The sequence below is a fragment of the Oncorhynchus gorbuscha genome, linkage group LG16 (genome assembly GCF_021184085.1).
Source record: "Oncorhynchus gorbuscha isolate QuinsamMale2020 ecotype Even-year linkage group LG16, OgorEven_v1.0, whole genome shotgun sequence".
In the NCBI taxonomy this organism is placed as follows: domain Eukaryota; kingdom Metazoa; phylum Chordata; class Actinopteri; order Salmoniformes; family Salmonidae; genus Oncorhynchus; species Oncorhynchus gorbuscha.
Genome location: NC_060188.1, coordinates 54,322,182 through 54,589,738, shown reverse-complemented (window position 1 = coordinate 54,589,738; position 267,557 = coordinate 54,322,182). Strand labels below are relative to the sequence as shown.

Genomic DNA, 267,557 nt, shown 5'->3' with positions numbered 1-267,557 from the left:
GAAAGCAAATCTAAACGCTACAGCATACAATGGCATTTTAGATGATTCTATGCATCCAGCTTTGTGGCAACAGTTTGGGGAAGGCCCTTTCTTGTTTCAGCACGACAATGCCCCTGTGCACAAAGCGAGGTGCTCACAGAAATGGTTTGTCGATGTCGGTGTGGAATAACTTGACTGGCCTGCACAGAGCCCTAACCTTTACCCAATCGAACACCTTCGGGATGAATTGGAACGCCGACTTCGATCCAGGCCTAATCGCCCAGCCTTGCTAATGCTCTTGTGGCTGAGTGGAAACAAGTCCCCACAGCAATATCTAGTGGAAAGCCTTCCAGCAGCAAAGGGGGGACCAACTTCATATTAATGCCCACAATTTTGGAATGAGATGTTCGATGAGCAGGTATCCACTTACTTTTGGTAATGTAGTAAGTATGTTGTCAATATTAAGATAGTTTGGGTCTCAGACTGACACAAATCCAGTTGAGACTGAATCTATCCTAAAATGGACACAGGTGGAGAGTGACCGCCCCGGGTGTAATGATTTGTGATGTAGCTAGTAAATGAGAGAGGTGTGAAACATTCATCAGATTCAGTTTAGGGACATATCCCTCATCTTTGCCTCTGGTAAATTGTTACAGTTGGCTGTGAATAAAGATATGGAGAAAAATATATATGAACACTATCAGCATGTGCAAGAGATTCGATTCAAACTCTACTTCATTACATACAACTCAATAAGACAATAAGAAAAATACTCTATTCCCAGCCTGGGGATAAGAAATGGGGCAGATTAATACCTGTATTCATACCTTGTCTTAACCCCTGGCTGCTCTGATACGATTGGGCTTCAGTGTACTGACTCTCAGGGTGTTACGACTGATTAAGTATTCAGTGCTAGGCTTTCACCACTGCTGCTACTTCCTCATGCCTGCTTTCTGGTTGTGGGTAAGCAGTGAGAACCTGTGGCATATGGGCTGGAGGAAGAGGAGGGAGAGAGCAGACGGAGAAAGAGTCAGGAGAGTTACACTGTGAGTCACACTACAGACATGGATGGGGGGACTGAAGGGGAAGAGGAGGGAGTAGGGAAAAAGTATTTGTGAAACACTGATTCACAGTAAGAGGGTGTTACATTTATTATGGCTGAGTAGAGAGGGGAATGGGGACAGGTAATAAAGAAAGAAAGAAAGAAAGAAAGAAAGAAAGAAAGAAGGAAAGAAAGAAAGAAAGGAAGAGAGAGGACAAAGGGGAAGGGAGTAGAGAGAAAGGAATACAACAGAGACAGAAAAAAAGATAGTTGAAAGAGAGAGAGAGATTGTTGTAGGGAACATGAGCCAAAGCGAGAGCATAGATGGAAGTGGCGAGAGGCCAGCTGGCCAGCACGCTCATCCTGGATAGACCCTGTATCTATTATTCCTAGAGCACAAGAGAATAAACCCCAATTTACTAGGATCATGCATGCTTATTGGCATGAGGGAGAGAGAGAGGGTGAAGCCAGGGGCAGAGAGAGAGAGTGCAAAAGACATAGGGGGAAAGTGGAAGCAAGAGAAAGAAACAAAACAAGTGAGCGAGGAAGAATGAAAGAAAGAAAGAAAGAAAGAGCAAGAGAAAGGGTGATGGCGAGAGCCCTCTCTGTCTCTGGAGCCTGATAGAAATGTAATAAGTGTATTAGGATTGGCAGCTCCGCCCGCCGCTCACCAGCTACATTAGCATAAAGCTATTTATTAGGCTGATTTCCCAGGCTGAGTGCACCTTCGCCTCGCCAAAGGAAACCGTAGAAGCGCTGGGGTCAGTTGCACGTTGCCATGGTTGCACAAGAGGGAGAGTGGGTGGGGGGGCGCTAGGGGCAGAGGCGTGAGGGAGAATGCTCGCTGGCCATTTGCAGGTAGAGTTGCGTGATGAGACCAGGGGATTGAACTTAAAAGGGAGAGAGGGAAAGAGAGATGGAAGGGAGAGAGGAGGACAGGGGGTTTGTCTCCCCCGTCCGTATTCCCGTTCTCCTCCACCAAGCTCCCAGCCATAGTGAAGACAACGTGGGGAATTTTGTAATGAGACACACTCTGTAGCATTTGCATTTCAGATTTTCTGTTTCTTACACCAGTGTTCATATTAGCATCTCATGTGGATAAGGGGCTGAGGATTTGAATCTGTCCAACTGGCAAATTACTTGTTAATAGTCATGTAACAAAAGTCTACATGTTGTGTGAATAAAAATAAATAAAATAGGTCTCAGGTCTCTGGTCAGCTTAATTTAGGTGCACACCTTGCCTAAACTTTTAACACACCTACACACACGCTTACATTTGGTCTGGGTCGGCAGTAGATACAAGCACACCAATGCATGCGTAAGCACAGTCAAGTAACTAGACTACCAATTCCCACGGGTGTGCACCTAACCTTATCAACTAACCCAAATACCACATAACCTGGGATATAGTATATGAGAAGCAGGTCATCTGCACACCTGCCCGACAGACACACACACACACACACACACACACACACACACACACACACACACACACACACACACACACACACACACACACACACACACACACACACACACACACACACACACACACACACACACACACACACACACACACACACACACACACACACACACCTGCTGTAGGCCTTAATCCTATCCTAGTAGCCCAGCACAGTTAGCAAATTGAGGAGAGGAAGCCTAGAGATGCCAGCTGTGTGTGAGAGAGAGAGAGCGATATCCCACTCCTCATGTTATGCCAATACCTGGCATGCTACCAGAGAGTAAAAGGCCCAGCAGGAGCAGGCTGGGCCAATGAGCTCGGAATAGGGAAATAAGTTGTCAGAGGGGGGCAGACGGGTGGATAGAAGGGTACAAGGGTCTTGGTTATCCTCACTCCGTGGCTCACTGGCTATAAAGTTACCTCTGCAGAAGGGTAGATGGGCCAGTAGGGCACACCATTCTATGAAAATAGAGTCAGCTTGATTGTAATCACTACCATTAGATCAGAGGTGACCAACTCTCCAAGGGAGACGGCCTGAAAAGACAGGATGGTTGTCAGGCACAGGAGGTTGGTGGCACCTTAATTGGGGAGGATTGGCTTGTGATAATGACTGGAGCAGAATTAGTGGAATTGTATCAAATACATCAATATGGTTTCCAGGTGGTTGATGCCATTCCATTTGCTCCGTTCTGGCCATTATTATAAGCCATCCTCCCGTCAGCAGCCTCCTGTGATGTCATCATTATGGGGCAAACTGTTTTCCCACCCCCGTCATATCACAAAGTGTCTAAGACCAGGGGTCAGGGGTTGACTTGGGATTTGGGACATAAACCCTCAACCCTGTGGCATTGCTATGGAAAAGTCCCACACACACCTATTGAGGTGATTGGCACACAGCTGACCTCCTCTATACACCATTGACCCTGTGCCCCTCTCAGCTTAATAAGTTATTTCAACTTATCAATGGCTTCTGACCTTTTACTGAGACACCCACAGCAGTAGGTATCTGAGTGTGTGTGTGAGGTAAAACATTTATGATATAATGATATACTTTTACAGTATGGAAAGCTTGGTTTGATTTCAACTTTGTCTGATGAGGAAATTCATGCCTCCTTCCTATTCTGTATCTGAAGTTTGACTGGAATTATGGCACTGAGGGACCTCCCTGCAATTATGTTACAAGAGAGAGACTTATTCTTGGTGGATCAATCTTTGATATGATTTCATGTTTGAAAAACATGTTCAAGTGACATACAAGCGCTTTTGCTACGACAGGAACACATCTTATCCTGCTCCTTTTGTCCATTCTAATTTACTGCCACCTTGATGTAACCAATTCATTTCTATAAGGTTTCATATAGCCTGTAATGGAGTCAACATGATGATTGCTAGGAGGGCAGGTGGTACATGCCATGGGAGAAGGTTAATTGGGAGAATAACATTAGTATTCTAAACAAATTGTAATTAAATGTGACAGTCATCCCACAAATCCACTGGTATGTGTGTGTACTTATGAAGCCAATCATTAAATAGGTCTTCAGCTGTAGAATGAAAATTATTCGGTGTGTGTTGTCAAAACCAAGGTGATACTCATGCACTGACAGTTGAAATGCCCATTCCCAAACTGATGATTCTCATTTCAAACATTTGACTTACAATAACCCTTGAGATTTCCTTTACTATGGAAATACACTGCATGACCAAAAGTATGAGGACACCTGCTCATCAAACATCTCATTCCAAAATCATGGGCATTAAATATGGAGTTGGTCCCCCTTTACTGCTATAACAGCCTCTGGGAAGGCGCTCCACTAGACATTGGAACATTGCTGCGGGAACTTGCCTCATTAGTGAGGTCGACCACTGATGTTGGGCAATTAGGCCTGGCTCATAGTTGGCGTTTCAATTCATCCCAAATGTGTTCGATGGGGTTGATGGGCTTTGTGCAGGCCAGTCAAGTTCTTCCACACCGATCTCAACAAACCATTTCTGTATGGACCTCGCTTTGTGTACGGGGGCATTGCCATCCTGAAACAGGATATGGCCTTCCCCAAACTGTTGCCACAAAGTTCAGATTTCCCATCACTGGAATCAGGGGCCTAGCCCGAACCATGAAAAACAGACACAGATCTTATTCCTCCTCCACCAAACTTTACAGTTGACACTATGCATTTGGCCAGGTAGTGTTCTTCTGGCATCCACCAAACCCAGATGTGTCTGTTGGACTGCCAGATGTTGAAGCATGATTCATCACTCCAGAGAATGTGTTTCTACTGCTCCAGAATCCAATGGCTGCGAACTTTACACCACTCCAGCCGACGCTTGTCATTGCGCATGGTGATATTAGCCTTGTGTGGACGGCTCTGCCATGGAAACCCATTTCATGAAGCTCCCGACGAACAGTTCTTGTGCTGATGTTGCTTCCAGAGGCAGTTTGGAACTCGGCAGTGAGTGTTGCAACCGATAACAGACCATTTTTACCTGCCACGCGCTTCAGCACTCACCGATCCCGTTCTGTGAGCTTGTGTGGTCTACCACTTCACCGCTGAGCCGTTGTTTCTCCTAGACTTTTCCACTTCACAATAACAGTACTTACAGTTGAGCGGGGCAGCTCTATCAGGGCAGATATTTGATTCATTGACTTGTTGGAAAGGTGGTATCCTATGATGGTACCACGTTGAAAGTCAATGAGCTCTTCAGTAAGACCATTCTACTGCCAACCTTTGTCTATGGAGATTGCATGGCTGCTGCTCAATGTTATACACCTGTTAGCAATGGGTGTGGCTGAAATAGCCAAATTCACTCATTTGAAGGGGTGTCCACATACTTTTGTAACCGGAAGGTTGCTAGATCGAATCTCCGAGCTGACAAGGTAAGAATCTGTTGTTCTTGCCCTGAGCAAGGCAGTTAACTCACTGTTCCCCGGGTGTCGAATGTTGATTAAGGCAGCCCCCTGCACCTCTCTGATTCAGAGGAGAGCAGAAGACACATTTCAGTTGAATGCGCTCCGTGGAACAACTGATTAGGTTTCCTCCTTTCCCTGTAATCTCAAGCCTCTCTCCTAATTTAATGAGTTCACTTAAAAAGAATGAGACCTAAACCTCTCCTCTCTTCTTTTGAAGTGAAGTATGGAATCCGGTATCAGGAAGTAGTGGGGCTGGTGGGGAGGCAGGGGGATGTGTGTGTGTGTGTGTGGGGGGGGGGGCTCTACTTAGGCAAACTTTTCTTTGGAGCTTCTCCTTAAGTGGTCCTCAATTATCATGTGTGCCAAACCATTTACCCCGCCAGTTAAGAACTGTAGTGGTGCCCGCAGAGGGGAGGAGAGGGGTGGAAGGGGAGAGGAAGCATCCCCCCCTCTCTCTCTTCCCCAGCGCTCCTCTCCCTTGCACCTGGTGCTTTGCATTTAAAAGATCCTGCTGCCAGCCAGAAAGCCCCACACATGAAAGGAAATGTCAGGGGCAAAGGGCAGCTCTGATAGCTGCTCATCAAAGCTGGCTCATCCCTGGATGACATTTCAGAGATCCCCTACATACCCTCCCCCATTTTTACCCTCCAGTGTGTGACAGAAGGTGGGTCGGTGGGTTTGGGGTGGGAGATTGGTGTGTAACAGGCAAGGTGGAGTGCAGGAGTTAACCCCTCCAAACAGGTTTGTCCCTCCTGATGTATGGACTCTTGGGGGTCTTACTAAAGTAGGTAAAATAATCCAGATCCTTCATTGTTGACATGAAACAGGCTACTGGACCAGGCTACACTTTTCTCACCTTTGTTTTATCAGGTGAGACAGGTGAGATGTTCCACTCCTTTCCAATGAAACCCTGAAAAACCTGGCGCAGAGCTAGTTTTAGCACAGAGTGTGTGGTGTGCTCTCGAGGGGCCCTTCTGATCAAATCATTAAAAAAAATAACTAAGCTCATTATGGCCTATCATAAACACAAATGAGGCATCATCACTAGGGATGTAGGTCCAATGCAGCCAATTTTATGTGTTTCAAATCATTTCTGGGTAACAATTAAGTACCTTACTGTGAATATTTTCAATGAAAATGGTCAAAAATAGCTTCTTAGCAAAGAGCAATTTGTCAAGCAACAATTTTGCTAGGACTGTCTGAGAATTGGGAGGGGAAAAATGAAAATTAGCTGTCATTGGCAGAGAGGTTTGGAACTCTTTTTTTTATTGGTCAATTAACTAATTTACCACCTGGCGATGTCACCGTGGATGGCCAAAACTCTGTCCCACTAAAACAGGCTGAAATGTCAGGCGGTCTTTTCAAGCAGCACTAAAAGGGCATTATCATAATCTTCAAAAATTCACAGTATTATTCCAACATCACAGTTTGGAAATATAAAACACAGGGAAATCACGTTTTTGACTGCACTTGGCCTTTAACCGTTAGTTGGTTGCCAAAAATGTATTTGACCAGTCATGCTTATCAGTCTATAGGTTATTTTGCGTAATTTAGTGGAATGAAATTGGCGCGTTTGTATTTGAGTTAATTTGTCATCTAGCCCATCTTATTTTTCACACATGCACCGCATACAAAGCCTATTGGAATAGCACCTGTTGCGCAATGTGTTCTTATGTGTTCCTATAAGCCCAGTCATTTCTATATGCGTGTGAAAACAGAGTTTTGATGTCCACTTAGAAAGAGGAGGATCCCAGTTTTCCATTGCTACTAGGTTTATATTTATTTCTCAACTCCTTAATATTAAGCAACCATCATTCGAGTGCAAGCATACGGTAAGCTACCATCAGCACGTCACCCACCACCTTGCAATCTGAGTTGAAGGCAATCTGCATGTTGAGAAAATATACTTAATTTTTTAAAACCTGGAAATGTAACTTTATAGCCTATTACGAGGCATGTCTTACCTTGCTTCAAAAGTAGTCTAGCCAAAATCTAACCTTAATCCTAACCTTAACCACACTGCTATCCTTATGCCTAACCTTAAATGAAAACAAAACAAAAACAAAAAGTTTTTCATGAATTTTTACAATATAGACAATTTTGACTTTGTAGCTGTGCTATTTAGTAAAAACCATGTACAATCCTGGTACGTTATCAAATTGCCTTACGGTAAATTTTACGCATACATCGCATTCCATGCTCCTCATCTTCACAATAAAAATCATGCAAATACGGAGAATATTTTGTCTGTGTCTGGTATTTTCTGGGGGTATTGGTATTTTATTAGGATCCCCATTACCTGTTGCAAAATCATAAGCTACTTTTCCTGGGGTCCACACAAAACATGAAAGAGTGACTAAGAGAAAGAGTGACTAACCAAACTATGAAAAATGCACAAGATAATTGTTTTTTTTGTCACTTTGTAGAAGATGACTGTGAATCCTGAGAGACATACAGTATACATAAAGTAGAAAAGTGCAGAAAAGGAAACCATGAAACCACTTGCATCAGTTGCGGGTTTGAATGGTGTTTTCCCCTAATTGCATTTTGGTCCAAGGCCATGCATGGGGCCCCTCAAAGGGGTATAGCAAGACACAGCTGTACATTGCTTTATAAAATAAGAAACACAAGCAGCACAATTCCAGGACTTTATGAAATTATATATCCCTTTTTTCCATGCTTTATAGTGCTAAATAATGTTTTTCTTTGGTTTTTGGTAGGCCTACATCATTGTTGAATTATTATTATTATTATTTACATTTTTTATCTAGGGCCTCTTGAGTTGCGTGTGCCCTGGGGCAGTCACACCTAGGGCTGTGGCAGTCACAAAATGTTGTCAGTCTGTGATTGTCAAGCAAATGCAGACCTTTGGAACATCTACATTTGAAGAAGTCTAATTAATCCATGTAATATAGCCTACACCTTCACAATAAATCCATTATTTATTTTAGACAGGTCTAAAGAAACATGATATGAAGAAAATGTTGTCTATTTCAGATGAACAGAATAGCATACTGAGTTGTCCTTATGTTAGGTCCTGATCTGGCTTTGTCATATGGCTGTGAGCTACACTAGTTCGTTTAGCAGACAAGATTTGGTTAGAATGCCATGTCACTATTTTATAGTATGAAGATACAATTGAACAAAGCTGAATAAAATAGAAAGGACATTTTCTCCAAATTATTTGAGGGAGTGCACACATGCAGCTATTCTGTGTTGAGCGGTTAACAAAGAAATAGGTTCTCCTATATGCTTAATTTAGAGGTAATAATGTAACTTTAGTTGGTCTACAAACGTTGTGGTATATGTTTTGATTTTATTACATTGTAGGGCTGCATGATGCGACTCTAATAATGATATGAAAAAAGTTTGAAAGAATGAGCTCTGCTTTGCATTTTTGTGCAGGCTGTACACACTTCATCAGTGCAGGCTGTACACACTTCATCAGTGCAGGCTGTACACACTTCATCAGTGCAGGCTGTACACACTTCATGCCTCAAATTTCCCAGCAGCATCCCATTTGTGTGGCCATAATACACCCTAAAACAATCCATGCCTTTTGCGGCCAGTGGCCATCGTTCCCTTCTCCCTGAGTGCTGCATGCTTCAAAGCACCTCTCACTCACATGGCTCTCCATCACGTGATCAGGTATTTTTCACAGGCTACAAGTGAAGACAGACACTTCGGGGACGCAAGTGCGTGTGTCCTTGTCCAATTCCGAGGTGCATATTTATGATATTGGAAGAACTGTACTTTTCGTTAGCCAACAAAATGAGTAGGCCTTACAAACAGCAAAAGCACTACCCTATGTCAATCTACTATCACCCATAGTACAAAAGTTGACCTATTCTATTCTGTGTGAGAAATAAATATTCCAAACATAGTCTGAGACAGTTGTGGGAATGCAATAGATTCCAAATTAATACAGCCACTAGCATCAACATTTTTTGTTTACACAATGAGGCTGATGCAACAGATCAGAATGTTTAGCTTAAATTGTGATAAACTATTAGGCTATTTATGAATATTATAAGCGCAGCAATGTGCACACGGCAGTAGGCTATAAGCACGAATGTACCATTAGTGGGAAAACACCATTATCAAAAATGCTAGAATGCATGTAACGCTTTTATTATAAAGGCACATTTTTATGGGGAAAATTATTATTATCAAACTTGAAATTCATGCACTGCTTATGTATACCAGTTAGGCTCTATACCCCTTGTAGAGCGCATTAATGTGCTTCATTTTAAGAAGTTATTTGGCCACTTTAGTTGTGGTACAAACATCAAAACATAAAGGCCTATGGGCTAGGCTAAATGAGATGTGCGACTACGATTCTAAAAAGTTTTTAAAAAGGTATTGTTTCATGCCTTATGCTGGGCATCATTCACAAGTGATAATATATAATTCACCAGTGATAGGCTAATATTGTTGCCCATCAGACTATTCTTGATTTAACCTTGTTTTACATATACTAAATAATATAAATAAAACAGTATAAAATAGTTTTGATTTAGTATGGACCATTATCATGCACCTGTCTCGAAACAGGGGCAGGGGAAAGTTTGCAAGTTTGGTAGGCTACTAATGACCATCAGCAGCATCAGAGCTTGTAGAAGCCTAATTACCATGACTAAACGGTCTCATGGAATTTGACTGCCTTCATGACCAGTGACCGCTTGTGTGGTGGTAATACGGTCACCGCAACAGCCCTAGTCACAGCCATGGCCCTCAAGCTAGCTGGATCGAATCCCAGAGCTGATAAGGTAAAAGTCTGCATTCTGCCCGTGAACAAGGCAGTTAACCCACTGTTCCCTGGTTCCCTGGTAGGCTGTCATTGTAAATAATCATTTTTTCTTAACTGACTTGCCTACTTAAATAAATAATAAATACAAAGGAGATGATAGGAGGTGGTGTACTGCTACTACCACTCTGAAAAATAGACATTTGTCAATGTAACAACCTGTCATTATGCCTGCTCTTCAAAGTATTCAGCAGACTTATTTACCAATTGTACAAAGTCTGTGGCACAATTTGTTTTTATACCTTGATTCCGTGGGACTCGGCATAGAGTCATACTCGGCCAACGTCATGGGGCTAGAGTCTGGCCCGCCTTCGGCAGTATTACTTATGGTTAGGATGCGGGGATTGAGCTCAGGCCGATTCCGGTGTGAGTTATCTGGCCCAAATGTATTACTTGGTACTCGGACCGATTGTGGCAACTCTCTGGCAGAGGATTACACAGGCTGCTTTATATAATCAACGTTACTTTGTGCAAGGCAATTGATTAGCATTAAACACTTTGTGGATGGGTATAATTTGTATGTATGTATAATAGTAATATTTGAGATGACTAAATCGGGTAATTTTGTATACATTTATTTAAAATTGCATCGGGCCATGTCTGGGGGGATTCTGGTAAGATGCGGCAAAGAGACTGAAAAGATTTGGCATGGGTCTTCAGATCCTCAAAAGATTTTACAGCTGCACCACTGAGAGCATCCTGACGGGTTGCATAACTGCCTGGTATGGCAACTGCTCGGCCTCCGACGGCAAGGCACTACTAATGGTAGTGCATACAGCCCAGTACATCACCGGGGGCAGGCTTCCTGCTGTCCAGGACCTCTATACCAGGCAGTGTCAGAGGAAGGCCCTCAAAATTGTCAAAGACCCCAGCCACCCTAGTCATAGACTATCTTCTCTGCTACCACACGGCAAGCGGTACCAGAGCCGAAGTCTGCGTCCAAGAGGCTTCTAAGCAGCTTCTACCCCGAAGCCATAAGACTCCTGAACAGCTAATCAAATGGCTACCCAGTGTAAGGGTTTTCCTGTGGTGAAGCGGACCAATATATATATATATAATATATATATATATATATATATATATATATATATATATATATATATATATATATATATATATATATATATATATATATATATATATATATATATATATATATATATATATATATATATATATATATATATATATATATAATGCAGCATGGTGGTTATTCATGTTCTTTAATAAAGGAACTAGACATGAAATAACTAACAAAACAATAAATGTATGAAAACCTAAACAGTCCTATCTGGTGCAAACACAGAGACAGGAACAATCACCCACAAACACACAGTGAAACCCAGGCTACCTAAGTAGCGGCGCTGGGCAGACTTGTAGCTAGCTCAGACGGCACTGATGGTGCTGGGCAGACTGGTAGCTCAGACGGCACTGGCGGCGCTGGGCAGACTGGCGGCACTGGCGGCGCTGGGCAGACTGGCGCGGCGCTGGGCAGACTGGCGGCACTGGGCAGACTGGCGGCACTGGCGGCACTGGGCAGACTGGCGGCACTGGCGGTGCTGGGCAGACTGGCGGCACTGGGCAGACTGGAGGCACTGGCGGCGCTGGGCAGACTGGCTGCACTGGGCAGACTGGCGGCACTGGCGGCGCTGGGCAGACTGGCGGCGCTGGGCAGACTGGTAGCTCAGACGGCGCTGGGCAGACGGGTAGCTCAGACGGCGCTGGGCAGACGGGTAGCTCAGAGGGCACTGGGCAGACGGGTAGCTCAGACGGCGCTGGAGAAGAAGGCTCTGGCAGTGCTGGACTGAGGGGCGCTGGCACCTCTGGAATGAGGGGCTCTGGCGCCACTGGAATGAGGGGCGGAGCTCTGGCAGCGCCGGACAGGTGGGAGACTCCGGCTGCGCTGGAGAGGAGGAAGGCTCTGGCCGCGTTGGTCAGAGAAGCTCTGGTGCCTCTGGACTGAGGGGCTCTGGCGCCTCTGGACTGAGGGGCGGGAGCTCTGGTAGCGCCGGACAGGCGGGAAACTCTGGTAGTGCCGGACAGGCGGGAACACCTGTGTTGATGGGACGGAGAGACAGCCTGGTGCGGGGTGCCGGCACTGGTGGTACCGGGCTGGAGACACACACCTCAGGGCGAATGCCTTGCATACTACGCCAAATCAACTGCTCTCTCTCTTCACACTCCCCCAATTCTATTAACACCTCCTCGAGTGTCTCCTCATCTCCCATCCGTTCACTCTCCTCCATTCTGTCCAATAACTCCTCGACCCTCTCAGACTCAGCCCTCAGCTTCGCCGACAGCTCCGATAACATCCATGGCTCCTTACGGTAAACAGGGGGAGTTGGCTCAGGTCTGGCTCCTGACTCTGCCACACTCTCCCTGTGCCACCCCCCAAGAAATGTTTGATTCTCAATCAGAGACAACTAATGACACCTGCCTCTGATTGAGAACCATACTAGGCCGAAACATAGAAATACCCAAAACCTAGAAAAACAAACATAGACTGCCCACCCAACTCATGCCCTGACCATACTAAATAAATACAAAACAACGGAAATAAAGGTCAGAACGTGACACCCAGGCTATTTTCATTGCCCCCCCCTCCCTATGCTGCTGCTACTCTCTGTTATTATCTACACACAGTCACTTTAATAACTCTACCAACATGTACATATTACCTCAATTACCTCGACACCAGTGCCCCCGCACATTGACTCTGTACCGGTACCCCCTGTATTTAGCTCTTCTATTGTTATTTTACTCCTGCTCTTTAATTATTTGTTATTTTTATCACTTACTTTTTAAAACGGCATTGTTGGTTAAGGGCTTATAAGTAAGCATTTCACTGTAAGGTCGACACCTGTTGTGTTCAGAGCATGTGACAAAAACAATTAGATTTGACTGTCTGTGTGGGTTGAACATTTCATTTAGTCAATTATGTGTACGCCAAGGAACTTGAAGCTTTCCACCTTCTCCATTGCGGTCCTGTCGATGTGGATAGGTGGGTGCTCCCTCTGCTGTTTCCTGAAATCCACAATCAGCTTTTTTATTTTCTCTCTTGACACAAGGCCTCATTTCTGTAATACCCAAACCAATCATATTACTGAACAATGATGGAAAGCTACTTGCATCCATCTTTGCAGAAAGACTTACAAAAGGTCTTGACCAAATCATTGATAATACCCAGTCTGGTTTTCTGAAGGGCAGACATACACAGTTGAAGTCGGAAGTTTACATACACCTTAGACAAATACATTTAAACTCAGTTTTTCACAATTCCTGACATTTAATCCTAGCCTTCTGGATGGTAGCGGGGTGAACAGGCAGTGGATCAGGTGATTGTTGTCCTTGATGATCTTTTTGGCCTTCCTGTGACATCAGGTGCTGTATTAGCTTTGCTAATTTACATTTACATTTAAGTCATTTAGCAGACGCTCTTATCCAGAGCGACTTACAAATTGGTGCATTCACCTTATGACATCCAGTGGAACAGTCACTTTACAATAGTGCATCTAAATCTTAAAGGGGGGGGGGTGAGAAGGATTACTTATCCTATCCTAGGTATTCCTTAAAGAGGTGGGGTTTCAGGTGTCTCCGGAAGGTGGTGATTGACTCCGCTGTCAAACCATATTTTGTAACATAACTATTTGATTTCTGATAAACTTGACTGATAAACGTTTGATCAAATTGCATAGGCAAAAGAAGGTTAGAGCCATACTGCTGATTGTGTTAGCTAGCTACTTGCGGTCTTAGCTAGCTACTATCTGTGTTAGCTGCTGGAGTCAATAATAGCAACAACTTAGTAGAGCTACTCTCTTGAAACAGGGAAAGGTTTTCATTAATACAGATATTGTTAGAACGGACTGTTAGTTAATTTGGCTACTAGCTAGAGTTTGAATTAAGCAATAAGGCACCTAGGGAGTTTGTGGTATATGGCCAATATATCACGGCTAAGGGCTGTTCTTATGCACAACGCATCACGGAGTGCCTGGATACAGCCCTTAGCCGTTGTATACTGGTCATATACAACAAACTCCCTAGGTGCCTTATTGCTATTATAAACTGGTTACCAACCTAATTAGAGCAGGATAAATACATATTTTGTCATACCCGTGGTATACGGTCTTATATACCACGGCTGTCAGCCAATCAGCATTCAGGGCTCGAACCACCAAGTTTATAATGGCCTTTATAAACGGGCTAATTTGGGTACTGGATGCTGATTGGCTGAAACAATATATCATAGGTATGATGCAAAAATACTTGTTTACTGTTCTATTTATGTTAGTAACCAGTTTATTATATCGTTAAGGCACCTCGGTGGTTTGTGGTATATGGCCAATACCACGGCTAAGGGCTGTATCCAGTCGTGGTATATTTAAGCAATAGGGCCTGAGGGGGTGTAGAATATTCTCCAGTATACCACGGCTAAGGGTTTTTCTTAAGCACAACACAAATCGGAGTGCCTTGATGCAACCCTTATTTGTGGTATATTGGCCATATACCACAACCCCTGATGCGCTTTATTGTTATTATAAACTGGTTTCCAACATAAATAGAACAGTAAACAAGTACTTTTGTGTCATATGTCATGGAAAAATTGCAAGATTATGTTATAATGCTTTTATTGCATTCACTGGTTGTTTTATTCAAAATAGCAGAGTATTCTTATAGCTATTGTGTGTGTGTTCTACTGAGGATGAGCCTCTGGGAGATAACAATGACGATGTCTTTGGGTGATAAAACATAAAGAGCAATCCAGAGCATGAGTTAATGTTTCTGTTCTATATGGTACCAGGGAGAGATGGTTCCAGTTTGGAGTCGGAGGGACAGACACTGGTCTATACAATGAAACTGTTGACACAGCAGATACTGTCTGCTATGTATTATCGGTATATTTCATACAAATCTTAACCTTGTGACCCATTCTATATATCTGTTGTTCGTCATGTAGGTTGAAAGGGGTGTATCTTGGCTATAAAATACTGTTGTACTTTTGTCTCGCCGATCTCAACGATTCATTAGAAATGGTGATTCGTTGCTGTCGCAAAGCTCCCACTATTAAAGATTTAGTTTAAGTATAACTCTGACTTGTGTGATAAGTTTGTCTCTCTTCATTTGATAGTAATGAAATTAACCACCACACATACCCGTAGTATGTTGTCTGACATGGCTATTTCAGCCAATCAGCATTCAGGGCTCGAACCACCCAGTTGAAAATGGCCATTATAAACGGGGTAGCCAAGGTATATCAGACCGTATACCATGGGTTTGACAAAACATTTATTTGTACTGTTCTAATTACATTGGTAACCAGTGTATAATAGCAATAAGGCACCTTGGGGGGTTTGTGATATACAGCCAATATACTACGGCTAAGGGCTGTGTCCTAGCACTCTGCGTTGCATCGTGGGTAAGAACAGCCCTTAGCCATGGTATACTGGCCATATACCACAATCCCTCGGGCCTTATTGCTTGAATATACCACAACAAGGGATGTTCTTAAGCACAACATGAAGTGCTACATTCATAACATTTCATGAATTAGTAAATACCAGCATATGACTGGGAAAAATCCACTTGAACGGCAGTTCAACTGATAATTACTGCTATGAAACTCATCTATCATCTCTGAGGTCAGACTTCTTCCACATGCTGAACTCTGACATCACATACCAAGGACATGACCTCGATAACAGCATTTTCATCAGTTAAATGTAACAACGAAACATTATTTATAAAAAATTATGTATTTACATGATTTTTGAACACTAATTTGTTCAAGAGCATGATAGCTGTAATTTCAGTTTATGGTTGACAAAGCTTGTTTGGCTATTTTAAATTGGTGACCAGCATAAATAGATCAGTAAACAACTATTTTTGCATCATACCCATGGTGTTTTGTCGAATATGTACACGGATGAAAGGCTGTTGCAGCCGATCAGCACCCAGGAACTACCCCGTTTATAATTATCAATTTAGGCCTATGCTACACACAACACGCTGAACCAAAAATGCAAACATTCCATTCTAGCAGCAGCTCATAAGGCACAGCTGTCACTGCTTAGCTCGTTAGCCTAATAGGCTCCAAATCAGCACACCTGCTGGTGATAATAACTAATTATGAGAATAAAGTACTGTACTTCACACATTTAAAAATACATATTTCACAGTTCAGGAAATTAATTCCATGAATTGGAACCCACACTCCATTGATTATTGAATTGGATAGTGCATTGTTACAGTACATGTACATGTAGCCTACAGCAATTGACTAGTACAGTAATCTGATTTGAGTTTTGATAAACTGCCAATTGATACAAACTAATGAATGTCCCTGCAATATGACCAAACGAACACACTATGGTGCTAGAACCCTCTGTTACCAAGTTCTTCTGTTAAAAGAGGGGACGAAATCAGACCAAAAGAATCAGAATTCATATACATTTAGGTTGGAAATGTAACATTATGCTAAATATTTTCAAACATTTTGTAAATTTTATAAAATACTTCTAAATTATATAGTGTTTTAATGTCTTGTAATATGGATATTACCTTAAAGCTACACTTCAAAGCAAGGGAAAATAAATTCCCTTGAGAATACTACTGTTCTCATGAGCCTTTTTTTCTCATGTAACACATTAGAATGACCACTAGATGGAACTCAAACACATAATATAACAGCATACCCCTATGCCCAAACGTTCCATTCAAGTTGATGTCAACACTAGCTTACACCAGCCACTAGAGGGAGATAAAAGTATATTTATGTTTTCCAGACCGTGCCAAAGGGCAAAAATCTATGCAACTGTGACAGCACTATATAGAAATTCACAAAACTGAATTACCTAACCAATTCACAAAGCACATATTAGTATAGCCATTGACTTGACATGCACATAGTATATTGCCATGAATTGTCATATTCATCATGTTAAATAAAGTGTGTTACTTTATTATGTGTAGAGCATGTGTAAGTCTGTGCTGTGTCAGTGTGTGCGTATGTACAGAACCAGTCAAAAGTTTGAACACACCTACTCATTCAAGGGTTTTTCTTTATTTTTACTATTTTCTCAATTGTAAAAAAGTAATGAAGACATCAAAACTATGAAATAACACAATTGGAATTTTATTTATTTATTTATCTTAATTTTACCTTTATTTAACCAGGCAAGTCAGTTAAGAACACATTCTTATATTCAATGACGGCCTAGGAACTGCCTGTTCAGGGGCAGAACGACAGATTTGTACCTTGTCAGCTCGGGGGTTTGAACTCGCAACCTTCCGGTTACTAGTCCAACACTCTAACCACTAGTCTATGAGATCCTATATTCTATGAGATTCTTCAAAGCAGCCACCCTTTTCCACAATGACAGCTTTACACACTCATGGCATTCTCTCAACCACCTTCATGAGGTAGTCACCTGGAATGCATTTCAATTAACATGTGCCTTGTTAAAAGTTAATTTGTGGAATTTATTTCATTCTTAATGCATTTCAGCCAGTGTGTTGTGACAAGATAGGTGTGGTATACAGAAGATAGCCCTATTTGGTAAAAGACTAGATCCATCTTATGGCAAGAACAGTTCAAATAAGAAAAGAGAAACAACAGTCCATCATGACTGACAAGGAGGTCAGTCAATCTGGAAAATGTCAAGTACTATGAAAGTTTCTTCAAGTGCAGTCGCAAAAACCATCAAGTGCTATGATGAAACTGGCTCTCATGAGGACCGCCACAGGAAAGGAAGACCCAGAGTTACCTCTGCTGCAGAGCACAAGTTCATTAAAGTTACCAGCCTCAGGAATCGCAGCCCAAATAAATGCTTCACAGAGTTCAAGAGTTCAACAGACACATCTCAACATCAACTGTTCAGAGGGGTCTGCGTGAATCAGGCCTTCATGGTCGAAATGCTTTAAAGAAACCACTACTAAAGGATACCGATAAGAATAAGATACTTGCTTGTGCCAAGAAACATGAGCAATGGACATTAGACTGGTGGAAATCTGTCCTTTGGACTGATGAGTTCAAATTTGAGATTTTTGGTTCCAACCGCCACATGTTTGTGAGACGCAGAGTAGGTGAACGGATGATCTACGCATGTGTGGTTCCCACAGTGGAGCATGGAGGAGGAGGTGTGATGGTTACATGCGTGCATGCGTGTGTGTGTGTGTGTGTCTCTGTGTGGGTCTGCCAGCACATGTATCCCTATGTCTGGCTTGGAGCCCATCACTCATACGGAGTGACTAGATGGGTGAGTGTGTGTGTTCACGAGTGTGCCTGTGGTGTGTGTGTGTGTGTGTCTGTCAGGAGCACACACGGTACCCCCATGTCTGGTATGGTGCCCATCACTCATATGGAGTGACTAGAAGGTTTTGTTGGGGTGCGCCATTGTGGCAGGTGAGGGGGTGTCTACAGCTTAAACCCCAGTGGTCCTCATCCGTCCCCTCTGTCCCCCTCTTCAGCCATGCCCCACTCTGTCACTCTGTCACCACTGTGTCTGGGGGGGAGTAATATGTGTGTGTGTGTCACTCTGTCACCCCACTCTGTCCCATGTCTCTGGGGGTCCCTGGGACAGCGTCCCCTCACACCCCTTTATGCAAATCTGACCCCCCCCTGTTCTAAACCTAATCAAGTCAATGGACTATCCCTGTTAGTAGGCATTGACAAACTATCTTCCTCTGTCTCTGCCTGTCTCTGCTTCTCTTTCTCTTTTTGTACCTATCGTCTCTCTCTCTGTTTTTCTCGTCTCTATGTCTCCGTCTCTCTCTCTCTGTGTTTGCCTGTACCTATCCTTGGGTGAACAACTGCAGAGGGAACACTACCTCTGCCTGACATGCGTGTTTGAGTCAGGGGTAGCCATATGACATTAACATATCCAATGATCACCTAACATAGCATGGACAAACTCAGACACGTATGGCATTAGCACCAAGAGAACAATGAGTAGGCTACCAGGTAGAGTGTTTAGACTGGGCTAAGGAGAGTATTTTGATCCAGACCCACAAGGGCAGCTCAGAGAAGTGCACATACACTGATGCCACTTGTATTGCTAGTGCCAACTACCATTTATCGGGATTTGACTCTTTTTCCATCTCTCTATTTTGCTTTCCTCTATGTTGAATTATACACCAATTGGCTATATGTTACCTCCCATTTCTCATCATATGCATTGAACACAGCATGACTTGTATGCTCCATTTGTTCAACCCACATGTAAATGGTGTATTGAACCTATTAATATCTCTATATCATATTTTTCTCTCTCTCCCACGTCTCTTTCGACTAATGAGCGGCTTGCCTTCTAAATATATACAGTATCTGTTCCTTGAGTCCTCTCCTCTCTTCTCCTCTCTTCTCCTCTCTTCTCCTCTCTTCTCCTCTCCTCTCCTCTCCTCTATGTATTGATTCTGTTGAAGCATTGATCTAAAGCTTGGGTTCCCCTGTGTGTGTCATTGTGTGCTTGTGTGAGTGTGCATGACTGCCTGCTTGAATGTGTGTGAGCGTGTGTCAGAGCACACATTTTGTTAACATGTCTGTGTGAGTATTGGATTGTGTGAATGTGTTTGTGTGTGAGTGTATTTTTATATGTGATTGTTCGTATGTGTGTACACCCACTCTCAGCTACATTTCCCATCAGATCTACCTATCAAATCACATTTATTTATAAAACCCTTCTTACATCAGCTGATATCTCAAAGCGCTGTAGAGAAACCCAGCCTAAAACCCCAAACAGCAAGCAATGCAGATGTAGAAGCACCTTCTTGAAATCTCTGTTACTAAATCACACATTTCAATAAAGACACCCCATATCCCATTAACACAACAACACACTGACATAGCATCAGATTTTCTGGTTTGTTTTGCATTGTCAAAGTGTTGAGTCAGTAGGAGCATATTTAACAGAGACTCAAAAACATAAGACACAGAGGGTCCAGTTCTGGTACAGGAAAAGAGCGGTTATATCCAACAAGCCATTTGCATTCCACTCAGATGGCTTATCTCTTTCCTGTTGCTCTTCCTGCATCATTGCTGATTTTTGGCAGTGGGGTGGGGTTCACTGTGGCAAATAACTGTAATTCGAAGTACACACCCGCTCATGCATTAATGGACGCTCACACACAAACACACACACACACACTCTCCATCCCCTACTACACACTCGCGTTCAGTGCGGAAAGATTTGCACACATTGAGTTTAAAGGTATTAAATTGTTCCAGCCCATCGGTCCAAAAATATGATGCAGAAAGATTCAAGAGAGGATACAACATTTTTGCTGAATATGGACATTTTTTCTGACTGCGAAACGGCGAAAACATGTTTGTGCTTCGGTCAAACATACAGAAGGACAACACTCATCGACACTGACAGAATCACAATGAAAACAGGTCAAGTAACGGCGCAAAACCAGTAGTTAAAGCTACCTTTAATATCCTAGCAGGCTAGCAGTAACTCTAACTGTGTCAACTGCATACAACTCAACTGTGCTATTCACCATCTCAATTCAATTCAAAGGACCCATGGTTGTACAGTAGGCAGTCAACCAGTCAACCACTCAGGGAACAACCTGGACATAGAAGGAAAAAAGGGAGGTATTTTTCCCATTCACTGCTTCGCTAGTTTGGAATATTGGGACAGAGTGGGAACAGGAGGAGTCAGAGGATTGTGAATAGTTTTCCACCTGGCTTGGCAAATATCCCACTCTTGACCGAGAGCGATCGATGCTCGATGCTCGGCCATTACAGCCTGATATACAGTATGTTAAGGCTGATGGGTTTTGTGATTTATGTGTACTGTACTGGAACACTTGTCTGTGTGTGTGCGTGTGTGCGTGTGTGCGTGTGTGTGTGTGTGTGTGTGTGTGTGTCACACAGACTCCTGCAGAGAGCTGAAATTACCCAGTCTTGGGGTCCCTGGAACACCAACACCCTGTGTACAGTCAAGGTCAGTCATATAGACAGGTGGGGTACTACCAATAAAGCAAATTCAGGCGCAACCATGAGGCAAATAACAGACGAGGATGGCGTATAACTAAAGGATTAAGCTATATTTTATCTGCAAATGTTTATTAAAAACATGAATGCATTTGTCCAATAAGCACTTGTTTGTCTTTTTAAATACTCTACCGGTCAAAGGTTTTTGAATACCTACTCATTCAAGGGTTTTTCTTTATTTTTTACTATTTTCTACTTTGTAGAATAATGAATAATGAAAAAAATATGAAATAACACATATGGAATCATGTAGTAACCAAAAAAGTGCTAAACAAATCAAAATATGTTTTATATTTGAGATTCAAAGTAGCGACCCTTTGACTTGATGACAGAAAGATGAACACAGCAGTGTAGATCACCTCACGATAAAAACGTAATATTCAAAATTGGTAAGTTAGACAAAATATTAGCACTTCACAAACTGGTGGGTTATAACCTTCAATCTGGATAACGACACAAAACAAATCATAAGGCTGGGGAAATGTATCAACAAATACTACGAAAACAAGCAACAGCCAAACATGACGAAGAGTAAAACATGACTCTTCGACAGACACAGATGATTTAACCTTTTCACTACCGGGAATGGTGGAAACCGATCTGGTAAAATCAATAAATGACAAACGGGGCAAACTTGAATTAGTCCGTGAGGATATAAAGGAGTTGAAGGCAAGCCTTGAGATGAGTGACGAAAAAGCTGCGACATTGGAGATCCATTCAAGCTAAAATGGACAGTCAATAAGATTGAAACCGATGTTAATGAACTTAAAATGGAGAACATCTTTCTGAGAGAAGCCTTAGTTGGCCTTACAGACTACATACATGCGAGAAAATCTGGTACTTACTGGTATCCAAGAAAAAGAAGGAGGTTCCTGAGGGTGTAGTTAGAGTTCCTCTTAACAGCGCTTCAGATCCAACTCGAACGTGTACACCATTTTGGAAAGAGAGGGCAAATTTGCTTTCTTTAAAGATAAAATAATGGTTTAAAGCCTGAGTAAAAGACTTGCTGGCACGAAAATCGGCATGAATTATCAGGTCCCAAAGGAAATTGCAGAAAGGCGTACGTAAAGTTCTGCATCCAATCTTCAAGGAAAATAGATTGAAAGGGAAACGCGTTGCTCTCGTAGTTGATAAACTGTATATTGATAACCAAATGTTCAGAGAAACAAAGACCACTCCATGGGCTATTCAAAATACTACAAAGTTCCCATAGATGAGTCGGATAATGGAACAATACTAGCCATGGTAGGGATTGTAATAACATATATATAGAAAACCAATAAAATATAACAATTGTTAAAGAAATAAACTACAACTACACTAGACCATTCTAGACAGGGAATGTTGGAAAACAATAATTTATTAGACTTTCCATTTATAGTATTTCATAAATGAAGACAGCATTAGAATAAAGGATAATTAGCAAAATAATGCATCTTCAAATATAAGGAACTGGAACACAAAAGTACTCAATCAACACGGTAGAGATAAAACACAGAGGACATAGAAGGCACAGTATGTGGGTATGTGTGCATGTATTGTGATGGAAGGTGTGGTGTGTGTTTTTGTGTCTGGAAAAGTGTGGAGTTAAGTCAGTGAAAAAGGATACGGGTTGCAAATCCCAGAGCCCATGTGTGTTTGTGAGCAGGGGTTATGAGAGAGAGCTTTTGTGCAGATATGGGATATACATTTTAAAATAAAAGATTAATATTGATTCAATTACTGTCCTATCACGACGGAATGATCCCCAAATCTACACCCTAGAAACCCACCTGAGAGACCCATACAACAAGGAGAAGTCCTTATCTGTTTTATGGCCCTACTGTAAGTAGCCTAAACGCAGACAAATCAGAAAGATGAATGTGGTCAGAGACCTACTAAAGCAGCACAACCCCTCAAGATTCTGAGCCTGCCTAGGAGGGTTGGTCCTACAAAGCCAAAGCCGCCTGATGGGAGAGCAGAAGGAAAATACAAGGAAATTCTCAGACCTGCTGACAACCTTGATGAACTTGTACCTAGCCAGGTGGGGATTCCGGTGGGATGCCCCCACCCAGGCAGTGGCAGTGCTGGCAACACTAGCGGCAGTAACGCATGGGGAGGGGGTCACACTCAGACATTCAGAGAGGGGGCATATTATTGTGGCCCTGGTGGCACAAAATCATCAAAGGTCTGACTGCACAGAGATGCTTGGGAATATGGTCACAACAGGGGACCGTGTGCGGGTGTTTCACAGCAAGGGGGTACAGTTGAAGTCGGAAGTTTACCTACACTTAGGTTGGAGTCTACTTTGTGCATGACACAAGTAACTTTTCCAACAATTGTTTACAGACAGATTATTTCATTTATAATTCACTGTATCACAATTCCAGTGGGTCAGAAGTTTACATACACTCAGTTGACTGTGCTTCTAAACAGCTTGGAAAATTCCAGAAAATTATGTCATGGCTTTAGAAGCTTATGATTGGCTAATTGACATCATTTGTATCAATTGGAGATATACCTGTGGATATATTTCAAGGCCTACCTTCAAACTCAATGCCTCTTTGCTTGATATTATGGGAAAATCAAAATAAATCAGTCAAGAATTGCAGTCCTCCACAAGTCTGGTTCATCTTTGGGAACAATTTCCAAATGCCTGAAGGTACCATGTTCATCTGTACAAACAATAGCACACACGTTTAAACACCATGGGACCATACAGCCGTCAGACTGCTCAGGAAGGAGACTCTTCTGTCTCCAAGAGATGAAAAAAGGTGCAAATAAAGTCCAGAACAGCAGCAAAGGACCTTGTGAAGATGCTGGAGGAAACAGGTACAAAAGTATCTATGTCCCCAGTAAAAGGAGTCCTATATCAACATAATCTGAAAGGCCGCTCAGCAAGGAAGAAGCCACTGCTCCAAAACTGCCATAAAAAAGCCAGACTATGGTTTGCAATTGCACATGGGGACAAAGATCGTACTTTTTGGAGAAATATCCTCTGGTCTGATGAAACAAAAATAGAACTGTTTGGCCATAATGACCATTGTTATGTTTGGAGGAAAAAGGGGGAGGCTTGCAAGCCGAAGAACACCATCCCAACCGTGAAGCATGGGGATGGAAGCATGAAGTTGTGGGGGTGCTTTGCTGCAGGAGGGACTGGTGCACTTCACAAAATTATGTGGATATATTGATGCAACATCTCAAGACATCAGTCAGGAAGTTAAAGCTTGGTGACAAATGGGTCTTCTAAATGGACAATAACCCTAAGCATACTTCCAAAGTTGTGGCAAAATGGCTTAAAGACAACAAAGTCAAGGTATTGGAGTGGCCATCACAAAGCCCTGACCTCAATCCTATACAAAATGTGTGGGCAGAACTGAAAAAGTGTGTGCGATCAAGGAGGCCTACAAACCTGACTCAGTTACACAAGCTCTGTCAGGAGGAAACATTCACCCAACTTATTGTGGAAGGCTATCCGAAACATTTGACCCAACTTAAACAATTTAAAGGCAATGCTACCAAATACTAATTGAGTTTATGTAAACTTCTGACCCACTGGGAATGTGATGAAAGAAATAAAAGCTGAAATAAATCATTCTCTCCACTATTATTCTGACATTTCATGTTCTTAAAATAAAGTTGTGATGGAATATGTGGAAAAATGCACCAAATTATTTTTTAGTCTTCAACATAGAAATGGTACCAAAAATAACTTACTAAAACTTATTACAAAAGATGTAATCACCCATGATTCACCAAACAATATTTTGAAAAAGGAAATAAAGTACTTTAAGTATATGTTTTCATTTCAGTCTCCTCCATTTCCATTAATCAAAGTTAATTGTAGGGATTTTATTCGTATTAATAATATAAAATTAACATCTGTACAGAAAGACTGATGTGAAGTCCAAATTACAGAGGAGGAACTTCTTGATGCAATTAAAGCCTTTAAGTCAGGGAAAAATCCTGGGATGGATGGCATACCAGTGGAGGTATACCAAACTATCTCCATTATAAGCATGTTTTAACCACTCCTATATAAATGGTAGATTATAGGACACTCAACAAGAAGGTCTGATTTCATTATTACTGAAACAGGATCTAAGTGGTAAATATAAAGATCCAGTCCATTTAAAAATGTGGAGGCCTCTTACACTTCAGTGTTGTGATAAAAAAAATATATATACTGTGAGCATGCTTTGTTGGGCTACTATCCATGAGCCCAGCCTGCCCTCTAGTGGTCCTTCCACAATACCTAAATGCTTTGCGCATAGAATTAAAACGTTTTTTTCAGATATTATTCATCCTAATCAGGCAAGTTTTTTACATGGACGATACATTGGACATAATATAAGACAAGTACTGGAAAAAATATAAAACTATGAAATAAGTATCTGGAAAACTAGGCCTAGTATTCATAGCTGACTTTGAAAAGGCCTTTGATAAAGTATGACTGGAGTTTATATATAAATGCCTGGAATATTTCAATTTTGTAGAATCTCTTATAAAATTGGTTAAAGTTATGTATTGGAACCCTACGTGTAAAATAGTAAATAATGGCTACATCTCAGAAGGTTTTAAACATCCAAGAGGAGTAAAACAAGGTTGTCCATTATCGGCATATCTATTTATTATATCCATCGAAATGTTAGCTGTTAAAATCAGATCCAACAATAATAGCCTCCAATACTCTACCCAATAAATTGGATGCAGTCTATCACAGTGCAATCCGTTTAGTCACCAAAGCCCCATTTACTCCCCACCACTGCGACCTGTAGGCTCGCGCTGTCTGGCCCTCGCTTCATACTCATCGCCAAACACACTGCCTACAGGTCAAGACCCTGCTAGGTAAAGTCTCCACTTATCTCAGCTCGCTGGTCACCATAGCAGTACCCACCTGTAGCACGCGCTCCAGCAGGTATATCTCTCTGGTCACCCCCAAAACCAATTCTTCCTTTGGACGCCTCTCCTTCCAGTTCTCTGCTGCCAATGAGTGGAACGAACTGCAAAAATCTCTGAAACTGGAACACTTATCTCCCTCACTAGCTTTAAGCAACAGCTGTCAGAGCAGCTCACAGTTTACTGCTCCTGTACATAGCCCATCTATAATTTAGCCCAAACAACTACTTCTTTCCATACTTTATTTATTTATTTTGCTCCTTTGCACCCCATTATTTCTATCTCTAATTTGCACATTCTTCCACTGCAAATTAACCATTCCAATGTTTTACTTGCTATATTGTATTTACTTCGCCACCATGGCCTTTATTTGCCTTTACCTCCCTTATCTCACCTCATTTGCTCACATTTTATATAGACTTATTTTTATACTGTATTTTTGACTGTATGTTTGTTTTACTCCATGTGTAACTCCATGTTGTTGTATCTGTCGAACTGCTTTGCTTTATCTTGGCCAGGTCGCAGTTGTAAATGAGAACTTGTTCTCAACTTGCCTAACTGGTTAAATAAAGGTGAAAAAATAATAATTTTATATATATATTTATATATATATATTTTAGGAATATAACTTTCCCAAATCTGCAGATTTTGCTGTGAGGAGGCAGAGTCATTAGATTATTTACTTTGGTACTGTCCATATATAGCTCGTTTTTGTCACAGGTCTAGGAATGGCTGAAGAATTGCAACATTTACCTGGAGCTAACACTGCAGATAGCAATACTGGGTGATTTGAAAAGTCATAATCAATCAATCAAAAGTATAATAATTATTTTAGCAAAAATGTTTATCTTTAATTTTCAAGATGTAGAAACTATGATAATAGAAAGGTTCAGAACTTTTGTGAAACATCACAGCACTGTTGAAAAATATATGGCAGATAGAAATCCAATATGGATGGTGTTAAGAGATAGATGGGAGGGGTTGAATGGAGCTGAAGGGTGGGACTCATAACAACAAGATAACAAATGTAAAACATACTGAGTCTGTAAAATGTAAATATGTTCAGAACTTTTGTGAAATAGCACAGTTACAAATATATGGCAAATAGAAATCAAACTGGATCAGAACTAGAGCAATGCCATGATTAAAAACAAACAAAATATAACTAATGTAAAATTGATTGTGTCTGTAAAATGTACATAGTATGTAAAAGCTGGATGTAGAAACCTAAGTGTTATTGTTTATTAGTTGAATCCAGTAATGGTAGGGGTGGTGAAGCTGCTAGTTGAGGACTTGTCTGTTCATCTGTTTCTCAAACTAGACACTCTAATGTACTTGTCCTCTTGCTCCGGGGCCGGGGCCTCTCACTCCTCTTTCTATTCTGGTTAGAGACCGTTTGTGCTGTCCTGTGAAGGGAGTAGTACACAGCGTTGTACGAGATCTTCAGTTTCTTGGCAATTTCTCACATGAAATAGTCTTCATTTCTCAGAACAATAATAGACTGACGAGTTTCAGAAGAAAGTCTTTGCTTCTGGCCATTTTGAGCCTGTAATCAAACCCATAGAATGCTGATGCTCCAGATACTCAACTAGTCTAATGAAGGCCAGTGTTATTGTTTCTTTAATCAGCACAACAGTTTCAGCTGTGCTAACATAATTACAAAAGGGTTTTGTAATGACCAATTAGCCTTTTAAAATTATAAACCTGGATTAGCTATTACAACGTGCCATTGGAACACAGGATGGTTGCTGATAATTGGCCTCTGTACACCTATGTAGATATTCCATAAAGATCTGCCGTTTCCAGCTACAATAGTCATTTACAACATTACCAATGTCTACACTGTATTTCTGATCAATTTGATGTTATTTTAATAAACAAAAAACGTGCTTCTCTTTCAAAAACAAGGACATTTCTAAGTGACTCCAAACTGTAAAATATAAACTTGTTTTTCTCCAATATTTGTAAACGTAAATGTAAACAAACACTGTATAGCCTCATATGGTTAAAACAATAATTTTGATATCATGGATGGTCAGTCCTTGCATCCATAGCTCTGTCTATTAATCTAAGAGTGGTTACATTTCTCTAGGCCCGTTCCTCAGCTTTTTACCAAAACAGAGGCAGGGCGACCGTTTTGTTATTGTTTCATCTGTAGATTTCCCTTTAACCAGCTGCATATTATCAATATATCAATGTGTCACCAACAAATAGTTAAACAATAGGCCTATATCAAACACAGCGTATGGCGTATGTTTTTCACGTGTAAAAAACACTTTTCAATAGTGCTCAAAGCATGCCATTCCATGAGCACAGCATTTATTTTTCAACTCCAATCAATGAGCCCAATCAGTCCTCCATGACATCCATGACATAAACAACAGAGTAGGGCTGGCTAATAAGTCCTTAGTTTTGGGGTTATGCTCAGGTAAAACAACTTGGCTAGTCTATACCTCCATATATTTCCAAAGAGATGGGAAGCCTACATAACCAACCCATAAAGTAAAATTGGACATCCATTTATGGCCTGCTATGTTAACATTGATTTATCCTGCAATAGATGTTGTTCAATTGGTAAGATACATGTTTGTCTTCTTCTTATGCCTCTTATGGGGAAAGTAATCTAAAAGTAACTGCATGTAATCAGATTAGGTTACTGAGTTTGGGGTAATGCAAAAGCACAAATGTAATGAGAGATTCATCACATTTTGAGAAGTTGCTCTCCGATACTTTGCATTTGATTTTGAATGACACCGTCGCCGTATCAACTGTTTTCAGGTGGGGATCCAAGTGCTCTTACAGTGACTGTACATACATTAAATAACAACAGTCATTCAAAAGTAGTTATAGACTCACTCCATAATGTATGGGCAACTTCATATAAATCTGCTATCTAGAACCTAAGAGAGTTCTTCAAATGTTCACATAGGAGAACCCTCTGAAGAACCCTTTTGGTTCCAGGTAAAACCCTTTATGGTTACATGTAGAACCCTTTTGAAACCCTTTTTTAAGAGTGTACTATGTTGGGATAAAAATGTACTTTAAATGTTGGGTAATGAAAAAAACATTATATTAACCAACATTTACTGAGAAATGTCTAGCCATGTGGAAAAGTTTGTGGTCATAATCACATCCTTCTCAAATAACCCCACATACAGATTGGCATAAATCAGTGCCATTTTACTACCCATAGCAATTCCCTTCTGTTGAATGAACATGTCATTTTCAAACATGAAATCTCAGCAAGTTCAATAATACAGTTAGTGCTAGGGAGTGTGCTAAGATAGCGTGCCATGGCTTCTAGGCCTCCCTGATGGGGGATATTAGTATACAGGGATTCAACATCAAAGCAAGCCATAAGCATCTCCCCAGTGATATTTTGCATTGTCTTGACGGTGTTAATCATGTCCATAGAACCACGTACCTATGCAGGGAGTGACACCACACGTCTAGCCAAGAATGTCCGTCAGACCTATATTAAATGTTGGGAATAGAATGTACAGTACATGTCGGGTAAAGATAGTGATGCTTCTACATGTATCAGAGATAAGAACTAGGCAAGTCAGTTAAGAACAAATTCTTATTTTCAGTGACAGCCTAGGAACAGTGGGTTACCTGCCTTGTTCAGGGACGGAATAACAGATTTTTACCTTGTCAACTCAGGTATTTGATCTTGAAACCTTTCAGTTACTAGTCCAACGCGCTAACCACTAGGCTACCTGCCGCACCAAAGTAAGAGAGAGACAAAGAGAGAGATGTGTTTAGCAGAGAGAGAGAGAGAGAGAGAGAGAGAGAGAGAGAGAGAGAGAGAGAGAGAGAGAGAGATGTGTTTATCAGTGCTGGTGTGGGGCAGGATGCAGGAAGGACAGTTGCATTCTGGGTGATGGGAGATATTTTGGGCTCCATTATATTCATTGCACCTGCACTCTAGGCATCCTGGAACTGCACTCTTCCTGTCCCGGGAGCCCCATCACCCACCATCCTCAGTGAATCCTATAAGGCCGCGAGTCAGGAAATGGCAGCCCTCTTTCCTAATCACCTTCCAAAACAACTGCCATTACACCACCCCCCAAACTGGTACGTCTCCATATATAGCAGGGGGACTTGTTTTGACAGCACACCACCAGGAAGTTCTGTGGCGTCCTGTTCCTGTTTATTTGTTGGGAATGCGTAACCTCCTGTAAAGGGAAATAAATGACATCACTGTCTTCAGTCGGCCCAAGCTTTTCTCTTTTTCTCTTTTCTCAAGTCAAACTGCTTCCTCCCTCGGGATACGCTCCCTATCTCCAAGTTGTCTCCCGAGAGGAACACTGGAATAACCCCAGATTCTATGATAGATTCTGCAGATGCAGGGAAATCAAAGTGTTTGGTTGGTCGTTGAGATTTTTTTTATGAGATCCTTGAAAGGTATTAAAGTCCATATTAAATCAAATAAAATGTTATTCATCAAATGCTTCTCAAAACAACAGGTGTGGACGTACAGTGAAAAGCTTACTTTTACGGGCCTTTCCCAAAAATGTAGTTGCGTCTTTGGCTATGCCGGATTAAGTGATATGACATGCTATTCGATAAAATAATTTATCTGTAATTAAAATGACCTGATTAAGCTAATCAGGTAAATGTAATTAACTAGAAACCACAAAATAATGTTTATAAAGCTATCTTCCGAATAAAATCTTAAAGACCTAGTAATCTTTTACATCAGTAGCAGTAGCAGTATTTAATCCTCACTTTATTCAGTCTCATCTGAAAGTTGTAAATTATTATTGTCTTCACGAACCCTGGCTAACAAGTTGAATCAGCAATACAAAATGTGGTTTAATTATTTATTTACTAAAAACCTAAATAATCACACAGAATTACATCTACACAGAATGGATCATACATTGATTACAAATTATGTCATAAAGGAAATCGTCCCTAGCGGATGGAACAGAAATGACGGCTGGTTACACAAAGAAAGGGGGTTGGGTTTTGAATGAAAGAGCGGGAAGACTGAGTAACGAAGGGAGACGCTATGCTATTGTAAATACAGAATCTTATGCATTCTAAATAACCGCCCATTTGGAAAAAGAAAATGCAGGAAATATTTACTCTGAGCTGCGCTTCAATAGGTTGGTCGTAGATGGAAGGACGGGTTGCCCAGCAGGGATCTCTTGTCCTCTGAAGAATGTCTCTGGTGGTAAACTGGATACGTTGTAGTATCGTTGGGTGTGTGTTAGACTGGGTACGTCGCCCGTCCGTTCCTAGCCCACGTTTACAGCGGCTGCTGCTAACTCAACGGCTAGGAGGTATCACTTCTGTAGTGAATAAGAGTTCAAAGTTCAGACCAAGATGCTATACTTTAATTTTATGCTATATTCTGGCTGGTATAGTTAAAATTAATCCTATCGGCATGTCGATCGTCACCTTGACATTGAACATGATGCTAATTTTGTAATAAATACACAATGAGTAATGATAACTTGGCTATATACACGGGGTACCAGTACAGAGTCGATGTACAGGGGTACGAGGTAATTGAGGAAGATACAGTGTATTCGGAAAGTATTCAAACCCCTTGAGTTTTTCCACATTTTGTTAAAATTGATTAAATTGTTTTTTTCTCTCCTCATTAATCTACACACAATACCCCATAACTTCTTATGGACGGTAGCGTCCCACCTGGCCAACAGCCGGTGACATTGCAGAGCGCGAAATTCAAACTACAGAATTATAAATATTTAACTTTCATAAAATCACAAGTGTAATACATCAAAATAAATCTGAACTTCTTGTTAATCCAGCCGCTGTGTCAAATTTAAAAAAGGCTTTACAGAGAAAGCACACCATGCGATTATCTGAGGACAGCGTCCAGCATACAAAACCATGAAAAACATATTTCAACCAGGCAGGTGCGACACGAAAGTCAGAAATAGCGATATAATAAATACCTTACCTTTGATGATCTTCTTCTGTTGGCACTCCAAAAGGTCCCAGTTACATCACAAATGGTCCTTTTGTTCGATAATGTCCTTTTTTAAATCCATAAAAACTCAGTTTAGCTGGCGCGCTTCAGTCAATAATCCACCCAGTTTCCCTCCTTCAAAATGCATACAAAATGAATCACAAACGCTACTAATAAACGTTTCCAAACAAGTCAAACAGAATTTATATCAAACCTTAGGTACCCTAATATGTAAATAAACTATAAACTTTAAGACGGAGAATCTTAATTGTCTTTACCGGAGAAAAATACCAAAGAATGCTCTCTCATTCACACGCTTGGAAACACTACAGCCAAAATGGGGGCCAACTAGAAAAACTACAATTTCTGACAATTTTTTCCAAAAACCAGCCTGAAACTCTTTCTAAAGACTGTTGACGTCTAGTGGAAGCCCTAGGAACTGCAATCTGGGAGGACTTCACCTTATAATAAAAGTGACAGCCATTGAAAATAGTGGTAGGCTGAAATGTATTTTTTGGGGATAGTTTGTCCTTGGGGTTTCGCCTGCCATATCAGTCCTGTTATACTCACAGACAGTATTTTAACAGTTTTAGAAACTTTATAGTGTTTTCTATCCAAATCTACCAATTATATGCACATCCTAGCTTCTGGGCCTGAGTAACAGGCAGTTTACTTTGGGCACGCTTTTCATCCGGATGTGAAAATAATGCCCCCTACCCATGAGAGGATAATTAAAAAGCAAAAAACAGGTTTCATATTTTTTTGCAAATGGATTAAACATAAAAACAGAAATACCTTAAGTAGTCAGACCCTTTTCAATGAGACTCGAAATTGAGCTCATGTGCATCATGTTCCCATTGATCATCCTTGAGATGTTTCGACAACTTGATTAGAGCATCTATGGTAAATTCAATACATTGGACAAGATTTGTAAAGGCACAGGCCTGTCTATATAAGGTCCCACAGTTGACAGTGCATGTCAGAGCAAAAACCAAGTCATGACATCGTACCAAGGGTACCAAGGGTACCAACATCTGCAGCATTGAAGATCCCCAAGGACACAGTTGCCTACATCGTTCGTAAATGGAACAAGTTTGGAACAACCAAGACTCTTCCTCGAGCTGGCCGCCCAGCCAAACTGAACAATCGGAGGAGAAAGGCTTTGATCAGGGAGGTGACCAATAACCCGATGGTCACTCTGACAGAGCTCCAGAGTTCCTCTGTGGAGATGGGAGAATCTTCCAGAAGGACAACCATCTCTGCAGCATTCCACCAATCAGGCCTTTATGGTAGAGTGGCCAGACAGAAGCATCTCATCAGTAAAAGGTACATGACAGGCCGCTTGGAGTTTGCGAAAAGGCACCTAAAGGACTCTCAGACCACGAGAAACAAGATTTTCTGGCCTGATAAAACGAAGATTGAACTCTTTGACCTGAATGCCAAGCGTCACGTCTGGAGGACACCTGGAAACATCCTTACAGTGAAGTATGGTGGTGGCAGCATCATGCTGTGGCGATGTTTTTGAGGGGCAGGGACTGGGAGATTAGTCAGGATTGAGGGAAAGATGAATGGAGCAAAGTACAGAGACATCCATGATGAAAACCTGCTCCAGAGCACTCAGGACCTTTAGACTGGGTCGAAGTTTCATCTTCAAATGGACTTGAAGCCATTCGAACCATCTCTGGAGAGACCTGAAAATAGCTGTGCAGCGACACTCCCCATCCAACATGACAGAGCTTGACCGGATCTACAGAGAAGAATGTGAGAAACTTCCCAAATACAGGTATGCCAAGCTTGTAGCTTCATACCCAAGAAGACTCAAGGCTGTAATCGCTACCAAAGATGCTTCAACAGAGTACTGAGTAAAGAGTCTGAATACTTATGTAAACATCTCAAGGATGATCAATGGAAACAGAATGCACCTGAGCAATTTTGAGTCTCATATCAAAGAGTCTGAATACTTATGTAAATAAGGTATTTCTGTTTGTCTTTCAATTAAATTTGCAAAAATGTATGAAAACCTATTTTTGCTTTGTCATTATGGGGTATTGTTTGTAGATTGATGAGGGGGGGAAACTATTTAGTCCATTTTAGAATAAGGCTGTAACGTAATAAAATGTGGTAAAAGTTAAGGGGTCTGAATACTTTCCAAAGGCAATTTACATATAACTAGGATAGATAATTAACAGTAGCAGCAGCGTATGTGATGAGTCACAAAAGTTTGTGCAAAAAGTATCAATTTAGAGGATCTGGGTAGCTATTTGGATAACTATTTATTAACTAACTATTTAGCAGTCTTGTGGCTTGGGAGTAGACTGGAGTGGGTGTAGGTGGAGTAGGTGACTGGAGTGTTTTTTAGGGCCTTACTCTGACACTGCCTGGTATAGAGGTTGTGGATGGCAGGGAGCTTAGCCCCATTGATGTAATGGGTCGTATGCATTACGCTCTGTAGCGGTCAAATTCCAAGCAGTTGCCATACCAACGTTGATGCAGCCAGTCAAGATGCTCTTAATGGTGCAGCTGTAGACCTTTTTGAGGATCTAAGGCCCCATGCCAAATACTTTTAGCCTCCCGAGGGGGAAGAGGCAATGTTGTGCCTTCTTTGCGACTGTGTTGGTGTGTGTGTACCATGTTAATTTATTCCTTAGTGATGTGGACACCGATGAACTTGAAGCTCTCGACCCGCTCCACTACAGCCCTATCGATGTGAATGGGGGCGTGCTCGGTCCTCCTTTTCCTGTAGTCCACAATCAGCTGCTTTTTCTTGCTGAAGTTGAGGGAGAGGTTGTTGCCCTGGCTCCACACTACCAGGTCTCTGACCTCCTCCCTATAGGCTGTCTCATCATCGTTGCGTCGTCAGCAAACGTAATTATGGTGTTGGAGTCGTGCGCGGTCACGCAGACCTGGTTGAACAGGGAGTACAGGAGGGGTATAGGGTCAGCGTTGACCCTCGTGTTGAGGGTCAGTGAGGCAGATGTGTTGTTGCCTGCCCTCACCACCTGAGAGAATATATTGTCTTCCCACCACAGAGATGGTATGGTATAGGGGGAATCTGCAGAAAAATCAATACAGTAAACTGGGGTTGGGTAGTAGAAGACAGGCTGGCTGAAATATTAACCAAGCTCTATAGGAGCACACGTCAAAGCCTATGAGGGAGGAAATCCATTATCTGGTGAACAGCCTCTGTTGCAGTCATCTATGGAATTGAACTCAGTAATGTGAATGGGGGGTGGTTTACTCATTTGAGGCGGTGTATTGAGAACTCATGGCTGCGTAATTGAGAAGCAAGTTAATCAATAGAACGTCCAGTAGGGAAAATGTCAATGTGAAATGTGTTGGAGTATAAGTTTTTTTTTCTGTCATTAGCCCAATGAGTCCCACCATCACACCGGTGTGATTTAGGACTTCTATCCTTTTTAAACATTGCATGTTGGTCAGACTTCTTGGTTGTATCATTGGATTTGTCAATTTCTCAGGAATCCATTGGTATGAACCATTAGCATGTGTGATTAACAGAGGCTGAGCTAGATTGGTGTTTGTGAGACAAAGGTGGATCCCAAAGGGGCCCAGGGCTGGGTATTTCTTACAAAAACATCCGTAGAGTCAGAATAGTTTGAGCTAAAAACTATTAAAAGCTATCTATGAAAAGCTAAGACTTCACAATGCTCTATGATGCTCACAAAGCTACAAAATAGTCAGTAGAAGGTAAGGGGTTCTCCTACATAGAAAATCATGGGAAATCCCAGGACGTAGTGTCTATTATACTGTAATAAGCACCCGTGACATTCATATAACTTCACTTTTTTCCGATTTTTGCTTACTTTTATTCGTTTTTTTCTTTGGCTGACCTTATTTGTTTTTATTGACATTGTCAAATCGTTTTGTGTTTTACTGCTAGCCCAGGTTCTCCTGAAAATAAAATGGTAACACACATCATTGTAAGGCTAAATATAAGGGCTGGACATGCAGATAAATGAAAATATGATTTTGCTAGGGTCTCGGGACTGATAGGGTTAAACATCCTGGCAGATTGCCACACTCTGTTTTCTCCTACCTTTCACTCTCTCTCTCTCTCTCTCTCTCTCTCTCTCTCTCTCTCTCTCTCTCTCTCTCTCTCTCTCGCTCTCTCTCTCTCTCTCTCTCTCTCTCTCTCTCTCTCTCTCTCTCTCTCTCTCTAGCTCTGTCACTATTTCTCCTATTCTCTTGTTCTCTCTTCACCTGCTTTATCTCCATCCTTTCCCTTTCACTATTCACCCGTTCCACCACTCCATCCCTCTCTCTTTACTTTCAATCTAGCTCTTTCCTTCGTTCCTTCCCTCCCACCCTCTACCCCTTTGCCTGTTCCTCTGTGTCTCTTGTGTAATGACTTTGGAAATCCCCAGCTACAGGTAGTGCAGACACAGCTTTTCTGCAGGGCTTGTGAGTTGTGGAGCTTGTCTTTAGCTCTAGATTGCAGTTCAGGCAAGGGAGAGAGAAGGTGGAATAAAACGTTAACGCAGGCTTATTCAGACGAGTGCAATCGTATGGTGCAGAGCTGAGGTCAGGAGGGGGGGGGGGGTTTATCTCCTACTAGATGTATCCAGTTGCATACAGTTAAGTGTAGAAATTCAGACAAAAACACACTGACTTGTAGAGATACATAGATACACAGATACACACGCATACACTAACATACTCTCATACTTCACACACTGTCATCTTGCAGACACACAGTGGGGAGAACAAGTATTTGATACACTGCCGATTTTGCAGGTTTTCCTACTTAGAAAGCATGTAGAGGTCTGTAATTTTTATCATAGGTACACTTCAACTGTGAGAGACGGAATCTAAAACAAAAATCCAGAAAATCACATTGTACTATTTTTAAGTAATTCATTTGCATTTTATTGCATGACATAAGTATTTGAACACTTACCAACCAGTAAGAATTCCGACTCTCACAGACCTGTTAATTTTTCTTTAAGACGCCCTCCTGTTCTCCACTCATTACCTGTATTAACTGCACCTGTTTGAACTCGTTACCTGTATAAAAGACACCTGTCCACACACACAATCAAACAGACTCCAACCTCTCCACAATGGCCAAGACTAGAGAGCTGTGTAAGGACATCAGGGATAAAATTGTAGACCTGCACAAGGCTGGGATGGGCTACAGGACAATAGGCAAGCAGCTTGGTGAGAAGGCAACAACTGTTGGTGCAATTATTAGAAAATGGAAGAAGTTCAAGATGACGGTCAATCCCCTTCGGTCTGGGGCTCCATGCAAGATCGCACCTCATGGGGCATCAATGATCATGAGAAAGGTGAGGGATCAGCCCAGAACTACACGGCAGGACTTGGTCAATGACCTGAAGAGAGCTGGGACCACAGTCTCAAAGAAAACCATTAGTAACACACTACGCCGTCATGGATTAAAATCCTGCAGTGCATGCAAGGTCCCCCTGCTCAAGCCAGCGCATGTCCAGGCCCGTCTGAAGTTTGCCAATTACCATCTGGATGACCCAGAGGAGAAATGGGAGAAGGGCATGTGGTCTGATGAGACAAAAATAGAGCCTTTTGGTCTAAACTCCACTCGCCGTGTTTGGAGGAAGAAGAAGGATGAGTACAACCCCAAGAACACCATCCCAACCGTGAAGCATGGAGGTGGAAACATCATTATTTGGGTATGCTTTCCTGCAAAGGGGAAAGGACGACTGCACCGCATTGAGGGGAGGATGGATGGGGCTATGTATCGCGAGATCTTGGCCAACAACCTCCTTCCCTCAGTAAGATATTTTTAGATGGGTCGTGGCATGACAACGACCCAAAACACACATCCAGGGCAACTAAGTAGTGGCTCCATAAGAAGCATCTCAAGGTCCTGGAGTGGCCCTGACTTGTTAATTGTTTACTCCATGTGTAACTCTGTGTTGTCTGTTCACACTGCTATGCTTTATCTTGGTCAGGTCGCAGTTGTAAATGAGAACTTGTTCTCAACTAGCCTACCTGGTTAAATAAAGGTGAAATAAAATAAAAAAATAAAAATCTAGAGAAGGTCTGTATGGAGGAGTGGGCCAAAATCCCTACTGCAATGATGTGTGCAAACCTGGTCAAGAACTACAGGAAACGTATGATCTCTGTAATTGCAAAAAAAGGTTTCTGTACCAAATATATGTCATGCAATAAAATGCAAATGAATTACTGAAAAATAGTACAATGTGATTTTCTGGATTTTTGTTTTAGATTCCGTCTCTCACAGTTGAAGTGCACCTATGATAAAAATTGCAAACCTCTACATGCTTTGTAAGTGGGAAAACCTGCAAAATCGTCAGTGTGTCAAATACTTGTTCTCCCCACTGTATTTACACACACATACACAGAGTACCCTCCACCCCCTCCCACACACACACAGAGTACCCCCCAACCCCTCCCTCCCACACGCATACTTATTCAAATTGCCACCTGTTGGGGGATGGTGATAAGAGACAGGCCATTTGCCAGCCAGGCTGTTGAATCTATATGCTGAGCCTATACAAACTGATCATGACAGGAACAACGTTATCAGTGATGATGACCTACTCCCCACCACCCCACCCCACCCCACACTCTCCTCCCTCAGACTGGGTTGGGTCATGGACCCAGTGTCGTTCTTGGTCTTGCAGAGGGTCTCAGGTGCCTCAGGGTTACAAGTTCCTTCATGACAACCCCTTCACTTTGCTTGCACTCCTCAATGAAATGACAAAAAAGAGGATATGGGAGCTCTGGAACGATGAGGACAATTTGTCTGTTTGATGTCCCTTTCAAGCCACAGAAGGACTTCATTAATTAACCCCAGGGAACCTCTGAGGTTCTGAACCAAGGAGACAAGTTGCTCGTCCATTAGAAAGACAATAACATTGTCACAGTGGCAACAAACATGGAGGAGAAATACAGTGAGACCTCTGTAAAGAGATGGAACAAGGAGCAACGTGCCTTTGACAAAATCCCACAACCAAAATGCATCAACCGATACAATGAGCACATGGGAGGTGTTGACCTTCACGACCTACAGGTTTCAAGATATCATATCTCGAGCAAGTCTAAGAAGTGGTGGTGGCCCATCTTTGCATGGTCTCCCAACAATGCACTCGTAAACAGCCATTTATTTTACAGAGATGTTATGAGAGGAACCAGAAACCTGCTCACCTTCTCATGGATAGTGGCACAGTCTCATGCGAAAGTTTAGCACAAAACCACTGAGCCACAGAAGGAGATGTCTACTGGCTGCTACTGTTGAAGATCAGTAAAGATATGACAAAGCTTCTTACTGGCCAATCAACATGATGCACCGGTTCCATAGATGTCGTCATTGTGACAAACACACTACCTATGCATGTGAGAAATGCAAAGCGCCACTGCACATTGAGTGCTTCAAGATATACCATGGGATAGTAGGAGAGGAGATAGGAGATAGGAGTAAATGAAAAAGGGATGAAAAAGACAACAGAAAGTAACTTAAGGGTGAGGAGAAGCAGTATAACGGACTCTAGGAAGAAAATAAAAGCTGACGAAAAAGTGAAAAAGACAATAAAAAATGACTGAAATGTTTTTGGAAAAGAGGATCAATTGATTCAAGACATACTGTATGACAGTAGGTCTGACTGATCGTAGTTCAAAATAGTGATGCACAAACTAATCGTGCACTTGGTTCTGAAGCCTACATGTATGTATGTATGTATGTATGTATGTATGTATGTATGTATGTATGTATGTATGTATGTATGTATGTATGTATGTATGTATGTATGTATGTATGTATGTATGTATGTATGTATGTATGTATGTATGTATGTATGTATGTATGTATGTATGTATGTATGTATGTGTGTGTGTGTGTGTGTGTGTGTGTGTGTGTGTGTGTGTGTGTGTGTGTGTGTGTGTGTGTGTGTGTGTGTGTGTGTGTGTGTGTGTGTGTGTGTGTGTGTGTGTGTGTATGTATGTATGTATGTATGTATGTATGTATGTATGTATGTATGTATGTATGTATGTATGTATGTGTGCATATATGTACAGGTATGTGTATAATATATAAATATATTTTTACATTTATTTTGTTCAGTGTAGGCCTCCACTTGAATACATGTTCTACAGGCTACCTCTATCCTAAATGTTACCTTTATGTTCAATGTGAATGAATGACACGACTGCTATACAGTTGTTAGTAAATGTCACAATGACAATGTTACAATGAATATTGCACTAAAGTTCAAATGTTACAATAAAGTTACAATATTGATGTTTCAATACATGTTGCACTAAAGTAACAATGTTACAATGTATGTTACAATAAAGTAACAATGTTGAATTACGTTGATGGTTGTTGTTTTTTTGTCTTTGCTCTCAGTATTCATATCGGTATTGTATAAGGGTTTTTGATATGTAAAATAGTCACACTAGAATGTGATGGGGCGTTCCAGTATCAATGCTGGGAACTGCCAGTGACAGAATTTTAAATGTTTTAATAACTGGGCTGGGATATATAAGAATTATGATGACTGCATAGGAGAAATATGTTAATTCAGTATACATAGCATTATCCCATCGGTCACCATTGTGACCGACCATGAAACACACTTTTTCACCTACTTTCCATGAAAATGTAAAAAAATGATGATTGATTATTTCAAAGGCTTACTAATGACACAAGATTTGGACAATTTCATGCCTGGGAAAAATGTGGGATTGAATGGGTTATCAGGAGACCATCCCTGGTCATCTCTTCTACCTCTGATCTGGCGGACTCACTAAACACAAATGCTTAGTTTGTAAATAATTGTTGAGTGTTGGAGTGTTCCCCTGGCTATCTGTATATAAAAAAAACACAAAACTTGTGCTGTCTGGTTTGATTAATAATGTATAAGGAATTAGAAATGATTCAAGACTATGAAATAACACACTATGAAAAGACATCAAGACTATGAAATAACACATATGGGATCATGTAATAACCAAAAAAGGCTGTGCAAGGGCTAATTTTTACCTAGAAGGAGAGTGATGGAGTGCTGCATCATATGACCTGGCCTCCACAATCCCCCGGCCTCAACCAAATTGAGATGGTTCGGGATGAGTCGGACCGCAGAGTGAAGGAAAAACAGCCAACAAGTGCTCAGCACATGTGAGAACTCCTTCGAGACTATTGGAAAAGCATTCCAGGTTAAGCTGGTTGAGAGAATGCCAAGAGTGTGCAAAGCTGTCATCAAGGCAAAGGGTGGCTATTTGAAGAATCTCAAATATAAAATATATTTTCATTTGTTTAACACTTTTGGATACTACATGATTCCTTATGTGTTATTTCGTAGTTTTGATGTCTTCACTATTATTCAATTGTAACAAGTGCGCTGAGTCGGGAAGCAAGGGAGTGAGTGTTTAAAATAACCATGAAACACAAATGCACTGACATGAGAACAGAGTCAATTACATCTGAGGAAAGAACCAAGGGGAGTGACAGATATAGGGAAGATAATCAAGGAGGTGATGGAGTCCAGGTGAGTGCCATGATGCGCAGGTGCGCAAGACAATGGTGACATGTGTAGGCCAATCAGCAGCCTGATGACCTAGAGGCCGGAGGGGGAGTATACGTGACAGTACCCCCTCTCCCGACGCGAGGCTCCAGCCTCAGGGCGCCATCAAAGGGGACGAACCCGGGGATCAGGAGCGGACCGGTCACCCATGCTGATGTGTGAGAACCTGTCACACCAGCTGAGGCATGGGAACCTGACAGGTCGGTTGAGGCAGGGGAGCCTGGCGATCCGGCAGAGGCATGAAAGCCTGACGAGCCAGCTGAGGCAGGGGAGCCTGGCGATCCGGCAGAGGCATGAAAGCCTGACGAGCCAGCTGAGGCAGGGGAGCCTGGCGATCCGGCAGAGGCATGAAAGCCTGACGAGCCAGCTGAGGCAGGGGAGCCTGGCGATCCGGCAGAGGCATGAAAGCCTGACGAGCCAGCTGAGGCAGGGGAGCCTGGCGATCCGGCAGAGGCATGAAAGCCTGACGAGCCAGCTGAGGCAGGGGAGCCTGGCGATCCGGCAGAGGCATGAAAGCCTGACGAGCCAGCTGAGGCAGGGGAGCCTGGCGATCCGGCAGAGGCATGAAAGCCTGACGAGCCAGCTGAGGCAGGGGAGCCTGGCGATCCGGCAGAGGCATGAAAGCCTGACGAGCCAGCTGAGGCAGGGGAGCCTGGCGATCCGGCTGATGCTGATGCTTCCCTTAGGTGAGGTATTATTCAGTAACGAGTGCGCTGAGAATGCGCTGGGAGGCAAGTACAGGGAGCAAGTGTTTAAATAAATAAAATGAACATGAAACACAAACAAAGCACCGACATGAAACCGAGTCAATAACACCTGAGGAAAGAACCAAGGGGAGTGACAGATATAGGGAAGATAATCAAGGAGGTGATAGAGTTCAGGTGAGTGTCATGAGGCGCAGGTGGGCAAGACAATGGTGACAGTTGTGCGGGATAATTAGTAGCCTGATAACCTAGAGGCCGGAGATGGAGTATACGTTCCATCTATAATGTAGAAAATAGCAAAAATAAATAAGTTGTTTAGTTGTTCTAAAACTTTTGATGTAGTGTATATTTAAAAGCAAATGCTTTTAGACTTTTACTCAAATAGTATTTTACTGGATGACTTTAAATTTTACTTGAGTCATCTTCTATTAGGGTATCTTTACTTTTACTTATGTATGACAATTTGATACTTTTTCCACCACTGTAAGAGAGGACAAGCCAATCTTGGCCGCAGACACTTAGTGGCCCCCTGTGTTTATCATCAACACAATCAAGGCTTTCTCCTTCACTCTGATGTAGAGACCACCAGACCATCAAACACTCCCACATAAACACCTATTTCTCTGTCTCTCTGATGGAGCTTCAGCTCTAACACTAACGCACACACACACACACACACACACACACACACACACACACACACACACACACACACACACACACACACACACACACACACACACACACACACACACACACACACACACACACACACACACACACACACACACACACACACACACACACACACACACACACACACACAAACAGGCACGCACAAGTGAACACAAACATGTGTGGATGCTCATCTGGCAAGGCTGTTATTAGGACCCAAAGTACTCACTCTGAATGTTGTGTGCTGTGGTTGAAGTCAAAGACTGTGTCATTATGTCAAACTGGGGTGCAGAGAAAACCACCCATAAGTATGTGTCACACACTAGGAAAAAGGGTTCAAAAGGGTTCTTTGGCTGTCCCCATAGGAGAACCCTTTTTGGTTCCAGGTACTGTTTCGGGTTCCAAGTGGAAATGGTTCTACATTGAACCCAAAAGGGTTCTACCTGGAACCAAAAATGGTTATTCAAAGGGTTCTCCAATGGGAACAGCCAAATAACTCTTTTAGGTTCTAGATGGCACTTTTTTAAAGAGTGTACAGGTACTGTATGTAGAGTATGACCCGCCTGAAGGTTTCCCCCACCTCTTCAGCTATGAAACAAGTGGAATCAGCTTCGCCCTTCAGTTTGGGAGTACTCATGATAATTGGCATAGGAAGAATTGTCGTTGCACTAGGTCATAGATACAGCATAAATCACAGGAGACTGCTCAAGGGAGGACAGCCCATAATAATCTTTTGAACGGAGATAATGGAATGGCATCAAACACATGGAAACCATGTCTCTGATGTACAGTATTTGATAACATTCCACTTATTCTGCTCCAGCTATGACCTCGATTACCTCAATGCCGTCGTCCCCAATTAAGGTGCCACCAACCTGTGTCAAATAAAATAAGGATATGCATATTCTTGGTACCATTTGTAAAACACTTTGAAGATTATGGAAATGTGAAAGGAATGTAGTTGAATATAACACAATAGATCTGGTGAAAAATAATATAAAAAAAACATTATTTTGTATTTTTTTTGTACCATCTTTGAAATGCAAGAGAAAGGCCATAATGTATTATTCCAGCCCAGGCACAATTCAGATTTTAGTCACTAGATGGCAGCAGTGTATGTACAACGTTTTAGACTGATCCAATGAACCATTGTATTTATGTTCAAAATGTTGAATCAAGGCTGCCCAAATGTGCCTAATTTGTTTACAAGTAACTTTTCATGTTCAAAACTGTGCACTAAAACAATAGCATGGTATTATTGCACAGTAATAGCTACTGTAAATTGGACAGTACAGTTAGATTAACAAGAATAAAAGCTTTCTGCCAATATCAGATACAGTGGGGCAAAAAAGTATTTAGTCAACTCTTTGGTAAAAACTCAACTCGTCGTGTTTGGAGGACAAAGAATGCTGAGTTGCATCCAAAGAACACCATACCTACTGTGAAGCATGGGGGTGGAAACATCATGCTTTAGGGCAGTTTTTCTGCAAATGGACCAGGACGACTGATCCGTGTTAAGGAAAGAATGAATGGGGCCATGTATCGTGAGAGTTTGAGTGAAAACCTCCTTCCATCAGCAAGGGCATTGAAGATGAAACGTGGCTGGGTCTTTCAGCATGACAATGATCCCAAACACACCGCCCGGGCAACGAAGGAGTGGCTTTGTAAGAAGCATTTCAAGGTCCTGGAGTGGCCTAGCCAGTCTCCAGATCTCAACCCCATAGAAAATCTTTGGAGGGAGTTGAAAGTCCGTGTTGCCCAGCAACAGCCCCAAAACATCTCTGTTCTAGAGGAAATCTGCATGGAGGTATGGGCCAAAATACCAGCAACAGTGAGTGAAAACCTTGTGAAGACTTACAGAAAACGTTTGACCTCTGTCATTGCCAACAAAGGGTATTAAGTATTGAGATAAACTTTTGTTATTGACCAAATACTTATTTTCCACCATAATTTGCAATGTGATTTCTGGATTTTTTCCCCCTCATTTTGTCTGTCATAGTTGACGTGTACCTATGATGAAAATTACAGGCCTCTCATCATTTTAAGTGGGAGAACTTGCACAATTGGTGGCTGACTAAATACTTTTTTGCCCCACTGTATGGCTGTGTCCTGGGAAATTTTCTTGTTACTTACAACCTCATGCTAATCGCATTAGCCTACTTTAGCTCAACCGTCCCGTGGAAGGGACACCGATTCTGAAGAAATTAACCTCTTGAAGCTAGGGGGCAGAATTTTCATTTTTGGATAAATAGCGTGCCCATTTCAACTTCCTGCTCTCATGCCAAGAATATAAGATATGCATATTATTCATAGATTTGGATAGAAAACACTCTGATGTTTTAAAACTGTTTGAATCAAGTCTGTGAGTATAACTGAACTTATGTAGCAGGCAAAACCCAGAGGACTAACTGTTCAGATTTTTTTCCCCCTCTATGTTCCCTTTTTTGTCTTTGCCATGGGATATTTTATAGGAACCTATTTCCAGTTCCTACCGCTTCCACTGGATGTCACCAGGCTTTGGAATTTGGTTGAGGTTATTCCTTTGTGCAATGAAGAAGTAGGCCAACTCGGAACTGGGGACACTTTTGTGAGTTGCGCAAGACGTGAAATGCAGCGCTGGTTTGTTTCCTTTCCTGTATTGAATACAGATTGCCCTGTCTACTATTTGATTGATTATTAACGTTTAAAAATACCTAACGTTGTATTACAAAAGTCGTTGGCAAAGTTTATAGGCAACTTTTGAAATATTTTGTAGTGACGTTGCGTTTTTTGTAAGCTGTTTTTTTCTGGATCAAACGCGCTTTATAAATGGACATTTTGGATATATATGGACGGAATTAATCGAACAAAAGGACCAATTGTGATGTTTATGGGACATATTGGAGTGCCAACAAAAGAAGCTCGTCAAAGGTAATGCATGTTTTATATTTTATTTAAGCGTTTTGTGTAGCGCCTGCATGGTTGAAATATGCTAGCTCCTTTGTTCACTGCTGGTGCAGATGGTGCAGGCTATCAGATAATAGCTTCTTATGCTTTTGCCGAAAATCATGGATTCACAACGAGTGTAGCTTTAATTGAGTATCTTACATGTGTGATTTAATGAAAGTTTGAATTGTATAGCATTTTATTTGAATCTGGCGCTCTGCATTTCCCCTGGCAATTGGCCAGTTGAGACATTTGCGTCCCACCTATCCCTATTAAGGAGCCTTTTTTGACCTAGACTTGATGCTCTGATACAGCTTTCCATACGGTAGCAGAGAGAACAGTTTATGACTTGGTTAACTGGAGTCTTTAACAATTCTTTGGGCCTTCCAATGACACCGCCTACTATATAGGTTCTGGATGTCAGGAAGCTTGGCCCCAGTGATGTACTGAGCCGTACACACTACCTCTGTAGTGCCTTAGCAGGCGGTGATGTAAGAGGTCAGGATGCTCCTGATGGTGCAGCTGTATAACTTTTTGAGGATCTGGGGACCCATGTCAAATCTTTTCAGTCTTCTGAGGCAGGAAAAGATGCTGTCAACTCCAGAACTGACTGCCCTTGACCAGCACAAAAACATCCTGTGGCGTACTGCATTAGCATTGAATAGCCCCCGTGATATGCACATTTTCAGGGAAGTTATGTACCAATATACAGGCAGTTAGGAAAGCTAAGGCTAGCTTTTTCAAGCAGAAATTTGCATCCTGTAGTATAAACTCAAAAAAGTTCTGGGACACTGTAAAGTCCATGGAGAATAAAAAAAGCAACTCGTCCAAGCCTCCCCCATTTCTCCTTCACCAAAATCCAGATAGCTGATGTTCTGAAAGAGCGGAAAAATCTGGACCCCTACAAATCAGCCGGGCTAGACAATCTGGACCCTCTCTTTCTAAAATTATCTGCCAAAAATGTTGCAAACCCTATTACTAGCCTGTTCAACCTCTCTTTCATGTCATCTGAGATTCCTAAAGATTGGAAAGCTTCCGCGATCATTCCCCCCTTCAAAGGGGGAGACACTCTAGACCCAAACTGCTACAGACCTATATCTATCCTACGCTGCCTTTCTAAGGTCTTCGAAAGCCAAGTTAACAAACAGATCACTGACCATTTCGAATCCCACTGTACCTTCTCCGCTATGCAATCTGGTTTCAGAGCTGGTCATGGGTGCACCTCAGCCATGCTCAAGGCCCTAACCGATATCACAATCGCCATCGATAAGAGACATTACTGTGCAGTCGTATTCATCGACCTGGCCAAGGCTTTCGACTCTGTCAATCACCACATTCTTATCGGCAGACTCAACAGCCTTGGTTTCTCAAATGACTGCCTCACCTGGTTCACCAACTACTTCTCTGATAGAGTTCAGTGTGTCAAATTGGAGGGCCTGTTGTCCGGACCTCTGGCAGTCTCTATGGGGGTTCCACAGGGTTCAATTTTCGGGCCGACTCTCTTCTCTGTATACATCAATGATGTCACTCTTGCTGCTGGTGATTCTCTGATCCAACTCTACACAGACGACACCATTCTGTATACTTCTTGCCCTTTTTTGGACACTGTGCTAACTAACCTCATTACGAGCTTCATGCCATAAAACACTCCTTCCGTGGCCTCCAACTGCTCTTAAATGCTAGTAAAACTAAATGCATGCTCTTCAACCGATCGCCACCCGCCCCTGCCTGCCTGTCCAGCATCACTACTCTGTACGGTTCTGACGTAGAATATGTTGACAATTACAAATACCTAGCCTAGGTGTCTGGCTAGACTGTAAACTCTCCTTCCAGACTCACATTAAGCATCTCCAATCCAAAATTAAATCCAGAATCTGCTTCCTATTTCGCAACAAAGCATCCTTCACTCATGCTGCCAAACATACCTTCATAAAATTGACCATCCTACCAATCCTCTACTTCGGCGATGTCATTTTCAAAATAGCCTCCAACACTCTACTCAACAAATTGGATGCAGTCTATCACAGTGCCATCCATTTTGTCACCAAAGTCCCATATACTCCCCACCACTGCGACCTGTATGCTCGTTGGCTGGCCCTCGCTTCATACTCGTCGCCAAACCCACTGGCTTCAGGATATCTACAAGTTTCTGCTAGGTAAAGCCCCGCCTTATCTCAGCTCACTGGTTACCATAGCAGCACCTACCCGTAGCACGCGCTCCAGCAGGTATATCTCACTGGTCACTCCCAAAGCCAATTCCTCCTTTGGTCGCCTTTCCTTCCAGTTCTCTGCTGCCAATGACTGTAACGAACTGCAAAAATCACTGAAGCTGGTGACTCATATCTCCCTCACTAGCTTTAAGCACCAGCTGTCAGAGCAGCTCACAGATCACTGCACCTGTACATAGCCCATCTGTAAATAGCCTTTCCAACTACCTCATCCCCTTACTGTATTTATTTATTTATTTATCTTTCTCCTTTGCACCCGAGTATCTCTACTTGCACATTCATCTTCTGCACATCAATCACTCCAGTGTTTAATTGGTATCTTGTAATTACTTCACCACCATGGCCTATTTATTGCCTTACTTCCCTTATCTTACCTCATTTGCACACACTGTATATAGACTTTTTCTACTGTATTATTGACTGTATGTTTGTTTATTTCATGTGTAACTCTGTGTTGTTGTATGTGTCGAACTGCTGTGCTTTATCTTGGCCAGGTCGCAGTTGTAAATGAGAACCTGTTCTCAACTAGCCTACTTGGTTAAATAAAGTAATTTAGCTTGTCTGGTAGGCTCGTGTCACTGGACAGCTCGCTGCTGGGTTTCCTTTTTTAGTCCGTAATAGTTTGCAAGCCCAGCCACAACCGACAAGCGTCACAGCCGGTGAAGTAGGATTCAATCTTAGTCCTGTATTGACACTTTGCCTGTTTGATGGTTCGTCTGAGGGCATAGCGGGATTTCCTATAAGCGTACGGGTTAGTGTCCCGCTCCTTGAAAGTGGCACCTCTAGCCTATAGCTCGGTGCGGATGTTGCCTGTAGTCCATGGCTTCTGGTTGGGATATGAACGTACAGAGACAAGGTCATCGATGCACTTGATGAAGCCGGTGACCGAGGTGGTATACTCTTCAATGCCATTGGATGAATCCTGGAACATATTCCAGTCTGTGCTAGCAAAACAGTCCTGTAGCGTACCATCCGCCTCATCTGACCAGTTCTGTTTTGAGGGAGTCACTTTCTACTTTAGGTTGTGCTTGTAAGCAGGAATCAGGAGGATATAATTATGGTCACATTTGCCAAATGGAGGGCGAGGGAGAGCTTTGTATGCATCTCTGTGTGTGGAGTAAAAGTGGTCTAGAGTATTTTTTCCCTCTGCTTGCACATGTGATATGCTCATAGAAATGAGGTCAAACGGATTTAAGTTGCCTGCACTATGAGTGCCGCTTCTGGATGAGCATTTTTTTTTGCTTATGGCACTATACAGTTCGTTGAGTGTGGTCTCAGTGCCAGCATCGGTTTGTGGTGGTGAATAGATGGCTACGAAAATTATCGATGAAAACTCTCTTGGTAGATAGTGTGGTCTACAGTTTATCATGAGATACTCTACCTCAGGCAAGCAGTACCTCAAGACTTCCTTAATATTAGACATTGTACATCAGCTGTCATTGTCAAACAGGCACACACCCCCACCCCTCGTTTTACCAGACGTAGCTGTTCTGTCCTGCCGATGCACGGACAACCCAGCCAAATGTATATTATCAGTATCGTCGTTCAGCCATGACTCGGTGAAACGTAAGACATTTCAGTTTTTAATATCCTCTTGGTAGGATAGTCTCAAATGGAGATCAACCAGTTTATTTTTCGGTGATTGCACGTTGGCCAATAGAATGGTTGGTTGCCCACTTGATGATGAATTCTAACAATCAAACGATTCAAACGATCTCCACCCCATGTATTTCCATCTTTTCTGCATGAGAATAACAGGGATTTGGGCCTGGTCTCAGAGAAGCAGTAAATCCTTCAGTCGGACTAATTAAAGAAAGAATCTTTGTCCAGTTCGAGTTGAATAATTGCTGTTCTGATTAGCTCATTATGTTCATAATAGACAGTAGCAGCAGCATTATGTACACAATAAGTTGCAAACAATGTGAAGAAACACACAAAATAGCACAATTGGTTAGGAGCCTGTAAAAAGGTGCCATTGTAATAAAAAAATACAACATAGATACATCAACGATATGGTCACTACTCTATATTCCACTGCTTCTACACATACACTACAATGTACAGTGTAGTCTTTGTGAAGAGAAGAAAAGGATGTCTCTCCAGGTGTGTGTGTGTGTGTGTGTGTGTGTGTGTGTGTGTGTGTGTGTGTGTGTGTGTGTGTGTGTGTGTGTGTGTGTGTGTGTGTGTGTGTGTGTGTGTGTGTGTGTGTGTGTGTGTGTGTGTGTGTGTGTGTGTGTGTGTGTGTGTGCGTGCCTGCCTGAGTGCGTGCACGGGCACGCTGGTCTGTCGCCCTAGGTCCAGAGGCTTAGCTACAACAACACTGCTGCTCCACTGCCTTGCCTGTTGTGGGGAGCCATCAGAAATAGGATTGTGTGCTCAGCAAACTGTCTGTTGTATAGAGATTGAGATAGAGAGGGCTGTTGGGTGCTGAAACAAAATTACATTAAATATACTGAACCTAAATATAAATGCAACAATGAAAATGTTTTACTGAATCAATTTAAATAAATTCATTAGGCCCTAATCTATGGATTTCACATGACTGGGAATATAGATATGCATCTGTTGGACACAGATACCTTAAAAAAAGGGACGGGGATCAGAGAACCAGTCAGTATCTGGTGTGACCACCATTTGCCTCATGCAGCACGACAAATGTCCTTCGTATGGAGTTGATCAGGCTGTTGATTGTGACGTGTGAAATGTTGTCCGACTCCTATTCTATGGCTGTGCAAAGTTGCTGGATATTGGTGGGAACTGGAACACGCTGTCGGACACATTGATCCAGAGCATCCCAGACATGCTCAGTGGGTGACATGTCTGGTGAGAATGCAGACAATGAAAAACTGGGACATTTTCAGCTTTGTTTTTTACAGATTGTCCTGACATTGGGCTGTGCATTATCATGCTGAAACATGAGGTGATGGCGGCGGATGAATGGAATGACAATGGGCCTCAGGATATCGTCACAGTATCTCTGTGTATTCAAATTGCCATTGATAAAATGCAATTGTGTTAATTTACCATAGCTTATGCCTGCCCATTCCATAACCATGGGGCAGTCTGTTCACAACTTTGACATCAGCAATCCGCTTGCCCACACGACGCCATCTGCCCGGTACAGTTAAAACCAGGATTCATCCATGAAGAGCACACTTCTCCAGTGTGTCAGTGGCCACTGAAGGTGAGCATTTGCCCACTGAAATTGGTTACAATGCCAAATGTAGTCAGGTCAAGACCCTGGTGAGGATGATGAGTATACAGATGAGATTCACTGAGATGGGTTAGGAGAGTTTGTGCAGAAATCCTTTGTTTGTGCAAACCCACGGGTTTCATCAGCTGGCAAGGTGGCTGGTCTCAGATGATCCTGCAGGTGATGAAGCCGGATGTGGAGGTCCTGGGCTGGTGTGGTTACACGTGGTCTGTGGTTGTGAGGCCGGTTGGACTTACTGCAACATTTTCTAAAATGATGTTGAAGGCGGCTTATGATAGAGAAACAAACGTTAAATTATCTGGCAACAGCCCTGGATGACATTCCTGCAGTCAGCATTCCAATTGCACACCTCCCTCAAAACTTGCACATTTTTTAATTTCCTTTTATTGTTCCTAGCTCAAGATGCACCTGTGTAATGATCATGCTGTTTAATCAGTTTCTTGATATGCCACACCTGTCAGGTGGATGGACTATCTTGGCAAAGGAGAAACATTCACTAACAGGAATGTAAATACATTTGTGCACAAATGAGAGAAATTGTAACGGCGTTCTTCGTTTGTTGAAAGAGAGTCGGACCGAAATGCAGCGTGGTGGTTACTCATGACTTTAATGAAGAAAACCCGAACGATACATGAAATAACTAATAAATACAAAAACAACAAACGGAACGTGAAACCTATTACAGCCTATCTGGTGAACACTACACAGAGACAGGAACAATCACCCACAAAATACAAAGCGAAACCCAGGCTACCTAAATACGGTTCCCCATCAGAGACAACAAGAATCACCTGACTCTGATTGAGAACCGCCTCAGGCAGCCAAGCCTATACAAAACACACCCCTAATAAACCACAATCCCAATGCCTACAAAAACCCCAATACGACAATACAATAAACCCATGTCACACCCTGGCCTGAACAAATAATTAAAGAAAACACAAAATACTAAGACCAAGGCGTGACAGAAATAAGCTTTTTGTGTGTATGGAAAATTACTGGGATCTTTTATTTCAGCTCATGAAATTTGATACCAGCACTTTACATGTTGTGTTTATATTTTTGTTCAGTGTAAATTGGACAAATGGAAACATTATTGGATAAAACTGATAGAGGTATCCTTAACCTCTCAATTTCTCCAGTGCAGAATAAGTGATATGTGGTGAACAGACACAAATGGCTGCAACACAATCCATCCGAATCTATTGAAAAGGTCAAAGAACAGATCAAAAAATCCCTAGACCTATTTCTGAAACATGCATCCGAGTGAACACAAAGAACAGAAAGACCCAGAGAGTACGTTACACACCGATCTATATTGGCCCATAAAATCGTATTAAATATATGCTCCTCCTTTTTTACCTATTAAGAACGACAGTGACACACACATTATCTGAATGACAATACCACGATCCATGGACATGTGTGCTGGCTCTGTGGTTCAATTTGCTGCATGTCACCAGTGTTTTCTTTTAAAGGAAATCACGGGCCTCATTTTGACACAAGTCACTAATATGGGTCTGTGGAACTGGAGGTCACGCCACCCATAACCCTGGTCACACAAAGGCTACTACACCCCTTAGGTCACTCTATTTGCCATCCTCCTTTTTCAACATTGCTGTCTGGGTCTATTAGTCGACGTCTGGGAGAGGCCAGGCCAAGCGAGATACGGTGGATTAGATAAGAGGATAGGAGAACCGAAGTTGACTGTATTGCTTCTCACCCATAGGGCTTAGCGAAATGGCTTACCAGAAATAAGATCATGACAAATGCTACATTAGGAGTGCTGCAGGGATGCGTCTGATGTTCTGCTCAATATGTTTGTGGCATAGTCAGCTCAGGTCCAGATCTTTTTACATGCGGAGGGAATTTAATTAGGAAGTCGTTCAGCCACTGGGCACAATATATATATATGAGAGAGCATGTTATTATATCACTGCTTGGATTTAAATCATATTGTTTCTATATAGAAAGGGAACCAAAAATACCGCTTTTTAACACTTAAACTAATTTTGGGTAAATCGCTTATTTGACTAGACAATATGCTTTAAATCCAAGCAGTGTTATAATAACCTTTTATGGTTCAAATGAGAAAAATGTTATAGCAGTCGAGTGAGTTCTTGGTGTTCCATCTATAACACTCCCATACCATATGAAGACTAATTGATTACGTGAGGAGCGATGATGGAGATTGATTTGGAAGTTACCCTGGCAAGTCTTCATCTGGGTTCCTCAAATCTGCTTTATTTTCCCCTATCGTGCCAAATCAATCAAGGCCTCTCATTTTCCTCTCCCCCTTCCTCCTCTTTGCTCTCTCGTTCAATCCAGTTGGGGTTTTGTGGTGTGTGTTAATTAAGACATAGTAAACGATGGTGGAGGGAAGGAAACATTAGGTGTTGGCAAGGTGACCTTATGTTTCTTAGACACTCCTTAGTGCAACTTCCACCATACTCCATTACTATTAGCTAGTAATAGTCAATAGTTTTGAATGTAATCATTTTATTCTCATTTCCTTCTTGATTATTGATCTAAAAGGAATGAATGGGTATAGTATACACTGAGTTTCCAAAACAATAGGACCACCTTCCTAATATTGAGGTGCACCCCCTTTTGCCCTCAGAACAGCCTCAATTCATTGAGGCATAGACATTACAAGATGTTGAAAGCGTTGCACAGGGATGCTGGTCCATGCTGACTTCAATGCTTCCCAAAGTTGTGTCAAGTTGGCTAGATGTCCTTTGGGTGGTGGACCATTCTTGATACACACGGGAAACTGTTGAGCGAGAAAAACCCAGCAATGTTGCAATTCTTGACACACTCAACCTGGTGCGTCTGACACCTACTAACAGACCCTGTTCCAAGGCTCTTAAATCTTTTGTCTTGCCCATTCACCCTTTGAATGGCATAGCTATAAAATACATGTCTCAAGACTTAAAAATCCTTCTTTAACCTGTCTATTTACCTTCATCTACACTGATGGTGGATTTAACAGGTGACATCAATAAGGGGTGAAAGCTTTCACCTGGATTCACCTGGTCAGTCTATATCATGGAAAGAGCAGGTGTTCCTAATGTTTTGTACACTCAGTGTATATGGCTCTGGATACAGGTTGGCGGATCATAAAAAAAAGAGAGGAAGACAAACCATGAACTATATTAGTAGTCAAACCATTAGGAGAATTTCAAGAGCCATCGCCATGCCATTTCACCCTGCGACATGTCATTTCACCCTCTCCCCACACTGCACCCCCACCATCCCCATAATTTATTTCTCTGAAATGAAGTATTTAGGAGGGTATTTTGTGATCTGGCTCCCTGATAGAAGAGAGAGAGAGAAAGAATGGCCCATCACTGGTGTCATCTGTTGCTTATCTCCCACCTCAGCCCTGCATTGAATTTAAATGAGCATCAGTCTCTCTCTCTCACTCCCTTCCCATCTTCCTCACCACAACAGCCATAAACACTGAGCTACCTTCCTTCGCTCCCTCTCTCTCTCTCCATTCTTTAGTCCTTCCCTCCCTTTCTCCCTACCACAATAGCCACTGAGCTAACTCTCTCTGCCTCCCTTTCTCTCTCTCTCCCTTTTTTCCTGTCCCTCCCTCCCTCCCTCCCTCCCTCCCTCCCTCCCTCCCTCCCTCCCTCCCTCCCTCCCTCCCTCCCTCCCTCCCTCCCTCCCTCCCTCCCTCCCTCCTCTCCCTCCTCTCTCTCTCTCTCTCTCTCTCTCTCTCTCCCTCCCTCCCTCCCTCCCTCCCTCCCTCCCTCCCTCCCTCCCTCCCTCCCTCCCTCCCTCCCTCCTCCCTCCCTCCCCCCTTCTCCCTCCCCCTCCCTCCCTATCCACCACAACAACCATAAACACTAAAGCTATAGCTTCCTCTACCTATTGCTCTGCATGGCAGGATAATGGTAATGAAAAGGTTAAAGCCTTATGTACCTGTGCCTTTCCAGCAGGAGAGAGAGGTGGGGAGAGGTCATTGCTCTCTGGTGACACTTAATCAGCGGGTACAAGTAAGGATGTCTTCTCTGCCTCCCACCACACTCCAAATCCGTCCAGCTGCGTCCATAGCTCCTAAACAGACCTGTGTCCTTGGGTTGAGCAGAGGAGACCGCGAATGGTTGGAGCTCTGTGGATTACCCAGCATGCATCACATAGCGAATGGGAAGGGGAGGGGGATGCAATAGGGTGAATAGAGCTAAAGTAACAAAAATGATTATTAGGCTGCTGCTGTATATGTTTACAGTAAATTGAACACATTTGGCATTTTACATTTCATTATGTAACAATGTCTAAAGAATTACAGTGGCTAAACGCAATGTAAATACGAACAAAGACATCAACATTAGAACCTATTAGTGATTCCAAAATAATTTATTTTTGATTGTGAATTTGATCATGCAAGGACAAGCCTGAAAGGATAACCAGTTTAAACTAGAAGATGCAGGGTTAATTTGATTTCCCTGAACATTTACAATATATTCGGAATGTATTCACACTTCTTGACTGTTTACAATTTTTTTCACGTTACAGCCTTATTCTAAAATGTACAGTTGAAGTCGGAAGTTTACATACACCTTAGCCAAATACATTTAAATACATTTAAACCCCAAAATTCCCTGCTATAGGTCAGTTAGGATCAACACTTTATTTTAAGAATGTGAAATGTCAGAATAACAGTAGAGAGAATTATTTATTTCAGCTTTTACTTCTTTCATCACATTCCCAGTGGGTCAGAAGTTTACATATACTCAATTAGTATTTGGTACCATTGCCTTTAAATTGTTTAACTTAGGTCAAACGTTTTGGGAAGCCTTCCACAAGCTTCCCACAATAAGTTGGGTTCATTTAGGCCCATTCCTCCTGACAGAGCTGGTGTAACTGAGTCAGTTTTTTTAGGCCTCCTTGCTCGCACACTCTTTTTCAGTTCTGCCCATACATTTTCTATAGGATTGAAGTCAGGGCCTTGTGATGGCCACTCCATTACCTTGACTTTGTTGTCCCGAAGCCATTATGCCACAACTTTTGAGGTATGCTTGGAGTCATTGTCTATTTGGAAGATCCATTTGCAATCAAGCCTTAACTTCCTGACTGATATCTTGAGATGTTGCTTCAATATATCCACATCATTTTCCATCCTCATGATAATACCTATTTTGTGAAGTACACCAATCTCTCCTGCAGCAAAGCTCCCCAACAACATGATGCTGCAATCCCCGTGCTTCACGTTTGGGATGGTGTTCTTCGTCTTGCAAGCATCCCCCTTTTTCCTCCAAACAAAATATGGTCATTATGGCCAAACAGTTCTATTTTTGTTTAATCAGACCAGAGGACATTTCTCCAAAAAGCATGATCTTTGTCCCCATGTGCAGTTGCAAACCATAGTCTGTTTTTTATGGCAGTTTTGGAGCGGTGACTTCTTCCTTGCTGAGTGGCCTTTCAGGTTATTTCAATATAGGACTCGTTTTACTGTGGATATAGATACTTTTGTACCTGTTTCCTCCAGCATCTTCACAAGGTCCTTTGCTGCTGTTCTGGAATTTATTTGCACTTTTTTTCATCTCTTGGAGACAGAAGAGTCTCCTTCCTGAGCAGTCTGATGGCTGCATGGTCCTATGATGTTTATACTTGCGTACTATTGTTTGTACAGATGAAATTGGTACCTTCAGGCATTTGGAAATTGCTCCCAAGGATGAACCAGACTTGTGGAGGTCTACAATTTATTTCTGAGGTCTTGGCGGATTTCTTTGATTTTCCTATGATGTCAAGCAAAGAGGCACTGAGTTTGGTAGGTCTTGGAATACATCCACAGTTACACCTCCAATTGACTCAAATGAGCCTATCAGAAGCTTCTAAAGCTATGACATCACTTTCTGGAATTTTCCAAGCTGTTTAAAGGCACAGTCAACAGTATGTAAACTTCTTACCCACTGGAATTGTGATAAAGTGAATTATAAGTGAAATAATCTGTCTGTAAACAATTGTTGGAAAAATTACTTGTGTCATGCACAAAGTAGATGTCCTAACCGACTTGCCAAAACTATAGTCTGTTAATTAACAAGACATTTGTGGAGTGGTTGAAAAACACGTTTTCATGACTCATCAATCTACATGCAATACCCCATAATGACAAAACAGAAACAGGTTTTTAGAATTTTTTTGCAAATGTATGAAATACGTAAGCATTCAGACCCTTTACTCAGTACTTTGTTGAAGCACCTTTGGCAGTGATTACAGCCTTGTGTCTTCTTGGGTATGACGCTACAAGCTTGGCACATCTGTATTTGGGGAGTTTCTCAAAATTCTTCTCAAGTTAAGTGAGGTTGTATGGTGAGAGTCGCTGCACAGCTATTTTCAGGTCTCTCCAGAGATGTTTGATCGGGTTCAAGTCCGGGCTCTGTCTGGGCCACTCAAGGACATTCAGAGTTGTCTTGGCTGTATGCATACCACCCACCACTGCGACCTGTATGCTCTAGTCGGCTGGCCCTTGCTACATATTCGTAGCCAAACCCACTGGCTCCAGGTCATCGACAAGTCTATGCTAGGTAAAGCTCCCCCTTATCTCAGCTCACTGGTCATGATAACAACACCCACCCGTAGCATGCGCTCCAGCAGGTATATCTCACTGGTCATCCCCAAATCCAACACCTCCTTTAGCCACCTTTCCTTCCAGTTCTCTGCTGCCAGTGACTGGAACCAATTGCAAAAATCGCTGAAGCTGGAGACTTAAATTTCCCTCACTAACTTTTAACATCAGCTATCTGAGCAGCTAAACAATAACTGCAGCTGTACATAGTCCATCTGTACTTAGCCCACCCAATCTCCCTACCTCATCCCTGTATTTTTTTATTTACTTTGCTGCTCTTTTGCACACCAATATCACTACTTACACACCATCATCTGCTCATCATCATCTGCTCATCTATCACTCCAGTGTTAATCTGCTAAATTGTAATTACTTTGCAACTATGGCCTATTTATTGCCATACCTCCTCATGCCATTTGCACACGCTGTATATAAACTTTCTTTATTCTATTGTGTTATTGACTGTACGCTGTACGCTTGTTTATTCCATATAACTCCGTGTTGTTGTTTCTGTCGCAGTGCTTTGCTTTATCTTGGCCAGGTCACAGTTGTAAATGAGAACTTGTTCTCAACTAGCTTACCTGGTTAAATAAAGGTGAAATATATATATTTTTAAATAGGGTCGTTGTCCTGTTGGAAGATGAACCTTCGCCCCAGTCTGAGGTCCTGTATGCTGTGGAGCAGGTTTTCATCAAGGATCTCTCTGTAATTTGCTCCGTTCATCTTCCCCTCAATCCTGACTAGTCTCCCAGTCCCTGCCGCTGAAAAACATCCCCATAGAATAATGCTGCCACCACCATGCTTCACCGTAGGGATGGTGCCAGGTTTCCTCCAGACGTGACGCTTGATATTCAGGCCAAAGAGTTCAATCTTGGTTTCATCAGACTAGAGAATCTTGTTATCATGGTCTAAGTCTTTTGGCAAACTCCAAGTGGGCTGTCATGTGCCTTTTACTGGCTTCCATAAAGGCCGGATCAGTGGAGTGCTGAAGAGATGGTTGTCCTTCTGGAAGTTTCTCCCATCTCCACAGAGGAACTCTGGAGCTCTGTCAGAGTGACCATCGGGTTCTTGGTCACCTCCCTGATCAAGGCCCTTCTCCCCCGATTGCTCTTTTTGGGCGGGCGTTTAGCTCTAGGAAGAGTCCTGGTGGTTCCATACTTCTTCCGTTTTAGGAATAATGCTGGCCACTGTGTTCTTGGGGACCTTAGATGCTGCAGACATTTTTTTTGTACCCTGTAACTCGCCACAATCCTGTCTCGAAGCTTGACAGACAGTTCATTTGACCTCATGGCTTGGTTTTTGCTCTGACATGCACTGTCAACTGTGATACCTTATATAGGCTGGTGAGTGCCTTTCCAAATCATTTCAAATTAATTGAATTTACCACAGGTGGACTCCAATCAAGTTGTAGAAACATCTCAAGGATGATCAATGGAAACAGGATGCACCTGAGCTCAATTTCGATTCTCATAGCAAAGGGTCTGAATACTTATGTAAATACATTTTTCTAAAAACCTTTTTTCGCTTTGTCATTGTGGGGTATTGTGTGTAGATTGATGAGGAAACCATTAAAAAATCAATTTTAGACTAAGGCAGTAACGTAAAAAATGTGGAAAATGTCAAGGGGTATGAATACTTTCCGAATGCACTTTACATTAATGGTCACCTCACGTTACGATGGTAAATTGAATCAAACCCCCAAATTATTGTCACGCCTTGGTCATTGTATTTGGGGTTTTTGTTATATATTTGGTCAGGCCAGGGTGTGACATGGGTTTATGTTATTGTATTTTCGTATTGGGGTTTGTAGTATTTGGGATCGCGGCTGATTAGGGGTGTTGTATAGGCTTGGCTGCCTGAGGCGGTTCTCAATCAGTCAGGTGATTCTTGTTGTCTCTGATTGGGAACCGTATTTAGGTAGCCTGGTTTCGCTTTGTATTTCGTGGGTGATTGTTCCTGTCTCTCTGTAGTTTCACCAGATAGGCTGTAATAGGTTTCACGTTCCGTTTGTTGTTTTTGTATTTATGAGTTATTTCATGTATCGTTCCGTTTTCCTTCATTAAAGATCATGAGTAACAACCACGCTGCATTTCGGTCCGACTCTCTTTCGACAAACGAAGAACGCCGTTACAATTACACCCAATCTGGCTAATGGAACTCTTCCTCCTTGTTCATGGCAGCGATACTGTGTAGTGAGGTGGTGGTGTTGTCAAGAAAAGTTTGGGAAAATAAACAAAACTGTCCAAACACACACGAAGGAAGGTTTCTAAAAAAACAAACCCCACTGATGTTTTTGTCCATTAAACTTCAGAGACTCAGGATCCAAGATTGGCCTAAATTGCTGGTAGTTTGTAGGCACCGGGAGATGCAGTGGTTTGGGGGCCCTCAGGGGCAAAATTAAGTGCGCACATTTCCCAGGCAGCTGGAGATGGCTAATGACGCTAGGCTAGCTACAGTATAGCTCCATCCCCCATACTTACCCGGGGCAGAGACCTCTTCTCCTGGTTGCGTTTCCTCGATTTACTCCCTTCCTAGAGGCCCCAGTAAGACCCGCGGGGAGTGAGGAAATCACCTGAAAGTAAAACAGGCAATCTCTTGGACACCCCACAGTTCTGTGTTTCTGTTTTTCCCCTACTCTTCTCTTGTTTTCATGGCTGGAATGGAAGGTAAGTAGTCTTCATCCCCTCCATCCCTCCATCTCCTGCTGTGGTGTACTCCCCTGCTTTTCTGGAAGAGGAGCGTTTTGCAGATATTAACATGGTAATGAAGGGAGGGAGGCAGGGATCGATGCCGAGGTCACTGTTTTTTAGCCGTGGTCAGGGAAGGCAAATGAAAAGCTACCTGCTGAGCCTTGAAGTGAAAAGCTGTGTAGCTACTTTTCCATTACCAGATTGACATTGTGTGGGTGTGTGTGCGTATGTGCATGTGTGTGTGTGTGTACGTGGTTGCGTTTATCTGTCTGTATATGAAAATATAAGTGGAAATAGCGTGTGTGAATACATTACCGTGTGGAGATTGTGATTGTGTGATGTTTGTGTGGGTGTAGATGCTTTTCAAGCACTCTCTCCAATAGATCTGTGAATCAGAGGGCTAGAAGTCATCCAATTACCATCCATCTATCTATCCATCTATCTAATATAATCCCATCTACAGTATGAAGCCCTACACATTTTAGAGACGTGTAATCTTTCGTTGTATGCCCATGTAGCATGTAACACCAAACTATGCATGCAATCTATGTTTAGCAGATGATTAATTCCCTGGAAGCTGTATCTACCATACATGTTGAAAAGGACACACACACACACACACACACACACACACACACACACACACACACACACACACACACACACACACACACACACACACACACACACACACACACACACACACACACACACACACACACACACACACACACACACACACACACACACACACACACCAAATCTGCCACACAGTAACCTCCCAACTCCCATGAATAGGGGCATTATAATTCTGTAGAACGCTGCCACAGCCACCATTACAACCCCATAATTGCCACTACCAATCTGCCAGCCGCCGCACGTGACAGCTTGACAACCATTCTCTTCATTAACACTCACAACGTTGTCGGAACGTTCTGTGAATGCTCCGGAGGGGTACGCCAGCCAATAATGTGCACATGCTCGAGCTTACATTCCGGGGGCCCATTTTTATGAATATTGGTAGAGGTGCATGGCAGATTAAATCCTATTAACCCAATGAAATCAAATCAAAGTGGCTTTAGTGCTACATCTGGATATGGAAATTGGTAATTGCATTTCAGGAGGCTAATTCCCCCCCCACCCCCCCAAAGGTATTTTTTTTACATGACTAGCATGTTTCCATACACAGCAACAGTGGCCCCCAGGGCTTTATGTGGAAGCTAATTTAGCATGTCAATCTATTTTATTGTCTGCGTTTCAATTAAATTCCCTCACAACCTGGTTTAGTTTAATGGGCTGACACATATGGCAGCTTATGATTTTCTTTGCCAGGTACGTGTAACGGCGGTGGCAATGAAACGACAATAGTAATAGTATATTGAATGATATGCTTTATTTCCATTTAAATGTAATGGTATGGAAATAATCCACTGGATCACTTATTCATTAATGGGGCGTTTGGCGTGGGAACCATGTTTTCAGATAAATACTAGGCATGTTTAGCCCCACACAAGTAGTTACTGTGCTCGCATTGGTCATTTTCATTTCCCATCATCAAAAGAGTCCCTTCATGCCAGCCTACTTTGTCAACTCGAAGCAAGAGAATTCCTGCTAACATGTCATTACTATTCAGTGGGCGTCATTGGTTGGACATTATTAAAAAGAGCACCAGAACTAATGGGAGTGTTGGCGAATCCTTTCTCTGTCAGAACACCTATAATAATGTCAGAAAATGTCATAACACATGACATAAACTGAAAACTACTCTCTTGATAATACGCTACCCTCTCCATACTGCGAGTTGTGGGTATATTAGTACTAAGGACTGTAGCAGAGGGACAAAGCCTATCTCATCCAAATAAGTTTTGCAGGTGTGGTACACAATTTGTTACCCTGAAAATCTAAATCCAAAGGCTAATTCAGTGTTTGTTGTTCTCTCCCTTTCTCTCTTCTCTACATCCTCTGGTGTCTTGATGGATGCTGTTTGCTTGGTATTCTGTCTCCTCAAGGTAAGTCTTTTTATCGTTTACTTGTAACTACCCTGGGATGATGGCAGCTAGTCAATTTATCAATCCCTGGCCTTAGAATGTATTCCCACTTGGAGAGACGAGAATGAGAAAAGAGGACAGGAAAGAAGAGAAAGAGGCCTCTAAGAATGAAATATTGTTACAACATAAACTTACTATTAATCTGTCTGTCTGCATATTTGAAGAAAAACTACATCAATAACACTTCATCATTAACACAATGGAAAAATCCAATGGTTTATTATTGAAATATTGAAATATGGGCGACCAAGAAGAACAAATTAGTACAATTTAAGGTGAAGTTGCAAACAATAATGCAGGCACTAGGGATGGGGGTCTGGCCAGGCACTAGGGATGGGGGTGTGGCCAGTCACTAGGGATGGGGGTGTGGCCAGGCACTAGGGATGGGGGTGTGGCCAGGCACTAGGGATTGGGGTGTGAGCATCCAGGTCTGGGAAGATAAAATGTAGGTATTGTTTGTTTGTGTCTGTAAGTTGTTGTTCGTATTTATAAGTTTGTATCTGGAGGAAAAAGAAAAAGAAAGAAAAAGAACTCAGTGCTTGTCTCTTGTCCTCCTACAAATTAAACTGGGGACGCCAAGACACTTAGTTACACGGACCTGGTACACTATATTTGATGGTATATGGAGGGAGGAAAAGGAGACAGAATGACAGAATAGTTTTTTTCACGTCATTTATTTTGTCCTGGGGTGGGGGGACTGTCCACATGTGTGTACAGTAAATTGAGGTGTGTGCATGCGTGAGTCGAGGTGTGAGCAACTGCATACATGTGTCTGTGTCCCATCTCTCCAGTGAAGGACAGACACAATCGATAGAGGCCATTAATGTTGCATGAGAACTGGAAGAGAGGCAGTCACTGAGGTCTCTCCTCTTCCCCCACCACACACACACACACACACACACACACACACACACACACACACACACACACACACACACACACACACACACACACACACACACACACACACACACACACACACACACACACACACACACACACACACACACACACACACACACACACACACACACACACACACACAAATGATTCTCTTTTATATTCCCCCAGTGTGTGTGTGTGACACGCTATTCCTCTCAGTGGGCAAATCTGAGCGAACAACCCCTTCCTCCCTCCCTTCCTTCCTTTATTCCCGTCCCCCTCTCCCACAATGCCTTTCATCTGCGGTACCTGTGTGCATACAGAAAGAGGACTCCCTAGTCATTGGCTAATAGCACGAGGTCACCAGCGACTTCAAAAGCAGACTTCTATCCCAGTGGCTGGCAGGAGACAAGCTGAGCAGCAGTCATTTTGAACTCTACCTCTCCCTTTTCTCATTTTCCTTTTTCCCTACACTTACAGTTGAAGTCGGATGTTTACATACACTTAGGTTGGAGTCTTTAAAACTCGTTTTTCAACCACTCCACAAATGTCTTGTTAACAAACTATAGTTTTGGCAAGTTGGTTAGGACATCTACTCTGTGCATGAGGGCCTCCCACCCCTCTTTATATTCTGGTTAGAGCCCGTTTGCTCTGTTCTGTGAAGGGAGTAGTACACAGCGTTGTACGAGATCTTCAGTTTCTTGGCAATTTCTCACATGGAATAGCCTTCATTTCTCAGAATAAGAATAGACTGATGAGTTTCAGAAGAAAGGTCTTTGTTTCTGGCCATTTTGAGCCTGTAATCAAACCCACAAACGCTGATTCTCCTGATACTCAACTCATCTAAAGAAGGCCAGTTTTATTGCTTCTTTAATCAGGACAACAGTTTTCAGATGTGCAAACATAATCTAATGATCAATTAGCCTTTTAAAATGATAAACTTGGATTAGCTAACACAACGTGCCATTGGAACACAGGAGTGATGGTTGCTGATAATGGGCCTCTGTACGCCTATGTATATATTCCATTCAAAATCAGTTGTTTCCAGCTACAATAGTAATTTACAACATTTACAATGTCTACACTGTATTTCTGATCAATTTAATGCTATTTTAATGGACAAAACAATTGCTTTTTTTTCAAAAACAAGGACATTTCTAAGTGACCCTTTAATAGACACTTTTGTTTTAGAATATACCTTTATTATTCCCCCGCAAAGCCTACCACCCCTCCCCAATTAGAGTAAACATATAAACAATAACACTTAGGCTTCTACCTGCAGTTTATACATATTATACACATTTTACAGACATAATCTATTTTACAATAGTTGATTTTTGTTTGTTTTTAGTCCTGGCATTCCTCTATTTCTAATGTCCATCGAATTCTATTTGGAACTGTGCTATTACACAAAAGTTCTGAACCTATATACATTTTACAGATCCCGTATGTTTTACATTTGTTATCTTATTGTTATTAGTCCCACCCATTAAACCCCTCCCATCTGTCTTAACACCATCCATTTTGGATTTCCAATTGCCATATATTTTTCAACTGTGCTGTGATGCTTCACAAAAGAACTGAACCTTTCTATTCTCATTTTTGCTAAAATAATTATAATATTATTTATCGATTGACTATGTATTTTCAAATCACCCAGTATTGCTATCTGCAGTGTTAGTTCTAGGTAAATGTTGCAATTCTTCAGCCATTCCTGTATTCGGGGCGGCAGGTAGCCTAGTGGTTAGAGCTTTGGACTAGTAACTGAACGGTTGCAAGATCAAATCCCTGAGCTGACAAGGTAAAAATCTGTCATTCTGCCCCTGATCGAGGCAGTTAACCCATTGTTCCTAGTCCATCATTGAAAATAGGACTTTGTTCTTAACTAACTTGCCTAGTTAAATAAAGGTTTAAAAAAAATCCTGGACCTGTGACCAAAAACAAGCTACATATGAACAGTACCAAAATAAATGATCTAATGACTTTACCTCCTTGCAGCAAAATCTGCAGAGCTGGGAAGATTGTAACCCCCATAGATTGTCTAAGGATTTGACATATTGAGCTGGAGAAAAAAAAGACTACTGGGTGTAGACTAGTTTTTGTGCTAGACAACATCTAGCAGAGGAAATAAGATGAGATAGCAGATTCCCTTGGGGAGAAAAGCAATGGTATAATGGTTTCTCTTTCCATGGCTCCTTGAAATTTCAAATTGATGTTTTGTGTGTTGATGGTTGTCAATGCACTCTACTGTACAGTATGAGTCAAAAGTTTGGACACATACTCATTCAAGACGTTTTCTTTATTTTTACTATTTTCTAAATTTCTATAATAATAGTGAAGACAACAAAACTATGAAATAGCACATTATGGAATCATGTAGTAACCAAAAAAGTGTTAAACAAATCAAAATATATTTTAGATTCTGCATTGTAGGCACCCTTTGCCTTATTGACAGCTTTGCACACTCTTGGCATTCTCTCAACCAGCTTCATGAGTTAATCACCTGGAATGCATTTCAATTAACAGGTGTGCCTTGTGGAATTTATTTCGTTCTTAATGCGTTGTGTTGTGACAAGGTAGGGGTGGTATATAGACGATAGACCTATTTTGTAAAAAAAACAAGTCCATATTATGGCAAGAACAGCTCAAATAAGCAAAAATAAATGACAGTCCATCATTACTTTAAGACATGAAGGTCAGTCAATGTGGAACATTTAAAAAACTTTGAAAGTATCACTCATACTGTGTCAATGATGGCGCCAACGGAGATGACTAGATCTTAGGAAATTGCAGTATTTTGTTTGTTTATGTACTATTATTTACGTTATTAGCTCAGGAACTATTTTGTGTCATTACATACAGCCGGAAATAACTTTTGGATATTAGAGCAGTGGTAACTCACTAGAACTTCCAGTATTATGACCAAGATTATGACTTCCCTGGAGCAAATCCTTTGTTTGCTCTCCCCAGAGAAATTGTACTTATGACAGAGGCTGACCCACAACAATGCCGGCAGTGGAGAGGTTCTCTGGTCCGACTTAGGAAGCGTGCACACCAACCACCACTCCCGAGTATTTTACTCGCTAATGTCCAATCTCTGGATAATGAAGTTGATGAGCTCATTTACAACTGTGAGCTGGCCAAGGTAAAGCACAGCAGTTCGACACATACAACAACATTAAGTTGCACATGAAATAAACAAACATACAGTCAATAATATAATAGAAAAAAGAAAGGTAAGATAAGGGAGGTAAGGCAATAAATAGGCCATGGTGGCGAAGTAATTACAATATAGCAATTAAACACTAGAATGGTAGCTGTGCAGAAGATGAATGTGCAAGTAGAGATACTGGGGTGCAAAGGAGCAAGATAAATAAATAAATACAGTATGGGGATGAGGTAGTTGGATGGGCTGTTTACATATGGGCTATGTACAGGTGCAGTGATCTGTGAGCTGTTCTGACAGCTGGAGCTTAAAGCTAGTGAGGGAGGTTTGAGTCTCCAGCTTCAGTGATTTTTGCAGTTCGTTCCAGTCATTGGCAGCAGAGAACTGGAAGGAAAGGCGGCCAAAGGAGGAATTGTCTTTAGGGGTGACCAGTGAGGCATACCTGCTAGAGTGCATGCTACGGATGGGTGCTGCTATGGTGACCAGTGAGCTGAGATAAGGTGGGGCTTTACCTAGCAGAGACTTGTAGATGACCTGGAGCCAGTGGGTTTGGTGACGAGTATGAAGCGAGGGCCAGCCAACGAGAGAGTACAGGTCGCAGTGGTGGGTAGAATATGAGGCTTTGGCACTGTGATAGACTGCATCCAATTTGTTGAGTAGAGTGTTGGAGGGTATTTTGTAAATGACATCACTGAAGTAGAGGATCGGTAGGATGGTCAGTTTTACGAAAGTAGTATGGTTGGCAGCATGAGTAAAGGACGCTTTGTTGCGAAATAGGATGCCGATTCTGGATTTATTTTTGGATTGGAGATGCTTAATGTGAGTCTGGAAGGAGATTTTACTGTCTAGCCAGACACCTAGGTATTTGTAGTTGTCCACATATTCTAAGTCAGAACTGTCCAGAGTAGTGATGCTGGACGGGAGTTCAGGTGGGGGCAGTGATCGTTTGAAGAGCATGCATTTAGTTTTACTTGCATTTAAGAGCAGTTGGAGGCCACGGAAGGAGAGTTGTATGGCATTGAAGCTCGTCTGGAGGTTAGTTACAGGACATACAGGAACTCAAGTCCTTCTGTTCACTCAACCTAGAATATCTCAATATCAAATGCTGACCGTACTATCTCCCGAGATAATTTTCGTCAACAATAGCCACAGCAGTCTATATCCCTCCTTAAACCGATACCACGACGGCCCTCAAATAACTTCACTGGACTTTATGCAAACTGGAAACCACATATCCGGAGGCTGCATTTATTGTAGTTGAGGATTTTAACAAAGCAAATTTCAGGAAAAGGCTCCCGAAATTCTATCAACATATTGATTGTTGTACTCGCGCTGCTAAAATTCTTGACAACTGTTATACTAACTTCCAGAATGCATATTAGACCTTCCCCCGCCATTTCATTCTGCAAATCAGACCACGATTCCATCTTACTCCTCCCCTCCTATAGGCACAAACTCAAACAGGAAGGACCCGTGGTAAGGACTATAAAAACGTTGGTCTGACCAATCGGAATCCGCGCTTCAAGATTGTTTTGATCACACGGACTGGAATATGTTCAGTGTAGCTTCAGAAAATAATATTGACAAATATACAAATACGGTGACTGAGTTTATCAGGAAGTGCACAGGAGAAGTTGGCCAACCAGAAACCTTGGATAGATGGGAGCATTTGCGCAACACTGAAAGCGCGAACCGCTGCATTTAACCAGAGCAAGAAGTCTGGGAATATGAAAGAATACAAACAGTGTAGTTATTCCCTCCACAATACAATCAAGCAAGCTAAATGTCGGTATAGGGACAAAGTTGAGTCCCAGTTCAACAGCTCAGACATGAGACGTACAGGTATGTGGCAGGGTCTACAGACAATCATGGATTATAAAAAGAAAACCAGCCACGTCACGGACACCGACGGCATCTGGACAGGTTGAACACCTTCTTCGCTCGCTTTGAGAGTAATACAGTGCCACTGACGCGGCCCGCTATCAAAGACTACTCTCCTTCTCCGTGGCCGACGTGAGTAAGACATTTAAGCATGTTAACCCTCGCAAGGCTGCCGGCCCAGTGGTATCCCTCGTTCACAGAGCATGCACAGACCAGCTGGCTGGTGTGTTTAAAGATATATTCAATCTCTCCCTATCCCAGTCAGTTGTCCACACATGCTTCAAGATGGCCACCATTGTCCCTGTACCTAAGAAAGCAAAGGTAATTGAACTAAATGACTATCGCCCCTTAGCACACACTTCTGTCCCATCTGGACAAGAGGCATACCTATGTAAGAATGCTGTTTATTGACTATAGCTCAGCATTCAACACCATAGTACCCTCCAAGCTCATCATTAAGCTCAAGGCCCTGGGTCTGAACCCCCGCCCTGTGTAACAGGATCCTAGAGTTCCTGACGGGTCGCCCCTCAAGTGGTGAAGGTAGGAAACAACACCTCCTCTTCGCTGATCCTCAACACAGGGGCCCCACAAGGGTGTGTGCTCAGCCCCCTCCTGTCATCCCTGTTCACCCATGACTGCGTGGCCAAGCATGTCTCCAACTCAATCATCAAATTAGCAGACAACACAACAGTATTATGCTTGATTATTAACAACGATGAGACAGCCTACAAGCAGGAGGTGAGGGCTCTGGGAGTGTGGTGCCAGTAAAATAACCTCTCGCTCAACATCAACAAAACTAAGGAGATGATCGTGGACTTCAGGAAACAGCAGAGGGAGCACCCCCCTATCCACCTCGATGGGACCGAAGTGGAGAAGGTGGAAAGCTTCAAGTTCCTCGGTGTATACATCACTGACAAATTAAAATGGTCCACCCACACAGACAGTGTGGTGAAGAAGGCGCAACAGCACCTCTTCAACCTCAGGAACCTCAGGAAATTTGGCTTAGCACCTAAAACCCACACAAACTTTTACAGATGCACAATTGAGAGCATCATGTCGGACTGTATCACCGCCTGGTACGGCAACTGCACTGCCCACAACCACAAAGCTCAGTTTGCCCAACAAAGCGCAGTTTGCCCAATGCATTACCAGGGGCAAATTTCCCTTTCTCAAGGCCATCAGACTGCTTAACAGCCATCACTAGCACATCAGAGGCTGCGGCCTATAGACATAGATTAGGAATCTCTGGCCACCTTTAGAAATGGATCACTCGACACTTTCTTATCTTGCATTACTCATCTCATATGTAATAACTGCAATCCACACTATTCTACGGTATCTTAGTCACTTTTAAATTGTGTTTACATATTGCACCACCCATCTCATATGTACATACTGTATTGTATTCTATACTACACCACTGACTGTTAAACAGCCATCTCCAGCACATCAGAGCCTGCTGCCTTTAGACATAGATTAGGCTACTTTAAGGACATGAAATACGAATCACTTTAATAGTGTCTCCATATCTTGCATTACTCATATCATATGTATAACCTGTACTCTATACTATTCTACGGTATCTTAGTCACTTTAATTGTGTACACATATGTCATCACCCATCTCATATGTATATACTGTGTTCTATAATATATAATAATACATTTAGCAGACGCTTTTATCCAAAGCGACTTACAGTCATGTGTGCATACATTCTACGTATGGGTGGTCCCGGGGATCGAACCCACTACCCTGGCGTTACAAGCGCCATGCTCTACCAACTGAGCTACACTATACTATGGCATTGTATCTTAGTCCAATGCCGCTCTGACATACAGTATATGTATATATTCTTAATCCATTCCATACTTAGATTTACGTGTATTTTGTGTATATGTTGTGAAACTGTTAGATATTACTTGTTAGATATCACTGCACTGTAGGAGCTAGAGGAACAAGCAATTCGCTACACCTGCAATGACATCTACTGAACACGTGTATGTGACCAATACATTTTATTTTATTTCATACTTTTGAGCTGGAGAGGAGAAATGACATGCATTTGGAACAAAAGCCATCTGTAAAAATATTCCCTATATAGTGCACTACTTTTGTAGTGACAAAGTAGTGCATAGAGAATAAGGTACCATTTGGAGACAAAAACTCCCCTTGACATCTCTTAAGACCATCTCAATCTGGGGCCCTGTTTCGAAGACGATGGCTTGACGAAATGTGTTTACAAATGTGTTCACGAACATGTTTGACAGCCTTTGATCTGTCTGTCACACATCATGCTACGCTCCATATCTTCCTGTTCCACCAACCGACGATGCCCTGTAGAAAAGCGTTTTCTTTTCCTAATGAACACGTTTCTCAGCAAGCCTTCGGACGCTGTTCAACTTCAGGCAATGTAAACGGATGGCCATTTCTGTTCCATGCCGTTTCAGGCAGGCAGGGTGGAGGGAGACGTTACGGGGTCCTTGTTGGAGACACACTGGTGGAAAGATACTGGGAGACTGTGAGCTCTGTGTTGTAAAGCTAATGTTTATTTGATTTATTAAGAGGTTTGTTGCTTGCTGGCAGCTTGAAAGTGGGGCAGCATGCATGATGAGCTGAACATCTCACATTAGACTCACAAGCAACTGGCATGATTGAAGAGTGGCACTTACATGAAAGAGAGAGGGCAAGAGAGAGAGAGAGAGAGAGAGAGAGAGAGAGAGAGAGAGAGAGAGAGAGAGAGAGAGAGAGAGAGAGAGAGAGAGAGGGGAGAGGAAGAGAGAGAGAGAAAGAGAAAGAGGGAGAGTGTGTGTCTCGGGTAGAATTTGGGGATTTACCCCAAAGGGGAAACTCACACTGAAAACGCACCCCCACGGACACACATAAAAGCATACATGATGCCTACACAAGTGAGCAAACACACACATCAAACACAGCACACAAGAAAACCAGCTCAATCAGACTCATCAAGTCAGACAGTCAGACATCTCAGAAGCATATATTACTAGGCTGAATGCAAATAGAGTCGGACAGGTACACGCACGCATGCACGCACACACACATATTTTTGAGGGAGAAATATGCTGTGGAGACAGAATTTGTATAACAAACACACACTTTGTAGCTCTTTGTAGAAGCAAAGCATGTGTGTAGGATGTCATGCTGCTTGCTTAGCGAATACTACTTCCTCCTGATTAATTTCACACCGAGGTTCGAACCCAGGAACTCTGCCTGGCTAGCACACATGACTACTGCCTTCCTGAAGAATCTAGTAAGTTTCACACATCCCTATGTCCTACACTTTCTACAGTGCAAATGTGAAGTATAAGCATATGCTCATATATATACTGTATTTCCCAGTGTAAAGTATATTTCCCTATAGGACTATGCATGGTGAGCAGTGGGAATGGTATGTTGCTAGAAGTTCTCCCTGGTGTCTATTTAAAAACAACTATTGAAAGTGACTGGGAAAGATCCATTCCCCTTGGTGGGATTTAAATTAGTTTAGCAGTGTAGCAGAAGGATGCTCCTTTCTCTCCCCCTTCTTTCTCTATACCCCCCCCCTTTCTCCCCTTTCTCTCCCTGTCTCTCTCTCCGTCTCTATCTTTCTCTCCTTCTAAATCATTTCTCCTATCTAGCTGGAGGGAGGAAAGAAAAGAGGAGGGAAAACTGTGAACTAGTTAATTGCAGCTTTTAATTGAATCCCAGGAGCATTTTGAGGCCCGATGGTGATTGGAATCAAATAGCAGAGTTCCATTTGTTTTTCCGTTCTCCTAAATTCTTCAAAAAACAAACGGCTGGAGCGAAGGATTCTGGGATGTGCTCGGGGCCAATCAGTTACAAGTTATGAGGTTGTGTAACAAAGTCACGGCACCCCCCACCACCATCCAATTCCACTTCTATTTCACTCCAGCCCTCTCTACACTATCTACCACTATCTATATTTCCCTCTCCTTCCCTTACTATCCTCCAAGTTATCTGTTTCGGTCATGATTTATTTATCTTCATTATACTTGCTTTCACCATTCATTCACAGCCTAGTAATGCCTACCTTCCTCCCACCCTCTCCCTTTATCTTTCATTTTGTGTAGCAGAGCTTTATTCCTCTCTCCCGCTTTCATTTCTCTTGGAACAACAAATTGACCAGCCCTCTGTGCCCTACCTCCTCTGTTTCCCCTCTCCCTGTGTTTTTCTCTCCGTGTCTGTCCTTGTGTCGCCCCTCCCCCTTCCTCTCTCTCTCTCTCTCTCTCTCTCTCTCTCTCTCTCTCTCTCTCTCTCTCTCTCTCTCTCTCTCTCTCTCTCTCTCTCTCTCTCTCTCTCTCTCTCTCTCTCTCTCTCTCTCCAGCCCAGCCAATGTGGCATATGTGTGTGTGTGTGTGGGGGGGGGGGGGGTAGACAGTCCACCTAGGGGACAACAAGGCTATGTACGCACACACAAAACACACACACAAACATACACACAAGCACACACACAAACACCCACCCTCGCTCTCCTTTGTACTCGACAAACACACCCCACTTCACAGTGAGGACTGACATACACACAGACGCAAGCACACAATGGCATTTTTGTTTCTTATCTCCCTAGCTCTTGATCTCTCGTTTGGTACCAGGTGTAAGACAAAGAGCTAGAGTTGAACAGCTAAAGTGACACAACGCTATCGTATTACTCGTTGTGACACCACACTACCTTATTTTTTATAACCGCTGTCAAACGAGGGGTCAAATAAAAAAAACATCAAGCTTTATTTATATAGTGCATTTCAGACATGAATGCAACGCAATGCATTTCACAAAGAAAATCAATGAAAATAAAAACAGAAATATTTAATACACAGCAAACATAAAGAGCATAAAAAACAAAAGAATAACAATTAAAATCTGAAAAACTAAAAAAGCACCCGAGGGAAAAGCAAAGCTAAAAAGGTGTGTTTTAAGATCTCTTTTAAATACTGTGTCTTGCAAAAGTATTCATCCCCCTTGGCGTTTTTCCTATTTTGTTGCAATAGGACCTGTAATTTAAATGGCTTTTTATTTGGAGTTCATGTAATGGGCATACACAAAATAGTTCAAATTGGTGTAGCAAAATTTTAAAAATCACTTGAAAAAAAACAACTAAAAAAACTAGACGTAAAAATAGTTTGTGCATATGTATTCACCCCCTTTGCTACGAAGCCCATAAATAAGATCTGGTGCAGCCAGTTACCTTCAGAAGTCACATAATTAGTTAAATAAAGTCCTTCTGCATGCAATCTAGCTGTCACATGATCTGTTACATGATATCAGTATATATTTATATACACCTGTTCTGAAAGGCCCCAGAGTCTGCAACATCACTAAGTTAGGTGCACCACCATGTAAGCGGCACCATGAAGACCAAAGAGCTCTCCAAACAGGTCAGGGACAAAGCTGTGGAGAAGTGGGTTATAAACAAATATCAGAACATTTGAACATCCCACGGAACACCATTAAATACATTATTAAAAAATGGAAAGAATATGTCACCACAACAAACCTGCCATGAGAGGACCACCCACCAAAACTCACGGACCAGTTAAGGAGGGCATTAATCAGAGAGACAACAAAGAGACCAAGGAATGAGCTGGAAGCTCCACAGCGGAGATTGGAGTATCTGTCCATAGGACCACTTTAAGCCGTACACTCCACAGAGCTGGGATTTACGGAAGAGTGGCCAGAAATAAAGCCATTGCTTAAAGAAAACAATAAGAAAACACATTTGGTGTTCGCCAAAATGCGTGTGGTAGACTACCCAAACATATGGAAGAAGGTACTCTGGTCAGATGGGAATAAAATGTAGCTTTTTGGCCATCAAGGAAAACGCTATGTCTGATGCAAACCCAACACCTCTCATCACCCAGAGAACACCATCCCCATAGTAGCATGGTGGTGACAGCATCATGCTGTGGGAATGTTTTTCATCGGCAGGGACTGGGAAACTGGTCAGAATTGAAGGAATGATGGATGGCGCAAAATACAGCGAAATTCTTGATGGAAACCTGTTTCAGTTTTCAAGAGATTTGAGACTGGGGGGGAGGTTCACCTTTCAGCAGGTCAATGACCCTAAGCTAAACTACTGCTAAAGCAACACTGGACTGGTTAAAGGGGAAACATTTACATGCCTTGGAATGGCCTAGTCAAAGCCAAAACCTCAATCCAATTGAGAATATGTGGTATGACTTAAAGATTGCGGTACATCAGCGGCACCCATCCAACCTGAAGAAGCTGGAGCAGTTTTGCTTTGAAGAATGGGCAAAAATCCCAGTGGCTAGTTGTGTCATTGCTTATAGAGACAACCCCCAAGAGACTTGCAGCTGTAATTTATGCAAAAGGTGGCTCTACAAAGTATTGACTTTGGGGGGTGAACAGTTATGCTGTAACGGCGTTCGTCTGTCGAAAGAAAGTCGGACCAAAATACAGCGTGGTGGTTAGTCATGTTCTTTAACCTCTTCAGTCTACCCTCTACCTTTTCGAACATTCTGTTAAAAATCGCACAACATTTCAGCGCCCTGCTACTCATGCCAGGAATATAGTATTTGCATATGATTACTATGTGTGGATAGAAAACACTCAGACGTTTATAAAACTGGTTAAATCACGGCTGTGGCTTTAACATAACGTGCGTTTCATTGAAAAGTGCAGGAAAATCTGATCACTGAAAGTGGAAAAATATATCCATCCGCCACTTCAACCCATTGTTATGGGCGAAAGACATTAAATATGGCTGAGGTTGCAGTACCTACAGCTTCCACACGATGTCAACAGTCTTGTCATTTGCCTAGGATTTGTTTCTTGGTCAAACGAACAAGAGACAGCTCATTTCTTCCGGTCTCCGACCGGATATTTTGGTTGAGAAATAGACGGACAAGATGGATCCCTATAGAAAACACTTTGTCTCGTGATTAATTTGATCGCTTATTAACGTTTACTAATACCTAAAGTTGCATTACAAAAGTATTTCGAAGTGTTTTGTGAAAGTTTATCGTCGACTTTTTGAATTTTAAAAAATGACGTTACGTTATGAAACACTCTTTTTTTTCCATTTATCACACAGTCTACATAGAACGATATCTAGGCTATATATGGACCGATTTAATCGAAAAAAGACCCAATAGTGATTATGGGACATCTAGGAGTGCCAACAAAGAAGATGGTCAAAGGTAATGAATGTTTTATATTTTATTGTGAGGTTTGTGTAGCGCCGAATATGATAATTATTTTGTTTTTTACGTCTCCTGTGGGTCTTTTGTGGTGTTACATGCTATCAGATAATAGCTTCTCATGCTTTCGCCGAAAAGCATTTTAAAAATCTGACTTGTTGCCTGGATTCACAACGAGTGTAGATTTAATTCAATACCCTGCATGTGTATTTTAATGAACGTTTGAGTTTTAACTAATACTATTAGCATTTAGCGTAGCGCATTTGCATTTCCAGAGCTCTAGATGGGACGCCTGCGTGCCAGGTAGAAGCAAGAGGTTAATGAAATAGAACGATACATGATGCCAATGCCTACAAAACCCCAATACGAAACACAACAACAACAAAAAACATGTCACACCATGGCCTGACCAAATATATAACGAAAACACAAAATACTAAGACCAAGGCGTGACAGAACCCCCCCCCCCCAAGGTGCGGACTCCTGGCCGCACACCTAAACCCATAGGGGAGGGTCCGGGTGGGCGTCTGTCCACGGTGGCGGCTCCGGCTCGGGACGTGGACCCCACTCCAGCCAACTCTTAGTCCCCCTGTAACGCGTCCCTTGATTGGCGACCCTCGCCGCCGACCTTGGCCTAATAACCCTCACCAAGGACCCCACTGGACTGAGGGGCAGCTCGGGACTGAGGTGGAAGCTCGTGACTGAGGGGAAGCTCGGGACTGAGGGGGAGCTCGGGACTGAGGGGGAGCTCGGGACTGAGGGGAAGCTCGGGACTGTGGGGAAGCCCGGGACTGAGGGGAAGCCCAGTACTGAGGGGAAGCCCAGTACTGAGAGGAAGCCCAGTACTGAGAGGAAGCCCAGTACTGAGAGGAAGCTCAGGCAGGTAGTTGGCTCCGGCAGATCCTGGCTGGCTGGCGGATCTGGAAGAGTCTGGTTGACTGGCAGATCTGGAAGAGTCTGGTTGACTGGCAGATCTGGAAGAGTCTGGTTGACTGGCAGATCTGGAAGAGTCTGGTTGACTGGCAGATCTGGAAGAGTCTGGTTGACTGGCAGATCTGGAAGATCATGGCTGACTGGCGGATCGAGCTGCTCTGGCTGCTCCATGCAGACTGGCAGCTCTGGCTGCTCCATGTAGACTGGCAGCTCTGGCTGCTCCATGCAGATTGACAGCTTTGGCTGCTCCATGCAGACTGACAGCTCTATGCAGACTGGCAGCTCTGGCTGCTCCATGCAAACTGGCAGCTCTGGCTGCTCCATGCAGACTGGCAGGTTTGGCTGCTCCAAGCAGACTGGCAGCTCTATGCAGACTGGCAGCTCCATGCAAACTGGCAGCTCTGGCTGCTCCATGCAGACTGGCAGCTCTGGCTGCTCCATGCAGACTGGCAGCTCTGGCTGCTCCATGCAGACTGGCAGCTCTGGCTGCTCCATGCAGACTGGCAGCTCTGGCTGCGCTAAACAGGCAGGAGACTCCAGCGGCGCAGGAGAGGAGGAAAGCTCTGGCTGCGCTAAACAGGCGGGAGACTCCGGCAGAGCAGGAGAGGAGGAAGGCTCTGGCTGTGCTGAACAGGCAAGGCGCACTGAAGACCTGGTGCGTGGTGCTGGAACTGGTGGCACTGGATCGAGGACACGCACAGGAAGCCTGGTGCGGGGAGCTGCCACCGGAGGACTGGTGTGTGAAGGTGGCACAGGATGGACCGGACCGTGAAGGTGTACTGGAGAGCCTGAGATCAGGGCTAGGTAGGTACACAGGAGGCCTAGTGCGTGAGGCTGGCACAATTTTCACCAGCCGACTAACACGCACCTCAGGACGAGTATGGAGCTCTGACCCAGGTGCCATTAAATCCCTGACACGCTCCGTCGGAAGAATATCGTACATAAAGCACCATACTAGCAACTCCCTCATTACTCTCTCCTCCACGTTCCCCATTAACTCCCTCACAGTCTCTGCTTCGCTCACCTCTAACACTGGCTCTGGTCTCCTCCTTGGCTCCTCACGATAAACAGGGAGAGTTGGCTCAGGTCTGACTCCTGACTCTGCCACACTCTCCCTGAGGCCCCCCCCAATACATTTTTGGGGCTGACTCTTGGGCTTCCTTTTGCGCCGTCGTGCTTGTCTCTCCAACTCCATTCTCCTATAACCCTTTTCGCACTGCTCCAGCGAATGCCAGGCGGGCTCCGGTACTCTCCCTGGGTCGACCGCCCACCTGTCTATTTCCTCCCAAGTAGTGTAGTCCCGATATTGTTGCTCCTGCTGCCGCTGTTGTCTCTCCTCATACCAGCGCCTCTCAGCTCTCTCCGCCTCCAGTTCTTCTTTGGGGCGGCGATATTCTCCAGTCTGATCCCAGGGTCCTTCTCCGAACAATTCATCCTCCCATGTCCGTTCCTCTTTTCGCTGCTTCTGCTGTCGCTGCCTGTCACCACGCTGCTCGGTCCGGATGTGGTGGGTGATTCTGTAACGGCGTTCGTCTGTCGAAAGAAAGTCGGACCAAAATGCAGCGTGGTGGTTACTCATGTTCTTTAATGAAATAGAAAGATACATGAAATAACTATATATATATATATATATACAAAACAACAAAGGGAACGAGAAAACCTATACAGCCTGTCTGGTGAACAATTACACAGAGACAGGAACAATCACCCACAAAACACACAGTGAAACCTAGGCTACCTAAATATGGTTCCCAATCAGAGACAACGAGAATCACCTGACTCTGATTGAGAACCGCCTCAGGCAGCCAAGCCTATGCTAGACACCCCTACTCAGCCGCAATCCCAATACCTACAAAACCCCAATACGAAACACAACAACAACAAAAAACATGTCACACCCTGGCCTGACCAAATATATAACGAAAACACAAAATACTAAGACCAAGGCGTGACATATGCACGCTCAAGTATTCTATTTTCTTGTCTTATTTCTTGTTTGGTTCACAATACTAAATATTTTGCATCGTCAAAGTGTTGTATAAATGTTGTATAAATTAAGGTATACAAACCCCCCAAAATAGATTTGAATTCCAGGTTGTAAGGCAAAAAATTAGGAAAAATGCCAAGGGGGTTGAATTATTTTGCAAGCCACTGTATGTCCACAGTTTAGGCCCCCCTCAGGTTCTCTGGCAGGCTACTCCAGAGGCAGGGGGCATAGTAACTAAAGGTTGCCTCTCCATGCCTCTTAGTCCTAGACTTTGGGATAGTTAAAAAAGGCCAGTGCCAGAAGCGCTGAGGGACCTAATGGGTACATAACTAAAAAGCATGTCTGACTTGTATTGGGGTGCATAATCGTGAATTGATTTAAAAACCAATAGAGTAATCTTCAAATGAATTCTAAAACTCACAGACAGCCAGTGCAGAGAGAGTTAGAAAAGCCTGCTTGTAATAAAATTGTGGATAAGTCTCTCTGTATCAGCCTGAGATAGAAACTGCTGCACGTTTGCAATGTTCCTGAGGTGGTAAAAAGCTATTTTGGTCACATTCCTAATATGTTATTCCAAACATGAGTTCAGGGGCTTTCAAGCTGATACTTTGTGGCTTTGTTGTTTGAAGTCAAATCAAATCAAATCAAATTTTATTTGTCACATACACATGGTTAGCAGATGTTAATGCGAGTGTAGCGAAATGCTTGTGCTTCTAGTTCCGACAATGCAGTGATAACCAACAAGTAATCTAACTAACAATTCCAAAACTACTGTCTTATACACAGTGTAAGGGGATAAGGAACATGTACATAAGGATATATGAATGAGTGATGGTACAGAGCAGCATACAGTAGATGGTATCGAGTACAGTATATACATATGAGATGAGTATGTAGACAAAGTAAACAAAGTGGCATAGTTAAAGTGGCTAGTGATACATGTGTTACATAAGGATGCAGTCGATGTTGTAGAGTATATATACATATGTATATGAGATGAATAATGTAGGGTAAGTAACATTATATAAGGTAGCATTGTTTAAAGTGGCTAGTGATATATTTACATCATTTCCCATCAATTCCCATTATTAAAATGGCTGGAGTTGGGTCAGTGTCAATGACAGTGTGTTGGCAGCAGCCACTCAATGTTAGTGGTGGCTATTTAACAGTCTGATGGCCTTGAGATAGAAGCTGTTTTTCAGTCTCTCGGTCCCAGCTTTGATGCACCTGTACTGACCTCGCCTTCTGGATGATAGCGGGGTGAACAGGCAGTGGTTGGGTGGTTGATGTCCTTGATGATCTTTATGGCCTTCCTGTAACAACGGGTGGTGTAGGTGTCCTGGAGGGCAGGTAGTTTGCCCCCGGTGATGCGTTGTGCAGTCCTCACTACCCTCTGGAGAGCCTTACGGTTGAGGGCGGAGCAGTTGCCGTACCAGGCGGTGATACAGCCCGCCAGGATGCTCTCGATTGTGCATCTGTAGAAGTTTGTGAGTGCTTTTGGTGACAAGCCGAATTTCTTCAGCCTCCTGAGGTTGAATAGGCGCTGCTGCGCCTTCTTCACGACGCTGTCAGTGTGAGTGGACCAATTCAGTTTGTCTGTGATGTGTATGCCGAGGAACTTAAAACTAGCTACCCTCTCCACTACTGTTCCATCGATGTGGATAGGGGGGGGTGTTCCCTCTGCTGTTTCCTGAAGTCCACAATCATCTCCTTAGTTTTGTTGACGTTGAGTGTGAGGTTATTTTCCTGACACCACACTCCAAGGGCCCTCACCTCCTCCCTGTAGGCCGTCTCGTCGTTGTTGGTAATCAAGCCTACCACTGTTGTGTCGTCCGCAAACTTGATGATTGAGTTGGAGGCGTGCGTGGCCACGCAGTCGTGGGTGAACAGGGAGTACAGGAGAGGGCTCAGAACGCACCCTTGTGGGGCCCCCGTGTGGTTCAGTTGTTTTGGTGTCCTAGAACAAGGTCATTTGCCTGTAATTGCCCTAGAAGGCTGGTAGGGCTAGACTGCAAACTTAGCGTGTGTAGATATTTGTATGAGCATAACAAGATTCAACAACTGAGACATAAACTGAACAAGTTCCACAGACATGTGACTAACAAAAAAAAAAAATATCAGGTGTCCCTGTACAAAGTGGGGGTCAAAATCAAAAGTAACAATCAGTATCTGGTGTGGCAACCAGCTGCATTAAGTACGGCAGTGCATCTCCACCTCATGGACTGCACCAGATTTGCCAGTTCTGCTGTGAGATGTTACCCCACCCTTCCAGCAAGGCACCTGCAAGTTCCCGGACATTTCTGGGGAGAATGGCCCTAGCCCTCACCCTCCGATCCAACGGGTCCCAGACGTGCTCAATGGGATTGAGATTCGGCCTTTTCGCTGGCCATGGCAGAACACCGACATTCCTGTCTTGCAGGAAATCACGCACAGAACGAGCAGTATGGCTGGTGGCATTTTCATGCTGGAGGGTTATGTCAGGATGAGCCTGCAGGAAGGGTACCACATGAGGGAGGAGGATGTCTTCCCTGTAACGCACAGCGTTGAGATTGCCTGCAATGGCAACAAGCTCAGTCCGATGATGTTGTGACACAGACCAGACCATGACCATACCATGACCAGACCATGATGGACCCTCCACCTCCAAATTGATCCCGCTCCAGAGTACAGGCCTCGGTGTAACGCTCGTTCCTTCGACGATAAACACAAATCAAACCATTACCCCTGGTGAGACAAAACCGTGACTTGTCAGTGAAGAGCACTTTTTGCCAGTCCTGTCTGGTCTAGCGACAGTAGGTTTGTGCCCATAGGCGACGTTGTTGCCAGTGATGTCTGGTGAGGACCTGCCTTACAACAGGCCTACAAGCCCTCAGTCCAGCCTCTCTCCGCCTATTGTGGACAGTTTGAGCACTGAAGGAGGAATTGTGCGTTCCTACTATAACTCGGGCAGTTGTTGCAGTCCTAAACCTGTCCCACAGGTGTGATGTTCGGATGTACCGATCCTGTGCAGGTGTTGTTACACGTGGCCTGCCACTGCGAGGACGATCAGCTGTCCGTCCTGTCTCCCTGTAGCGCTGTCTTAAGCGTCTCACGGTAAGGATATTGCAATTTATTGCCCTGGACACATCTGCAGTCCTCATGCCTCCTTGCAGCATGCCTAAGGCACATTCACACAGATGAGCAGGGACCCTGGACCCATCTTTCTTTGGTGTCTTTTAGAGTCAGTAGAAAGGCCTCCTTAGTGTCCTAAGTTTTAATAACTGTGACCTTAATTACCTACCGTCTTTAAGCTGTTATTGTCTTAACGACCGTTCCACACGTGCATGTTCATTCATTGTTTATGGTTACATTACATTACATTTAAGTCATTTAGCAGACGCTCTTATCCAGAGCGACTTACAAATTGGTGCATTCACCTTATGACATCCAGTAGAACAGTCACTTTACAATAGTGCATCTAAATCTTAAAGGGGGGGGGTGAGAAGGATTACTTATCCTATCCTAGGTATTCCTTAAAGAGGTGGGGTTTCAGGTGTCTCCGGAAGGTGGTGATTGACTCCGCTGTCCTGGCGTCGTGAGGGAGTTTGTTCCACCATTGGGGGGCCAGAGCAGCGAACAGTTTTGACTGGGCTGAGCGGGAACTGTACTTCCTCAGTGGTAGGGAGGCGAGCAGGCCAGAGGTGGATGAACGCAGTGCCCTTGTTTGGGTGTAGGGCCTGATCAGAGCCTGGAGGTACCGAGGTGCCGTTCCCCTCACAGCTCCGTAGGCAAGCACCATGGTCTTGTAGCGGATGCGAGCTTCAACTGGAAGCCAGTGGAGAGAGCGGAGGAGCGGGGTGACGTGAGAGAACTTGGGAAGGTTGAACACCAGACAGGCTGCGGCGTTCTGGATGAGTTGTAGGGGTTTAATGGCACAGGCAGGGAGCCCAGCCAACAGTGAGTTGCAGTAATCCAGACGGGAGATGACAAGTGCCTGGATTAGGACCTGCGCCGCTTCCTGTGTGAGGCAGGGTCGTACTCTGCGGATGTTGTAGAGCATGAACCTACAGGAATGGGCCACCGCCTTCGTTAATTGAACAAGCATGGGAAACAGTGTTTAAACCCTTTACAATGAAGATTTCTGAAGTTATTTGGATTTTTTACGAATTATCTTTGATAGACAGGGTCCTGATAAAGGGACATTTCTTTTTTTGCTAAGTTTATATTGCAAGCTACATTACATATGAAACTGTGCTGGAGTTTCTTTTTATTTTACTCTTCTGGCTTTTGAAAGTGTTTCTGTAATTCAAAATTAATAATACAACCCTTGACATCATCGTCAGCAAATTAATTGGTTTCACAGCGGACGACCCGAGGATGACTAGCAGACACCATTGCATGCAAATATTGCATAGCACTCAATATACATAATTGATGGTAAATTCTCACCAATGTCCCTTTTAAAGTTGACTGGGGAACGCCACAGCCTCAAGGTCATAACAGAAGCAGTCTATTTCATTTTCATAACATTTGGACAAAAGATTTGACTAAGTGAATTACAGTAGGTCAGTTCAGTAAGTCAGTAAGTCAGGATGTATCTAAACAACTAACCTAATCAGAATAATACAGTAGTAAGGAGTGTTTGTGTAGGGTTGTGCACTACCTATGAGAGAGGGGCCCGGGGCCGTGTGTGGGACCATCTAGGGCCTCTGGCTGAGGGTAATAGTTACATACTGACAGCCACAAGGACTGCTGCTCCTATTTTTCCTGCATGTACTCTAAAGCAATAAATAATCAGATTGCCTTATGTCTGCTGTGAGTGTGTGGTGTGGATGTGTTTAACTATTTTTGTGGTGTGTGTGTGTGTGTATGCACACGCGTGCATGTATGTGATTATTTAATTGACATTTCCATATAAATCTCACACAACTACCTGCCAAAACACAGCAGCCAGTTAGAATAGCCTAATGGCTATCTATGTCTATGTGTGCCTTAGCCAACTGATAGAATTACAGAAGTGTGTTCAAGGCTTCAAAGGATGTCAAATATGCAAAGTATATACAATCAAAACTCACACAGTAAACATTTTAAAGTGAGAGTCAAACAGAAATACGATTATCTCCAAGTCCCAACTGTCTTATTAGGCATTCAGGGAATAGGCATTTGTAACTCTCACACAATTAGTGAAGGGTGTGGGAGAAAGATGATAGTGTGTTTTGCACTATTCTGTATGCTGACTACAGGTCTGTTAATGATGGATTTATCACATTCTTTGTGTGTGTGTGTGTGTGTGTGTGTGTGTGTGTGTGTGTGTGTGTGTGTGTGTGTGTGTGTGTGTGTGTGTGTGTGTGTGTGTGTGTGTGTGTGTGTGTGTGTGTGTGTGTGTGTGTGTGTGTGTGTGTGTGTGTGTGTGTGTGTGTGTGTGTGTGTGTGTGGAGAGCATATCTGTGAATAAGTGTGTCTCAGTGTATGGATTATTATGTGCATATTCATTTGTTTCACCATCAATATTTAATACAGTGTTTACATGTGCACCTAAGTGTGTATGGGTCCTACACGAGTGTGTTGTTGGCATGGTGCAGCCTCTTTAGAGTGAATACCCCACCGGCTGGAGGTAGAGCGCTATCGTTTGGGTTATTAATGAGCTGCGTTGAATCGGACTGAGAGCATGGTGCATGGCCAGGGTGGGCGCCTCCTCTTAGCTACTGTAGTTGGAGGCACCAGAGGGGATGGCCAAAGGTGAGGCAGCAATTAACGGAATTCATTTCAATTTGTCACCTAAAGCCTCACAGTAGGTGGTGGAAGTTCAAAAGATCCCATTGGCCCCTCATAAAAATGATGTGTAACTGTTTATCATTGCATTTGGATATGGAGGGACAAATATTCTTGGTCGATATTGTGGTTTAGTATATACGGTGCCTTCAGAAAGTATTCACGCCCCGTGACTTTTTCCACATTTTGTTTTTTTACAGCCTGAATTTAAAAAGGTTTTAGTTGAGATTTTGTGTCATTGATCTACACACAGTACCCCATAATGCCAAAGCACCCCATTTTGGTACTCCACAATACTAGCATAAATGAAAATAAATGAGTCAAAAAAGGAAGCCTATGCAGAATACAAATATTCCAAAACATGCATCCTGTTTGCAATTACGCACTAAAGTAAAACTACAAACAAATTGGCAAAGACATGTTTGGGGCAAATCCAGCAGGACACATCACTGAGTACCATCTCTTCATATATTCAAGCATGGTGGTGGCTGCATCATATTATGTGTATGCTTATCATCAGCAAGGACTGGGGAGTTTTAAAAAGCAACAGACAAAATCCTAGAGTAAAACTTGGTTCAGTCCATTTTGCAACAGACACTGGGACACAAATCACCCAACAGCAGTACAATGACCTGAAACACAAGGCCAAGTATACACTGGAGTTGCTTACCGAGACGACATTGAATGTTCCTATTTGGCCTAGTTACAGTTTTGACTTAAACCGGCTTGAAAATCTAAGGCAAGGCTGTCTAGCAATGATCAACAGCAAACTTGAGCTTTAAAAAAAATACAAAATAAAATATGGGCAAATATTGTACAAACTAGGAGTGGAAAGCTCTTAGAGATTTACCCAGAAAGACTCACAGCTGTAATCACTGCCAAAGGTGATTCTAACATGTATTTACTGAGCGAGATGAATATCTATCTAATCAAGATATATTAGTGTTAATTAATTAACTAACATTTTTCAAATATTTCTTCCATTTTGAGAGATCGTTAATTAAAAAAATACAATTAAATCCATTTTAATCCCACTTTGTAACACAGATGTGGAAAAAGTCAAGGGGTGTGAATACTTTCTGAAGGCACTATATATTTTTCTACCAAATTAAGGACAATCCCCTGAGCTTTAATAATTAAGCGTCTTCAGTGATCTGAATTACCTCAGAATTCAAATAACTCATTGCCAATACCAACCTACCTATATACAAATTGAAAAGTTAGGGTTTCACTGTGGGCGGAAAACTAGATTAAGGTGTGCACCTTATATATAAACATGAGAGGAACTAAGCTCAGTCACTCACCTCATCATATCTTTCTGAGATTGATTTAACAATTGACTCTCAGAGCCAGCTACCCAATAGTGAGGCAACCAACTCTTCCTTGTAGGAAGAAATATTCTTTATGTTTGCATAATTTCTTTGAATGACTTTCCCCTGGATGAGCGCTATAGAAATTCCTTTCAGGTATCTCTATTCATTCTCACCTCTGGCTCCAACATCTTGATAGGAGCTCAGTGTGTTGTAGCTAGCATAGTGCTAAAGCCGGGCTGGCGCACAGAGATAACAGCTATCGTTAGCATTAACATAGTTGCGGAGGCTAACGCCCCGACAGATGTCGACCCTTGTCATCGCTGTCACTTCTCTCTGCGGTTGGCACACACTGACCCTTTCACTGTCATCCAATCCCCCACTGTCGGGGGGTTTAGCATTAGTGCCAACTCGCCATGATAACTGAGACACAACCCCCCCGCGGTTTGCAGGTCAATCGGTGGCTACGCTAAGTGTTAAGCCCGTGCAGCTGGACAAGCAATTTGCCACCTGGAAGCCTAACAGACAGGTCCAGCCCTCCAATCAGCACCTCTCCTCCATTTCCTATTTCTCACCCCTCCAATAGAACTTCCTCTGGAGAAAACTGACAGTCCTTTTTTTATGAATTGTCAACTCGCCAGCCCCTTGCTTTTCACAGTCCAAAACGGAAACACTGGAAGATAATTGGCTAATTTCATAGCTTGGATGTTTTCTCTCCAGTGAAGAAGAAACTCTGTGAAGTGTGTTGAACAAACGAGCTGGCTGCCAACATACCGTTGTCATATTGTATTCTGAGTAGAAGCCAGAAACTAGTGAGGCTCAATGGAGTTAGCAGAGCTAGCCGTTAGCAATGAACAGATCAATTTGATCCAATATGACAGTGCGGTCCTTCTCTTGAGTGATGAGGTCAGAACTGAACTCAATATTGGTCCGAGTTCTCAGGGCAGATGTCCCTTAAGGTGACACAATCGAGTCACTTCATCCCAACTTAGTGTTCAGTTGACCTCCAACAGACTCTTTGGTCATTTTAAGGCTAGCTGCCCTACTGTGTTCAATTGTCTTGTCTATGTCAGTGTTCAACTGGCAGGAAAGAGCAGACAAGGTCTGGGGCTGTTTAAAAGACACTCCAATTCTGAAGTATACTCTGTATCAAAATGAAACAAGAAAATTGTGATTTAAAAGAAAAGCTGTGCAGATTCTTTACACTCTGAGGGCTTATTTTGTAACATAAAATTAGGCAAACTATTATAATTTTAGCAACTAGACAATGGCGGACTGATTTCTGCACCTTTCTGCAAACATCATTATGTTTATTATTTATTATCATTATGTTTAGTATCATTATGCAAACATCATCCAGAGTACATGTATTTATTTTCAGAGCAATAGCACACAATATTTTACATACAGCAGTAGGTTTTTAACCAAAGAATTTGGTCTGCTTTGTGTAAAACTATTGCTATACTGGTATCGTTCTGGCCCTAATATAATTCAAATCTATGTAGCTTCCCTCTATGGGCAAGTGGTGGTACTATTTATGTCTGACTTGATTGTTTCTTGCTGTGTTTTCTATTTGTTTTATTTAATCATGTGTGAATTGTGCTAAGATTTTCTGAATTCATATTTTTCTTTAGTGCAATACTCATATTTACTTCACACAATGTTCCCTTTTCCCCAATATATGTGCCATAAAACTCACATTCGCTGAAATGGTTCCTGATGTTCACCTCTCTATTTTTCTCTTGGTTATGTACTCTAAAAATTAGGAACACCTGCTCTTTCCATGACATAGACTGACCAGGTGAATCCAGGTCAAAGCTATGACCCTTTATTGATTTCACTTTTATCTGCTTCAATCAGTGTATATGAAGGGGAGGAGACAGGTCAAAGTTGCTTTCATAAAGACTTGAATCGGCAAGACAAAATAGGTAGGTGCCTTTGAATGTAGTATGGTAGTAGGTGCCAGGCGCAGCAGTTTGAGTGTGTCAAGAACTGCAGCGCTGCTGGGTTTTCACACTGAACAGTTTCCCGTTTGTATCAATAATGGTCCTCCACCCAAAAGACATCCAGCAACACAACTGTGGGAAGCATTGGAGTCAACATGGACCAGCATCCCTGTGGAATGCTTTTGACACCTTGTGGAGTCCATGCCACAACGAATTGAGGCTGTTCTGAGGGAAAAGGGGGGTGCAACTCAATATTAGGAAGCTGTTCTTAACTTCCTAACGTTTTGTACACTCAATGTACATGGCAGACGTGAAGACAGCTCTCGGTGGCCGAAAGATGATGAGGTTTTGGGTTTCCCCAAGCCCTGGCATTTGAAACTTTTTTCCCTCTCTCTTGTTTATTTTACTCTCCTCCGACCTGCGTCCTTTTGTTTGGTTTTGTGCTGTACGCTATATCGGTTTCTCACCATCAATTTTGACCGCACTCTGCTGTCTCTTCACAAGGGAGTGCGGCGCTGATTGATACACCCAGTATTCTGTTGAGTGCCCCCTTTAGTTCCATTAGAGACAACCGAGTAGGGTCTGTTATTGCATACAAAAGACACTCAACGTTTCTGTTGCAGTGTTGAGAACTTCTGTTGAAGTGCATTAGCATTTCAAATCTACCATTACTGGACCCACTAAGGCCTACTAGAGGGTGAAGTAGATACTATCAAATATTTGCTAAATATAATAGGTTAGTAATGCCAGCCATTGTTGCCAAGTCTGTGATTGGATTGTTAACCAAATATAGTGACCATTTGAAACATTACTTTCAATTGTATGTGTGGACTGGGTCTAGTTCATTTTGTTTTGATTGTATTTCTTTGTATTAAAAACACCAAATTGTTCGAAATTGAAATTGCTATCTTGATTCATTCGTTACATTTTTATTTTTAAAATGAAGATGGAATGAATAAGCATTAAACAAGCAGACTTCACAGGGAAAACATGTCTAAGTATAGGCTGAGATGATTATTGGAATCCTGCTTCTTGATCCCTAATGTTATTTCATCAATGTACTTTTAATTGCCTTGTGGACTGAACTGCATGTGCAAGATATTGAACATGACAATGTATTACCAGTACCTAAAGATTCAGGACCGAAGTAGCTCTCTAGCTCAGTGGAGGGTTGGCAGACTTTTGGCCCAGGAGTTGAGGAGGGAACATGGGATTTGTGTGGAGGCTTTCCAAATGCCCTACATATTAATCAACATTACATTACAGTCAAGACAAGGCTGTAGAAATGGAAATTAGACAGAACAGCCGTGTCTATTAACTCTGGTCCTGCGGATCCATTGTGTGTGCTGTATTTAGCTACAGTATAGAATTAATGGGACACTTTTTATATTTGGTTGTTTAACAGGAACCCAGTTAACTGGGAAGCTTTGAACATAAATAATTGAAATAAATATACTGTCAGATTAGATGCACATTCAGATGCATACTACAGAATTGGGACAGTGATCATTTTTATGTTGTTTTGGCTCTATATTCCAGTACTTTGGATGTGAAATTATAAAATGACTATGAGGTTAAAGTTCAGAATGTCAGCTTTAATTTGAGGGTATTTTTATCCATATCGGTTGAACCGTTAAGAAATTACAGCACTTCATGGAAATAGTCCCCCCCATTTTAGGGGACAAAAATAATTGGGAAAAATTCCTTTATATTTGTATTAAAGTAGTCAGAAGTTTAGTATTTGGTCCCATATTACTAGCACACAATGACTACATCAAGCTTGTGACTCTACAAACTTGTTGGATGCATTTTCTGTTTGCTTTGGTTGTGATTAAGACTATTTTGTGCCCAAAATAAATTTATGGTAAATAATAATGCTTCGTAAACAACAGGTGTAGACTATCAGTGAAAGTCTTACTTATGGGCCCTTCCCAACAATGCAGAATATAATAAATAAATAAAATAATAAGAAAATAAAATAAAGAATATATCTATATATATTAGCTTGGCTACATACATGGTGTACATGGTGTACCAGTACCAAGTCAATGTGCAGGGGTACAAGGAAATTGAGGTCGATGTGTATATATAGGTAGGGGTAAAGTGACTAGGCAACAGGATAGATAACAGACAGTAGTCAGCAGTAGTCAGCAGCGTACGTGATGAGTGCGTAGGTGAGAAAGCATGTGAGAAAGCGGGTGTGTGGTGAATATGTGCCTGTGTGTTCGTGTTATGTGTCTGTGTTTGTGTGTGTGTGTGTGTGTGTGTGTGTGTGTGTGTGTGTGTGTGCGTGCGTGCGTGCGTGCGTGCGTGCGTGCGTGCGTGCGTGCGTGCGTGTGTGTGTGTGTGTGTGTGTGTGTGTGTGTGTGTGTGTGTGTGTGTGTGTGTGTGTGTGTGTGTGTGAAAATAAAGGAAAACCCTTGAAAAAGTAGGTCTGTCCAAACATTTGACTGGTACTGTATATATAAAGTAAAATAAAAACTTGTTTTGGCTATCAGTCAGTCCATCAGGCACTTGTGAGTATCAGTTGGGTTACTGCATGCGTGTGATGTTGGGCTGATGGTACTGACCCGGAAGCTTGGCTCTTTCACTCCACCCAGGCTTTTGGGAGAGAGGGTTGACAATGAGCGTGTCATAGTGGATGTAAGCGATGGTCCCATGCTCTCTCGCAGCTTTGATTAGCTGGGATAAGTTCTTTACGCCTCTGGCGCACAGATTCAGAGAAGTCCTTGTTGAGGAAGTTGTTGGTTCCTCTCAAATTATTGGCTCTCTCCAGATCAGCCATCTTGTCCTTGAACCGTAGGAACTTGGCTACTATCAGCCTGGTTTCTGTCACCTGGGCTGGTTCCAGTTTTTCCAGACCTGTGGTTACAGGTTTTCAATCTTCCTATGATCCATCTGCAGCTTTTCGGTGATAATCTCTCCTGGATTGCCTTTCTAGATAGTCTGTTTTCCCAGTCATCTGTAATAGTTCACAGACAGTGCTGATGTTACCTCGTGTGGTAACATCAATTTGTTGTCATCTTGCTGCAAATCTCTTTCAGGACATCACCTCTCCCTAGGAAAACTGCAAACTATTCTTAATGTCTTGTAAATCTCTGGTCATGATTGTCCATTGTTTTGTTGCTTGACTCCACTAGTATTTGAACAAAGCTCTTGAAGCTATTTTCCTGTTGCTTTAACAATTGCTTGAATACACATTTTTGTTGATTTAACAGATTGCGCACCTGTGATAGCGAAACACTGTCCTCTCCATTATTCCAGCCTTTTTTAACTTTAGGGGGCATGACAGTAGCAACGTAAGCTGATAATGATACTCCATGCAATTCCAGCCAGCACAACTCACAGGGCAGCAACAAACGTTAGGGATTTTTTTTTATTTTAGCCAAAATAATGATGAGTTATTATTAGAGGGCCATAAATGTTAACTAGTAATGCTGCATACTCCAAGAAGATTAAGATCTCACATTTCTGGTAAAATAGTTATAAATTGTGCAGGTGGTCATACTTTTGAGGACACAAGCTCAAGTACATTGTGTAAATATTCTTTATTTCCTATTCAACAAAAGAGGGATCAATATGGCTTGAAATGACTGAGATGCTTGCCAAATATATTAATCAAATTATAAACAACTTACAATAAGATTTCACCTTTCTCTTAACTGTCAGATAAATATGATCATACTTAAATGACAATACACAAAGTGATTTTGTCCGTCTGTGACAAAGAGAAAGTGGTCTTTTTAACCTTTTAATATATAGGGGGCAGCATTTTCACTTTGGGTTAAATAGCGTGCCCAATTTCAACTTCCTGCTACTCATGCCAGGAATATAAGATATGCATATTATTAGTAGATGTGGATAGAAAACACTCTGAAGTTTCTAAAACTGTTTGAATCATGTCTGTGAGTATAACATAACTTATGTAGCAGGCAAAACCCAGAGGACTAACTGTTATTATTATTTTTTGCCTCTGACTGCTCCCTCAGCTGTCTTTGCCAAGGGATATTTGATAGGAACCATTTTTCAGTTCCTACCACTTCCACTGGATGTCACCAGTCTTTGGAATTTGGTTGAGGTTATTAATTTGTGCATCGAAGAAGAAGCACATCCTGGAACAACGTTACACTATTGAGAGTTGCGCAAGACGTAAAAAGGAGCATGGTTTGATCGATTATTAACGTTTAAAAATACCTAAAGTTGTATTACAAAAGTAGCTTGAAATATTTTGGCAAAGTTTATAGGCAACTTTTGAAAGTTTTGTAGTAACATTGTGTTTTTGTAAGCTGTTTTTTTCTGGATCAAACGCGCTTTATAAATGGACATTTTCGGTATATATGGACGGAATTAATCGAAAAAAAGGACAAATTGTGATGTTTATGGGACATATTGGAGTGCCAACAAAAGAAGCTCGTAAAGGTAATGCATGTTTTATATTTTATTTCAGCGTTTTGTGTAGCGCCTGCAGGTTTGAAATATGCTACCCTCTTTATTGACATTGTGCTATCATCAGATAATAGCTTCTTAATGCTTTCGCCGAAAAACTTTTTAAAATCTGACATGTTGGCTGGATTCACAACGAGTGTAGCTTTAATTGAGTGTCTTACATGTGTCATTTAATGAATGTTTGATTTTATATAATTATTCAAATTTGCCGCACTGCATTTTCCCTGTTTATTTTACAAGTGGGACGCAAGTGTCCCCTATACCATAAATTAGAATTCTACCAAATTGTTTTGTCTTTTTTCCTGTCGAGAACTATAAATCCATCTGAGAACATCACAACGAGATGACTGCTTTTGTTGCATCCATTAGATTCTCCCGTTTCATATGCACTATTGCAAGCTCAGCTGTAAGGTTCCTTTGTCTGGATAGGCCAAACAATGTGACGTTCTGCTTCCTATGCAAATATAATATGTTGTGTGTCTGTGGACCTCATAGCTGCACTTGCAAATGATTAGCACCTTAGAATCGGGACAACCAATGCTTTTAAGGAATGTAAAACAATTGATGTTGCGCCGTTCACAGAACTCACTGTACACAAAAATATCTGTCAGGACGAGTCCAGAAACGCTCAAAGTACCCTACATAGGGGACTTAACATCTATGAGGCTTTGATCAGCCTCAAGCCCAAGACTATCTGCGATCCCAGCCACAAGGGCTAACCACGTCGAGGGCTGTGTTCAAACTGTTAAGGAAACCTGGCTAGCTTGATAGCTAGCAGCTAGGCTAGCTGCTTTGCCCAGCAGCAACTCTTCAGATTTGAGGGTTTAGGGACTCTGGCCTGACAGATGCCGACCTTTGACCTCTAGGTTGTACACCTGCTCTAAAACATAGCAAAACAGGTGTGGGGCCACTTCTTCTGGTTTAGCACTCCAAATAGCCCATTACCTGTCTAAACTTTGCTAACTATAGTACAGTAAAAAGTATTTGCCCCCTTTCAGATTTTCTTTATTTTCTTTATCTTTATTTTTTTTTTTTTTTTTATTTATTTATTTTTTTAATTTTTTTTGCATACTTCTAGCCAATGTCCAGTCTCGTGACAACAAGGTAGATGGAATTCGAGCAAGGGTTGCCTTCCAGAGAGACATCAGATATTGTAACACTCTCTGTTTCACAGAAACATGGCTCCCTCAAGTCCTTCTGCTCACCCAACCTAGAATGAATTGTGAATTGGAGTGAATTGGAGATGTTGTACCACAGTGACTATTAAAACCTACCCTAACCAGAAACCGTGGATGGATGGCGGCATTCACGCGGAACTTAAAGTGCGATCCATCGCATTTAATCATGGAAAGAGGTCTGGGAATATGACTGAATATAAACAGTGTAGTTATTCCCTCCACAAGGCAATCAAAGAAGTGAAATGCCAGTACAGGGACAAGGTGGAGTCGCAATTCAATGGTTCAGACACGAGACGTATGTGGCAGGATCTACAGGAAATCATGGACTACAAAACAAAAACCAACCATGTCACGGACACCGCATTCACGCTTCCAGACAAACAAAACACATTCTTTGCCCGCTTTGAGGATAATGCAGTGCCACCATCGCTTACCCACTAACAAAGACTGCACCCCTCTCTTTCCTTCTCTGTGGCCCAAGTTAATAAAATATTTAAACATGTTAACCCTCGCAAGGCTGCTGGCCCAGACGGCATCCCTAGCCACGTCCTCAGAGCATGCGCAGACTAGCTGGCTGGTGTGTTTATGGACATATTCAATTGCTCCCTATCCCAGTCTGTTGTCCCCACATGATTCAAGATGGCTACTATTGTTCCTGTACCCAAGAAGGCAAAGATAAACTGAACTACCACCCTGTAGCACTCACTTCTGTCATCATGAAGTGCTTTGAGAGACTAGTCAAGGATCATATCAACTCCACCATACCGGTCACGATAGACCCACTTCAGTTTGCATACCGCACAAACAGGTCCACAGACAACGCAATCGCCATCACACTGCACACTGCCCTATCCCTTCTGGACAAAATGAATACCTATGTAAGAATGTTGTTGTTCATTGACTACAGCTCAGAATTCAACACCAGAGTACCCTCCAAGCTCATCATCAAGCTGGAGGCCCTGGGTTTCAACCCCGCCCTGTGCAATTGGGTTTGCAGACAATTTACCAACGATTAGCAATAACGACGAGAAAGCCTACAGGGACGATGTGAGGCCACGCAGAGTGTGGTGTCAGGAAAACAACCTCTCACTCAATGTCAACAAAGCAAAGGAGATGATTGTGGACTTCAGGAAACAGGAGAGGGAGCAGCCCCCTATCCACATCGAAGGGTCAGCAGTGGAGAAGATGGAACGTTTTAAGTTCCTGGGCATACACATCACGGACAAACTGAAATGGTCCACCCACACAGACAGTGTGGTGAAGAAGGCACAGCAGAGCCTCTTCAACCTCAGGAGGCTGTAGAAATTTGGCTTGCTACCCAAAACCCTGACAAACATTTACAGATGCACAATCGAGAACATCCTGTCGGGTTGTATCACCACCTTGTACGGCAACTGCACTGCCCTCAAGCGCAAGGCTCTCTAGAGGGTGATGCTGTCCAACGCAGGGGCAGACTACCTGCCCTCCATGACACCTACAGCACCCGATGTCACAGGAAGGACAAAATGAACATCAAGGACATCAACCACCCGAGCCACTGCATGTTCACACCGCTACCATCCAGAAGGCGAGGTCAGTACAGGTGCATCAAAGCTGGGACCAAGAGACTGAAAAACAGCTTCTATCTCAAGGCCATCAGACTGATAAACATCAATCACTAACTCAGACAGGCTGCTGCCTACATTGAGACCCAATCGCTGGCCACTTTAATAAATGGATCACTAGTCACTTTATTCAATGCCACTCTAAATAATGGCACATTAATAATATTTACATATCTTACATGACTCATATTGGGGAGGCAGATAATCTAGTGGTTAGAGTGTTGGGCCAGTAACCGAAAGGTTGCTGGATCAAATCCCTGAGCTGGCAAGGTACAAATATTTAGTTCTGCTCCTGAACAAGGCAGTTAACCCACTGTCCGTAGGCCGTCATTGTAAATAAGAATTTGTTCTTAATAACTGACTTGCCTAGTTAACTAAATGTTAAGTAAATATCACATGTACAGTATATACTGTATTTTACACCATCTATTGCACCTTGCCTATGCCGCTCAGCCATCTCTCATCCAATACTTTTTCACAGCACTGTACATGTTCAAACTGAATAACATATAACATTTTCCCTCGAAGTTGCTCCAAAAGAATATTGTAAATATGTCTGGTGTTTGTTTTTTATATACACTGTATATATATCCCATATTCCATCCTGTTGACCATTTATTCACCAGGTGGTGCTACATTTTTAACAGGCAATTATTTATCATGTTTGATCAGGATTTAGTCCCTCAATCCTCTAATTCAATAAGGACTTACATCCTGCTTTGAGGAAACATTAGTGGTCTTATATCCCAACAACATCATCGAACAACAATACCCAACATGTGATGTGTCCCCAAGGAACTGTGTCAGACGAGCTTATATTACTCATTGTCATGCTCAATTGGTCAACCCTCACGCCCCCTGCCCAGAATGTAGCCATTATTCAGTTAGACGTCTTGATAGGCCTTGCGTGTTTTCTCGTGATAGACCCAATCACCCTAAGTTCAAATCAGCTGACTCTCTTAGGGTGATAGGGAGGGGCCATTGTCTCCTGAGCAACTATCCACTAACTTTGCATTGGGTTCCCTCCAGGGAGAGACTTTCCCTCTGTCTCCCAGGCCAAGGCTGTTCCCTCAGGCACCCCACATCCATGGCTAGGCTGAATGAATCATAAAAAATGGAACAGGAGAGCAGGAGAACAGTAAAACGGGCTCTACATCTCCCATCTCCCCATTCCCTCATCTCCATTCCTCCCCATAGGCTGCGGGGGCCATTGTAAATCAGGGAGAAACCCGAGCTGAGGGGGAAGAAAAGGCGACATTAAAGTGGGAACTATGCCCCAGAAGCCAGGCTTTATGTCATGATTAGAAGGACAGGGGGAGTGTGGGAGACAAAGGCAGGAAGGGACAAGGATGGAGAGGGAGAGAGAGGGACGCACACACACACACAGAAGAAGAAAGAAGACTGCCTCAGCTGGGGGTGGGTTTAACTATGACACAACTACCACAAAAATATGTGGAGGAAGGGTAATCCACAAATAATTGTGAGCAAACAGGATACATTTTTATATATTTTTTTATTACCTCCTGTTGCAGAGGGAAACAAAGTCATTTACAGGGGAGTTCTGTCAATGCGCCATTCCGTAGCAACCACTTACCTACCCCAACCAAACAATGTCCTTGTATTCACAGGAATAAAGGCCCCTTCGTCTCCTGTAGTACAATGACAAAAAAACATGTGTATACGAGAGGTGGGGTGTGTGTGTGTGTGTGTGTGTGTGTGTGTGTGTGTGTGTGTGTGTGTGTGTGTGTGTGTGTGTGTGTGTGTGTGTGTGTGTGTGTGTGTGTGTGTGTGTGTGTGTGTGTGTGTGTGTGTGTGTGTGTGTGTGTGTGTGTGTGTAAAAACACCAACCTACAACATAATTGACCCATCCGCACCAAGGCATCCCCTGGTACACTGTTATCCTAAAACCTTGTTGGACTGGTGTATACTGTATAGCATATCCATTCTGTCAGTTTTACTCAAAAGGTGCTTACCTTTAGAGTCTCTTCCTTTGTGTTCTCTCTCTTCCTTGTCTCACCGTCTCTCTGAGTCTGTCTGGTTCTCTGCTCTCTTTGTCTCTCTTTACTCTCCTCTTTCACCTGCTCTCTCTCTCTCTCTCTTAGTGGTCTTATATCCCAACAACATCTCTCTCCTCAGGCACCCCACATCCATGGCTCTCTCTCTCTCCTCTCTCTCTCTCTCTCTCTCTCACTCTCTCTCTCTCTCTCTCTCTCTCTCTCTCTCTCTCTCTCTCTCAAATCAAACCAAATCAAATGGTATTTGTCACATGCTTCGCAAAACAACAGGTGGTGACTAACAGTGAAATGCTTACTTCCTAACAATGTAGGGAGAAAGACCATAGAGAAATAATAGAAAAGTAAAACTCTTAATAATAAAATTAATAGTAAATGCACAATGATTACAGGGTACCAGTGCAGGGGTACGAGGTAATTGAGGTAGATATGCACATATAACTAGGAATAAAGTGACAGATAAACAGTAATAGTATTTTATTTATTATTATTTAATTTTTTTACTCTGCTGTTACTCGCTGTTTATTATCTATGCATAGTCACTTTACCCATACCTGTACATATTACCTCAATTACCTCGACTAACTGGTGCCCCCCCGGTATTGAATTTTTTTACTGATTCTATTTTTTACCTAACACTTATTTTTCTTAAAACTGCATTGTTTGTTAAGGGCTTGTAAGTAAGCATTTCATGGTAAAGTCTACACATGTTGTATTTGGCTCATGTGACAAATACAATTTGATTTGATGAGTCAAAAAAGTTAGCGCCTAAAGGGTCAATGTAGATAGTCTGGGTATCTATTTGGTTAACTATTTAACTATTTAGCAGTCTTATGGCTTGGGGGTAGAAGATGTTCAGGGTCCTGTTGTTTTCAAACTTGATGCATTGGTACCTGTTGCTGTGCTGTAACATAGAGAACAGTCTACTGTATGACATGGGTGGCTGGACTCTTTGGCCTTCCTCTGACACCGCCTAGTATAGAGATCCTGGATTGCAGGGAGCTCGGCCCCAGTGATGTACTGGGCCGTATCATGAGGTATTCAAACTCAGGCAAGCAGAACCTCAAGACCTAAATATTAGAGATTGAGCAACAGCTGTGTTTAACAAAGAGACACACACCTCCCCCCTTGAGCTTACCCGACGCTGCCGTTCTGTCTTGACGATGCATAGAAAAATCAGTTAGATATATATTATCCATGTCCTTGTTCAGCCACGACTCTGAGAAACATAGTATATTATAGTTTTTCCGGTCCCGTTGATAAGATAGTCTCAAACGGAGCTCGTCCAGTTTGTTCTTCAGTAATTGTATGTTTGCCAATAGAATGGAGGTTAGGGATAATGTATGTACACATCGGACTCTCTTATGCAGCCTTTTTATTTTGGGGATCTTTGGAATTAGGGCCGTTGTGCGGGGTGTGCAGGATATCCTGCGCCTCCGACTCAAAATCGTTATCCAAATTGAGGTTAGTGATCGCTGTTCTTATGTCCAGAAGCTATTTTTGGTCATAGGAAACATAATCTACAAAAGAAGTTAAGATCAGCGGGGGAAAAAAATCAAATAGCAGAGTTGGTCAGGAACTGGTAAAACGGCTGCTTTCCATTGCAGCAAGTCCGTTCTCTCTCTCTCTCTCTCTTTCTCTGGGACATTGTTCACCATCCCTACGGCGGTCTCACAGACCACTAAACAAGCGTTTGCAATGTTTTGCCCTCCACCCCTGGAACGATTCCTACACGCTCACCTATCAACTCACATTTCCCCCTAAGCAGTTGAAGGGGAATGTTGACAGCCTCAAAAGAAGGTGAGGAGGAGAAACTGTAGTGTTGCTTTCAGACAACCTGCCACATTTGCACATCTGACATTCAAGTAGTAGATGGAACACCGAGAGACCTTTGAAGTATATACAGGAGTATAGCTGGATAGAAATGAGATTAATTTCAATACACATTTAACTAACGTGTTTAAAGGTTCTCCATGTTTGTGCCAAACCTTTTTACAGTGTCCTGTTAAAGATGTAATAATCACACAATTTACAGTTGAAGTAGGATGTTTACATACGCTTATGTTGGAGTCATTAAAACTCGTTTTTCAACCACTCCACTCCAAATTTCTTGCTAACAAACTATAGTTTTGGCAAGTCGTTTAGGACATCTACTTTGTGCATGACACAAGTAATTTTTCCAGCAATTGTTTACAGACAGATTAATTCACTGTATCACAATTCCAGTGGGTCAGAAGTTGACTGTGCCTTTAACAGCTTGGAAAATTCCAGAAAATTATGTCATGGCTTTAGAAGCTAATGATAGGCTAATTGACATGATTTGAGTCAATTGGAGGTGTACCTGTGGATGTATTTCATGTCCTACCTTCAAACTCAGTGCCTCTTCGCTTGACATCATGGGAAAATCAAAAGAAATCAGCTAAGACCGCAGAAAAAGAATTGTAGACTTCCACAAGTCTGATCCATCCTTGGAAGCAATTTCCAAACGCATGAAGGTACCACGTTCATCTGTACAAATAATAGTACGCAAGTATAAACACCATGGGACCAATCAGCCATCATACCGCTCAGGAAGGAGACGCGTTCTGTCTCCTAGAGATGAACAAAATTTGATGCGAAAAGTGCAAATCAATCCCAGAAAACAGCAAAGGACCATGTGAAGATGCTGGAGGAAATAGGTACAAAGTATCTATATCCACAGTAAAACGAGTCCTATATCGACACAACGTGAAAGGCCGCTCAGCAAGAAAGAAGCCACTGCTCCAAAACTGCCATAAAAAACTGACTACGGTTTGCAACTGCACATGGGGACAAAGATCGTACTTTTTGGAGAAATGACCATCGTAATGTTTGGAGGAGAAAGGGGGAGGCTTGCAAGCCAAATAACACCATTCCAACCGCGAAGCACAGGGGTGGCAGTATCGTGTTGTGGTGGTGCTTTGCTGCAGGAGGGACTGGTGCACTTCACAAAATAGATGGCATCATGAGGTAGGAAAATTATGTGGATATATTGAAGCAACATCTCAAGACATCAGTCAGGAAGTTAAAGCTTGGTTGAAAATGGGTCTTCCAAATCGACAGTGACCCCAATCATACTTCCAAAGTTGTGGCAAAATAGCTTAAGGACAACAAAGTCAAGGTATTGGAGTGGCCATAACAAAGCCCTGACCTCAATCCTATAGAAAATTTGTGGGCACCAGCACTGTCAGGAGGAATGTGCCAGAATTCACCCAACATTTTGTGGGAAGCTTGTGGAAGGCTCCCCAAAACTTTTGACCCAGTTAAACAATTTAAAGGCAATGCTACCAAATACTAATTTAGTGTATGTAATCTTCAGACCCAATGGGAATGTGATGAAAGAAATAAAAGCTCAAAATCATTCTCTCTACTATTATTCTGACATTTCACATGATTAAAATAAAGTGGTGATCCTAACTGACCTAAGACAGGGAATTTTTACTAGGATTAAATGTCACGAAAATTTGTGTTTAAATATATTCGACTTCAACTGTATGAATAAGATGGAACCAGCCTGATCGCTATGTTGACCATGGCCTCCATCAGGGTAATGTATGAAAGCAATTAACTGTACAACGAACTTGAACAGGGTAACATTAATTTTCTCTATTTTCAATTTCTGTTCACGTTGTCTGACACATATGGTTTGAAATTCCCAGCCAATGACATAATATGCAGATTAAAGGGGCAATCTGGTGTTCGAAAAGCAACAAATCGTTGTTTTGGTAAACAGCTGAGAGATGGGGCTAGAGAAATGTCACCACTCTCAAATGCATTGATAGATATAAACTCAGCAAAAAATGAAACGTCCCTTTTTCAGGACCCTGTCTTTCAAAAATAATTTGTAATAATCCAAATAACTTCACACATCTTCATTGTAAAGGGTTTAAACACTGTTTCCCATGGTTGTTCAAATAACCATAAACTATTAATGAACATGCACCTGTGGAAGTCATTAAGACACTAACAGCTTACAGACGGTAGGCAATTAAGGTCACAGTAATGAACTTAGGACACTAATGTGGCCTTTCTACTGACACAACAACAACAAAAATGCCCAGGGTCCCGCCTCATCTGTGTGAACGTGCCTTAGGCATGCTGCAAGGAGGCATATGGACTGCAGATGTGTCCAGGGCAATAAATTGCAATGTCCGTACTAAGACAGCGTTACAGGGAGACAGGGCGGGCAGCTGATCATCCTCGCAGTGGCAGACCATTTGTAACAACACCTGCACAGGATCGGTACATCCGAGCATCACACCTGTGGGACAGGTACAGGATGGCAAGAACAACTGCCCGAATTACACCAGGAAAACACAATCTCTCCATCAGTGCTCTGACTGTCCGCAATTGGCTGAAAGAGACTGGACTAAGGGCTTGTAGGCCTGTTGTAAGGCAAGTCCACCAGCCATACTGCTTGTTCTGTGCGTGATTTAAGGCAATGGCCAGTGAAAAGCCATGGCCAGCGAAAAGCCTGGTTCTCAAGCCCATTGAGCACGTCTGGTACCTGTTGGATAGGAGGGTGAAGGCTAGGGCCATTCCCCCGAGAAATGTCCGGGAACTTGCAGGTGCCTTGGTGGAAGAGTAAGGTAACATCTCATAGCAAGTATTTGCAAATCTGGTGGATTCCGTGAGGAGGAGATGCACTGTAGTACTTAATGAAGCTGGTAGCCACACCAGATACTGACTGTTACTTTTGGGACACATTGTTCCATTTCTGTCTGTCACATGTCTGTGGAACTTGTTCAGTTTATGTCTCAGTTGTTGAATCTGTAATGTTCATACAAATATTTACACGTTAAGTTTAGCTATGGATGCTAAAAAAATGCATGAGATAAAAATTATAGTTTTAAACATGTTTTGAAGTTACAGTGCCTTGCGAAAGTATTCGGCCCCCTTGAACTTTGCGACCTTTAGCCACATTTCAGGCTTCAAACATAAAGATATAAAACTCTCTCTGGGTCGGCCGCCCACCTGTCGATTTCTTCCCACGTCGTCTACTCCATGCTTCTGCTGTCCATAACGTCGTTGCCAGTTACACGCTGCTCGGTCCGTGAGAGGTGGGTGTTTCTGTAACGACGTTCGTCTGTTGAAGAAAGAGAGTCGGACCGAAATGCAGCGTGTTGGTTACTCATGACTTTAATGAAAGAAACGCGTACATGAAATAACTGAAACTAAATACAAAAAAACAACAAAATGGAACGTGAAACTATTACAGCCTATCTGGTGACCACAACACAGAGACAGGAACAATCACCCACGAAATACAAAGCGAAACTCAGGCTGCCTAAATACGGTTCCCAATAAGAGACAATGAGAATCACCTGACTGATTAGGAATCGCCTCAGGCAGCCAAACCTATACCACACCCCTAATCAGCCGCAATCCCAAATAATACAAACCCCAATACAAAAACAACATATAAACCCATGTCACACCCTGGCCTACCCAAACATATAACAAAAACACAAAATACAATGACCAAGGCGTGACAGCATAGGGAGGGTGGGCGTCTGTCCATGGTGGCGGTTCCGGCTCGGGACGTGGACCCCACTCCATTAATGTCCTTGTTCCTCCCCTTCGCGTACTGGGATAATCCACCCTCTCCGCCGACCATGGCCTAATAGTCCTCACCCAGATCCCCACATAACTGAGGAGCAGCTCGTGACAGAGGGGCATCTCGGGACTGAGGGGCAGCTCGGGACAGAGGGGCAGCTCGGGACAGAGGGGCAGCTCGGAACAGAGGGGCAGCTCGGGACAGAGGGGCAGCTCGGGACAGAGGGGCAGCTCGGGACAGAGGGGCAGCTCGGGACAGAGGAGCAGCTCGGGACCGAAGCAGCTCGGGACTGAGGGGCAGCCCGGGACTGAGAGGAAGCCCAGTACTGAGAGGAAGCCCAGTACTGATAGGAAGCCCAGTACTGAGATGAAGCTCAGGCAGGTAGTAGGCTCCGGTAAATCCTGGCTGGCTGGCGGAACTGGAAGATTCAGGTCGACAAGCAGATCTGGAAGATTCTGGTTGTCTGGCAGATCTGGAAGAGACTGGTTGTCTGGCAGATCTGGAAGAGACTGGTTGTCTGGCAGATCTGGAAGAGACTGGTTGTCTGGCAGATCTGGAAGAGACTGGTTGTCTGGCAGATCTGGAAGAGACTGGTTGTCTGGCAGATCTGGAAGAGACTGGTTGTCTGGCAGATCTGGAAGAGACTGGTTGTCTGGCGGCGCTGGGCTGACTGGCGGCAGTGGCGGCGCTGGGCAGACTGGGAGCACTGGCGGAGCTGGGCAGACTGGGAGCACTGGCGGCGCTGGGCAGACGGGAGACTCCGGCAGCGCAGGAGAGGAGAAAGGCTCTGGCTGCGCTAAACAGGCGGGAGACTCCGACAGCGCTGGAGAGGAGAAAAGCGCTGGCTGCGCTGAACATGTGAGGCGCACTGGAGGCCTGGTGCGTGGTGCTGGAACTGTTGGTACTGGATCGAGGACACGCACAGGAAGCCTGGTGCGGGGAGCTGCTACCGGAGGACTGGTGTGTGGAGGTGGCTCTGGATAGACCGGACCGTGCAGGCGCACTGGAGCTCTTGAGCACCGAGCCTGCCCAAGCTTACCTGGCTCGATGCCCACTCTAGCCCAGCCAATAGGAAGGGCTGGTATGTGCCGCACCTGGCTCTGCACCCGCACTGGAAACACCGTGCGCTCCATAGCATAACACGGTGCCTGCCCGGTCTCTCTAGCCCAACGGTGAGCACAGGGAGTTTGCGCAGGTCTCCTACCTGGCATAACCATACTCCCTTCTAGCCTCCCCCCAATAATTTTTTGGGGCTGCTTTTCAGGCTTCCAACCGCGTCGCCGTGCTGCCTCCTCATACCAGCGCCTCTCCGCTTTAACCGCTTCTATTTCTTCCTTGGGACGGCGATATTCTCCAGGCTGAGCCCAGGGTCCTTTCCCGTCTAATTCCTCCTCCATGTCCAATTCTCCAAGTGGTGCAGCCTCTCCCACTGCAACTGCTCTTCACGATTAACAGGGAGAGTTGGCTCAGGTCTGAACCCTGACTCAGCCACTCTCTCTCTGCGCCCTCCCCCAATAAATAATTGGGGGTTACTTTCGGTTTTTGCTCTGCGTCGCCGTGTTTTCCTTTTTGACTCCATTCGCCTGTAGCCCTCTTCGCACTGCTGAAGCGAATCCCAGGCGGGCTTCTGCACTCTCTCTGTGTCGGCCGCCCACCTGTTGATTTCTTCCCATGTCGTATACTCCATGCCTCTACCGTCCATAACGTCGTCCTTTCGCTCCTGCCAGTTTACACACTGCTCGGTCCGTGAGTGGTGGGTGATTCTGTAACGACGTTCGTCTGTTGAAGAAAGAGAGTCGGACCGAAATGCAGCGTGTTGGTTACTCATGACTTTAATGAAAGAAACGCGTACATGAAATAACTGAAACTAAATACAAAAAACAACAAAACGGAACGTGAAACTATTACAGCCTATCTGGTGACCACAACACAGAGACAGGAACAATCACCCACGAAATACAAAGCGAAACTCAGGCTGCCTAAATACGGTTCCCAATCAGAGACAACGAGAATCACCTGACTGATTAGGAATCGCCTCAGGCAGCCAAACCTATACCACACCCCTAATCAGCCGCGATCCCAAATAATACAAACCCCAATACGAAAACAACATATAAACCCATGTCACACCCTGGCCTACCCAAACATATAACAAAAACACAAAATACAATGACCAAGGCGTGACAGTATTTTTTGGGAAGAATCAACAACAAGTGGGACACAATCATGAAGTGGAACGACATTTATTGGATATTTCAAACTTTTTTAACAAATCAAAAACTGAAAAATTGGGCGTGCAAAATTATTCAGCCCCCTTAAGTTAATACTTTGTAGCGCCACCTTTTGCTGCGATTACAGCTGTAAGTCGCTTGGGGTATGTCTCTATCAGTTTTGCACATTGAGAGACTGAATTTTTTTCCCATTCCTCCTTGCAAAACAGCTCGAGCTCAGTGAGGTTGGATGGAGAACATTTGTGAACAGCAGTTTTCAGTTCTTTCCACAGATTCTCGATTCAGGTCTGGACTTTGACTTGGCCATTCTAACACCTGGATATGTTTATTTTTGAACCATTCCATTGTAGATTTTGCTTTATGTTTTGGATCATTGTCTTGTTGGAAGACAAATCTCCGTCCTAGTCTCAGGTCTTTTGCAGACTCCATCAGGTTTTCTTCCAGAATGGACCAGTATTTGGCTCCATCCATCTTCCCATCAATTTTAACCTTATTCCCTGTCCCTGCTGAAGAAAAGCAGGCCCAAACCATGATGCTGCCACCACCATGTTTGACAGTGGGGATGGTGTGTTCAGGGTGATGAGCTGTGTTGCTTTTACACCAAACATAATGTTTTGCATTGTTGACAAAAAGTTCAATTTTTTTTTCATCTGACCAGAGCACCTTCTTCCACATGTTTGGTGTTTCTCCCAGGTGGCTTGTGGCAAACTTTAAACAACACTTTTTATGGATATCTTTATGAAATGGCTTTCTTCTTGCCACTCTTCCATAAAGGCCAGATTTGTGCAATATACGACTGATTGTTGTCCTATGGACAGAGTGTCCCACCTCAGCTGTAGATCTCTGCAGTTCATCCAGAGTGATCATGGGCCTCTTGGATGCATCTCTGATCAGTCTACTCCTTGTATGAGCTGAAAGTTTAGAGGGACGGCCAGGTCTTGGTAGATTTGCAGTGGTCTGATACTCCTTCCATTTCAATATTATCGCTTGCACAGTGCTCCTTGGGATGTTTAAAGCTTGGGAAATCTTTTGTATCCAAATCCAGCTTTAAACTTCTTCACAACAGTATCTCGGACCTGCCTGGTGTGTTCCTTGTTCTTCATGATGCTCTCTGCGCTTTTAACGGACCTCTGAGACTATCACAGTGCAGGTGCATTTATACGGAGACTTGATTACACACAGGTGGATTGTATTTATCATCATTAGTCATTTAGGTCAACATTGGATCATTCAGAGATCCTCACTGAACTTCTGGAGAGAGTTTGCTGCACTGAAAGTAAAGGGGCTGAATAATTTTGCACGCCCAATTTTTCAGTTTTTGATTTGTTAAAAAAGTTTGAAATATCCAATAAATGTCGTTCCACTTCATGATTGTGTCCCACTTGTTGTTGATTATTCACAAAAAAATACAGTTTTATATCTTTATGTTTGAAGCCTGAAATGTGGCAAAAGGTCGCAAAGTTCAAGGGGGCCGAATACTTTCGCAAGGCACTGTATATCATTTCTCTTAAACTATTTGAAAAATAAATGGGTTAAGTTTTCATTTGATGTTGAATCACACATCATGTGAAGGCCAAGGCTCTGTGCTGTGCCTAATTCATTTAAGAAACCCTTTCATATAAATTCTATGGGTATTCACTATTCAGTAAGATACATGTTTAACTCTCATTCAGAGAACAACCTTGCAGTGGCATACTACTGAGAGTGAAATTGTTTGGTTTCTATACTGAACAAAAATATAAATGCAACATGCAACAATTTCAACCATTTTACTGAGTTACATTTCATATTTACATTTCAATTTATAAATCAGTCAATTTAAATAAATTCATTAGGCTCTAACCTATGGATTTCACATGACTCGGCAGGGGCACTGTCATAGGCCCACCTACTTGGGAGCCAGGCCCAGCCAATCAGAATGAGTTTTTCCCTACAAAAGAGCTTTATTACAGACAGAAATACTCCTCAGTTTCATCAGCTATCCGGGTGGCTGGTCTCTTACAATCCCGCAGGTGAAGAAGCCAGATGTGGAGGTCCTGGGCTGGAATGGTTACACACTGTCTGTGAGTGTGAGGCCAGTTGGGCGTACTGCCAAATTCTCTAAAACAACGTTGGAGACGGCTTATGGTTGAGAAATTAACATTAAATTATCTGGCCAAAGCACTGGTGGACATTCCTGCAGTCAGTATGCCAATTGCACGCTTCCTCAAAACTAGAGAAAATTACATTTACTTTTGATACATAAGTATAGTTAAAACCAAATACTTTTAGACTTTTACTCAAGTAGTATTTTACTGGGTGACTTTCACTTTTACTTGAGTCATTTTCTATTAAGTTATCTTTACTTTTACTGAAGTTTGACAATTGGGTACTTTTTCCACCACTGCTGTTAGATAGTATACTGTTCAACAATCTTTCAAATTCCCCTGGCAAGCTCAACAAATGAATTCAGAAAAACGCTCATTATTTTTTCACACTGATTTCCAAGCGTAACTTGTTTTTGTTAATTATACAGCTTCTCATAAGAAATATCAATAGATATTTGCGTTATGCAGCGTGGCAGGAGTAATAATCATAATAACCAACATTTTCTCTCTTTCGTTGCACAATAAAAAATAAATGGGGCTAAATTCATTATGGGAAAATGCAGCCTCTGTTAGCTTCCAGCAATCAAAGCCTGAAACATTCAATTGCTAGATCCGCAAGCAGAAAGTTACTCGCCAAGTGATTGGGATAAACACCAGTGTGTGGAGATGAGTCATGACTATTTGTTATTTCCACTCGGATTTCAGTCTCTCACTGACTCTGTCTGAGTCCCAAATGACACCGTATTCCTTATTTCGTGCACTACTTTTTTCCCCATAGCGCTCTGCCCAAAAGTACTGCACTACAGTATGTAGGGAATAGGGTGCCAACTGGGAGGCAACCTCTGTTTCCATATTTCATACGTCTTGGCCTTCTGAGAAATCAATGAGAAAACGGTCAGAGATTTACTTTAAACCTTCATCTACCCGGCAAGACTCATCTTGACCTTCCAGAATACACTGGCAAGAAGGCTCAAGAATTCTTCGAGAAGCACACCAAGACACGAGTGGACAAACCGACAAATCTACGCTACCCCCAATTTGACTGGATCAATATTCAGGTATGCTATCCACACACAATCATGCAGTCTATCCTATGTGTCTATGTGCAGCCTAGCCGTTCTGACCTTAGTTCTGTTCTTATATCTTTGTTTTAGTATGGTCAGGGCGTGAGTTGGGTGGGCAGTCTATGTTTGTTTTTCTATGTTGGTTTTTGAGTTTGGCCTAGTAGGGTTCTCAATCAAAGGCAGCTGTCAATTGTTGTCCCTGATTGAGAATCATACTTGGGTAGCCTGGGTTTCACTTTTGGGTTGTGGGTGTTTGTTTTCCGTGTGAGTGTTTGGTCCACACGGTACTGTTTTCGGTTTTGTTTATTCACGTCATCATTTGTTGTTTTGTTCGAGTGTTCTATTGTCTTTATTAAAAAACATTATGGACACTTACCACGCTGCGCATTGGTCCTCCTATCCTTTATACTACTCCTCTGCCCTCAGCATAAGACAATTATGAGGACACCCCCTCAATTGGGTAAAAATAACACTATTATTATTATTGCCGAAAATTGGAAATCGTTATTATTATATTGCCTAAAGTCCAGGACATTTAGACAATTATGACACCACTCCAATTAATGAACAATGGACCGTATGTTAAAGTGTCATACAGACTGAGGCTGCTTCCTTGTGGGGCTACAGGGCATTGTATACCTAGAGTATATGGGCTAAATACGGCAATATAAATTGGAAGCTATTCCCCTACTATTTCTATTGTACTACTGTTTAGGATAGATGGTCTGTCCCATTTGGGCTGCCACACAATTCCCTATATATTTATTTTTCTTCCTGTTGATGGCAGTCCCCCTCCATTTACACTATTGAATTTATCTTCCAGTGAGGACATGGCCCATGATTAATTATTTTGAAGATTTTGATTAGACTGCAATTCTTGTACATACAGTGGGTCCTCATTTAGTAGTTGCGTCATACTGCGGTACAGAGTGCGGGATGCCGCAGTATGGTTTGGCACATTACAATGCATGATGTCATAATATTTTGTTGTCAGTCATTGTTCCTGTTAATTAATGCTTGTTTGACCTCCAGAGAGCATCTTTGAGGGCATCTTCATGAAGCTTGTTGGTGCTTGCTTACTTTTCTGATTGCTATAAACTATCAGAAAGAGCATATTCCAAGGTTTTTAATCAACCTAGTTTTCCAAACAACACAAAATTGTGCAGATGTTCTCTAATTAAAAATATAACTTTTTCATAGAATAACTGCAGCTCCTTGTGTTCCTCATGTTAGTACCGACGACAATCAGCAAATACCAATTAGGGGAAAATATCCTTTGTATTTTATTCTGTTCTACTCCATCATGTGATGTCTGCTAAATAAACAGTGAATTTCATTGACATTGCGCAGTCATAGCCTCGGCTACTATAGCACATGTAAAAAACGTGCTATTCTGTTATTTTGAAATACATTTTCTTAGTGTTATGTTTTTTATGACCTTCCTAAACAAACTATTAATGGATTTATTTGTGATTGTGTATATTAAATGGATTTATTAGACTGGCGGCCATTGGTCCTCGTTGAGCCCAGCTATTCTACTGTGCAGCAGACTTTCATGGTGCTTTGAGGATGAAACACTCAAAAAGTGTTTGTATTTAATTATATTTATCTCAAAGTAGGCCTATTGCAAGGGTGTAAAAACGCATATTTAGGAAAAGTCAGGGACAGGTGTGTTCAAGTTATTGAAATTACATCGAGCTGTAGTCCTAAGAGCGTGTCTTGTGTACTATAGCTGTCTTAACGTAACTTACTTATTGGCCTAAAGTCCAACTTCAATATACACTATATTTGCGAAAAGTATGTGGACACCACTTAAAATAAGAGGATTCGGCTATTTTAGCTACACCTGTTGCTAACAGGTGTTTAAAATAAGAGCACACAGCCATGCAATCTCTATAGACAAACATTGGCAGTAGAATGGCCCTCCTGAAGAGCTAGGTGATGTTCAACGTGGCACCGTCATACGATGCCACCTTTCCAACAAGTCAGGTCGTCAAATTTCTGCAGTGCTAAAGCTGCCCCGGTCAACTGTAAGTGATGTTATTGTGAAGTGGAAACGTGTAGGAGCAACTACGGCTCAGCTGTGAAGTGGTAGGCCACACAAGCTCACAGTCTGGAGCTTCATGAAATCGGTTTCCATGGCCAAGCAGCTGCACAGAAGCCGAAGATCACCATGCACAGTGCCAAGCGTTTGATGGAGTTCTGTAAAGCTTGCCGCCTTTGGTCTCTGGAGCAGTGGAAACGATAAATCACTCTTCACCACCTGGCAGTCCTACGGAAGAATCTGGGTTTGGCGGATGCCAGAAGAACGCTACATTCCTCAATGCACAGTGCCAACTGTAAAGTTTGATGGAAGATGCCCCCGTGCACTAAGTGAGGTCCTTACAGAAATGGTTTGTCGAGATCAGTGTGGAAGAACTTGACTGGCCTGCACAGAGCCCTGACCTCAACCCCATCGAATACCTTTGGGATGAATTGGAATGCCGACTGTGAGCCAGGCCTAATCGGCCAACATAGGTGCCCTGCCTCACTAATGCTCTTGTGGCTGAATGGAAGCAAGTTCCCGCAGAAATGTTTCAACATTTTGTGGAAATCCTTTCCAGAGGAGTGGAGGCTGTTATAGCAGTGAAGGAGGGATCAACTCTATATTATGGCCTTTCAAATTCCAAGAGAGAGTTGCCATTGTTAAATATATATATATTATTAATGATGCAATTGTTATCTTTAGTGTTAATAAGCCCATGGATGTGATTCTAAAAATTCCTCACATGAGTGAAAGCCTGAATTAGCCAACAAATAAAGTTAAAACAATAATTCAAAAACAGTAAATTCATCACTCAGATTTCTTATGTAATGGGTGGTAAAGGCACAAGACTCAGGGACAGAAACATTCACACCTCTCTTAAGGATAGTCTAATAGCTTGGCTAGGTGTGAATGCTGCAGCGAGTGTAGGGGTTCAGACTGATCACTGGAAATAGACTTCCATTTCACAATGCACTTGCAAGCCATGACAATAACGACAATAACGAGGTCTTGGCTGATTTCTTTTGATTTTCCTAAGATGTCAAGCAAAGAGGCACTGAGTTTGAAGGTAGGCCTTGAAATACATCCACAGGTACACCTCCAATTTACTCCAGTTATGTCAATTAGCCTATCAGAAGCTTCTAAAGCCATGACATCCTTTTCTGGAATTTTCCAAGCTGTTTCTAAGGCACAGTCAACTTAGTGTATATGAACTTCTGACCCACTGGAATTGTGATACAGTGAATTATAAGTGAGATAATCTGTCTGTAAACAATTGTTGGAAGAATTACCTGTGCCATGCACAAAGTAGATGTCCTAACCGACTTGCCAAAAGTATAGTTTGTTAACAAGAAATTTGTGGAGTGGTTGAAAAATGAGTTTTATTGATTCCAACCTAAGTTTATGTTAACTTCCGACTTCAACTGTATGTTTCTCCCTTTGGGTTCTTCCTGAGACGGTATTGTTTCTGTTTCTGTTTCATGTCTGTGCTTTGTTCGTGTTTTCTTGTTTTGTATTATGTTACGTTTATTTATTTATAAAACTCACTCTCTGAACTTGTTTCCCGACTCTCAGCGCCCATCGTTACAATCTCTTAAATGCTTGATCAGAAACAGCAGCTCCTTGTGCTGGTTTATCTTTCAGTGCAGAAACAGCTTTTGCTAGGCTAGAATGTTGATATCTCTGGTCTGTCTTGGAACATATGGGAATTGGCTCCAATTTCATTAATATGATTAAAATGATATATGCCAATGCCTCAGCCACAAAACATGGTTTCCTGGAGTGGTGGGGGGGTTGGATGGAGACAGGTTGGCTGGTTGGGGGAATGGGATGGGACGTTGGGGGTGGAGGCCCACTTTAAAAAAAAGTTTTTCTCATTTATACTGACTTTATTATAACTTAAACTTTTAAATATGATCCATATGATCAATACTTTGTAGTTACTTACCTTTTGTCATGTTTTTTCCTCCTCCTTTTCTCCTCTTATTTTCTTCCTCTGAGTGGAAACCCACAGATACAATGTATGAAATAATGAATTAAAAATATATGGAATATGAAATTTTATACATTTAAATATTGTACCTGGACCCCCCCCCCCCCACGACATAATTACAAAATAAAAAATATGGTTACAAGAAATAGACTTACTTTAAGTCAAAGTTATCCATAAATGATCTTACATAAATCTATCAGGTGCTGTTAGTAGTAACAGCACCTTTTCATGTAGATAAGACTTTAGATAGATACTAGGTGTTGAATGTCATTCTGTGGTGATACTCATACATATGTTTATGGAACATTGACATTAGTGCCACATGTACACATTACATACTGTATGTGTTGTAGTGACAGAGTGGGTTAGAATACCCCATATCAACTGTTTTTATTAAAGTGTTAAAAAAGCATACCACCAGCTACTGCATGCTTTCCTATAGCCCTGTTAAAGATGTTGAAAGGGCCGACCATCTTGAATGGCCGACATCCCATAATCAGAAGCCTGAGAAACCTGGGCAGCCTGTTAACACTGGCAGAGAACCGAATTCAAGTCTGGCCATCAGTGTAGCAGTCAGGCAAAACATGGGCAGCTTTTTGGGGAGCAGCTTTCGCCCAGCACTGTTAGGGGAGTGTGAGACTGTAATTGCTGCCCTCTCTCCCTTTGGAGCCTAGTCGCAGACTGTGGGTATTGGAAGAGTCATTTCATCTCCAGGGAAACAAAATGATGGGAGCACCAATTTGGTCAGCAGAAGTTGAGGGTGGGAGAGAGGGGGTGTGGAGCATGTCATTAGAACCAGGGACTTGCACACAGTATGGGGCCAAATTACAGAGCATGCAGTCGCCTTCTTTGGTCCTCCTACCCTCTGTGACTGTGGAGCCAGGCGACGCAGCCATCTTGAGAGATTGACTGGACTGGACTGGACATTCAGGCTCAACCATCATTGATAGTCAACTACAATATAATCAACAACACATGTACATCTTCTAACCTCAGTCATGTACAACCACAAACTAACCAACAACATGTCAACAAGCTGTATAATTCTAAATATCTCAGATGGTTTATCTCAAAGAAAAGTAACTTAAAACCACACTGCAGCTCTAAACATAGTTACACCATAACATCTGTTAAAACTAATTTCCAGCACTGTGTTTGCATGCCAGAGCAAATCCTTCCTCGTTATACAATTAGCAGATGAAACCAGTTTAATTTCTGCCCTTTTAATGGTTAAATCCCATTTGATCAAGGGTTAATGTCGTCTTTGGCTCTCAGGTCATCTGCAATATCATAATTTGAGTGACAAACAGAAGGCTGGGGTCTCAGCCCCTGTCTACACACCAATTCCCCTCCCATTCACTGGAACCACAGGAAAACAGAGGGACGTTCTCGCTTCACAGCCCAACAATTAACGTTGGGGGCCTCACAAAAAAGGCTCAAAAACAAAATACCCAGACACAAGTGTGAGAGAGAAAAGAGAGAGAGAGATAAATTGTAAATGCAACCCATATTTATGTTTATTTATTTTCTCGTTTGTATTTTAACTATTTGCACATAATATGACATTTGAAATGTTTTTATTATTTTGGAACTTTTGTGTTCGTAATGTTCAGTTTTTTTGATAGTGTATATCACTTTTGTTTATTATCTATTTCACTTGCTTTGGCAATGTAAACATACGTTTTCCATGCCAATAAAGCCCCTTTAAATTGAAATTGAACATTTAATTGAGAGAGAGAGAGAGAGAGAGAGAGAGCGAGAGACAGAGAAAGAGAGAAACAAAGAAAGATAGATCAAAATAAATAGAAAGGAAGAGAAAGATAGAGAGAAAAAAAGGAGAGAGACCAAATCAAGGAGAAACAGGAAATTGGGCGTCCCCAGAACAGCTTTCTTCACTTTCTCTCATTCTCTCCCTCTCCTTTTCTCTGCCTCCCTTGGGGTGGTGGTGTAACAGCCAATCTCATTGAAAGACAAATCACTGAGATATTGTCATTTTCCAGCGCCACCCTCTTAATCAATTAATCTATAATAGAATCCAATGAGCCCCTTAGAAGACCAGCAGCTCCAATAACAGGTGCAGATATGAGCTTGATTATTAGCGAGAGAGAGAGAAACAGAGAGTAACAGATTTGCAGGGGATTCATTGCAAGTCATTTCCATGTCACGCCCTGACCTTAGAGAGCCTGTTTATTTCTCTATTTGGTTAGGTCAGGGTGAGATTTGGGTGGTGTGATTCTTTTTTGGCCACATATTGTTCCCAATCAGAGGCAGTGGTCTATTGTTGTCTGATTGGGAATCATACTTAGGCAGCCTGTTTTCCACCCTAGTTTGTGGGATCTTGTTTTTGCACAGTTATTAGGTAGCCTGCAGAACGTTACATTCGTGTTTGCTTTTGTTGGTGTTCATCTTAATAAAGAAATATGTACGCTTACCACGCTGCGCCTTGGTCTCCTTCTAATGACGGACGTAACATTCCATATACTGTATTACACGGAAATAGATTACTTTTTTTTTACACTGACGATATCATATCCGGTCACTAAGATAATGCACTTATGAAAAATGACTGGGATCAGTTAATGGCCACATACTGTCAAGGCTTATTGTACTATAGGTTGTTGATGTTACCTCAATGCACTTGCGGTGGCTAAAAAAAACACATAATAGGCTTTCCATCACAGTCCAGAATGCCAGTAGTTTAAAGGTACTTTATAATAAGAGCCTTAAAGAGTGTCTGCCCCTAAAAAACAATCAATCCAGGGTTCCCCAAATCAAGGTTCTACAAGGTGTCAAAATCATTCCACAGGGATGCTGGCCCATGTTGACTCCAAAGCTTCCAACAGTTGTGTCAAGTTAGCTGGTTGTCCTTTGTGTGGTGGACCATTCTTGATACACACAGGAAACTGTAGAGCATGAAAAACCCAGCAGTGTTGCAGTTCTTGACACAAACTGGTGCACCTGGCACCTACTATCATAAAATGTTCAAAGGCACTTAAATGTTTTGTCCTGCCCATTCACCCTCTGAATGACACACTGCATACATACACGATCCATGTCTCAGTTGTCTCAAGGCTTAAAAATCCATATTTTACCTGTCTCCTCCTCTTCATCTACACTGATTGAAGTGGATTTAACAAGTGACATCAATAATGAATCATAGCTATCAAATGGATTTACCTGGTCAGTCTATGTCATGGAAAGAGCAGGTGTTTTTAAAGTCACTGTATAGCATGATGAGATTATGGACAAATAAGCGAGATAATATATTTTTTAAATATATATATTTTTTCAAACGGCAACTAAGCATTGATTATCATGTCACCAGAATTAGACCCTTGATATTTATTGGAAAGGAGCATCAAGCTCACCAGCCTGTGGAGTTCATCATAACGTATTTAATCTGTAGCCTAATAAACTGCATGCATTCCCGACAAGTCGTAGTGGGATGACCACACAACATGTCATCACGTGACTCCGAATTGACTTCGTTATGATGGTTATTGCATCAATATTTGTGCTTCCACTGACACTCCTTTCATAATTCATTTTACCAGCACAAAAATATCCCACCTTGTCTGGCATATTTTGTTTTGTCGACATTTAGAAAGTTACCGAAACTTTCTCTTTCCATCAGACCTGTCATTAAATTTTTCATCAGATGTGCCAATTTCCATATGCTCCAAGACAGACCAGAGATATGACTGTACTAGTCTATCAAAGCGTTTTCTGCATCAAGAGGTAAAACAGCTCAAAGGAGCTGTTGTTTCTGATTAAGCATTTAAAAGATACAGTTCTTTCAGAAATTATTCACACGTCTTGACTTTTTCCACTTTGTTGTGTTACAGCCTGAATATAGAATGGATTAAAACAAAATGTTGTGTCACTGGCCTATACACAATACCCCATAATGTCAAAGTAGAATTTTGTCTATAGAAATGTTTAGAAATGAATAAAAAATGTAAAGCTAAAATGTCTTGAGTAAATAAGTATTCAACCCTTTGCTATGGCCTAAATATGTTCAGGAGTAAAACAATTAACAGGTCACATAATAAGTTGCATGGACTCACTCTGTGTGCAATAATAGTGTTTATTAACATGATGTTTGGAATGACTACCTCATCTTTGTACCCCACACATACAGCAAGGTCCCTCAGTCGAGCAGTGAATTTCAAACACAGATTCAACCACCAAGACCAGAGAGGTTGTCCAATGCTTGTAAAGAAGGGCATTTATTGGTAATAAAACAATTGTAAAAATACAAAACAGCAGACATTGAATATGCCTTTGAGCATGGCGAAGTTATTAATTACACTTTGGATCGGTGTATCAATATACACAGTCACTACACAGATACAGGCATCCTCAGTGGCTGGAGGGGAAAGAAACCGCTCAGGGATTTCACCACGAGGTCAATGGTGATTTTAAAACAGTTACAGAGTTTAATGGCTGTAATAGGATACTAACCTAATTGACAGAATGAAAAGAAGGAAGTCTGTACCGAATAAAAATATTTAAAAACATCCATCCTGTTTGCGACAAGGCACTAAAGTAATACTGCAAACAAAATGTGTCAAAGCAATTCACTTTTTGTCCTGAATACAAAGTGTTATGTTCGGGGCAGATCCAATACAACACATTACTGACTACCACTCTCCATATTTTAAGCATAGTGGTGGCAGCATCTTGTTATGGGTATGCTTGTAATGATTAAAACCTGGGAAGTTTTTCAGGATAAAAAATAAATGGAATGGAGCTAAGCACTGGTTCAGTCTATACCTTCAGCCAGACAATGGGAGATTAATTTATATTTTAACAAGACAATAACATAAAACACAAGGCCAAATCTGCACTGGACTTGCTTACCAAGAAAACAGTGAATGTTTCTGAGTGACCGAGTTACAGTTTGACTTAAATCTACTTGAACATCTATAGCAAGACCTGAAAATGGTGGTCTAGCAATGATCAACCAATTTGACAGAGCTTGAAGAATTTTGAAAAGAATCATGGCAAAATGTTGCACAATCCGGATGTGGAAAGCTCTTTGTGACTTACAGAAAGACTCACAGCTATAATGCCAAAGGTGTCACGCCCTGACCTTATTGAGCCTTTTATTCTCTAATTTGGCTAGGTCGGGGTGTGACTAGGGTGGGTACTCTAGTTTTTGTATTTCTATGTTGGTCTGGTATGGTTCCCAATCAGAGGCAGCTGTCTATCGTTGTCTCTAATTGGGGATCATATTTAGGCAGCCTTTTTCCACTGGGTTTTTGTGGGATCTTGTTTTTGTGTTGATGCTTGTGAGCTCTACAGAACGGCACGTTTCGTTGCTCTTTATTGTTTTTGTGAGTTTAATTTAATTAACATGTGGAACTCTACATACGCTGTGCCTCGGTCCGTTAATTCATTAGATGATTGTGACAAAAGGTGCTTCTACAAAGTATTGACTTAGGCGTGTTAATACTTTTGTGAATGAGATTTCTGTATTTTTTTTCAATTCATTGCAAATATATCTAAAAACGTAACTTGCTACCGTGTTGTGAGCATTTCTCCTTTTATCATTGAAAGCAAGTCTAAGAGGCGGTAGAGCTGTTCTATGTGCACTATTTCTATGCTTCCCGGTCTTGAGTTTCAAGCAGCTGAAAATAAAATATTTTGGTTTTGGAAAAAATATTTAACTGCGGTTTAGGTAGTGCAATGATTCTCGCCAATATTGTAACGGCTTTCTTCTATCTCCTCCTCTGACGAAGAGGTGTAGCAAGGATCGGACCAAAATGCGGCGTGGTGGTTACTCATGTTCTTTAATGAAAAAATGAACAATACATGAACTAACTAAATCTACAAAACAAACGGAATGTGAAAACCTATACAGCCTATCTTGTGGCAACAAACACAGAGACAGGAACACTAAGGACAATCACCCACGAAACACAAAGAATATGGCTGCCTAAATATGGTTCCCAATCAGAGACAACGATAAACACCTGCCTCTGATTGAGAACCACTTCAGATAGCCATAGACTTAACTATAACACCCCACTAAGCTACAATCTCAATACCAACACACCACATACAAAAACCCCATGCCACACCCTGGCCTGACCAAATAAATGAAGATAAACACAAAATACCTCGACCAGGGCGTGACCGACCCCCCACCTAAGGTCCAGACTCCCGGACGCACCTCAAAACAATAGGGAGGGTCCGGGTGGGCGTCTGTCCATGGTGGCGGCTCCGGCGCGGGACGTGGACCCCACTCAATCACAGTCTTAGTCCCTCCTCGCGTCCTTGGATAGTCCACCCTCGCCGCCGACCATGGCCTAGTAGTCCTCACCCAGAACCCCACTGGACTGAGGAGCAGATCGGGACTGAGGGGCAGCTCGGAACTGAGGCAGCTCGGGACTGATGGGAAGCTCGGGACTGAGGGGAAGCTCGGGACTGAGGGGAAGCTCGGGACTGAGGGGAAGCTCGGGACTGAGGGGAAGCTCAGGCAGGTAGTTGGCTCCGGCAGATCCTGGCTGGCTGGCGGATCTGGAAGAGTCTGGTTGACTGGCGGATCTGGAAGAGTCTGGTTGACTGGCGGATCTGGAAGAGTCTGGTTGACTGGCGGATCTGGAAGAGTCTGGTTGACTGGCGGATCTGGAAGAGTCTGGTTGACTGGCGGATCTGGAAGAGTCTGGTTGACTGGCGGATCTGGAAGAGTCTGGTTGACTGGCGGATCTGGAAGAGTCTGGTTGACTGGCAGATCTGGAAGAGTCTGGTTGACTGGCGGATCTGGAAGAGTCTGGCGGATCTGGAAGAGTCTGGCTGACTGGCAGATCTGGAAGAGTCTGGCTGACTGACGGATCTGGCTGCTCCATGCTGACTGGCGGATCTGGCTGCTCCACGCTGACTGGCGGCTCTGGCTGCTCCACGCTGACTGGCGGCTCTGGCTGCTCCACGCTGACTGGCGGCTCTGGCTGCTCCATGTAGGCTGGCAGCTCTGGCGGCTCCGTGCAGACTGGCAGCTCCGTGCAGACTGGCAGCTCCGTGCAGACTGGCAGCTCCTTGCAGACTGGCAGCTCCTTGCAGACTGGCAGCTCTGGCTGCTCCATGCAGACTGGCAGCTCTGGCTGCTCCATGCAGACTGGCAGCTCTGGCTGCTCCATGTAGACTGGCAGCTCTGGCTCCTCCATGTAGACTGGCAGCTCTGGCTGCTCCATGCAGGCTGGCAGCTCTGGCTGCGCTGAACAGGCAGGAGACTCCAGCAGCGCTGTAGAGGAGGAAGGCTCTGGCAGAGCTGAACAGGCGGGAGACTCTAGCAGCGCTGTAGAGGAGGAAGGCTCTGGCTGCCCTGAACAGGCGGGAGACTCCGGCAGCGCTGGTGATGAGGAAGGCTCTGGCTGCGCTGAACAGGCGGGAGACTCCGGCAGTGCTGGAGAGGCGAGGCACATTGTAGGCCTAATGCGTGGTGCTGGCACTGGTGGGACTGGACCAAGAACACGCACAGGAAGCCTGGTGCGGGGAGCTGCTACCGGAGGGCTGGGGTGTGGAGGTGGTACTGGATAGACCGGACCGTGCAGGCGCACTGGAGCTCTTGAGCACCGAGCCTGCCCAAGCTTACCCGGTTGAATGCTCTCGGTCTGGTGCCATGTAAGCCGGCCCAAAGAGACGCACTGGGGACCAGATGCGTAGAGCCGGCTTCATGGCATTTGGCTCGACGCTCAATCTAGCCCGGCCGATACACGGAGCTGGAATATACCGCACTGGGCTATGCACCCGCACTGGAGACACCGTGCGCACCACAGCATAACACGGTGCCTGCCCGGTCTCTCTAGCCCCCCGGTAAGCACAGGGAGTTTGCACAGGTCTCCTACCTGGCGTAGCCATACACCCTGTGAGTCCCCCCCCCCCCAAGACATTTTTGGGGCTGACTCCCGGGCTTCCTTGCCAACCGTGTTCCCTCATATCGCCGGCTCCTCTCTCTGGCTGCCTCTGCGCTCTCCTCGCTGCCTCCACCTGTTCCCATGGAAGGCGATCCCTTCCCGCCAGGATCTCCTCCCATGTGTAGCAACCCTTGCCATCCAAGATATCATCCCATGTCCATTCCTCATTGCGCCGCTGTTGCTGCCTTTGTTGCTTCTCCTGCAGCTCCTGCCTGTTGACACGCTGCTTGGTCCTGTGGTGGTGGGTGATTCTGTAACGGCTTTCTTCTATCTCCTCCTCTGACGAAGAGGTGTAGCAAGGATCGGACCGGATTCTTTGATACATGAAATAACTAAATCTACAAAACAACAAACGGAACGTGAAAACCTATACAGCCTCTCTTGTGACAACAAACACAGGAACAAGGACACTAAGGACAATCACCCACGAAACACACAAAGAATATGGCTGCCTAAATATGGTTCCCAATCAGAGACAACGATAAACACCTGCCTCTGATTGAGATCCACTTCAGACAGCCATAGACTTAACTAGAACACCCCACTAAGCTACAATCCCAATACCAACACACCACATACAAAAACCCCATGCCACACCCTGGCCTGACCAAATAAATGAAGATAAACACAAAATACCTCGACCAGGGCGTGACAAATATACTTGCTTGTTTTGTTGCATAAAGTGAAATTTGGTGAACTATTAGAATTTTAGCAACCAGGAAATTGCAGAACGATTTCTGCATAGTGCACCTTTAAGTGCCAAATAAGGTAACAGGGTTGACCGTAGCAGGGTAGACAATTTAATCTAAAATCACCCATAAATCCTCTTGTGACAAGGGAACTGGAAGCTTGTTGTGTGCAACAGGGAGTTGCAATTTAGTGAAAACTTCACAAAATAATTGAAATTGTTCTTTTTTTTTAGCCTGTCTATCTGGTTGACGTGTTATGCGCGACCCGTTCAGTTTGTCATCAGAAAACACCAGCAAATGGTCACAAAGAGTAGAACCATCTCATCTGCTTTTACACTTTAATAATGCCACTTTAATAATGCTTTTTAATCATGTTTTTTATTATTTATTATTTATTATTCATCTCATATGTATATACTGTATTCTATTCAGAAATTACTTTGTCAAAGCAATCAAATATCTATGGCTTTACAATGATGGTGAAAACTTGGAGAAATGTTGGGTTTAAGTGGGGTAAAATCTTCCTCGAATTCACAGAGGGTGCATGGAGGGACATGACAAAATGCTGCATTTTGCTGCATCACAGTTGGATTTCTTTGTAATATGTGTGGACATTTGTGTTGTCAAATAGCAGCAGAAATAATGAAATGACAAGGCTTGGCAGAGGCCCTTTGTGAAAGGGTGAACATTTTCAAGCTAAAAACCCCAGCTCAAATGAAACTAAAATGGATTGTGCAATGGTTTGTTGACAGACAATGCTGTGCCATGCAATCATTACAACTGAGGATACAACAAAAACTGTGTTTCACAATCCACATAACATGTGATCTTGCTTTGGAGTGCCACAACCAAGGGCTATATGCCTGACAGACTTGGCCAAAGTCCAATTGGAGCTGGTGAGTGGTTGATACGGGGCAATAAATCATGTTACACTGGCACATGCTGAAAACCCAGTCCACAGTCCATCGATTAATTAGCCATATTAGGCAGAGGGGCTGTCACTTCTCATCCGGGCCATGTGATGGTGTGTGATGTTCTCGGGGTTGCATGTATGGTTCAGGTATATGATCCCAAGTTGTTGTTGATGCTGTCAGTGTTTCCAACCATCCTTATGCATGGCTGATTGTGTTGCGCAAACCAATTAAGTTTAGATAATCCATTTGCATCACAGTTTGCCACAGTTCACAATATTCAGAGAATATCTTTTTCTACTTACTCTTTCAAAGGCTTGAATTAAGTTCCAACCTAGTCTCAGGGAAATTTGTATGATTTGGTATGTACATTTAAGCCTCCATTCAGCATGACATATTACCAGTGGTGTAAAGTACTTAAGTAAAAATACTTTAAAGTACTACTAAAGTAGTGTTTTGGGGAATCTGTACTTTACTTTGCTGTTTATATTTTTGACTACTTTTACTTTTACTTCACTACATTCCTTAAGAAAATATTGTACATTTTACTCCATACCTTTTCCTTGACACCCAAAAGTACTCATTACATTTTGAATGCTCAGAAGGACAGGAAAATAGTCAAATTCACACACTTCTCAAACAAACATCCATGGTCATCCCTACTGCCTCTGATCACTTAACACACATGCTTTGTTTGTAAATTATGTCGGAATGTTGGAGTGTGCCCATGGTTTTCCGTAAACTAAAAAAACAAGAAAAGGGTGCCATCTGGTTTGCTTAATATAAGGAATTTGAAATGATTTATACTTTTACTTTTGATACTTAACCATATTTTAAACCAAACACTGTTATATTTTTACTCAAGTAGAATTTTACTGGGTGGTTGTTCAATATCATACGAATTAGAGGGCATATAGTACAATAGGGGCATATAGTACCATATGTCTTACCCAGTCATACAATAGCATATGAATTGGATGACTCCAGGCAGGGGTAGGCAACCCTGTTCCTAATTGTATTCCAAATAGGCACCAAACGTTACCAACCAGCTGCATAAAACATTCAAACTAGATTTATCTCCAGATTTTATCTCCATCTCTTCATTCAAAGACTCAATCATGGACACTCTTACTGACAGTTGTGGCTGCTTCGCATGATGTATTCTTGCCTTGACCTTCTTGCATTTGTGCTGTTGTCTGTGCCCAATAATGTTTGTACCATGTTTTGTGCTGCTACCATGTTGTGCTGCTGCCATGTTGTGTTGTCATGTTCTGCTTCCATGCTATGTTGTTGTCTTAGGTCTCTCTTTATATAGTGTTGTGTCTTTCTTGTCGTGATGTGTGATTTGTCCTTTTTCTTTTTTTAATCGCAGCTCCTGTCCCAGCAGGAGGTCTTTTGCCTTTTGGTAATTTGCTCTTAACTGACTTGCCGAGTTAAATAAGGGTTAAATAAATAAACCAACTGAGCTAATGGATCAGTTCAGTGATCAGCCTAAATTTAACACACCTGGTCTTCCAGGTTGGTTAAATCAAAAACATGAAGTGCCTGGTCCAGGTAAAATGGTGCCAACAGATATGGCAGCTATGCTTCTAGCTCCTAAGCAACTTTGCAGTATTTCGTTTTGTTTGTGTTATTTCTTACATTATTATCCCAGAGTTTTTTTGTGTTATTACATACAGACAGAAATAACTTTTGGATATAAGAGCGGCGGTAACTCACCAGCATTACGACCAGGAATACGACTTTCTCTAATTGGATCCTTTGTTCGTACTCCTCAGGGCAATTTAACTTATTCCAGAGGCTGCTGCAAAACACCACCAGCGGAGAAGAGGTATTTGGAGTAGACTTCTAATTCAACTCAGGAGGCGTGGACACCATCCACTGCTTCCGAGTATATTACTCGCTAATGTTCTGTCTCTGGGTAATAAAGTTGACGAGCTCAGGGCGAGGATCTCCTTCCAGTAGAGACATCAGGGATTGTAACAAGTTCTACCAACACATTGACTGTAGTACTCACACTGGTAAAACATTGGTCTACTGCTACTCAACTTTTCAAAATACCTACAAGGCCTTCCCCCGCCCTCCTTCATGCAAATCTGATTGCGACTCCATTTTGGTCCTCCCTTTCTATAGGCAGAAACTCAAACAGGAAGTACCCGTGCTATGGTCTATTCAATGCTGGTCTGAAAAATCGTAATCCATGCTTCAAGATTGTTTTCATCATGCGGACTGAGAACAACATTGACGAATACACGGATACGGTGACTGAGTTCATCAGGAAGTGTGTAGGAGATGTCGTGGATAGATGGCAGCATTCGTGCAAATTTGAAAGTGTTACCCATCACATTTAACCATAGCAATGTGACTGGAAATATGGCCGAATACAAACATTGTAGTTATTCCCTCCGCAAACAAACAGGTAAAACGTCAGTACACGTCACAATTCAATGGCTCAAACAAGAGACGTATGTGGTAGGGTCTACAGACAATCATGAAAAACAAAGGGAAAACCAGCCACGTTGCAGACACCGACGTCTTCCTTCCGGATAAACTAAACACCTTCTTCGCCCGCTTTGAGGATAACACAATGCCACCTACGCAGCCTGCTACCAAGGACTGTGCGTTCTCCGTGGCCGACGTGAGTGAGACATTTAAGCGTGTTAACCCTCGCAAGGCTGTCGGCCCAGACAGCATCCCTAACCGCATCCTCAGAGCATGCGCAGACCAGCTGGCTGGAGTGTTTACGGACATGTTCAATCTCTCCTCATCCCAGTCTGCAGTCCCCACTTGCTTCATGATGTCCACCATGGTTCCTGTACCCAAGAAAGCAAAGGTAATTGAACTAAATGACTATAGCCCCGTAGCACTCACTTCTGTCATAATGAAGTGCTTTGAGGGGCTAGTTAAGGATCATATCACCACTACCTTACCTGACACCCTAGACCCACTTCAATTTGCTTACCGCCCCAATAGATCCATAGACAATGCAATCGCCATTGCACTGCCCTATCCCATCTAGACAAGAGGAATACTATGTAAGAATGCTGTCCATTGACTATAGCTCAGCATTCAACACCATAGTACCCTCCAAGCTCATAATTAAGCTCGGGGCCCTGGGTCTGAACATAATCACTAGTTAACTACATATGGTTGATGATATTACTAGTTTATCTAGCTTGTCCTACGTTGCATATAATCGATGCGGTGCCTGTTAATTTATCAATGAATCATAGCCTACTTTGCCAAATGGGTGATTTAACAAGCACATTTGCGAAAAAGCTCCGTCGTTGCACCAATGTGTACCTAACCATAAACATCAACACCTTTCTTAAAATCAATACACAAGTATATATTTTTAAACCTACATATTTAGTTAATATTGCCTGCTAACATGAATTTATTTTAACTAGGGAAATTGTATCACTTCTCTTGCGTTCTGTGCAACAGAGTCAGGATATATGCAACAGTTTGGGCCGCCTGGCTAGTTGCGAACTGTGTGAAGACTATTTCTTCCTAACAAAGACAGGCAACTTCCCCAAACGGGGGATGATTTACCAAGAGCACATTTGCGGGAAAGAAAGCACAATCGTTGCACGAATGTACCTAACCATAAACATCAATGTCTTTCTTAAAATCAAAACACAGAAGTATATATTTTTAAACCTGCATATTTAGTTAAAATAAATCCAGGTTAGCAGGCAATATTAAACTTGTCACGTTCTGACCTTTATTTCCTGTGTTTTGTATTTAGTTAGTATGGTCAGGGCGTGAGGTGGGTGGGCAGTCTATTTTAGTTTTTCTAGGTTTTGGGTATTTCTATGTTTCGGCCTAGTATGGTTCTCAGTCAGAGGCAGGTGTCATTAGTTATCTCTGATTGAGAATCATACTTAGGTAGCCTGGGTTTCACTGTGTGTTTGTGGGTGATTGTTCCTGTCTCTGTGATTGCACCAGATAGGACTGTTTTGAGGTTTCACATTTCTTGTTTTTTTGTAGTCAGTTGTTCATGTGTGCCTTAACGTATTAAAAAGAACCATGGACACTTACCACGCCGCATATTGGTCCTCTGATCTGTTTCGCCTCTCCTCTTCGGAAGAAGAGGAGGAAATTCATTACAAAACTAGAATTGTGTCACTTCTCTTGCGTTCATTGCATGCAGAGTCAGGGTATATGCAACAGTTTGGGCCACCTGGCTCGTTGCGAGATAACATTGAAGGTTGTGCAATGTAACAGGAATATTTAGACTTCTGGATGCCACCTGTTAGATAAAATACGGAACGGTTCCGTATTTCACTGAAAGAATAAACATTTTGTTTTCGAAATGATAGTTTCCGGATTTGACCACATAAGGCTCGTATTTCTGTGTGTTATTATATTATATTATATATTATGATTTGATATTTGATAGAGCAGTCTGACTGAGTGGTGGTAGGAGCAGGCTCATTCATTCAAACAGCACTTTTGTGCGTTTGCCAGCAGCTCTTCGCTGTGCTTCAAGCATTGAGCTGTTTATGACTTCAAGCCTATCAACTCCCGACATTAGGCTGGTGTAACCGATGTGAAATGGCTAGCTAGTTAGCGGGGTGCGCGCTAATAGTGTTTCAATCAGTGACGTCACTCGCTCTGAGACCTTGAAGTAGTTGTTCCCCTTGCTCTGCAAGGGCTGCGGCTTTTGTGGAGCGATGGGTAACGATGCTTCGAGGGTGGCTGTTGTCGATATGTTCCTGGTTCGGGCCCAGGTAGGGGCGAGGAGAGGGACGGAAGCTATACTGTTGCACTGGCAATACTAAAGTGTCTATAAGAACAACCAATAGTCAAAGGTATATTAAATACAAATGGTATAGAGAGAAATAGTCGTATAATTCCTATAATAACTACAACCTAAAATTTACCTGGGAATATTGAAGACTCATGTTAAAAGGAACCACCAGTTTTCATATGTTCTCATGTTCTGAGCAAGGAACTTAAACGTTAGCTTTTTTTACATGGCACATATTGCACTTTTACTTTCTTCTGTAACGCTTTCATTTTGCATTACTTAAACCAAATTGAACATGTTTCATTATTGATTTGATGCTAAATTTATTTTATTTATTTATTATATTAAGTAAAAATAAAAGTGTTCAATCAGGCTTGTTGTAAATGTCATAATTACAACTAAAATAAAATAAAATAAAATCTAAATCGGCCAAATAATCGATATCGGCCTTTTGGTCCTCCAATAATCGGTATCGGTATCGGCCTTGATAAATCATAACCGTCGACCTCGAGTCTGAACCCCACCCTGTGCAACTGGGTCCTGGACTTCCTGACGGGCCGCCCCAAGGTGTTGAAGGTGGGAAACAACACCTTCACCTTGCTTATCCTCAACACAGGGGCCCCACAAGGGTGCATGCTCAGCCCCCTCCTGTACTCCCTGTTCACCCATAACTGTGTGGCCACGCACGCCTTCAACTAAATCATCACGTTTGCAGACGACACAACAGTAGTAGGCCTGATTACCAATAATGACGAGACAGCCTACAGGGAGGAGGTGAGGGCCCTGGGAAAGTGGTGCCAGGAAAATAACATTTCACTCATCATCAACAAAACAAAGGAGCTGATCGTGGACTTCAGGAAACAGCAGAGGTAGCACGCCCCTATTCACATAGACGGGACCACAGTGGAGAAGATGGAAAGCTTCTAGTTCCTCTGTGTACACGTCACTGATGATCTGAAATGATCCAGCCACACAGTCAGTGTGGGGAAGAAGCCGCAACAGCACCTCTTCAACCTCAGGAGACTAAAGAGATTTGTCTTGGCCCCTAAACCCTCAAACTTTTACAGATGCACAAATGAGAGCATCCTGTCGGGCTGTATCACCGCCTGGTACGGCAACTCCAGGTCACTCCAGAGGGTAGTGCGGTCTGCCCAACGCATCACCGGGGGCAAACTACCCACCATCCAGGACACCTACGGCACCCGATGTCGCAGGAAGGCCAAAAAGATAATCAAGGACATCAAACACCCAAGCCACGACCTGTTCACCCTTCTATCATCCAGAAGGCGAGGTCAGTACAGGTGTATCAAAGCTGGGACCGAGAGCCTGAAAAACAGCTTCTATCTCAAGGCCATCAGACTGTTAAATTGCGATCACTAGCCATCATCCATCCATCCGGTTACGCTACCCTGCACCTTAGAGGCTTCTGCTCTATATACATAGACTTGGAATCACTCGCCACTTTAATAATGGAACACTAGTCACTTTTATAATGCTTAAATAATGTTTACATACTGCTTTACTCATCCCATATGTATATACTGTAATCTATTCTACTGTATTTTAGTCAATGTCACTCCGACATTGCTCTATATGATATTTATATATTTCTTAATTCCATTATTTTACTTTTGTATTTGTGTGTATTGTTGTGATTTATTTTAGATACTACTGCACTGTTAGATACTACATCACTGTTGGAGCTAGGAATACATGCATTCTGCTGCACCCGCAATAAAATTTGATTTGATTTGTCCTGGAGGACCTATAGTATTATACGTCTTCCTCTGAGACCAGGTTGCTTGTTGCATCATAACAACAAAGGAGAATTATTGGAAGATTTTACTTGGTGGTTAGGAGTACTAAAATGACAAAGGTTAGGAGAATTTTCATAAAAGGTAAGGAGAATTAGGTTAAGGTTAGAAAAAGGGTTAGCTAAAATGCTACTGTTAACTCAAACACGCAACCTTTGGATTGCTAGACGATTGTTTCTGTCTGATGTAAATAGACCATAAGTACATATTTGTCTTGGAGGTCCTAAAAAAGAGAGGTCCTTCAGATCCTCAAATCAATCAATCAAATGTATTTATAAAGCCCTTCTTACATCAGCTGATGTCATCAAAGTGCTGTACAGAAACCCAGCCTTAAACAGCAAGCAATGCCCCCCAAACAGCAAGCAATGCAGGTGTAGAAGCATGGTGTCTAGGAAAAACTCCCTAGAAAGGTCAGAACCTAGGAAGAAACCTAGAGAGAAACCAGGCTATGAGGGGTGGCCAGTCCTCTTCTGGCTGTGCCGGGTGGAGATTAAAACAGAACATGGCCAAGATGTTCAAATGTTCATAGATGACCAGCAGGGTCAAATAATAATAATCACAGTGGTTGTCGAGGGTACAACAGGTCAGCACTTCAGGAGTAAATGTCAGTTGGCTTTTCATAGCCAATCATTCAGAGTATCTCTAGCACTCCTGCTGTCTCTAGAGAGTTGAAAACAGCAGGTCTGGGACAGGTAGCACATCTGGTGAACAGTTCAGGGTTCCATAGCCGCAGGCAGAACAGTTGAAACTGGAGCAGCAGCACGGCCAGGTGGACTGGGGAGAGCAAGGAGTCATCAGGCCAGGTAGTCCTGAGGCATGGTCCGAGCGCTCAGGTCCTCCGAGAGAGAGAGAGAAAGAAAGAAAGAAAAAGAAAGAAAGAAAGAAAGAAAGAAAGAAAGAAAGAAAGAAAGAAAGAAAGAAAGAAAGAAGAAAAAAAGAGAAGAAAGATAATTCGAGAGAGCATACTTAAATTCACACAGGACACCTGATAAGACATATTTAACCGTTCATCTGTTTACTGTTTACTATCTGTGGTGTTTTATTGGACTTCTGCCCACAACGACTCACAGAGAAATGTGAAAAAAAAATGTTTTAATGCTAATGACGAAAAGAACGGAGGGGAGAGAGAACCCCCAACTGCGTCTTTTCAAATATTTCAAAAAGGCCATGCTCACCCGATTTAGCATTTGTAATACCTGATGATAATTTGCTTCAAACAGCAAGGTGTGACACATGAAGCAGAGGCACAGCAATAGAAAGATCACCCCCCCTAAAACTGAAGTACCTCTGAGGCCGAGACACAGCACCCAACCATGTTAATAGGCTGCTGGCCATAATATGATATCTGCTGGATAATATGTCTAAATTCATCGACTGCACCATTTCGCTGACAGCTTGACCAAAAGTTTGATGCGGGTCCCAAACTATCGTCATCCGTCATAGACAAGCTGAAATGTATTTAGGGACTGCATCATCGTGTTTTATTCAATTACGCACTGGAGCTCAATGAATCAGTTTTCGTAATTAGGTTAAACACGCACATGCATGAAACATGATGATATCAAGGGTATTCACAGTTAGGGGTACTTTCCTATGTGTTCTAGTGCTTTAGAAGGAGGATGTATTCAAGTTAGTGTTATTAGATTAGATTTTGTAGATTGTGTTAGAATGCATGGATTTCTAAAACGTTATTAGTTAAATCTACAATAGTGGCCTGCACCAGAATACCAATGAAACATGATAATATCCCAGTCCCTATGCACAGTAGTGAAGTCTTTACACATTAATATGCACAGGCAGCTCAGTAAATGTCATCTCCCAACGCATTTCTATGAATGTCAAGCACCGTGTGTTTACTCGGGTATTTTGCAATACGTCATTTTTATTTGGCCGAGCGGCACTCTATCCAATCACTGTGTATTATTTCCCACCGTGGGATTTGATGGATCCCACTATGTCCTGCTCTGTCACATCTCATACTCTGCAGTTTGCCCCTATCTCCAAGCACATGTCATTTTGCCTTTTTTTCTTCCATCAATTCAAGACCAGGCCCTCCTTCAGATGGGGTTTGTTAAAGGCCCAGTGCTGTCAAAAACAAGATTTTTTCCGAGTTTCATTTACATTTCCACGCTATGACGTTGTATTAAAATTGTGAAATTATGAAAATGATGATAAAGCCCTTTAAGTGTAAGAGCTGTTTGAAAAGACCGGCTGAAATGTTGGCCTGTTTTGGTGCTAGGAAGTTTTGGCCTGCCTGGTGACATCACCAGATGGTAAATTAGTTAATAGACCAATAAGAAAGAGATTTCTAAACCTCTCTGCCAATAACAACTAGTTTTCCGTTTTCCCCTCCCCACTCAAACCACAGTTCTAGCAAAATTCTTGCTTGACACATTGTTATCTGCTAAGAAGCTATTTGTGTTTATTTTTGAGGATTTCAATTGAAAACAATCACAGTGAGGTACTTCATTCTTTAGATAAAAACTGCTGCATTGGACCTGGAAGATTTTAGAACGTCTGTTTTATTGCCTGCTTTACGTTAATAACATCACATAGGTCTAATGCCTAGTCAATGTGATTGGGAGTCCTGGTGTGTGTCTTTTCATATGTAAGCATATGATATGTTTACATTTGAATTCAATCCACCATCACGTTTTTGATGCCATTATCCCAAGGTAAATGAAATGCAGATAGTGGTGAATACGTTTTCATGTGAATATTGTGAATCAACGTACCCCATGGAGAAGAGATGACTATAGATAGGCCTAGCATTCGTAATGGAATTTACTTGAACTCTGTAACTGGCAATACAAAATCTCCCACAATTAAAACAATTGTTCAACTGACCATATGCCATTCATACAATTTGATGTAAAAAATATTATCCTGACACAATCTGACCTCTTTTTATGGAATGAGTTGAGAGCAATACATTCTATTGATCTGTTTGCAGCAATGGGTAAACAAATGCGCAACATGGTGTGTGTAATTTGTGCATGATTTTGTCAATTCTAAGAAAGTTATGCGAAATATTTCTTCACTGTCTCTTTAAGAGTGTTCACTGTTTTGACTACTATAGATTGGGGCTAGGGGGTGGGCTTTAGCCACGAGAGCGTGTTGGCGATAAAGAGGTTTGTAATTCAGTTCATTCAAGAGAGAGGATGGAATGGGAGAAGATAAATAATGAAAGTCTCTATCAAGAATGAAACTGCATATACTGTCACAGAAGTGACCTTTTTGACGAGGAAGTTGATTCTCAATACCAAGCAACCTGGACTCGGGGGTAGACAGCCTAACATCGTGGGCTAAATGTAAATCTGGACAGCGTTATGAAAAAAATCCCATCAACAAACAATACGGTGACAGCGGCAGATAAATCTAAGAAAATAGAGCATCTTCACTCTACTCCCGACCGTATCCAGGCGCGTAAATTTGCCATCCTTCAGATATAAGAAAACACCTTAAGGAACTTATTCTTAAGAATGTTGTATGTAGTCTTTCTGAAGCACTTGTGATGCTGCAAGTGGTGAAGTCGTAGAAATTGTCTCAGCGTGTGGGGCTGACTTTCCAAAGTTGTCGGAGTCGGCTTCTGTAGACTTGACAGACCGTACCCACATTTGGATAATTTAGAGTTTTTGAGGGGGATACCTGAGAAACTTTTCTTGTTTGAAGACAATTTTATCATACACCAGAGGGTAATGGAGTTTCGCCTCACGTTGGATACCCTACCGGTTATTTTTGCGCTTATTGGTTTCGTTTTTGGTAAGTTCAATGCATGATACAATTATCATATTTCTTATACTTCATGCGTAATGATTTTTCCTATAAATAAGTTATTAAGTGTGATGCTTTGTTTTTTTTTTGAGGCACTCTTGGTCCAATAGCCAATGATATGAATGTGTGGTTTATTTGACACACAAGGCTTCAGTGACAGACGCTCATTCACCTTTATTCGTCTTGGTATAGGCCCAGTAAAACAAATATTTACGAGTGATCTTGTATAAAAAATATGTACATTTTGTGCATTTTGCTCAACTTTTAAATCAAAAGGGTTGATATGCTAATTACCACATTATAAAGAATGTCCGTAGATGCTCATCCTTAATCCATCAATTTTTCAGCTCATCGCAGATTATTGGTTATACCTTTAAATGAGGAAAATACGTCAGGGAGGGGAGAAATGTTTATGAAGCCACATTGACAGTCACATTAATAACTATTCAGTGATGCCATTGGGAGTGACATCACTTCAATTATGTCAACTCAGTTTGAGAGAGGAAACATGGCTGGCTTGGGGACCTTGGCAACATGTTGACCTCTTTTGTGATTGTGTCTTCAAGATCTATAGTCCTGAATATCGAAGGACAGGAGAGAGGGACAGAATTCGAACAGTGGAATGTTGCAGTTGTGCCTAACAAAATATATAATAATACAGTATGTATCAATAACATAATTTAGAATTTTCACTGAGTTTTGTCACAGACAATGGATTCTTCTCAAGAGAAACTCTTAACTCTTAATAAAAATAATACCATAACTCGCTATCCCCATTGCATGTCGTATTGCCACTTGGCAGTATTCCCGGTCGTACGCAGATGCCGTTTCTGACAGCGTGGTGTATCGGGCCCTGCCAAATACTGCTGGAGCTGGCTTTTACAAGGCTGTAAACATTGACTATGAACCCAGAGCATGACAACATCTGGAAAAGCACTCCTTCAATGATTCCAGATGCTCCTATGGGTCTACACGGCTAAATTGAACACACACTCATTCGCAGCTTTGCCAAATCTTCCTAATTCAATGTCCCCATAACCTCAAATTGAATCAATGTCATTTTAGCCATAAAAAATATCAGTTTGTCTTCTCTTAGTCCAAATATCTTACGTGTCCATGTGTCGATGCAAACTGTTTTCCACTGTACATGTCACCATTCTAAAAAAAAGTCGCCACCAACCATTCTCACTATGCGCTGAAGGTCCCTCCAGCTATCTCCCGTCACCTTTCCACACCTGATAAAAGCCTTCAACAGGGGGCCAGGGTCAAGTTTCAATCGCTGGCTTCAGTTTGTCAGTAAGGTGACCCTTAGTCAACCCAGTAACTAGTTTGTCAACCCTATTGCCAGTCTCCTGAATGACTGAATGGGAGAGGGCCATGCGTTTGCTCAGCTCCTTTTGAAATCGCTGGGAAATTGCAGCAGAACAGCTGTCCGTTATCTCATGCCCATCCCCAAACAGGTCTTTAACGAGGCCAAAAAGACGGGATCTAATCTTTTGACTTAATTACAGTACACACACGTCTCAGACAAGATCTCGGTGGAGAATAGCCTATAACCAATAGCTAAGCTTTAATAGTTTTAAAGTCATTAATAGGTGTTTGAGGATGATTTGTGTTTTACATTTTACTGCACATTTGAAACATTTAGAGCCGTTGTTGACAAACGATAGCGGAAAGCAAAGAAAGCATTCTGATAACTGCATAACTACGGTGCTGTTATTGCAAAATGTTAAGAGACATACATGTACATCTAATTGCAACATTTGTGTCTGGGTTACACCAGCCCCTGACATGTCCCTTAATTCACTCATAGCATCTATGCATCTCTGTGTCATCTCCATTAACTCAGTGAGCCATGACCTAAACGGTGACGTGAATGTCAAAGACTGTTGATGGGTAACAGGGATGAAGGCTCTTCCTGTTTGTCTGTTGTAAACACTGTCTGAGACATGTGACTGCAACCAGCGCAGTAAACATATAGTAGACAGACAGCCACATCCCCAAGTGAGGGAACCAGACATCTTAATCATCTTGGTTCTGGTCTAAAATTATCACTTTGACAGGATCTAGCAAGATCTACAGTCGGCGAGACACCCAACTCAGACAGACAGATCAAGACAGAGGGAGAGTTAGGCAAGACACAGTCAGAATCCTCTGTTGCCTCTTAGATACACACACACACACACACACACACACACACACACACACACACACACACACACACACACACACACACACACACACACACACACACACACACACACACACACACACACACACACACACACACACACACACACACACACACACACACACACACACACACAGTCCCCCTCATCGCTCATCGCGCCTCTTTTCATCTGTTATCAAGCAGATCAATCAAGTTGCCAATAACTTGGGAGGTGTTGGCATGAGCTGTTGAGTTGATCCATCTTCCATAGTGTGACATAGTGTGACTCAGATAACCAGGCATAAATACATGGTCAAATTCACTCTAACTATTAAAAGAATAATGATATTCCCCAGTTTGCTCAATGTCTGCTGATTGTCATCAGCCAAGGTCAGTTATCATAAGCTCACACTAAAATACCCATCAACAGGCAGGAATAGTCCATTGGAGTTCAGTTAAGTCTGTTTGAACAAAACATTGTTATTCCAAGGGCTAAAATGAGTCACCCTGACCTCTTTGCCACTACCAGACAGGGCTGAGGTACTTCCAGTTCACCCAGGCATCAAAAGAAACCAACCAAACCACAGGGGGACTCTATTTAGCAGTGGCTGCTGACAGCACCTCTCTCCAGACCTCAAAGAGCTCCACTGCAGCTGTCCGAGGTGAAAACGAGCCACAGGGACCTCAACAATAGCAGTGTGGCATCAATCTGACGGGACCCTGGGCCAGGGCCCCAAGTTTCAGACAGCTTAATGGCCGAGGGCATTAGTTCCAGTGGTTATGGGGGACATTGTGGGGATGATGAAGATGAAAGGTTGTGGGGACGCTGAGCCCCTAGCGCTGGTCACACACTGAAATAGAGAGAGAGAGAGAGAGTGTAAGAGAGAGAGAGAGTGAGTGTAAGAGAGGGAGAGAGAGTGAGAGAGAGAGAGAGAGAGAGAGAGAGAGAGAGAGAGAGAGAGAGAGAGAGAGAGAGAGAGAGAGAGAGAGAAGGAACAACAATGTATGAGCTGCTGCTGACTGTTAGTGAGCTTTCTGTTTCTCAGGATTTTTTAAAGTTTTGCCGTGGAAATATTATGCATGGAATGGATTTCTTATCACTTGGCTGTGGAATAGAAATATAATTTATAGAACAAATTATTTGTCCTGTCACTGTCGACTTAAGCTGTCAACAATATTTTCTGTATATTCTGTTGAACTTCTACTACTTGAGGACTATGTATAGTTCTAATGCAGAAAATGTGATGTGGGCTGAGAAAGAAGACATTTCGAACACTGCATGTCCCACCCCCCACATTTTGTCTGCAGAGGCTTTCAAATTGTTTTCGATTTCAGAGATATCGGTTGAAACGATTGAATTACAAATTAATTAAAGCAATTGCTGTGACCCCCCCCCCCTGTTCTGTGTTTAGTTGGTACACATTTGTTTATTTAAAGCCTCCTCCAGTTTAGCCAAATGAAACAAGGTGAAAACACACTGGGTTCAGCCATTTTCCTTCTGAAATGTTAGTCACCTGTTGTGACACACGGATCTGTTGGATCTTTAGGGGATAAAAGGCATCTAATTCCAGTTGTGGAATAAGAAAGGAGCAAAGAATGTACATCGGAAAATGAGAACGCAATAGGCCCTGTCATTGTGCATATCCACCCAGACATGCATACAAGCACAGAAAATAACAGTTGATTTGCAGTCCTCCTGTAACCCATGACTGTCCATTCACCTACCCGTCTGTCTGCTTACCTACCTACACTCTTAGAGAAAAAGGTGCCATTTAGAGCGTAAAAGGTTTCCTTGGCCGTTCCCATAGGATAAACCTTTAAAGAACCCTTTTTGGTTCCAGTTAGAACCCTTTCCACAGAGGGTTCTACATGGAACCCAAAAGGGTTCTACCTGGAACCAAAAATGGTTCTTATATGGGGACAGCCGAAAAACCATTTGGAACCTTTTTTTCTAAGAGTGTACATGTTTCAAGTGTCTGTTTAACAACAGCGAGCTGTAGGTAAAACAGACGATCACTTTTCCTTTGTTTACTCACAAAAAAAGGATCTGTCTGCCTGTAACATATAACTGCCTGTAACTTATACAGCATGCTCACACAAGCAACACAACTCTTCCCCATAGGACTTCCCTGTTCCCTTGTTGCCCCCTAGCATGGGGCACATCCATAATGCACTGTCTACTACATCATGTACCACCAAGTGTTTTGACAATTCCCTTTTGTAATAAATGGTGTGTGTGTGTGTGTGGGGAGAGAGCATATGTGAGACGCAGGGGGAGTGACCTGTGAGGCCGAGCGGCGCTGTGGTGATAAAGACAGCGTGGGCACTGGAGCACAGCAGAAAAGCTGTCCTACTCCACTCAGACGACATATTCACACAGCCACCCCACCCCACTGCCCTGCCCAGACCTCACAAGACCCTGTGTCTGTTTGTCTGTCAGGGAGAGGAAGCATGTCTAGGGCAGTCAAATGTTTTTGTTTGTTTGGTGTAGATGCGTCTGTGAATGCACTGTGTATACGCTGTATGTGTTTGTCCATGAGAGTGTGTGTGTGTTTACCATTCGTGTGGCATTGTGTTTTCGTATGAAATCAATACTTGGTGCTTGCGCGAGTGTGTGTGTGTGTGTGTGTGTGTGTGTGTGTGTGTGTGTGTGTGTAGTGCACCACTTCAGCCCAGTATCATTGTCTGCAGCTATATTTGGATGGTTCCCCGCTGATTAAACTAGTAGGCAACTTGGTCCCCTCTGAAGGGCGCATCAAACAGCAGTGGCCCGCTGCCATGTGAACACTCCCATCAGGAGCTCTCAGTCTAATGACTCTGAGCACACACACACACACACACACACACACACACACACACACACACACACACACACACACACACACACACACACACACACACACACACACACACACACACACACACACACACACACACACACACACTTCCTCACCTCCACTTCTCATACTGCCACTCTCCCGTCCTTCACTACTACAGCTATTTGGAAATAGACTCCCAGCCAGTCTTATTTTCCAAAACCAATCACCTGTAGTAGTGGTAGTACCCATTATATAGCATCCACAGCATATTATTCAGTGGACAGTTGTAATTGCTCAGCAGTTTCTGGTCAAGGTCAGATGAGTATGGCACAAATAGAAAATGAATTAAGTTTAATTATCTAAATGTTCAGTTGCCTTGTTTATACAAACAATGTGTATCCACCACGCCGTACAATCTAGCATATGGTAAAGAGAAATTGGGGATAGAATGGAGTTATCAATCTGTTCTCTCTCCACCAGTAGCCTGTATTTCCCTCCACTGAAGTGTTTCAAGTGTCTGCCTGACAACAGACATGGTTTTCGTAAGATGCAGCAGTAGGTCAAACAGACGATCTTATCTGTTAAAAAAGTGTCTCTTCGGCGAAGGACATGTCTGTCTGTCATGCAGCTTTGAAGCAGCGCAGGTAGGGGATCCACAAAAGTGCAGCCACTTTTCAAATGTTCTGTCAACATCCAAAATGAGATGCGTAATAAAAATGTGCGCCCTCCTACACCTGTAAGTCTAGCTGTCACCTGAAGCATCTGGCACGGATTCCACAAATTGGCAGGGGGATCATTTATACTTTGCAGACTTGAGCACTTCGAAGGTTCAGCAAGGCTATTGTTTGATAATTCATAATTTACTTTCCTTGGTTTCTCAAGGTGACCGATTCCCTGTCAGAGTAGGAGAAAATTTCGCAGCTGCTGTCATCGATTCCTTGACTTTGGCATCCATCATTAGGAAAAGTTCCTGTCAGATTAGTCTCAAATAGGCAATATGTGATAAGTAGTGGGAAGTATTTACAGACGAGAAGGGAAGTGTAACGGTTTTCCTCCTCATCTGAGGAGGAGTAGGAAGGATCGGACCAATATGCAGCGTGGTACGTGTCCATGATAACTTTAATAAACTGAACATGAATACAAGAGAATAAAGGAAAACCGAAACAGTCCCGTATGGTGAAAACACTGAAACGGAAAATAACCACTCACAAACAAAAGTGGGAAAACAGGCTACCTAAGTATGGTTCTCAAGCAGAGACAACAATTGACTGCTGCCTCTGATTGGGAACCATACCAGGCCAAACACATAGAAATATAAACACAAGAACAAAACATAGAATGCCCACCCCAACTCATGCCCTGACCAAACTAAAATAAAAAAGGAACTAAGGTCAGGATGTAACAGGAAGAAGATCTTTCTCCACAAAGAATTCCTCTGCTTGCTGTTTGCGCCATTTCCTTTTATGTCCATCCTTTACAGTGGCTTGTGAAAATATTCACCCCCTTGGCATTTTTCCTATTTTGTTGCCTTACAACCTGGAATAAAAATGTGTATAATTTGATTTACACCACATGCCTACCACTTTGAAGATACAAAATATATTTTATTGTGAAAAAAATAGACAAAAAATGAACCTGAGCATGTATAACTATTCACCCCCCCAAAGTCAATACTTTGTAGAGCCACCTTTTGCAGCAATTGTAATTGCAAGTCTCTTGGGGTATGTCTCTAAACTTGGCACATCTAGCCACTGGGATTTTTGCCCATTCTTCAAGAAAATTCTAAGACCTTTAAATGTTTCCCCTTATACCACTCGTGTTGCTTTAACAGTCATTGTCATTGTCCTGGAAGGTGAATCTCCGTCCCAGTCTCACATCTCTGAAACAGGTTTCCCTCAAAGATGTCCCTGTATTTTGCACAATCCATCATTCCTTCAATTCTGACCAGTTTCCCATCCCCACAGTGTGATGCTGCCACCACCATGCTTCACTGTGGGGATGGTATTCTCAGGGTGATGAGAGGTGTTGGGTTTGCGCCAGACATAGCATTTTCCTTGATGGCCAAAAAGCTACATTTTAGTCACATCTGACCAGAGTACCTTCTTCCATATGTTTGGGGAGTCTCCCACATGCCCTTTGGCTAACACCAAATGTGTTTTCTTATTTTCTCTTTAAGCAATGGCTTTTTTTCTGGCCACTCTTCCGTAGTGCCCAACTCTGAAATGTACCGCTTAAAGTGGTCCTATGGACTGCTACTCCAATCTCCGCTGTGGAGCTTTGCAGCTCATTCAGGGTTATCTTTGGTGTCTTTGTTGCCTCTCTGATTAATGCCCTCCTTTCCTGGTCTGTGGGTTTTGGTGTGCAGCCCTCTCTTGGCAGGTTTGTTGTGTTGCCATATTCTTTCAATGTTTTAATAATGGATGTAATGGTGCTCCGTAGGATGTTCAAAATTTCTGATCTTTTTTTTATAACCCAACCCTGATCTGTACTTCTTCACAACTTTGTCCCTGATCTGTTTGGAGAGCTTCATGGTCTTCATGGTGCCCCTTGCTTAGTGGTGTTGCAGACTCTGGGGCCTTTCAGAACAGGTGTATATACTGATATCATGTGACAGATCATGTGACACTTACATTGCACACAGGTGAACTTTATTTAACTAATTATGTCACTTCTGAAGATAATTTGTTGCACCAGATCTTATTTAGGGGCTTCATAGCAAAGGAGTGAATACATATGCAAATCAAATCAAAGTTTATTTGTCACGTCCGCTGAATACAACAGGTGTAGACCTTACAGTGAAATGCTTACTTACAGGCTTTAACTAATAGTGCAAAAAAGGTATTCGGTGAACAATAGTTAGGTAAAGAAATAAAACAACAGTAAAAAGACAGGCTATATACAGTAGCGAGGCTATAAAAGTAGCGAGGGTATAAAAGTAGCGAGGCTACATACACACACCAGTTAGTCAGGCTGATTGAGGTAAACAGAGAGTAGTAGCAGTGTAAAAAGAGGGGTTGCACGCACCACTTTTCCTTTTTTAGAATTTTTTGAAACGTGTTATTTTTTTTATGTCACTTCACCAATTTGGACTATTTTGTGTTACATTCCATTACATGACATCCAAATAAAAATATATTTCAATTACAGGTTGTAATGCAACGAAATAGGAAAAATTCCCAGGAGGATGAATACTTTTGCAGGCACTGTTTCATTCAAACTTGGACACATTCCTTATAAAACAGTATTGCCAGTTTAGAAGAAACTCTAAGGTAGAAATCTCTTAAGGTGAATTTTGAGTGAGTTTAAAACTATGTTGTATTCTTTGCCTTGTTGTTCCCTTCGCTCTCATATTTTTTACACAGGCGCTAAGCATCCAAGGAACAAAGAGATCAAGGCTCGGCCTCTGACTGAGCATAGGGATGTTAGCCTGCCTTGAATTGCTGTGGATAGCAGAAGAAACTTAGAGAATGCCAGGGTGGTGTAGGAACTAGCTTTGTATCCAGACATTTGATATCCCTCCCACCAACCCCCTACTACACCATTCAATATCTGCCCTGATAATATCCAGGAAGTTGTTCACATTGGGCCCATTTTGTCTTCTGTGGTGATATGTGGGGTCTGTGGGACAGACAGGATATGAGTTAGGGCCAGGTGGTGTGTGCACAGCTGTATGTGTGTGTCTACATGTCTAGTGTGGTCTTTAATCAAGAAGAATGCAGAGACCGCTGGTTGCAACTGTGTGGGACAGGAAGCTAATGCCAGCTCCCCTATGTGGTCTCGGTGGAACCCCCAAACCAGGGTTACACTCTGGGATGCAGTCTCACGATACTGCCAAGCGGGGACTACACTGTGGCACTCACAGACAGTTTAATAGCATGATCCCTTTTACTCCCCTGCCTCCACACTCCACACTAAAAATAGCCTTCATGATAGCTTCATGCAAAGTGACAAGCCCTGGAAAGCTCAGCACATGCAATGTCAGTATCTCGCTTTTGATTCCGCTCTCATTCTCCCCCTCCTCTCCCCTTCTCTCACATGCACTTGACAGTGTTAGTACTTACAACACTGACAGTAGTAGTAGTCTAGCAATTGTCTGGCTGGTAGGGGAAAGTGCTGAGTTGCTCGTGTTCTCTCAAGCCTCTCCCCAAAGTCCTGTTTGGAAAATCAATAGTTATTGCTGGAAGCTACCAAAACCAAGCAGACAGCGGTTAGAGTATTTTTGATTGGCTTGAGAGTGCAGGGCTGCTATATTTTGAGTTCAAGCTTTTAAACACTTTTGAGTGTTTGCTTGTGTAACAGAGTTGGTTATGTTTCCACCTGTTGCTGCAGTAATGTCTATTCAATGTTTATTTATTTATATTGGTTGGTTCAAGTCAGATGTCAATAAGTTGTTATGTCATTGGCTACGCTTGCAGATAGGGGGAGATCTGCAGTGCCAAGTGGAAACATAGCCAACCCTGGTACGTTCTCCCCTGCTGAATTCCACTTGCACACTGCAAGCGTAGCCAATGACATTACACCTTATTGACATCTGACTTGAACCAACCAATAGTAATATATAAACATTTGAAAACCAAATTCTGCAGTAGCACTTGGAAACATAACCAACCCAGTTACACTTGTTTGCTGTTGTCTTAGTCTAGAGTAAGGAGCACTTGAAAGAAATAAAGAGTTACGATGCTAATTGCTTCTGTGGTGCACACTCTTTAGATAAAATGTTGTTTGTACATCAGTGTCAAGTTGGCTATACGTTCACCATGATATTGACATTTCTAACTGAAATGGCAAGACAAATGGGGTATAGAGTGGCGGATTTTGGAATAGGCGACATGGTCAGCCGCCCACGGGATGCCCGCACAAAAACAATTGAAGCGGGGGAATCTATCATATAGCACACCTCTAACTTTGTACAGTACTAATGCAATTAGTAACATCAGTCACACTCCGAAATACTACCAAATAAACCACAATTCATTCATAATAATGTGAATATATAGTTTCACAGACATATTGTTGCATTTTTTTCTGGTTTGTGTGAAATGGTTAAGAATAATATAAAACCAGTCTATAAAACCAGTCTGCACACCTCCAAGGTGAATTGGTTTAATCTTGACTCTTGGTTGACAGTGTTTATAGGATGGGTAATGTATTGATGCTCGAGTACCAACTCAACACAAATTTGTTTCTATTTGGCTTTGTTATTTCTTTTTGATATTTATGAGTCTTATTTTTGTACATGTTTTTTTTTATTTATAAAGTTTTTAATGTTACGCCACTGGGGGTATCCATTTTGGGTGAGAAATTTAAAATGTAGAACATTTGAACGTAAAAACATTAAAATATCCAAGTATAAATACTCTGTTGACCCCCAGAGCGAGTTCTTACTTTAAAGTAAATCAAAGTTGAATGGACTTTAAGCCTCTCAACCATCTTGGTGGAGAAACTACACTTTCAGAGTACGAAAATGAACCTAAACCTTCTTTTCCAGTTGGCGGAGGGAAAGCCCCTCTCTCCATGGCAAGGTGTCTCATTTTCAGCCCAAACATTTAGCCCAGAAAACATGTAAGCTGCTTTAGCCACTGAACCTCTCTCCCCTGGAAGTTGTAAGTCAGCACCATCTTTCCGAGTTAACGTGTTGTGGAAGTTTGGTCACTTTTCCTACGCCATCCTTAGTCCCCTCTCAAAGACAGAGAGGGGGAGAAGGCAGACGAAAACACCAGAGCAGTTAACCCACCTCTATTTAGTCCCTTGCATCCAACAGAAGCTCAATAGAAGCTCAATTATGAAGTCTATGGCTTTACAGCCCACCGTTTCTATTCTCATGCAAGTGCCTCTTTTTGTGTTATCCCCAACCTCAAAGAGTAGGTGGTTGGGGAGAAAACACTCACTCCCCGCCCAACTCCCACTCCCAATTTAATTTCAGGAAATGAATGCCATTTACAAATCAATTCCCAGGCTTAGGCGAAAGAGAAGAGGAGGAGGAGGAGGGAGAGGGGGGCTGCTGTAAAACATCAACATTCAGTTTAGAGGGAGGGGAGGGCAGTCTGGTAAAAAATAATTGCAGATGAGGTAGAAAAATTAAGTTTCCCTTTCTCTTTCCCCTCATGCCTCTCCTCTAGTCCTACTCCCTCTGGTCGATAACCGTTTTTAACCCTATATGGATACGGCTAAATTGAAATGTTTCCTACAGAAGAAATATGAAATGCATAACCATGGTAGCAATTGAAAGGGAACAGTTTGGAGATGATCTGAACATTGTTAGACCAAAGGTAAGTACACAACAGTTCACCTGACACAAGACTGAATCCAAACATTACACTGTTCATTTTATGTGAATTTGACATTTACTGTACTCTTTGCTGCGTTTCTTGATAATGAAATCTGAAAATACTCTGAATACATTCAGTAACATGATATGGCTATTTCTGGAAAATGCGGGGTAGTTGCAACATAAGGCAAAACAAATAAAAGGGTTTGAGTGGGAGGACTAAATGGTGTCTCCAAGAGGCCACAAACCTCTCTAAAGTGTGCACAGTCCCTAAGCAATTTCAGTGCACTTGTATGACACAAAGGAGAGTATTCAACTATAAGGTACTTTTTTGAGCTCTCCTAGCTGTGTGGTTGAGGAACTACAGCAAGCACACTTGTAGTTGTTTCGTTTGGAACAAAACCCTGCATCCCCCGCCGTCAGACATTTACTGGTGTTGTTTACGCAATCCAAAAACGGTCCATTATTAATCACAATTTGGGTAAGTTTGGCATGATTTGAAGGCTTGTTCTATTGCCAACATGACTAGCTTAAGTTGTAAAATATGAACTTACAGTGTTAGGCTTTCACATGGGAATTCCGAGAAACAGATTGTAATTCTGGTGCGCATAGAAAGGTGCGTCACATTCAGGAGTGCATTCAGGTGGGAGTGCCGAGGCAAAATTGTCTTCACATTAAACAAACAGGCTCATTCTGTTCAGAACAACCCAGGGTATGATGACATGTCATCTTGAAACTGTACATCAAACGTAGTGATCATAAACGTTGACACTGTATATGAAATGAGTTTTATGATTTGGAGATACAAAGTGCACATTTGGACTCGCTGATGTTTGGCTTTCTTGTATGGCGTCAAAGCGGTATTTATTATAATTATCAACATCTCATCTTTCAAAATACATCCAGTCATCTTAATTTACAGCATTTCCCTCAGGCAACAATTACAGAGAAGGATGGGGGCAGCTTCTTGTCACACACCGTGCTCAAGTTCATAAGGGCTCTGACGTCATATATAGCAGCTACTGTACAGCCACTATGTTCCAATTTAGGTGCTTATTAGTGCCCAAACCTGCAATTTTAACCCATATATATGTACAAGTATAAAGGGCTACGCTCTAAGAAAGTGCTCACATCTATAGTAGCTGCTATACTGGAATTCCTATGTGAAAAGCTCCTTCCAGCTGTGGACACTTGAAGTCAGAATTTCTATTCAAGGGAGTTGCGTGGAAAGCAGGGGGTTAGCTTAGCCGAGTTTTCAAATGGTAAGCCAATGCATGGATTAATCTTCTCTTTTTAGCCCCACAGGGTGTTAAGGATTTGAGGTGCTGTGTTCCGATAGGTATCCCAAGCCTGATTTATTCTCAAGTTCCTCCTGTGGAATTTTAAGGCATTTTTCACGGCTGACTCCGACTGAGCTAAGATGTCATCAGTGTTTTGTGCTCAGGTTTGCCTGGCAGGGAGACGAAAACAAGATTCTTCTCACATACCTTACAGTACCTCATGTCATACCTGCCATATAAGGTTACTTTGGAGGTGTGAGGGGTGGTTAGCAAACAAACTAGTTGTGTGGGGGAGGGTTAGGAAGTTAGCTGTATCAATTAGTCTTCTGTACGTTGGTGATCGAAGGGTGTTGATCTCAAGGCTTTCGCATGTGCTTGAATGAAAGGCAATTATTAAATTGCCAAACCTGTTGTCATGGAGATTTAAAAAGGAACTTTTTTCCAAAGTCAAGCCAGGATAGATTTTTTTTGCTCCTGAAGTGAATGTGTGAGGGAAAAAATTGTCTTTAGAACAGTTATTTGTCATACACACATCCTTTAAAAAAATGTACAGTAGGTGCTGGGCTAATAAAGGACACATGAAAAAGAATAGAGGCCTACAGACTGTATATGCTCCCAATTTACCACCTTTATAGGACAATGTTTCAATCCAACATGGATCTTTGTCAAGTCAAAAGCCCTGAGTGCCACATCCAAAAATATATACCCAGAATACATCTCACATGACCATGATGCATGGTGGCTGTGGAAACGATTCAAAACCGTGTGATACAAAAGGCAACTTTGCGCACAGTAAATAGTCATAAATCATAGAAGTACATACGGTTATCAGGATTATATACAGGTACATACAAATCGGGCTGAGTAAAAACATAGACAACAGTAAAAAAAAAATACACTTCCCTTCTCGTCTGTAAAAAAAAATGGTGTTATAGGCCTATGGTGTTTGGCCATATTTGAATGACATGACTTCTTTGAGTTGACTCCTTAGAATACATCAAGACAAGGTTGAATATGATCTTTGTGCCATTTGTGGGAGGTTGCGCTAAATTGCTAGCCTCTCTTTTTATATCTCGAACAACGTTAGCCCTGTGACCTTACATGCAAATTACTTTCCCCTCTAGGCCTATCTTTCATCAGAATGTCGGACAAGTGAGTACTTAAGTGATTTGGGGAGTTGGGTGATGTGCAGATTAAGTTTTCTTCCCCAGAGAAGTAGATCAATCTGTTTAGCTGCTAAAAGCCCACTCGGACAGACATGATGAAATACATAGTGGAGGGAGTTGGCAGGGAGATAGAATCCACTCTGGATGCTGGCACACTCTCTTGTTTCAGACGACAAGGTCAGACCAACCCACTTGTTAACCTGAAGATGAGGAACGCGAGATGCCTCAGCAGTTTTTCATTCTCCATTATAGAATGACATTTGAAATCTGATCAAGACTCTGTTCCCTCCCTCTCTCCCACTCTCCCATGCAAGACAACGCTGCAGTATTCTCTTAGGCTTAGATCAACTCCCCAGCTTAAAGAGGTCTAAGTCTAAGAGATTTGGGATGGAGTCACGCTGTTTCAGACTCTGCCCAGCAAACTGGGAATATTCCCCCCAGAACATTAGCTAAGATTCCCATTAAGTTCTAGTTAGGGTTTTATCTAACATTAGGATGATAACATCTCAAAAACATTCAGATAAAAAAAAATCTTATTTTTTAGATGAAATATCCTTGGAATGTTTCAACATTCACAAAAAAAATGTTGCATGCACAACATCTTTAACAACCAGCACAGAACATTCCCCCAAAAGTTTGTTTTTATATAAAACATTTGCCTGACGTTGCAAGAATGTTCCTGTACCACATTTTGGCTGTTCTTTAATGATTCCGAGAACGTTTCATTAGGTTGTGGGAACAGAGTGGTATACATTACAAGAGCTAGGTTCCCAAAACACACTCAGTTGAGATGACATTCATACAACGAATGGAGGTGCACAGAACATTTCAAAAACATGTTCTATTTAAGTTTTTCCAAAACATTCTCAGCATGCCAATTAGAATACATTCCCATTTATGTTTCCCTCCAGATTTAATGGAACATTGCATTTGAGGAGGTTGTTGTAAGGGATATAGAGACACACCACATAGTTTCATTCATATGACATTTTAACAGCATTTAATCATACAAACACAACCGTCTTCTTTTTACACTTCATAAGTTGACAATTTTCACAGCTGGGGTTTGAACCTGCAATATTTGGTTCCCAAGCCAGGTCTTTCATCCTCTGTGTCACCAGGGAAACTATCTTCCATTGTATTTTCTTTCAGCATCAGGAATATGTTCTTGTATTTTTCTGAGCACCTCCATTCATTGAATGAATGTTATCACAACTGAGCATATTTTGTGTTTTGGGAAACTATCTCTTGTAATGTACCTACTCTGTTCCCACAACCTAATTACATGTTCTGTGAACCTTTAACGAACTCGGAAAGGATGTTCTGGGAATGTTCTTGCAACATCAGGCAGATGTTTTTTGCACACTAAAAGAAACATTGTAGCATCATCCACACAACTGGACAGTTTTTGTGTTTTGACAACATTTCTTTTCTGATGTCCCCACAATGTTCTCACCAGACTGTTCCCACAACCGAATGAAACATTCAGGGAACCTTTAAAGAATGGATGAAATGCGTTCTGGGAACGTTCTTGCAACATCAGGCGAATGTGTTATACAAGCATTCTGTAATCGTCACTGCGACTGGACAGTTTTTGTGTTATGAGAACATTTGCAGCGGCCTATCAAATGTTCTGGGAACCTTTTTACATAACTGATTTTCGTTTGCTGGGTGTGTATTAGCACACTTTCACTCTAATAACATTGATACAGTCCTGATGTTTCGGGCTCACCCTGATGCTGATCGTGCCCCATCGGGGTCATTTTGTGCTTAGCTTAGCATTTGTCCCTGTCATTTTAAGGTTGACTCGACAATTATGTAAGACTCAAATTCACTCTCATCCTTTGAGTCTAATCAGTCACTATAGCTTGCTGTGGATTCTTAGTGGGCATGACCATGTTGTATAGCATCTACTCATGAGGCTATTTGTATATATGTTTTGAGGGTTTGCAGCAACCATAGTGTGATATCAGAGCAGACTTTGGAATGATTTGATAAACATCTGTTCCTTTATACACTCAAAGACCACCCCGTCACGGTTGACATCTCCACAGTGTCACCCTCCCAGAGTGCAAAGAACCTTGGTGTGACCCTGGACAACACCCTGTCGTTCCCTGCAAACATCAAAGCAGTGACCCACTCCTGCAGGTTCATGCTCTACAACATCCGTAGAGTACGACCCTACTTCACACAGTTAGTGGCACAGGTCCTAATCCAGGCACATGTCCTCTCCTGTCTGCATTACTGCAACTCGTTGTTGGCTGTGACATCAAGCCCATGCAACTTATCCAGAACGCAGCAGCCCGCCTGTTTTTCAACCTTCCCAAGTTCTCCCTTGTCACACCGCTCCTCAACACACTCCACTGGCTTCCAGTCGAAGCTCGCATCCACTACAAGAACATGGTGCTTACCTACGGAACAGCAACGAGGAACTGCCTTCCCTACCTTGAGGCTATGCTCAAACCCTACACCCCAACCTGAGCACTCCGTTCTGCCACCTCAGGTCTCTTGACCCTCCCACCCCTACAAGAGGGCAGATCCCGCTCAGCCCAGTCCAAGCTCTTCTCTGTCCTGGCACCCCAATGGTGGAACCAGCTTCCCCCTGAAGCTCGGACAGCAGAGTCCCTGCCCATCTTCCAAAAACATCTGAAACCCTACCTCTTCAAACAGTATATTAAATAATCCTCCTCCTCACCTTTAAAAACACAAGAACACTTAACCAGCACTCCCACCAGCACTACCATCCCCACCCCTTCTAGCTCTGACTCTACTGACAGCTAGGTTATTGAGGAAAAATCGACTTTCTATGCCTGTGATATGTGGTTGTACCACCTAGCTATCTAAGATGAATGCACTAACTGTAAGTTGCTCTGGATAAGAGTGTCTGCTAAATGACTAAAATGTAAATGAAATATCTGTTAAAGACAGAACTGCTCATCACTGTCTTACAGTACATTGAATTCCCAAATGCTTCTGCTCAGGTGAATGTAGGATACCCAGTAACTATAGACATGTGTGTGCCTTTGGAGAAGAGACATTACAGTGTCAACACAACACAACCACACTCTTGTGTCTTGAGTTGCCCCCTATTTACATGTTCAGGTTTGTGGAATTTGGACTGGCATTCAACAGCTTTTTCACAGACACTGTCATTCCTATCTAATAAAAGGCTGAGAAGCTCAGCGGTTTCATGAGCTCACATTAAGCATTGACGCTGATGCTCTCTTGTCCCTGTAAACCACAGCCAGGTGGTAATAAGTCCATAGAAAGCCTAGGTATTTTTTTAATTTTACCAGGCAAGTCAGTTAAGAACATATTCTTATTTTCAATGACGGCCTGGGAACAGTGGGTTAACTGCCTGTTCAGGGGCAGAACGACAGATTTGTACCTTGTCAGCACGGGGGTTTGAACTCGCAACCTTCCAGTTACTAGTCCAACGCTCTAACCACTAGGCTACGCTGCCGCCCCAAATGGCAGTTACTCTCTTTCCGGTCAGTCAAGTATAGGCCTATTTTCTGATTGTCTACGGTCCTCTCCCAATTTTTCAAGTTGTAATTGGAGAAGACGTTCACTGTTGAGGTCACCTTGCCATTTGAACACCTCTCTTTAATAACATTGAGCTTCATCTCTTGGCCTTCAGACGTTTGCATTTCTAAACATTTGCCTAATATTTTTCTCCATTTCTAGTTATGCAAACCCAAATATGACATTTACCTCAATCTCAGGCAATGGTATCTTCTCTTTTAAAAACCTTTGCATAACATCTACAGTTGAAGTCGGAGGTTTACATACACTTAGGTTGGAGTCATTTAAATCTTGTTTTCAACCACTCCACAAATGAATTTTTAAGAAACTATAGTTTTGGAAAGTCGGTTAGGACATCTACTTTGTGCTTGACACAAGTCATTTTTCCAACAATTGCTTACAGACAGATTATTTCCAGTGTGTCAGAAGTTTACATACACTAAATTGACTGTGCCTTTAAACAGCTTGGAAAATTCCAGAAAATTATGTCATGACTTTACAAGCTTCTGATAGGCTAACTGACATCATTTGAGTCAATTGAAGGTGTACCTGTGGATGTATTTCAAGACCTACCTTCAAACTCAGTGCCTCTTCTCTTGACATCATGGGAAAATCAAAAGAAATCAGCCAAGACCTCCACAAGTCTGGTTCATCCTTGGGAGCAATTTCCAAACGCCTGAAGGTACCACGTTCAACTGTACAAATAATAGTACGGAAGTATAAACACCATGGGACCATGCAGCCGTCATACCACTCAGGAAGGAGACGCGTTCTGTCTCCTAGAGATGAATATACTTTGGTGCGAGAAGTGCAAATAAATCCCAGAACAACAGCAAAGGACCTTGTGAAGATGCTGGAGGAAACAGATAAAAAAAGTATCTATATCCACAGTAAAAACGAGTCCTATATCGACATAACCTGAAAGGCCACTCAGCAAGGGAGAAGATACTGCTCCAAAACCGCCATAAAAGAGACAGACTACTGTTTGCAACTGCACATGGGGACAAAGATCATACTTTTTGGAGAAATGTCCTCTGGTCTGATGAAACAAAAATAGAACTGTTTGGCCATAATGACCATCGTTATGTTTGGAGGAAATAATGGAGGCTTGCAAGCCAAAGAACACCTTCCCAACCTTGAAGCACGGGGTGGCAGCATCATGTTGTGGGCGTGCTTTCCTGCAGGAGGGAGTGGTGCGATTCACAAAATAGATAGCATCAAGAGGTAGGAAATTTATGCGGATATATTGAAGGAACATCTCAAGACATCAGTCAGGAAGTTAAAGCTTGGTCTGAAATGGGTCTTCCAAGAGGACAGTGATCCCAAGCATACTTCCAAAGTTGTGGCAAAATGGCTTAAGGACAACAAAGTCAAGGTATTGGAGTGGTCATCACAAAGCCCTGACCTCAACCCTATAGAGAATTTGTGGGCAGAACTGAAAAAGCGTGTTTGAGCAAGGAGGCCTAGAAACCTGACGCAGTTACACCAGCTCTGCCAAAATTCACCCAACTTATTGTGGGAAGCTTGTGGAAGGCTAGCCGAAAAGTTTGACCCAAGTTAAACAATTTAAGGGCAATGCTACCAAATACTAATTGAGTGTATGTAAACTTCTGACCCACTGGAAATGTGATGAAAGAAGTAAAAGCTGAAATAAATAATTCTCTCTACTATTATTCTGACATTTCACATTCTTAAAATAAAGTGGTGATCCTAACTGACCTAAGACAGGACATTTTTACTAGGATTAAATGTCAGCAATTATGAAAAACTGACTTTAAATGTTTTTGGCTAAGGTGTATGTAAACTTCTGACTTCAACTTCTATTAAGGCGCTCAGTTGCTTTGAGAACATCCACATAACTTTAGGTCAGTCCTGCTTTTCCCTGCTCAGACTGGCTCGGCCTGCAATATTTATGTGTCAGCTCCTAAAGCCCCTGTACTGCTGGGTTCCTCCACAACCTCCCACCAACCCCCACCAACGTAGGTCTATTCAGCTCTCTTCTAGACCCTAAAAGATATTAGCCGAGCGTCAGTTGGTCCTATACTGTTCTTCTGCAGAGCCTGGCTTAAAGGGAAGACAACCACTCCGAAGTGAGGACTGTTTTCATTCCGAGAGCAAGGAACATACACAGATGGAGAGTGTTGTCTTTTTTTAGCAGCCTGTGTCAGATTCCCTGTTATACCTGGTTATAGGCATGAGTAGACCAAGCTCTGTTGGAATGCATGTTCTCTCTCTCTCTCTCTCTCTGTGGGTCTAACCCCAACTAGTTCTGGAAAACAGTTAAAGACTTGGAGAATAAACCCCTCTCCTTACAGCTGCCCATGTCCCTTAATGTTGATTATGTGGTTGTTACTGACAAGTTTTTTGGAAGGCAGCCACAGTGCATCCTTTATTTAAAGGGGAGATTAAACTGATTATAGGCCCATTTCTATTTTGCCCTGTTTATCAAAAGTGTTTGAAAAACCTATCAATAATCAACTGACTGGCTTTTTTGATGTCCATAGTATTCTCTCTGGTATGGAATCTGGTTTCCGTTCAGGTCATGGATGTGTCACTGCAACCATAAAGGTCCTCAATGATGTCACCATTGCCCTTGATTCTAAGCAATGTTGTGCTGCTATTTTTATTGACTTGGCCAAAGCTTTTGATACGGTAGACCATTCCATTCTTCTGGGAGTATTGGTGTCACTGAGAGGTCTTTAGCCTGGTTTGCTAACTACCTCCCTCAAAGAGTGTAGTGTATAAAGTCAGAACATCTGCTGTCTCAGCCATTGCATGTCACCATGGGAGTACCCCAAGGTTCGATCCTAGGCTTCACGCTCTTCTCAATTTACATCAACATCATAGCTTATGTAGTAGGAAGCTCTCTCATCCATTTATATGCAGATGATACTGTATTATACCCTGCTGGCCCCTTCCCGTATTTTGTGTTAAACGCTCTACAACAAAGCTTTCTTAGTGTCCAACAAGCTTTCTCTGCCCTTAACCTAGTTCTGAACACCTCCAAAACAAAGGTAATGTGGTTTGGTAAGAAGAATGCCCCTATATCCATAGGTGTGATTACTACCTCTGAGGGTTTAGAGCTTGAGGTAGTCACTTCATGCAAGTACTTGAGAGTATGGCTAGATGGTACACTGTCCTTCTCTCAGCACATATCAAAGTTGCAGGCTAAGGTTAAATCTGGACTAGGTTTCCTCTATCGTAATCGCTCCTCTTTCATCCCAGCTGCCAAACTAACCCTGATTCAGATGACAATCCTACCCATGCTATCGATCGGCAGGTAAGGGTGCTCTCCAGCGGCTAGATGTTCTTTACCATTCAGCCATCCAATTTGCCACCAATGGTCCTTATAGGACACATCACTGCACTCTGTACTCTTTAAACTGGTCATCTCTGTATACCCGTCACAAGACCCATTGGATGAAGCTTATTTTTAAAACCCTGTTAGGCCTCACTCCCCCCTATCTGAGATACCTACTGCAGCCCTCATTCTCCACATACAACACCCGTTCTGCCAGTCACATAGCACATAGGTCCCCATAGCACACACATCCCTGGGTCGCTCGTCTTTTCAGATCACTGCAGCTGGCGACTGGAACGAGCTGCAACAAACACTCAAACTGGACAGTTTTATCTCCGTCTCTTCATTCAAAGACTCAATCATGGACACTCTTACTGACAGTTGTGGCTGCTTTGCATGATGTATTGTTGTCTCCAACTTCTTGCCCTTTGTGCTGTTGTCTGTGCCCTATAATGATTGTACCATGTTTTGTGCTGCTACCATGTTGTGCTGTGTTGTCATGTGTTGCTGCCATGCTATGTTGTTGTCTTAGGTCTCTCTTTATGTAGTGTTGTGGTGTCTCTCATCTTCTCTTGCGTGTTTTGTCATATTTTATTTTTAATGCCAGGCCCCCGTCCTCGCAGGAGGCCTTTTGCCTTTTGGTAGGCTGTCATTGTAAATAAGAATTTGTTCTTGATTAACTGACTTACCTAGTTTAGAAAAGGTTCAATACAAAATAAATGACGGAGGCAGTATGCAAGTTAAGATTAAGCAGCCAGTTCGAGAGTTTGCTTTGAAAGGCCTATCATTCTGTATGGTAAAGGCCCATGATACACTGAGAGGTCAAGCTATCGCATGAAAATTGATGTTTTACATCTGACTCGAAATTCCTTCAAAAGTCCATCTACCACCATTTCCTTTACATCAAGAGTCCACACGTTCCTTCTATAAGAAGATAATTGGTTTGAGTGAGGGTCCATCACTCAATACAATAGTCTGTATCTCCTCCATCAACTAAATGCCTTCTACCTTTGACTTGTTAATCCTATAACCCTGGAGTATTCGACCGTGGAGGGAAAGGCATTTGCCCAGTGGATATTAAGCCCTCTTATCAGTTGTTATCAGACACGGTTGGAACCCACATTTTCACACCTGGCCCTGTGGAGAACTCTTGAGAGCCTCATCTTCCATCTTGGTTTGCAGACAAAAAAAACTTTTGGCGTCTCTAACTGTGGTGAAAAAACAACAAAAAACAAAGTCATCAAAACCGTAATAATTGGCATCGGTGCATCTCAGTAATTATTCAGACAAATATCGGGAGAGATAGTCACCTCCCTGTGTCATCCCTAATAGGACTCTCTGTGGAAAATTCCTTCTCGCCCAACAGTGCTAGTCTTTGCGCCGTTGTTGTTATTCATCCATAATTGTCTTGCCAACACACTGTCAATCAAATTGGGAGAAAGAGGGGGAAGCAATTTCAAAGCACTCCAGCAACAAAACCTGCTGCATGGAATTACCTTTTCTCTGTCTGTCTGTCTGTCTGTCTGTCTGTCTGTCTGTCTGTCTGTCTGTCTGTCTGTCTGTCTGTCTGTCTGTCTGTCTGTCTGTCTGTCTGTCTGTCTGTCTGTCTGTCTGTCTGTCTGTCTGTCTGTCTGTCTGTCTGTCTGTCTGTCTGTCTGTCTGTCTGTCTGTCTGTCTGTCTGTCTGTCTGTCTGTCTGTCTGTCTGTCTGTCTGTCTGTCTGTCTGTCTGTCTGTCTGTCTGTCTGTCTGTCTGTCTGTCTGTCTGTCTGTCTGTCTGTCTGTCTGTCTGTCTGTCTGTCTGTCTGTCTCTGTATATCTCTCTGACTCTATATCTCTGTATATCTCTCTGTCTCTGTATATCTCTCTGACTCTATATCTCTGTATATCTCTCTGTCTCTATATCTCTCTGTCTCTATATCTCTCTGTCTCTATATCTCTCTGTCTCTATATCTCTCTGTATATCTCTCTGTCTCTATATCTCTCTGTATATCTCTCTGTCTCTATATCTCTCTGTATATCTCTCTGTCTCTATATCTCTCTGTCTCTATATCTCTCTGTCTCTATATCTCTCTGTATATCTCTCTGTCTCTCTGTATATCTCTCTGTCTCTATATCTCTCTGTCTCTATATCTCTCTGTATATCTCTATATCTCTCTGTATATCTCTCTGTCTCTGTATATCTCTCTGTCTCTGTATATCTCTCTGTCTCTATATCTCTCTGTATATCTGTCTGTCTCTATATCTCTCTGTCTCTATATCTCTCTGTATATCTCTCTGTCTGTATATCTCTCTGTCTCTATATCTCTCTGTATATCTCTCTGTCTCTGTATATCTCTCTGTATATCTCTCTGTCTCTATATCTCTCTGTCTCTATATCTCTCTGTATATCTCTATCTCTCTGTATATCTCTCTGTCTCTCTGTATATCTCTCTGTCTCTGTATATCTCTCTGTCTCTCTGTATATCTCTCTGTCTCTATATCTCTCTGTATATCTCTCTGTCTCTCTGTATATCTCTCTGTCTCTGTATCTCTCTGTATATCTCTCTGTCTCTCTGTATATCTCTCTGTCTCTGTATATCTCTCTGTATATCTCTATCTCTCTGTATATCTCTCTCTCTCTGTATATCTCTCTGTCTCTGTATATCTCTCTGTCTCTCTGTATATCTCTCTGTCTCTATATCTCTCTGTATATCTCTCTGTCTCTCTGTATATCTCTCTGTCTCTGTATATCTCTCTGTATATCTCTCTGTCTCTGTATATCTCTCTGTCTCTGTATATCTCTCTCTTATGCAAAACAAAACCATCGGCAGTCCCCCCACATTCCTTTCTGTGAATTTCTAAAAACCCAGAACACTTTAATTTATTGATACGTTTCATGCATCTCCCCTCTGAGCCGGAGATGCATTTTGTTTGATAGTTGAATTTAGAGCATGTAATTTCTCAGCCATCAAGTTGAAATGAATGCAGAATAGTGACACATGTGGAGAACATTACTCAACTTGTCTTCGTTTTCTCAGAACTGACAGTTTGAATGATGAAAATGTGTTTTTCACGTGTTGTTGACGTGTTTGAGTGTCGACTGTTAGGGGAGAAAAAATGGAATGTGTGCGTTGTTGACTTGTTTATTCTGTTGTGTGCCGCCCACTCAGCCCTTGTGTGGAGTGTCTCTACTGTAAAAAGAGGCCATGTTCGAGGGCTTGGTGGAGCTCACGGGGAAATTAACCCTCTCCTTTTACCACATTGTGATTAGCACCAACCCTCTCCCATACTCCCCTGTAGGCGAGTGCACGCTCAAGGAGCTGTTTCCCGTCTCCCGCGTCAGCCTAGTTACTGACAACGTTCTCTATTACATTTATACTTAACCCCCTATCGCTCCACTAGGGGCTAAAATGAATCAAGTCAAGTCATACAACAGAGTAGAAGTCTTCGCCAGTCCAAAAAGTTGAATCCGTTCCGAAATGGATCCGTGGCTTTCCTACCTGCATAAATATGTATGTTTTTTTAAACGCGACCCATTCCAAATGGATCTGAGGACAGTGAGACCCGTTTCGAAAGGTCCAGTGGAAAACAGATCCAAATCCGAAAGTAGAAATAGAGAGAGAAAGAAACCTCCAACTGGGCTTTGCCAGCGCCACCAATAAACAAGATGACAGGATTGTGTCGAGGCACAGATCTGGGGAAGGGTACCAAAGCCTTTGAAGGTCCCCAAGAACACAGTGGCCTCCATCATTCTTAAATGGAAGAAGTTTGGAACCACCAATACTCTTCCTAGAGCAAGCCGCACAGCCAAACTGAGCAATCGGGGGGAGGGGGTGGGGGGGCATGGTCAGGGGAGGTGACCAAGAACCCGATGGTCACTCTGACAGAGCTCCAGTATTCCTCTGTGGAGAATCTTCCAGAAGGACAACCATCTCTGTAACACTCCATCAATCAGGCCAGACGTAAGCCACTCCACAGTAGAAGGCACATGACAGCCCGCTTGGAGTTTGCCAAAGGCACCAAAAGGACTCTCAGACATAAGAAACAAGATTCTCTGGTCTGATGACACCAAGATTGAACTCTTTGGCCTGAATTCCAAGCGTCACGTCTGGAGGAAACCTGGCACCATCTCTACAGTGAAGCATGCTGGTGGCACCATGATGATTTTCAGTGGCAGGGACTGCTGGTTAGGAATGAGGGAAAGATGAACAGAGCAAAGTACAGAGAGATCTTTGTTGAAAACCTGCTTCAGAGCGCTTAGGACCTCAGACTGGGGCAAAGGTTCACCATCCAACAGGACAACTACACTAAGCACACAGCCAAGACTATGCAGGAGTGGCATCGGGACAAGTCTCTGAATGTCCTTGAGTGGCCCAGTCAGAGCCCGGACTTGAACCTGATCGAAATTCAACTCCCCAAATACAGGTGGGCCAAGCTTGTAGTGTCATACCCAAGAAGACTTGAGGCTGTAATCGCTGCCAAAGGTGCTTCAACAAAGTACTGAGTAAAGGGTCTGAATACTTTCGTAAATGCAATATTTCAGGGTTTTTTCCTAATAGATCTGCAAAAATGTCTAAAAACCTGTTTTTGCTTTGTCATTATGGGGTATTGTGTGTAGATTGATGAGGGGGAAAAATATTTAATCCATTTTAAAATAAGGCTGTGACGTAAAAAGATGTGGAAAAAGTCAAGGGGTCTGAATTCTCAGGGGAGCTTAGGGTGCACCCCCTGATAAATCCCCCAAATATATGTACATTTCACAAGACATTTATTACTCCAGTATCAGTGCAGAAAAATACACTTCAGCAGAGCAGAGAAAAATACTCCTCAACCAGTTTGCACTGCCTTCATAGGCCTGCAGTAGCTAAGCCTAATAATAGCCATACCACACCAAACCTTCATTAAAGTTGCTTAACTTTTAGGGTATTATCAAAATCAAGTCAAGTCATTGTTATAGGCAAAATACCATCAGGTTATTATATTGCAGCATTAAATTAAGTTTTGCATCTTGCCCTCTTTGGTTTTTCCTTTTCATGGTTTGAGTGTAGCATAGTAGGCCTTCCGGTAATTGTATTATATTGCGGCAACACAACATTCCAGCTGGAACTTCATTTGGCCAATAAAAATGGCTCAATGAAACCTTAAAAAAGGTTTTGAACAGTCTAGGCCTATATTGCAGCTATTACCAACAAAGATGATTATCTACTGTAGGCCTACCCAACCAATGACAGCAATAGGCTAATGCTATTTATATTACAACAGGCCTACTTTTAACCTTAAACTAAACGGAGCACCAAATTTAAAAGACAGAACTGAATTTACTCAATGAAATGTCTCAACAAAATGAAACAAAACACTTTTGCCATAGGATATTTAAATAAGTGTTTTACATTATTACATAGGCCTACAAAAATAATAATTATACAAATAATTTACAATGATAATAATAATTACTAAACAAATACATTTACATTTAAGTCATTTAGCAGACGCTCTTATCCAGAGCGACTTACAAATTGGGAATAAATACGAAAATAAATAAATTAAAAGGTAGAAAATTGCATCAAACCTGAATAGCAAGTTGCACATAGTCCATTTGGCCGTGGCAATGTTTTTCTCCTCTTCGTCCACTACAATATAAACATTTGTCCCCAAAGGCATTACCCTTGTCAGATACTTTTCACTATACTCTTTCTCCTCTAACTTTCGTTTTACTTCAATGAAAAACTACTCCATGATCGCGATCAACAGTGGCCTAGGCCAGGGCTCCTTTACTCTCTCTCTCTTCTCTCTCTCCTCAGCAGCAGGTGCATGTGAGGTGAGCATCCAGAACCAGTTTCAGCTGGACATAAGCTATACGTTTTATTGAATTGTAATTGGTTGACAGATAACAAACTTGCGCAGTTCTCATCCAACAAACACTAAATGAACAGAGGACAGGTCCAATTGGGTTCAGTTGGTAAATCAATTTTAATTGCACATATCCGAGACCCAATTACATCAGACCCCAACCCAGATCCAAGACAAAAGTCTGAATTTAGGACCCGGGTCAGATCTCAGAATTTTGGGTCTGTTGAAACCGTCAAGACCTCTACAACAGAGTACAATTAATTCTTTACCCCCTCTCTCTATTCCAGGATCCCGACCCAGGTTGGAGGATGCCCCTCCGCGAATCGTGGAGCACCCCTCTGACCTGATCGTGTCCAAGGGCGAGCCGGCCACCCTCAACTGCAAAGCAGAGGGGCGTCCTAGCCCCATGGTGGAGTGGTACAAAGATGGCGAACGAGTGGAGACGGACAGGGAAGATCCGCGCTCCCACCGTATGCTGCTGCCCAGCGGCTCCCTGTTCTTCCTGCGTATCGTCCATGGTCGACGGAGCAAACCCGACGAGGGGGTCTATGTGTGCGTGGCACGCAACTACCTAGGCGAGGCCGTCAGTCGCAACGCATCACTGGAAGTGGCAAGTAAGTGCCTTGGCCATTTTGGCTTTTGGGGATAGAGAGGAGTGTTTGAGCCAAGTTTGAGCCAGAAATTGATAAAGTATAGCACTGCATAGCATTGACAGAGAGGAGAGGCAATCCTTAGCACAAGCAAAATGTAACAACTGTCACTGGAAAGTGAAGATAGAACAGCCAACAAGTGGCTGTTTCCAGGTAACAGATGTTAGCTAGCTCCTGAAATGATGACACACACACACACATTCGCGCCACCCAGACACAAGCATGCGCACACACACACACACACACACACACACACACACACACACACACACACACACACACACACACACACACACACACACACACACACACACACACACACACACACACACACACACACACACACACACACACACACACACACACACACACACTATAGAAAACCCTGTGAGAATGGCAGCTTTTCACAACAGGGCACTGCTGCAATCTGCTCTGCTCTAATAAAACGTGGACGGCCAATTTGATTTCACTATTAGATTAGCCGATGCGCTATTGCATTAAGATTTCATTATGTAATTCCGTTTGAAAACATAACGGGTAATTTGCGTATTTCAGTATGTTTTTGTTGTTGCTGTTTTATGAATAGTTTTCCCTGATATGAGTTGAGGATAATTTCTTGGTTTGTATTGGTTGCCTGGTTTTCAGTGTTTTCAAATGAAGCCTGGTAGGCTACAGTTACCCCATTCCCTTTTCAAGAGCTGCCATTTGCTCCTCTTTCTTATCCGACAAACTGTTTGTATACAGCAGGGCTCTTCAACCCTGTTCTGGAGAGCTACTGTCCAGGACGTTTTCACTCCAACCCCAATCTAGCAATCTGATTCTAATAATTAGCTGGTTACTAAGCTGAATCAGGTTAGTTACAACTGGGGTTGGAGCAGAAGAATAGCTCTCCAGGAACAGGGTTGGAGAGCCCCAGTAAACAGCAATTTACACATATTTGTTAGAATTCAATTATTGTGAAGGCCGTCTTTGCCCCATGACAGACTGCCCCTCAAAACACAGAAACTGCGTTTTCACTGGGGAAGCAGTGAAAGTCAAATGCTTTCAACCCTCCTTTTATGGAGCTTAGCCCTGGCCAATATCGCTCACCCTAAAACTCCCAACCATCTCAGAGGAGAGTGGTTCCTCTCTTGGCGACCCCAACCACGAGACAGCCCTGGGGCCAATGCTCCGGAAGTAAGATGTGCGCGCAAGCATACACACACACACACACACACACACACACACACACACACACACACACACACACACACACACACACACACACACACACACACACACACACACACACACACACACACACACACACACACACACACACACACACACACACACACTCTCCTCCAGAAAATGTATTTGGAGGTTTTAAGGGATTAGGAAGGGGGTTACTTGGCAGATAAGGGTGTCTGAGTTGCCCTCCTCCCCTCTTCAAATGGCCAAGCTGCTACAGGGCACGCTCTCCTCAGGCAGCTCCAGGCTGGCTGCCCTCTGTTATTAATCCGATGGGTCAGGGCCAATATGGGAAATGGTGCTCCATAACTGCTTCACGCTCCACACTGAGCAATTTCCAACCTCACGTCCAGCTATGAGCAGAAATACAGGCCCCGGCCTGTAGAGTTCAGCAGATTATGACATATTTTCTTGCCAGGTGTACCAATCAGTGGTTCCAAAGCAATTTGTCACCGTTGATGCATTTTCTCTGTTGCCTGAACCCCTCTTCAAGAGATCGTTGAGAAATCTTTAAAAAAATGTTTTACTCGTAATTGGACGAGTGGCAATTGCCTGTTTTCTTTCACTCTGATCGTGAAAGCATCCGTTTCGATAAAACTTTTAGGTTACAACTGGCCTTGCCAGTCTGAAAGTCAACTACCTGAGGTAGTTCTCCAAGTATCTGGTCTCCAGGGATCAGCTATATCAAATGTCTTTGTGTGCCAATGTGTTTCCACTTAAAGTGCCCACTGGTACTGTGCTAGAAGATATGCTCTTCTCTCTCTTTGAAGCCCTTCAGGAGTAGATCTCTCTGAGCTAGTCTGTTTCTGAGTTGCTCTTTTCTCAATTAGTCTCTGAGTTGGTTAGTCTAGGAGTTGATCTCTCTGAATCGGTCTGTTTTTTGAGTTTAGACTGTTTGAGCCCTCCTGTGTGTCCAGGCTTAACTAATGGAATCAATGTGCCTGCTGCCAGGCTCGTGGGGGCTGAGGAAAGGGCAGAGGACAGGACTATGTCCAGGGGGGCTAAACACAAAAGGAGGGGTCAGATGGCCAAGGTGAGGCCAGGACCCTCTGGCTGGTCCCTCTGGTCCCCCTTCCGTCTGGTGGTCATTGAGCTGGGCCCACCGGCCAAACCTGTCCTCCTCAGAGGATCATGAATTAATTAGACCAGACTGGGGCTAATGAGACTGAGGCCCGTGCTGGTGGCCTGTGGCCAGTGGTGTGTGTGTGTGTGTGTGTGTCTAGAGAGGATGGGGGTCAAGAGGACATGACAACAGGTGGTGTGAGGAACAGTCCCCCCCCCCACACACACACACATACTACCCCTGCCCCCATGTTAATGAATGCTGGGGCATCTGCAGGGCCATTGTGTGTCCTGGGTTACAGAAGAAGCATCCAGGTTTACAATAGAACAATAAAATCCCACTCCGACCATTGTGACTAATCAAGCTCCATTATCTCTCATGGATACAGATCACTATCTGCGCGGGCTATACCACCACACTGTTAAATGCACCAGACCCTCCTACTGACCTCGACCGTCTGTCAGATTCTGTTAGTTCCCAAACTGTTAGGCAAGTGTAGGAGTATTAGGCAAGATGTATTTCCTAGATGTGCGAGGTCGATTCTTACGCGTTGAATCCTGTAACCGGGTTATACTGTGATTACAGAATTCCTTCGATTTGTTCGGTTATTTCAGAAGCATGTTGTTTGGAAATGAGTTGCAGTTGCGAAAATAGATCAACTCCCATTCTTGTCCCCAAGCGAACTCCTGTGGGGTCAGGCTCGGTGAATATGGTGCTGTTTATAGTTCTACTGAGCGCTGCTTTATTATTCCATTTATTTTGTTGTGTTGTCCTCTTCCCCAGGAGCCCGCTGCCCGCCAGCCGAGAGGCCGTTTCAAAGTCAAGTTTTCGCTTAATTGACTCTGGGAACTTTTCATTGACAGACGCATTACACTTTGGGCGTTCAATGTGGCCTTTGCCTAACGATAGGACAATACCGTATGCTTCTGTATTAAAAGCACATTTCAAGGGGATTTAGCTGCGTTTGACCCTCAACAAATGACCAAGCAAACAGACGTTTAAACTCTCTATTGATTTCTACAATATGTTTTCTTTATGAATTCTCTGAGCTGAAATTCACCTTAAGATGACCACCGCCCCAGAGTTGGAAAGGTCAGAGAAGAGCTTAAGTCATTCGACTGGATCGAAATGGATTTGTCACAGATCCATCTGGTTTGGAGTTTGTTGACGCGGGGGAAACTGGTGTAGTTGAACTCCCCATCCCCCGTTTCTGTGCCATGCTAGAGAGAGTTGTTTGGGAGTCTTCATGTGCAAGGCACATTAATGGGCACAGGGTTAACAGCGCTCAGCACATTTGATGAGAACTAGGCACTGCGGTGGGCAGAGGGTCAGTAGAAAGTACACCTTTGCCATCTGTTCCTGGGCCAAGTGTTCATTGGAAGCCATCACGCTGCCCAGAAGGTGCCCATATGTCATGACTGGACTGAGACAGCAGGATGCTCATCCACTGATGCAGTGGTCTTGACCGTTTCCGAGATGAGACTGAAGTGTCAGAGATGACTAGCCTGCCAGTCTGTCTCAGCTGCAACCAACAACAACTACATGATGCACAAAGTCAGGAGAGCTTGCTGACACCTAGCATAACTTATATAGCGAACTAAGGAAGTTGGCATCACCCAGGGGAATTGAATAGCATACAGATGTAGAATCTTAATTTGATCCAGTTTGCTAAAGCAGGAAAATAATCCTGCAGCAACAGGAAATGTGAATTTTTGTCGGGGTTGATCCATTTTTCAAAAGGAAATATCAAGTCTGAAATTTCAAAGTGGAAATTACAAACTTCAGAAGCTTTTTTAAATATACTACTAGCTTTTAATGTCCTGCATTACAGGAACGTTCGCCTGCAGAGAGTGATCAAATGAAGATCCTACACCTGTAGGAACACACATAAACAGCCTCCTATTTAATCTGCCTCCTATCCTATCTCTATCCAATACACAAATGTGATGACATGTACCTCAGTTTAGGGCTGTTTATGGTCTAAGGCACTGCATCTCAGTGCAAGAGGCATCATTACAGTCTCTGGTTTGAATCCAGGCTGTATCACATCCAGCCTGTATCACATCAAGTGATTGTGAGTCCCATAGGGCGGGCGCACAATTGGCCCAGCATCGTCCGGGTTTGGCTGGGGTAGGCCACCATTGTAAATAATAAAACATTTCAGTAGTGTACAAAGGTGTCAATGACCCAACAGTGTAATTGGTTGGCATATTCTTCTAGATGCTAGAACGGTGCGGTGTCTGGCATTGTCACTGGCCTGGCTGTGTTTTCGTAAACGTCTATTCCAAATCCCCCGATGTGGCGGTTGGTCTGTCTGGGAGAAAGAAACTGCCATTTACAAACAATGGAGTGAATAAGCACACATACAATTATTGAAAACCAACCTGTTTCTTACCACCAACGTGGGCACCCAATATACAGATGTTGTATCTTAATTTCATCATCCTGTTGTTGCAGGAATTTTCCTGCATGGCAGGAGATGCAAACTGTAGTGTAGTCAAGGTTTAAAAAGGCTTCTAAAGTATCTAATTTACACTTTAAAATTATTTATTGGCCCCAATGAAAAATGGATCAATCCCTACAAAAACATTATATTAATTATAATCCACATAATAATAATTCACATTTCCTGTGCTGCAGGATTATTTTTCTGCTATAGCAAACTGGCTCAAATTAAGATCCTATATCTGTAGCTTGCACTCTTGCTCACTGCCCAGTCCCAGTCCAGATTCTGCATTTCTGTCATGTCTCTCTGCTGTTGTGTGTGCGTGAGTCATTCTACAGACTATGTTCAGAACTAGTTTAACCCTGCGTTGGCTCCCGAGGGAAGGCGGATATAGAAGTGTATGGGATTTGGCAAGCTGTCCCTCATTGAATGGTGGGTACCAAGAAAGCTTCCGAGCCCACACACATTCTTTAAGTAAATCTGCATGACGCGTTTGATCTTTTTGCACGCCTTCCAACTTGAGATAACCAATTTAATTTAATAGATTTAACAGTAAAGGCAAAACAATATCAAGTTTCTCTTCTGGATACGGTACTACGAAAATACTAGATCTACCATTTTGGGAAACATGGTGGGATGTCACATTTTCTGAAAAGATTTAAGGGTGACTTAATAAATAAATAAAATAATTCAGTTCAATTAAGCATTTTGTTTTGTTTATGTGCATTTTATGGCAATGTTATTGTCATACAGCTTTTTGCAAATGGCTGAGACCTTTATATGTTTGGCATCTCATCAACTCTTTGTTCAACGACAGTGCCTCCGGGCTGCATTCTCACATAAACATCACACCGACTGAACCATTGTGCCCCTACACTTCTTTTACGCCATTTCCCCGGGCGGTGATGTATTTTTTATTTTTTTATTTTAAAGCCATGAAACGCTCTTAAATATATTACTTGGGATTCCTCCTCTCTTAAGCACCTTTTGAAACTTCATTTTAAATTACTTATCAGACTTTGATTAGTATTCTCGATTCTCATATCCTTGACTACTGTTGTGGTGGAGCAGCTTTTTTTGTTTTCGGTTTTCTCCAGATGGCTTGAGTACAGTAGACAAAGCAGAGAGGGCAGTGGGGGGAATTAGGGAGAATGGGGGCAACTGCCCCACTGGACAAAGGGGGTCCTCATGGCCCCATGCTCCCCTAACATAGGCCAAGGCAGACCATTACTAGATTAAAGTAATCCTTTTCCAGGGCAGACAATGTCTCTATTAGCTGGCCACACAGATTAGACAACCTCAGTAATGGATTTATTGTTGGGGGTATCTGCATACAAAAGGACTACGCTTGGGGGGCAAAAGGGGCAGGTCCCCCGCCCTCCTCCTCCCTCCGTTCTCTCCCCATGCCCCCTCTCTTTGTTTTTGCCATTCAATTGTTTTGGGTCAGTCCTTCTATCCAGTGGGGAAGGGGTGTATACTCTACACACACACACACACACACACACACACACACACACACACACACACACACACACACACACACACACACACACACACACACACACACACACACACACACACACACACACACACACACACACACACACACACACACACACACACACACACAGACAGCCCCCAATGCATATTGCAGACAGTGAAACACAAACACACACACTGCTGACTCTTACATACATACACACACTTCACAGACATGACAGAGGCACTGAATAACAAGTGGACATAGTGTTTGTAACAACAGGCCTCCTGCTGTGAAGCTCATTCTTCCTCTAACTTCTGCCAGTCCGAAGTGCTTGTTTTTGGTAAATAACGTTTTCCAAGGAGCCTTTCATCCAAGTTTTTGACGCAACATACTTCTGTCAGTCTGTTTGAACTGTCCTTCAAAGCTAAAATGACTGCATTTTTGAAGAAAGTATACTTTTCAAAGTCACTTAGCGTGAGACTTGTGCCTCGCAGAATGTATTCAACTGTGCCGGAGGCTGGGATGTACCTCTCAAGTTTAGCAGAAGTTAGTCACTATTATGCGACAGTTAGAATATGGAATCGGCTGCTGATAATTTAGATAACTGCCCCATTGTGTTGCACTGTAGACCATTTACATTACAATTATTGAATGAAAAAAGAATGAATCATTGTTATTAATTTACAGTCTTGAATGAGTCATTTTCACAGCTTTTTATTTCCTTACAAACTGATGTCATTTAGACATTTTTAAAAGGTTCCAGTTTTTTGGGGTTGAGTTATTGCATTTTCTCCCCGGTCCCTAAACGTCTTTGCTCCGCAAAAGAAGCAGGGATGACGGAGACATCTTTACCGATGTCAACAAGATTGAAGCATACATTCTATCGCTTTATGACATTATTCTGGTGAGCAAGGGTTTATTTAGTCTTCTAGGATAACATATAATAACAGAAGAGAAGCTGCATGGTCCCCAGATCCTCAAAGGATTCTACAGCTGCACCATCAAGAGCATCTGACCGTAAGGCGCTACAGAGGGTAGTGCATGCGGCCCAGTACATCACTGGGGCCAAGCGTCCTGCCATCCAGGAACTATATAATAGGCGGTTTCAGAGGAAAGCCCATAAAGTCTAGGACAAAAAGACCCCTTAAAAGCTTCTATACCCAAGCCATAAGATTACTGAACAATTAACCCTGTTGTGTTTGTTTCATGTTAATTAATTCTGTGTTCCCGGTCCAAAATGACCACCCCCATTATAGCTGATTTATAAATCCATAAAAATAGATATATTATCACCTAATGTTGTGTTAGATCTTTATATGAACGTTCTTGTGAACATTTCACGTTTGTCACTTCCATTTGTAGGCCTCATTGACCTGAGCTCATACAACTCGTTTTTGAGTGAAACATGTATAATGTATGGGTTTTTGACTATAACAAATACTCAGATGAAACATATTGTTCTATTTATCACAGACTACTTTGTGTCAAAGTTTAACACAGAGATTTGCTTCGAAACCATTACAAACATTTTAATAGTGATACTAAATAACATCTGGTGTTTTCCCGGTCAAAACTGACCGGTATGATTTTATTAGTAAAGAAAGGACAAAGGCCCAAAACTACACATGAAAACGTTACCATATTACCAAATGAATGTCTGAACACATTAAAGAACAACATCAACAATAACAGTATTACTATCAATGACAAAAACATTTAAATGTTCACAATCTGTCAATCAATGGTGGTTACATTTTGTGTGTCCTCATGCACATGTTGGACAATACGTGGTGGTTGTTGTATGTGCCTGGACTTGGTTTATAGATGAGTGGCAGGCGCTCCACCCACTTGTGCCAAACCTCTCTGATCGCTGCCAGCTTGTTTTGTTGACAGTGGCCTGGTCTTGTATCACGGTTCTCGAAGCGAATCACCCGTGACAACACATGAAATATCTGGCGTGACATAGTGGCATGGAAAATTGCCCAACCAGACTCTGCATCCCATAAACTGGTGCTAGATTAGTTTCTGTACACACCAGCCCAAATCAAGAGACCGACGTATGCTTGGACGTCTGTCCGGTCTACCTCCTTCCAGTTGTCTTTGTAAACGCGTCTCCCCTCCAAGTTGGTCATGTTTATCACTATAGTTTCGATTGACTCTGTCAGGAATAGTTTTATGTCATCAACCCGAGATATGGCGTATCTCATTTGACCCTGGGGTCATCCTGATAATATTTTCAGCCGACAGCCAACCTCTCCTCTCAGGTGGGGATAAAGACCAGGACAAATTCCCATTCTTTGACAGGAATGTAACATCAACCTCAGCAGGGCCCTCTTCCTCATCACTGGGTTGTTCCACATCGGTTGTCTCTCGGGTCTGGATCATATTCTGTGTGTCTTCAACTTCTGACACTTCCTCCTCTAATGCATATAAGTCATTTCACAGTGACAAATAAAGTTTCACTTGATGTATCTAATTATAGACAAGTTGACTAACAAGTAGCCTACCAAATGTCGGAAATTATAAGCAGAAACATCTAAATCAGACAAAAACAATCCTGCGCTCCCTTTCCAAAATAATGTCTACCGTGTCTGACTGTACCTTACAGTGTATTTTCTATATTAGCGGGTAAGGGTCGGGTAAGAGCCACAGATTTTCATTTTATAACATACAGTGCATTCGGAAACTATTCAGACCCTTATACTTTTTCCACATTTTGTTACTTTACAGCCTTATTCTAAAATGTATCAAATACATATTTTTATTCCTCAATCTACACACAATACCCCAAAATGACGAAGCAAAGACAGGTTTTTAGAAATGTTTGCAAAATTTACATAAGTATTCAGAACCTTTGATATGGGACTTGAAATTGAGCTCATGTACATCCTGTTTCCATTGACCATCCTTGAGATGTTTCTACAACTCCATCATTCTTAAATGGAAGAAGTTTGGAACCACCAAGAACTTTCCTAGAGCTGGCCACCCAGCCAAACAGAGCAATCGGGGGAAAGGGCCATGGTCCGGGAGGTGACCAAGATCCCGATGGTCACTCTGAAGGAACTCCAGAGTTCCTCTGTGGAGATGGGAGAATCTTCCAGAAGGACAACCATCTCTGCAGCACTCCACCAATCAGGCTTTGTGGTATTGTCCAAACAGAAGCCACTCCTCTGTAAAAGGCACATGAGTTTGCCAAAAGGCACCTAAAGACTCTCAGACCATGAGAAACAAGATTCTCTGGTCTGATGAAACCAAGATTGAACTCTTTGACCTGAATGCCAAACGTAAAGTCTGGAGGAAACATGGCACCATCCCTACGGTGAAGCATGGTGGTTGCAGCATCATGCTGTCTGGATGTTTTCCAGCTACAGGGACTGGGAGACTAGTCAGGATCGATGGAAATATAAACAGAGCAAAGCACAGAGAGATCCTTGATGCAAACCTGCTCCAGAGCGATCAGGACCTTAGACTGGTGCAAAGGTTCACCTTCCAACAGGACAACAAACCTAAGCACGCAGCCAAGACAACTCAGGAGTAGCTTCGAGCAAGTCCTTGTCCTTGAGTTGCCCAGTCAGAGCCCGAACTAAAACACGTTTGAACATCTCTGGAAAGACCTGAAATTAGCTGTGCCGCAACACTCCCCATCAAACCTGACAGAGCTTGAGAGGATCTGCATCGAAAAGTGGGAGAAACTCTCCAAATACAGGTGTGCCAAGCTTGTATCGTCATACCCAAGAACACTCCAGGCTGTAATCGCTGCCAAGGCTGCTTCAAAAAAGTAGTGAGTAAAGGGTCTGAATACTTATGTAAATGTGATATTTCAGCTTTAAAAAAAATAATAATCTAAAACCTGTTTTTGCTTTGTCATTATGAAGTATTGTGTGTAGATTGATTAGGGGGGAAACGATTTCATGCATTTTAGAATAAGGCTGTAACGTAGCAAAATGTGGAGAAAAAGTCAAGGGGTCTGAATACATTCCAAATGCACTGTATAGTCGGGCGGTTGCGGATGGGTTATTAGCAATTGCTACACCCTTTATTGTTTAGCACTTTTCCCATGTTTTTTTCCCTTTAGACTCCATGAAATGATTACCTCTTCCTAAATATTTGGTCAAATTATTCATTTTGTGTATGGTTTCCTAGAAACAAGCGTGGCACAACTTACCCCACCCTCCCCTAGTTATTTAGGTAACAGCTAGCCCTTTGTTGGTGCTGTTCACGAGACATAGCATGCATCCCAAGTGGCACCCGATTTCCTTATAGTGCAGTACTTTTGTCCAAGGCCGATTTGGAACGTTGCTTCGAATCTGGCTTCAGTAAGAATGCCCCAGTGTGACGGCAGAGAGGTTGGAGAGGGCTTCTTGCCTGGCAGCAGACATGTTGCCCTATCGTACTCTCTTGAATTATGGCGCTCAGTCCTGGGGGACTGTGGCCCAAATATATATCTACACACACACATAGCAGCCTCCCCCACCCAAAAACAGGGAAGGTGTATTGGGGATTAACTTCTTACCCCTGGTCGGGTGAGCACAGCCAGAGCAGGAACACCAATATAGGAGATGGGAATGGACCATGAAGCGAGGCACTATGTGAACACCCCAAAGAGGTGTGTGTGTCCACAGGCTGCTTTCCAAGGCTGAAACAGACCAGTGCTGCTTTTGGGGGAAGAGGGCTAGGGCGAAGGGGAGAGAGGGTGAAGAAAGATAGAAAGCGAGAGGGGGTGTGTGATAGCGGGATGGGAGAAGAAGGGGGTGGGTGTCGGAACATTTCAGTTGCCAAGTTGTATTTTAATACGGCCCCTCTTGACTTTAAATATGTCTCTTTCAATCAAACTAGCCTAGTAGGCCTGAGGCATGGGGCTGACTGTTGGGGGGAGGAGATGCATGCAGGAGAGGGTGGAGGCCAAGCCAACCCCCATAAGCTACCCTCTCCTCCCTCCCTCTAACTCACTGTTACCAAGGAGCGTACTGGTCCTCCGCACACACAAATTGTAAACTATAGGCTACACATATACACACACACCCAGGGTAATCAGTAACGTAACTTTTAGATTACCTAAACTCAGTAACATAGTCTGATTACTTTCCGTTGCTTTTGGATTACTTCACCCGTAAAACACACAAGAAAAAAATATATATTACCAATTTAACAACATTTACTGATGTTTGAGCCACTAATCAGAGCCACATTAGAACACATCACAAAACATTGTGACAAGAAGGTATTTAAGCACTGCATATCTGCCTCTAACATTAATCCTTCATCCTGATCTTGTCCATTTACACCTATAAGATCTGATCACAGTCAGACCACAATGCGTCTTTTAATCATGTACACCTGTCTAAAAATGTGGGCACAAACACAATGTTCAGGACAAAGGACATATGTTAAAACCAGGTATAAGTAAGGCCTGGATGTTGCTAAACACTTATCCCACCGGACACCAGAACAAAAAAGTATGAAAATGTATGCACTCACTACTTACTGTAAGTCGCTCTGAATAAGTGCGCATATGCTAAATGACTCAAATGAGAAATAGAAATATTAAGATTTTTTTTTTACAACATGCACAGTATAATCACACATTTAGGCCACCAAGTAGTTTTTTAAGTTCAAGCAAAAAAAGTGCAGCTAGGTGCAAAAACCCACATATCAGACATGGCATTGCAGTATGCCTATTCTGAAGCTAGCCTACTTAGATGATTGAAGGCAGACATTGCTGTTGTATCGCAGCAAGAGGACATTCTCTAGATGAGCATCAGACCTCCTGTTTCGCTGACAGGTAAACAGGTTTCCACCATAGCTGAAAAGGCACTCAACTGGGGCACTGGAGGTCATGTGTAGGGTTGTACTTCAGAAACAAGTTCCCGGACTACGGGGAACGATTTCAAGGATCCGAAAGTCTTCGAGGTACTTCCTCACCTCATCCTCTGCAGTGCCACTGGCCGTTGTTGTTGCACCTCCGAACACAAAAAAAATGGTCTTCTGACTCATCAGACTCATTCTGAGCTCCCTCATCAACCTGCGTGTTCTCCATAGAAGCTGCTTCTTAATGTGCTCTGCATCTCCTCTCTCTTTCCGGGGTTGAGCCAACACAGTCAAAACTTTGGCACGGTAGCAGTTGCCATTTTTGCCTCATGGGTGCTTAGCATAGGTCCAAACCGGCAGTCTGTAGCCTCAATGACCGCAGTGATGAGAATGTCGCAAGAGTTATTTTCTCTGAGAGGTTAGACTTCAAGCTTAGGATTGTTGTGATATGAAAGCCAAGAGAACAGTTATTCTCTCCCTGAAGAAGATCAATAGAGAATGTGAGTGGCTCCTTGAGAAAAGCAATCTCACAAGGATGTCATTTTCTGCTCATACCCAGTTCTTCACCCATTTGCCCCAGCTGGTCATCTGTGAGGGCTATGGGTTTGGAGATGGCACGGTACTCTGAGCTCCATCTTGTCACACATGGCACAGTTACTTTCATGTTTGCAATGTCCTCTATTGGCTCTGAAGCTAATGTGGAATTGTGTGCTTTGTTCCAAATGCTGGAACATTTTGACATTGCACTTCTGTACAATTTTCGTGATGGACCTTGGGATGCAGCTTTGTCCACCTCATTGGTGGCGATGAGGTCGAGGGTGTGTGCCACACAATGTTGATGTAAAGGGAGAAAAAAGTTATTGCTCAACCTCCTCTTCAAGAATCGCACCCACATCATCAAACCTCACTCCATCATCCGTCTCATCATGCTCCTCTTCATTTCCTTTGAACTCCCGGAATGTCTTCACAAAGTTGCTTCCATTGTCTGTCAGGTGGCCCTCACTTTGTGCAGAATTTCAAAGTCTGCATTTGAACTTGGCAGCAGTCACATCGTAGGTATGACATCCTCTCAGTCTCACACAAGCCAAAGCAGCTGACTTCCTCCCCAAGGTGTCCTCCTTGAGCCAGTGGCATGTCATGCCGAAGAGGCTTCTGTTATGGGCAGACCAGATATCTGTTGTGGTGCAGACTGACTTTACAGTCTGGATTTTGGTGGATGGAGCTTCTTTCGTGGACTCAAATTCCCTTTCAATTCGTTGCATTAAATGATTTCTACACATGACCTTTCTCCCACCACTGATTACTTCTAGTAGCTTGCAGAATGAAGGCACCTCTACTAGTGAAAAGGGTTGCACATCCTCTATGACAAAGCCAAATACCAGGTGATTAACCCGGCTTTGTGAGGTGTGTGTGATCCTCCTGGTTGTAGTTTTGCTTGTTTCAATGGTGTACAAAATTTCCTTTTTTGGCCATCTGTAGATGGCTGTGCATCTCCGCACTCCTCCATGTCACCTGGCTCACTTTTCCTGCTCAGGGTTGTCCATTGATTGTTATGCATCCTCTGAAAAAGCCTAATGTAATTACTTAACTATGACACTACAGTATAAGTTAAATAACAGTGGAGTGAGCACCCTGTTATTGTTCCCATTAAGGATTGTAGCTTTTCAAAACTTTTGTCCACCCTTTTGAAACATATGTTTCACTTTCTACAGTCTGCCCCTGTCTGATAAACACAGAGCTGGGGTTGGAACATGTACATTTTATTTATTTATTTTCTTAACTTCTTAAATCATTGTTGGTTAAGGGCTTGTAAGTAAGCATTTCACTGTAAGGTCTACTACACCTGTTGTATTCGGCGCATGTGACAAATACAATTTGATTTGATTTGACATGTAACCACTCACACATGGAGAATGCTGTTTCAGTATGATATGTTAGATAAAGGAATAACGACAGACACCAATGTCAGGTTCAATAGCCTTGTTTGTGCATTGTACGAATCCCTACAACTGGAGTCCCGGGGAACAGTCCGGCTAGTCGATTACCTATCAACTAGACTCCGTATGTGGATGCAAGGATGTCTATGGTGGTTTATATTGTTTGTCTAGAAATACTCAGATATAAAAATTAAACAATGGACTAATACAGTATTATACTTTGAGTTATGATTGAATAACACAGGCATTTATTTTTGTTGAAAAAAACAATTGAACCGCAGGAAAACTGCAGTGTGGCTTTATTGTTTGGGTAGCATGTTACTCTGAAACCATAGCTAGCTAACTAAGTTAGCAACAACCCTGAGAGTCAGCATCTTGTTATGTTGGGTTACAGAGTGCAACTAGCTTTAAAAAATTGGCTAGGCTATGTAGCCCAGTAAATCTCACCCAACTATCTACAACTGTAATAGTGTAGGAGAGTTGGCAAGCAAATTAGCAAACTGAACAGGCTAGCTAGCTAGAAATCTGACTAAGTAGCTAGCTTGATTGAATAACACAGGCATTTATTTTTGTTGAAAAAAACAATTGAACCACAGGAAAACTGCAGTGTGGCTTTATTGATTTGGGTAGCATGTTACTCTGAAACCATAGCTAGCTAACTAAGTTAGCAACAACCCTGAGAGTCAGCATCTTGTTATGTTGGGTTACAGAGTGCAACTAGCTTTCAAAAATTGGCTAGGCTATGTAGCCCAGTAAATCTCACCCAACTATCTACAACTGTAATAGTGTAGGAGAGTTGGCAAGCAAATTAGCAAACTGAACAGGCTCGCTAGCTAGAAATCTGACTAAGTAGCTAGCTAGTACTCTCTGAAATCTCTGACCTATGCTGGAACATTGGTAGTACTCTCTGAAATCTCTGACCTATGCTGGAACATTGGTAACATTGTGAAGACAACCTGTGTCTCTAGAGACTAGCTAAGCAAGCTAACACGCCACACCTGCCAATTGTCATCCTTACCTCCAAGTGTTTCTTCAGTTTGGAAGTGAAGTGTCTGGATGTCGACAGCAGCTTTACCATGGGCAAACATAGTTTGCATTGAACTGTAACATTCCTGCCCTTTTCTTCTTTGAACACAAATTGTTCTTTGAAACGCCGTCCAAACAATGCACTGCGTTAGCGCGCCATAACTTTTTCTTTTTTGACCGTGTATGTTGCTCAGGCGGGAAGATCAAAGTAGCACTTTTTCAGTTGACTGAAGCTAATATGAAAGGTAATTAAGAAAACAGAGAATTGTTTTATGAACATTTTTTTCAGCAAACATCCCTTTGTAATCTTATAAGTATTTTATCTACTTTTTCAAAAGTATTAGTAATCTGATTATAATATTTTTGCTGGTAACGTAACGGATTAAAGTTACAGTTTTTTTGTAATCCATTACTCCCCAACGCTGAACACACTTTTACATGTACACATATACATACACAGGCAAGGTTTCTCTCTCTCTCTCTGTGTCTCTCTCTACATTTACATTATAGTCATTTTAGTCATTTATCCAGAGCGACTTACTGTTACTTCATCTTAAAGTAGCTAGGTCAGTCAACCACATATCACGGTTATAATAAGCAACAACAAGACAAGTGTGAGTGTTCGTGCAAGAAAGGAAAGGTTGTCTCTCTTTCACTCTCTCTCTCTCCACCCCCATAACGCCTTACTCCCCCTGATAATGAGGGCCCGCAGTCACCCTCCACATTGACCTGAGCAGTCGACACACACTCATTTATAACTCCAATTTGTCGCCCTGACAGGTCCGGGTGTGAAAGGCTGCTGGGAGGCCGAGGCACGGGCGTTTATTAGCACTTAGAAAGCCCTAAAATGTTGCACCTTGACAGCTCACCTCGTCCATCTCTCCCTCCCCAGCCTCTGCCGGCCTCCACTGACTATTTTTGTGGCAGTCCGAGCCACCGTGTTTTATGTCATGTGAGGTTGAGATACGGACGTTGTTTTTTCGTGGTTATGGGACGTGTTTTCATGAGATGCCCCGGCCAAAGCTGATGAGTTTTGAGAAGCTGTAAAGAACTGTATGCTTTCTGTCATGCATCCATTCTACATTTACATTGTAGTTATCCAGAGCAATTTACAGTTAGTGCATTCATCTTGGCATAGTCAGTACACTTTTCCTCAAAAAGTAGTTATCAGCAAAGTCAGAGCTAGGGGGGGGAGACAAGTGCTGGGTTCAGGAATGTTTTTTTTGTGTGTGGGGGGGATTTTTTAAGGTACTCTTTGAAAAGGTAGGATTTTAGGTGCTTTCGGGAAGATGGGTAGGGACTCTGCTGTCCTAGCTGTCACCACCTGGGTGTCATAAGGGGGGAAGGAGAAAAGTAGTGGTTGGAAAATGGGTAGTCGCTGGACAATAGAAAGCTTCATGACAGGAAACCTGATTTGTAAGCAGTATTACCTCGTATACCTACCCAAATGGAAACACGTATTTATCAAACACGCAAACGCTGTGTTTCACACATTGTCTCATCATCTTCTGTCCAGTAAAATAAAACAGAAGAAAACCCAGGTATCATATGCATGGCGGTGTGTCAGAACTCCCCTCAACCTGGTGGGTCCTGTGCGTTTTCTCTGTCATAAAGGAAATCATTTTTCATGCCCGTCACCGCCGGGGTGGGGCCAGCTGCCTTTCATCCATCAGCCGCCAAAAGGTTGGTGTTTGGGGGTCTGTGAGGGTAAGGGGAGGAATCCCCAGCTGTTGTGTGTTAACTGGACTCAGCTGACGGGCCTAACCAGGGGAGACAGCGTCTAAATGAGTGGCTCGACAAGGAAAAACACGCACCACAAAAAAAAGAGGGGGATAAAATGAGGAGAAATGAGGGAAGTAGAGAAGTAAATGCACCATCAGGGTCCTGTGGCTGGGGGGGATGGACCATCCTGGACTGGACTGATCCCCCCCAGCTTCCCCTCCTCCCCCTTCTCATTTCCCTATCGTCCCCAAGGCAATATCTGTCTGGGTCCTTCAGTGCTTGCCTCACCATAGCAGCCCCAGCCTTCCCTGCCTCCATCAACCAGTCTCATTATCCAGAGTGGGTCCTTCCTTTATCCCTATCGGGAATTTGGAGATGATGAAACGTCCAGGGGAGAGCGTCGAGGGAGGTGTGTGTGTGTGCCCGCGCGTGTGTGTGTGAGAGGGGTCTCTGGGTGGGACAGATGTCCAGGCCACACGTGCCTTTAAGCTCCAAACAAGCCCCCCCTACACATACACGCACACCTCCCCCTCAAAGCACCCGTCCAGCTCATGCCACCAATCCCCCCCAACACACACACTCACACACATGCACACTCCATGACAGCTGTGGTCCTAGCAGTAGACAGGGATATCTGTCTGCGTCCCAACACTAATAGCCCCTCCATTATGAGGGGTAACTAGAGATTGTCTGTCCCGGAGGTACACACACACACATGCGCACACACACACAATCTGACAGACACTTCTGCAATTTACAAGCAGGAGCAGCATATGGCTATCAGGTTTCATACCAAATGCCATTGATTATTTAGTTTCCAAATATGTCATTTATTTCTACACAATGCATGCCATTTCAGTGTACAGCCTACCAAATTCTTACCTGGTCTACCTTATGAATCCATGTTGACATAGACTATCTGCCATGTTGAGTAGATTTGTAAGGCAATTTTACAAGAACCAAATATTTTTTATCTGACCTTTATTTAACTAGGCAAGTCAGTTAAGAACAAGAGCCTAGGAACAGTGGGTTAACTGCCTTGTTTAGGGGCAGAGCGACATATTTTTACCTTGTCAGCTCAGGGATTCGACCAAGCAACCTTTCAGGTAATGGCCCAACACTTTAACCACTAGGCTACCTGCCGCCCCAAAACATCCCCAATTGCTTACTGTTTTCAGCTCATTACCCTCAATTGTGCAAATCAGCTCTGATTTTCAGAGAGAGAGAGAGAGAGAGAGAGAGAGAGAGAGAGAGAGAGAGAGAGAGAGAGAGAGAGAGAGAGAGAGAGAGAGAGAGAGAGAGAGAGAGAGAGAGAGAGAGAGAGAGAGAGAGAGAGAGAGAGAGAGAGAGAGAGAGAGAGAGAGAGAGAGAGAGAGAGAGAGAGAGAGAGAGAGAGAGAGAGAGAGAGAGAGAGAGAGAGAGAGAGAGAGAGAGAGAGAGAGAGAGAGAGAGAGAGAGAGAGCAGGGATGGAGTAACATTAAATTACGTTACGGTAAAAATTACGTTAAAAAAAGATTGTAATCAGATTACCGATACTTTTGAAGAAGTAGATAATTACTTCTAGGATTACTTTCAAATTTAGAAGGGATGTTTGCGGGAATTATTTTTTCATGAAACAGAGCCAGAACAATAAAAAATGTGTTTACTGTCCCAATACTTTTGTAGCTCACTGTATAACACCCCACCCAACAGACTGTCACGCTGCGTAACGCGGCTAACTAAGCTTAGCATCACACAAAGCTGTACAATATTACAGATAGTCATGCTAATGCTAATGTTTGGGGTTTGCGCTAGTGCCCAGTTGACTCCCATTCACTCCTTGAAGGAGAGCTCTCCTTGTCTCTGAATTGCCCAGAATGCACAGGGTGCTGCTCAAAGAGCGAAGAGACATGAGAATGGAGTTAGCTTTTACTTTAAAGGTCACTCTAAAACCCGACAAAACTCAAGGAACATTATATATTATGGCTCAGCTTCAAAATGTTAGTGATCAATTTAGTGATACCTGAGCCCTACCCATACCCTAGTTATTGATGAAAAAACAGGCACTACCCACCCTAACCCGATGTATAACGTCGGGGCCCGTCAGGCTCGCATCGGGTAGCAGAGCTCTAATGTCACTCAATGTGTGTATGTGTGGCTGCATGTGTATTTGTGTCGATTTGTGAATTTACAGGCTAATCCTAGTGAAAGTGTTGGGGCCAGGAACCCATGGGGCCCCCATGGAGAGGCCCCCTAAGGCCTACCATCTGCACACCACCCCCAGTCCCACCCACCAACAATCACTTTTATTGATCACCAATTCGGGGACTCCTCCAAGACACTCAATCCCCCAACCCCCTATACATCTGCCTATGCATCTGGTTACCGAGACAAAGTAAACATATATCTCCCTCGTAGAGGAAACAGACATGCAAACCATAAGGCCATATAAACTGGGTTTCATGTCTGAAAAATATGTCAAAGATGACATTGTGACATTCTTGAGGGGTGGAGAGCCTAGGCCTATTTAATTCAACACATAAGAGATGAGGCAAAGATTGCGTACATTGACCTTTTCATTATAGGCACTGGCCGGTTTCATTGAATGTCAAACACACCCCATCGATACAGCACAGGAGACGGAGGCTAAACTATGACTTTATGTATATCCAGAGTCGTATAACGTATTAGGATTTGAATCTCCCGTTTGAAATCGTATCAGGGGTCTGGGGGACTTGTTAAAGTGTGTGTGAGGATATTATGTTTCGCTGGTTCCAAATCAGATCAATGCTTGAGGATGATAAAACGCAGTGATTAGTATGTGTGGAGCCCTCAATAACCTGTGTGTGTGTGTGTGTGTGTGTGTGTGTGTGTGTGTGTGTGTGTGTGTGTGTGTGTGTGTGTGTGTGTGTGTGTGTGTGTGTGTGTGTGTGTGTGTGTGTGTGTGTGTGTGTGTGTGTGTGTGTGTGTGTGTGTGTGTGTGTGTGTGTGTGTGACAGATTGCCTCATATCAGCTTGAGATGCAAGTGGACAGATTGTCAGATGACCGCCTCAAACCCCCACACAACAGAGCCTGAACACTCACTCTCTCTCTCCCCCTCGGTCCCCACCATCCTAAGACCATCCCTCAATCTCTGTCTCTCTCCATCATCTATTTGAATATTTATTCATGAGTAGTGCTAGGGCTGGGCGATATGGCCAAAATCTCATATCCCGATATAGGTCATTTCATATCCCGATAAACGATACATATCACGATATAGCACATTTTCTGTAAATTCAATTTATAAAAAGTTTATATAGAATGACCACATGTGAAGGCCTATTTCTTATTACAGTTTGAATTATACTCAACAAATGAAAAGGTAGTTACTCATATTTGATTATTTATTTTATTGAGAACCTGTGCAAATGTTCAATTAAGCATGTAACAAAATCAAAAATATGAATGTACAAAATCTTAAAAAGGTAAATAGAAAACACTTCAACTATAGTTGCAAACAAAATAAATATAGGCCTAAAAATATATATATATTTGGTGGCTTGCCTGTTTTCGCATATTATTTTGGCATTAATATGTGTCACAAATCAATTTGTATTTGGCACCTGGGTCGAGTGTTTGCACCAACTCATGAAACCCCTGTTTCTCGACTGTGTAAACTGGGGCCTTGTCTTTGCAGATGTAAGTTGTAATGACAGCTGTTATCTCCTTCCATCTTCCTGATTCTTTGTCATATGGTGTGCCGCGGGCAAAAGCCTCTTGCAACGTCTGAGTCGGGGTTTGTTTTGAGCACTCAACTGTACTTTTTTGGGTCTCATCCGTAGTCTCTCTCCGTACTGTTTCACATGATTCTTGTGTAGGTGGTAATAGGTTAGTGGTGTTTGAGCCTGTTGTCGGGACCATGTAGGTGGTAAGAGGTTAGTGGTGTTTGAGCCTGTTGTCGGGACCGTGTAGGTGGTCAGAGGTTAGTGGTGTTTGAGCCTGTTGTCGGGGCCTGTGGCATATTTTGCAGTGGACGGTTTTCTGGTCCGTGTCAGACTTTTTATACCCAAACCACGTTCATGCGACCAAAGTAGCCCCTCTTTTAGGTAAGAGTTCCGTGTCTCCGTGCTCTGTGTCACGTTCACTCTTCCATGTTTGTTTGTGTTGCAAAAGCGTTGTCCAATTGATGAAAAGATTGCCATAAAGAGTGTGATTTGCGACACAAGGAAATAAACGATAGAGCACAATATGAAACGCCAGAGGTTTTTCTATGGTCACATGATATATATATATCGTCATATCGCCCAGCCCTAGGGCTGCTGAAAATGACTTGTCAGGAGGAAAAAACACACACAAGCATCTTCCTGAACATCTGGTGAATGTGATGAACATTTGATGATACCGATAAAGTAGATTTTTAATTAAAAGTGAGCCGCCTGCCTGCCCCGAGCATTTATGTCAAATCATGAGCACAAACAATGCACTGATATATTAGCAAGGACCTGACATTGAATAGTGTCGTTGTAGTCGGGGCATATTGTAAGTGTGACACATTGCAAAGAGTCATTCGCCGGTCACTGGTGAAGAGATTGATATTATAAATACACAATGTTGATATTGTTGATTTTGTTTATATGCGCAACTTCTTTTCTTTGTTTGATTCAATGTAATGGATATGTTTGCATGTAGATGACAGAGTGGTAAGCTTAGACTTGTTTTTTGTCATTTTGTAGGACAACTGTATTTGTCATTAGCGTACACAAACAGCTACATTGGATGAGAGACGCACGTTGACAGCTAACTCAAACAGCTGTGCCTTGTGATTGTTGACTGCAAAAGAGCTAGCTCACACAGAAAAGGCGATAGATGGTGATAGATGGAATGGGGTTTCCATCATTAGGGTCTATCTTTCTCATACAGTCCATTAGTGTGTTTTATTTATAAGCAATGCTTGTGTGTATCTGTGTGTGTTTTTTCTTTTTTTTACATATCTGTGTCTATGTGTGTGTGCATGTCTCTCGGCTTGTGTGGTGTGTCCCGCTCTGTGTGTCCCTGTGTGTGTGTTTCCCCCTCCTAATTGAAGTGGACCGTGCAGGCCCTGCGGTAAGGATTATACCTGGCTTTGTTGAGAGGCTTCCCCCAAGGGGGAGTCAGTACTGGAGGGTCAAGGGTCATCTGCTTAATCTTGCCCCACAGGGGCTTTATGGGTAATTGTCAGTGCTTAATCAAGTTTATGTGGAGCCCTCTTCTCTCAAAGCTGCTGGTTTATGGGCCCTGGTCAAAAGTAGTGCACTAAATAGGCAATAGTCTTCCATTTGGGATGCTTCCAGTGAAGCCAAGACAAGGAAGGAGAGCGAAGAGAGGAATCAAAGGAACTAGGAACAAGGGCCCCTTGTATAGGGTGTGACAGGTCAACTCAAGCTTTCCCTAACCTTGTGGGTCTCCAATCCGGACCCGGGAAGTAGCAAGCTCAGTAGGTTCCCCCAAACCACATGCTGTGAATGGACGGGTTCCTAAGTAGTTTTGGTGGTGCACTGTTTTGGTCTGGGTTAATGATGTTTGGGTAAAGTTTGATATGATGTTGAGATAAGATCAGGGGCTGTGTGTGTGGTGTGAGCGGTTAAACACCAGCCTCAACAGTTAATTCAGTTTATTCACCCCAGAAAACCTCTCTTCTAGCATATATCTCTGTGGCACTGTTGGGTGAAAATAAAACACATCCCCAATTCTCTCAATCTGACACTTCAATCTGGTATTACCTTGCTTATAAACAAAACACGCTGATGTATGTAGACACACACGCACGCACCCACACACACACACACACTCGAGAAGGGACGCCACGCTATCTTGACATTTGGAGAAATGATCACAAACGTAAGCGATTAGAGGGCCCCATTGACAGAGATAGGGAGTCCTCATAAGGGAGGTTACCCATCATCAGTATAGATAAAGAATGTCCTCATAAGGGAGGTTAGCCATCATCAGTATAGATAAAGAATGTCCTCATAAGGGAGGTTAGCCATCATCAGTATAGATAAAGAATGTCCTCATAAGGGAGGTTAGCCATCAGTATAGATAAAGAATGTCCTCATAAGGGAGGTTAGCCATCATCAGTATAGATAAAGAATGTCCTCATAAGGGAGGTTAGCCATCATCAGTATAGATAAAGAATGTCCTCATAAGGGAGGTTAGCCATCATCAGTATAGATAAAGAATGTCCTCATAAGGGAGGTTAGCCATCATCAGTATAGATAAAGAATGTCCTCATAAGGGAGGTTAGCCATCAGTATAGATAAAGAATGTCCTCATAAGGGAGGTTAGCCATCATCAGTATAGATAAAGAATGTCCTCATAAGGGAGGTTAGCCATCATGGGGAGCACAGTATAGATAAAGAATGTCCTCATAAGGGAGGGTAGCCATCAGTATAGATAAAGACTGTCCTCATAAGGGAGGTTAGCCATCATCAGTATAGATAAAGAATGTCCTCATAAGGGAGGTTAGCCATCATCAGTATAGATAAAGAATGTCCTCATAAGGGAGGTTAGCCATGACATAGATATGGAGTGTCCCCATAAGGATGGTTATGGTAATGTGCTCAGGTTTTGTTGGATTTTCTCATCCTTCATTATAGGAGCGAGTTGTCATTAATCAGATTAAGTTCAGATCCACCCTGCTGGGGTGACATTGCGGGGACATTAGTGGCTAAATTACAGTGTTAATGACCATCACTACCCCCCAGGGTAAGCACATACACTCACACGCATGTATAAGTACACACACACAGATTGGTCCCTTAAATATCTGTAGATTGAGTTTGAGACTAATTCATTACTGTAAAACAAGGCAGTTGCAGGGTACTGAATTGGGACCGACCATCACTCTCTATTCAATCAGTTGCAGGGTACTGAATTGGGACCTACCATCACTCTCTATTCAATCAGTTGCAGGGTACTAAATTGGGACCTACCATCACTCTCTATTCAATCAGTTGCAGGGTACTGAATTTTCAATACTGGTGTTTTCCTTGTCTAATAGTGAGAAATAACAGTCACCACCTCTGTCCCTGGTAGAGTGTTCAGCAATTAGGCTAGTGTTAATTAGTCTCACTCACACTAAGTGAGAAAGGAGGAAAAACACGTATTCTCGTTTCGCTAAGGGATAGTGATGCTTTTTGGAGTGTTTCTTTAAGAGTTTAAATCTGAATATCTGAATAGTATATGTGTGTGTCTGTATCTGTGTGTCACGCCTTGGTCATTGTATTTTGTGTTTTCGTTATATTTCTGGTCAGGCCAGGGTGTGACATGGGTTTATGTTGTTGCATTTCGTATTGGGGGTTTTGTATTATTGGGATTGCGGCTGAGTAGGGGTGTTGTATGGGCTTGGCTGCCTGAGGCGGTTGTCAATCAAATCAAATCAAATCAAATTTTATTTGTCACATACACATGGTTAGCAGATGTTAATGCGAGTGTAGCGAAATGCTTGTGCTTCTAGTTCCGACAATGCAGTAATCTAACTAACAATTCCAAAACTACTGTCTTATACACAGTGTAAGGGGATAAGGAACATGTACATAAGGATATATGAATGAGTGATGGTACAGAGCAGCATACAGTAGATGGTATCGAGTACAGTATATACATATGAGATGTGTGTAGACAAAGTAAACAAAGTGGCATAGTTAAAGTGGCTAGTGATACATGTGTTACATAAGGATGCAGTCGATGTTGTAGAGTACAGTATATACATATGCATATGAGATGAATAATGTAGGGTAAGTAACATTATATAAGGTAGCATTGTTTAAAGTGGCTAGTGATATATTTACATCATTTCCCATCAATTTCCATTATTAAAATGGCTGGAGTTGGGTCAGTGTCAATGACAGTGTGTTGGCAGCAGCCACTCAATGTTAGTGGTGGCTATTTAACAGTCTGATGGCCTTGAGATAGAAGCTGTTTTTCAGTCTCTCGGTCCCAGCTTTGATGCACCTGTACTGACCTCGCCTTCTGGATGATAGCGGGGTGAACAGGCAGTGGTTCGGGTGGTTGATGTCCTTGATGATCTTTATGGCCTTCCTGTAACAACGGGTGGTGTAGGTGTCCTGGAGGGCAGGTAGTTTGCCCCCGGTGATGCGTTGTGCAGTCCTCACTACCCTCTGGAGAGCCTTACGGTTGAGGGCGGAGCAGTTGCCGTACCAGGCGGTGATACAGCCCGCCAGGATGCTCTCGATTGTGCATCTGTAGAAGTTTGTGAGTGCTTTTGGTGACAAGCCGAATTTCTTCAGCCTCCTGAGGTTGAATAGGCGCTGCTGCGCCTTCTTCACGACGCTGTCAGTGTGAGTGGACCAATTCAGTTTGACTGTGATGTGTATGCCGAGGAACTTAAAACTAGCTACCCTCTCCACTACTGTTCCATCGATGTGGATAGGGGGGTGTTCCCTCTGCTGTTTCCTGAAGTCCACAATCATCTCCTTAGTTTTGTTGACGTTGAGTGTGAGGTTCAGAGTCAGGTGATTCTCGTTGCCTCTGATTGGGAACCGTATTTAGGTAGCCTGGTTTCGCTGTGTATTTTGTGGGTGATTGTTCCTGTCTCTGTGTAGTTTCACCAGATAGGCTGTAATAGGTTTCACGTTCCATTTGTTGTTTTCGTATTTGTATAGTTATTTCATGTATCACTTTTTTCCATTCATTAAAGACATGAGTAACCACTACGCTGCATTTCGGTCCGACTCTCATTCTACAAACGAAGAACGCCGTTACAGAATCACCCACCACACTCGGACCGAGCAGCGTGTTAACAGGCAGCAGCGAAGAGAGGACGTTATGGACAGCAGAGGCATGGAGTATACGACGTGGGAAGAAATCGACAGGTGGGCGGCCGACCCAGAGAGAGTGCAGGTGCCCGCCTGGGATTCGCTGGAGCAATGCGAAGAGGGCTATAGGCGAATGGAGTCAAAAAGAAAGACACGTCGGCGCAGAGCGAAAACCGAAAGTAACCCCCAAATATTTATTGGGGGAGGGCGCAGAGAGAGAGTGGCTGAGTCAGGGTTCAGACCTGAGCCAACTCTTCCTGTTTATCGTGAAGAACAGTTGCAGTGGGAGAGGCTGCACCACTGGGAGAATTGGACATGGGAGGAGGAATTAGACGGGAAAGGACCCTGGGCTCAGCCTGGAGAATATCGCCGTCCCAAGGAAGAAATAGAGGCCGCTAAAGCGGAGATGCGCTGGTATGAGGAGGCAGCACAGCGACGCGGTTGGAAGCCCGAAAAGCAGCCCAAAAAAAAATATTGGGGGGGGCTACAAGGGAGTATGGCTATGCCAGGTAGGAGACCTGCGCAAACTCCCTGTGCTCACCGTTGGGCTAGAGAGACCGGGCAGGCACCGTGTTATGCTATGGAGCGCACGGTGTTTCCAGTGCGGGTGCATAGCCCGGTGCGGCACATACCAGCCCTTCCTATTGGCCGGGATAGAGTGGGCATCGAGCCAGGTAAGCTTGGGCAGGCTCGGTGCTCAAGAGCTCCAGTGCGCCCGCACGGTCCGGTCTATCCAGAGCCACCTCCACACACCAGTCCTCTGGTAGCAGCTCCACGCACCAGGCTGCCTGTGCGTGTCCTCGATCCAGTACCACCAGTTCCAGCACCACGCACCAGGCCTTCAGTGCGCCTCGCCTGTTCAGCGCAGCCAGCGCTTTTCTCCTCTCCTGCGCTGCTGGAGTCTCCCGCCTGTTTAGCGCAGCCAGAGCTTTTCTCCTCTCCTGCGCTGCTGGATTCTCCCACCTGCCCAGCGCCGCCAGTGCTCCCAGTCTGCCCAGCGCCACCAGTCTGCCCAGCGCCGCCAGTCTGCCCAGCACCGCCAGTCTGCCCGGCACCGCCAGTCTGCCCAGCGCCGCCAGTCTGCCCAGCGCCGCCAGTCTGCCCAGCTCCGCCAGTCTGCCCAGCGCCGCCAGTCTGCCCAGCGTCGCCAGTCTGTCAGGATCAGTTAGATCCACCAGTCAGCCTGGATCCGCCAGTCAGCCAGGATCCGCCAGAAGTGCCAGTCAGCTAGGATCCGCCAGAAGTGCCAGTCGGCCAGGATCTGCCAGGATCCGCAAGTCAGCCAGGATCCGCCAGTTAGCCATGATCTTCTAGATCTGCCAGACAACCATTCTCTTCCAGATCTGCCAGTTAACCAGAATCTTCCAGATCTGCTAGTCAACCAGAATCTTCCAGTTCCACCAGCCAGCCAGGATCTACCGGAGCCTACTACCTGCCTGAGCTTCATCTCAGTACTGGGCTTCCTCTCAGTACTGGGCTTTCTCTCAGTACTGGGCTTTCTCTCACTACTGGGCTTTCTCTCACTACTGGGCTTTCTCTCAGTACTGGGCTTCCCCTCAGTTCCGGGCTACCCCTCAGTTCCGGGCTACCCCTCAGTTCCGGGCTGCCCCGCAGTTCCGGGCTGCCCCTCAGTCCCGAGCTGCCCCTCAGTCCCGAGCTGCCCCTCAGTCCCGAGCTGCCTCTCAGTCCCGAGCTGCCCCTCAGTCCCGAGCTGTCCCTCAGTCCCGAGATGCCCCTCAGTCACGAGCTGCTCCTCAGTTCTGTGGGGTTCTGGGTGAGGACTATTAGGCCATGGTCGGCGGCGAGGGTGGATTATCCCAGGACGTGAAGGGAGGAACTAGGACATTAATGGAGTGGGGTCCACGTCCCGAGCCGGAACCGCCACCATGGACAGACGCCCGCCCGGACCCTCCCTATGGTTTTGAGGTGCGTCCGGGAGTCCGCACCTTAGGGGGGGGGTTCTGTCACGCCTTGGTCATTGTATTTTGTGTTTTCGTTATATTTTTGGTCAGGCCAGGGTGTGACATGGGTTTATGTTGTTGTATTTCGTATTGGGGTTTTTGTATTATTGGGATTGCGGCTGAGTAAGGGTGTTGTATGGGCTTGGCTGCCTGAGGCGGTTCTCAATCAGAGTCAGGTGCTTCTCGTTGTCTCTGATTGGGAACTTTATTTAGGTAGCCTGGTTTCGCTGTGTATTTTGTGGGTGATTGTTCCTGTCTCTGTGTAGTTTCACCAGATAGGCTGTAATAGGTTTCACGTTCCGTTTGTTGTTTTCGTATTTGTATAGTTATTTCATGTATCGCTTTTTTCCTTTCATTAAAGACATGAGTAACCACTACGCTGCATTTCGGTCCGACTCTCATTCTACAAACGAAGAACGCCGTTACACTGTGTGTATAATAATTGAGCGCAGTTTCAATTAATGCCTTCCAACTTGTCTTCCATTTTTTGGAGGAACACTTTTTGGATGGAAATCTTTCCTCTGATCATTTTACTGGCAGATTTGACTGCTCCGCACTTTCCATACTCATGGGAAAAGGTTCAGTGTGGACGTAGTGAGAACGTCTACGCATTGATATAATTTCTGAATATTACTAATCAGGTCATCATAACGTATGCAACACATTCACCCCCATGACTCTCTCACACATCAATAAATCATCTACCAGCCTTGATGTCCCAATCTCAAATTCACACATATTTTCAAAGATTGAGTGTGCGATTTTGTGTTGAAAGCTGAGTAACTTTAGAAGGTGAAGACACCCCCTATTCTCACAAGTTTCCCATCAGCTAACTGTGGGACAGAAGCTGACGTGAAAGCACATTTTTTGGCAAGGTCCATTTTTACAAAAATGGGGTTAAGGGGTGATATTTGAGAAGGAAAGGAGCCTGGGGTTAGACAGTGATCCCTCTCATAGTTTCAGGTACACCCCACCCGCCCACCCCTCCAAATCCCTAGTGGCTTAGGCCAGGCTGCTAGCTCGAAGGCAAGTGTAGCTTTGGCCTCTTTAGGTAGGCCACTGTATGTCAAGATCTCATCTGGGAGCAACAAAAGCCTGGATCACACCTGAAACCTGATAGGGACTCAAAAAGAGAAGGAGAGAAAGAACAAGGAGAGAGAGAGAGAAAGAACAAGGAAAGAGAGAGAGAGAGAGAGAGAAAGAAAATGCCTTCAGGTAGCGACCGCAAGCAGGAGGCTTAAGAGAGATGAGAGGAGAAAGAGGGATGAGGGGAACGAAGGATCGGGGGGGTGACTGACCGAAGACACCTTACAGGCAGATCATTCATGCATTATTAATAGGTGGATAGAGAATATGAGAGAGAGAGAGAGAGCAGTGACGTGTGGTGTGGTTGGTGTCTGAGTAGTCACTGGCGATTATCAATGCGAGATGTACTCACAACTAAACCTTGATGAAGCCCAAGTTCACCGTACAATGGAGAGCTCCAACACCCAGAGTGACATAGGCTAGAAAATCTTTAAATTACATTTTAAAAATCACCAAATGTAAATACCAATGTAACCAGCGTACACAAGCTATAGCCTCCGATAGCGGCATATTTCATATCAACCGACAAAATGACACACTACTTAACTCAGCTCAGCCAAAGACTGATGTAGCATCCACAGATACACTCAATAGGGGGCACTAAAAGTTCAGTATATAAACTTATTTAATTTGAAAAGTTTGAAAAGCAAATTCTTCCAAAGCACCGCACTCACACACACACACACACACACACACACACACACACACACACACACACACACACACACACACACACACACACACACACACACACACACACACACACACACACACACACACACACACACACACACACACACAGACATAATAATAATAATATTATTATGTGAATATTATTATTATGTTATGAAGTGAAATATTATTACACACAAATATATACAGTTGACGTCGGAAGTTTACATACACCTTAGCCAAATACATTTCAATTCAGTTTTTCACAATTCCTGACAATTCCTTGGGTCAAACGTTTCGGGTAGCCTTCCACAAGCTTTCCACAATAAGTTGGGTGAATTTTGGCTCATTCCTCCTGACAGAGCTGGTGTAACTGAATCAGGTTTGTAGGTATCTTTGCACGCATATGCTTTTTCAGTTCTGTCCACAAATTTGTTGCCCACAGTTCTGCTCACAATAGGATTGATGTCAGGGCTTTGTGATGGCCACTCCAATACCTTGATTTTGTTGTCCTTAATCCAAAATTGCCACAATTTTGGAAGTATGCTTGGGGTCATTGTCTATTTGGAAGAATCATTTGTGACCAAGCTTTAACTTCCTGACTGATGTCTTGAGATGTTGCTTCAATATATCCACATAATTTTCCTTCCTCATGATGCCAACTACTTTGTGAAGAGCACCAGTCCTTCCTGCAGCAAAGCACCCCGACAACATGACTGTCACGCCTTGGTCATTGTATTTTGTGTTTTTGTTATATGTTTGGGTAGGCCCGGGTGTGACAAGGGTTTATATGTTGTTTTCGTATTGGGGTTTGTATTATTTGGGATCGCGGCTGATTAGGGGTGTGGTATAGGCTTGGCTGCCTGAGGCGATTCTCAATTAGAGTCAGGTGCTTATCGTTGTCTCTGATTGGGAACCGTATTTAGGCAGCCTGAGATCGCTTTGTATTTCGTGGGTGTTTGTACCTGTCTCTGTGTTGTAGTCACCAGATAGGCTGTAATTAGATTCACGTTCCGTTCTGTTGTTTTTGTATTTAGTTTCAGTTATTTCATGTACCGCGTTTTCATTCATTAAAGGCATGAGTAACCAACACGCTGCATTTCGGTCCGACTCTCTTCATTCAACAGACGAACGCCGTTACAGAAACACCCACCTCTCACGGACCGAGCAGCGTGTAACTGGCAACGACGTTATGGACAGCAGAAGCATGGAGTAGACGACGTGGGAAGAAATCGACAGGTGGGCGGCCGACCCAGAGAGAGTGCAGGAGCCCGCTTGGGATTCGCTTCAGCACTGCGAAGAGGGCTATAGACGAATGGAGTCTAAAAGGAAAACACGGCGACGCAGAGCGAAAACCGAAAGTAACCCCCAAATATTTATTGGGGGAAAGCGCAGAGAGAGAGTGGCTGAGTCAGGAGTCAGACCTGAGCCTACTCTCCCAGTTAATTGTGAGGAGCAGCAATATAAGTACTTCTGGTCTTGGGAGATGATATTAGATGGAAAAGGACCCTGGGCGCAACCGGGAAAATATCGCCGTCCCAAGGAAGAAATAGATGGGGCTAAAGCGGAGAGGCACTGGTTTGAGGAGGCAGCATGGCGACGCGGTTGGAAGCCGGAAAAGCAGCCCCAAATTTTTTTGGGGGTGGCTAGAAGGGAGAATAGTTATGCCAGGTAGGAGACCTGCGCAAACTCCCTGTGCTCACCGTTGGGCTAGAGAGACCGGGCAGGCACCGTGTTATGCTATGGAGCGCACGGTGCTTCCAGTGCGGGTGCAGAGCCAGGTGCGGCACATACCAGCCCTTCCTATTGGCCGGGCTAGAGTGGGCATCGAGCCAGGTAAACTTGGGCAGGCTCAGTGCTCAAGAGCTCCAGTGCGCCTGCACGGTCCGGTCTATCCAGAGCCACCTCTACACACCAGTCCTCTGGTAGCAGCTCCCCGCACCAGGCTTCCTGTGCGTGTCCTCGATCCAGTACCACCAGTTCCAGCACCACGCACCAGGCCTCCAGTGCGCCTCGCCTGTTCAGCGCAGCCAGCGCTTTTCTCCTCTCCTGCGCTGCCGGAGTCTCCCGCCTGTTTAGCGCAGCCAGAGCCTTTCTCCTCTCCTGCGCTGCCGGAGTCTTCTGTCTGTCCAGCGCCGCCAGTGCCGCCAGTCTGCCCAGCGCCGCCAGTGCTCCCAGTCTGCCCAGTGCTCCCAGTTTGCTCAGCGCCACCCGTCTGCCCAGCGCCGCCAGTCTGCCCAGCGTCGCCAGTCTGCCAGGATCCGCCAGTCTGCCAGGATCCGCCAGAAGTGCCAGTCTGCCAAGATCCGCCAGAAGTGCCAGTCAGCCATGATCTTCTAGATCGGCCAGACAACCTGAATCTTCCAGTTCCGCCAGCCAGCCAGGATTTACCGGAGCCTACTACCTGCCTGAGCTTCATCTCAGTACTGGGCTTCCTCTCAGTACTGGGCTTCCTCCCAGTACTGGGATTCCTCTCAGTACTGGGCTTTCTCTCAGTACTGGGCTTCCTCTCAGTACCGGGCTTCCCCTCAGTACCGGGCTTCCCCTCAGTCCCGGGCTGCTTCTGTCCCGGGCTGCCCCTCTGTCCCGGGCTGCCCCTCTGTCCCGAGCTGCCCCTCTGTCCCGGGCTGCCCCTCTGTCCCGGGCTGCCCCTCTGTTCTGAGCTGCCCCTCTGTCCCGGGCTGCCCCTCTGTCCCGGGCTGCCCCTCTGTCCCGAGATGCCCCTCTGTCCCGAGATGCCCCTCTGTCCTGAGATGCCCCTCTGTCCTGAGATGCCCCTCTGTCCCGAGCTGCCCCTCTGTCCCCAGCTGCCCCTCTGTCACGAGCTGCTCCTCAGTTATGAGGGGATCTGGGTGAGGACTATTAGGCCATGGTCGGCGGGGAAGGTGGATTATACCAGAACGCGAAGGGGAGGAAATAGGACATTAATGGAGTGGGGTCCACGTCCCGAGCCAGAACCGCCACCATGGACAGATGCCCACCCGGACCCTCCCTATGCTCTTGAGGTGCGTCCGGGAGTCCGCACCTTAGGGGGAGGGGTTCTGTCATGCCTTGGTCATTGTATTTTGTGTTTTTGTGATATGTTTGGGTAGGCCAGGGTGTGACAAGGGTTTATATGTTGTTTTCGTATTGGGGTTTGTATTATTTGGGATCGCGGCTGATTAGGGGTGTGGTATATGCTTGGCTGCCTGAGGCGGTCCGACTCTCTTGATTCAACAGACGAACGCCGTTACAATGATGCTGCCTCCCCTGTGCTTCACGGTTGGGAAGGTGTTCTTCAGCTTGCAAGCCACCCCCTTTTTCCTCCAAACATAATGATGGTTATTATTGCCAAACAGTTTTATTTTTATTTCATCAGACCAGAGGACATTTCTTCAAAAGGTATGATCTTTGTCCCCCCATGTGCAGGTTACATCGATATAGGACTCGTTTTTACTGTGGATATAGATACTTTTTGTACCGGTTTCCTTCAGCTTCTTCACAAGGTCCTTTGATGTTGTTCTGGGATTGATTTGCACTTTTCGCGCCAAAGTACGTTCATCTCTCGGAGACAGAACGCATCTCCTTCCTGAGCGGTATGACGGCTGCGTGGTCCGATGGTGTTTATACTTGCATACTATTTTTTTGTACAGCAGAACGTGGTACCATCAGGTGTTTGGAAATTGCTCCCAAGGATGAACCAGACTTGTGGAGGTCTACAATTTGTTTTCCTGTGGTCTTGGCTGATTTATTTTGATTTTCCCAAAGAAGCACTGAGTTTGAACTTAGGCCTTGAAATACATCCACAGGTACAACTCCAATTCAATCAAATGATGTCAGTTAGCCTATCAGAAGCTTCTAAAGCCATGACATCATTTTCTGGAATTTTCCACGCTGTTTAACCTCTTGCTCCTACCTGGCACGCAGGCGTCCCATCTAGAGCTCTGGAAATGCAAATGCACTAAGCTAAATGCTAATAGTATTAGTTAAAACTCAAACGTTCATTAAAATACACATGCAGGGTATTGAATTAAAGCTACACTCGTTGTGAATCCAGGCAACAAGTCAGATTTTTAAAATGCTTTTCGGCGAAAGCATGAGAAGCTATTATCTGATAGCATGAAACACCACAAAAGACCCGCAGGGGACGTAAACAAAATAATTAGCATAGTCGGCGCTACACAAACCGCACAAATAAAATATAAAACATTCATTACCTTTGACCATCTTCTTTGTTGGCACTCCTAGATGTCCCATAATCACTATTGTTTTTTTTTCTTCGATTAAATCAGTCCATATATAGCCTAGATATCGATCTATGAAGAATGTGTGATAAACGGAAAAAATAGCGTTTCATAACGTAACGTCATTTTTTAAAATTCAAAAAGTCGATGAAAAAAACTTTCACAAAACACTTCGAAATACTTTTGTAATGCAACGTTAGGTATTAGTAAACATTAATAAGCGATCAAATTAATCACGAGACGAAGTGTTTTCTATAGGGGTCCGTCTTGAAATACTGTCCGTGTATTTCTCAACCAAAATATCCGGTTGGAGACCTGAAGAAAAAGCCTGTCTCTTGTTCGTTTGACCAAGAAACAAAGAATTTGCAAATGACAAGACTGTTGACATCGTGTGGAAGCTGTAAGTACTGCAACCTCAGCCCTATTTAATGTCTTTCGCCCATAACAATGGGTTGAAGCAGCGGATGGATATATTTTTCCACTTTCAGTGATCAGATTTTCCTGCACTTTTAGATGAAACGCACGTTCTGTTAAAGTCACAGCTGTGATTTAACCAGTTTTATAAACGTCTGAGTGTTTTCTATCCACACATACTAATCATATGCATATACTATATTCCTGGCATGAGTAGCAGGGCGCTGAAATGTTGCACGATTTTTAACAGTGTTCAAAAAATTAGAGGGTAGGAGGAAGAGGTTAAAGGCACAGTCAATTTAGAGGATGTAACTTCTGACCCACTGGAATTGTGAAATAATCTGTCAGTAAACAATTGTTAGAAAAATTACTTGTATCATGCACAAAGTAGATGTCCTAACTGACTTGCCAAAACTATAGTTTGCTAACAAGAAATTTGTGGAGTGATTGAAAAATGAGTTTTAATGACTCGAACCTCAGTGTTTGTAAACGTCTGATTTCAACTATATATTATAATTAAGGTTCTAACATAATTTCCACATCAACAATCGAAATGATTGAAAATTCAATTTAAAACGTCAAAATATTGTCTCATCAAAACAAAATTCTAGCTTTATAAATCAAATGCATCAAAGGGATGTTGTGTATTTTCATTTTCAGTTAAACAATAGCCTAACCCGCAAATTGTAAAGGAAATGGAAATGAATTAGGACAACCTTTACTTTTAAATGAAGTCCATTTGTCTGTCCTTCAGGCTGAACCTCTCAGTGTGACAGCATTTCATGGCCAAGGATGACACTTTTTTAAAAACCTTTATTTAACTAGGCAAGTCAGATAACAACAAATTCTTATTTTACAATGCGGCCTACCCCAGCCAAACCCTACCCTAACCTGGATGGCGTTGGGCCAATTGTGCGCCGCCCTATGGGAATCCCGATCATAGCCAGTTGTGATACAGCCCGGGATCAAACCAGGGTCTGTAGTGACACCTCTGGCACTGAGATGGGGTGCATTAGACCGCTGTGCCACTCAGGAGCCCTAAAATGATTAAACCTGGCTTCCATTTGAACACTGATAAGGTCCAAAATACTGTAAAACATTCCTTTCCTCTCATCAATGATTGGCTGTGTGCCAGGCTGCTTTGTCAGGGCGAGTATGGTACATTAGATCGGACGATTTTCTCTACCTTCCTCTGATGGTCAGGAAGTGCAGGTGTTGGTCTCCCTCTCTGAATTAAACCAAGTTATCCTTGAAAATACAACTTGAAAACGTTTGGGGTGCAGTACAGTGTACATTTGTCCTTTTCTTTTTCTAGCTAGTTTCAATAATTTCAAGGGATGCGGGCGCCAAATTATGTAGACACGGCCAGATGAACAGAGCTTTCCCACACACGCAATACGCATGCACAAAATATGAAATTGGCTCAATGCAACAAATGAAGCTAGACAAAGCAGCGAGGTCTATGCTGTTCATTGACAGTGACTGGAATCAGGAACGGCCACGAATGCCCGCAAGTTTTGAATGGATTTGAATTGATGGGAAGGAAGGCATGAATACCCTAACACGTTTTGATGCAGTTATAGCACATTTTGAGATTTTGAGCATAAAACAACCTTGAAAGAAAACAGATAAAAAATGATGAAACAGCTTTTCATAACATCTTTTCTTATTAGATTATCACAAGGTAAGCACTGCCAATGAATGAAAGACAGTGTCTTGTTTTGTTGTTCGCATGAGACCAAATTATGATTGGCCTCCGCAGGCCTCTCAGTGAGATGGTTATTCAGCTCTTCATGTGATTGGCTGACACACTCACACATTGTTGACATGAGGGTTGAAGTTACCCCTAAGCACTGATCCAAGGTCATATACTCCCGTTTTTACTCCCAATGGTTAAAGTTGGGACTAACAGATGATAAGATGGCTCTAGATCTGTCATTAAGGGCAACTTCTACCCAAAGCACTGAAACTACCTAGAACTCTGTCCAAACGTCTCCAATCACTAGCCACTTGTGGCCTAAGTGAAATACGAACAAATACCAACTCCACTATCCTCATAGTTATTTTTAACACACTAATACAGGCTACTGCCATTTTCCAACAGACTCCATTCAGTTTAATCCATATCATCAGCAGCCTGGCATTAGAGTATATTGGATCGAGTCCAGAGCAATATCCCTTCTCCTCATAAACTTTATCCTCACGGAAACTTTATCCTCTGGTGCTAGCTTAAGGGCATAGCCAGGCACCAATTGGATAGTGGCAGAGTGAAATAACGATTGAATGCGGGTCAATTCGGAGAGATACGGAAGGAGAGCAGCAGACTACACTAATGGAAGTGGCGAAGAGGTGCAGAAGAATCTGATAAAGAGTCATTCAATGGGAATACAGATTGAGGGAAGAAGAAGGGTTGATGGTTGATTACATCTGGCCTGTAGGTGTGGTTTGATAGAGGGTGGTTGGTTATTTTTGGTAGAGTTGATGTTGTTGGTGTGCATGGTTGTATGTGTGTGTAGGTGTGTTTGTGAGTGTTCGTATTTCTATAAGCTTTTGTGTGCAAGTGTGTGTACATTTTTGTCTCTTTTGTATGTTCTGTAAGTGTTTGTATTTCTGTCTCATGCATATTGATGTGTGTGTGTCTGGGGAGTGTGTTAGGCCGATTGAATAATTCATCCACCTTGTGTCAGAAAGGAGCCTGTCCATTATTGATGAGCCGCTATGCCACAGGCACATGCGCACACACACACACACACACACACACACACACACACACACACACACACACACACACACACACACACACACACACACACACACACACACACACACACACACACACACACACACACACACACACACACACACACACACACACACACACACACTCAGGACACTGAGTAAATGAAGACCATAGGGAGGCAACACGCACACACACACTTGCACACACACACACACACACACACACTCAGGACACTGAGTCAATGAAGACCATAGGAAGGAAACACACAAACACACCAATTTTTTTTTTATCACAAGTCATATCATTATTATCCCAGTATTGAGAGGCTTTGGGTCATTCAACTAAATCATACACTGAGAGCCGCTCCTGCGTGTTGAATTTCATCTGTTTTGCATTCACCCTTTTTTAAAAACTTGATAGACTTTTTAGACTTGATAGCGGAGACAGCAAAAAGCTTTATGGCATACAGGTCGTACTTACACATGAAACTTAGACTACATTATAATGCATTCATGCAGCCACCCTGCACAGTGAAAGATGTGGTAGACTATCCTAACTTACGATTTCTGATGTGGACTTTCAAGGTATCTTTGTGACTTTCCCTTACAGAGGGAAAAGCAGAGCTATTATGATCTTGCTATTACCTCTCCAATTGTATTACATCAACACGAAGTGCTTAGGGGGTTAGGGGTTGTTTTGGAATTGTGAAGTAGGCGTAGTACTCTGTATCACCCTCTCTCTTTTCAATTCAATCTGCAATTGTGCTTTATTGGCAATAAATATGTACGGAAATTGCCAAAGCTAACTATAATAATGTATGTTTGCTGGATAATAACAATTGCCCCCCCTCTCCCTCCCCTCTCTTACCAGTCTTGAGGGATGACTTCAGGCAGACACCCAGTGACGTAGTCGTGGCGGCAGGGGAGCCGGCGGTCATGGAGTGCATCCCCCCGCGGGGCCATCCGGAGCCCACCATCTCCTGGAAGAGGAACAACATGAAGGTCAACGACCACGATGAGAGGATCACCGTGAGTCCTATCCATCTGTATATAGACCTCTGTTTCATCCTTCTATACTTTCATTGTTGTGGCTATGCAAAAAAGAGGCCTGTACAGAGCATTCGGAAAGTATTCAGACCCCGTGACTTTTTCCACATTTTGTTACGTTACAGCCTTATTCTAAAATTGATTAAATTGTTTTTTCCCCCTCATCAATCTACACACAATACCCCATAATGACAAAGCAAAAACAGATTTTTTTTAGATTTTAGCTAATTTAACCATAAGTATTCAGACCCTTTAGTCAGTACTTTGTTGAAGAGCCTTTGGCAGTGATTACAGCCTCAAGTCTTTTTGGGTTTGACACTCAAGTTTGGCAAACCTGTATTTGGCGAGTTTCTCCCATTCTTCTCTACAGATCCTCTCAAGCTCTGTCAGGTTGGATGGGGAACGTCGCTGCACAGCTATTTTCGGGTCTTTCCAGAGATGTTCGATGGGGTTCAAGTCCAGGCTCTGGCTGGGCCACTCAAGGACATTCAGAGACTTGTCCCTGAAGCCACCCCTGCGTTGTCTTGGATGTGTGCTTAGGGTTGTTGTCCTGTTGGAAGGTGAACCTTTGCCCCAGTGTGAGGTCCTGAGTGCTCTGAAGCAGGTTTTCTTCAGGGATCTTTCTGTACTTTGCTTCTTTCAAATTTATCATGATCCTAACTAGTCTCTAAGTCTGTGCCGCTGAAAAACATCCCCACAACATGATGCTGCCACCACCATGCTTCACCATAGGGATGGTGACAGGTTTCCTCCAGACGTGATGCTTGGCATTCAGGCCAGAGAGTTCAAACATCAGACCAGATAATCTTGTTTCTCATGGTCTGAGAGTCTTGAGCTGCCTTTTGGCAAACTCCAAGCGGGCTGTCATGTGCTTTTTACTGAGGAGTGGCTTTTGTCTGGCCACTCTACCATAAAGGCCCAATTGGTGAAGTGCTGCAGAGATGGTTGTCCTTCTGAAAGATTCTCCCATCTCCACAGAGGAACTCTGGAGCTCTTTCAGAGTGACTATCGGGTTCTTGGTCACCTCTCTGACCATGACTATTCTCCCCAGTTGCTCTGTTTGGCCGGGCGGCCAGCTCTAGGAAGAGTCTTGGGGGTTCTAAACATCTTCCGTATAAGAATGATGGAGGCCACTGTGTTCTTGGGGACCTTCATTGCTGCAGACATGTTTTGATACCCTTCCCCAGATCTGTGTCTCAACACAATCCTGTCTTGGAGCTCTATGGACAATTCCTTCAACCTCATGGCTTAGTTTTTGCTCTGACATGCACTGTCAACTGTGAGACCTTATATAGACAGCTGTGTGCCTTTCCAAATGATATCCAATCAATTTAATTTTCTACAGGTGGACTCCAATCAAGTTGTAGAAACATCTCAAGGATGATCAATGAAAACAGGATGCACCTGAGCTCAATTTTGAGTCTCATAGCAAAGGGTCTGAATACTTATGTAAATAAGGTATTTCTGTTTGTTTTTGCAAATGTATTTAAAAATACAATCTTAAAATCTGTTTTCGCTTTGTCATTATGAGGTATTGTGTATAGATTGATGAAGATTTTTATTTATTTAATCCATTTTAGAATACAGCTGTAACAACATCTGGAAAAATCAAGGCGTCTGATTACTTTCCCAATGCACTGTATATCCGTCTATCTATTATACCTATGACATAGTCCCTTCAGAAAGTATTCACAACCTTTGACTTTTTCTTAATTTTGTTGTGTTTAAATTTAATTAAAATATTAGCAAATAATAAGTTGCATGGACTCTGTGGCAATAATGGTGTTTAACATTATATTTGAATGACTATATCGTCTCTCTTCTCCACACATTCAGTTATCTGTCAGGTCCCTCAGTCGAGCAGTGACGTTAAAACCACTAAGAACAGGGAGGCTTTCCAATGCCTTGCAAAGAAGTGCACCTGTTGGTGAAAATAAAATAAAAAGCAGACATTGAATAGCAGTTTGAGCATGGTGAAGTTAATAATTACACTTTGGATGGTGTATCAACACATCCAGTCACAACAAATATACAGTCGTCTTTCCTAACTCAGTTGCTGGAGAGGCATGAAACTGCTGTGGGAGGCCAATGGTGACTTTAAAACACGTACAGAGTTTAATGGCTGTGATGGGAGAAATCTGAGGATGGATCAACAACATTGTAGTTACTCCGCAATACTAACCTAATTGACAAAATGAAAAGAACGAAGCCTGTACAGAATAAAAATATTCCAAAACATGCATCCTGTTTGCAGAAAGGCACAAAAGTAATACTGCAAAGAAATGCGGCAAGCAATTATCTTTTTGTCCTGAATACAAAGTGTTATGTTTGGGGCAAATCCAATACAACACATTACTGAGTATCACTCTCCATATTTTCAAGCATAGTGGCGGCTGCATCATGTTATGGGTATGCTTGTAATCATTAAGAACGGGGGAGTTTTTCAGGATAAAAAAATAATTGAAATGAAGGTAAGCACAGGCAAACTCCTAGACGAAAACCTGTTTGTTTGCTTTCCACCAGACACTGGGAGATTAATTCACCTTTCAGCAGAACAATAACCTAAAACACAAGGCCAAATCTACTCTGAAATTGCTTACCAAGATGACAGTGATGTTCCTCAGTGACCGAGTTACAGTTTTGACTTAAATATACTTGAAAATTGATTGGAAGAACTGAAAATGGTTGTCTAGCAATGATCAACATTCAATTTGACAGAGCTTGAGGAATCTTTGAAAATAATAGTCTATTGTGTGTCCCTTTCAGGAAATATGTCTCACAGCTCAACAAACACCAGCACAGCATCACCAATAGGTGCATAAATACATAAATCACAAGCAATAACTACAAAATACAACAGAATTGGGCAAATGTTGCACAATCCAGGTGTGGAAAGCTCTTAGAGACTTATCCAGAAAGACTCACAGCTTAATCGCTCCCAATACTTCTAAGTATTGACTCAGGAGTGGGTTTTTTTTCAGATAAATTACCAAACATTTCTAAAAACATGTTTTCACTTTGTCATTATGGGTTATTTTGTGTAGATGGATGAGAAAAAAATATTTTTTTTTTCTCATCCAATTTGAATTCAGGCTGTAACACAACAAAATGTGAAATAAGTCAAGGGGCATGAATACTTCTGAAAGCACTGCAATGTGATATAGACACACATGGCATTTTAATTCCATTCATAGGACATTTGAAAAACATTTAAACACAACCATATTGTTTTATAATTCATATATTTGACAACCTGCCCATTTGAGGTTTGAACCTACAATATTTGGCTGCCAAACCAGGATTTTCATCCTCTGTGCCACCAGGGAAGCCCTCTTTCATCATCATACATGTTCAGTATATATCCTTGGCAGTATGGCCAATCAGGAATTCTATGCTTCCTTTTAAGCGTTCTTAGACGTAACTAACCCAGGGAAACACTAGTAACTGGGCTATTCACCATCACTTCACCCATCCTCTTTATATGTTGCGTACATCTGTATAACTACAGTTGAAGTCGGAAGTTTACATACACCTTAGCCAAATAAATGTTCATTTAAACTCAGTTTTTCACAATTCCTGACATTTAATCCTAGTAAAAATTCCCTGTCTTAGGTCAGTTAGGATCACCACTATATTTTAAGAATGTGAAATGTCAGAATAAGAGTAGAGAGAATGTTTTATTTCAGCTTTTATTTCTTTCATCACTTTCCCAGTGGGTTAGAGATTTACATACACTCAATGAGTATTTGGTAGCATTGCCTTTAAATTGTTTGCTTGGTGGCCTTGGGCCATTTTGCCACAACTTTGGAAGTATGCTTGTGGTCATTGTCCATTAGGAAGACCCATTTGCGACCAAGATTTAACTTCCTGACTGATGTCTTGAGATGTTGCTTCAATATGTCCACATGATTTTCCTACCTCATGATGCCATCTATTTTGTGAAGTGCACCAGTCCCTCCTGCAGCAAAGCACCCCCACAACATGATGCTGCCACCCCCGTGCTTCACGGTTGGGATGGTGTTCTTCGGCATGCAAGCCTCCCCCTTTTTCCTCCAGGTCATTATGGCCAAACAGTTCTATTTTTGTTTCATCAGACCAGAGGACATTTCTCCAACAAGTATGATCTTTGTCCCCATGTGCAGTTGCAAACCGTAGTCTGGTTTTTTTATGGCGGTTTTGGAGCAGTGGCTTAACCCTTTTGGGTTATGGCGATATAGGACTCGTTTTACTGTGGATATAGATACTTTCGTACCTGTTTCCTCCAGCATCTTCACAAGTTCCTTTCCTGTTGTTCTGGGAATGATTTGCACTTTTCGCACCAAAGTACGTACATCTCTAGGAGACAGAACGCATCTCCTTCCTGAGCGGTATGACGGCTGCGTGGTCCCATGGTGTTTATACTTGCGTACTATTGTTTGTACAGATGAACGCGGTACCTTCAGGTGCTTGGAAATTGCTCCCAATGATGAACCAGACTTTTGGAGATCTACAATTTATTTTCATATTTTTTGATTTTCCCATGATGTCAAGGAAAGAGGCACTTAGTTTGAAGGTAGGCCTTGAAATACATCCACAGGTATACCTCAAATTTACTCAAATGATGTCAGTTAGCCTATCAGAAGCCTCTAAAGCCATGACATTATTTCTGGTATTGTCCAAGCTGTTTAAAGGCAGTCAACTTAGTGTATGTAAAATTCTGACCTACTGGAATTGTGATACAGTGAATTAAAGGGAAATAATCTGTCTATAAACAATTGTTGGGAAAGTTACTTGTGTCATGCACAAAGTAGATGTCCTAACCGACTGGCCAAAACTATAGTTTGTGAACAAAAAGTTGGTTGAGTGGTTGAAAAACAAGTTTTAATGACTCGAACCTAAGTGTATGTAAACTTCCGACTTCAACTGTATATACAAGTAGAACCTAGAATACCTATATCTATACCTAAGTTTCATCTTTCTATCATTTAAGCATTTTATCCATAGACCCTATGGTTGTATCCCTTAGTTTGTCAGCTGAACACTGGTCAATACTGTATGACAGATATATGCTCAATGCTATAATGGACAAGCATGTTTTTGGAATTGCATTGATTTTTGATTATTGGCAATTACGGAAATTAATAGATTATACAGCACATTTAGTTGAATCTATTGGAAGGTGTAATGGCAGAAGCAGACCCACCACAACAACAGAAGCAGACCCACCACCACCTCTGCTCTCCCTGAGGCTTTAAGCACTCAGATACACTATACAATACACTACAAGTCACTTATCTAAATAGAACCCAGCTAGCGCATAACGTTCTAAGAGCCACACGTTTCGTAGAGCTTGGGGGGAGCATGGTTGTCCTATGGTTCATTTGCATACAATCTTCCCACAACTTTCTGGGAGTGGTGTACCATCGTTGCTTGGCTTTGGAAAATTCTCTGCACATTTAAGGAACTTCACACAATAAAAACAATTATATTATTGGTATTTTATTAGGAACATTTGTAATAATTTTTTATTTATTTAACTAGGCAAGTCAGTTAAGAATAAATTCTTATTTACAATGATGGCCTAGGAACAGTGGGTTAACTTCCTTGTTCAGGGGCAGAATGACAGATTTTTACCATGTCAGCTTGGGGATTTGATCTTGCAACCCCACGTTTACATTTAATTTAATAAATAGTTCAGAGAACGTTAAAAAACAATGTTCTTCTGTGGGTATTTCTGTACTTAAGCACGTTTCCTACAGGATTCCTCATAGTTCTATTTTAAGTTATGTTCTCAAATTGTTCTGAGAACGTTAAGAAAACTTCCCATAAAAACCACAAGAAAACTTTGGTAACGTTCAGAGACCGTTTTAAGAATGTTATTTAAAAATATATACATTCTGTTCTCAGCATCAACAAAACTCTCAATCCTCTTGTTAAGTATGTTCAGGTGTGTTGGCCACACCCACTAATTGGCTACAATTGATCTTAAAGAGAGCCTGTTTCCTTTGGAATAGTGTCTGTTTGAATTAACTAAAATGAACAGCTTTGTATGTGTGAAAAATAAAATGTAGCATGCTAGCTCCATCCTGGTGGTGAAGTGGACTAATTCCATGGATATGGAACAGGAGATTATAGGTTTGAATCTCTCTGATGCCTAGCCACAATAAAAAAGAAATGTATTTCCATGATTAATGCCTAATGAAATACATTTCCATGTGTCCTATCTGTGCTTGGATTTCAAAAAAGTTCACCCAAAATAAGCTAGTAATTTAAAAAGTTTTATTTAAACATAATTTATTTTCTCAGAGTTTTAATAAGTCCTCGCAGAAAAACTTCAGACAACCTTCTGGCAATAAACGTTCCCAGAACATGCAAAATGTTCTGTTTTACTGGTCAGGAAACGTATTGCTTCATTCCCACAACCAATGGAAACAAGAAATATACGTTTCCACAACGTCCAAGGAACCAAATGTGCTAGCTGGGAAGGCTCTTGTTTAATGTAGTCTACATTTGTTGGGAGAGAGAAATAGAGAGAGTGGGGTGGGGTGAGGTGAGGTTGGAGAAAGAGAGAGACAGAAACAGAACGAGAGTAGGGTGGTATATAGGGGGGAGAGTGAGCTAGAAAGAGAGCGAGGCAATGTGATGCCAGGGCTGTGGAGAGAGATTGAGCGAGAGAGAACAAGGGAGAGATGGAGGGAGAAAGAGAGCGAGAAAGAGAAGGAGACAACCATAATCAGAAACAGATAACCAAATGCCTAAAATGTTGTTTACTCAATATATAACATGACAGAGTGAATGGGCTTGGGGACATGACAAGAACATCATCACTCTTCCCTCTGTGGTGGCTTTTAAGGGAACGCCGTGGCTTACTTCTTGACCAGTGGAGGCTGATGAGGGGAGGACGGCTCATAATAATGGCTGCAACGGCATTAAACCATATGTTTGATGTATTTGATATCATTCCACCTCCAGCCTTTACCACGAGCCTATCCTCCCCAATTAAGGTGCCACCAAGCTTCTGTGTTTCTGACTAACATGTTTGTTTATCCCCTCTCTCCCTCCTTTCCAATTCCTTTCCCCTTAACTATAGATCCGAGGAGGAAAGTTGATGATTTCAAACACGAGGAAGAGCGATGCGGGCATGTTTGTGTGTGTGGGCACCAATATGGTGGGAGAAAGGGACAGCGACCCAGCAGAACTTGTGGTGTTTGGTGAGTGGAGATTCAACATGTCTCTCAACATATTACGTTTTCGTTCTCCTCCTCAACACATTCAAATGCTTTGTGTTTCCTCTTCTCCCTCTGTTTCTGTTTCTGTCTCTATCTCTGTCCATCTGTCAGAGCGGCCCATGTTCGTTAAGCGTCCAGTGAACCAGGTGGTGCTGGCAGATGACATGGTGGACTTCCTGTGTGAGGCCCATGGAGACCCCGCCCCCACCATCCGCTGGAGGAGAGAGGAGGGAGAGCTGCCCCGTGGCAGGTGAGGACACCCACAAAGATAGATACACACACACACACATACAGCATCACATTAGCATTGGTCACCAGAAATCAATGAGGGTGAATGGATCCCAGTTAGCATGCAGTACTATCCTATCAGCTCTGCTCTGCTGCTGCTGTTGTTGTTGCAGGTCAGAGATCCGCAGTGACCACAGCTTGCGTCTGACTCAGGTCCGGGCCGAGGACGAGGGCACCTACACGTGTGTGTCTGAGAACAGCGTGGGAAAGGCAGAGGCATCGGGCAGCCTGCAGGTCCACGGTAAGACCGGGCACAACACATGGGGATTCACACACATGAAATGCAAGCACACTGACTGGTACAGAGTGACACACACACATAAGTGGAGACACAGGCACATACACCAATAGGAGATTATGGCATGGAGTAGTGTGGAGATTATTGGCTGTTGGGAGATGATTTCGTTTGGAGAGTGCAGCTGCAATATTAATGGGGTATGTGTGTGTGTGTGTGTGTGTGTGTGTGTGTGTGTGTGTGTGTGTGTGTGTGTGTGTGTGTGTGTGTGTGTGTGTGTGTGTGTGTGTGTGTGTGTGTGTGTGTGTGTGTGTGTGTCTGTGTCTGTGTCTGTGTCTGTGTCTGTGTGTGTGTGTGTGTGTGTGTGTGTGTGTGTGTGTGTGTGTGTGTGTGTGTGTGTGTGCGCGTGTGTGTGTGTGTGTGTTTCGTCTACAACACACTCAGAGTAGAGGAGACAGCCAGAGGGGTTTCTGTTTGAGCACATCTCTTTCAGTCTGAGCCCTCTCACTCCCAATCTCCACCTCTCCCTTTACACATGCATCCCTTAATTTTTGACCTATAGCCGTCATATAATAATATCTATTCATACCAGGGATTGGGGTCAATACCATTTCAGAACATAAAGAGTTTGAAAATATGTACTTGCAACGTGGCATTGATTTTCTATAAGGAAGTTTCAATATCACTTCCTGACTTGACTAGTTAAACATCATCTAACCATGATACACTGATTCTTGGTTCATTGGACTGCACTGCTCATTCAATCATCCTCAAGTCTCAACTCAACTCGACCCATCTCATTTTCATTCATCTCTCTTTTTTTCTCTCCGGTCCATTTTTCCCCCCATCTCTCCGTCCCAGTGGGTCCATTTAGTAAGTACACCATTTCATCTCATCTCTCTGCATGTAGCGTGTGTCGAGTGAAGGACAAGGATTGATCTGATTGCTTGCAATTGGGTCTCGTCCAGGCGGTTGCCATATTTGGCATATTAGAAACCCCCCACTTGCTTTTATCTGATTGGCGTGTTGGTGAAGGGGGGATAAGTCAATATGCATTAAATGCCCCTGGCCACCCTGTAAAATCATACTCTGCAATACCATATATGGACATGGCTCAACAGCAGCAATCCAACCAGCTTTGATTTCATCTATAAAATGGTCTGTATATATTTACAGCAACAACCAAAAAAGGTTAATTGCTAGTCTTTTCTGTACACCTACAGTGACTGATACCGTGTGTGTGTGTGTGTGTGTGTGTGTGTGTGTGTGTGTGTGTGTGTGTGTGTGTGTGTGTGTGTGTGTGTGTGTGTGTGTGTGTGTGTGTGTGTGTGTGTGTGTGTGTGTGTGTGTGTGTGTGTGTGTGTGTGTGTGTGTGTGTGTGTGTGTGTGTGTGTGTGTGTGTGTGTGTGTGTGTGCGCGCGCGTGCACTAAGGCTCAATGCTTCAAATAGGCTAGTGATAGGACCACAGTCATGTCCTTGACTTGTCAATGACGATTACAGCAGAGATCAATGGGGCAGGGTTGACCTCCAGGATTTACACCCACATTGGCAAATGACCTGAGGAAGCTAGCATGAGGGAGAAGGCGATCAATACTAGCCCAGAAGTAAAGGTGACAGGCAGGCTGAGGTTGCTACTGCGATTTGGAGATGTACCAAACCCTTCTATGCACTCGAGGTAGAAGTTTCCCATAATCACAGATCTTGGATCAGATTACGCTAACCTCAACCCTAGCATTAACCATTATGGTTAGGAAAATAAATCTGACCCTGTGTCAATGTTTACGGACAATTTACTGCCTTCTTTGCTACTTGGTAGATCAAATGGGGTTTCCTCCTGTCTGAGGTTTGGCTAGCATCTATGCTATAGCGTAACCCAACTTGGTTGCAGATGTTTCATATTTAAAAGGCCCCTGTTTATTAGGAGAATGTAAATATTTTGCGACCAGTTTCCATTTTTGTATCCCTCCCACACTAGACCCCCCAATTAGCCCATATCACCACGTGCGACTAATTTTGGACACAGTCCGAAGATGCTAACATCAATTAAGCGCCAAACCATCAGCTACTCGCATATTATTGTGAATGAAAATAAGGGCCATGTTTTGTGGTAGCAGTCAAGTGTAGGTTAATAAGACTCTAGGGGCAGTATTTCATTTTTGGATAAAAAGACATGCCCGTTTTAAGCGCAATATTTTGTCACGAAAAGATGCTCGACTATGCTTGGAATTGATAGTTTTGGAAAGAAGACACTCTGACGTTTCCAGAACTGTAAAGATTTTCACTGTGAGTGCCATAGAACAAAATCTACAGGCAAAACCAAGATGTTTGAGTGACCAGGAAATCAACAGGATTTCTGGAGGCACGTTTTCCATGATCTCCTTATATGGCTGTGAATGCGACAGGAATGAACGGACACTTCCTATCGTTTCCCCAGGTGTCTGCAGCATTGTGACGTATTTGTAGGCATATCATTGGAAGATTGACCATAAGAGCCTACAATTACAAGTGTCCCGCACGGTGTCTGCGTGGAAATTGGTGCGCAAAAGTCAGGTACCAGTATTTTTCCATCTGAATCAGAGAAGAATGCATGCTTCCAGGGAAGGGATTTCAATGAAGAGATATATGACAAAACACCTTGAGGATTGATTCAAACAACGTTTCCATGTTTCAGTCGATATTATGGAGTTAATTCGGAAAAAGTTTGACGTTTAGGTGACTGAATTTTCGGTTAGTTTCGGTAGCCAAATGCATAGTAACAAAACGGAACGTTGTGTCCTACACAAGCATCTTTCAGGAAAAACTGGACATCTGCTATGTAACTGAGAGTCTCCTCATTGAAACATCTGAAGTTCTTCAAAGGTAAATTATTTTATTTGATCCCTTTGCTGGTTTTTGTGAATGTTGGGTGCTAAATGCTAACGCTAAATGCTAAGCTAGCTATCACCACTCTTACACAAATTATTGATTTTCTCTGGTTCTAAAGCATATTTTGAAAATCTGAGACGACAGGATTGTTAAGAAAAGGATAAGCTTGAGGATAGGCATATTTATTTCATTTAATTTGCAATTTTCAGAAATCGCTAATTTTGCGTTATGGTAATGAGCTTGAGGCTGTAGTCACGATCCCGGATCCGGGATGGGGCGGACTAAGATTAACAAAAAGTTATTTTTGGAGTAACCCAGAAGCTTTTCTGTCTCTCATAAAACCAAAAAAGCAAGCCATAGCTATGAAATTAAACGTTGTTCTGCCACGAAACGGAAGATATTGCACTATATTTCTTCAGAGAGTGTACATGTCAAAATGAAAGAAAATGAAGTGGAAATGGTAGACTAAGAAGGTACAGTATACAGGCCACAAGGCACATGCACAGGTAGAGGTCGAGGTCCTTTTGTCCTCCTATGAGTAAAGTTCCCATTTCAGATGGGTTAATTATGAACTTTTTATTTCACTTTTAGTCGATTTTCTCTCGTTATTTAAATTATTTTCCCATCAAACTAGCTAATTTCACCTTTTTTTGTGTGGAAAATTCCCCCTCACCTGCTCCTCTGCCCCAACGCGATTGTGCACTGAATGTATAAGATACCTGCACACAACGAAAGTGTAGTAGTGGCTCACTTTTCAGTTGCAGGTGTCATATCACAGTCAAGAACAGAGAAGGCTTTAATTAGACTGTTTGTTAGTAGGCCTAAGAGGAAAATGTCAGTAGCAGAACAAACTCCAATCACAAGACAAGTTAGATTGTTTAAACAGCATAGCTAATTAGCTAGCTAGCTAACTAGTTGGTTTACATAATCTACATTTGCTATTATCAGCGGTTAGCCCACTGCTCTTCAGCCTCTCTTTGTAGCCTGACGACTTACACAAAACAAAATTCACTGCTCTGTCGTTCATTACATACTTTAGACAGACATCATTGAAATCTTTTGTGGTGAGGAGGGGCGCGAGGGGCGTTGTACAAAACAAAGTAATAAGCGATTGAATCGTCTCTAACCAATCAGAGTATCAAAGCACCACCGCTTTACCCAAGTGTGTTCTGACTCAGGCCCAACCCATCGGTTTCTGGACCAATCAAATGCCCACGAATGTGTTCGCATTTGGTGTAGGGTCGTGGAGGTACTCATATCCAGACTCATTGTGGAGAAGACACTAAAGTCCATGAGCATGGCGTAGCATTTGGCCGGGGCAAGGAGCCTGGGTAGCCAAGCATCTCTCTTTGAGATTGTGTACAGTGGGATGAGTGGGATTTTGCAGAAAATAAAGCTATTTGCTTAAAAATCTATTTAAAGTTGGCTACAGGAGCATTAGATAATTAGCTATGAATGTTTCGAAATGTAAGTAAATATATATATTTATTTATTTAGGGTTTTGGGCACAGGGAGGAAAGACGGGGGGGAAAGACTCCACTTATAATTGGCTTGTTGAAGTTACCATCAGACAATAAACATTTTGCACAAAATGAGAAGTGGAAGGGAAAAGAGAAGAAATGGGTGGGTCCCTTAATGGGGGATCGTCCGGGATAGCAATCTCAAAGGATCTTTTTCATCATGCCCGCAGCGCCATTAAAATCATAACATAATCTCAGCGTGTAATTTCCTAAACTGCCCTGCATATTAGCATGTATAAAGGACAGGGACAATAGAGGGGGAAATAAGGTGTAAGACTAATTTAGATACAACAGATTAAAGACTGGGAAGGCACTGGGGCGATGTTTGAAAGCCTGTTAAATAGGCAGTCTTGTGTGGGGCGGAAAACAACCCAATTATTGAGCAAGTGGGTCAGAGAGGAGAGAGTGGGTGAGAGATAGAGAGAGGACAGGGTGTGTGTGTGTGTGTGTGTGTGTGTGTGTGTGTGTGTGTGTGTGTGTGTGTGTGTGTGTGTGTGTGTGTGTGTGTGTGTGTGTGTGTGTGTGTGTGTGTGTGTGTGTGTGTGTGTGTGTGTGTGTGTGTGTGTGTGTGTGTGTGTGTGTGTGTGTGTGTGTGTGTGTGTGCTTGAGAGAGAGAGTGAGAGAAATAAAGAGAAAAATAGAGAGAAAGAGAGAGAAAGTAGACTGAATTTATGAAGAAAAAAAAACTACATTAAGATATCCATTTTATCAGCAACATATCAGCATGCAATGTCAGTACACACAGGTTCACTTTAATCTTCCTAATTTACTATGGATTAGATCTACATGAAAGCAAGGAGTTTAGCACAAAAAGCTCTTTCAATTGTTTTCTTCAGGGAAAAAACTTGAAGGCCCAGAACATTGTACTCGTTCATTCTGTTCTACAGGGGGTAACTTTAACTTTAGCAGGTCTTTTACAAGTCCTCTCAAGCTTAAAACATTGTCTTTTTGATGCAGTATTAATAGCGTTTGGGTGCATTTTTAATTGCGAGCGGGTCTACTCGAGCGTATGTATGTGGCTGTTGTCTGTCGACATCATCGTGTGACTGTGACAGCTGCCTGTCACTCTTAGCCCCTGAGGAGCTCTCTCCAAGGACATGGCTGTGCTTTGTTGCTTACCGTGTGTGTGTGTGTGTGTGTGTGTGTGTGTGTGTGTGTGTGTGTGTGTGTGTGTGTGTGTGTGTGTGTGTGTGTGTGTGTGTGTGTGTGTGTGTGTGTGTGTGTGTGTGTGTGTGTGTGTGTGTGTGTGTGTGTGTGTGTGTGTGTGTGTGTGTGTGTGTGTGTGTGTGTGTGTGTGTGAAATGTCTTTCTTGCTAGCTCTAAACCCAACAATGCAGTAATCCATAACAATGTGATACTAAAACAACATAAAGGTAGAACAAAAATACATGAGAAATAAAAATAAGAAGAACACGAGAAAGTAAGTAAGCATAATATATACAGGGTCAGTCAGTTCCAATACCATATTTACAATGTACAGCGATACTGGAGTAATAGAGGGACATATGTATAGGGGTAAGGTGAATAGGCATCAGGATAGTATGATAAACAGAGTAGCAGCAGCGAATATGATTGTGTGAGTGTGTGTGTGTATGTGTAGAGTCAGTATAAATGTATTGTATGTGCATGTGTGTGTGTGTGTGTGAGCAAATTATGAGTGTTTGTGAGTGTTTGTGTGTATGTTGGAGTGTCAATGTGTGTGTGTTACTGTGTAGGGCCCTGTGAGTGTGCATAGAGACTGCAAAGAAAGTTGTATATATATACAGTACCAGTCAAAAGTTTGGACACACCTACTCATTCAAGGGCTTTTATTTTCACTATTTCACTATTGTAGAATAATAGTGAAGACATCAAAACTATGAAATAATACATATGGAATCATGTAGTAACCAAAAAGTGTCAAACAAGTCTAAATATATTTTATATTTAAGATTCTTCAAAGTAGCCAAATTTTGCCTTGATGACAGTGTTGCACACTCTTGGAATTCTCTCAACCAGCTTCATAAGGAATGCTTTTCGAACAGTCTTGAAGGATTTCCACATATGCTGAGCACTTGTTGGCTGCTTTTCCTTCACTCTGTGATCCAACTCATCCAAAACCATCTCAATTGGGTTGAGGTCGGGTGAATGTGGAGGCCAGGTCATCTGATGCAGCACTTCATCACTCTCCTTCTTGGTCAAATATCCCTCACACAGCCTGGAGTTGTGTTGGGTCATTGTCCTGTTGAAAAATAAATGATAGTCCCACTAAGCACAAACCAGATGGGATGTCATATCACTGCAGATTTATGCTGTGGTAGACATGCTGGTTATGTGTGCCTTGACTTCTAAATAAATCACAAACAGTGTCACCAGCAAAGCACCATCACAACTCCTCCTCCATGCTTCATGGTGTGAGCCACACGTGCGGAGATCATCCGTTCACCTACTGTGAATCTCACAAAGACACGGCAGTTGGAACCAATAATCTGAAATTTGGACTCATCAGACCAAAGGACAGATTTCCACCGGTCTAATGTCCATTGCTCGTGTTTCTTGGCCCAAGCAAGTATTTTATTCTTATTGGTGTCCTTTAGTAGTGGTTTCTTTGCAGCAAATTGACCACCAAGGAAGCAAGGGGAGGCAGGTAGTTTAGTGGTTAGAGCGTTGGGCCAGCAACCTTTTAGATCGTGGTCCCTGAGTATTCTAAGTCAGAAACGTCCATAGTAGTGATGCTAGTTGGGCGGGAGGGTGCGGGCAGCAATCGGTTGAAGAGAATACACTTAGTTTTACTAGCATTTAAAAGCAGTTGGAGGCCACAGAAGGAGTTTTGTATGGCATTGAAGCTCGTTTCGAGGTTCGTTAGCACAGTGTCCAAAGAAGGGTCAGATGTATACAAAAGGGTGTTGTCTGCGTAGCGGTGGATCAGAGAATCACCAGCAGCAAGAGCGACATCATTGATATATACAGAGAAAAGAGTCATCCCGAGAATTGAACCCCTCTCTTGTCACAACACAACTGATTGGCTCAAACGTATTAAGAAGAAAATAAATTCCACAAATTAACTTTTAAAAAGGCAAAACTGTTAATTGAAATGCATTCCAGGTGACCAACCCATGAAACTGGTTGAGAGAATGCCAAGAGTGTGCAAAGTTGTCATTAAGGCAAAGGGTGGCTACTTTGAAGAATCTCAAATATAAAATATATTTTGATTTGTTTTTTTGGTTACTACATGATTTGTGTTATGTGTTATTTCATATTTTTGATATCTTCACCATTATTCTACAATGTAGAAAATAGTAAAAAATAAAGAAAAACCCTTGAATGAGTAGGTGTGTCCAAACTTTTGACTGGTACTGTATATACAAACAGAAAGGTCAACTCAGTCCGTGTAGCCATTTTGTTAGCTATTTAGCAGTCTTATGGCTTGGGGATAGAAGCTGTTGTTAATACATTGCATTCAATGGTAAAAGATGAGTGTAACAAGGTTAACACTTAAGTCAATACATCACAGTCAATGGGGAAAGATAAGTGTCAACCAATTGACACTTACGTCAATACATTGCATTCTATGGAAACATATTGGTGTCACGGGGTTGATGATTATGTCAATACATTTGCAGTCAATAGTAAAAGACGAGTGTCAACCTATTGATGCTTATCTCAATACATTGCGTGCAAAAATACAAATAAGATAGAAGGGTCAACTCTGTCCGTGTAGCCATTTTGTTAGCTATTGTTAGCTGTAGCGCCACGCGATCAAGGGAGGTGCTATTGCCATTCCAAGCAATGATACAGCCAGTCAAGAAGCTCTCAATGGTACAGCTGTATAACTTTTAGTGGATTTGAGGGCCTATTCACGCACAGCCAGTCAAGAAGCTCTCAATGGTACAGCTGTATAACTTTTAGAGGATTTGAGGGCCTATTCACGCACACGCAGAAGCTCTCAATGGTACAGCTGTATAACTTTTAGAGGATTTGAGGGCCTATTCACGCACACGCAGAAGCTCTCAATGGTACAGCTGTATAACTTTTAGAGGATTTGAGGGCCTATTCACACACACGCACACGCACCTACTGTGAGCCCTGTTTCTCTTAGTGCATCGTCTGTTGTAACCCCTTTGTCTGCCGCAGTTTGATATAGAGGCCTGCTGTGAGTTACTGTGTTCCATTCAACTTCAGCACTGAAACTAACTGCACTCTGATCTGGCCTAGCATAAGCACAGTATGTGGGGGGCTGAGGAATCAGTTGAAAAGTGCTATACACACAAACACACACACCAAATGTACACAATCACTTACTCATACACACTCACACACACACACACACACACACACACACACACACACACACACACACACACACACACACACACACACACACACACACACACACACACACACACACACACACACACACACACACACACACACTTCCTCGTGAACACACATCTGTACACACACACATGCACGCACACACACACCATCTCACAGCTGCTTTTACCTCTCACTCTGACCACCACTCTCCTTCTGAACATGCCTCCCTCATTTATCTTATCATAAAGAAAGAGTCCTGAACTACCACAGGTTAAAATAGACTCTCTCATATTCATGTTTTCTCAGTTATGTGTGTACTTGGCTGCAATAGGCACTTAACAAAAGTCAATGGACTCCCCTTTTTTAAATTCAAAGCGATTGTCTTTATTTCATTTACATTTACATTTAAGTCATTTAGCAGACGCTCTTATCCAGAGCGACTTACAAATTGGTGCATTCACCTTATGACATCCAGTGGAACAGTCACTTTACAATAGTGCATCTAAATCTTAAAGGGGGGGGGGGATTACTTATCCTATCCTAGGTATTCCTTAAAGAGGTGGGGTTTTTCAGGTGTCTCCGGAAGGTGGTGATTGACTCCGCTGTCCTGGCGTCGTGAGGGAGTTTGTTCCACCATTGGGGGGCCAGAGCAGCGATATTTCATGGTGGATAAATGCAAGACACCATTTTGAGCCATCCGACATTTCTACAGCCCCATCCCTCAGCTTAAAACCAAACCAAATTACCTTTGACTGATAAACTAATTCAGAATTGTGGCTTTAAATATAGAACTAAGTTTCCAAAACGTGTAGTAAGTAGGTGGATGCCATTTCTCATCTCTTCCCTATGACACATCTGATACGTTCGCTCAATTTTGGTGTTATGTATATTTTATATCCATTACAGTGTGTTCCCACAATGTGCTATCCCAAGTGAGAACTTTCATGCTTCTCTGTTTTCCCTGCCTCTGAAGCTCAGCAGTGTAGTGCTGTGCCCATTATGGCTAATTATTTATTGTAGCCATAGGCGATGTGCAAGAGAGTGCGCCTCCTCAAATCAAGCATCGCCATTGTTATTCTCGAGATGGAGCTTCGGAGGGGGAAAAGTCCCAGTTGAAAACTGCACCAATCATTCTAAGATCGAAGTAGATGGATTTGCGCCTGGTCAAGTCGTCGTAATCAAGCCCCTTGTCTAGTGTGGAGTAAATAAGAATTTGTTCTTACTTCTTACTTTGTTCTTATTTGTTCTTACTTACTGACTTGCCTAGTTAAATAAAGGCTAAATAATAAAATGGTTAAAATACAAAAGGTCAAATAACTAAACAGAAATGTGGGTTGTATTTATAATGTTGTTTGTTCTCCACTGGTTGTTCTTTTCTTGTGACAACAGGTCACAAATCTTGCTGCTGTGATTGCACACTGTGGTATTTCACCAAACAGATATGGGAGTTTATCAAAATTGGATTTGTTTTCAAATTCTTTGTGGGTCTGAGGGAAATATGTGTCTCCAATATGGTCATACATTTGGCAGGAGGTTAGGAAGTGCAGCTCAGTTTCCACCTCATTTTGTGGGCAGTGTGCACATAACCTGTCTTCTCTTGAGAGCCAGGTCTGCCTATGGCGGCCTTTGTCAATAACAAGGCTATGCTCACTGAGTCTGTACATAGTCAAAGCTTTCCTTACGTTTGTTCAGTCACCATGGTCAGGTATTCTGCCACTGTGTACTCGATGTTCAGGGCCAAATGGCATTGTAGTTTGCTCTTTTTTTGTTAATTCTTTCCCATGTGTAATAATTATCTTTTTGTTTTCTCATGATTTGGTTGGATCTAATTGTGTTGCTGTCCTGTGGCTCTGTGGGGTCTGTTTGTGTCTGTGAACAGAGCCCCAGGACCAGCTTTCTTAATAAGGGACTCTTCTCCAGGTTCATCTCTCTCTAGGGGATGGCATTGTTATGGAAGGTTTGGGAATCACTTCCTTTTAGGTGGTTGTAGAATTTAAAGGCTCTTTCCTGGATATTGATAATTAGCGGGTATCGGCCTAATTCTTCTCTGCATGCATTCTTTGGTGTTTTACGTTGTACACTGAGGATATTGTTGCAGAATTCTGCATGCGGAGTCTCAATTTGGTGTTTGTCCCATTTTGTGAATTCTTGGTTTGTGAGCTGACCCCAGACCTCACAATCGTGAAGGGCAATGTATTCTTTAACTGATCCAAGTATTTTTTTAGCGAGATGCTAATTGGTATGTCAATTTTTATGTTCCTTTTGATGGCATAGAATGCCCTTCTTGCCTTGTCTCTCAGATTGTTCACAGCTTTGTGGAAGTTACCTGTAGCACTGATGATAAGGCCAAGGTATGTATAGTTTTTTATGTGCTCTAGGGCAACGGTGTCTAGATGGAATTTGTATTTGTGGTCCTGGCAACTGGACCTTTTTTGGAACACAATTATTGCGGTCTTACTGAGATTTACTGTCAGGGCCAGGTCTGGCAGAATCTGTGCAGAAGATCTAGGCCCTCCTTGGTTGGTGACAGAAGCACCAGATCATCAGCAAACAGTAGACATTTGACTTCAGATTCTACTAGGGTGAGGCCGGGTGCTGCAGACTTCTAGTGCACTCACCAATTCTTTGATATATATATATGTTGAAGAGGGTGGGGCTTAAGCTGCATCCCTTCTCACCCCACGGCCCTGTCGGAAGAAACCGCGCACTTGTTGTTTGTCTACATGGATTTTATAATGTCGTATGTTATTCCCACAACACCACTTTCCATCTATTTGTATAGCAGACCCTCATGCCAAATTGAGCCTAAGGCTTTTTTTAAATCAACAAAGCATAATAAGACTTTGCCTTTGTTTTGGTTTGTTTGTTTGTCAATTAGGGTGTGCAGAGTGAATACGTGGTCTGTTGTACGATATTTTGGTTAAAAAAACAAATTTGACATTTGCTCAGTACATTGTTTTCACTGAGGAAATGTACGAGTCTGCTGTTAATGATAATGCATAGGATTTTCCCAAGGTTGCTGTTGATGCATATCCTACGGTAGTTATTGGGGTCAAATTTGTCTCCACTTTCGTGGATTTGGGTGATCAGTCCGTGGTTCTAAAGGAGGATGTTAGAGTTTTAGTATAACCAATTGGAATTTGTTGAATGTATATTTTATAATTTCATTGAGGACACCATCAACACCACAGCCTTTTGGGGTTTGAGGGTTTTTATTTTGTCCTGTAGTTCATTCAAGGTAATTGGAGAATCCAGTGGGTTCTGGTAGATTTTAATAGTTGATTCTAAAATTTGTATTTGATCATGTATATGTTTTTGCTGTTTGTTCTTTGTTAGAGAGCCAAACAGATTGGAGAAGTGGTTTACCCATACATCTCAATTTTGGAAAGATAATTCTTCGTGTTGTTTAATGTTTTCCAATTTTCCCAGAAGTGTTTAGAGTCTATGGATTCTTCAATTACATTGAGCTGATTTCTGATGTGCTGTTCCTTCTTTTTCCATAGTGTATTTCTGTATTGTTTTAGTGATGCATAGACTCAGGTTTTCTGGATCTCTATGTTTTTAATTTCTTTCTTAGGTTTTTGCATTCTTCATCAAACCATTTGTCATTGTTGTTCATTTTCTTCAGTTTTATGTTTGACATTATTGTTTATTTGATAGGGAAGCTGATAGGTCAAATATAATGTTAAGCTTTTATACTGCCAAGTTGACACCTTCACTATTACAGTGGAACGTTTTGTCCAGGAAGTTGTCTAAAAGGGATTGAATTTGCTGTTGCCTAAGTGTTTTTTGGTAGGTTTCCACACTACATTCCTTCCAACTATAGCATTTCTTAATATTACTCAGTTCCTTTGGCTTTGATGCCTAATGATTGAGTATTGCTCTATTCAAGTAGACTGTGATTTTGCTGTGATCTGATAGCGGGGTGTCAGTGGGCTGACTGTGAACGCTCTGAGAGATCAGGTCAGTGATAAAGTAGTCTACAGTACTACTGCCAAGAGATGAGCTATAGGTTTACCTACCATAGGAGTCCCCTCAAAGCATACCATTGACTATAAACATACCCAGTGTGCGACAGAGCTGCAGGAGTTGTGGCCCATTTTTGTTGGTTATGTTGTCCTTGTTTGTGCCTAGGGAGGCATATGGGGGAGGGAATGCTGTCACCTCCAGGCAGGTGTTTGTCCCCCCTGTGTGCTGAGGGTGTCAGGTTCTTGTCTGGTTTAGGTCGCCACAGACTAGTACATGTCCCTGGGCCTGGAAATGATTGATTTCCCCCTCCAGGATAGAGAAGCTGTCTTCATTAAAGTATGGGGATTCTAGTGGGGGGATATAGGTAGCACACAGGAGGACATTTTTCTCTGTTAAGATAATTTCCTTTTGAATTTCTAGCCAAATGTAAAATGTTCCTGTTTTGATTAATTTAATGGAGTGAGTAAGGTTTGCTCTATATCAAATTAGCATACCCCCTGAGTCCCTTCCCTGTTTCACACCTGGCAGTTTGTTGGATGGGACTACCAGGTCTCTGTAACCTAGAGGGCTGACAATGAGGGATGACAGTGTCTGTTTTTCCAATTTCTTTGATGTTCCATAAAGTGTCCAATGTTGTTGGTCATGTGTCTTGTCCTCAGACCAGTAAGTGTGAGCAGAGCCTTCTATCTCTCTATCTCTCTATATATCTATCTCTCTATCTCTCTCTCTGTCTCTCTCCACAGTTTTATGATGTTATGTCAGGTCTTAAATACCTGGTAGAAACTGCCATGCAGTATTGAGAGAGTCTACCAGAACCAAGAGCTCCTCTTAGTTCAAAACTCCTAATCAAAACTCTAAAACTCCTCTCCTAAATGGGAGAACTAAACAAGATTTCTACTTTTTGAGAATGTGGGAATGGTCCGTGGACACTTGAGGGACAGTTATGATGAATGTGTTTCATTTGGTGATCTCATGAAGGACAGGAAACACACATAACTCTATCTCTTAATGTGTAAATTTCCCAGCTGTCATGTTTATATCTAAATATTGTGAAATGTATGTGATTAAACATGAAACTATTTGTGAAAAGATGTAATGTGATGTTAACCTTCTAAATGAGAGTATGGGTTTTCATATTAAGTTAACCAAATCAATGGCCACGCCCACGTGAGCATAGATATTACATTGGCGTCATGGAACTGCCCTTTTCTACTCCAGAGTATAAAACCACCTATGACGAAATGTACATTTCACGCCAAAGAGACCCACTGTAATCCGGACATCTCGAATAATTAATAAGACAGAGGACGCTGGGACAGAGTCCCCACGTTGGAATGGCTACAATTCTATAGGCCCCAGAAGCTGTTGTTTTGGCTACATGGCTGAAAATTGTTCAACTCTGAGATTATCGTTCACTACAGTAGAAGGAGCAAATTCTAGACGACACAAATGACTAGTTTGTAGCTAGAGACTACGTAAACTTAGAAAAAGGAATACCGACAGCCGCCGAAGCATTTATTCTGTGAACATTGTGGTACACTGAAGTATCTACGACCACGAAGACATGACTTCTGGGAAAGTTAACCAGAGACTCTGGTGAACTCTACAGGACGATCGAGTGTTTTCAACGGAGAGACAACTACATACAGGCGTAAATATGTACATTTTAATTTTTTTCAGAATGAGCGGCCGTTCATGTGCAAAGGATTAGCATTTCTAAGATTAGAATTGTCCACTGTGTGTAGTGAATTGATTTTGTCTTTCCCGCTCTTTCTCAGTCCCCACCCCTGTCCTTTGTCTACCAAACCATCATATCAGCTTAGCCCACTCGGGACTTTTCTATTGTTGTTAGTAACTAATATCTACTGTTTGTTTGTTATGCATTTCTGTGATTATTTAGTAAATAAATAATTAAGCCAATTTGTATATTGCTGATTCATTATGTAAACTAGGGTTTGTGCAGATAACCAATAATTTTCTGATGTTTGGAATGAGACAAATGAGGTAAAAATTCATAATTCATTAATAGAAGATTAATTGACCAGATATTAAGATATGAGTTATATTTGGATTTTTTAAACTTTGTAATCGCAACACTTTCCGTGGTGGCCCAACTTCCTAGTTAATTCATGTTTACATGGTTGGTTTCATCACGTAATAATTCAACCTAGAGAATTGATTTGATAAAATAAGTCTTCACATTTAATGATAGTCACAGCCTGAATTTAAAATGGATTAAAAAATGTTTTCGCTCACCCATCTACACATAATACCCTATAATGACAAAGTGAAAACATGTTTTTGAAAATAAATCACATTTATTGAAAATGAAATACAGTAATATCTCATTTACCTAAGTATTCACAACCTTGAGTCAATGCTTTGTAGAAGCAGCTTTGGCAGCGATTATATCTGTTAGTCTTTCTGGTTAAGTCTCTAGGAGCTTTCCACACCTGGTTTCCTGAACATTTGCCCATTATTCTTTTCAAAAATGTTCAAGCTCTGTCAAATTGGTTGTTGATCATTGCTACAGTGCACAACCATTTTCAGGTCGTGCCATACATTTACATTTAAGTCATTTAGCAGACGCTCTTATCCAGATGTTCAAATAGATTTAAGATAAAACTTGCAACTCGGCCACTCAGAAACATTTACTGTCTTCTTGGTAAACAACTCCAGAGTAGATTTGGCCTTGTGTTATAGGTTATTGTCCTGCTGAAAGGTGAATACATCTCCCAGTGTCTGGTGGAATCATGTTTTCTTCTAGGATTTTGCCTGTGCCTACCTCCATTCACTTTAGTTTTTACCCTGAAAAACTCTCCAGTCCTTAACTGGACATCTCGATTCATACACATAACATGATGCAGCCACGACTATGTTTGGAAGAGAGTGGTATTCAGTAATGTATTGGATTTACCACAAATATAACACTTTGTATTCAGGACAAAATGTTAATTGCTTTGCCACATTTTTTGCAGTATTACTTTAGTACCTGGGATGCATGGTTTGGCATCCTTCTGTACAGGCTTCCTTCTTTTTACTCTGTCAATTAGGTTAGTGTTGTGGAGTAACTACAATGTTGTTGATCTATTGTCAGTTTTCAATCACAGCCATTAAACTCTGTAACTGTTTCATAGTGAAATCCCTGAGCGATTTCCTTTGTCTCCGGCAACTTATTTAGGAAGGACGCCTTTATCTTTGCTGTGACTTGGTGTATTGATACACCAAGTGTAATTAATAACGTCAACATGCTCAAAGGGATATTCAATGTCTGATTTTTATTTATCCATCTATCAATAGGGGGCCTTTGCAAGGCATAGGAAAACCTCACTGGTCTTTGTGGTTGAATCTGTGTTTGAAATGTACTGCTCTATTGTCTGTATGTGTGGGGAACAGATATGCAACTTATTATGTGACTTGTTAAGCACATCTTTACTCCTGAACTCATTTAGGCTTGCCACAACAAAGGGGTTAAATACCTATTGACTCAAGACATTTCAGCATTACATTTTTTATTAATTTGTTTCAATTTCGAAGGCATAATTCCACTTTGACATTATGGGGTGTTGTGTGGACACTTAGGATACAGGTTTCTAAAGGGTTCATTGGCTGTCCCCATAGGTTAACCATTTTTGGTTCCAGGTTAAATTATTTTGGGTTCCATGTAGAACCCTCTGTGGAAAGGGTTCTACCTGGAACCAATAAGGCTTCTTCAAAGGGTTCTCCTATGGGGATAGCCAAAGAACCCTTTTAGGTTCTAGATAGTAGCACATTTTTTTTTAGAGTGTAGACCAGTGACAAACTATCTTTATTTAATCCATTTCAAATTCAGACTGAATAACATAACAAATGATGGAAAAAGTTGAGGGTTGTGAATGCTCTCTGAAGGCTGACGTTGGCTTTGCCTGTTTCAATAGTGCATTTTTGTTGTACGTGTCTCTGTCTGTGTGTGCACAAGCCTACGGTGAGATTACATAAGATGTGGGTATTATGCTGCGTTTCTTCACTATTTCAGCACTTGCGTCAGATGTGAGAATGGGATTGAATCAATAGGAGTGCAGGCCCCGGAGATAGCTACTGAGACAGAATATGGTGATTATGCCTTTTGCTGATGTTTACTTTTGTTCGCTAGCTCTTCTTCTTCCCCACCGCCCAACGCCCAAATGACAGACAGCAGGGGGATGTCAGGTTTGACCTTGTTGACCTTTAGGGTTGGCATGTGGAGTCTCGTTTGACCCCTGGACACGACCCTCCACGACCTTTGCCCTGGGTCTATTTTGCGAGTGATTTATGTCCCACTGTGCGAAGAGCGAGGGTGGCAGGGAGAAGGGGTCGATGGAGGAGGATGAAAGTTTGTGGTACACTTAGAAAAAAAGGTTCTTAAAGGGTTCTTTGGCTGTCCCCATAGTAGAAACCTTTTTGTTCCAGGTAGAACTATTTTAGAACAAGCAAAAGGGTTCTACCTGGAATCAAAAAGTGTTTTTCAAAGGCTTCTCCATGGAGACAGCCGAAGAACCATTTAAAATTCTAGATAGCATCTTTTTTTCCAAGAGTGTACACACATCGGAAATAGAGCAACCATCCTGAATTAAACACATCTCTTAAAGTGAAAATACACAGAGCAGGTAACCGAACGAATTGGTCATAGTTTTTCTGTTTGACTAACTTCTCTAGGTGGGTCGATAATGAATGCTGAGATTTTGCTCCTTGAAAGTCTATTGGTTTGATGAATTGAAAGGAAATGGGAGCAGAGATAAAGAGGATACTACCCAAGGCACTATTTTTGTGCTCTGCTAGACCTCTCCCGTTTTCCCTTTTACTTCCTCCTCTCTGTAAATGTACCTCCCTCTGTCTCTCTACTCTCTCGCTCTCTTTTTTGCCCCCTCTTCTCTCTGACCTCTCTCTGACCCCTCACCCCCCCCCCAACTATCTCTTCTTTCTTTCAATTCAATTTAAGGGGCTTTATTGGCATGAGAAACATATGTTTACATTGCCAAAGCAAGTGAAATAGCTAATAAACAAAAGTGAAATAAACAACAACAAAAATAACAGTAAACTTTCCAAAAGAATAAAGACATTTCAAATGTCATATTATGTCTATATACAGTGTTGTAATGATGTGCAAATAGTTAAAGTATGAAAAGGGAAAGTAAATAAATATAAATATAGTGGTGTTTGTGCTTCACTGGTTTCCCTTTTCTTGTGGCAACAGGTCACAAATCTTGCGGCTGTGATTGCACACTGTGGTATTTCACCCAACAGATATGGGAGTTTATCAATATTGGAATTTTTTTCAAATTCTTTGTGGGTCTGTGTAATCTGAGCGAAATATGTGTCTCTAATATGGTCATACTTTTGGCAGGAGGTTAGGAAGTGCAGCTCAGTTTCCACCTCATTTTGTGGGCAGTGTGCACATAGCCTGTCTTCTTTTGAGAGCCATGTCTGCCTACGGCAGCCTTTCTCAATAGCAAGGTTATGCTCACTGAGTCTGTACATAGTCAAAGATTTTCTTAATTGTGGGTCAGTCACAGTGGTCAGGTATTCTGCCTCTGTGTACTCTCTGTTTAGGTCCAAATAGCATTCTAGTTTGCTGTTTTTTTGTAGATTCTCTCCAATGTGTCAAGTAATTATCTTTTGGTTGGGTCTAATTGTGTTGCTGTCTTGGGGCTCTGTGGGGTCTGTTTCTGTTTGTGAACAGAGCCCCAGGACCAGCTCTCACACACACACACACACACACACACACACACACACACACACACACACACACACACACACACACACACACACACACACACACACACACACACACACACACACACACACACACACACACACACACACACACACACACACCCCACCTCTCTCCTTTCTCTCTACCCCCTGGCCTTCAATACCTTTCTTTCTACCCCCCCTTCTCCCTCCCCATCTCCAATTGAGAGAGAAAGTGAAATAAGAGAGGGGGGATCAGGCAGGGAGATGAGAAATCAATTAGGCACCACAAGGGCAAAGGTGACATCATTACACATTCAGTCCCTCCGTGCAAAATGAGCCAATAGCTCGTGGTGTGATCAATAGCAATCAAGAGGTTGCTGTATGTGTGTGTTTGGGTATGTGCGTGGGTGTGATAGGTGTCATGGAGGAGAGATTGTGAGGATATAGTGAGGGGGGGTTCTCCCCTATTTCCCATTTTATTATGATTGTCTTTCAAATACATCATTTTTACAAGGTTGGATTTTTACAAGGGTTGGATAGAGAGGCAGAGTGGGATCCTCTATATGCTCCTCCAGCAGCCCATATATGGTAGCCAATTAGCATATAGAAGAGCAGGCTCCAATGATCCTATACTTTTGGCAAGGACACAGAGGCCAATGAGAATTCAACTAGCCAGTGCTAACTAGCTGCAAATTACACTGGGTCACATTCTTGTAAGTAGAGCTTTAAAAAACAATCCTAGTCCTATGAGCTGCAGTGGCTCTTGTTCGGGTCAGCATCGCAACGATAATATGAGGAAGCAAGTTTGTAATAGCATGGATTTTCGACATGAACAGTTTTTTCTCGAGAGGGCTTCAAAACACGAGCCCATGAAAACAGATAATATGTGAAGAAATTGTAGTTGAAGAAACCGTGCACAAGTTTGAATGTCGTTGCTGTAGCGACATGGACGTGATGCTCAGTTCTACCACTGCACCGAGCAGTACTCATTTTTTGAAAGCTCTTTATCAATGTTAAATGTGGTGGGGCATCTGCCTACATGGAGTTTCTCAATGAAGACAAGTGTGTACTGGAAAATGATGTCTGTACTAGAAATCCACACACACAAAGCGCCCTCATTGCATCTCTGTTTTCCGTCAAAATGCTTTGTTCTCTTTCTGACATTTCAAAACACAGCCCTTTAAGCAGGTTTGGGTGTCAAAGTGGTGATTTAAACAGAGGTGTGTGTGCGTGTGTGTGCGTGTGTGTGTGTGTGTGTGCCCGTAGTGTTTGTGTTATATAGAAAGGGATGAACTGTTATCCTCACACAGTGTTTTGGTGGGCCCCTAAGAATTGGACACTTGGTTGACATACACAGTGCATTCAGACCTGACACACACTCACATTAAGAAAGGGTCACTCACACATGTGCACACACACACATCCTGGCGTAGAGAAATGAGTTAACACACAGTCCAGCAGAAATAAAAACATGCACATCCTTTTTAGATATTCTAACATACTCTTCCCTCTCTCTACAGTGCCCCCTCAGATCGTTGTTCGACCCCGGGACCAGATCACAGGCCAGGGTCGCACCGTAACCTTCCTCTGTGGCACCAAGGGCAACCCTCCACCCGCTGTGTTCTGGCAGAAAGAAGGCAGCCAGGTAAGACGCACACCATGGAATATTGTATCAGGTCAGGTCACAGTCGTTCTGTATACAGCACTATGACCACTCCATTGTGGAAACTGGTGTTCAGTCAGCATGGTTTTGGCACAAAATGGCTGACATGGATACAGATAAGTAAAAAGTTGATGGTGGATGAAGTTACCACACATAATATAAACCTCCTTATGAAAACTGGTACAATATAAACACAATTCATTGGTATCATTAAAACATGGTTTAAAAATTGCCATGCGACCACCAACCTGGTTCGATTCCAGGCTGTATCACAACCGTCCGTAATTGGGAGTCCCATAGGGCGGCGAACAATGTCGTTGGGGTTTGGCTGGGGTAGCCCGTCATTCTAATTAATGAATGTGTTCTTAACTGACTTGCCTAGGTAAATAAAGGTTATCCTAAGGAGAGCCTTCTCTAGTCTGTCATGTTCTTGGCTCTGCTAGCGTTGAATGTTGCTATCAGGCTCTGCTTTCTCTCGGTTGAGCACAGTCCCTGGGCAAGTCACACTGAGAAACACACACATTGAAGGAATTGTTGGATAGTATTTTAACTCAGCAGCTATACTCTTCCTGGGGTCCACAAAGGATGGCGTATATGGCGTCATGTCTGATTGAAAAGCACACACACACACACACACACACACACACACACACACACACACACACACACACACACACACACACACACACACACACACACACACACACACACACACACACACACACACACACACACACACACAGGTGAACTCTAGTGTCTGTGGTGTAATGTGCAATCCCCTTTATATATTACATTTTAGAGCAGATCTCACCAGGAGTATATAGGCTCCTTAGGCATCGAAGAGAGTGTGTGTGTGTGTGTGTGTGTGTGTGTGTGTGTGTGTGTGTGTGTGTGTGTGTGTGTGTGTGTGTGTGTGTGTGTGTGTGTGTGTGTGTGTGTGTGTGTGTGTGTGTGTGTGTGTGTGTGTGTGTGTGTGTGTGTGTGTGTGTGTGTGTGTGTGTGTGTGTGTCACTGGTTCTGCGAAGCATCAACATGCTGAAAGGCCTGGTGGTTGAGTGTGTGCATGGAGCCTGTAGCACCGCTCTTAGGGACAAATGAGGGGGAGAGACAGAAAGAGAGAGATGAAGAGGGTGAAGGTGGAAAGAGGGAGTGAGGGGTTGGTTGATTGGTATAGCTAGAGAGTGGGAGATGTAGAAACAAAGACTTGCCAATGAGAAAGAGGGTAGGGAATGGGAAAAGTAAATGAATGCAGAAGGAAAGAGCGAAGGATTTTATGTGGGAGTACTGTATAGGAGGTGCAGAGAGAGAGAGAGAGGGAAAGAGGGAGGGAGAGAGAGGGAGAGATAGAGAGAGAGAGAGAGCGCCCCCTTTGTAGCCCTGCCAGGGCTGTGTTAGATAACACCAAACTGCCTGGCTCTAAATAGCACAAGACCCATGGAGAGCAGAACTGAGGGCTTCTCTTTGGTCTAGCTGTCTCTGGGCAGCGAAATGATTCCCTCTATCCCTCTGTGCCCCTCTCCTCCCTCTTTCTATCCCTCCCTCTATTCCTCTGTGACCCTCTTCTCCATCTATCCCCCCCTCTAAGCATCACGGTGGAGCCCTCCCTTTCTCCCTCCTTCTCTGCCTCTCGCCATCACACACAATTATACCTTCACCCTTGACCTCTAGCCACGGGCTCTCCACCGATCAGCTCTAAGCCTCTTCGAGGACAGAGTCAAAGAGCATCGCACTCCTGGAAACTCGTGAAATACACATTGGAGGCAGCAAAAACCACACACGCGTACAGTGCCAGTCAAAAGTTTGGACACACCTACTCATTCAAGGGTTTTTCTTTATTTTTACAATTTTCTACATTGTAGAATAAGTGAAGACATCAAAACTATGAAATAACACATATGGAATCATTGCAGTAACCAAAAAAGTGTTAAACACTGAGATTCTTCAAAGTAGCCACCCTTTGCCTTAATGACAGCTTTGCACACCCTTGGCATTCTCTCAACTATCTTCATGAGGTAGTCACCTGGAATGCATTTCAATTAATAGGTGTGCGTGGTTAAAAGTAAATTTGTGGAATTTCAGGTCAGTCAAGGTCAGTCAATCCGGAAATTTTAAAGTGCAGTGGCAAACACTATCAAGAGTGATGCTGAAACTGGCTCTCATGAAGACCGCCACAAGAAAGGAAGACCCAGAGGTACCTCTGCTGCAGAGGATAAGTTCATCAGAGTTACCAGTTTCAGAAATTGCAGCCCAAATAAATACACAGAGTTCAAGTAACAGACACATCTCAACATCAACAGTTCAGATGAGACAGCTTGAATCAGGACTTTGTGGTCGAATTCCTGCAAAGAAACGACTACTAAAGGACACCAATACCAAGAAGAGACTTACTTGGGTTAAGAAACATGAGCAATGGACATTAAACCAGTGGAAATCTGTCCTTTGGTCTTTTGAGTCCAAATGTAAGATTTTTGGTTCCAACTTCTGTGTCTTTGTGAGACTTTGTATAATATAAAATATAAAATATATTTTCAGTTGTTTAACACTTTTCCCCCCACTATTCTACAATGTAGAAATAGTAAAAATAAAGAAAAACCCTTGAATGAGTAGGTGTGTCCAAACATTTGACTGGTAGTGTATTTACACTGCATGCATGTAACAAACACACACACACACACACATACAGTGCCTCAGAAAGTATTCACACCCCTTGACTTTTTCCACATTTTGTTGTGTTAGTCTGCATTTAAAATTGATTAACTAGAGTTTTCGTGTCACTGACCTTCACACAATACCCCATAATGTCAAAATTGAATTATGTTTTTAGAAATGTTTACGAAATCATTCAAAATGAAAAGCTGAAATGTCTTGAGTCAACAAGTATTCATCCTTTTTGTTATGGGAAGTCGAAATGAGTTCAGTATAAAACATTTGCTTGTCACATAATACGTTGCATGGACTCTCTCTGTGTGCAATAATAATGTATAACATGATTTTTGAATGACTATGTCATCTCTGTACCCCACACATACAATTATCTGTAAGGTCCCTCAGTCAAGCAGTGAATTTCAAACAAAGATTCAACCACAAAGACCAGGGAGGTTTTCCAATACCTCACAAAGAAGGGCACCTGTTGGTGGATCAGTAAAAATAAAAAAAGCAGACATTGAACATCCCTTTGAGCATGGTGAAGTTATTAATTACACTTTAGATGGAATTTGTAAGTCGCTCTGGATAAGAGCGTCTGCTAAATGACTTAAATGTAAATGTATCTATACGCCCAGTCACTACAAAGATACATGCGTTCTTCCTAACTCAGTTGCCGGAGAGGAAGGAAACCGCTCAGGGATTTCACCATGAGGCCAACGGTGACTTTAAAACAGTTAGTTTAATGGCTGTTATAGGAAAAAACTCAGGACGGATCAACAACTTTTTAGCTACGCCACAATTTGACAGAGTGAAAAGAAGTTAAAATGTACATAAGACAAATATCTCATTCTTACAATGATCTGAGCAAATTACAGTAAAAAATGATATGCTTTACCTGTGCTGACCAGTTTCAGCCTACCGGTTGTGTGACATGGTGTTGTGATGTTTTATACCCCATGTGCTGACTGGTTTCAGCCTACCTGTTATGTGGTGTTGTGTCATTTCCTGCCTCCCCAGATCCTGCTGTTCCCCATCCAGGAAGCTGCCCAGTCCGGCCGATACTCTGTGTCTCTGAGCGGGGAGCTGACCATCACAGACGTCCTCAGTGAGGACTCGGGATACTACATCTGTCAGGCCATCTCTGTGGCCGGGAGCATCCTCACCAAGGCCCTGCTGGAGGTCGAGAGTGGTTAGTGTCTGTGGGAGGAACACAAACAAACACACACACACTCACAGATCTGTCGTAAATATATTGAAAAAGTGTTCAGGGACAGATGAATGTTCACACAAATGATAGCACATAAACATGCAAGTGCAGATACACAAATATATTGTATATCAAGGTGCTCATACACACAAGTCAGGGACAGACACACACACACTCAGTCACAGCACATACACTGAGTGTACAAAGCATTCATTTTAATTTTATTAATTTAACCTTTATTTAACTAGGTCAGTTAAGAACAAAATCTTATTCACAATTGACGGCCTACCAAAAGGCCTCCAAGGGGACGGGGGCTGGGATTTAAAAAATGTAAAAATTAAAATATATAGGACAAAACACACATCACGACAAGGGAGACAACACAACACTACATAAAAAGAGACCTAAGACAACAACATAGCAAGGCAGCGACACATGACAACACAGCATGGTAGCAACACAACATGACAACACTATGGTAGCAACACAATATGGTAGCAGCACAAAACATGGTACAAATATTATTGGGCACAGACAACAGCACAAAGGGAAGAAGGTAGAGACAACAGTACATCACGCAAATCAGCCACAACTGTCAGTAAGAGTGTCCATGATTGAGTCTTTGAATGAAGAGATTGAGATAAAACTGTCCAGTTTGAGTGTTTTTCTTTGCAGCTCGTTCCAGTCGCCAGCTGCAGCTGCTGCGATCTGAAAAGGTGCAACTCAATATTAGGAAAGTGTTCCTAATGTTTGGTATACTCAGTGTATCTACAGATAGCCCGTAGATTCTAGGCAGATGTTCATGTTGACTTACCTCAAACAATTTGCTTTGGAACACAGAATGTGTAGAGGCAAAGGCATTGCGCTTTGTTGCATGTGAGGCTATACAGTAATGACTGTCTCGTTAAAGATTGGATTCCCACAGTACCGTAAACACAAGTCATGCCAAAGCATCCAAAACCGCCTCAATGAGTGTGTGTGTCTGTGTGTGTGTTTCAGTTTGTGTGCCTGTGTGTGTGTGTGCCTTTTCGTGTGTGTGCCTTTGCGTGTGTGTGCCTTTGCGTGTGTGTGCCTTTGCGTGTGTGTGCCTTTGCGTGTGTGTGCCTTTTCGTGTGTGTGCCTTTGCGTGTGTGTGTGATTGCACACTAACCTCTGACAGAAACCTAGTATGAGTTTCTCTAGAGCAGTGGTTCCCAAACTTTTTATAGTCCCGTACCACTTCAAACATTCAACCTCCAGCTGGGTACCCCCTCTAGCACCAGGGTCAAGGCACTCTCAAATGTTATTTTTTGCCATCATTGTAAGCCTGCCACACACACACACTATACAATACATTTATTAAACATAAAAATGAGTGTGAGTTTTTGTCACAACCGGGCTCGTGGGAAGTGACAAAGTGCTCTTATAGGACCAGGGCACAAATAATATAATAATAATCAATACTTTTACTCACTTTATTTACTTACTTTATTTACCTGTCTTACACATAAAACCTTATTTGTTCATAGAAAATGGTGAATAACTCACCACATGAGAAGGGTGTGCTGGAAAGGATGCATAAAACTCTGCAGTATTGGGTTGTAATGGAGAGAGTCTCAGTATTTAAATTATTTTCCACACAGTCTGTGCCTGTATTTAGTTTTCATGCTAGTGAGGGCTGAGAATCCACTCTCACATACTGTAGGTACTTGGTTACAAAGGGCATCAGTGTCTTAAAAGTGCGATTTGCCAAGACAGGGTACTCTGAGCGCAGCCTAATCCAGAAATCTGGCAGTGGCTCCTGATTAAATTCAGTTTTCACAGAACCACTTGTTGCAATTTCGATGAGACTCTCTTGTTCAGATATCGGTAAGTCGACTGGAGGCAAGGCATGAAAGGGATAAGGAATCCAGTTGTTTGTGTCATCCGTTTCGGGAAAGTACCTGCGTAATTGCTCACCCAACTCACTCAGGTGCTTCTCTATATCACGTTGGACATTGTCCATAAGCTTGAGTTCATTTGCACACCAAAAATCATACAATGATGGAAAGACCTGTGTGTTGTCCTTGTTAATGCAGACAGAGAAAAACTTCATAATCATAGCCTCCATTTTGTCCTGCACATTGAATATAGTTGCGGAGAGACACTGTAATCCTAGATTCAGATCATTCAGGCACGAAAAAGCATCACCCAGATAAGCCAGTCGTGTGAGAAACTCGTCATCTTGCAAGCGGTCAGACAAGTGAAAATTATGGTCAGTAAAGAAAACTTTAAGTTCATCTCCCAATTAAAAACAATGTGTCAATACTTTGCCCCTTGATAACCAGCACACTTCTGTATGTTGTAAAAGCGTTACATGGTCGCTGCCCAAATCATTGCATAGTGCAGAAAATAAAAATAAAATAAGAGTTTTTTATTTATTTATTTGTATTTCAGCTTTATTTAACCAGGTAAGCCATTTGAGAACAAGTTCTCATTTACAACTGTGACCTGGTCAAGATAAAGCAAAGCAATGTTACAAAAACTATACAGAGTTACACATGGGATAAACAAACATACAGTCAATAACACAATAGAAAAATCTGTATACAGTGTGTGCAAATGAAGTAAGGAGGTAAGGCAATAAATAGGCCAATAGTGGCGAAGTAATAACAATTTAGAAATTTACACTGGAGTGATATATGTGCAGATGAGGATGTGCAGGTAAAAACACTGGTGTGCAAAAGAACAAAAACAAAAATGGTAATGAGGTAGGTAGTTGGTTGGATTGGCTATTTACAGATGGACTGTGTACAGCTGCAACGATCGGTAAGCTGCTCTGACAGCTGACGCTTGAAGTTAGTGAGGGAGATATACAGTTGAAGTCGGAAGTTTACATACACTTTGGTTGGAGTCATTCAAACTCTTTTTTTCAACCACTCCACAAATGTCTTGTTAACAAACTATAGTTTTGGCAAGTCGGTTAGGACATCTACTTGGCATGACACAAGTACTTTTTCCACCAATTGTTTCCAGACAGATTATTTCACTTATTATTCACTGTATCACAATTCCAGTGCAACAGAAGTTTACACACACTAAGTTGACTGGGCCTTTAAACAGAGTGGAAAATTCCAGAAAAGGATGTCATGGCTTTAGAAGCTTCTGATTGGCTAATTGACATAATGTACCTGTGGATGTATTTCAAGGCATACCTTCAACCTCAGTGCATCTTTGCTTGACATCATGGGAAAATCTAAAAATCAGCCAAGACCTCAGAGGCCTCCACACGACTGGTTCATCCTTGGGAATAATTTCCAAGCGCCTGAAGTGCCATCATACCAAGCGCCATCATACCGCTCGGGAAGGAGACACGTTCTGTCTCCTAGAGATGAACGTACTTTGGTGGGAAAAGTGCAAATCAATCCCAGAACAACATCAAAGGACCTTGTGAAGATGCTGGAGGAAACCGATACAAAAGTATCTATATCCACAGTAAAACGAGTCCTATATAGACATAACCTGAAAGGCCGCTCAGCAAGGAAGAAGTCACTGCTCCAAAACCGCCATAAAAAAGCCAGACTACGGTTTGCAACTGCACATGGGTACAAAGATCGTACTTTTTGGAGAAATATCCTCTGGTCTGATGAAACAAAAATAGAAATGTTTGGCCATAATTACTATTGTTATGTTTGGAGGAAAAAGGGGAAGGCTTGCATGCCAAAGAACACCATCCCAACCGTGAAGCACGGGGGTGGCAGCATCATGTTGTGGGGGTGCTTTGCTGCGGGAGGGACTGGTGCATTTCACAAAATAGATGGCATCATGAGGGAGGAAAATCATGTGGATATATTGAAGCAACATCTCAAGACATCAGTCAGGAAATTACATCTTGGTCGCAAATGGGTCTTCCTAATGGATAACGACCCCAGGAATACTTCCACAGTTGTGGAGAAATGGCTTAAGGACAACAAAGTCAAGGTATTGGAGTGGCCATCATAAAGCCCTGACCTCAATCCTATAGAAAATGTGTGGGCAGAACTGAAAAGGCGTGTGCGAGCAAGGAGGCCTACATGCCTGACTCCCTTACACCAGCTATGTCAGGAGGAATGGGCCAAAATGAATCCAACTTATTGTGGGAAGCTTATGGAAGACTACCCGAAATGTTTGACCCAAGTTAAACAATTTAAAGGCAATGCTTCCAAATACTAATTGAGTATTTAAACTTCTGACCCACTGGGAATGTGATGAAAGAAATAAAAGCTGGAATAAATCATTCTCTCTACTATTATTCTGACATTTCACATTCTTAAAATAAAGTGGTAATCCTAACTGACCTAAGACAGGGAATTTTTATATATATATATTTTTTTTTGCATTAAATGTCAGGAATTCTGAAATACTGAGTTTAAATGTATTTGGCTAAGGTGTATGTAAACGTACGACTTCAACTGTAAGTCTCCAACTTCAGTGATTTTTTTATTTTTTGCAATTCGTTCCAGTCATTGGCAGAAGAGAACTGGAAGGAAAAGCAGCCAAAGAGGTGTTGGCTTTTGGGATGACCAGTGAAATACACCTGCTGGGGTGCATGCTACGGATGGGTGTTGCTGTGGTTACCAGTGTGCTGAGATAAGGCGGAGCTTTACCTAGCAAGGTCTTGTAGATGACCTGGAGCCAGTGGGTTTGGCGTTGAATATGTAGTGAGGACCAGCCAACGAGAACATACCGGTCACAGTGGTGGGTAGTATATGGGGCTTTGGTGAAAAAAAAAAACGGATGGCACTGTGATAGACTGCATTCAAAAACCTGATTTGTAGGGGTCCATTTTGCAGCACTTTCAGAACATCAGCTGTCTGAATTTGAGGAAAGGAGAAGTGGGGGGGGGGGGCTTGGGTCAGTTGCTGTGGGGGGTGCAGGGTCGGGGTAACCAGGTGGAAAGCAGGCCAGACGTAGAGAAATGCTTATGGGAATTCTCAATTATCGTGTATTTATCAGTGGTGACAGTGTTTCCTAGTCTTAGTCAAAGTGAACCATTTTCACTGTATTGTCCAAAACGTATTTCAAGCTGTCAGACATTCCATTGGCAGCAAGAGCCTCTCAGTGGATGCTGCAGTGTATTTATTCAAGTGGCCTTGGGAGCAACTGCTTGCACGTGTGTTACCACTCCACTATGTCGTCCTATCTTTTGCACCGTCAGTACAGATACCAACACATCTTGACCACCAAAGTCCATTTGATGTCACAAAACTGTCCAGTACTTTAAAAATATCCTCTCCTGTTGTCCTGGTTTCCAGTAGAGGATGTCTTCCTTAATTGACCCCCAATAAACGTATCGGACATATACCAGGAGCTGTGCCAGGCCCGCCACGTCTGTTGACTCATGCAGCTGTAACAGACATATACCAGGAGCTATGCCAGGCCCGCCACGTCTGTTGACTCATGCAGCTGTAACAGACATATACCAGGAGCTATGCCAGGCCCGCCACGTCTGTTGACTCATCCAGCTGTAACAGACATATACCAGGAGCTATGCCAGGCCCACCACGTCCTGTTGACTCATGCAGCTGTAACAGACATATACCAGGAGCTATGCCAGGCCCGCCACGTCTGTTGATTCATGCAGCTGTAACAGACATATACCAGGAGCTGTGCCAGGCCCGCCACGTCTGTTGACTCATCCAGCTGTAACAGACATATACCAGGAGCTGTGCCAGGCCCACCACGTCCTGTTGACTCATGCAGCTGTAACAGACATATACCAGGAGCTATGCCAGGCCCGCCACGTCTGTTGACTCATGCAGCTGTAACAGACATGTACCAGGAGCTATGCCAGGCCCACCACATCTGTTGACTCATCCAGCTGTAACAGACATATACCAGGAGCTATGCCAGGCCCACCACGTCCTGTTGACTCATGCAGCTGTAACAGACATATACCAGGAGCTATGCCAGGCCCGCCACGTCTGTTGATTCATGCAGCTGTAACAGACATATACCAGGAGCTGTGCCAGGCCCGCCACGTCTGTTGACTCATGCAGCTGTAACAGACATATACCAGGAGCTATGCCAGGCCCGCCACGTCTGTTGACTCATCCAGCTGTAACAGACATATACCAGGAGCTATGCCAGGCCCGCCACGTCTGTTGACTCATCCAGCTGTAACAGACATATACCAGGAGCTGTGCCAAGCCTGCCACGTCTGTTGACTCATCCAGCTGTAACAGACATATACCAGGAGCTATGCCAGGCCCGCCACGTCTGTTGATTCATGCAGCTGTAACAGACATATACCAGGAGCTGTGCCAGGCCCGCCACGTCTGTTGACTCATCCAGCTGTAACAGACATATACCAGGAGCTGTGCCAAGCCCGCCACGTCTGTTGACTCATCCAGCTGTAACAGACATATACCAGGAGCTATGCCAGGCCTGCCACGTCTGTTGACTCATGCAGCTGTAACAGACATATACCAGGAGCTGTGCCAGGCGCGCCACGTCTGTTGACTCATCCAGCTGTAACAGACATATACCAGGAGCTGTGCCAGGCGCGCCACATCTGTTGACTCATCCAGCTGTAACAGACATATACCAGGAGCTATGCCAGGCCTGCCACGTCTGTTGACTCATGCAGCTGTAACAGACATATACCAGGAGCTGTGCCAGGCGCGCCACGTCTGTTGACTCATCCAGCTGTAACAGACATATACCAGGAGCTGTGCCAGGCCTGCCACGTCTGTTGACTCATCCAGCTGTAACAGACATATACCAGGAGCTATGCCAGGCCCGCCACGTCTGTTGACTCATGCAGCTGTAACAGACATATACCAGGAGCTATGCCAGGCCTGCCACGTCTGTTGACTCATCCAGCTGTAACAGACATATACCAGGAGCTATGCCAGGCCCGCCACGTCTGTTGACTCATGCAGCTGTAACAGACATATACCAGGAGCTATGCCAGGCCTGCCACGTCTGTTGACTCATCCAGCTGTAACAGACATATACCAGGAGCTATGCCAGGCCCGCCACGTCTGTTGACTCATGCAGCTGTAATTGGCTTGTATGCGATGCAGTAATTGTTTCAAGACATCTCCTGCCATGTCACTGATGCATCATGAAACAGTGTTGTTTGATGAAGTCATTGCCTGTATAGTTTTTCTTTTGACTTTTCCCCCAGCATTGTCCCAACAGCAGGAATAACTGCCTTATTCAGGGGCAGAACAACAGATTTTTACCTTGTCAGCTCGAGGATTTGATCATGCAACCTTTCAGTTACTAGTTCAATGCTCTAACCACTAGGCTACCTGCTGTCCCAATTAAGTCCTCCACAATAGAATGCTGCTTGCCTGTCCTAGCCACTCGGTAGCTCACCATATAAGACCCTTCTAGACCCTTTTTATAATGGTATCTGTTGCTTTTATACATGTCTTACTACTCGAAAGTCGTTTTAATTCTCTGTGGTTTATTTTTGTAATTGGCATGTTTTGTTTCTAAATGTCAGGCAAGAGTGAAGGTTTAATCGAGTTGTGAGATAGTACTTTTGCACATATAACACACTGTGGCTGAGGAAAGGCACTACTCCAAATATAAGTGAACCGCAAATCAATGTAGTTCTTATCATATTTGCGCCTCTTCGATGGTCCAACGTCCCTGTCTGTTGTTCGTTGCTTTCCCTGGTAAAGGGGCAGTAGCTTTTCGGCTGCATCAGATTCACAACTGTCAGTGTCCATGCTAGCTGGGCTAACAACAAATGTAGAATTACTGATGCTAGCATTGGATGTGCTCGTGGAAGCAGAACAACTTGTGTCGTCGAGAGGTGCAGGTGGAGTAAAGCTGGTAGTAGCAGTACTACCAGTAGAGCTGGTATGTAGAGCTGGTATGTGCCATTTTCGAGCAAACGGAATGAGTAGCAGCTATGTTTGGCTACATATGGGCTGATAGTGGAATTCCCGCCAGGGAATAACGGTTAATGTGATTGGATGTTATTTATTTGACTAGGCTACCGGTATTTGACATTGTGTTGTTATTTCGCTGAACACTAGATGGTTTCATTTTATTTTTGGCAGTGAAGGCTACTCAGGCGAGGGAAAAAAACTCACTGGAACCCGTTGGAAAATATAAATGGACTGTTTGAAAATGTGAATAATAAAATAAAATAAATGTGACTCACATTTTTATTTGGCGTACCCCCGCCGGCAGGGGGGTATGCATACCCCAGTTTAGGAATACCTGCTCTAGAGTAAGTTGATTACCCCCTAGGGCTCACTATCACACACAGATGGCTTCAATTAACCTACCTCCCAAACCCAACCCAGCACCTTCCTCGTACAAACCCCACATTCAAATCCCATTACCTTCTAACACTTTGAGTATATCCCATATGGCATCCTCTTCCCTTTATAGTGCACTACTTTTGACCAGAGCCCTAGGTCAAAAGTAGTGCACTTTAACAGGAATAGGGTGCCGTTGGGAAGCATCCTTTTCCCGACTACTTTATCACCATGTTTTATTTGGACATATTTCATGGACTGCTGGTTTGGCCGATGGACTACACCCCCCTGCCAGTCCCTCCACCCTCCATCATTCCCTTCACAACTGCTTATACCTAAATAAATTAAAAACTCTTCAAAGCCGCCCCAAATTAAAAATCATCGCCCCCCCACCAGTCCCCCAAATGAGCGAACAGCAGGAGGTAAAGCGAGACGTAATCAAACAGGACAAGTCGCAATGGCGCTATGCAAATTAACCTCGCCGGGAACATATGCTCCCCTCATCGCGCCGTGCCCAGTAAGGAAGGGGATAAACTGTTGTTTAGATGCATCTGTGCTCCACATCTGCCTCAAAGCACTGTAGCTTAGCTAGCCTTTCCCTGCCTAGCATACAGACAACAATGCACTTGTACGTTTTGCTAACAGATATGCAGTTAATATTTGTTTTTGAATTTTCCCTTTGTCATAGTCATAGTTCATGAATGTTACTCTGTAAGATGTCAGCACACACACAGTGGTGTTTACATGATGGTGTGCACACAGACAGTGGTGTTTACATGATGGTGTGCACACAGACAGTGGTGTTTACATGATGGTGTGCACACAGACAGTGGTGTTTACATGACGGTGTGCACACAGACAATGGTGTTTACATGATGGTGTGCACACACACAGTGGTGTTTACATGATGGTGTGCACACACACAGTGGTGTTTACATGACGGTGTGCACACAGACAGTGGTGTTTACATGATGGTGTGCACACAGACATACAGAGGTGGCATAGACAGGGCATGGTGGTCTAGTGAGTATATAGCCAGGGCCTGTGTTTCACTACAGGTTAAACCGTCTATGGAGGGATGGGATTTAGTGCCAAGGGGTTAAACAAGGAGTACACTATTGATGTACTGTGCACTACCTACATACTGTATGTAGGATCTTCATTTGAACAGGAAATGTGAAATGTTGTGTGGATTATAATTCAGGGCCATTTTTCTAGCGGTTGATCCATTATGTGTTAGGACATATCAAGTCTGCCATTTTTAAGTGTAAATGACAAACTTTAGACATCTTTTAAAAATGTGAATACATTACAAGTTTGCATCTCCTGCTGTGCAGGAAATGTCCTGCAACAACAGGGTGATAAAATTAAGATCCTACATCTGCATGTTCTATATTGTTCAATATTAGTCAATGCAGAAAATGTCAATACACTTCAAAAGGTAATTAATTATACTTCATATCTGACTGTGCAGTGGACACGGTTCCCTTTTCACACAAACACGCGCACACACAGAAATACTCAAACACAATAATGCACACACATACTCTGCTCCTCCATTCCATTTTTAGCATCTATGAAGGCAGGTCATTTCGATATGTACTGTATCTTCAGTGAAGCCACTTACACCATATGGCTATTTAGCACACCTGTAACCAAACCCGCTTAGAATGTGGACTAATGCAGAAATTGACTCCACAACCTTGGTGGTATGTTGTGAAAGATTATGTTTCCTTTCCTTGATGTTTGTTCATATAAGTATCCTCTTGGCCTCTTGGAACAAAGCCGAATATTGCAAACCTAATCTCAGCATGTACCAAATCCCAGCAGTCTAATGTTCTAGGGTTTACCATCAGAACGGTTTGATACTGGAGAGGGAATGGTAAATGCCAAAGTAATTGACCCGTCAATGACTTATTCATGGTCCTCCACCTCCCCGATTCAAGAAGAATTTCCAGGTTTAGTCAAACAAATATTAAATTATTCAGCGCTACTTTGACGTGTTAAGCCACAACAATGCTGTACAGTGGGAGAAAGCAATATGAGTGAAGATGTTATGGTAAATAAAGGCCTGCCCTGGCAAAACACTACCGTTCAGTAGAGTAACTGCCATGGGTAGACCTTCTTTTTGACTGAAAGTTGACATTACAGGGACAGATTCTGCTAAATTAATATTTCGATATTTCTTTCCATACCTTGAAAGCAGTCTACAGACAAGGAGTGACTGCAGTCCACACCGTTTTGTTAAACTAGACACTGAAATTATCGTATTTTTATTTAACTGTCCCTTTAACATCTAACCAATAAATGACAACTTCATTGAACCGCTGTTTTATTTCACATATAAATCGTCTCTAGAGCAACAGAGAAAAACTAGATTGCTACACACTCGAGCGAAAGAGATCTATGTCATTGATTGGATGTGAAATAGGGCAGGAGCAGGGGGTTTGTGGACTTGCTGAGAGCTGCGTTATTTTACGTCTGCATATTTTTACACCGCCTGCCGTTAGTGATTTACACGGGTTAATATGAAGAGTTATGTTCCAACAGAATTCGAGGTGGACTCCATGCTGAAACTGGTTAGGATAGTGTTTTTATGGAATACACTCAACTACCCGCTGGGCACAGATGTCAATTCAACGTCTATTCCATGTTGGTTCAACATAATTTAATTGAAATGACGTGGAAACAACGTTGATTGAACCAGTGTTTGCCCAGTGGTACACACTCTCTTAATGAACATTCTCTCCCTCTCTCTCCCCCTCCTTCCCTCCCCCACACAGCACCCTCCGACCGAGTCCCGCCCATCATCCGCCAAGGGCCAGCCAATCAAACGTTGGCACCAGGCTCCACCGCTCAGTTGCAGTGCCACGTGATGGGCAACCCTCTGCCCAGCATCCAATGGGAGAAGGATGGCCAAAGGATACTTGGCGACGAGCGTGTCAGCATGATGGAGAAGGGAACGTTTCAGATCACAAACCTGCAGGTACCTGAAAGGAACGTACAAAGAACGTTCCCAATAATTCTTAAGAACGAAAAAAATAATGTTCTCAATGATTCTCATAAATGTAGAAAGAGCGCTCCAAACAATTCTCTTTCCCTCCTCTGTAAATGCCTTCACGCCCTGCATAATAGCATATGAAATTAAACACCTCACATTGCATCTCAACGCACTTCAAGTCTCATCATATCAATCGTCTGAGGTAACTCTCCTAAGTGACACTAAGCAACCGCATGCAATAACACCCAAGTGTTATTTCCAAAGCAATGCAATCAACTAAATCAAATCCAAGTGTAGACTAACAGTGAAATGTTTACTTTATGGGCCCTTCCCAACAATGCAGAGAGACAAAAAGAGAAATAATTTAAAAAATAACACAAGGAATAAATACACAATGAGTAACTACTCATCCTTAATGGTATTTAGCTTCATTTAATTCACTGTGTTATTATGACTGACTGCCATTTCGAGCAATAGAAAGCCGTTTTCAGATGCCACGGCAACCTGTCCTCTTGATATATTGACATGGCCACAGTGAGCGGCATACAGGCCATACAAGCTGTCCACTCTGACACACATCTCGGCAATGTAATTCAATCAAATTAAGAGTAAGATATTAATATTGGAATATTGGACTGCAGGAGTGACTTTTTTATGGTTTATGGGTGACTTATTTACTTAGTAATTGGCTGTTGAGTGTCTGTGGTGTATAATCGCCAAGGTAATGAGCGGGTGCAACCGTTAGCAGTCGTTAGTGGTCGCGTATGAACGGCTAATGAAATCCATTCTACCCAGAGCCCTCTGGGGTTGCTGGCTGCACCTGCGGGTCACCGTAGTGTGTGGCGAGCTTCAGGCCGGCTGACGTGTTAATTAATTGATTGTCGAGCCCACAGTGATTAACGATTGCTGTGACTTTAATTAAATCCTTGTTGGGGAATTGAGAGAGAGGGGGGGGATAGGTAAAGAGAGAAGGAGGGAGAGCGATTAAGTTAAGAATCTCAATGCACCAACATCAAAAATGTTCAGCTAAAACTTCAACCGCATGCACTCAAAATATAGCAAGCAATCTTTAGTACTTCATCTGCCCACTGTATTTGTGAATTTCTCATATCTCGACTAGATGGGCTGTACTTATGTCAATTTCTATCATTTTGAATCTTGGACACTCTTCCTCCTTGTTTTTATCGCTCTCTCCCACTTTTATCAGGTTGCTCCTTTTAGCGGCAGAGAGGGGCACAGGAAGAAGGGGAGGATGGGGTGGAGGAGAGAGGGCCGGCCACCCGACAGATGGTCTGTTTGTTCCTCTCTGGGACTGAAGCAATGCCCATTACCTCGGGACCAGAGCCAGACACACACTACAACTACAGCACTGTGCCAAACCTCCCACTAACAGGACAGAGAGAAAAGGGGGGGGGGGAGAAAGCAATAGAGAAAGAGACAGGGGTATTGAGATGAAAATGTGAGATGGAGAGAAATAGAAGTCAAGGAAGTTGCTACAACACAGAGAGAGAGTGCACTTGAGATGATATCAGAACATCGAGGAAGGGGAGAAAATAAGGAACGCATTCCACAACCAGGAACGAGCTTAGACATTTGGCTCCCGGTTGACTCTCCCCACCTTCATCCTTCAACCATTTTTAACTATCTGTTTAGCGCAGCGCCTAAAGCTGCCAACCATGATTAATGGTCAGGTGCCCATCCGTTTAACCCTTCCCAATCCTCTCCTCCAATCACCAGTCACCACCCGGGACCTGTCACCCCAAACATCCACATCATTGGCTTTCTTGGCTGCCATACTGGTTCTTTCAAGGTCAGCTGGCCTTTAGGAAGAGTGATGTACTATTGGACTTGGAGTCACCTCTCCTGTCCCTCTTGGGGCTTTTAGACAGGGAACTTAGACTTGAGTTATACCAACGCCACTGCAACTAGCCACACACACACACACACAGGAGGGTATAGAGAAGTGGATGGCAACCAAACACAAACAACAGTGCTATTATCTTGATTGCATTGTGTTGGCTCGCTGTGCATTTTTGTAGTGTGCTTTGTATAATTCATTAGCTTTAGTTTTGAATAAGATTGGTCTTACATTAACCATGAGGGCTGAAAGTCGTGTCGTGTCGTGTGTGTGTGTGTGTGTGTGTGTGTGTGTGTGTGTGTGTGTGTGTGTGTGTGTGTGTGTGTGTGTGTGTGTGTGTGTGTGTGTGTGTGTGTGTGTGTGTGTGTGTGTGTGTGTGTGTGTGTGTGTGTGTGTGTGTGTGTGTGTGTGTGTGGCCCACTAACCTCCAGGCGGTTGGGGGTGAGCTGTCAACACTATTAGATCATTGTCTGCGAGTTAAAAGTCCCTACAGGTGTAGGATTTTAATTGGACCAGTTTCTCACAGCAGGAAGATAATCCTGCAGCAACAGGAAATGTGAGTTATTGATAAAAAAATGTTTAGGGGCAAATCTGAATTTAGAAGCATTTTAAACCTTGAATACATTAGTGCATTTCCTGCAACAACATGGTGATCAAATTAAGATCCTACATTTGTACATCTTCCACTGTTGTAAGCAATTTCTAGCCCTTGTCTCGCTCTCAGCCTCCAAATGAAATTTTAATAGGCAATGTTCTCCCTGACCCACACTTATCGTCTTAAACACACACACACGTGTGCACTACCTACACACTCACACACAATTACCAGTAGGCACGTACGCAATCACACACACACACACACACACACACACACACACACACACACACACACACACACACACACACACACACACACACACACACACACACACACACACACACACACACACACACACACACTTGCTAGTGTCAGCCCAGAATGCTGGTTACTGTTGAGTGCTCAGTATAAAGCAAAGTAAGAGCCACAGAAGTTTGCAGACCCGCTCTGGTTACTAAAGGTCTCTCCTTTATCCTCCTCTAAACTCCCACACTGGTTCAAGAGGATCAGGGCCCATATTTATCAAGGGTTTCAGATAGGAGTGCTGATCTATGATCAGTTTTGCCTTTTAGATCATGAATACGATTAAATGGATAGTGGGGACTCCTACCCTGAACTTGAAGCTGTCTACCTGCTCTACTGCTGCCCTGTCGATGTGGATGGGGGCGTGTCCACGATCAGCTCCTTGTTCTTGCTGACATTGATGGAGAGGTTGTTGCTCCGGCACCACACTGCCAGGTCACTGACCTCCTACCTGTAGGCTGACTCATTGTTGCCGGTGATCAGGCCTACCACCGTCGCGTTGTCAGTGAACTTGATAATGGTGTTGGAGTTGTGTGTGGCCACACAGTCGTGGGTGTACAAGGAGTACAGGAGGGGACTAAGCACACACCCTTGTGGGGCCCCTGTGTTAAGGGTCAGTGTGGAGGAGATAATGTTGCCTCACCACCTTGGGTCGGCCCGTCAGGAAGTCCAGGATCCAGTTGCAGAGGGAGGTGTTCAGACCCAGAGTCCTAAGCTTGGTGACGAGCTTGGAGAGAACAATGCTGTTGAACGCTGATCTGTATTCAATTTACAGCATTCTCACATAGGTATTCCTCTTATCTAGGTGGGTGAGGGCAGTGTGAAGAGCAATTGAGATTGCGTCATCTATGGATCTGTTGGGGTGGTATAGAAATTGGAGTGGGTCTAGAAGGTGGCTGGGATGGTGGTGTTAATGTGTTCCATAACCAGTCTCTCAAAGCACTTCCTGATTACAGAACTGAGAGCTACAAGGCGATAGTCATTGTGGAATGAAGCTTTAGAGTTCTTAGGAACAGCAATGATTGTGGTCATCTTAAAACATGTGGAGATTACAGACTGGGACCAGGAGAGGTTAAAACTGACCGTGAATATGCCTGCCAGCTGTTCTGTGCATGCTCTGAGAACATACACTCGAAAGCCATATATAGACTGAGTATACAAAACATTAAGAACACCTGCTCTTCCCATGACATAGACAGACCAGGTGAATCCAGGTAAACGCTATGATCACTTATTGATGTCACTTGCTAAATCCACTTCAATCAGTATGGTATTTGGTGCCAGGCGCACCGATTTGTGTCAAGAACAGGCAACACTGCTGTGTTTTTCATTCTTAACAGTTTCCTGTGTGTAACAAGAATGGTCCAACACCCAAAGGACATCAAGCCAACTTGACAGAACTGTGGGAAGCATTGGAGTCAACATGGCAGATGTTCTAGGCAGATGTTCATGTTGACTTACCTGGAAAGATTTGCTTTGGAACACTGAATATGAAGAGGCAAAGGCATTGTGCTTTTGTGCATGTACACGATGTTAACTGAGCCCTCTCTCTTGTTGCCAGGAAACCGACTCAGGGGCCTACACCTGCGTGGCTTCCAGCTCGAGCGGAGAGACGACATGGAGCGGAGTACTCACGGTGAAAGGTAAATGCACACGCATGCACACACGTGTACACACACGCACGCACACACACACACACACGGTGAAAGGTAAATGTACTGTAGTAAACACCTCCCTACAGACTATTAGATTGCCTCCATGACATTACATGCCCATATAAGATCATTATCAGCCGTAGGTATGGCAGTGAATGGAGAAATAAGGCAGAGGTCTTGTGAAATTGTGGATGTAATCGCACCTAGGGGCGTTGTTTGGCCCAAGGCGAAGCGGAGGGATGATGAGTTGGAAGAAGTAATGCCTTATTGCTGAAATGAAATGCTGCTGTTTGATGAAGCTTGATACGGTGGTATTTAGTGCCTACAAATGCATCTTAAAAACAACCAAGCAGAAATTCACAACTAAACTCTTATATTTAGATGTGAATTGTCAAAGTCAGTTACTGTGATCAGGGCTGGGGTCGGTTTCATTTAATTCCTTATTGAAGACAAGTGTTACTTTTCAATCCGTGATTGATCGTATTACATTAATTATTTACCAACAGGTAACTTACAAAAGGACTAGTGCTACTCTTCCAACAACAGTTAGATCGAGAATGGTTGCACTACCGCTATACATAGGAGATCCACTACCACTCTACATAGGAGATCCACTACCGCTATACATAGGAAATCCACTACACATAGGAGATCCACTACCACTCTACATAGGAGATCCACTACCACTATACATAGGAGATCCACTACCGCTATACATAGGAGATCCACTACCACTACACATAGGAGATCCACTACCACTATACATAGGAGATCCACTACCACTACACATAGGAGATCCACTACCACTACACATAGGAGATCCACTACCACTCTACATAGGAGATCCACTACCACTATACATAGGAGATCCACTACCGCTACACATAGGAGATCCACTACCACTACACATAGGAGATCCACTACCACTACACATAGGAGATCCACTACCACTATACATAGGAGATCCACTACCGCTATACATAGGAGATCCACTACCACTATACATAGGAGATCCACTACCACTATACATAGGAGATCCACTACCGCTATACATAGGAGATCCACTACCACTATACATAGGAGATCCACTACCATTCTACATAGGAGATCCACTACCACTATACATAGGAGATCCACTACCACTATACATAGGAGATCCACTACCACTATACATAGGAGATCCACTACCACTATACATAGGAGATCCACTACCACTATACATAGGAGATCCACTACCATCCAGCTAACATCTCATCCTCTGTCTCTGTTTCTTTTTAAATGCACTTCACTTCATTTGATTTGATTGTGATTTTCAGAGAGTGGAGGTTCGTCTGTCCCCCAGGCATCAGAACCTTTCCAGCTGCCAGGACCGCCCCAGAAGCCTGTGGTGACCGACGTGACGCGCAACAGTGTCACCCTCACCTGGCAGCCCAACGCCCACGAGGGAGGCGCCGCCGTCACCTCATACATCATCGAGGCCTTCAGGTGAGCGGAGTGGACAGTTGGAGTTGGACCACGTTCAATAGGGCTCAACCTCGTGGTGCATTCTGTAGAACAGACAGGAAGACAGATATTTCACGTTCAATAGGGCTCAACCTCGTGGTGCATTCTGTAGAACAGACAGGAAGACAGATATTTCACGTTCAATAGGGCTCAACCTCGTGGTGCATTCTGTAGAACAGACAGGAAGACAGATATTTCACGTTCAATAGGGCTCAACCTCGTGGTGCATTCTGTAGAACAGACAGGAAGACAGATATTTCACGTTCAATAGGGCTCAACCTCGTGGTGCATTCTGTAGAACAGACAGGAAGACAGATATTTCACGTTCAATAGGGCTCAACCTCGTGGTGCATTCTGTAGAACAGACAGGTAGACAGATATTTCACGTTCAATAGAGCTCAACCTCGTGGTGCATTCTGTAGAACAGACAGGAAGACAGATATTTCAGCTCTATTCATGCAAAAAAAATTGGGGAGGGGGTTGAAGTAACACATAACATCTAAAGACACACTTGCACATACTGGTGATTTGAAAAACGTAGAAGGATGGGGGACCCACGGTATAGGCCCGGGTTACACAGAGACGACAAAAAGCGTGTTTCAAAAGTCGTCAAAGACAAGATTTATTTCAACCTAAAACATTTAAGAATTAATATATTCACAGTAAAATATTATGGGGAATGAGAAGTCTGTGGTTGGGAAGGAACCACACCTGGGATTGAATGAGGGTATGAGGCATGAGTTGAGGCGTTCAGAGGCTTCAATCTGATGTGGGCAATGAAAGGGGTTCTTCAACAAAAGAATCTAGTCATTCTGGCGGAGACAACTGCACTCTGGTAGTTAGCTAGCTACTTTCAACTAAAGTAACATTTAGTAAAATTTGTCAAATTTAGACTAAAACTAAAATTTAAAATAAATGTCACTAACTTGACACAAAACGAAAGTTTTAAAACCAAGAAAGAAGTACATAATCTACCTCCTCCATCTCCTGTAGTTTGAAGAAACTAATTTGAATTGAATAATATCCTAAAAATGCTCAACTATTCACCATCTCATCTCATCTATCCAACAATATCACCAACTCACCATGCTTCAAAATCACACATGCAAAATCACACGAGTACTAGGATCGTTCTCTGATCCTTTGATTGGATGGACAACATGTTTATACTTTCCAAAGATTTGATTGGTTGAAGGACGACCACCGGAAGTTGTCTTAATTATGTATGTAGGTCTATGAAAGGGAATGAGGAGCACAAGTCTTTTAGGTTTTGTATTGAAGTCAATGTAGCTAGAGAAGGACGGAAAATGACTGTCCTCTGGCTACACCATGGTGCTACCCTAGAGGGTGCTGTTGATACTACTGTATACTTTCATTGCAAAACTGTGTGTTTTAATCAGGTATTTGGTGATGTGAATATATTTGGTATAGGTTTATCTTAACTCTTAAAAAAAAAAATGAAATTCACTGAGTAGGATGGTCCTCCCCTTCCTCCTCTGAGGAGCCTCCACTGGCAGACACACAGTATTCTCCCCTCCAGCCCCCAGCTCTCTCTCTCAAATCAAATCTAATTGTATTGGTCACATACACATATTTAGCAGTGTGGCGAAATGCTTGTGTTCCTAGCTCCAACAGTGCAGTAGTATCTAACAATTCACAACAATACACACAACTCTAAAAGTAAAAGAACGGAATTAAGAAATATAGAAATATTAGGACGGGTAATGTCAGAGTGCCATTGACTAAAATACAGTAGAATAGAATACAGTATATACATATGAAATGAGTAAAGCAGTGACTAGTGTTCCATGTCAATGTATATGGGGCAGCAGCCTCTGAGGTGTAGGTTTGAGTAACCGGATGGTAGCCGGCTAGTGATGGCTATTTAACAGTCCGATGGCCTTGAGATAGCTGTTTTTCAGTCTCTTGGTGCTACTGTACTGACCTCGCCTTCTGGATGATAGCGGGGTGAACAGGCCATGGTTCAGGTGGTTGATGTCCTTGATGATCTTTTTGGCCTTCCTGTGACATCGGGTGCTGTACGTGTCCTGGAGGGCAGGCAGTGTGCCCCCGGTGATGCATTGGGCTGACCGCACCACCCTTTGGAGAGCCCTGCGGTTGCGGACGGTGCAGTTGCCATACCAGGCGATGATACTGCTCTCAGTTGTGTATCTGTAAAAGTTTGTGAGGGTCTTAGGGGCCAAGACAGATTTCTTCAGCCTCCTGAGGTTGAAGAGGCACTATTGCGCCTTCTTCACCACACTGTCTGTTTGAGTGGACCATTTCTAGTCAGAGGTTGCTGTGGGCAGCCATCCTTCACCCTTTATTAATGGTGTCAGTACACACACACACACACACACACACACACACACACACACACACACACACACACACACACACACACACACACACACACACACACACACACACACACACACACACACACACACACACACACACACACACACACACACACACACACACACACCCTGTGGACACCCTGACACATTTCACATTCTAATCAACCTCAGCTAGGTTGGAGGCTGGCCCATGCTAACCCACTCCCCAAACCTCCCAGCTGCCCCCCACGTTGACTTTAGCCACCATCAAACGTCACACAAACACACACTCACACAGCTTAGTGCACCTCTGTGGAGCTAAAATGGTAATGTGTTCAATTGTGGCTGGCACAGACAGATAGACAGAGTCCTTGGGCTATTGTACGCTGAGCGGAGCCGGGCTAGCTCTATTTACTAAGAGAGAGGTTCCTATGGGTCTCACAGTGGGATGATAGGACGCAGAGGGTTGGAAAGACGAATATAGAGGGATGGAGGAATAAAGGGATGGGGGAAGCAGGTCAGACACAGATAGACAGTGTTACGAGTGCAGTATGGTCTAACAGTGGGCTGATAGGACACAGGGGGATGGAGGGAGGAGGGGATGAGAAAGCAGGTCCAGACGTGGACGGACTGTGTTACGAGAAAATGCCCCCCTCCCCTTCCTTGTTCATTTAGGTGGGGACTATCTCATCCTGACTCACTAGCCCCTGCATCACTCTTCTCTCACCTTGCCCCCTGGGCAGTAGTTAGCACCGTGCCGAGTGGCCCAAATTGATTGTTTATGGAGTTGCTGTGGGGACTGAATAGGTTAGTTTAGAATAACATTTCCTTGTCTGAGGTGCTTGGGGTTATTTTGGGGTTGAAGGGTAGGTGTGGCCAGGGGGATAGGGTGTGTGTGTGTGTGTGTGTGTGTGTGTGTGTGTGTGTGTGTGTGTGTGTGTGTGTGTGTGTGTGTGTGTGTGTGTGTGTGTGTGTGTGTGTGTGTGTGTGTGTGTGTGTGCGTGCGTGTGCGTGCGTGCGTGCAGGACAAGGTGGACATAGAATCCTGACATGTTGTTACTGTATGAAGATGGGCAGATTTACCATTGTCCTCTCTCCATTCTATAGGACATGGAGGTGAGGAACACTCGTTTTTCCCCCATTGGCATGTTTGTGGGGCAAGAGTGTATATGTACGTGTGTATTTGTGTGTTTCCTGTGTGTGTCCCAAGTTTCCCAGCCTCTCCTCGGACAAAGTGACCTTGGATTTATCACTTTTGGGCGGTCCGCTGGAGGAATATTTACGGCTCACACAGCTTTTATCGCTGTCGCCTAATTGCGCAGGTCGGCTATAAAGTCACTTGTCTGCTACAGCAGTCACTGGTCCCGAGGGGGAAATGAAAAAGGAACGGGTTGAGGAAAAGATAAGAAAAGCGAGTGACGAAGGGTGGAGGAGGGTGTCATGTAACTATGCCAGTAAACAATAAACAAGGTGTGACAGCAAATCTAAAGAAGACCAGGCAGGAGAGGAAAATGCAAACGGAACTGCCTTTATTAGATGCATTGCTCACAAGATTTATCACTTTATTTATTAGAAGGCAAAACACGAATATTTAAGATGACAAACTTTTTTTTTTAAACGAACAAAGAAACTTGTCATAAACACACAGCTGGCGTTATTGTTATTTACCAGATGCTCTGGCATGGTCTGATGGTGCGTCGTGGCTAAAAACCTGAGTGGGATAAAAATAGCTCCGTCATCATTTCCTGGACCTGTCACTGGGCTCGGGAACGCAGTGCGTCAAATGAGCATGGGGGATAGCGAAGCATCGCTGAACACAGCACTTAATGACTAAGCAAACAGCTTCAGCCTGGGCTCTGCTATTCTAGTGGCTCCTATCTGATTCTCTGTAAAAAAAAGACTGAGGAACAGTTTGTAGTCACTATTGAGTCATGGCAATGTTTGGTGGAATGCTTTGCCAATAACCTAACGAAGGGTTATACCTAGTCAGTTGCACAACCAAAATGTCTCTTCCGCATTTAACCCAACCCCTCCGAATCAGAGAGTTGCTGCGGGCAGCCTAAACGTCAATCTGTGTCTGAAGTGGTGTACAGCATTTACTGTGAAGCAGCCTCCTCAGTCATCAGGGCTTTCATATTTATTGCACTTGGCGGAGCAGAGCTATTGTGAAGGAAGTTGTCAAGTTTGTGTTTATTACAGGACGTACCGCCGCCACCTATTGTCAACCAATCATGCCAATGCAGAGATATCATGTCAATGCTTTTGCCTCCACAATTGTTTCACACACGCCTCTGACCTTTCGGTTACTGGACCAACGCTCTTAACCGCTAGGCTACTTGCCGCTGAGTTGGATTCTCTGTGAAAAGATAGTGATAGTCACTATTGAGTAATATAGGAACAGCTGTCAATATAACATACTCTGCAAAGTATAACATTAAACAATAGCCTTGCACAGTAACTTTACTAAGGTAATTGGAAATTACAAATAACATGACATCTTTGTCTGTGGACTCTTACTTTAGCCAATCAGCAGGCAGTACATGGCAAACGGTGGCTGACTTGGTCAAGTTGGAGAAACACACGGTCAGTGGTCTCTTCCCCAACACCATCTACCTATTCATCGTCCGAGCGGTCAACGCTTATGGCCTGAGTGACCCCAGCCCCATCTCTGAGCCCGTCCGCACACAAGGTCAGTACCTAGGAGAGACACAACATAATAAATAAATACAATTAGTACAGAGTGGTAGTTAGTGTAAAACAAGTGTGGGAAGTCAAAACGCAATTGTTCTCTCATTTTGAAAACTTGCTTCATGAAAACATGAAGGTCTGAAGGCTTCATGCTTCATATAAAACAATTTAGGGTATGTCAATCAAGTGTGAACGTGAGTTAAGCATCCACCATCGTTTTACTGAGTATTTTGTGTCTTGAAGTTTGTTCATGATGTATTTGCAGATGTAAGTCCCACCGGCCAGGGAGTGGACCACAGGCAGGTCCAGAAAGAGCTGGGAGAGGTGGCCGTTCAGCTTCAGGATCCCGTCACACTCACTGCCTCCAGTGTTCAAGTATCATGGATGGTGAGTACCCTGACCTGAGTGTTTTTGTCATCTTTCACAGGATAAAGGCTATTGGTTGGACTCACACTCTATGAATGTTTTATTGGATGTTTTACTGTATACCCATATACAAGGGTAGTAGAACTAGATCTCTTATCTATCTATTTGTATCTCTCCCTTTTCTCTAATTGTCTAATTGTAATTTTTCCTCCCCTCCCCAGGTGGACCGTCAGTCCCAGTACATCCAGGGCTACCGGATTCTCTACCGGCCCAGGGGTGGCACCTGGCAGCTGCAGGATGTCAAGGCCCCGTCGGAGCGCCTGGCTGTGGTCGCTGATCTGCTCAAAGGCACTGAGTACGAGATCAAGATCCGGCCCTATTTCGACGAGTTCCAGGGCATGGACAGCCGGCTGCTTCTGGTCAGAACACCAGAGGAAGGTAAGACTGGCTAGAAGCTACTGATACTGACCACTTCAGATGAGACTGACACAAGCCTTGCTGAGACAGAGGCTGTCCTAATATGGACAGCATCTACAGTGGGGAGAACAAGTATTTGATACACTGCCAATTTTGCAGGTTTTCCCTACTTACAAAGCATGTAGAGGTCTGTCATTTTTATCATAGGTACACTTCAACTGAAAATCACATTGAATGAAAATCCAGAAAATCACATGTGTATGATTTTTAAGTAATTAATTTGCATGTTATTCCATGACATAAGTATTTGATACATCAGAAAAGCATAACTTAATATTTGGTACAGAAACCTTTGTTTTCAATTACAGAGATCATACGTTTCCTGTAGTTCTTGACCAGGTTTGCACACTGCAGCAGGGATTTTGGCCCACTCCTCCATACAGACCTTCTCCGGATCCTTCAGGTTTTGGGGCTGTCGCTGGGCAATACGGACTTTCAGCTCCCTCCAATGATTTTCTATTGGGTTCAGGTCTGGAGACTGGCTAGGCCACTCCAGGACCTTGAGATGCTTCTTATGGAGCCACTCTTTAGTTGCCCTGGCTGTGTGTTTCGGGTCGTTGTCATGCTGAAAGACCCATCCACGACCCATCTTCAATGCAACTGAGGGATGGAGGTTGTTGGCCAAGATCTCGCGATACATGGCCCCATCCATCCTCTCCTCAATACGGTGCAGCCGTCCTGTCCCCTTTGCAGAAAAGCATCCCAACAGAATGATGTTTCCACCTCCATGCTTCACGGTTAGGATGGTGTTCTTGGGGTTGTACTCATCCTTCTTCTTCCTCCAAACACAGCGAGTGGAGTTTAGACCAAAAAGCTCTATTTTTGTCTCATCAGACCACATGACATTCTCCCATTCCTCCTCTGGATCATACAGATGGTCATTGGCAAACTTCAGACGGACCTGGACATGCGCTGGCTTGAGCAGGGGGACCCTGCGTGCACTGCAGGATTTTAATCCATGACGGCGTAGTGTGTTACTAATGGTTTTCTTTGAGACTGTGGTCTCAGCTCTCTTCAGGTCATTGACCAGGTCCTGCCGTGTAGTTCTGGGCTGATCCCTCACCTTCCTCATGATCTTTGATGCCCCACGAGGTGAGATCTTGCATGGAGCCCCAGACCGAGGGTGATTAACCGTCATCTTGAACTTCTTCCATTTTCTAATAATTGCGCCAACAGTTGTTGCCTTCTCACCAAGCTGCTTGCCTATTGTCCTGTAGCCCATCCCAGCCTTGTGCAGGTCTACAATTTATCCCTGATGTCCTTACACAGCTCTCTGGTCTTGGCCATTGTGGAGAGGTTGGAGTCTGTTTGATTGAGTGTGTGGACAGGTGTCCTTTATACAGGTAACGAGTTTAAACAGGTGCAGTTAATACAGGTAATGAGTGGAGAACGGGAGGGCTTCTTAAAGAAAAACTAACAGGTCTGTGAGAGCCGGAGTTCTTACTGGTTGGTAGGTGATCAAATACTTATGTCATGCAATAAAATGCAAATGAATTACTTAAAAATCATACAATGTGATTTTATGGATTTTTGTTTTAGATACCGTCTCTCACAGTTGAAGTGTACCAATGATAAAAAGTACAGACCTGTACATGCTTTGTAAGTAGGAAAACCTGCAAAATCGGCAGTGTATCAAATACTTGTTCTCCCCACTGTACTTAAGATAGCCTATGTCCATAATGGAGGGAATGGTGTAACCAGGTTTTAAAATAGTTTTTTTTACGATGGAACTTCCAGGTGTAAAAAAAGGTTTTGAAAGTGGTGATTGATTGGTCATACACAGTCGTTGCTTTTAAAGAGAATATACCCTCAGTCAATTTACCCAGCAAAGTAAGGATGAAATAAAAAGTGGTGAATTTAACCTTTTTAGTATTTATCTTGGAGGGCACAAAGCAGAAACAGTTTGAGGTCTGACTTTTTAAAAATAGCTAGCTGTTAAGGAGCCTCTAGCAGTCACATCTCTGTGAAGTCAAAAGCAATTCAGTCTCAATTGGATTGCAATTCCCAACACCTGTGTGACCTTCATATCCTGTTATGAAGGCAAATAACTGTTTAGTCCAATAACCACTTCATGGCATTTGATGGCATTTGATGGAGTCTGCCATTTTCATCAAAATCTAATCATATTTTCGCTATCTTACCAAATGCCCCTATTTAATATTTTCTATGTCAACATGGAGTTGGGTTTTTTCACAACTTGATCTTCCCTCTTTTCCTGCAGTCCCGAGTGCCCCTCCCAAAGCAGTCACCGTGGTTACAGTGAAGCTGAGCAACAGCTCCAGCATTAGTGTCTCCTGGGAGCCTCCCCCCGCCGAGATGCAGAATGGAATCATCCAGGAGTACAAGGTAGGATGACTGAACCAGAAACTACATATCATGATTGGATCAATCCAATGACAACCATCCATATGGGTGGTATTTACTTAGAAATAACATGGTAAAATAAAAAATATAATAATAATAGTTACATAATTACAATGATTTATTTTGGATTCATTAAAACAAATCATTGGAAATAAGGAGTAGCTATGAATTGTTTTACATTTTTTAAAGCAATTTGACATCTTCCATCTCTTACACCAACTCACCATCCTCCAACCAACAATAACAGGTGTGGTGTGTAGGCAACGACACCCAGACCCGCTACCACATCAACACCACCGTAGATGGCACCTTCCTCTCCACTGTGCTCAAGGGGCTGCTGCCAGGCATTCTGTACCAGGTGGAGGTGGCAGCAGTGACCAGCGCCGGAGTGGGCACCCACAGCCAGCCTGTGTCCATCCTCATTAGTGAGTCCCCGCAGAACCACAAGCTAGCAGAATTAGTCATTTCAGTTCCGGCATATCAAGGATATAGTATAAGATTGAGCGGAACTGTAATAAGGGAAGCAAAAATGACTGAAATTATTGTTAAGTGTAACAGCAGCGTCATATTCATGTGTTAAGCATGCTTAGAGTCTGTGTACAACTTAGAATCAAATGTTGAGGCCAACAAGCATGATTCTAACTTTACATACAGTTCTGAGGTGTGGAAGATTAAATGTTTTGCCATTCGTCATTTGGTTTATAACATATACCATTTTGTCATACACAGTACTCAAACCATGCAGTATTACTTGGAAAATGATGGTTATAATACAGTACTTTACATGGCAAAAGTTGTCTGAAAATCAAAATATCTGAAAATCGAAATATCAATCAATCTCCTTACTTACTTGCCGCTCTCCCTCAGAGCTGCCAGCGGAGGCACCTTCAGTGCCCAGCGAGGACAGTGATGAAGGCAGCGTGAGCCTGGCCGAGCAGATCACTGATGTGGTGAAGCAGCCGGCGTTCATCGCTGGGATCGGCGGGGCCTGCTGGGCCATCCTCATGGGTTTCAGTGTGTGGATCTACTGCCGCCGCAAGAAGAGAAAGGAACTGAGTCACTATACCGCATCGTTCAACTACACACCTGCAGGTACTTAACACACTTTATTTTATGCACTCTTTATACAACACTTATTGTTACTTAACCACTTATCAAAGAAGCATGTTGTAATATAACCAACCTTACCATATCAAGTATTCTACTGCACTTTACAATAGGCTGCTATTTTAACTTAAAATACTTCAGGATTTTGGCAATGAGGCCCTTTATCTACTTCCCCAGAGTCAGATGAACTTTTGGATACCAATTCTATGTCTCTGTGTCCAGTATGAAGGAAGGTAGAGGTTGTTTCCCGAGCTAATGCCTGAACCTCTGTGGGCATCAGTGCAATGGAGCAGAATGTTCTCTTTTCTCTTTTCAAAACTGGTTGAATGGCTATGTTTACCCTGTAGGCACCTGCTACCAACTACAGGTGAGATAAATTACACACAAGTGATCGAGAATCACCTGCCTCCAACCAAATTCATTAGAATTCTTCTGAATTCTGAATAATTTAGGCCAGGACATTTTTTTTTTTTTTAACTTTGAAGTGAAGTTTCTTGGTCCTGTGCCGTTATAAATCAATACACGTGTGACCACCAAAAGCTTTGTTAATTAAAAAATAGTAACGTGCAAGGGTGCCAATATATTAGAGTGCAACTGTACCATATGACATTATGGCCACCACTCGTGCTTTACTGTATTTGACCTTTCCATTCACACCTGAATGCATATTTCCTTTTTTTCCCTGCAGTTGGCTTTCCACATGGAGAGGCATCTGGACTCAATGGAAGGTAAGGATCCCTGTTTATGTTATTTCAAGGAGACTTTCCCATTCTTATTACTAGTCTTCTTTTAGTAAAGTGATGAGAACCAAGCTGTGGATTGGCATCAGGTATGATCATAGTGTGTGTTTTTATTATGTTTAGGCCTGGCATGCTGGGTGGCAACATGGGCAATTACCCATGGCTGGCAGACTCATGGCCCACCACCAACCTGGTCCATAGTGGCAAAGAGGCCGTCAACTGCTGCACCTCCAAACACGACACTGCAGAGAGATACTACAATGGTATGAGACACTGCATGATCCTGCTCACAGCGGTCAGTTTGTTTTGTACACATCCAGGGATTATCTCTACGATGCCTTTTGTGTAGTCTCAGGGAGAATTTCAATTGCATACTCCTCGCGTCCTCTCTTCTCTCTCCTCGCCTCCTTGTGAAAACCCATTGGAGAAGAAGGTCAGAGGCGAGGGACCTCTGGCTTTCTCGTCCAATGGGTTTGAGAAAACAATGCGAGAAGACATGAGGAGTATGCAATTGAGATTTTCCTTCAGTCTTTGAAGAAGTCTCAAAGTATAGTTTCCATCTCATGTGATATCAACTTGTACGGCAGACTTGGGGCTGAATTCAAGCACTTCTGGAAAATCCAACAGGTTGAATTATTGTTAAATAAAATATATTTTGCCTTAGGCTGCATATGTAGCTGACATAACATATTTGACACTAACTCTGCTGTTAAATATCTAGAAAAAACATAAATCAAATGACAAAAGATGACCTCTCACTAGAATCTGACCTCTCACCTCTGACCCGCCCTCGGCACCAGAAGCGGGCATATCCAACTACCTAAACCAGACAGAGAAGTACAGCACGGGCGATTCCACCGAAGGCCCTATCTACAGCACCATCGACCCCACCGCCGAGGACCTCCGCAGCTTTAACAGCCCCTACTCCTCCACCACGCCCTACGCCAGCACTCCAATCATGCCCTTCACCAACCAGGCACTCCAGGGGTCTCACAGCCCCACAGAGCAAGATGGCGGCCACTGGATCACCCAGCCCGCCGGACCTTCCTCCCAGTACGCCCAACCCGACCGCTGCAGGACGGACAGCGGTAAGACTACGTTTAAGATCGTGTTTCCCGTGGTATGATTCAAGTTGGGGCACCACGAACCCCAAGCAACATTTACAAAAAAAGACCAAGTTAAATATAAAGGCTGGAGTCACTTTGACATTTTTGGAGCCATAGAACAGCATTATGGTACTTACTAGCTAGCAACGAGAGACGTGGCGGTAGCTAACCTACTGTAAATTGGTGTAACACTGATTCATCTGGAGGCGGAAGAAACGCACACCTGGTTAGCGGAGTAGAACACTTGTAACAGAAAAGGAGAGCCGCACAATATAGGAGCTCAGATACAATCATTTAAAAACAACTTTTCGACAGCCAAGCTGTCTTCAAATCAAATTGTATTTATCACATGCGCCGAATACAATAGGTGTAGACCTTACAGTGAAATGCTTACTTTACAAGCCCTTAACCGACAAGGCGAGGGTATAATGACAAACACTACGGGTCACTAGTTTATATAGAGTTTGAAAGGACACACACAGGTGTCTGTAATCATGGCCGGCTGTGGCTTTATTTCTTTGGTTGATTGACAAATGTTGTACAATGGATATCAAAAACAATAATCACAAGAATGGCTTCATATCAGACTTTACATTGAGACCAAAGGGAGCAAGGGTCTTTAAATTAAAGATCCAGATGGCCACTCGTTTTCACAATGCATTTTAAAGGTCAACCCCCTCTACTAAGGAGGGTGACGTGTTCGATGCCGATATAGCGAAGGGAGTAAATAGTGGTTTGCTTCCAAAAAGTGGGCCGCAACTGGGTACGTAAAGTTTTTGCACCTAATGGTGCTACGATGCGCAGAGATTCTTACTTTTAGTTTGCGCTTCGTTTTTCCCACATAGTTATTTTACCACAAGGACAAGTTATAATAGAAATAACTGCCTTAGTGGAGTACGTGGTTTTGCTATGCATTGTATATAATGTTACTATGCCTATGTAGCCAAATTGTCTCTATGATTGCATGGAATAATGATTTGTTTATATGTTCTAATTATATCTGTAAATCAACCAATGAAATACAGCCACAGCTGGCCATGATTACAGGCACCTGTGTGTGTCCTTTCAAACTCTATGTAAATTAGTGACCCGCTGTGTTTGTCATTACACCCTGATGAAGACAGCTTGGCTGTCGAAACGTTGGTTATTACATTTTTGCATCTGAACTCCTTGAGTCTGTGGCTCTTCGTTTCTTTTTCAAGAACACTGATTCATGGCTCCAAAAATTACAAGGGAACCTTTAGTTATGGTTGTGACATACATGTATACCCTTTTCAAGTGTATTAACATGTATTTAGAGACCGTAGGACCAAGTTTTCCCACTATACAGAACTAAAACATCTCTTTGTGTGTCTATGTGCAGGTAAACCCAAGCAGAAGTCAATGGGCAAGGCGGTGAAAACCCCCTCTATGAACTGGACTGAAGCCCTGCCAGCGCCCCCCTCCTTTGGGGAGCTGGAGCAGTGTGTGGTGGAGGATTTGCCCATAGATGACCATGAGGACATGGAGCTAGGGTAAGCACACACACACACACACACGCGCACACATATACATGACCATGTACACATGCACACACACACACTTATGCTGCTAACTGGCACAACACACACCGATGAGTACACCATCTTCTTGCTAACTTGAAGGAAATATTAATTGATTACGGTATGGTAGATCTCTTATATAACCTCTGAACACTCTTTGTAGGACCTGATGCGTCTCTGCTTGGCACTCAGCATTAAGGAGATAGATTAGGGGTAAGGCCCTGCGATAGACTAGTTTCCTGTCCAGAGGGTGTACTTGTAGGTCAAGCAGCCTCATGCTACAGAAGCTGGAGCTCATGCACCTATGAGCCATTCAGGCTCGTGCAAGGATACTTACTATACTGTCCTATAGACATATGGGCCTCTGACTTCCTCTTTTTCTCCTGGCCCTTGTCTCTGCACTCTCAGTCCCCACTAACACTTAGTTCTAGGCCAGGGTTTTGTGTGGAGATTATTCATGTTAGCCTAACGTTGCCTCTGTGCCTGACAGGACAGACTCACCTTTGGTCTCTCTCTGTTAACCCCCTCTGTTAACCCCCTGTTAGCTCTGGACCTCAACGCACCTTTTCTTCCAGCTCCATGCTGAACCACATTTCCGTCGCACTGCAAAATTAATACACACCCACACTTTATAAACCACAATATTGTCGGTAATCATGGAGGTTTGGTAAGGGGACCATTCAGCTATCGCTCCTGCCAATCATTCCCACCGAATAGGCTAGGCTAGCAACTCAACTGAAGCAGGCATGAGGCTTACGAACTTCTACCTCTAACTATTTCTGAAAGCTACTGTGGATTATATTGGCTCAAGCCAAGACGCTAGCAAGCAGTTAGCAATTTAGCCACTATTCCCAAGTCTCAACCCTATCTCATTCATTGACCCTGTTAGCTAATAACATTAGCCTACTTTAGCCCGTTCCCCTTCTCATGTTCTACTCTCACCAGAACAAAATAATCATTCAGCAGTTTTCTCATGCACCACTCCACCTAGCCCCCTGCAGCTGTTAGCCGTAAGCAGAGATTGGTGATGAACCTCAGTTAATGTCGTTAACCTTTAAGTTAGCCCCTGTGGCTAGCTGAGAGGAACCTTGGCCTTATAACAGCTAGCTAACTCCCTGGCCTTGCCCATTTCCTCCATGGTGTACACATACGCATGTACGCACACACACACACACACGCACGCACACACACACACACGCACACACACACACACACACACACACACACACACACACACACACACACACACACACACACACACACACACACACACACACACACACACACACACACACACATATGACACACACACATATGACACACACACATATGACACATACACACACACACATATGACACACACACACACACACATATGACACACACACACACATATGACACACACATATGACACGTACACATACACACACCTATGACACATATACACACACATAGCACACCCACACAGGTGCAGGCACAGAGCCCTCTCTCCACACATACCTCTCTACCAAACACAATGTATGAAAACACCCTTTAAGTGATTCCATGCACACCCTGATCTTGCCAGACATGGCGCTCAGCAGACCCATAGGGAGGCTGTCTAACGGCGCTGTAGAGCAGTGGAAATCAATACGCTACAGACCAATGCTGTAAGCGTTATGAACTAAAGAGGGAGGGCCGCCATTGTGAATGTGTTATGATCGAGCTACCTACTGCTCCATAGCACCAACTGCACAAGCGATGACTGTTTTATAATGCTCCAGGTAGAAGTTGCCCTTAGGCACAGATCTAGGAACAGTTTATCCTCCCCAATCCATTAAAAAGGATAATGCAAAACGGACAATAGATCAGTGTTCCTAGGGGCCACGGCATCCTACTCTGTTTAAAGTGAACTCGTGGAAAAAGTGACCCTCTCCTCCTTCCCAGGTCTGATGAGGAAGAGTGGTGCCCGCCCCTTCCAGACAGGACCTATCTGACCGAGGGATGTGAGGATGGTCCCGCCCCTCCCCTCAGGGGTGGTGTCTCGTCCCCCACCACTTCCTACAGTCACCAGTCCACTGCTACTCTCACGCCATCGCCCCGAGAGGAGAGCCACCATCCACCCCACGACACAGCACACCTTCACCACCATGACGGGCAGCAGCTAGCACGGTATGACACGACAAATTCTAAAAGTCACATCATGTATGTACAGGTAGACACTGTAGCCATACTAATGGTGATAGCATTGAAGACTCTCTTTTTCAGATGAATGAGATGGTGATAACACAGATTAATAAAGCAATGAATGCTTTGGTATGGTATTTGCCCAATGATAGCACAATACTTGCACAGTACTTGATATTTGCAGTAGAATCTCTCCCTCAAATGAACAAAACAATAGTTCAATTGTGTAACATAATAAAGGTATGTAATTGCTATTGCTAAGCACTCTCTTTCTTTGCCATTATACAGTAGATTACCTTGTGGTCCCGTCCCAGTGCCCCTGGTGCCCAGCCCTCCCCTCACCCAGTCCAACCCTAACCTCTCAGCCCAGCAGCACAGTGAGGACACCGAGGGGGGCACACCGCTCCGCAATGGCTCGAATCATCGCCGTGACTTCACTGAGGGGGAAACGCTGAGTGCCGACAATATCAGCTCCACCACACCTAGTCAGTGATGCTTACCGCTCTACACAAACTCACACGAGTGAATGCACCACACACAGATGTGCTTATACACATGGAAAGGGAACAGTGGGCAAACAAACCCATACAGGTGCTGTATCCTAATTGAATCACCTGTTTTTGCAGAAATGTTCCTTCACAGCAGGAAATGCAAACTTCTAGTGTATTCAAGGTTTAAAAAGGCTTCTAAACTTAGCAATTTCCACAAAATATCATACTTGATTTGTCACAAAGTAAAATGTATCGACCCGTACAAAAAAATGCTATAATCCAGAAAATAATTCACATTTCCTGTTGCTGCAGGATTATTTTCCTGGGTGAGATACTGGGTCAAATTAAGATACTCTATCTGTACTTACATGCACGCACACACACACATGCACGTGCGCACGCACATCATTAACATAAAATGATTTACATTTATGTTCAGTATGTAATTCTTAATACCTAAACAAAGAGCTGGAATTACATAAGACATTGCAATGTTGTTATTTGCAATGTTGTCCATGTACAGTGCTTCAAAGGACCCATAACCCCATGACCTATTAGTCATTTTCTTATTTCTCTCTGGCTGACCTACAGCAAGAGCTCTGCCATCCCCAGCAGACAACACACAGGCTCCCCCTGGCCAGAAGTCGCGAGTGAAAAAGAAGACCTCCAAGGGCGGCGCTTACAGAAGAGAGGTGCTGAACCAAGGAGGTTAGTGTTTCAAGTGTAATTAAATAAATGGCTCAGTAGAATAGAAGTATAACACAGGAAGACACCATTTATAGTCCAATATTTACACATGTATTGGGAAAAGGGGTGATTGGCAGTCAAGTGTTTAATATGTGGAGTTATTAACAATCAAAATAAGAGTGTGGTAGCAGCAGTTGTGAGGTGTGTGTAGCATGAATGTACACTACCGGTCATAAGTTGTGACGCCTACTCATTCAAGGGTTTTTCTTTATTTTTACTATTGTCTACTTTGTAGAATAATAGTGAAAACATCAAAACTATGAAATAACACATATGGGATCATGTAGTAACCAAAAAAAGTGTTAAACAAAACAAAATTATATTTTAGATTTTATATTCTTCAAATTATCCACCCTTTGTCTTGATGACAGCTTTGCACACTCTTCGCATTCTTTTAACCAGAAATATGAGGTAGTCACCTAGAATGCATTTAAATTAACAACTGTGCCTTGTTAAAAGTCCATTTCTTTCCTTCTTATTGCGTTTGAGCCAATCAGTTGTGTTGTGACAAGGTAGGAGTGGTATACAGCCCAAGTCCATATTATGGCAAGAACAACACAAATAAGCAAAGAGAAACGACAGTCCATCATTACTTTTAAGACATGAAGGTCAGTCAATGTGGAAAATTTCAAACACTTTGAACGTTTCAAGTGCAGTCGCAAAAACCATCAAGCGCAATGATGAAACTGGCTCTCATGAAGACCGCTGCGGAGGATAAGTTCATTAGAGTTATCTGCACCTCAGATTGCAGCCACATAACAGACACATCTCAACAACAACTGTTCAGAGGAGACTGCGTGAATCAGGCCTTTATGGTTGAATTGCTGCAAAGAAACCACTACTAAAGGACACCAATAAGAAGAGACTTGTTTGGGCCAAGAAACACGAGTAATGGACATTAGACCGGTGGAAATCTGAACTTTGGTTTGATGAGTCCAAATTTGAGATTTTTGGTTCCAACCACTGTGTTTTTGTGAGACACAGAATAGGTGAACGGATTATCTCTGCATGTGTGGTTCCCACCATGAAGCATGGAGGAGGTGTGGGGGTGCTTTGCGGGTGACACTGTCTGTGATTTATTTAGAATTCAAGGCACACTTAACCAGCTTGGCTAAAACAGCATTCTGCAGCGATACACCATCCCATCTGGTTTGCGCTTAGTGGGACCATCATTTGTTTTTCAACAGGACAATGGCCCAAAACACACCTCCAGGCTGTGTAAGAGCTATTTGACCAAGTAGGAGAGTTATGGAGTGCTGCATCAGATGACCTGGCCTCCACAATCACCCAACCTCAACCCAATTAAGATGGTTTGTGATGAGTTGGACCGCAGAGTAAAGGAAAAGGAGCCAATAAGTGCTCAGCATATGTGGGAACTCCTTCAAGACTGTTAGAAAAGCATTCCTCATGAAGCTGGTTGAGAGAATGCCAAGAGTGTGCAAAGCTGTCATCAAGGCAAAAATATATTTTGATTTGTTTAATACTTTTTTGGTTGCTACATGATTCCATGTGTTATTTCATAGTTTATGTCTTCACTATTATTCTACAATGTAGAAAGTAGTAAAACAATAAATAAAAACCCTTGAATGAGCAGGTGTGTCCAAACTTTTGACTGGTAGTGTGTGTGTGTGTGTGTGTGTGTGTGTGTGTGTGTGTGTGTGTGTGTGTGTGTGTGTGTGTGTGTGTGTGTGTGTGTGTGTGTGTGTGTGTGTGTGTGTGTGTGTGTGTGTGTGTGTGTGTGTGTGTGTGTGTGTGTGAGAGAGTGAGTGCATGTTTGCTAAGTTGCAGTGGTCAGTCCAGTTTAGTGTTCAGCAGTCTGATGGTTTGTAGATAGAAACAGTCTGGTATCAGACCTCATGCTCCGATACCATCTGCCCCACGGTAAGGGAGTGAACATCTCGTGGTTGGGGCGTGTGTGCATATGGGTTCGGACGAATGAACAAACAAATCAATGAATGTGTGTTGGGCATGAGCATGTCTCTGTGTGTGTAAAGCCTACATTATGTATGTTTGCCTATATGCTTATACAGTATGTACTGTTCTTCCATTGCAGTGTAACCCTAACCCTGTTGTCCTTGTCTGTCTTCTCCTCCAGACCTCCCCCCTCCACCAGAGCCACCTCCAGAGAACGGAGCAGTTCGGGGCTCAGCAGGGACTGTAGAATGTGGCAACACGTCCCTGGACAGAGAGGGGGGCCCTGGGACCTTGTCCTCCATGGAGAGGAAAGAAGGAGAGCGGAGCACTCCCAACAGGAAGGGATCGGGACAGCGACGCCAAGACGGTGAGTGGTGCAGATACTGAAGTGTGGTGTTCACACACATGCTCAGTCTCATATTCACAACACACACACAAGCACAGCCAGAGCCTTTGCAGTAGCCTATTAGTACTCGCACCCAAACACAGTCACTCATTCACCTGGACAATACTAATTCACACAAATAGTAATAATACATAAATCAATCATGCTCATGAACACGTTCTCTCACACACACTAACATATGAATACATTTCAATTCACAAATCCATCCATTCAAAACTCACGACTTAGTACTCCCTCCATCCTACAAGATCTTCTTATCAGTAGAATATAGCCATTTCTCTTACTCTCCATTTCTAACATGTAACATCTCTGATCCCTGACCCCAACTCTCCCCTCTCACCCAATCCCATCTCCTCCACAGATGAGGACCTGATCTCATATGGCAAACCCAGCTACCTGGTGGGGCGGGGGGGTCATATGTCCAGCAACTGCTCCACCACAGGAAGCTCCTCATCGCGGGGCTCCACAGGGTCACGAGGGGGTCACTGCCCGGGCAGGAAATGCAACGAGGAGCGGAGGTGATACAAGGTTTCTGGTTCTTGGCAGCCACAATATCTGCTGGTTTTCTCTTCTCTCTGGCATTTATTTGAGCTATTCATATCAGGGGGGCAAGAAGAGACACTACGGTTGTGGTAATAGTGGTAATATGGTAATATTGGTAATAGTGGTAATAGTGGTAATACAAGGGGACCATGGTGGGTTCTAGTTCTTGGGAGCTACAATGTCTACTGGTGTTCAGGGGTTATTTGGGGGCTGAGAAGAGATATACTACAGATGAGGTGACCTCGGGTAATGTCATGTTTTGTGTTTTAGCTAAGACCGGGATAGGCAACTCTTTAAAAAAAAAAATGTTTCGCTTTAATATTGTAAATAGATTGTGGTTTCTGTCAATGTAATTGCCCGCATCATTTCCAATCCCCTATATATATATTTTTTTAAAAATATATTTTCCTTTATTATTGTCCCCTAACCCTATCATCCCTCAACTAATTGGAGTAAATGAATGGACAACAACACTTAGGCTTCTACTTCCAACTTATACATACTATAGGCAACTCTTTGCCCACTGGTCTCTTTTGAAAAGTTTACTAGTTAACGAGTGTCAGCTCAAGATCTTTCCCTGCAGCCACTGTATCTCACAAGGCCAAAAATGTTGCAGCCTTCGTAGACCATGTACTATGAAAATATATACGTCAATTCATTCAAGTGTGCCCCTTTACCATGCGCTGGTCTTTGTCAATAAAACAAAGTACAGATCAGCATCCAGCAAATGTATTCTGTTTCTGTACACAGTTCAGAGCATAGATAATATAGCAGTTAAATTGTTTATGGCTCAGTGCTCGTTTCATACGTGTGTAAATAATCATTCACTAGCATGGAAATGCTGACATGAGGGATAACTGAGCAAAACGACAAGCCCTGTCAAGCTTATAGATATCTACTATTGCTGACAAATACTATATTTCGCTCTATAAAACACACACTCACAAATGATTTCTCTCGCCATAAAAAAAATATGCATGCACGCACACACACAAAACACAAAATCCCCTGCACAGTGTGGGATAATGTCAAACTCAGCCCCCCCACCCCACTCTCCCTCTGTAGTGCACTGAGGGTACACCTTCTTTGTGGGATCGCTGCTTTAAGTGCACTCTGCGCAGGCTCCCTAGTGAGGGGGTAGAAGGCCTTTTAAGTGGGTACAAGCTGTGTAGTATGTCCCCCGGGCTAAAAAAAGACTAGAAAAGAAACAACCACAACAACATTTTGACATCTTTTCAAAAATGACTTTAGTAGTCAAACTACTGTATAACCACTTACTGGTACATTGCATTTGCTCTGTGTGCCCATGGTGATTCCCAGTGGTAACTTACACTGTTCTACTAGCTTTCAACTGCCACTGTTGCGACCATTGTACCTCGATCTAAACAGAAAATTGGTAATATTGTAGTATTAAGTATCTTAATGTATGCCTAATATAAAATATACAGCATCTACCAACCTATCACCATGTCTAGCTTTGTCATTCATTCAGCTGGGCTATGCTCAGTAGAGCTTCAGCCAATTTGTACTAGATGACCTCGTTTATTAGGTGCAGAATTGGCTCTGTCGGTCCAGACACTGTCCTACAGATCTGCTGGTTCTCAGGCGATCGGTGACCCAACGATAGGTCGTTCCCCTTTGACCTGCACCCCCTGTGGACGACCCAGGAACTCACTCTGATGCCCCCCTCATCTCCACTTCCCTTCGTGCTCCACCAGGAAAATTAAAGCCAGGGCCTTACAATAGACGGGCTGTGTGTTTCACTGGAGAGACAGTTTCGTGTTAGTCCTCTCCTGTCACGGTGCTGAGCGTTATCTTTCCACTTGGACAGAGCGGGTGAATGGGGGGCTTTGTTTGAATGGGGGGTAGGGGCAAGGGTCTTTACTTTCTTTTTGTGTTTTGTGTGACTCCCTCAGATCTTGACTTCCTTGTTTAACAGCCAATCCCTCAAATGATTCGTCAAGTAGTCTATGAAGGACGAACAAGAGCTGCTCCCATAGGGCGGTTGACCAGCGTTTTGGGTTACAGTGAGATAGAATGTTTCTAAAAACCCTCTTCAGCTCTATGGTTATTAGTACAAATTTGGGTTTTATTCCAACATTTTATAGTTTATAATTTAGCCACCTGGGTTCTTAAGCTCCTCTGATTTAGTTGTATAGCTGGTTTCCGTTTTGAAAATGAATTGACAAATCAAATGCATTTTGTTGTATTTAAATCAAGTGATGTAGACGACCTTTGTGATTTATGAGAATCATCCTCATCACATGCTTTGTTAGACCTCCTACCTGTTATGTGCAGATAATAAACAAGTCTTGGCTTTCTGCTTTTTGTTCCTTTTTTCACATTGTTTTCTGACACGTTTGTCTGTCTTTTTCAGGAAATGAGATAAGCGGAGACAGGAACATTCTCACGTAGAAACAAAACACGTTCCTTTGATGCCTCCCGTTTTATTTTATTTTTCCATCGACGCAAACAGCTACAAAATAAAGAATATGATCACATTCTAAGGAACAATGGAAGAAGAACGGACTTTCATTCTTTTTTTGCTATTATTATGATTATTTATGACTTTTGGACTCATCCCGCATTCATTTGTAAATAGCCATCTCTGTACTGTTTTTACGTGGGTTCTGGATACAGGGATAGAAAAAGTATATTGTATTTATAATGAAAAAAAAGGTCCATTATTATAAACCGTTAATGTCTTGAATGTGCCAACCTCTTTTTGTAGAAATGCATACCGTTTCGAGAAGCATAAAGGCTATTGCACTTGTTGTGGCGGAGAAACAACAAAAAATATGGAGCACAATGTGTGTTGTCAGGCAGCCGGCCAGACAGATTAAACTGCAGGGGTTCGTCGTCCTCTCAGGACGCCTCTGCCTGTCTTCTCTGTCGTCTTTGGATCCCTATCGCCTGTCGTCCGATGAGAATGTCGTTCTTTTCTACGTTAGATTTTTTTTTTTTTTTTACAGAGAAAGCTTGTTGTGAAAAGATTGTAACCGTCACTTTTTGAGTGTTGCTGCAATTGTGCGATGACTTATTCTGTTAAAAAAAGACCTGTTCTGTCGACTAACTTTTTGGTAGTCTTGTTGTTTTGTAAAAATACAATAAAATACATTTGTTGAACAATAAATACACTTTTTTACTTTACAGGGTGACTGCACTTCCTGATTTGGCCTCGTTTTGAAGATTGTGCATTAAGAATTGCTAGCAGCCATGACTGAAGGAAAATGAGTCTAGTCTTTGGGGGTGTGGTGTGACGTGGGTGGTTTGATGTTGGTGTGCTATGTCAGAGAGGAAGAGGCGAAGCGAGTGGGAGAACTGCTCCCAAAATCTGCTGCCGAGGAACTTAAAACTCACTACCCTCTCCACTACTGTTCCATCGATGTGGATAGGGGGGTGTTCCCTCTGCTGTTTCCTGAAGTCCACAATCATCTCCTT

General features: G+C 43.0%; 1 protein-coding gene and 1 long non-coding RNA gene across 6 annotated transcripts; one reads left to right on the top strand and one right to left on the bottom strand.

Moving 5' to 3' along the window:
• Positions 1 to 131,090: 131,090 nt before the first annotated feature.
• On the top strand, positions 131,091 to 267,247 carry LOC123999642 (roundabout homolog 2-like). Of its 5 annotated transcripts, none has more exons than XM_046305600.1 (28): positions 131,091 to 131,714; positions 158,373 to 158,699; positions 196,196 to 196,353; positions 203,441 to 203,561; positions 203,691 to 203,829; positions 203,981 to 204,108; positions 204,964 to 204,975; positions 223,986 to 224,110; positions 227,792 to 227,963; positions 238,987 to 239,189; positions 243,525 to 243,606; positions 244,935 to 245,103; positions 249,983 to 250,149; positions 250,414 to 250,535; positions 250,736 to 250,952; positions 253,213 to 253,337; positions 253,603 to 253,780; positions 254,223 to 254,447; positions 255,151 to 255,190; positions 255,326 to 255,465; positions 256,006 to 256,290; positions 257,672 to 257,822; positions 259,776 to 260,000; positions 260,304 to 260,500; positions 261,098 to 261,214; positions 263,349 to 263,534; positions 263,935 to 264,091; positions 266,494 to 267,247. In XM_046305600.1, the coding sequence occupies exons 1-28, from the start codon at positions 131,651 to 131,653 to the stop codon at positions 266,498 to 266,500; spliced, it is 4,239 nt and encodes a 1,412-aa protein (XP_046161556.1). In that variant the 5' UTR covers positions 131,091 to 131,650; the 3' UTR covers positions 266,501 to 267,247. The 5 variants fall into 5 exon arrangements, with proteins under 5 accessions (XP_046161556.1, XP_046161557.1, XP_046161555.1 ...); XM_046305601.1 differs by having other exon boundaries at positions 256,003 to 256,290; positions 260,307 to 260,500; XM_046305599.1 differs by having other exon boundaries at positions 256,003 to 256,290.
• On the bottom strand, positions 248,498 to 253,834 carry LOC123999643. The gene is made up of 3 exons (XR_006832486.1): positions 253,580 to 253,834; positions 249,978 to 250,157; positions 248,498 to 249,816 (listed from the first exon to the last, which is right to left on the bottom strand). It is a non-coding gene; the product is annotated as an uncharacterized LOC123999643 (long non-coding RNA).
• Positions 267,248 to 267,557: the final 310 nt, after the last annotated feature.

Excerpts from the sequence above, each read along its gene's own strand:
- LOC123999642 (XM_046305599.1), top strand. The coding sequence starts at position 131,651 with ATGGAGTTTCGCCTCACGTTGGATACCCTACCGGTTATTTTTGCGCTT. Across the intron at positions 131,715-158,372 it reads GCTTATTGGTTTCGTTTTTG|GATCCCGACCCAGGTTGGAG; the intron begins GTAAGTTCAATG and ends TCTCTATTCCAG. Across the intron at positions 263,535-263,934 it reads GGGACAGCGACGCCAAGACG|ATGAGGACCTGATCTCATAT; the intron begins GTGAGTGGTGCA and ends TCTCCTCCACAG.